The 288,358-nt window shown below is 44.3% G+C and overlaps 4 protein-coding genes and 1 long non-coding RNA gene across 20 annotated transcripts in view; all 5 read right to left on the bottom strand.

The window, feature by feature from the left end:
• RAPGEF6 (Rap guanine nucleotide exchange factor 6) overlaps positions 1–92,670 on the bottom strand; it is a 133,463-nt gene extending 40,793 nt beyond the window's left edge. For 5 of the 10 annotated variants that reach the window (XM_074839041.1, XM_074839044.1, XM_074839043.1 and 2 more), the window contains exons 1-13: positions 92,225–92,669; positions 91,790–91,919; positions 64,757–64,827; positions 64,081–64,137; positions 62,703–62,786; positions 48,721–48,790; positions 43,053–43,196; positions 10,346–10,477; positions 3,324–3,507; positions 2,354–2,490; positions 1,237–1,395; positions 555–707; positions 1–50 (exon numbers count right to left, since the gene is read on the bottom strand). The exon at positions 1–50 is cut by the window's left edge and continues 115 nt beyond it. In XM_074839041.1, the coding sequence (XP_074695142.1) occupies positions 1–50; positions 555–707; positions 1,237–1,395; positions 2,354–2,490; positions 3,324–3,507; positions 10,346–10,477; positions 43,053–43,196; positions 48,721–48,790; positions 62,703–62,786; positions 64,081–64,137; positions 64,757–64,827; positions 91,790–91,858 (1,310 nt within the window). In that variant the 5' untranslated portion in view covers positions 91,859–91,919; positions 92,225–92,669. Of the gene's footprint in view, positions 51–554; positions 708–1,236; positions 1,396–2,353; positions 2,491–3,323; positions 3,508–10,345; positions 10,478–27,114; positions 27,177–43,052; positions 43,197–48,720; positions 48,791–62,702; positions 62,787–64,080; positions 64,138–64,756; positions 64,828–71,930; positions 72,061–73,394; positions 73,560–91,789; positions 91,920–92,224 lie in introns of those variants that run through there. The other 5 variants (XM_074839049.1, XM_074839047.1, XM_074839046.1 and 2 more) reach the window with 5 other exon arrangements.
• Positions 92,671–95,087: 2,417 nt separating this feature from the next.
• On the bottom strand, positions 95,088–99,414 carry LOC141929239 (uncharacterized). Its single transcript, XR_012624980.1, has 2 exons — positions 98,480–99,414; positions 95,088–96,838 (listed from the first exon to the last, which is right to left on the bottom strand). It is a non-coding gene; the product is annotated as an uncharacterized LOC141929239 (long non-coding RNA).
• Positions 99,415–106,740: 7,326 nt separating this feature from the next.
• On the bottom strand, positions 106,741–176,434 carry FNIP1 (folliculin interacting protein 1). Of its 3 annotated transcripts, none has more exons than XM_074839052.1 (18): positions 176,238–176,434; positions 145,944–146,070; positions 136,989–137,132; positions 132,633–132,733; positions 132,304–132,378; positions 131,671–131,762; positions 129,053–129,136; positions 127,987–128,058; positions 127,118–127,253; positions 126,367–126,568; positions 125,481–125,566; positions 119,055–119,201; positions 116,746–116,915; positions 113,978–115,403; positions 113,445–113,613; positions 111,390–111,587; positions 110,883–110,998; positions 106,741–109,927 (listed from the first exon to the last, which is right to left on the bottom strand). In XM_074839052.1, the coding sequence occupies exons 1-18, from the start codon at positions 176,324–176,326 to the stop codon at positions 109,849–109,851; spliced, it is 3,513 nt and encodes a 1,170-aa protein (XP_074695153.1). In that variant the 5' UTR covers positions 176,327–176,434; the 3' UTR covers positions 106,741–109,848. The 3 variants fall into 3 exon arrangements, with proteins under 3 accessions (XP_074695153.1, XP_074695154.1, XP_074695155.1); XM_074839053.1 differs by lacking the exon at positions 176,238–176,434 and adding an exon at positions 153,085–153,928; XM_074839054.1 differs by lacking the exon at positions 129,053–129,136.
• Positions 176,435–177,148: 714 nt separating this feature from the next.
• On the bottom strand, positions 177,149–191,294 carry MEIKIN (meiotic kinetochore factor). Of its 2 annotated transcripts, XM_074839058.1 has the most exons (13): positions 191,003–191,294; positions 189,269–189,356; positions 188,967–189,042; positions 187,906–187,966; positions 187,093–187,236; positions 186,551–186,670; positions 186,269–186,308; positions 184,974–185,035; positions 184,102–184,196; positions 183,598–183,777; positions 183,170–183,241; positions 181,975–182,098; positions 177,149–180,631 (listed from the first exon to the last, which is right to left on the bottom strand). In XM_074839058.1, the coding sequence occupies exons 1-13, from the start codon at positions 191,184–191,186 to the stop codon at positions 180,585–180,587; spliced, it is 1,293 nt and encodes a 430-aa protein (XP_074695159.1). In that variant the 5' UTR covers positions 191,187–191,294; the 3' UTR covers positions 177,149–180,584. The 2 variants fall into 2 exon arrangements, with proteins under 2 accessions (XP_074695159.1, XP_074695160.1); XM_074839059.1 differs by lacking the exon at positions 183,598–183,777.
• A 784-nt stretch (positions 191,295–192,078) lies between these two features.
• On the bottom strand, positions 192,079–252,711 carry ACSL6 (acyl-CoA synthetase long chain family member 6). Of its 4 annotated transcripts, none has more exons than XM_074838155.1 (21): positions 252,606–252,711; positions 225,419–225,639; positions 224,098–224,212; positions 221,537–221,601; positions 220,960–221,061; positions 220,716–220,815; positions 220,024–220,202; positions 219,460–219,492; positions 218,428–218,479; positions 213,390–213,463; positions 210,336–210,548; positions 207,756–207,890; positions 206,475–206,609; positions 204,177–204,272; positions 203,358–203,430; positions 201,910–201,998; positions 201,214–201,330; positions 200,821–200,964; positions 199,846–199,947; positions 199,156–199,227; positions 192,079–196,936 (listed from the first exon to the last, which is right to left on the bottom strand). In XM_074838155.1, exons 1-21 carry the CDS (start codon positions 252,652–252,654, stop codon positions 196,796–196,798), a joined length of 2,307 nt encoding a protein of 768 aa, XP_074694256.1. In that variant the 5' UTR covers positions 252,655–252,711; the 3' UTR covers positions 192,079–196,795. The 4 variants fall into 4 exon arrangements, with proteins under 4 accessions (XP_074694256.1, XP_074694255.1, XP_074694257.1 ...); XM_074838154.1 differs by lacking the exon at positions 252,606–252,711 and adding an exon at positions 241,114–241,236; XM_074838156.1 differs by lacking the exon at positions 252,606–252,711 and adding an exon at positions 241,114–241,236 and having other exon boundaries at positions 210,471–210,548.
• Between the last annotated feature and the right edge of the window lie 35,647 nt (positions 252,712–288,358).

The following is a 288,358-nucleotide window of genomic DNA, read 5'->3' as shown; positions in this document are numbered from 1 at the left end:
ACAATAGAATGTTCTTCTATTAAGTGCATGATGAGTCGCTCGGGTGTTGCCTTAAAAATTAAATGCAAAAAATAACTTATCTCTCAGCACTACCTCTGTCTAGAGAGTATCTTAACATAAAACCATGTGAACAGCATCATTCCTTTTTGGATTTCAGTTATGGCAAACTCAAGAGAAAACACACTAACGTGTTGAACTCAAATCTTCATGCGTCTCTCAGCCCAAACGTTTTGCATAGGTAATAGCTGGCTAAAACAAAGAGCAACTTCCCTTGATTTTATTTTTAATAAAACAGTTTAAGTTCCTCTTCTAGATTACAAAAAGCAGGTCAATACATAAAGATGCATAAGGGTGCTCCCGATACAAACTCAATATATGTGCTGAAGAGGGAGATGGAAGTAAATTTGTAAATAATAGAAGTTCCTCCCAATCAATTTTTTTTGAGCCAGGACAGACAAAACTGAGTATGTGTTCCAGACTCAAACTGAACTTCTATTTATTTACTAATAAATAAAGGTTTAATAGACTAATAGAAAGCATAGAAAGAAATTCACCTTGATAACTATGTGTCCTTTTCTGGTTCCACTGCGATCCAGCTCCCTGTGCTCCTTTACCATAACAATTTCTCCTTCTTCCTCCACTTTATGAGTGTTTTTTTCCACGTGGTTCAGAATCCTCCAGTAGTCTTGCTGGGCTATGCATACAAACTGCCCCCAAACAAGATGGGATTGTTAATAAATACCCAAAACATGAAAGTATCCCCATCTCTGGGCTGCTTCAACACAGTCACAAGAGCACAGTGTTTGATACCAACCCCACTCTGTTCTGTCCAATTACATGAGAGAGCAAGTTAGAAATAGGAGACAAAGAGAACTGGTCACCTTCTCACATCTCCCAAAGGTTGTTTGAATGGGTTAAACATATAGAGGACAAAGCCTGTAAAAAGTGGAAATGGGTACTTTCTATTTATCTGGTTTTACTGGCATGTCAGTCACATACCCAGCACGACTGGGGTGGACTAAGGTTACATTTCAGCACAAAGCAGAAGTTCCTGTCGCTCACACCACAGCAGTGTGAAATAGATCTCAGCTACTACAGCATCAGTAGAGCCCCTGACCCACAAAATACCAAGCTCCTTTTTTCTGCTCCTGGAATAAAGATCATGCCTTAAGATGAAAGTAGTCTGTTCGCTTTTATTAGATGCTTAGAGGTAGTTGTATAGAATTGTAATCTTACCTGACAATCATCTACTTTGGTTCTGACCACTCCATTCATGTACTGTTTGTCCAGAGAGGGAGTAATCCCAAAACTATTTCCCATACAGAGACTCTCACTCTTCCCATCAGGATAGCTGATTTCCACTGTGCCGTTTAAAATAACGTACCAAGAATCGAGCTAGAAGAAGTAAAATCAAATTTTAAAAGTGAAGATAATTCAACAACTTCTATAAGCTGTTCCAATGCTCTTATCTCAGAAAAGCTTATTCTTGCAGTCTCTGGTTTGTTGTCACCACAGTTTTGAAACATTTAATTCACTAAAAACGTGCACTGTAAGGCAAGCAATAAAGATGACTGAAAATAAGAATGCTTTTCAGCATTTTTCATTCATTTCAGAACTAATTCAGTAGGGAGGAATGCTGATGAATAGATTGCCTTTTTAATCAGCGGGCTAATTGCTACAATATATTTATACCATTTAGTGAGAATGAACACCCTTCCCCTGGGTACCCATTTGGTCACCACCAGAGTCGAGAGGCTACCTGGACCTCTTGGAGGAATGACCTGCTATGGCCATTCCAGACATCTCGATCCAAGGACAGACAGATTTCAAGACAGCTATTCAGAGCACCTATGATGGGAGCCTGCCCACTGATTAATTTAAACATCTGTCTCCTCCCACTGAATATTTATGGAAACTGCTCCTAATTTAGACATTTGTAATACCTACATTGTTGGGCAAGGATACCCCTCCGTGTCAGTATTTAAAAAGCCTACAGTATAACAGTTTTACCAATGGAAATGATGAATTCTTCTATGCCACAAATAATCTTTGAAATAAACTCCTCGAGATGTTAGCCCTTACCTGGTAACAACATCCTGAATGCTGGTTTATGTCTATACTTGGCTAAGTTGAAGTCTCAAACAAGGCAGTAATGCACAGACTGAATCTCCCAAAGGGATGGGCTAAGGTTTGGGGATTTTGGATATGGGTCACGGTGAGAGAAGAATTCTCTAACTTTCAGGTGTGGAAGAGGTGTGGAGATGGGAAACAGGTTTTCCAGTCCTTCACCCCCAGACACCCTTGCTAACCCAGCGCCTACAGAACTCCAATTGTGTTGTAAGCAGTAACTTACTTCTTGGCCGTCTTCAAGTATGATGGCTCCTGCTTGCTCTACTACTTCAAATATCATCACTGAGCAAAGTTCTCTTCTCACAGACATTGTCATGTTTGCAAAGGCAGGGAGTTGATGCATAAATTCCAATAATTGCTCTGTTAGACAAAGGAAACATCGGTATGAAGACTGCAAGGCCCAGGGGTTCCTTAGACACCTTACCTTCCACAGATATATTACATCTCAGTTAAATTCATGGAAAAATTGCTCAGTGGTGTTACAATCCCCATTAGAGCCTGTGGCTAAATGAGACCCTTATGCATTTTGTCATCACCAACCAGAGCTCGGCTCTACAGGCCTGATCGTGTTCTGACTGACTTACAGCAGCAGTCTGGCTAGAGCGTAAAAGCACTTCAGCTTCAAACATTTAGAAAAATTAAAAATACCCTTACAGTACAGTAATTACAAGCTTGATAGGAACATGAAACGATTTTCCAAGTGTTTAGAGAAGTCATCTGAAGTACAGCATAATGCAAATTTTACTATTAAACTAATGCCAATTTCCAGTTAAATACTGCAGTAAATTATTTTCATCTTAAATGTTTTCCGGTTTACAATTCCGTAAACCTATACTGCAGTAATGGCATATTGCCTTTGACATTTAATAACTAATTCAACAGTTTCAGGCAGTCAAAATTGCCTTGCTACCTATCCCTCCCTTGCAACACATACAATGACTTAAGCATCTCAAAGACTGGGTTTTTTTAACTACTTAAGTTTCTCAGAACAAATACTCTCCCAGATAGTAAGAGAAGAAATCATCCAATTAACAGTATCACTAGAGCAAAGTGATCTCTGGAAGGCATCATTCATAATTATGAGGATATACATTTCATATTAACTCATTAAACAGTTTTCAGATATGCTTCTCTCACAGATGTTATATAATATAGTTTTACATAAAGTTGTTGTTTGTTTTTTTTTTCCTCACCAATATCATCATCAGTTTTATCTGCAGGCTCTTTCTCAAGGCACTCTCGTACAACATCTCGGCCTAAAAGTGGATCTGAAGTTCTGTCAATATCTTCATCCTCCTCTTCTTCTTCATCTTCAGAGTCTACAGGTGCTTCTGGAAGACCTGTTAAATCAACGTCTCCCATCTCACTTTCTGTAGCCTACAAAGAAAACATCCATCAGACAAAGAGTTCCATGTCTTCAGTTTAATGATATATGGCCTTACCTTAGCTAGCTCGTACAACAAAAGAAATTCTGTGACCAACAATTCCAACTAGAAACTGTAATAGCTCTCTTTTTGAGCACTGAAAAAAACCACGTTACACTGAAATCTAGTTCTAGGATGGTACAATATATACCAGTGGCATAAAGCAACACCATTGCTACAGGAATTATGATCACAAGTTCTGAAAACAAAATTAACATACTGGGACAGTTGTTCTCTGTCTTTACTCATATCCCTCCCCACCCTCGAACTACGGGCAAGATAAATCCATCAATATTAATGGTGTGACACAGGAAAAAACAAAGCAGATCGAGTGGTTAAAATGAAAGAGATTTGATCTCATTTTTAGTTTTGGTGTTTTAACATGGATTTTAATCCTGGCACAGAGCAAGTGTGTCAGCTGGAGTACATAAATTGGGGACGGGGGGGGGGTAAGGATGACTATTCTTTCCTCTATTGACTGGTTCTCATTTTATAGCATTTACTCCTTCTTGCAAATTCATGTAAACAAAATGTTTTTTCACAATTTGAGAGTCTGTATTATTAACGAAACAATAACATAACTCAGTAACACGACTGGTTACCCCAATGCCTGTAGACACATTTCTACTGTCATCAATAGATGGCAATGTAGACATCACACTGAGCAGACACCCGAAGCAACGGTGAAAGAGAATGCAATACTGGCAACAAAAAGCAGAATCACATAGGAATCATTTGCAATTATTCCTTATGTAAAGTTTAAATGATGTAATTGCATGAAAATAACTTTCCAAACAGATGGAAGGCAAAGGAAAAAAAAGTAGTTTCAAATTTTCAATTTCCACAGAGTAGTTGCTCAATCACTTTTTTTTTTTTTTAGTTTCAAGCCAGCATGCAAATCACTTTTGTTTAAATTCTAAGATTTGAACAACAAGATGTGTCACTGAGAAGTACAAGGCAATTATATAGAGACTTGCAGAAAATAAGTTTATTTTTTTAAATGAACACATTTACAATATTCACTTTCACTTTAAAAGAAATCCTTGAGATTTTACAAAAACACTGAAGAAACTAACGCACGCAATACTCTCCATGATCGCAAAACCTCCAAAATAAACGATGGGGTCCCATCCAAACTGACTCTGAAAACTTCTAGGGATGGGACAGCCACAACCTCTCTAGGCAACCTGTTCCAGTGTCTCAGCACCCTCACTGTAAAAAATTTCTTTAAATCCAAGCTAAATCTACCCTTTACCAGTTTAAAACTGTTGCCCCTTCTCCTGTCACTACAGGTCCTGGTAAAAAGTCTTTCTTAGAAGCCCCCTTTGAGCGCTGAAAGGCTGCAATAAGGTCCCCCCAGAGCCTTATGCCCTTTTCTCCAGTCACTGGGGACATCACCTCACTGCCATGACTTTTCAAATAAGATGAAGAGTGCCTTAGCAACCACGTCAGCCAACTCCCTGAGGACCTTGGGATGCTTCTTGTTGGGTCTCATGGACTTGGGGATGTTCAGGTTCCTCAGGTGGTCTCAAACCTGATCTTCTCGTACCATGGGAAGGACTTTGTTCCCCCAGTCCCGGCCTTGAGGCTCAGGGACTAGAGAGATGTGGGAAGAGTGACTACCAGTGAAAACTGAGGCAAGAAAAAAAATTGTTGAGTACCTCAGCCTTCATGTCACTAGTTCTCCTGTCTTATTTATGGGGGGAGTACCTTTTCCTTAATGTCCTTTTTCTGACCAATGTACCTGTAGAAGCCCTTCTTATTATTCTTCACATCCCTTGCCAAATCCAGCTCCATCTGTGCCTTACGTTTCCTGATCCCAACCCTACACGTCCAGGCAGTGTCCCTGTGTTCCTCCCAGCACACAGCTCCCTGGTTTCACTGCATGCATTTCCTTCCTGCGCCTTAGTTCGACCAGGAGGTCCTTACTCAGCCATGCTGCTCTCCTGTCTTCCTTGCCTCATAAAAAACAACACTCATTTGAAGTGATTTAATCACAGCAGACTGCACTGCCTCCATCTTCCTACACGCTCCATGTTGATCAGTTAATGCAAGCCCCAGCGCTTTGACAGCTGAGCAGCATTTCCTTCTTTCACTAGACACAAAAATACCGGGTTTTAGATATAACCTTGGACACCTGAGCTTGTCCTCATCTTAATAACCAGCAAATCTAATATACCAGGCTTAAATGATTTAACACAAATATTTCTTTCAGAGTAGGATAGCAATACATACAGGGTTAAATCTGTTTTATATTACATCACTTTACTGGCTTATGTAGCTCACATTAACAGTTTGGAATTAAGCCCAAGTGCAAATTGTGCTTGGAGAGTCTCAGCAGCACATGATCAGTACAGCATTTTATTCAAGGACTTTTCTAGCATTTCTTCATCTAAATAGCCACAATTTATATCAACTTTTCCATACAGATTAAGACAGACTACAGTACTAATTTCCACTTTGATAACCTCAAACTAACATAAAGAAACTGAGGCTACACATTCTACAGAAAAGTGATTCTTTAAAATTTTCATTGTATATCCTATATAGAACAATAAACAAATCTTTTCTTGATAAAGAAGTTATAATTTGATCAAGCTATGAAATAAGAGATGGTCCTCAAACTGCGTTTCAAAGATTACATGCAGATGGTTGACAAAACGTTGGCAGGTCAGACAGTGCTGGAAGGAACAGGAAGGATTTTGCTCACAAAGCTGTCTGCAGAAGTAGCTGTTCTTCCTAAGCAAGATGCCCCAGCTGTTCCCATTATCAAATATCAAAATCATTCCTAACAGAAACATTTATGAACTACTAATTTACAAAATGAAATCCTACATAAATGTGGATTTTTCAGGATTGGGTCTATAGGGCAAGAATATCTATTGAGAAGGCAGCAGGAACAGACTCAAATGGTGTGTGTCACGTAGATCATCTGGAAAGTTAACACCAGATAACTGTCAAAACATTTGTTTGCTATTTTAAAATCATATTATTGTTACTCAATACATATAACACTGCAAATTTGGCCAATTAACACGTTTCAGCTGTTTGCCAAATGTTGATACTGGAGATGTCCTGTGCACTGGCCTATGCTTTGGAATCCAAAGACCTAAGAACTGGCCCTTGCAAAGTTTTGGTGATAATGCTATGTATTCCACTACAGTGTGTGTCAGAAACATATACTGACGGAAAAAAAAAAAAAAAGGATTAAATATGCCTCATGTAAAAGATTTCCTGTGCCATAACAACTCCGCATGTAACGTATTTTAGTGCTCATGACTCCTGATGCCACCTGCTATTAAGAGCAAGTTTTTTTTTTCCCCCTTCCTCATATCAATCCTGTCAGGGCAAAAACATCCAAGCCTTTTTTCAGAATTGATAGAAAAACCCTCAGTAAGGCCCACTCCCTGATGCATATTTTCTAGATAATCCATTTTAATATCAAAACCTTAACCACAATTGGACTTATTGCTGGGCAATAACGTTGCTGCCCACAAATAGTACATACTGCCAAAGTGATAAATGAAAAGAGATAGCGAGAGAGAAACTTTAAGCACACCACTGACAGAACTAAACAGATAAGAAAAAGAGGCACAAATTGGTTGGTTGTTAAGTGAACAGCACTGCAGGCTACTGATACTGGCAACTAATTCCTTAGAGAAGTGAGACCTTACCCACCTACGTCTAGAGATATAATCTGGATTACCCATGTTACCCCAGCTGGCTGCCTTAAAGCCTGTCCGGTGAAAGGGCAAAGAAAAATATTTTCACTCTGTAATACCTGTTGAATTATTTTTCCCTGAGGATACTTCTTACAGGTCAAAGCAGCTGTATAATCCCTCATTTCAACTTCTGTACTCATAACCGCACAGCTTCCCCTACTTCTGTCTGAACACCCTAGTTCTGACAGCCCACTGTCAGAAATGAGTTGAATGAAAAAATTTTAAAAATATTTAAAAAAATAAATCCACTTCAAGCAAATTAAAGTTGTTTTAAAAATTGGAGGGAATAACTAATATTTTTTTCCCCCTATATTTAAAAAAAAAAAAAAAAAAAAGGTCTACAGTCCAACAGAAAAACAACTGCTCTGCAATACATACATTCAGACATTTTACCACAAAAATATCAAAAGCTCCAACAGGGAGCAGTAATGGTACAGGAGAAGGGAGAAAAAGATCTTCCTAAATTTATTTTCATAAGTTTCTGCAACTGAGGGTTTTAATACAATGTGTTCATAGCAGTGCTTACAGGCAGGAGTCCTCTTCTGCTGATCTCACCTCAAGCTTTATGTTCATCATTTCCTGTTTAACATCCCGGGCTGAGAGGCAGCTGAACAAGTGAAACCTCATTTCAACACTATCGATGAATACAGCGTACGCAGATGAATGGAAACCCTTTCCAAATCTTAATAAAAAATTGTTTCATTCTTTGGTTCTACTGTTCTAATCGTATTTCCCTATTCTGGAATTACGTTTGCATTACCTACTGTAAAAATTAAAGCTAAGCTACCATTAATTCAAAAGGTCATTTCAAGGCTACATTAACCAAAATTATTCAAAAATGCTCTCCTCTGCTGACATTAACGATACTGCTAGTGAGTCTGGCATGTAACAGATAGGAAGCTGACTGCAAAAGCAACATTTCCCAAATACTTTATGAAAAGCTGTATTTTATGTACCAAAAATGCTTTCAGCTACTGAGCCAATACATTATAATCAAAATGTAGGTTTACTGCATATCAAAGAGATTCTCTGCCTTCGTAATACCATGATAAATATTAGGGGAAACACGTTTCCTTTTCTTCCGATTTCAAAATCTGTCTATATTGATATGTCACTGCAATATGTTAAATACTGTGCTGTGACGTTATTACACAGTACCTACCCATGCACTTAGAACTGCGTGCAAACAATGAGAGACTTCTCCAAAACTGTTACAGCTACTGCAATAAAGCCCATAAAGCACCCAGCATCTTTTGACTATTTGCACATTATGCATACAAGGACAAGATAGGAAAAATTCACTAAAAAAATTAAGGAGAAAAAAAAAAGTGGGTTGTTCTGGGGTTTTTTTTTCCCCTCATCACATGCCTGTTGCACGTCTTCTCTTCACCCACAGTTTATCAGCTGCTTGACTCTCCAACACTGTCTTTCAGGATTAATGACACTGTAGCTACGATCACACACTGCTGTAATATTATCTTGGAAGATCTCACATGAGATTACCAAGCAGTGACCTGCCTCGGACATCACCCCAGCTGGCTGGAAATTCTCAGCAAAGTTACAGATGTCCGTGTTCCCTGCAGGATGCAAAACCAGACGGGCTAATGTCACTGAAAAGGAGATTCCTACCTGAAAGGTCCTTGCTCCTCAAAATTAATAGAAAACCTGCAGTCATTTTCACATTAATGAATTAATAATTCCTATGGGTACAAAAATACATTTCACCACTGTTCATTTGCTACAGTGCATATAAATATGCTACTCCATTATTTCTTTTCTCTATGTAATTCTCATTTGTTTAGCAATTATGCTTTTCTGGCATTTCCTGAAAAGTAGACATAACACATTTCAAACACAATTAACCACACGTGATAAGAGTATTCACTCATTACTAGAATGATATTTTTGTAATCAATAATATATTTTAAGTGTTTTTCACTTAGAGCAACCTCTCCAAACCACTCAGGTGATGGTCAGGAAAACTGTACATCAGCATCCTAATATATGAAGTGTTAGGGTACAATACACAGTCTAGTTCTGGGGACTCTGACTAATTAAATCAACTCTGTTGACCCAGAAAATTAAAAACAAAAACAAATAAAATTCAGGATACAGAACAGCACCTCCCAGCACTGCCTCTCAGAGAATTCACAGAGCATTTTGCAAAGACTCTCTCAGGGATGCCAGCTACTCCTGACCTAGTTGGCAGCAAGCAAATCTAAAGAAGTAGTAAATTAATAGATTAAATAGGACAAAAATGCATAGAGACACTTAATGTTCTAAAAGGATTTTTGCTTTTAATGCCTTAAAGTTACCTAGCAATACTTTGCTGTAAATAGATATATCACTAATCTGTTTCCAGTATAGAAACGGTACTCGGACAGTACCCAAGGAAAGGGAACAGGTGTCTAAAACCAAGTACACCTACATCATGCTCAACAGTTGATATTTACACAGTTTTGTAGTGAGATTTCAACTTGAAAGTGGAAAAGTTGTGGAATTATTGATCAAAACAAACCCAAGATGAACACCCTCATCAACCAAAACAAAAAAACCCATGAAACGAGCTCTGCAATTTGACACAAGACAGGTAACTTAAGTGTATTATCTGTAAGTGAAAGTATCTCTGGATTTCAGACAACTTCTATTCTCAGCAAGCAACACTAGAATTTCCACAGCCAATTAGTGCAGGGAGTGCGTTTATTACCACGCTTTGGTTTGCAGAACAGAACATCTGTTATTAACAATAAATACAAGTAATCAAGGAAGGTATTTGAAACACAGAATGATTTCATGAAATTTGTTCCATTTCAGAAAGAAGGAAACTGATCCCATAAATCACCAAATGTGACTTTTAAAAGTCACAGCACGCTACATAAAGATGCGAAAAGCAACAAAGAGCTTTACAGGAAGTTTGTTTCACTTCTGTGAGGCTGCGGAGGTGGCAACGAGCAACACAGGGATACGCAGAAGCATCAAGAGGGCAACTCTTGGACAAGGGCCACTGTTTTATTTTGATAGAATGCTTAACATCAAGGAAGGAAAAAGAAGAAACAAATGCAATTTTACCTGATAAATATCGGATAGGCTGCTGCTCCCAGAATCACTGGCAATGCTACATCCCGACTGGCTTGAGGGGACATGAGTCACCTGAGGATGAGGATTGTCGGTAAGATGCATCTTGGTAAGATCAGCTGGAAGCTGTAAATAAAACAGATTTGGGGAAAGGCAGGAAAAAAAGGAGAACAAGATGCATGAGTGATTTGAAGACAAAGTTATTCATAAAAATCTTGTTACACATTTAAATATCCACCTGTAACTTGATGTACATTTTGAGAAAGAGCTGACTTAGACTAAGCTTGCCCAATCACATTCAGATTTTATACGACTGATAGAAAATGATGCAGCTTTCCATAAAACAAAGGTCTACCCTCTTTACAGCCAACTGATATGCACCAACAGGATTAAGAGAACATAAGGTGACAAATAGATGATGCCAGCCAAATAGCCCAGTGTAAAACATCAGCTTATGTTGCAATCCAGTATGAAGCAGGATTCTGGTTTATAAATTCAATTCATGCCTTGGTTCAAGAATAACCTTTAGAAAATATCAATATGGAACAAAAAGTAATAATCTAAGCAAAAGTTTGGGTCCATAAAATGCTTTGAATTTTAAGAAAAGGAGTACACAGAAAGAATATTATGCATTCCTGTAATGTGTATGTACAATAGTACTTCTATAAATCTAGCTGTGAATGAAGACATGCATATAGATATGTAATTTTTAGTGCATCATCGAAGCCCACAAACATGTTCTTTCTATGGAAAAAAAAGTAAAAGACCGTAGTAGGCTTCTGAAGAGTCAAAGCCACATGGAATACTATAAAATAACCAGTCCTTTAATTCAGCTGCTCACTTATTTTCTGCCACATATATTTCTAGTGTTTTTTAAATTTACACTCAAGTATGGAAAGAACATTGTTCTACAGAATACAGAAAGACTACAAAACTATTTTTCACTATCCTAATATTTACATTATTCTAGTTTTGTTTATATTTCACTTACAGAAAGAAAGTATAATATATCTAACCTGTAAATGAGCATCTATGTTCACGTGTATTTGGAAAAGGAGAAAGTTTGAAAAGCAGAAGATTGCTAAACTCTCACAAACTCCCATAAAAAACCCTTCCAAGCAGTAGGTATAAAATAGAGAACTTGATCCAAACACAAAGGAAACACAACACTTTGAAGCCTATGTTTAGCCACCAGAAAAAGTTATAGAGGCTGAAAAATCTATTTTCAGGATTTGAGAACAGCAAAAAGGTCAAACCACTCAACTGACAAAATTCAATCCAGTGGCCAAAAGGTACACTGGCTAGCTGTCAGCACACGCGGTAAGAGCTGACGCACACCGAGATGTGACCTCTTCAACAGCAACAATGAAGTAGAAAAGTGAAACAGGAAAGTTGAGATTTAATTCTGGTCTGGAGCACTAGCTGGTTATTCTTAAAATCCAGATGAATGTTTGCACAGTACACAGTTTTGTGCCGTGTACAGAAAAGCACTATCCATCCACCAACGGACACGAGGCAGAAATTGTTACGTTATCTTCCTTAAAGCCTGCAGGGATTGGGACATTAGTTAAGCCACCGATATTTCAACGATGCCGGCCACGGTGCTGAGGGTGGCTGTTTCCCCGGCTCTCCCCCCATGCTGCCTCCGTCCCAGCGCTGGGGGCAGCCCACGCTGCAGGGCGACACGGCTCCTCTGCTCCCCGGGGGTTCACGCGGCTGCCAGCTCCTCGGCCAAGGCGCCGCAGTGCTGTTGTCCACGCGAGAAGATACAGAGGCACGGCCGAGCAAGGTCAGCGCAGCGCTTGCCCGGGAGGACGCCGTCCGGCAACAAGCCAGTGCTTGCTAGCAAATGACCAGGCAGAGCTGCTGGCAGTCGCTGATACACTGGAGGTCAGCGTAACTGAAAAATTCAGCAGTTTTAATAAATTACAGAACAAATCAACCCATACAGATTCATTACCCCCAGCTTAACAAGACCCCTCAGCCTGTCCCCACCTTTACAACCTCCCTATTCCAACAACCGGCTCCGAGTCCATCTTCAATCAGATTTCCTTCCGTCCATGAGCAAGTCCCACGTTGACTGTGATAATACAGACACAAGGAAATCTAATTTAAGCTCCCTGCTATGCAGATTCATGATGATTTTCAAACTTTCAAAAGAGCTCCAGGAAAAGAATGAGCAGGACCAAGAGCAGAACTGATTCTACAGGATTTCCCAGGAGAACAAGGGCGGATGGCTGCTCTCTACCAAAAGCTGGTGCTATCGAAGCCCATTTTGGCTCAAGACAGTGACACACATGCAGATACACACTGTCACATACAGTTTTTCTCCCCTAATTCAGTTTAAATTTTGAGATTCTTGCGATGGAGGCTGTTCTATATACATAGGTTGAGAAGCATTGCTGGAACAAGACACAGCTCTCAAAACAAAAACAGCTGTGTATGTACTTTGTATGCTATTTTCACAAACACACATCGAAGACCAACTCAGAACACCAGCAGCCTTCCCTGAGGAGTATTTCTTATCAACTCATTAATCACTTACAACTGATCTTCATTCCCCCTGCCAGCACTCCCATTCATTTCCATCACCTATAAAGCACATGGGCCTGTACGATGCTCCTGCTGGACTCTGCAATATGTTCTTGTAAAAGACATTTAATGCCGGTTAGATGCAAGGAAACACTGCAATATCTCTTTAAGTTTGAGAGAGAGATAAGGTTTATTTGAGACAAGTGACCTTTAAAGTGCTGCTTGCCACTCTACTCGATCTCCCAAAATAAATCACAGCTTCTGTCGTTTGTACGTCGTTTTTATTACCCAAACTGATTGTTCTTCCTTTCAGAGCTCACTAAGCAGCAATACGTGGATAGGATGTTTCTGTAACATGACAGCGGACACAGGAAGGACTTGCTGGATGTGGTTGTGAAGTTGCTGAAAGTGCTATAATGTTGTCTTAACTATTGATGAATAATGTTCACTTATTATTTGACTATGATTTTTTTGCAGGAGAAACTTTTGTTACAATTGCATCAATATCTTGAAAAACTATGTGTTAGGGAAAAGGTCAAAATAGCAACATTCACCTCCATCCATGTTAGAGGCTTTCAGACGCAGACAGATATACCTGCATTATCTTCTGGCTAGTTGTGTGCCCCAGCAGCCACAGATAAGAAAACCCCGAACATCCGTGAAATTCTGATAAAGACTCGATACAGAAATAGACTACTTACTTACCACTTTAAACCATAACAATGACATTTTTTCACAAGAAGGGATAAAATCTGGAATTGGAATATGAGTGCGTCCGCCATGCTGGCACAGCCAGTCCCTACATCGGTGCCAGCACATCCTTGTGACTGACCTTTCCCAACAAAGGGATATTTAGCACCAACCCCCCCACTGAAATGCCATACTGCAGTTCAGAGCTGTATGTGAAGGGAATTTAAGAAAACAGAAGTTATGGGCTGCACATCCACCTACAGCTCTGCCCTCCCACTGTGCCAGGAAAATACAGTTGGTGATTACACCAAAAAAAACCTGAATCAACAAGGGAATTTTTTAAAGAGATACTGCAAAGTGCAATAGGAAAAAAGGAAAGAAAAAACACTAAATCCTTCGGAAGCTCTGCCTTGCCACACAAACCCAGAATTGACAGCAGCCTGGGCTGCTTTTTGTTAAACCTACGTGAGATTTGTGAAGGTGGTAGACAGGGTCCACCCCATCCCGCTCACCGGGACGCAGCCAAGGCCGGCTCACGAAGCGGCAGCGCTGGGGAGAGGGCAGAGGATGTGAGAACAGAAAAGCCAGATCTGAGTAATAATTACTAAAAATGACAGGCACAAAATACTAAACTCTACCCACAACCACGCTGCAAACACCCGCGAGGTGAAGACTCCGTGAGGCCCACCAGGAGCTTGGCTTTTGCTATTGATTTCATGTGTGCAGCCATTCAGTGCACTCTGCTAAACCAGAGAAACTCCAAAAACTCAAAAAACACAACTAAACCAGAGAAACTCAAAAACCTCTACAAGGCCCAAACTTGTCATCTCTCCTACTGCACAATACAGTGCAGAAACTCCCACACTAAAAAAAAAACCACAAACACAAAGAGCAGTAAGTGCTTTTTGTCCTATCCAGACAGAAAGAATGCTCAAGTCTTGCACGTGTTGTAGAAGACAAACTGCATGGAGAGATTGATTTATAGGTTTGAACAGAGAGGCAGAGCCAGAGCGGCAGAGTTGGGAGCAGAACTGCTGCTCTGAACGGCTGGATGAAGCCGAGGGACATAAAAACGCAGCAATGGGACACTGTAAAAGCAACAAAGCGTGGAAGAGAAGAATCTCTGCTCATATTTGTCCTTGGGCATCCTTGGAAAAAAGGATGGTCCTTGGGAAGGGTGCGGAGAAAGCAGGGGATGTCAGGGGTATTGGATGAAACCCAGGGAGTTTGTGTGGGGGAGACAGAGAATGAAAATGAGGAGGGAGGAACCAGAAGAGGACACAGACCCTACAGCATCCACCACTGCCCCAAGGTGTCCGGGGGAAACTGCCCAACCGTGTCCCCTACTCAACCAGGGGACATGTACAGGGCCACACGGACCCTTGGTCTGAACCAGTACAGACATGCTTTGGTTAGCTAAAATTGTCAGATAAAAATGGCTAAAGAGGAAGGAACCAACAAAGACTTGGTGAGAACCAAGTAAAACAGCAAAAAAAGCTATAAATTTCAGTTATGAGCAATTTATACTGTAATAGCCAGTAAATTTGTCAAATAAAGACCAGTATTCCAAAATTAGGGATTTACTAATTTACCATTCAAAACATGCAATGCATTTCATAAATTGCTTTATTTATTGTAAACGGTCTGAATGAGAAAAGACTTAAGGAACAGCATGCAGTGAACTGGCAGCAGTAACGCAGGGTTATACCTGAAGGCGGCAGGTTTAGTGGGCTGAACCACTCCCCAGAGCCCAGCTCTGTCTTTCTGCTTTTCAACAAGTTATACTTGCAAAGGGTATTTGATTTATTATTTTTTTTTAAACAGGCAATCAGGACACCTTTGTTTAATATAGAATTACCAACTTTCTAAAACTAGTTTGATACCGAAGGCAGAGCAATGACATGGTGATTTCTCCCGGAGATTACTGAGGTTTCCAACAGTTCCCTGCCATAACCATGTGAAGTTTAACAAAGACAAGTGCAAGGTCCTGCTCTGGGGAAGGAATAACCGAAGAGCCCAGCACAGGCTGAGATCTGTGTGACTGAGGAGCAGCCTTGCCGAAAGGGACCTGGGGTACCGGTGGACAATAAACCGAATATGAGGCAGCGTGCCACTGCAGCGATGAAGGCAAATGAGGTCTTGGGCTGCATCTGCAGCGGCATTGCTGGCAGAGATGGAGACTTGATCATCCCACTCAGAGCTTGGCAGGCCACATCTGGAGGGTCCAATTCTGGTCCCTACAACTCAAAAAGGAGGTGGACAGACTGAAGAAGGTCTAAAGGAGGGCCATGAAGATGAGGGCTGGAGAACCTGCCCCATGAGGCAAGAGTGAAGGAGTCCGGTCTCTTCTGCCTGGAGAAGGGAAGTCTCAGGGGAACCTCATCACAGTATCCCAGCACTTAAAGGGTGGCTACAAAGAGGATAGGGGCTCTTTCTTCACAAGGAGCCAACAAGATGACAACAAGGGGCAATGGGTACAAGTTTCACCAGAAGAGGTTTTATCTGGATTTTTTTTTTTTTTTTTTTTTTTTCTGTGAGAACAATCAATCACTGGAACAACCTCCCCAGGGACACGGTAGAGTCCCTGTCACTGGAAGTTTTCAAGATGTGATTGGACAGGGTGCTAGACACTCTCACCTAGGCTCCCTTTCCAAAAAGGGTCACACTGGGGCCAACACTGACAACTGACACTGCAGCACAGTTATGAAAATCTCATGGGTTATTCTGCTTCTTCTGCATCTGATGAGCATCAGAAGTGAATCAACCAGCCAACATCCAGCTCTTTTCCTCTTGGATAACAGGAAGGTTATATTCTTCAGTTTTATTATTTCACTACACTTTCATCACCAAAACCACTCCAAATTTACAATGGGCAGAACTCTTCCTCCATAGCCACAAAATACTTCGGAACAATTATGACTACACTGAACTTCTACACATAATTTTCAAGCTATCCGGTGCAGCAGACTGAACTGCATCTCACTCGATCTCATCTGAAATTATCTAATTTTCAAGACATCCAGTTTGAGGTGTCTGATAACCAAAGACGCAGGCAATACAACAAAAATTGCCATGCTACTGGGACATGTGTGTCTGAACGGAGATTGCCCGACTAACACTAATTTTCCTAATGAATACTTAATTTAGCTTTGCAGTAGTATTTCTATCTATGGCAACACATGCTATACAAGAAGTGATATGCCAGCTTTCTCCAAGTCTTATATCTGTAATTTTGAAATTAATTGGAATATAAATTTCGATACATGCTACATCTCACAAGCTAACAGACCATTTCTACAGGCCCAAGGAGAGTGCGTCTCCAGTGACATTTAGCTCCTACGTAAACACCATTTACTCTCAGCAGTGAAGTCACACAGAATTCTTGGGAATTAAATTAAAAGCTAATTTTGGTATACCAGATTTTTAAGATTGCATATGCCCTGTACAACAGAGCAAATTACATGATCTTTGACAAGATGACCACAAATCAACTCTTTTGAGAAGCACGCTAAAAATGATTGTTAGCCTGAGGACAACTTCCCTTTATGTGCTCCCCGGGAAGGTTTTGCTAAAAATTAAGGCTACAGAAAAGTCACTGCAGAGTTTATATAGAGAGAAAGGCAACCACAGAAGTCGTAAGTGAAGTTACATTGCAGGAAGGCTACACTGATACTTTTTGTCTTTCTATTCCCCACTCTTTCCAGTGAAAGGGATCAGAAGAACCTCTCTGGGCACAGGGACTATGCTCTTCATGCTGTATTTCCTATGGGAACTACTTTTGGATTTGCTGGTATCTTTCCCCTATTGAAAAGTCACATCTGTGCCTTTCTGCTACAAGTTTTGAAAACAAATACCAGTGTTTCCTGGTATAGTTTGGATATCTGAAAAACACATGCTGCAAAGGCACAGAAAACATGAATTTGCAAAATACTCTTGACAGATGGACACAAGACCTATGAATTATCTTTTTCTATGTGGAAAAGAAGCTTTACCATCATGTTTCAGTCTGTGGTAAATGGCATGTTTATTAAACACACTCAGAAACATCCTGCAGTGAGGGCACTGGCCAAAGGACTCATCATCAGAAACCAAATTACTAAAGGAAGCACAGTCCGCATAATTCTCCGGGTGTAGAGTCCATTACAAACTCAAATTAATGGAAAAAAAATGGGCAATAAGGAAGCAAAAGTTTTGCCTCATTCTTTATTTGATACTCCTTGATAGCAAAGTTTTTCATCAGCTTTCCTAGGTCCCTGTATGGATGTTTACAACCGATCAATCTAGTCTGGACACTGCAGAAGCATCAGCCTCCGAGGGAACAGTCTGTCCTTTCACAGGCTGTGTAAGCAAATCTTCTGTCCTTGGTTTTACAGATTGTCAGTAACCTTATACCTTATTTGCTTTTCTGAAGTCCTCTGAAATGTTGCCAGCAAGAGTAATATTCAGAAACAACACAGGGTTTATTTCCCCGAAACACCCGAGGACAAGCACGGCGCAGCCCCGCGGCGTCGGCGCGCACGTACGTCTGCTGCGTCACCGTAAAAACCACCCTGCACTGCTACACCGGCCCGACCGCCTCACCCCTACAACCAGCCCTCAAACTCCAAGCCTAACTATCCCAATTTTCAGGCACATATTTATTATTTTGTTTATTCCTTGAGGTTTTCCATTAAGAGGTTTTCACTGTTTTAAGCTGGAACCCATTAACACACCCTTGGAGGATTAACTGTGATTACACTTGGTAACCTCTGAGCTGTAGGAAATGCTCCCGCTCAGCCTCCATCGCACCCAAGTGGTTTAAGGGTAGCAATTTTCCTTTCTCAGATGATACAGACAGTCTAGACTGTTACAAACAGCCAGTTGTTTTGTTTTGGTTTTTTTTTTTTTTTAAAAAAAAGCATGTTTGCCTTCAGTTTTAAAAGTTAACTTAAACAAAATCGCGGAACTAAAGACCACTTGATTAAAGAGCTGAACAGGACCACAGTCCTCTCAACCCTCTGCCAGCTCCCACCTCTCCTTTTCGGTCACTACATCCTTCCATCCCCTTCATATGCTATTTTCTCTTTGATGCCCTTGATTCAACACCTTTCATACAGTTAATATTTGAATTAGTTCTGCCCAAATTTCTTCCTTATAATTCCCATTTGTGCCTCCAGTTTTCAGATCCCCCCATTTTTTGACAGCCAGGCTGGGAACTTTCCTCTTTACTTGGCAATCCCATGTACACCTCCAATACCTTCATGATCTCCTATAAACCAACCTCCGACCACAGCAGAGGGAAGCTTTGTCCAAGGAGCTGGAGGACAAGATGGGTCTCCTACATGGCTCACTGAAGAGCACCTTCACTCCAGGCAAAATTACAGAATCATCCAGGTTGGAAAAGACCTTGAAGATCATCTAGTCCAACCATGAACCTCACACTGACCGTTCCCAACTCCACCAGATCCCTCAGCGCTGAGTCAACCCGACTCTTCAACCCCTCCAGGGATGGGGACTCCCCCCCTGCCCTGGGCAGCCCATTCCAACGCCCAACAACCCCTTCTGCAAAGAAATCCTTCCTAAGAGCCAGTCTAAACCTTCCCTGGAGCAGCTTGAGGCCATTCCCTCTTGTCCTATCACTTGTTCCTTGGTTCAGGAGACTCATCCCCCCTCTCTGCACCCTCCTTTCAGGGAGTTATAGAGGGCCATGAGGTCTCCCCTCAGCCTCCTCTTCTCCAGACTAAACCCCCCCAGTTCCCTCAGCCGCTCCCCATCAGACCTGTGCTCCAGACCCTGCACCAGCTCCGTTGCCCTTCTCTGGACACGCTCGAGTCATTCAATGGCCTTTTTGGAGTGAGGGGCCCAAAACTGAACCCACTCATCGAGGTGCGGCCTCACCAGTGAAACACTGGCAAGTGCTCCAGCACATTATCCCACTGGTGTCCCTGGCTTCATGAAGCACACCCAACCTGCGCCAGACAGCGCCGGCCCTGCTTCCAGCACCTTTCCTTCCTCTGGCATTACAGTTGGCACAATCCATAGCTGATTATTTTAAATACTTCATGGTCAAAGACATGTTAAAAATGCTCTAGGTAGAAAAAAAATTCCCCTAAGCTGATATTTCTGTGATCAGTATCAACTGTCAGGCAGCAGCTGACAAACCCTGCTCAGCTCAGCATCACTATTTTGGATTTCTGTTCTGCGCCGGTACTTCGGTGGTTTCCCTGCCAGACCCCTTGCTAGCTTGACAGTCCGTGCTCTTTCACTGTGCCTCCAACATGAGCAAACTCTGCATTCTAACATCTTATTTGCCAGTTGTTTTGATGGCTTCCCTATGTGCCTGCGATTCCATCATCAGTTTGTTCGTTTTCACAAGATAAATAATTTCTTTAAAATAGTTCTATTTTTTCTTTCTGCAACCTACTGAAACAAGAGCAGCGATGCTTACTCCCACTGACATGCAGTCAGTCTCTCACCAAGCAAATCTTTCTGTATCCCACTTTTTGCTCTCATCCATCCCATCCATTCCATCTAAGGAAAAAATTAAAAAAATAAAAAAGAAAAAACCCTCTTTTTTCTTGGCATTAGTAAGTAAATTATTTTAATCATCTCACATATCCTGCCAGTAAAATAATGAGAAACCACCAAAACCAACTGGAGTTCTCTGAATTATTTTGCAGAATTTTCATTAGCCTTTTTCCCAAGGATTTCTATAAATTAACTCTGGTTTATGTTCGCCTTCTGCATACAAGCTACAATTCTGCTCCAGTCTAAAAATGTTTAAAATACACTTAGAGCTGTGTTAATGTGAGAGGAGAAAGTTGCTCCTCTGAGATACAGAAAGAGTCCACTTAGGTATCCACAGAGAGGGTAAGATGAGCCCGGCCAAATTACCTATGCTGACATCAGTCCTCAACTAACTTAATGCAAACAAAAACACTTCCCTGCTTAAAGACCACAGATGTTCCACCAGTGGCACAAAAGATTTCTTCAGAATTTTAAAGAGCAGCAATGATCTCTTTTTTTGTTATTTTTAAAGCCAACTGATGAATCAAATATTTTCCCATCAGGCTCAGATAAAAATCCTGTAACCTTCAATAACATGATGCAAAGAAAACGGTGCCAATCCAACTATACAAACTTCAGATCATTTTCCTTTTTAAAACATACAAAAGATGGGCCTGCTGACAATATTTATTTCAAAACTTGTTTCAATTCATTAGCTACAGTACATACTTACTCCAGTTATTATTAGTACTACAGACACGAATCCCAAAGAAACAAGGACCAAGTTGATGCTATTCACGACATCCTTGCAGTGCCCTGAAAACTATCCTTGTAGTACTCCTAAAATAACCCCAAGCTTACCCTAAGAAAACAAAAACCCAAACCAAAACACAAACAAAAAACACACAACAACAAAAAAAAACATCTAAAAGAATTTAAAATCCCTAGAGGCTGTTCCATGCCTCCGGCAGCCAAGAGCTTCTTGGTCTTCATGGCTCCTACAGCGCATAGAAAATAAAATCCTCTGGAGTATTATGTTTCCTTAGTTACAATAAGGTGACACGAGGACAGAATTTCAAACTAAATTCTGATGTTGCCTTAAACCACACATGTAATGCAATTTTAATTTGGTTTTCATATGTCTAAATTATAGATTACTGCTATGCCTTAACTCACGATAACGCTAAGCGTCTGACACGCAAATATCTCTACTTTAGAGAAGTGGGAACTTCAGCTGTGAAAAAATGCAGTGGTATTGCTGAGAGCTCCATAATACTGGGAATATCCGACATGTAAACATAAGCTGCATTTTTTTAACAACCATCAATTAATACAGATCAACTTTTCTCTTGTCTATTCACAGCATAGCATTTTTAAAATGTCAAGAATTGTGTTATTATGAAAATGTAACGGGAATGTTCAAAAAGACTCATTTTCAGTGCCAGAGTTCAAATTTTACTGTTTGTTCTCCCCACTGAAAACTAATACAAGACTAAAAGGAGCCTTGTCTAAATAATTACAGTAGAAAACAAACTGTGACAGCAGCTAGCGATGCTGTGAGTTCTGTAAGGAGCTGAAGTTTCACAAGTCATTAAAACTCCAGCAGCCACGCAGGCGACAGCAGCCCGACGTTTGGGAGCTCTCATCCTGAGACAATACTGCAGGGCACATGGAATTCCAAATCTACATCGAGTTTCATCTCAGCTGAATAATTTATAAACTCTTATATACACCAATTGATAAAAGAGAGCGGTGATGATGGTCCCTCTTCACACATCCTGGGGCTGCTACAACCCCACTTCACCGTAATGACACGCCAGTGACAATCAGCTCCGGGGACGCGCGCAGCGCAGCGCCAGCACGCCGATGCTGCCAGCAGTGCTCGGCTACGTCTCACCTCTCAGCCAAGAGCTGCGTAATGAAGCCCTCAGATCCTGTGTGTGCAGAAAAAACAAAAGGAGCGCCAATCTTCCATCTACATTTGCTTTCTGTATTCATAAAGAAATGCATTTGTGGAAGTGAGAGGAGCAAAACAGGGTGGTCCCCGAACTGGGCTGTAGCTGTAATCAGAATTGTAACAAAGCAGGTTTAAAACAAAGTCCAGCAGGAAATAAGTGAACAGATAGGTGTTTATTTGTGCATTACGAGCCAATTTCCGATAAAAACAATACTTCAGGAAAAGGCTTTTTCTGCTGAAAAGTAGTACGATGCGTACTTGCATTTAACCTCAACACACTATGTACTGGAGTATAAGAAAATCCAAGGTTTCTAGAGTAAATGGCCACACAGCTCATATTAAACCATTTTCATCTTAATAAACTACCAAGCAAAAAGTGCATTTAAAAAGTTTTACAGAAAGTATCCTGCAAGTTCTTATAGAAAACAGAGTTAAACTTTTAACTAAGTGTAAGGAAAATCATCATTCCTCAGTCGAAGCACTCGCTCTAAGCGCTCAGGGATCAGAGTAGAGGGTAACCAAGAGGCTGTGCTCCCACAATTAAGGCGGAGAAACACAGCAATTGGTCTGTGCAGGGGATGGAGGCGAAAAACATCAGAAAATATGGAATAGGAGACACCATAAATACTCTGAAGAGCTGGCTGAAACTCCAGAAACTCAAGAGGGCTAAACCAGGCAAACTGAAGTTTGTAGGAGGGAAGAGAACCATCAGAAGTAGAAGAGAGGAGCTCGCAGGGCAATGACCCGCTGCCTGCGCCCGCACACGAACTCGCACGCTCGGGTGAGGAGCACCCAGAAGTCCCACTCCGAGACACAGCGGGGTGCTCCGCAACGCGGAAAGCTGGGCTGGAAGCTACAGGCATGGACAGAAAGTTTGGAGAGAGAGGCAAGGCCAAGGGGAAGAGAAGACGTCAAAATTGACTGAAAAAAGAAAGCAAAGTATCAGTTACTCTATTTGCACTGAAAACATTTCAAATTCATACTACCAGGGCTACTTTCCATATAAGTGCATTAGCAAAGACAAGGATGACATCGAATCAAATCAAGGACACACTATCCAAGCTCTGTTTTTCTTCTAAGGAGCTGAAAATAACCTTTAATTGCATGAAGGTTTCAACTCAAGATCCTGGAGATCAAACTGATGTCCTCTGGAATCAGAAGATGATGTTACACTGATTTTAGCTACGATAACTAAAACTTGCATCACATCTCAGTGAGACAACAGCAGAAATAGGAATGGGTCTGAAAAATGACTCCACATCTTCTGCTCTAACCCAAACACAAACTTTTACAGAGCAAATGCACCTGGTTGTTATGCCTAGCATTATTAGATTTTATCTAAACAGCAGAAAGAAGAACACAGAAGCCTAGGGAAAATAAATGACTGTCTACCATTGTAAGACAAGTTTAACATGCACCTGGGATCTTGAGTGAAACCGTTTTCCTTCAGGAAAAAACATTTTAGAAGCTTAGATGTTAATTCAAAAACCTTTATTTTCTATAAAAAGCACATTATCTCAAAAAGCATCCCTTTTTAAATATCCTCTATAGATACATTATCCAATCGCTCTGTATTTTCCCCATCAGACCCTCCTGCTACACAAATAGGGTAACTGTGTATGCATTCTAGGCTTGGAAAATTGTTAGGATGTGCATAAAATTTCTATTACAGGAGAACCATATACATCTAAACCGTTAAGTTTAGAGCTCTCTTTCACAGTGACTTCATAATGCATCTATGTTTAAGAGTCTAATACCACAAAGTGCATTACAGACAATTTAACAGACACTGAGAAAGTTATGATCAGAATTACAAAGACGATCAGAATCTTGCTGAGATACATTTTAATTATTTCATTTTTTTGCTTTAAAATACTGCATCGGTATCAGAGGATTTTAGTTTAATGTAAGCTGAATGCCTCTCATCCTCGCAAATACAACCAGTCTGTAGAAGCAGATCTCCACAAGACCAATGCAAAGTCCTCTACCTTCCTTCATCTTCCTCCAGAGTCACAGTGGCTTGACAGCTGGGACTGCTTTGATCACTGTTCCTCACTGCTTATCATATTCACCATGTTTGCTTAAGGATGCCTGCATCTATTTATCTCATCTTCTACATTTTACCATTCCAGAAAGCATATGGTCCCCAGGAGAGAGACCCTTTCTTATGACGTGCGATTCTGTCCCTCTACTGGTACCTCCAGACACAACTGCCAGAGGAACAACCACCATCTTCCCACAAAGGACATGCTGATCTCTCCTGGACACATCTCTAAGTATCAGCAGAGTGTTGAGAAATACCGTTGACCTCTACAAGAGCCTGCATGGAAGGGCTGGAAGGCTTTTCCACAGCTCATCTTCAGGCGCCCAGCAGAAATCCCCAACACTCGGCGTTCTCTCTCTCAATTTATCCTCCTTTCAGCAGCTCTTCATGCAGGAAAATAGATTGCATTGATTACTTTACAGAAGTCTACACCGTCCCTTTTGCTTTCGGAAGACCAAAGCAAGGGAGTCTCTGGGAGATGAGGGGTGCGTGCGATGCAAACCGGTGCGGACACCCCTCGTGCTCAGGGAGTATCTTCTGGGCAGCAACGGAGCTCCTAAAGCTGCCTTCTCCTGCAGGTCACTCCCCAGCCACACAAATTAACCTCCTTCGGTTAAGGTTAACCTCCACAAATGTTCTCCTTTACATACCTTCATGAAAGCTTACCTTTCTGATTAGTCATATGAAATATGACTTCATTTTGCTCTAATTAAATAGATGTATCATTACACTGTCACATTCAGAACAGCTATAATTACAACTGAGTCAACAGCCCATTTTCAGGCTATTGTCCTATACCAGTTTAAAAGCAACTAATTAAAAAGATTCTGGAACAGATACCTACATAAATCTAAGAAATTTTGAATTTAAACACTGAGAAAGCAAATGGAAAATCAGATGTTCACTGCTCTATGGCAAGAAATGGTTCTAGTTTCAAAATAGTATCACAAAAGACATTTTCAAGTTAAAAGTTATAAGCTTGCATATTTAAAATTCTGACATCAAGTTGTTTTGCTATAATATGTATTCTTATAAAACACCTGTTAAACAGATTTGTGGTACAAAGCTCAGATAAAAAATGAAATGAACTCAGATGTAATTCAGATAATCAGTGCGTGTGATCAGTTTAGAAGTTTGTGGGGGTTTGCAGGAGCTTTGGGGAGCTTTGTGGGGTTTTGCAGACAGGGGCTATAGGTGCTTTTTCTTTTGCAGTTTTAAAGATAAACAACTTTTAGCTATGGATTGGAATGCAAAACCAGTTAATAGGTTTGTGTCAGCCACTTAATTAAAAAAAAAAAAAAGAAAAAAAACCAAAACTCTCCTTCCCCAACATTTTACACAATTTCATTTATGAATAGTAAATGAGTGAATAAATGACTTGACTGGTATGGGTATCATCCACAGAGCTGACACAGGGGCCAAAAACTTTTACAATTTTTTTATATTATTATTTGACCCCTGCCAAACCTTTACTGAGCACAGGAAGGTTTTTCCTGTGGTTTCTCACTTCAGCCCAAACTCTACGGAAAGAGCAATCTCAGCTGAAGTACCAACGTGACTAAGCATTCCTATTTTTTAAGCAATATTACACCTTCAGACCTTCTTAGTAAGGGTGGTGCAGGTAAGCTGACCTTAGGTAAACTAATCCTCTCCTATTTAACATCGATAAGTAGGCAGTGAAGAAAGCGAGAGAGTCAACACATATACTGGAGACCCGGGTGACAATACAAACAGGCCAACATTTGCCAGCAGGAACGCGCGGGCGAGGAGCCGCAATTACCTGGTTGAGCCCACGGAGCCCTTCAAGGCAACGAGCACCTGCAGCTCCGCTTCACCTGGCGACAGGGTGGACTCAGCACACGTCAAACTGCCAAAATTCAGCCACACGTACTCCCACGCATTTACACGTTCTTTTTGGCAACTGCAGGCAGAAACCCTGTAGCCCAGCACTTTTACCCCCATACACTGTGAGCTTCCATTTACCCTTTCTCAGACATAAAAAACAAACAGTGAAAACCACCCTGCACAGGGACCCTGCTCACCCAACTCTGTTTCTCCCTTGTGCCTCCCCACACCGTCATGTCACTTAGACTCTAAACTTTTTGGGACCAAAGTCAAGAGCAAATTTCCTGCTCCAAAGTCAACGCTGTACCTCATGATGTCAGGAGCAGAAGGGTTTTGCCCATCGCCTGCAAATCCTGCTGGCTTTCACATGCAAGAAAGTTGCACACTCTTTATTCTAGCCTGTATGAGCTGCATTATAAATACAAAATTATAATAAATAATAATGAATATATGCCTGGCCTCAGGTTTATAAGGCAGTTCCCATGTCTTAGGTGACTGCTTCTTGGCAGTAGCATTAATAAAATACCAGCAACTCAGCTCATTTTCTGACTGAGCATACCAAATAGTAAGAGCCTGATAAATAGTGGGGTTTTTTTAATTTCTTTAAAGGCTTTTATCTCAATAGGTGGGTTTGCTCGAATGTTCTAGATTTGATTACCTCCTTTAAAAGAAACACCCTTCCCTCCCAGTTTCACAAAAATACGGCATCTTCAGACACACAAAATAATTTGTGTCCTTTAAAGCTAATTGTAATTATATAGTTCAGCTAAATAATTAACCAATTCCACAGTGCTGCACAAAGGAAACAAGCACTACAGCTTCATACAGCTTGAAAATTAGAGCATCAGTGGGTTTGTATACCAATATTTTCAAGTGGGCAGTATATGCAAGCAGTCATAAAAATGTTACACTTCATTAATACTTGCTTCACATTAACAGGCTAAAAAGCAAGCTTTACAGGTTTCATAAGCAAATGGCATTTTTTATACTTCCTGTTCATTTATAAGCTATTCATATATAAAACAAATTCCACAATTTCAAGCTCCCCCCACCCCGTTTAGAAATGATTCCACAAGAACAGTCCATGCACAGCCAGGATTCCAGCATCTCACCCGAGCAGCACTCGGGCTTTGGGAAGCAAATGTTCAAATAGCACCACGGTTGTCAATACATGTCAGAGAAATGCAGCACAGACAAAATCTTACTTACTTTGGAGGCCCAGGGCTGCAGGCAGTTGGCATAACATCGAACAAGAAAAGCCATTTCTTAGGCTGGGGAAAAAAAGTTTCCTTTCTCAAATAAAAGCCACAGAAGAAAAATATGGAGTAAAATCCCTTCTGGATTCTCTTTAAAAATCATAAACCAAAGCAGCAAATGTACATGTATGCAACTTCTCAGGCTTGAATTTCACACTGAATTCAATTACAGCTTCCACTGTATCTGAGTAGTTTTCAGTATTGCAGTGAGTTAGCAGCAGCAATTCCTATAAAAATGTCCCAGTTTTAACAAGCACATAAATTCAAATCAAAATGTTTCCTAGCTTTTCAAATACAAATATCCATACGTTCCCCCAGGCAAGAGGCATGTACCCACAAAGTGCTGCTAAAATTGCATTAATTCTGAAATGGATTAGAACTGCAGGTTAAAGCAACAATACATAAAAAGGTGAGATATGAATTCTTCAAATTCCTTTTTTTCTCTTCACTAAAATGCATTTAGGAGCAGCTTATCTTCAGGTCCACTTTTCAGAAACTTCACATTCGTATTGTGATGAAATTTTGCAAAGGTTCTTCAGCATCTTAGGCGATCCGGGAATCCCACACCCTGGATATTAAAGTTTCTTCTTTATACTCTTGTCCATCATAACTGCAAAAATTGAATTAGTGTCCGGATTGTAGCTCCAGGATATATGCTCTAACAGGTTTGCACTGTGGAATACATTAAAAGCCTCTGCAATACAAACCCTTTTCTCTTTTGCCCCCCCCTCCTTCTCTTTTTAATGCAGTTTACAACTCTGCAGTGTTGCTTAGTATTCTAATGCATCAGTCAGATACCACGGTTAATCCACGCCTAGCTTTTCCAATTAAAACATTTCTGTAATGCACAACAAAACAGTACGTCCATGGCTACAGCAAGACTGCTGGAGTCCTAATTCCTACTATCTTTGCTTGCTTCTCAGCAGCTCCCTCAGGAGAAGCTCCCATCGATTGGATGCTCCGCAGCAAGATGAAATATCTAATAAGGAGGAAAGAGAGTGGGAGGGGAACCGAGCTAAAAGGATGACATCACCTGTATAGAAAGCCTTTAGAAACTGCATTAGATCAATTGGCTACTGTATCTGCAGATGCAGCCAGCAGAGCATCTTTATTGACCTAATATAAACACACATATCGGTACAACAACTGCTCAGCAAAACACCCCTGCTCCACATTACATTTTATATCATTTTAGGACCTATTAATGCATATACTGTAACTCTGAAGATTCTTCTTTTTCTAAATCTTTTTTTTTTTTTTTTTTTAAATGAATCTCATGTCTCTACTAACACTTTCAACAGCATTTAGGGTGTTTATTTCTCATCTCTGCATCCAAATTTAGAAATAAGTAAAATATCTGCAGACATTCACAAGCATTCACACACAGATACACCCATAATCAGTTCACAATAATTTCTGCTTTCATGTATGTATGTCACACAAGAGCCTCAACATTTTTACCTCATCCTATATACTCATTAGGAGATTTCTGTCTAGAACGAGAAGTAAATTTCTTATTGAAAGGTGATGTTTAGAATCCTCATAATTTTAATGGTTTTGAAACCATGTTAAAAGTTTTGGTGCGTGCGCTTTTCTTCCCCTCAATCAAGACTAATTCTGTTTATAACCAAAATTGCCTTAATTCTGCAGTAGTCAATTTAGTTTTTGCAACTAAAAACTGAAATATTTGCAAGCAGCTTAGTATCTTGGATGGCAGCCCAGCCTGCTGGAGAGCTGCTCTGAGGAAGCACCTACGAGATCCCGCACCTTTGAGCCAGGGCTGCCGCGATGCTTTCAATTCCTAGAAGGCTAATGACTTGTGCTACCGTGCAAGAAAGGAGGAACGCACGGAAGAGAAAGGGAGGGGGACAGAGGGTGCTGGCTCTGTTAAAGCCATTATTCAGTACTCGGGATCATTTACTTCATCTGCAAGAAGGGGCACTCACCGTTTCCGTTTTCCTCTCTTTGGAAAGAATTTTCATCGCCATGTATCTCATTATTCCCAGTTTGCATCAGACTCAAGGGTAGTTCTCCAAAACCAAACTAGCCCTTGCTGGCCGTACCTCCCGTACAGAAGAGGAGCTTCCAAGAGCGGCCTGGTGGCAGTGAGGGCCAAAAAAATCCCTTTTTGTTTGTTTATTTGCTTATTCTTGAATACTGAATTGGGTAGTTTGAGGCAATCCACAGAAAGCTCTTTTCCATCGACCGTGCCAAGGGGCACATGGAAGAAGATTGGTACATTTTGGAAGCCAAGTTGCACCAAGAGGACACCCCACTCCATCGCAAACCACAGGCTCCTTCCAGCAGTCATCCAGAAGTTGAATTCTTCCCAGCATATAACCCAAGTTATGACGGGACTTGTGCCTTAACTATGGAAAAACCTTCTCCTAGCACCTTCCAAAACTGTCTTAAAAGTAAAAGAATTGGTATTGATGTCTGAATTTACTTACCCTCTATCAGACAACAAAAATAATAACAGATGCAAGCAGGCTTCATTTCACTGGGGTTAATTTGTAATTAAACATTAAGGAAAATCTGAACTTCATTCCTGCACTTGCAAAATTTGGAAACACAAAGTCTATTTGATTTTTAAAAGCTGACAGAATTTTAGATAATTACGTTAGGTTTTTAAAATGCATTCCCCCCGGCTATACAAATAGCTGTTTCTTTTACTGTTCCTCCAATACTGAACAATAGGCTAGATATGTCAGCTTCCCTTACATACGACTGTACTGCTTCTTTCCTGATAATTCACCAAATTGTATTCAGAAGCATCTTAAACATCGACTAGAATGCCACACTGATAAATCTTCAGCAGCAATGAACATCCAAACACTTTTACGCAGTGTTACCTGTATTACAGTTATCACCATCACAATTTCTACCAAGGAGAAAAGAAAACCCACCCAGCTAAAGGAAACCTCTCCCTGCCTGCACGCACACCGATAGCACACAAACTCCATCCCTCGGCTTAACCGGGCAGATATTCATCTCCCAACCGCATTTTAAACCCGCTGCATTGTGCATGAAATCCAATCCACTAAAGATTTTGGCGCGGATGCCATATTTTACAACTACTGTAAACACGAGCTCAATAATGGGAACAAAATTCTATTTCCTTCTAGTTTTGCCTTTAAGTGAAGATGACATCATCCCTCTGCCCGGCCTGCCAATGAGCGCAGCGGCGGGGGTCCCGGGGGGCTGCAGCCAGCGCTGCACAGCCCTGCCCGCCCGCGCAGCCCCGAGCGGGGGCGAAAACCTGACCTAGTTCCACACCCCAGCTTTTGGGGCATCCCCCCACACCTCATTTCTGTTTGGGGTTTGATTTCTTTCTTTCTTTTAACACATGGATCTCTGCAGCTTCAGCTCCCTGCAGCACAAGGCTGTAAGTTTTTATAAATTGTCTGTTTAATGATAAATCTCAAAACTAGAGCAACTCGGGGATGAAAAAAAAAAAAAGCCGATACAAAGGCTGCTCCATAGTGATCGCAGTCAAAATACTTGGGAAGAACTGCAGCATCAGGCAGAATCACAAACAGTAAATCGCCAGTCTCATTTTAAGCCAGATTCCAAGTTTTCAGAGAATCTTAAGGAAAAAACCTTTGGTCTACAATCTCTGAATTCAAGGTGGTCTTTGTTTCTTACTGCTGATTTCTTTCCACGCTTGAAATACCACTCCACACATTTCTATGCATCATTCCCTTTATCCTCCCATAATGCTATCTGGATCCTCCCGACTGTTAAACAAATCTGCATGTTCTAATTGTCTAACAAGACTAAGACACTGAAAAATGAGATGTTCTTAAAAGGAGAGGAAGACCTTTCGTAATTTAAACGCACGTTCAGTTAAGCAGGATTAGAGTCTTATCTAAGGACACCGCAAATTGAAGTTCTGCAAAAGCAGAGAGCACCCGCAGCTGACGGCAGAAGGTCCCTGTCAAGCAGCACTACTTTTTCCCCCGATCAATCCGAGAAAGAAAAGCCCATTGTGCCGCGCCGGCGGGGAGGACGAGCGCGGGTCTCAAAGCCATCATGGCACTGGCTGAAAAGGCAGAAGCTGCCGGCGTGCCAGCGAGCCGAGGGGCCTGGGGCTGAGGGCTGGGCTTGGGGACTTTCTGTCCCTTTGTCCTCAGAGCCAGGCGACCGCTGGCATGCTGTCCCCCTGCCACGCTGTCCCCCTGCAGCAGTGCTCAGCTACGAGCAGGTACCTTAATTTCTTCCCCCCGCATTTTGAGTAGAGCAGCTAAGGTAGCATCCAGACTCCGAGCCCACGGTGGGGGCTGGGGAAGGAGCCCAGCTGCTTGGAAAGCAATCTGTCACCGCACACACACGGGCAAAGACGTTTCAGGCTAAAATAATTCATTTTAATACAGTTTTGCGAGTGGCAATTGCCAAACACCGCAGCATGATGCAGAAATATTTTAGCATTAAGGGCACCTGCATCAAGAGGTTATTTCAATATATTTGAGTACTTTAAATCTTTTTTGGAAAGGCAGGCGAAGGGGAGCGTGGGGTGCGGGAGGCAGAGCCAGCTGCAGCGTGAGCTGGATGCAGCCCCTGCTACGCTGGCACAGCTTGCTGGAGTCAGTGTCACTGGCATGCTCCTCTGATTTCTCCCCGCCATTTAACTTAAGCATCATAAATGAATCACTGTACTTTCGTGGCAAGGTTAGCCCCCTCGTTAGGGCTTCTCAGGAATTCCTGTTTAAAGGAAAAAAAGAAAAAAAAAAAAAAAAGAAATACAACTCTCCACCCTGTTCCTGACCCTTTTAGGAAGCGGAGGCAGGGAAAGCAGCACCGCCAGCTCCCGTTCCCCTTCAGGGTGACATTATGTGGTGCGATCGCATCCTTCCGTACATCGCCCTCCACGGTAGCACTTACTAACAGGCTGTAGAAAAATCCTACCGAAAGATCTGTAGGACTCATAAGTAGTATGAAAACACGATCCATCCTAAGGGAAGGAGCGAGGGAGAGCGGGAGGGAGCGGGAGAGGGAGGGCAGAGACTGTCATCATCCCTGAAGTGATGTAAGCTTCTAAATATAGCACCAGCAATACAGAAGGAACAATAAAAAGGCACCATGGATTCAATTTCTCCAGCGCTTTCGCACTACCCCAACCATCTTTTTTTTTTTTCAGCTGTTGTGTTAAGCACGGAAAGGTCATCTCCTATTTGCAGCGATTCAGATTTATAGGGTTTATAATACTTTCTTAAATACGTTTATAAATTACAGCTCTCTCCTGCAGATCTGTCTGTTGGTGCACACGCTCGCTGCAGAGCCGGGCAGCAGCATGCTCAGCATCGCAAACAGGGACAACGCCAGCACGGGGGGAAGGGGGAAGCCCCCTCTGCTACGGACTCAAACAAAAAGTTCATTTCTACGGTTTGAACAGAAATGATTCATATCACGCTCCTCCCTTCCTGACATCTCATTTCAGCAAGGGGTGGGGAAGTTTGGGAAGGTATGCAACCCAAAAATCCCTGGTGCTGAGGATGAGTGGATACCAACCCCAGAAGGGTCACTCTGTGGGACTGAACTCACCCAGAGATGCTGAAAGGACAAAATCTTTAATATCTCACAGCAAAATTTCCCGAACACATTTAGAATTTTGCTCACTAAAACATTACCCCTGATCTTGTCAAAACTGAAAGCACAGCCCAAACCTAACACGGACCTGGCCGTAATTTCCTCAGCTGCTACCTATGTGGGAAGCCCGTCGGCATGTCCCCATTTGGAAATTGCAAAACCCACCAACGTATATATTCAATTTCATCCCCAAAAAGTTGATATGAAAGCCACTGCAAAATACCACTTTTTCTTTTCTCATTTATAAAAACTGTATCTCAAGTCAAAACAACCAGTTTAAGACTATGTAGAACATAAGGTACCAGCACACCTCTCACGAAGGCCTCTGATTAAATGTCCTTGAGAATAATACATTAACTCCAGAGACGAGGTCAAAAATCATTAAAATGCCACTTACAATATTTCTTCTATCATTTTTTCTTGAGGATTAACACCAAACTGGAAGCCTGAAAGCAGGAAGGAGGGAGGGATCTGACTCCTTCTACCAAATTTCAGAATTTCTCTCTAAGCAAGGGTGATTTTGAACAGTCAACTCTCATTTATTAGTAATGAGGGCATCCAGCTTGAAGGGTGTATGTGTCACGCGTACCATCTCAGGCATGACATCTCATATGAACATTTTTTCCCCAGAACAGACCTCTGTCAGGAGGCACCACGCAGCTTTTTTATGTGCAGAGTCTACACCGACAGACTGGCCTGGGCTCAGGCGTAACTCCACACGCTGGCATCTCAGCTGTCCCCAGGCTGGGACTAGCCAGGCACAGCATAGCCTGAGCTCGGTAACAGCCAGAACAGGGGCAGAGGGGGTGGGTAAGGCACGGGCAGAAGCGTTCCCGAGGGGTTTACTAGCAGGGTGACCACAGCACAACACCCAGATCCCCAGATCTGCCGTGCTGGGGAAGCGCCATGCAGACCCCAGAGCAGCTCTGCAGGGCTTCCCTCATCAGACAGAAGAAACTATTTTTTGGTTTTTTTTGTTTTTAAGAAATTTCCAAACTTTCGCATTTTCTGCTATGATCCAGCCCTTACTGCTTTTAAAAATGGAAAGCCAAGTATGCTCTTGGAATTTTTTCCCCAACATAATTTGGGGTCCCTCCCTCTGCTGAGAGCAAAACAGCAGCAGAAGCCCAGTTTTTCTCACCCAATCTGAGAAACTGATCTTAACAGATACAGCAACGGATGGGCCAGTTGCCATACCTACACTCCCTGTTGACAAACCACAACAGTTAACCAAACTTTAAAGGAAACAAAAATCAAAATCACAGAGACAGTACAAGCATTGTGGCTAGATTACCTCATACAAAAAACTTAATCACAGAAGAACAAAAAAACTTTACTACTCAGTGATAGAAAACAACCGTGACTTGCAAGAACAAAGTAAGCGTCAACAAGGAATTAAGCTACAACAATGGTCCCACTTAGCCAGAGACTTCGTTTAATCAACTATTTCAAGTATTTCATCTGTCAAATATATACCCCATTAAGAAAGTTTCCACATATCAAATGTAAAATTATAAATGCTGTTAAATGCCATTAGATAGCAATCAGTTCTATGCCAAAACCAAAGATATTCTTCTAGCTATTCTCTCATACAGACAGTGGTTTTCACGCCAAGTTTTTCAAGGAAAACAGGGCATCCAAATGCTTGCATTATGCACTGACATCTTCTGATGGTGATTTTAACAGAAAATTGCTCAGGATATTCTCAGGACCTAACTTAGTCCAGAAGGCTTCCGAAGAATATGACTGAGTTGATGCAAATTTCCATATTCTAAATTAGAAAACCATTTTAACTTGAATACAAAGTCGAAGACACCACAGTCCTCTAAAGAAGTCCTTCAGCGTTATGTAACATTCAGCCCCACGACTCAAACTCATAACTCTTCAGGCTAAAATACAAAATGACCCTTCACACAACTACTTCTCTCTACATCATGCTAAACCTAAACATAAGTGAAAAGGTTGAGTTGGCTACAAATGAGAATACAACCAGGCTGCTACACTTCAGTACAGCATATTGAAGAGAAACAGCCCAGATGGAAGACAGGAAATAAAAAACAGATCCACGCACGCTACCATCTCCCTGCATGCAGGCGACCAGCTTGCTGGCTACTACCCTGTCGGTTTTCTACATGAAGCCACTCAATATGTCATTTCAAAAGACTGAAACAATAATGTTAAAAGAAGGATCTGACAAAAGAACTGCAACTCATACACGAAAGGTTTTTAAGTCCCCAAAAGACTGAAATGCCTCTCAGGTGCAGAGCACTGCTTTTTGCCATGAACCACCTGAATGACATGATACAATTATTAGCAATGGGCACAACCCTTAGATTCTCAATCTAGTTTGCATAAGAGGCTGCTTATGAAGAATTAACGACTTTGGAACTGCCACCCAACCCCTTAGGGTCCATCAAAACAGAGATTAACTCTCTGAACACGCTACATAAAATATTTTCTCAGGCATTTTCCGAAGAATTAAGTTAATTTCTACCACGATGTAAATCTGTCTACGCGGTAGAAGGAGGAGGAAGAAACAGGTAACTGATTATTGCATGGAGAGCACATGAATAATGACCCAAATTTTTACTTCTTGTGCATGTTAAGTTGCAAAACATCTAGAATTTTTGAAAGGTTCTTCTGTCACAAGCTGCCATGGAGCAACAACAGGCACAACAGTACATCCCTCCCACAGCACTGCCAGCACCAGCTTAGGTCAAGGTCTGAGCAACTCTCCAGTTCAATCCCGGTTACAGAACGGGGAGGTTCCCCTGCAAAGGACAGACTGTGCTCAGGATCCATTTCCAAATGGTTCCAGGCTTCCTGGTGAAAGTGCTCAGTTGTAAAAACACTGATGTGTTTGGACTGCAAGTAGGAAATAAATGTAAAAACATCCAAAAGTTCTTCTTCAATTATCACACAAACAAGTGCAGTTCTGCTGTCCGCTGAGCAAGAGGAGGGTAACACACAAACCTGCTGCAGGGATGGTGTTGGGGTCACAGGGCCCATCATCACCCCAGCTTTCACCAACACCTGGGGAGGGAGCAGCTGTACAATTAAGTGCTCATCTCACTCAAGACAGAAAAAGGTTTAAAAAACGTCTTTGAGGCATGAGAAGAATAGAAGAGCAGAATATTATGGTGTAAGCACTGGTAGGGGGACAGAAAAAAAGACAAAATTTCTTTAAAGCAGTTGGAAAAATATGTATGTGTCCATGTGGCAAAAATCAGCTGCTTCTCCAGCTGTATAAAGGGTGAAAGATGGGTAAGTCAGCCCTACCAGCAACCTCACAGAGTAGCTCTCCCTAGCAGCAACTCGGTACCTCGTTCCAGGCCGGAAGGCAGCAGCCTGGCAGAGCAGGAGGATGTCTGTCCATCTGCAGGAGAACGATGCCGCGTCGCAGCGCGGTGCCATCGCCGCAGGCTCTGCCACAGGCAGCGAGAAGGGCCGTACGCTACTGCCAGCAGCCAGCTTTGAGTAAATACAGGTGGTCGCTTAAAATAAATCTTCCCTAGTATCAGTTCGGTGTAGTTTCATTTGTGCATCACTCCCAACCGCTGTTAAACTGCCGCACGCCACCCCCCGATTTGAGGTGATTTCCACAATTCACAGTTTTTATATATAATCTGCTTGTCAAGGTGGTAAAATCTTCAGGGAAACTCCTGAATATAAGTTTTGAACCACTACAACCACTTTCATTATGGATAAAATTGGGGTTTACATGTTGCATATGTTGTTATTTTTAAGAAAAAAAATTTTAATCTGAAAAACACAGATTTTAACCGCAGGGCAATATTTTCAGTAAGTATTTTCTTACTTTGTGTGCAGCCTATCCAATCATTACTCTCTGGAAACTGCAGACACTCATTAATTGGTTTGGGAAGCACCAGGGGTCTATGGAAATTCCTAGGAAGATTTTTAACGCACAGCGCACTTTGAGGATTGGTGTTTTGTTAATGACCATCATAATCAGCGACGGACTTTCAAGGAGTTCTTGACAGTCACACTGCTGACAAAACAAGCAGACAAAAATCCATATGCAAAATAAAATATGAGCGAACGTGCATTTGGCAATTTTCCCCTTGCTTACAACAGCAGAGGGAAGAGCCCGAGGGCGTCTCAGCAGACCAGGGTGAGCTGGCGATGCCGAGCACGGGCTCCCCATGCTGGACACCAGTGGCTTGTTCCCAGTTCCACCGGCAAAGTGGCATTTAGCCAGGGAAGCAGACACCTCTGACATCATTCATTAACAGAGCTGCTTAACTATTACATCATTCACAGCCTCTTCCCCCACTCCAAAGACCAGTCTGGCAGTAATTTTCATTTCCAGAGAGCCGGGGGCTCGAGGCACACGTGTTCCCCTCTCTCCTCCGCCCCTCAGCACCGGGTGCTGCGGCCGGCTCCCGTTAAGTGCAGGCCACAACAAACCTCAAGTCGTCTGCTCAGGAAGTGCACGCGCTGCAGACGCAGCTTCTTTTTGGTCACATAAGCAAGAAAAACACTTAAAATGGCAGGAGTTCAACAGAGCTGCAAACAAGCGACTGCGCACGTGGGTTTTTATAGAGGTCCTGTCCTGCCCGGGTCGCCTGGCTAACGGGGGTCCTGCACACGCCGTTGCTTGTCAGCGTACACGACCCGTGAGTTGGGGTCCGACCTGCACCATGCAAAAATTTAAGATGGAGATTAGAACAGAGAAAATCCTCGTGTTGTAAAAACCACTGTCAGGAAGAAGGAACCTGCATTATCTCTTTGCATCGCGTGACACCTCCAGAAAGCTATCAACAACATAAATTTCTGTACGCCCTAAGTACACATCAAGACTCATGGATTTCAGCAAGAACCAAATTTTCTTCTGATTCCTCAAGTTAATAAAGCTAAAATTCTGTCAAGCATTTTTTAAAAGTGTCAAAAAGAGGAAGCATGGACATAAACACATTAAAAAGCAACGAGCTGCAAAGAGAATCATCCTCCAGCTCAAGGAGGAGTGATTTGAGCCACTCACAGATCAGCCACAGCCTCATTAAAATTAACAGAGGCTCCAAAGACAGATGCCAGCCAATACTGCATTCAAGTTTAACAAAAGGCAGCTGGAGGCATTCTGTAAATCGGTCTTAGTTCTTTTAGATCAATAAAAGGTACCATTTCAGCAAATTTACCTGGTAGTTAAAAATAGATTATAAAAGATCCATAGCGTTTTATAGCATTTAAAAGGGAAAGGATTCGTGATGGTAAAGCACCTAATGGGTTTGATCCAGTATACTGAAATGTGACTTAACTTCCTAAATTGTGAGATACCCTACGCTAACTCCAGCCTCTGACAGGATTACATTAAGTAATGATCAAAGAACAAGAAACTTGCCACTCAAGCAGTCTTCAGTGACAGACTTCTCTGAAGATAAATGCTTCTACAAGGCTCCAGGAAAATTTTTACATGATGCAAGTATTAAGATACTGTCTGTAAAACTTAATATTAGAATAAATCTTTTAAACATCATCATCCTCTTACAAGAGTTTAAAAAAAAAAGTAAATTTGCATCTCTGAGAAAGGGGATTACTACTAAAAGTTTGGTACAGATTTCTTTATGCTGTTCTACAATGGACTAACAATTGAAAAATTGAAAATGTCACAACTCCATAGGAAGATGCATTACATCATATATGCACTATTTTTAGAAATACAAATATTCTTCATTTCAAAAAAATCAAAAAATTCATTTCAAAAAGGGAAAGAACCGTCAAAAATGTATGTAGGTAATAAATTGGAAAAATCTTATTCCAATGAAAAGAGAGATGATTTTACAGGTTTGAAGGTCATGTAGAAATTTGTATCAAATTGTTAAACCCCATTTGGTTTTGATCACTGTAAGAAATATAAGTGCGAAACTTACTATCTCAGGTTTTACTTTTTAATTGTGAAGATAAATACTTGAACCATTTACTTTCCAATTACTTGATCCAAGATCAAAAGAGCAATTTAACTTTTATAAAGCACCACAACTACCATTAAACCTTTATGTTAACGCTTTTAGGAGAAAATAAGTCATCTGTCATTAGCCTGGCTGTAGCTCTGTAAGCACCTGCTGTATGCTCACAAGTGTTTGGGACATCGTTGAACAAAGACGATTGTAACTACTTTTTTCTTTTGTAATGAAGAAATATGGTTGCATTACTTAGTGGGTTGAGAACTAGACCAAGAACTAGAAATGACTAAGTATCTCTGTGGTGATAACGCCCTGCTGTGTGACCCTAGTTCCTGTCTGGATCCGTATCGACATTACAGACAGTAATATGCACAGAGGGCACATCTTCAAAAAGATAAACAATTGTACTAACAGGTAAGATTTGAAGCAAGAGCATGCATAATTAAAAACAATGGCACATTTCTTTCTAATCTCCTAAATTTGAGCAAGAGCTTTCTCCAAATGACTCCAGCCTCACTTTCCCCCCCCCCGAGTCAGGATGTCATTGGGGGGGTGACGTACAAGATGCAGAGAGTTATTAAGCAACAAAAATGAAAAGGCAACGGAGGCAAGAAATGCCCAGGGATCGAGTGATCCCATGTAATTCTGGGGATGCACAGACCTGCCCCAGGTAGACAGCCGGCCACGCACGCTCAGGCTGCCACTGTGGCCTTTGCCCTCTGCACATGACAACCCACCACGACAGAGCCACCTCCTCCATCACTTCGTGGGCAGCAGTGCTACTTTGCATCCTGAAAAAAACCACACTTGAGAAGTGTTTTGCCAAATACACATTTATCTTCAGGATCCTGTTGGCTAGCTGTGCTGTAGAAGGGAAAACCCAGCACCAGCAGAACCTCAACATGGCTACCATGCACCCTGGCACAGCTACTGCTCACCTACCTCACGAGAGCAAGTCAAACATACTTCCTTGCATATGTATTGCAAGAACAAATTCACATCACTGTGCTCTTTGAAGATATAAACAGAAATATAAACCTGTTCAGTTTGAGTGAGAAGAACGAACACTGTCAGCATATGTTCACTGTATTTTTCTGGAAGGAAAAAAAAACCCCACAACACCAACAGCTTTAAATACTTATTCTGCAGGAGACCAGTGCTCTTGTGAAACAACAATGCTCTATGAACCACAAAAACGTAGTAAAGGAGTCTAAATGGTAACTGCTTCACCAAAGGAACCAACCAGATGATCCACTTTTAACGTTAGTTCATTCAAGGGAAAAAAAAACCCAAACCATTTTGAAGATACTCACAATCATTTGAATGTCAACTATCCTGAAGATAAACAGTTAAATTAAGTACTAGGGCTCTTTTACTTAAGTAAGAGTCATAATAGAAAGGAAGAGCTTCAAAGAGGGTAACAATCATTTAAAATATTAAAGTATCTGCATACAAATCTTTATTTCATGGCCAATCACAGGGATTTCTACAGAATGAGTTCCAGCAATAACTAGCAGGGAGCTCCATGTGAGAAGTAGATGCAAGCTCATGTCACAACCCAATGGGTAATGTTTTATAAAACCAAAGATTAACCTTAATCATAAATACTAATCAGAGTCTATTTAATGCACAGAGATTTACATTTTAAGGAGTTAATGGAGATTGCATAGGTAATTCCCCTTAAAAGCAAACAAAAGAAAACTTCTATTTAATCATGAAAGGAAAAATTCTGAGCTGGGATAAAGTAACACCGAATTTCAATACCTGCAGGATCTAAGTTTTCTTTAGAAAGCATAAAACTGCTGGTGTCAGAGAGATCAGGCATTTAAAAACTTCAACAGTGTCATGTTGAGTACTCTAACATCATACCGCCGGAGCCCGACCCAAGTCCCTGCAGACTGGCTGGAAAGCCCCGAGCCCTCCCTGAGCAAGCAGGGCTCACAAAAGGTCTGTCAGGCTACATTCAGCATCTGTCAAAGAGCATTTAGCAACAGGCTGGAGAGTGAAATACAACACTGCGGTTATTCATTAGCATTATGCCAGAGAGGAAATCTGCCGGCGAGTTTGTAAACAGTTTTCCCACTCTGGCAGAAAACGCTATTGCAAGTTCTTGTCAAATAAAAGTTTCATTCAAAACCCCTCCTCCCTATCCTGCCCGTTGGCACATGGGCTGACCTGAAGGGTGACATTATAAAGCCTGGTTTTCAAGCCCATTGGGAACCAACGGCCACGTATGAGCAGACTCGCGTAGGTAAGAGTTAAACCTAGGCACAGAACAGACCGTACCTCAGAAAAAGTCATTATTTTATCAGATTGTAATGGAATATGGAAAAATATAGGCACCCAATTTTTATTTACTTGTCAAACAGGCAGCTGGTTATCATGTTTTGATTTCTTAGTCATCTGTTGAGTTAGAAATTACTTTTCGCGACACCAAGTACTGTGAGTATGACACTTTCCAATTAGGAGCTTATAGTCTACCAAACAAGGATTGGTATTTCAATTCAGATTGCTGAAAACCCAACAGCTTGCAGATTTTCTATCAGAGAGGTAGTTGTTTACGCCTTGCTACTTAGCACTCACTCATCCAGGAAAACACCTAGGAGTCTTAACAGGACTTTTTTTATATATTCCTAATTAACTGACATAAAAACAGATTTAGGAATGTGTTGTTGATATATGAAGTTTATACTGTTTCTCATCAAATGCTGATCAAAATAGATATATTCATAAGTCTGAGGAAGCCACCAGGTTTGCAACAAGAAACTATACGTGCAGAGACACGGATAGGCTCCATGTCATTGGTAACAAAGAAATAAATCAACATGAAGAAAAAAAAATTCCTAACGAGGACATCATTTGTTGACTAATCACAATCCTGCAAGTGTACCACGCTGACTCTTTGCATCCGTAACTGACAACCTCCAAAATCGTCCCCGAAGCCGTATAACTTGGCCTTTCTTAGGCCAAAGATGCCGAGTCCCTTCTCACACGCCCCTCCAGACAAGCTGCACTGGAGCACCAGCATCGGATGCTCCTGGGATTCTCCTCCTCTTAGCACCGAAGCCTGAGAATTATTTTCTGTGTGCTTATTCACAGTCACAAACTGTGAATAGAGAGAGAGAGAGATTTTGTCACACACTGATTGGAATTTAATTCCTAATAAAGCCTTATGCACGACTGCCCGGAGTATGAGGATCCAACATCTCATTTCGTCAATAACTAATTTAATGACTTACTAATGATAAAATCCAACATGTGACAGTTCTTGAAATGAGATGGCAGAGGATGTTAAACTTCAAGCAGCATATTCTCTTCCTGTCACAGCAACAAGAGCTCTTCTGCTTGCAAGACAAATGCCACAGTAACCTCTACTCACAGACATGCTAATGCTGTGGAGAGTCTAAAATCACCACCTGTGATCCAACAGCTACCAACAAGCAGAAAAAAACAGCAGTTTATTCCAAAACAGAGGAAATCATTTTAAGTTTACATCTAACTGCACACATCAGGTATTTTGAAGTGTATCAACTAAGTGAGGCTTTGTACCTTTTGGGGAGATGAAAAGGAAGATGGGGAAAAAGGGGGTAAATTGAATTTGATTTTTTCTTTTCTGTGCATGAACACTACTCAAGGCTTGTATACTTCAATGTTAGTACTGTTATTTAACCTTTGATTTTCAAAGCAAATTAAAAGAATGCAGAACAATTATTTTCAATTAAATAATTTGTCTAGATCACATGTATATCCTGCCACCAAGCAGGAAGTTTGTATGAGAAACCTTCATAAAAGCACCGTGGCCTTAAAACCTCATGTGCCTTCACGCAGCACAATTATATAGTCTGTGATGTTATTTAAGACTAGCAAATGAGTGGCCGTTACTCTTTTTGATGCTTGAGTTACCACTATGCTATTTTTAAGCAAATAAACGTGACCAAGTACAATAGTCTTAATACAGTACTGAACTGCATTCTTGACTGACTCCATTCCAAACCACAGTTCAAATTTATTAAGAAAAAAAAAAACCCACCACACCAATTCTTACATCTTACCAAAAGAACTCCAGGAAAAACCAACAAAAACCCAATAATGACCATTTCTCTGTCCAGCCAACATGTTAAGATTTAGTTATAGTGCTCAACTGAAAATCCTTAAACCAAAAAACCTTTTTTCTAACTAGTGCCTGAATCTTCACTTCCACCTACGGTGTTCAAATCCAAAAGCACTCTACTGTTCCCCAACATGGGGGAAAAAAAAAAAAGCATTCTCAAGTGACAAACACGGACTATTTCATTTCATCAGCTTTTCTCAATAACACAAAACGCCAGCCAGCCGCACAGACGGCACGATGCCAAGGAGATCGGCCAAGGGAGAGCAGACTCACCGACAGGTAGCTGCTGGAATCCACGTTGTCCGTGATGGTCTGACGCTCGCCCCTCTGGTTGATCTTCCTAAACCTCCGTCGGGACTGCCTGAGCGGGACTTCTCTTTGCAAGATGCTTTCCTCATTGTCTTTGGAGTTCTCCACCTGAAACACATGTTCAGGCTCTTGGTTAAACATCCAGTTCTTCCATATCACCGAAAGCCGATGGAGCCGTATGAAGCTCATGAGGAAGGAACAAACATAAGTTCAGAGCAGTTAAACTTTTCTTGAGAAAACGACTGCAGACGTTTCAGAGAACCACTGCTGCGTGTCTCAGAACTACGTTATTACAATGAGCCGGAGGCCACAGTTTCCTTCCAGGAAACAGTTTTTAAAAAAAAAACGTAAAAAGGGCACACGTATCCTCTAAACAATGTCACTCACCAGCAGAAACCCTTTTGCACCCACACGTATCATACAACGCAAGTTACAGACACTGCTCATTTCAAGTGTATTTTCAACACAGAAGTTACCATTTCTTTGAGTATTTACAAGCTGGTAAAGGCACTGAATATATATATCTCCTATTTTTATTGGTGTAATTTTAAAAAGAGTAACTCATTTCTAGTACCAATCACAGCTAAACAACTTTAAATAGTCCAGCTTTTTATAAACAGCTACTTCACCTATGTCATACTGACTTCTAACTGCTACCAGCAGATTATGAAGAAATAACTGGAACTTGATTCATATCTTGATGTTCAGTGTTGTGACTAAACATTAAAAATTCGATAAATTTATCTTGCTAGTAAAAGCCAATACGAAGCCTTTTTGTGTTGTTAGTTACAATCCCTTTTTTCTATAAAAAGCATTCTCATCCTTTCCCATTTCCTTCTGATGTTTTGGAAAAATATCTCCTAGCAGGAAGCAGAACAGACATGCATGCAAATAGGCTACAGCCAGGCAAGAAGCTCCTCTACAATATGTTTACTGTATAGGAATTTCTACTGTCTTCAATTATTATTTTTTTTTCCCCGAAAAAATTTCATGTGAAAATCCTAAACATAAACTTTAGTACTGGAACGGGAGAAGAACCTCTGTGTGGTCTTATGTAGCCCTCATTTCACATACTCAGGTAAACTATCTCAAAATTAAAATTTAAAAGGTATAAAGGAATGAAAGCCAGAAAGACTTAACAGACAGGAACAAGAAAGTAACCAAAATATCTAAACCATCACAAAAGCAAGATCACATCTACTTTCCGCATTGCTTTTTCCACACAGCGAACTCTATCTGGGGTCAGAGGAAGGTGCAAGCAGCTGGGCTTGCCTTGTGGGTTATTTTTAATTCCATAGAGAAAAAAAACCCATACATTGACAACATAGGTTAAAGATACAACAGTTAAAAAAGAAGAGTGAGCCTCACACTACAGTGTTGTCAAAAAAGAAAGCAGAAAAGCAGAGTTCCCCTAGCAAGGGACAACCACACTTTTCACTAGAATTTTACTGTGTGTTTGCAGAGGCACAGGACAATGAATAAAGATTATCTAGTAGCAGCATTGCTGTAAGCACAAGGGTATAAGGATGTAAAAAAAAAAAAAAAAAAAAATGTATATATATACACACATGGCATGCAGGCAGAGAAAAAATAAAACAAAAAACCCTTTTAAACAGACCGTTTAGTATAATCAAAAAAAAGTAGTAAGACACTGGATATAGAAGCCCTTCTTCACCTAGCATAAAATATGGATTTCTAGTTAGCAATAATGTTGCTCCCAAATTATACAGAAGGCTTCCAGAAGAAAGAAAGTTTGGTTTTGTACAGGTACTCTATTAAATAACCCAAATCATGTGGATTACATTTTTAATTTTTGTACTTGTGCTACAGTACATGAACTACTTCAATAAACGTATTATTTCCTTTTTTCCCTGCATTCAATCTTACAGGATCATAGAAACTAAAACAAGTGCTGAGCTTCTCCAACATAACAGACTAACCTGGACGCCGAGGGCTTGCTGGAGTGGTCGGACAATGACTCCTTCAATACTGAGGACCCTTATTATTAAGAAGTCCCAAAATGAATAGGAATTTTTAAGACTGAAGTAAAACAAACACTCAGTGGAAGATGAAGTTATTTTTCTTCCACAATTCTAACTGAAAACTAAGACATGAGCACAAATGTATTATTTGTTAGCACAAAGGCAAAACAACCAACTGCTAGTGGAAACTCAGAAACTGAGACCACCTGCTTCCTTCAGTTAATGCCACTGCTGCTGACAGAAACAAAACAGAAATCAGAAAATGAGGAAAGACCTCTACACCACAGAGCTTCCAGTTTAGTACCACCAGCACCATCAGTATCCTGAGTCCAGCTGGCCAGCAGATTGTTTATGCTTATGATTTACAATAACATATCCAAACGGGTTTTGATCAGCAGGACAGGCGTGCCAGGGCTCCCTCACGCTGCTCATCACTCAGCCATGCTTCCACCTGGTTAAAACTAAAAACTTCTGTTGGCAGAGAGTATATTCAACCTCCTCACACCCTCCTCCAAGTGGGATGAACCCTCCTACGGAGGAATTCAGCATCTCTGCGGATGCTGCGAGCCAGGCCCCGGCGTGGGAGCGAAGGACCAGGCTGATCAACATGCCACCAGGCTGCCAGGTCAGATGGAGACCACTGCCCCGTAGACTACTTCATATTATTTCATTTTCAATAACAAGAAGTCTGGAATAGCATATTAACTGGCTAGTTTCCAGTCAGGGGTGTTGTTTTATTAACCTTGAATACTGGCAGCAGCAGCCTGCTTCCCTACAGCCAGCTTCACCCACAGCACTTGCCGACATGTAAAAATCGAGGAGGATCGTAGGACTGGCCTCAATTTCACTCTGCAGGCTGTGCCAGCAATGAAATATTTTCCACCTCCAAATATCACGCTGCTCTTCTGAAATCTTATGCTTAGATCTGAAGAAGAAAATGAAAGCACCAAGTAACAACAGAAAGGACACTTCAGTACACTGAGATATGCTGCAATTCTGGGCCATTTTCTTAAGTGATAAATGGACCTATTACTAATTCAATAGATTGCTCACCCTCCAAAAATATGAGCTACAATACCCATTCACGCACTATCTGTTATCCTCATTAACTTAAGTTGACCACATTTTATGGCCTTTAAAATGGGTCAGTTCCCAGAGGATTCCCACTACAAAACTGATTTACATTCTAAAAAGAAAGGAGAGGGGAAAAAAAAAAGTTAAATCAGTCAGCAGCAGAGAGAGATGGTGTTCTTTAACTACACGGAAGTAGCTAATTCTTCTGCTTGAAGATAAATACTTATTATGTATTAAACCTCATTAGTATGTTGCAAATTTAAAAAAAGAGATATAAAATAAAAGAACTAATAAGAACTAATCAGGGAAATGAAACTCAAGTACACTTGTGTCAGTGCAGATCATTAGGAAGGTGCATGCCACCACACTGATGCTTTTTTCTCACCCCGTTTGAAGTCCTACCTAGAAAACTGACAGTTAATAGTACTTTTAGCTACATTTGCCTGTAAAACATGAACAAAAAAACATAAGAAAAAACTTAGCACTTCTAATTCTCTGATTTTCCTACAGAAAAATACACTGAAGTTCCAGAAAAGGATTTCAAGTGCCTCTATGCTCTGAGTAGCATTTAACTACAATTACAGAAAATTCAAGAGGTTTAAAATACACAGAACAGTTGTCCAGGCTGTGCATTCGTCTCCAGGAACACCCAGCAGCTTTTGACGTTGCTGACACAGCCAACGTTGGCTTCTCCAAAGACTGACAGTGTGTTCCTCTGAAAAAACTCATCACAATTGTAGCTACTTGAGTTACACACGCACAAAACGCTCTAGTTTCTTCATAAAATATTTTAAGAAGGTCAGTTTGTCTCCGGTAGCACACAGTGCACAGAAGCTACTCTTATTTGCATCTTCCTGTATTTTTTTACAACAATGGTGGTATGACCAAAGAAGGATGTAGATATTTCCTAAGAATTTCATATTATCACACATTTTGCCCAGCGGCTATATCACACTCTCAGGTGTTGGTAGGAAGCAGCACGCCAGGTCTGGTGGTGTCTGCAGCACCTGTTATAGAACCTCAGAGTCATGGAGCTGCTTTGTTAGTGAAATTGGTCCAAACAGACCAAATTCTTCTTTCTGTTACATGAACCTGAAGGATTACAGAGATTCAACGGGTCTGTGTATGACCGGGTAAGTGAGTGTTCGTCATTCTGTGCTGCAAGGTGCCGGGAGCGTTGAGGTGAAGGCTTAGCTCACCCCTGGCAGCAGACACAGGCGCGCTCAGCACGCCAAAGCCTCGGCGGCAGCAGTTAACAGGCAAAAACACCAAGGAGCAGCAGCAAACCAGAGTGCCTGGGGCATTCATGTGAGTGGCTGCACCTAGCGTCACCCAAGCAGTCCTGTGGCATCCCTCGAGGCATAAATCTCCCCCTAAAAACTCCAGCTTTGAGAAGAGACTGGGTAATTGGGAATGCACAAATGAACTATTTCACTCCAGAGGACTGACAGGCTTCTCGCACGCTCACCTGCGTTTACTTCATGACATGGCAGACTGTAGCTTAAAAGATCTGCTGCAGCAAAGGGCAGATTACTGATGCTATCAAAGCCCACGAGCAGAATCAGACTGACGTCGCACAGAAAGAATGGCACAAAGGATAGCAAGTGTACTCGGTACAGGACATCGCTGACATCCCCGGCTGTTAGTGTACTCTGAGAAACAGATTTCTCATAGAAGCTGAATATTCACATACTCAACTAGTAAGAGACATCATCGAGCATTAGTTTTAATGTTACCATATCTAGATATAAGGAAACTAAATCAATAGCAGTTCGGAGATCTAAGCCTGCTTATCAGACACGTGGCTTCTCAGAACAACAAGCATTTTTGTTCCAGCTCCATTAGCAACATCTCATAAGATCAAAGTTGAAAGAGATCTTCCTGCGTCCCCAGCCACACTACCAGGGTACAATGTCGGTCTGCACTACAGAGAAGCTGTCCTAATATTCCAGCTGCTGACAGTATGTGTACATCAACCTGGGAAGGACTGAGTTACAATCTAAGCACATACGAACTTGGTAGTACTAGTAAATGTTCTGAAGAAGCAGTAGGAAATCTGGACATGCAAAAAGGTTGATGACAACTAAGCTGAAAACCGTATTCTTCAAGCTTGGTTAAGCACTCTTACGTTCCCTTCTCCTCTTACCTAAAAGCCTTCACACTGTATGGAGCTGCAAAGGCTAGGACTAAGAGGGCCTTGCCTATCGGACCCATCACGGCTGGCACGGCCAGTGAGAAGCAATGAAATGGGGGATGGGCTGTAAATAAAATATTCAAGATAGCAGTCTATCGTTGCCTGACTCAGGAATGCTCAACTCAGCCATAACTGGTAGGCTTTTGAAACTCAAGTAAGCATAATTTTAGAAAGAATGACCTAATCATCATCATCATTTACCCATCTAGATTAAATTTACATAGCTATTGCTGTTACGATAGCAGCCATAGGTATAATTGAAATCAAGGCAATTTTGCTGCAATTTTATAGAATACTTTACAATAAGCTTTCTGCTATAAGACAGAAAGAATTTGCTGAAACCAGCAATAGATTTAAATACATTTGAAAAAATCTGTCTTACCACAATCATTTCTGAAGGCTCCAATATGATACATTCGCATCCTCGTTTTCCTCCAGACTGCTTGCCAAAGCTAGAGTGGGATGGGAAAAAAAGCAAATGAAAAAGTATGAGATGAACAGCCTATTTTACCTTTTCAGCAATAATTGGAAATGGTGCATGTTACAGTATCCTTAAAAACAAAAAAGGACAAAGACAAATGGATGAAAACTATTATATGAAAAACTCTAACTACATAGTACCATTATCACCATCTTTTTTAATTTACTCAGCACCTCTCATCACAGCCTGCTAAATAAAGCCTAAATATAAAGAATGTTCTTTTGTAAAATCATTATTACTTGCAGCTACTCAAAGCCACTGACAATGCATTTCAGTGTTGACAAACATTAGTAAATTTTAATTAAGCATCAAACAGTCTTTGTAAAAACAAATATACACAAATTCCAGAAACTCCAAAGTACTTCTTTGCATGCAGCATTTTTAATGAGAGTGCCCTCAACTCTATGTCGCCCCTTTATCCTCCCAGCACACAGGAGGACAGAGAAGCTCTTCTCTAAAACTAAGCTTTAACTTGTGAGCTCTGTCTTTACGTTGCTTCTCGTACCCTCACAAGGAGCACAGTAGCATTGTGACAGGTTCTGTTTAAGAAATATGAAAAAACACAAACGCAACAAAATGTGATGGGCAGTCTAATACAGCGACTCAGGAAAGAGGCTAAAAGAAGTCTGATGTGCTTCAGCTGATTGACTCTACAGGGCAACTACCTTCAGGACACCTAAGAACAGAGGTGGCTTTAGGGGAATCAACCCTGGGGAAGTTGCCACGCAAGCGGATCTGAAGGTGCTGGAACTACCAGCAAAAAAGAGCTGAGGTAGCTACTCAGAAGTAGAGGGTGTGTTACAGACCAATAACCTCTTAAATCACTTAATTTGTGACTGTAGTAGCCCATGGAATTGAAAATACCTGGCTTCACATATTAAGTAAATTTGTCTTCACTACAGACCTGTTAGCTTGAGTTAGGTATGCTCGACCTAGCCCACTCAGCCAAGCTCAAGTGAAAGCTATCCCATGCAGACGTCAAATAACAAACCCTACTTGATTAACAACATCATGGCTGGATTAGCAGTTCAGTAGTTGTAGCTGCTGTGTTACAAACTCAGACTGCCAACAGCAATCAGGCTTTAACACGTACCAGCAGGTGAAATAACTGAAGAATCAGCTAACTCAAAGCAGGGATTAATGTGTGAATGAGAAGGAGGTTCAGACAAGTGTGGAGACAAATCCTAAAAAAGTGGGTCAGCTCCATCTGTTTTCACTAAGGTTACGTTTGGAAAGTACATCTGAAACTTCAGCCACACAAAACATTTGAGTCACACAGTCATCTCGGCAGCAAATATCCACTGAAACACAGTAGAAAGCGTTTAAAAGACTCATGATTATAAACTATATGTTAGGGAAGCATACAAAAACTTTTGTAGGATATGTGCATTTTCAGCAAAGTGATTTAAGCAACTAAACTGAAGTTATTCATGTGAAGTTTCAGATTATGGCAAGAAAATTATCAGTGTAATCCAGTTAGGATAAAGGATTACAATTACCAGGAGCGTCACAGTTTAAACTGTCAAGTTTTTATTTTGCTAATGGTCCACAAAAAAAAAAAAAATTTAAATTACATGATTGCCACAGAGTCATAATTGACAACTGAAATTTTCTCACCCCGTGCTATAGCAGGCCAGAGAAGCACAAGTTTCACACGGAAAACTGGCATTTTCACACATCTATAGTAAGCAACTCATAGCTCAAATTTTCATGCCTTCCTTCATGCTTTTTCCACACAGCATGTGATCCAGGCATGACACTCCTGTATATTTGCAATCCATCAAAAAGAATGGCCAAACTACTCCCACTGTTACAACAAAGTTAGTTTAGTTCACAAAATACAGAAATGTCATTTTTCACGTAAACTCAGCATAAACTCTAACTTCAAGGCAAACTGAAATTCGATGTTGTGATTTCTCCACAAAACAAAAAACAAAGTGAAACCAACTTTCCTAAGGTATCATTTGCAATTGGGAAAAAAAAAAAAAAAAGTTAAATGGTTCTAATTCAATTCCATAGAATAGAAAACTAAAGACAATATTTCCCCCACCGCCCCAAACAAAATTCTAAAGGAAATACATTCAACTGGAAGTTTCAGTTTCTGCAGCTTTTAAAACCAGAAATAAATCGTTATCGGTTTTATCACAAAATGGATTACTACTATTGCTATATCGCCAGTCGTTAGGAAAAAGCCAGTTTTCTGCTGAAGGTTGTTCAAGCACAGTATTTTTATTGTAGAGCAGCAATTTATCAAACTACTGGAGGTTGAGGGAGGGTTGTTTTCTTCTTGTTTGGTTTTACATAAACACATCCATGAAATGCAGCTACTGTCAAGCTTCCCCTCTGCTTATGTTGCAACATTTGCTAATTAAGTAACGGCAGTAACGAAAAGAACACCGCTCATAACAAAGGTCAAGCTCTTGGCACTATCATTTCTGGTCCATCAAGCACTTTACAACAACCAAACACTCAGAGAAGGATTAGGTTCCAAAGACAACCCCCCCTCCTTCTAATCCTAAAGAATAAACTACTCATATTTACAAGTCAATAGGTCAAGTTTAATTATTTCCTGGTGCGCATCATGGGATGTTTTATCGATTATACCACAACAGAGCTCCTTCAAAAAGAGAAGGCGTCATATGGTTCTTCCCCAGTCATAACCACCACGTTTTTAAAAATACCAACTTTTAACATTCTTCTGAATTAACATACCAAATGTGTTTTAGAAACATGGATTTTAATCGTAAGGACTTATTCCATATTTTTCTCCAATACAAATGTGTAGCTTCTCTATCAGTTCACAGGTTTGCTGACATCAGGGTATTTCACTAATCTGCCAATTTTAACCCAGACTTCAGAACGATGTTCATTCCTAGTTGTGTTGTACAATTACACAAGGAAATATTTAGAATAAACAGAAACTCAGCCCTGAAACCACTGACCACGGAAGACTCTTTCTTCAGTAGTAACATCCACTAACATTAATAACAGGCAACAAGAAAATATTATTAGCAAATACATAAGCAAAGATGCACACGTATTTGTCTAACTAATAGAAGGTGTCAACATACGACATCTGTCACAATTTATTTCTTTTTTAAACTAAAGACCATTAATCAACATTAAAGTTCAACTCTCTGCTTTATTATTGTCACAGAATTTGAGTCTTAACTAGTTCAGGAGAATACATTAGGAAAAGTTAAAAATAGCCAGAACCAGAGTACTGACAAGAGAAGGGGAGAGAGGCGGCACGGGGAGGAGCAAGCAGCAGTGTAGCAGTCCCAGAGCCATCTAAATCTGCTTTGAAGTGGTGGCTAAAGTCTTTGTTGGAATTTTAGGTAATCTGCAGTTACTTTTTTTTTTTTAAAAGAAATAATTTCAAGCATTAATGACAGTACAAGAACAGAATCATTAGGTTTTGGACTCACCCAGTCACGTCTAGTATTAAACCTGTCATCTTCTAGTTAGTAAATATTTACATTTAAAAAAATAACAGTGCAGTACTTACAAAGGTATGAAGACACTTCAGAGATTAATTGATTTCTGTATCAAAACATAAGAGGATGTTTGGAAATGGAAGAGGCTAAGTTGAACAAAGCTTTGCAAATGAAGGAGACAAAATCCTGTCTGGAAAGACAAGAGCAAGCTGTCGTGCAGAGCATTCTTCCGAAGGAGAAGGAACATTTCTGAGACAACAAATTACTTTGAGAAGCCTTTAGTCGGCCATTAAACACCCACCCAAACCTAACACATGGTGCTTCTCAAAGAAGAGAGCTCTGAAAAGTTGTACATCTAATTCTGGAAGAGACAGGGCAATCTTTTCTTTTGGGACTAATTCATCCTTTGCTGTGGTGCCAAGGACACGGGGGTGTTGCTCGCATCCTCAGTCTTACTGGTTACTCATCTCAGCCCCTGAGCTGAGCACCACACTCCCAAGAGACCAGGACCATGGAGGTCACCTCACGGGGCCGGGTTTGCTCCCCGGGGAGGTCCGATCCGAGAAGCCCCTTTCACTGGATCATCAGCACCAACTGACAAACCACCACAGCGGCTTCTCCAACCCCAAACACAGCCCTAAACGCTACGTCCTCCTGATGTCGTACGTGGTGAGATACTGAAAAGTGGAAAAACCACTTTAAGATACAGCGTGTTACATGCGCTTCAGTGCTTTCAAACAGAGAGGGGGAAAAGGAATCCAATTAAGAATTTAAACTAATAATACTGAAAGTGTGAGAAAACATGAAACTAATGTAAATTAAGCTCTACTTAGAACACAGTAAAAACTATGTCAAAGGACATATTACCAAAGGTATAACCATTAAAGTTTTCAACGATTCAACAATTAAAATTTTTCTTGATCTGCGTATTTAATCACACATATTTTAACAGGGTCTTAAATTTAACATCATTTTCTATAGCTGCCCACTGCTGGAAACCCAGGAAAGTCAGTACTATAAACTGCATTATGCTTTTTTTATTTATAATTTTATTGTATGCTCCTGTCACTTAATATTCATCTATTACATCTGCATCATTAATTTTCAGACACTCACTCACTGGCTTGAAACACTGTCATGGGAAAAAAATGTCTTCCACATACCAGAGGCAGCTTTGTTTATCCTTGATTTATGGATGCCTCATTTGCAAGAAACCTTGTTTTCCTCCTGATTCATTGCTATTCATAATTAAAAATGCTTAAGCAATTGCATCATGTGAGAAGGGAATGCAAGTTAAACTGGCATGGTATCGTACACCAACCACTAATGGGTGCTCAGGCCACGGGATCAGACTGGAGCTACTGAAACGCAGAAGCACAGAACTGCAAACAACACGGTTCTCAGTATCAGCCATTTCACTCGGTTCATCTGTCCCTTTCCCCGTGTGATTTGCTAATACAGAGAAAACCCTCCCTGAGCGCAGAGTCAAACCCCAAAATCTTACACGTGCAAGCACCTGAGTATACTCTTGAATTTATTCTTGTATTTACTGACACAGGGGATGGATCAAAATTGTTCACTGGAGAGAGCCTTTCATATTCGAGAATATTCCAGTTTTTAAACTCATGCCCACTCTCCAAAATACTGGAAGGCATTAAAACTTTAAGACACTGGAGCTGTATAACAAACCTTACTTTTACAAAGCAAACTTAGAAAAGCTTCCAAAATAACATATTTTGAACATAAGAAAGTGGTTCCTTAAATAGGATGTACACGCTTACAGCTTTCTAAACAGAAATGTTTAAAAATGCTTCATATGCAGCTGTTAAGCGACCTGAGCATTTGGTGCTGAAATACAACTGGAATTTCAAGACTGACAAATTTAAGGAATAGCAGTCACATTTAACTTCAGAATTTCTTGATATCTATATGCTGAAGTTATTTGTTACTGACGGTTTCTCATTATGCAATGCTCAAAATACAGTACATACTTTAAAGGTAAAAACAGCCTGTCCTGAAGAGCTTTCAGCCTACAAACAGATGGAGACTGAGCCTAAATGCCTTATTATTTGTTTGAACACTAATTAGCAGGCATCTTCAAATTTACAGTATTCTACTACATCCTGAAACAATATTTTCAGGTATTTCATGCATCAGGGGCTTCAGTGACAAGATGTCAGGCACTTTCTTGTTCTGTATTTTCCAGGAACTACAAAAATCATTAAATTATCCTGGCTGTCTAAGTTGGTATCAATAATGCACATCGTTATCTGTGATTGCCGATAAAACTATCTGCAGTAATACTCAGTACTGTGTTACATGTAGGACTGGGCTAGGACACTGATATACCACGTTATCAGGATACCAAACAGAAGGGTTGCAATTTTTTGCAGATATTTTCTTCTTATGAATATACTTGTCTCTCAAACTGCCTGTCTGCCTGTCAGGCTGCTTTTAAGAAACATAAAGATGAAGACAAATTGTACTTTTTGCCACTGCAAAGAGAACCCTGTGACCCTACACATCCAGCAACCTGGCTGGATTTCTCCAGCGCAAAAACATTCTGCATGCAAATGCACAACTTGGCCTGGAAGAGACAAGTTGCATAAGAAATGGACATGATGTTTGGTTGTTTTTTTTAACAGATGAAAATATTTTTTTCCACAAGCCAGGGTTTACCCTTCATTTGAAAAACATTTCAGTTTTCCTTTCCTCCAAGAGTGTCTCTTGTGCAGAACAGCTGTTCCAGCAAACACCCGGGACATCTACTGCAATGTAGCTGCTGTTCAGATCCAAGATAAAACCCATTCAGCTACCACTGAATGTGCTACACAAGTATATTATGAATGGCTTGGAACAGCCATTAGTATTATCAAACCCTAAATACTCTAAAAATGTCATTGGCTGGGAAGTAACAAAGAGGGGGAAGCCTGCACAGCCACACAATCAGCATTAACCAACCTCACTGATTGTGGATAGAGAAGGCAGCATCTGCCCTTCTTGCACTGCAGTCGTGGCATATGAGTGTAACAGACACTGAAATCCTCACGGGAGTAACTTGGTTTTCTGGGCATCTGCATGGAGGTCTTAATTTCTCTAGATTTTTCTCAGATCAACCATCATCTGAAAAACTGGGCTGCTGGGGAGTCCCTCGGCTCCCTTTCTGGAGCACACGGTGACAGCCAGCACGGTCCCACCAGGAGCCCTGGCAGCAGGTTGCAGCATTTCCCACTGCACTGCGACCTGCTGAGCACCCCCAAATGCACTCTACTTGAAAACAGAGTAAGGGAATAGGGAAAAACAAAAAAAAAAACAAACAAACAAAAAAAAAAAAAGAGTTACATGAGTGCAGAGCAAAAGTTTCGACAAATGCAGGTGGCAGGGATTTTTTGATACTGTATGTTGTGGAAGTCCTGAGCATTTCAAAGTAATTTAATTATAAAAGTATTAGAATACTTAACTCCACCAGAAAATGGTTTAAAGGAAACCTGAAACCACAAGATACATGGCTGAATGCAAAAATACCACTTTCAATTAATGCTCAGTCATCAAAAAACATTTTTGCATTAGCTCTCAGTAACAACAACATTTAGCAGGTTTATCTCTTAAGCTTGCTGAAAGTTTTAATTGGGAATGATTCTGGAGGCTGCACAACAGGCTGCTTGATTCACAGGCTGGAAGCTCAAGATGTCTACACTAATTACTTCATATTCTGAAATGATGATGCTTTGAGAAAGCCTGTATCTTACCTACAACTTTCTGTGAAGCTTTGCAGCTATTCCAGGCCATGTGATTAGATAGTCTTAAGTAAAATTATATTTTAGATATAAACAAACTGCATATTACCCTTTTCTTCCAATTTCACATCTCTTGGACTTTTTTAGTTTAGCCAATAAAAAGCTTTTTCTGTGGTGCCATCAGCATCCCTTGCAGTCTGTGAAACCTCTACAGGGCAGCTGTTGTAAGAAACGATGAACAGAACAAAAGAAAATTACTGGGCGGGGGGAACTATGGACAAGATTATTGGGTCATTTAGTTGCGACAGGTGTGAATACAGCATTTCTTCATTCTTTTGGCTTTCTTAGAGGATTGTTCCATGCCAAAATAGATGCACCACATGCTCTTAGTTTGCAACACCTTCCCATCAACAGCAGCACCACCAGTACAAGAACTGCACATAGGGAGACCAGGACACACGGCTCTCACTGGTGCATTGTCTCTTCTCATCCACATTCCCCTTTTCCTCAGAGTATTTTCATCACGGCACTAGCACTGCCAGAAGAGTTTCAATACGAACACCCATATCTGAATTAATTAGTTTTACAAAATACATTTATTGGTAGCATTCCCAAGTTGTTAGTTTACTTACTGGCTGTCAGGCAATGGTACAAGTTACAGCCACCGCTTGCAGAAATACCCAGGGAAAACAGCACCTCATCTAGAGCCACAAATGCACTGAGTAACCACTGCTTCTTACCCAGCAGTCAGTATAAAATCTATCCAGTCTTGATAAGCACAGGAATGTGAGCCTCAAGCTGTCTTCTTGAAAGCAGAAAAATAATCTACAAGTTAGTTGCAAAGACCTTTCAAGTATGAAGCAAACACACATTCACAGACTATCGTCCTAAGACCTCTGCTGTTTTTACAGTCACACAAAGAAGTAAGAAATTTAAAATCACAATTGTTTCAGCCAGTATCACAATTCAGAACCTTGTTGGCAACTGCAGGCTTGTCAAAAATTATGTTTACTCTATGCCAGCAGTGGACTGGCACACGTGTGTATCTAACCTTGGCAGCTGAAGGAGGAAAAACAATATTCCACACTGGCAGGGACTGGGATGGAGACGAGAAAGGAGGAGCAGAGGCTAAGGAGCACTGGGACAGAGCTTGGATACAGCAGGTACAATCTAAGCAGAAAGCAGTATTTAAGAGAGTTAAATCTGGAAAGGAAGGATCAGTGGAAGAAAAATGCCAATATCCCTTTTACTGGCAGAAGCTGGGAATTCAGGAGCTCTGAGCCACCCATTTACTTTTTCAGTGAAGGCACAAATTCACGAGAGTTTGCAGAAACAGCACTACAAGTTTTAGAAGTAAAACCGATCTGGTTTTAGAGGATACATTTGAGGTATAAATATATTTGAAAACAAAGTCATATACAGCAAAATTTAAAGATTTCTAAAATACAAGAAATTTAAGTTGTGCAAATTGCAAGTCTTTAATCCTGCTTTCTTATTTACCAACATTGACGGTCCTGTAAAAGCACAGAATTTTCTGTGCTTCTGGTACTTCACATAGAACAGCGAAACACTATTAACAGTTACAGAAAGTTTCAAAATATATTCAAATAGTTATTCACAAATACTAACTTAATACAAAATAGGCTAAAATAATTTCAACCCAAGCTGCTGTTCATAATGCAAAACAAGAGTTCCTCTTTCGTTATGACAATTTTCTTAATCCAAGCATTTGCACCTTCTCCTTTTACCCGGGAAGAGGCTTATTGAGTCACTGACGCGTCTACAACTCTCATGAAAAAATACCACAATACTGCCATGAGTCCATTTTGAATAAAGTAAGTGTTTTTAGCCAAGAAATGTACTACCTGAATAGGACAACCATTCTGATTTTCTCCACTTGTAAGATTTTGGAAGGGCTGTTCATGAATTTCTTGGAAGGGCTCAGAAAAGAGAAGTGTTTGCTTTCAATAAGACTACATCTTGAATGTTTCAAGACTTTGTATTTTTCCCTTCGAGGTTCAATTCTCACAGCTGTAGGAGGCTGTCATCCATATAATTGGCTTCAAAAGTTCCTCCAGGCCCTTGATATATTTCCTATGGCTAATCTTGCTGTGAGTAATCTCCTTCAAATATCCTGTTCACATGAATTATCTTGATTAACAAGCAAGGTTAACACAAAAACTCTTTAACTTGCTGACATGATTTTCCTTCCACAAAATCTGTCAATCCTGTTCTTTTGTTCTAGCCATCGCTTTCATGTTAGAAGCAAATTCTTTTCCTGCTATGCCAAATCTATTGACAAATCCATTCTCCAAGCGATAGGGTAATCAAGGTTATGCCATCTTTGTACCCGATATTACTGATTGATCTGCTTCTTACCTTAAAAATCTTACAGGGCTTTTTTCATCATGATCATCAGTGTCAGAATATTGAATGGATTTATTGTACCTCAATGCAAGTTTTACTCCTCCAATTTTTAAACCGATTTCTGAATCGCAGCTTGCATACAAATTTATCCAAGTTGACCAAAAAGCCCTTGTCAAGCACAGCGAGCCACAGCGTACCCCCTTACTCATTCAAATACTTATAGAAAGTTAATAAAGCACTTGCTGCCCACTTACGCTTCTGTGGGGCTATGCCTCTTCCAGGTTTGAATCTATAGAATATATTTTATGCCAAAAAGATCTGCAGAAGAAAATTAAGGTTTCCCTGATGCTCTGTTGATTCTGAAACTACTGAATGACAGACAGTGGGTGAAACGAAGCATGCAAAAGGAGGAGAGCTTAACCAACATCTTAACCAGGTTAAGTTTACAGTTGTCTACTAGTCTCCTCCTCTCTGTCAAGGTAATCATGGGGCAGATGACAGGAAAAGGACAAGTATTGTGAGGAGGTACCAGGAAACAGTCATTAAATCATTATCACCTTCCAGTCTTACTTATGGAGACTGAAAGTATCTCACCAACAATCAACTGGAACAGCAGTTTCTCATAATTATTAAATGAAAGTTGCTAAGCAGTTAGTTTATAATACAATCCTGAATTTTGAAGAATGATTGCCAAATAAAACAGATTAAAAACAACAACTTCATAAGAAAAGGGGGCCTTAAAACCCCCTATTGCCCAGGAAACCAGCTTCCTCTAACTGAAAAACACCAATATCCTGCTTCTCACATTTTATAAAGAACTGTTCCAGTATTCCTGGCAGAAGAACCCTAAAATGTACAGAAGTTCTTTAAATGTGAAGTGTTTGTCAAATGCTCCAGAGGACAACTATCAAATTGAAATTACCATGCCAACATTACAAAGAGATAACTGGGGGGGGTGGGGGGTGTTAGGAAATATATGCAGGCATTGAGTTTCAAACTAGAATCCATTTGCTATTATCTGTTTTACAAAATGCCTCTGTCTACCCAGTTCTTCCAGAATGACAATTATTCAAACCTGGCTCTTGACCTTTTCAAAGCACTGGGAGGTCTCCAGATTAAAACCTGTATTCTCATCCTTGGTAGTTATCACCTTCCTCACATTAAGGATTCTATTTCGGTCCTCATTCATTTTCCCCTTGGATGTCTCAAAGCCATCATCAGTCTCCCGCATCGCTTTTGTACAGATGACACCTGTCTCTAACCCCACTCACCCCTGCTCATGTGTTGACACACTTAGACCATATTCAACAAATCAAACAGATAAGCTTTATCTGATGCCAGTGCCTGAGCAGCACTAAGCCTACCAAAAACCTCACTGGCTGGAAGGATGTCTCCATTCCCTTCAGCAATCTCAGAACACTTCAAGCATGGTTTTCTTTTAATTCCCTGCATTTGCCCACCACTTTCCTGCTGTGGAAATAAAAAAATTTTTAAAAAATTAAAAAAAAAAAATCACAGATAATTCAGTATCCCAAACAACATACTCTTCCGTTAAGTTTATTTCACTAATATCATACAGGTATAGGATCATATGCTCATGAGGCATAGAGCATGGCATCAAGCTCTTCATTAGACAAAGATGAATTATTTGAATGGACAAATGTCCTTCATATCCTCTACTAAGCTCATACAATTTTTTTTTCTATTACGGTAAATAATATTGCCAAAGGTGGTCAGGCATTATTTTCTAAAAATCAAAGCACAGAGCAAAACCAAACTGCAGCAAGAGATTTTGCTAAAAAAAAAAAAAAAAAAAAACAAAAAAACCCCCAAACCAAAATACCACCCCCCCCCAAAAAACAAACAAAAAAAACCCCACAAAAAAAAAAAAAAAAAACCACAATCAATTTTGGTAATTATCTTTACTATGTTATCAACATTAAACAGAAAGTTTTCAAAAACAAAGAAACTGGGTTTCAAAGATGATTTACACCTAATGGTATACTGTGGGTCATTTCCGCTCTTACGAGTTTAAGCAAAAATAAAAAACCAGAAACAAACAACTTTTGTTTCCTATCAAAAAGAATAGCTCTGTAATACCCGAGGCGAGGAGAATGAAGGCAATATTGTGTTTCCTTACAGATGTGTATTTAAGCCTCCTTTCAGAATGACTCACATAATCAGGAACTTGGTTGGGGACAAGGAATAATGCATAACATTAAGTATTACTTTAAATGTAATTAAAATGGTGCTAATTACAATTATGAAAGAATACTACTGAATTATCCAAGGCACTGTTTCATATGAAAATAGCCTGTAAGGGATTGGTGACTGTGTAGCTCCCTCAACTAAAAATGTGTTCTATGAGGTATTCAGACCAGGGCAAGTAACAGGTTTATCCCACTGTACTTTAAAAAGGCAGAAAAGCATTAGATTTTAAATTCTAAACTGAGGTTGGACAATGCACAAATGTAATTCAAGTGAAATGGAAAGTGAGCTGTGCTCTTCCTTCTCCTGTTCTCCTGTCCACGCAGCAATTCTCCTTCCCCACCCGTGTGCGTGGCCCCAGATCCCAGGGAGGAAGCCAAGGGGAGAAGGAGTTTACAGGTGGCCCCAGAGTGAAAAGCATTGGTGGAAACAAAAAGGTTCAAAGATTTTCGGCATCCTTCTGCACTCTTTAACTCCTAATTAACAGTAATTTTAGTTTATCTAATTGTATGTGTCCTTCAAACCTTTAGCACATCAAAGCTCCTCTGACATTTGAATTTTTCCTTTTTCCGCCCCACTGCAATGAAGGCACAGACAGGGCACAACCCGCCTACTCAGCAGAGGAGTGACCTCACTACATAAGGAGCCACACCATGTATACTGTCACCTGCCAGCAGTTTCATCTAACAGAACTCTGGGACCCTTTCACCATCTAGCAGCTATTTTTCTTCATTATACATCATAAAAATAGATATAAATCTTGTGAACTAGCAATAACAGATCTAATTTTTCTTAAAAAAAAAAACAAACCATGGCAAAAGCACAAAAAATGTTAATGATGCTCTTAAGTGACTTATTCCTCAAGTTTAGCAAAACAATGATTTTAACTAGGTTTTATGCAATTATCAGCTTGGCATGTCCTCACTCATGGCACTGCTGAACTTCAGTCACTCAGGGAGCGTTAGGAGTTTAACATCCAGCCTACAGCTAACCAAGAACTGAGTTGAAAAATTCAGTCCTGTACGTTCTTACTTGTACATACCATGAAATTCAAGTATATGGAAATGTATCTGAGCTGGAGTTGACATTTTTAAGTCTCATGGTCAACTCATGCTGAGTGAAGCGCCGCTGATTAACCCGAGTTTCATAAACACCTCAGTACTGGTGCATTTGTGAGGAAAGGGAAGACACTACGTTGGTATCCTCACTTTATTAATCTCATCACGCTGTGTTAGGGCTAGAAGGACAGCAGCCCTGCTCCAGCCAGCAGCGATAGAGCAGGAGCAGGAGCAAGCCAGGGCCCCACTGCCCACCACAGAACCACCACACAAGGGAGAGCTTTTATTTCATTGGATAAGAGAGCGCAGCACTTTCGATAATCTCAAAAACTGTCCAAACTGGGTACCAAGGCAAGTCTAAATTATTATTTTTTAAAAAAAAAAAAAACACTCCTGCCTAGCCTAGAAGTGCAGCTTGAATACAAATAAGCAACATGCAGCTTCAAGATATAATGAAGTGAAATTTCTCAGTGATGTACAATGTCAAGCAGAGTATTACTCAGAGTACTTATTCCTTGAGCAAGGTCCAGCTCAAGTCAAATAGTATGCTTCAGTGAAAGCATGTCACAACGTTCCCTGTGCTTCAGCTACGAGATGCAGTCAGACTCCTGTCATATGCTCTCTGTAACCGATGCTGCTGGCGTCAATTTTCTTGCTTCGCATAAAAATCATATATGCCACTAAATACAGCCTCCAACCAAACACAGAAGTGATGTGATCTACAGTCATATTTTCCCGAGACAGAGAACTCCATACAAAAATATTACACAACAGGAATTATTCAAAGAGCCCCCAAGTTAAAAAGATAACTACAAATTCTCTTATAAACTTAAAAAGCCAAAACAGATTTAAAAATCACGAAGTGCCGTATTTCACACTGCAATTTCAATGTGCAGAAAAAGTGAAAGGGAATTTAAATCAAATTAGCAGAGCACTTCTGCCACTAACGAACTTTAGAAAAAAAAAGAATTTTTAAATTGTGAAAAATTTACAGTAACGTCAACATGTAAGAAAGCATTTACTAAAAAAAGAGATCTTGCCTTACCTTAAATAATAGTAACAACAACTTTACATACCTGCAAGGTGGTAAAAACATGGAATCCTTCATGAGCACAGATCCAGAAAGCAGTATATACCAGCATCTTGCAATAGTTTCTGAGCTGTAAGAAAAGAAATCATTGATATCTCATTTCTTCTTACAGCAACTCAGAAATATATTATCCAAAATGTTATTGTAGTAAAACAATGATCTACCACTCCACCAATCTGATGTGTGGACTGGAAGCCCAAGAGCTGTCACTGAATGCTACCAAGAATTAACTTTTTTTAAAGTGTCTACATCCACAATGTTTCTTATACCTTACAATTTGACATTTAAGTGAACTTAAAAGTTTATTTTATTGAAATGAAACTACTAATTTTCAGTAAAAACATTTCATTCCAGTGAAAGCATGCATAAAGCTACGAATACAAGAGAATTTTTATTCTGTGCCAAAGTTGATTAGCAATTCAACACAGACAGTAATAGTACACGGACTTGTCAATTGTTACAGATAAAACCTGAGACCCTTACAGCTGACTCCTGCCTCGCACTCCTCCATCCCTGCACCCACGTCGCACACGCCGGTGGTATCGTCTCCCACTGTGCCACTCGACCCCAGACAGACGGATAAGGGGATGGGCCAATGTTTCAGCCAACAGCCCAGGGGTCTGCGCAGAATTTACCGTGTGTTACTGCAGATTTTGCCTCTCCCTAGAGCGCTGCATTGACACTTTCCAGCTACAGCTTAACATCCCCTTCCTCTTCCAACACACAACCCCACACATTGACCTGCCACTGGAGCAGGTCTGTGTCACACACACCCACCACCACCTCGTTTAGACTCGGGTGTACTGGAAGGTGTGCCTCATACACAACGCTAGGATTAGCTGTGAGAGGATAAATACACCACGAGCACTGCTAAAACAAGGGGGGAAAGGGTATACTTACCTCCCAGCAGGAACCTAAAAAGAATTCTACACTAGAATACTAATTCTAGCAATTTAAAAGAAGAGATAGCGCTTGAGCTCCGTCGCTCCTCCAGCACGGGATGCGCAGGCCCCGCCAAGGCAGGCAGTGCCAGCACCGGGGGAAGAGTGCCACCTGCTGAGTTGTCACCGACCGCTGCGGTGCCACCACCGGCTTTTTCACCCATCCTGCGTGTGCACAGACACATCTCTGCTGTCCCTGGGAGCTGTGTTGATAATTCACGGGCACCTCTCAAATGTCAACACCATACTACTGTTACAACCACCTCCTGTCAGAGCTTTTAACCACTCCGTGCAAGCTTAACTCTTGCAAAGCCTTCTACTTACAATTGCCGAGCAAGCAAGTGATATATTACAACATGCAAAACACTGTTTGTTACTGTTTACACTTCCACTGAAGAACTCCAACAAGTGATATGCACTTACCAAAACAGAACTTGGTTGCCCTTGTACCTCTCATAGCGGGCACTTGATGACATTATTCTGAGGGAGAAGGAGAAGTTTAATTTCGATTTTAATCCCCAAAGATTGTAAGCCATTAATCATCACATTTCAATAGAATCATTTTAAGGCTCCAAGACCTCAAATTCAACCATTTTTTTGTTCTAAACAAAGGATGTGCTTAACCATAAAATTCAAATTATTACGGTGTTCTTCATCATCCAAATAGATAATATACAGCATGTTCTCTAAGTGTTTAAATCACTCCCACACACTGGAATTACCCATAGCAACAGAACTGAAGGAACTAAAATACTTCCAACGCACTTTTTGTGCTTTGTTGGCCTTCCATTTTATGTATTCTGAGATCAGCCGAATGTCTGAAGCATTAAAAAGCTTTTGTAATCTAGAGTTAACGTAGGGCACTGTCTACACAGACCTTTGTAGACAAGCGGGAGTAAGCCCTGTCTTCGTTCTTAGCAAAACTAGTTAGTTTAGACTCCATGCCACGTTGTCACAGTGACTTAACTCAGCAATGGACTTGGCCAATGCTCTGCCACCTCGGAGTGCGGGCAGACAAAAGCTTTGCTCATCTCCACAAAGATACAGTCATAGATACCAGTTGTGCTAAGCAACACCAATTAACTCCATAGTACTTTACCTTAGCTGATGTTCCCTGAAATGTGAGAGTATGTCCAGTCCATGAAGGAAGGAATAGATAGTATTTAAGTCCTAAGAGAAAAAAAAAAAAAAAGAGAAAAAAAAAAAGACATGAGCAACTTCATTCATGGCATCTAATCACTTCAGCATTACTTTCTCAGATTCTGCAATAAGTTATGCAGACATTAATTCTGAGACATTATTCCAGAGACAAAGCCCAAATTAGCAGACAGGTCAGGACACATGCAGACTTGAAGAACTCTGTCCACACTTAAGCTGTGGAAGTGAAAAGAGTGAAGTCCAATTGATACTGAAACACCTACCTGAAAAAGATTTATTAAAAATCTCTGAAAATATTATTGACATGAATGGATACAGCAGCAACATGTAGAGTAAGCCAAATAGGACAGTCCTAGTCATCCAAGGTCAAAAACTGTTGAAACCTTGTAATGCCTCTTTAAAGAAGGAATTTTGTAAAATTAGTTTGCTAATGGCAAGAACACTAGTGAAAACCTAAACCACACAGTCTAGCACTATATATGGTGCAGAGAACCACAGTACCTTTCCATAGTAAAAGTGAGATGAAGAGCTATTTCATGTCCACCTCAGATCTAGCTAGTAGCCCTGCTACAAACGCTACTCCATCCTACTGCCTCTCTAACTCAGTCCAGTCCTTGACTGGAGAGTTACACCAAAATACTCTTCGACAAAGATGAAGACAATGAAGTTTTAGATTTGTCTCCCACCTCCCACTACCAAGACTTGGCATCACATCAGTGCCATCCATTAGCAACCACAGAAACAAACAACTTTTTTGAAGCAACAATATTAAAACATGAAGATTATTTCACTTTAAAAATTAAGACTTTACATAGAAGCTGTAATTAGGAGATACAGCTGTTTAAACTTCTCACTACACAGAATCCTCTTCAGTCACAAAAATATCTGTGCTGATGGTGCAGACCACATGCTAGGGAAATGCTCACTGGGGCTATTCATCATTTAATTTACTATCTGAACAGGTGGGCTGTTAGTGTTAAATACATGCACAACAAAATCATTATATACCACACAGCAGTCTCTCCAGCTTGGCCTTGGAAAATATGTTCTGAATTTTCAAGTGCTGCATTTATACAGTGTTTACAAAAGATAAATCAAAATGAATGCTAGCCCCAGAATTTACAATGGATTTACTTTAGAAAAGTCCTTTGGCTTAACAGTCGATGTTTAGAAATATAACGGATATAGACTGTTATATCAAATGAAAGGTCATACGTAATTGCAGGCCATGTAAAACTAATAAAACTCTGATTTATTTTTTTTTTTAAATGTCATTACCAAAACCCACGAAAATTAAACAGAAGGCCTGAATGCTTAACACACATATTTATAAAGCACCCGTTTCACACAGTCCAATCTCATTTTAATTCTCCGACTGTGAATTGCCACAAACTTGATTTTCTTAGTGAAACGCCCAAGAGCACGAGCTAGGAATCTGACTCCAAACACCCCACGTGCTTGTGGTGATCAAGCTTGAACACCAAAGCCTGTACGAGATGGCTGCCTGGCAGCCGAGGGGTCACTGGAGGTGTCAGACCCGCTCAGGTACTGAGCGGGGAACTGCCTCACCTTCACCACCAGAAACCCTCAGGCACAGAATGCAGCCACAATATCCTCCAACCACATAGTGATTTACTCATTAATAGTATCTTAGGAGTTAAAGAATTTATGGAACAACTGAAATAAAACCCCCATGTTCCACGTCCTTCCCCCTCCCCATGGAGGTCCGCCTCTCCAGGCCAGAGCAGTGCTCAAAGGTGAAGGATGGACGAGCAGCGGGTGCTCTCAACCCCTGCTGAAGCTGGGCTACCAGGCAGCCGGGGGGAGCCAGTATTTGGTGCTACAAATAAAGCTAAATTTTTCAGTCTTCATAACTCACTGCATCTGTATAGACTTTCTGACATTTTCCAATATTTTTCTACATAATTGAGACTAAGATATAACAAAATGTCTTTTAAATACATTTTAGATTAGCAGTTCTATTGTCATGACTTACAGAAAATTGTAAGCAGAACAAAAGCTTATGTTCATGTTTAATCACAAAGTTTAAATTGTGCACATGAAAAATGACCACATCCTTACTTGAGAATCACTCTACAAGCGCACAGAGCGCAGCCCCTCAGCGGGTTAATTCAGCATGGGCTGTCTCCCGCACTCCACCTGCAGCCAGGTTGAACAAACAGGACTACTGTACTGACCCACCGTGCTTATTTAGGAGCTTGATGAATAAACAGTTGGTAAATTAAAGAGATAAACATTTGCTTAAAGGGATTCATGCCTGGAAAGCATCCCTGAGCTCAGACTTTTGGCTGTCGAGATGTACAGCGGCAGAGAAAACAGCTGAGCCAGAGGACAGCACGGGAAAGGGAAGGCAAAACTCCCTGTCCCCTCCTCACAGCAGAAGGTATTTAACTTACACTGGCCAATATTACTGCTTTAACATTGATAAATAAAATAAGAAACATCATATTGTTCACTACCCAGCCAGGTGACATTTCAATAAGCTAAACGCATTAGCTACTCACACATCAGTTTCCATGGGCATTTTTAGAACAGGATCTGTCACGCTCTCCCTAAAGATAACTGACTTTTAAAGCAACCACCTCTCCTAATTAAGCAGAGCAAGCGATTTTGTCAGGTGCCACTAAGCACAAGAGCTAACTCAGCGACTGCATCTCACGGGAAGGTCTGCGGGCTGCCTCTTTCCTCCGGTGCGCCGAATGTACCGATCCGAGGTGGTTTACGTGTCTTGTTGAAATAATACTTTTTTTGTTTAAACAGATTCTTTACAGCCAGCCAGGTGAAATTCCTGCTCTCCCTCACATGCCACTTCAAAGTCTAACAAGGCACGTTATGTGAGGCTAAGATAGCCCGGTTTTTCCTGATAACATGAAAATTTCATATCAGTCATACTTCGCAAATTTCTCTCCATTACTCCCATCTCATTTAAGAATAAGTGCTTATAATAGCACTGAAATTATGTTTGAGAGACTACACTTAGAATCTTGGTTTATATTTTTGCAAGCAAGGAACACAATTTAATGCCACTGCAGCTGGAGGCAGCGAGGGGCAGATGATGGGCAGGTGCTGGGGCCACCTGGACAGACCTCACCAGCCCGGCGGCACCGCGCACCCAAAAAATCCTCCATCGGAGATGAAAGCGTTCATTTCTCCAATTCAAGGTTTATAAAACTGAAAATAGGATTAGAAGCTGTTATTTTTAAAAAACGATTTACGTTGCCACACCAGTTATAAACAACAAACACATAACCACAGTACGAAGGGTGAAAGATAATTTTCAGATACCCACACTCTGAAAAGAAAGGGCCATAAAATGATGATGCCAAAGGGCAACAATCGGCATTACAACAGCAGAACACGAAGTATTTTCTGGAAAGTTATGGACCCTTTCCATACCCTTCCCTATAATCTCTTTACATACTTCTTTCTGCCCAAACCCAACACGCTTATTTATGAAAAATTATTTCTCCACATAATCTAAACTAGGGATTAAGGTCAGCATTATTTTATTTTGTAACCTTTATTTTCAGAGCTTTTCACCAGCTGAAATAATAGCTAAAACTAAAGCACATATCTACCTTCAAATGGTATGCCCACACGTATTCTTCAATCTTTGACAGAAAACGACCTTGCCTAGGTTATTTAAGGAGAAGTTAACTCATGTTTTCTATCCAACTAGCTAAAACTGTAGCTGCAGGGAGCCCAGGGAAGGAGAGGAACTGGGCAAAGAGTGGAAGGACGCAGGCAGAAGCTGTTAATCTTGCTAAGAAGGGAGATTTTCTAGACTACAGGGCGATGACACTGCGACCACCATGATCCTGCACCAAGCTGCCCGAGATGGCTTATTTGCTTTGCCTCCAGTTCTCACAGCACCGAGTTCACGAGCGGAGGTGTTCTCAGCTGCTACGTTTAAAAAGCAGAGAACATCTGTTTCTTCATATCCTTCAGATGAAAGAATACACTGTACAACACAGCATGTGTGTCAGCAGAAGTGCAGAAATCAAGGGATTGCTCTGCGGATGGCGCCGTTATCGCCAAACCCAGCCACAAGGAAAGCGTGGCCCAGCACCGATCCACCAGCAGCCCCCAGCGCCCTTCAGCAGCAGCTTTTATCACCCCCGACACACACATCCTTCCGACAGAAACCTTAACCAGCTGCTCAACCAAAGGCAGTGTGAAAACATGGAGATTTTGGTAACAATATAATGTTATATAAATCAGCTTTCTTTTATGGAAACATCCTCATTCCACTACACTATGAAGTGAGCCACTTGAATAACGAGACCAATTCTCGTTTTTCCCTGCCAGATGCTAACTCACAGAATTACCACAAGATGCCACAACTGCAGAATAAGGGAAAATAAAAGCAGCACCATTAGCATCAACTAAAAACTCATCACATGAAAGCAAACTGGAGAACTATTACCATCACCCACTTACCCCAAAGCACTTTTATTAGAAAGTAATTTACTACCTTTTTTTTTTTTTTTAACAAGGATGGGGAAACATTAATTTCTTAGTTGCTAAGATTAGACTTAAAAATAAAGGAATAAACGAAGTCAGCCAAAAAAAGTCATCACAAGAATATAATCAAACCTCAAAATTGCTCAGGAAGTGGTGATCATCCTTAGTTTTGTTATCAGCATCTTTTTTAAAATACAACCAAGATCTGGACGCTTCTGAACAAGTACCACAGCGCAGAAGCACCGAGTGCTGCTGGAAGCAATCCTCCCCCCTACGGCCACCTCTACTTCAGCAGCACGACAAGCAATGCAGCGGCCTCTGTACCCTTTTATTAATCCAGGAAACTTGTTGAAGCACAGATTACTAGTGTCCTAAGGCTAAAGTGATTTACACAGCCGCCTTTGAAGTTTGAGTTTTCTTTTAACAGTTTAATGTCCACCCTCAATAAGGAGTTTAGCCCTGCCTCTCCATCACCTGAGCCGATGAGCAAAATTTGTAAGTTTGTATCATTTCCTTCTGCTTCACCCTCTTCTCTCCCAATCTTTCACCTTTAATCCAAGAAGCAATTTCACAAAGCCTGGAATTAGGGATCCAATGGAACGACAGTGGTCTCAAGCGTGGAGTTCTAAATAGAGTTTTCCAACCAACCAACAACAACAAATCCAGCCAGTACAACCATCATTCACATGAACTACGTTCATACGCTGTAAATCCGCAATAAGGTCCAAGACAAATTCCCCTGCAGCGTTAAAAGTGGCCAAAAGTAGTGTGATGCTCTGGAATGAGGATGAAATGATTGCATCAAGAGCAACTTTGCTCTTGACAAACATAAAATGAAAACCTGATGCTTTTACTTGATGTGACCCCAGCCAGGTGTTCCCGTAACACATGATTATTTTAAAACACTAAGCAGGAAATCTGTTCTGTTTCTAAGGAAAATAAATTGTTCTGAAATGACTTCATAGTTGCAGATTCTGATAGATCTCACAAAGAGCCATCCACAGCAATTGCACTGAGGTATCGGGGAAGCAGAGGAAACCATAAATCCCCGCTGAGTCCCTTTAGCACTGCCTGGGACAGTATGTGCTTCACGTCACCTGAAAGGGCAGAGCCAGCGCAGTTCCCACGCAGCTGCATCCAGCCAGGGCCACCCCGCGCTGGCCGCGGCACAGCCGCTCGCCACAGTGGGGCCAGGGCTCCGTGATCCCATAGACTCCTTCCAGCTCCCAGCGAGCTTAGGCTCCGCCGATGCCCTAGATCCACACTGAACCTTCAATGAGGGGTCTTCAAAGAATTCAGATTAGCAGGTGTCAGTCAGTCAGCCCGGAGTTTTGCACAGGGAATGAGAAAAGAGCAGGAACTCGCACAGCAGTACCAGCACTTCAAAGCCGCACATGAGAAAACAGCTGTGTCAGCAAGTTCCAGGCAGATTGCTCTCACATGCAAACCTGTCCCAAAGAGCTACGCAAAACCTGTCTCTCAATTCCACCCCAAACACATTAAATTCCTGTTGCAAGACCATATGCTTGGCTCACTCGAGGCTCCCCACACCCAACCCACACGGGCTGCCAAGCCACCCAGGATTCCCTGGTTCACGTACAAGAACCTGCTTCTCACAGAAGCGCAAAGGTTGGCTGACGGGATTTTGCATCCGTGCTTTTTCCAAGGTAAGACAAGACAGTTGCCAGGATGCATATTTTATATGCTTCAGAGCAAACAAAAATGTTACTATCTTCTGAAGATCTGTTACAGATTCAGCTCTATTACAGATAATGTACTTTAAAAGAAACAGACACACATTTCTGCCTTTGAAACAACACTTAAACCACATGGTAACAGCTTCCCAAATTCCACTGACATTCAAAAAGACCATCAGGTACAAAATCTTCCAGGGAAAGAAGCTGCATGGTTGAAAGCTGCCACAACCTCCCTATTTGTTCGTCACAGAGACTGCTTCTTCCTCTTCACTGCTCCGACCAGAAAGTGCCAAGCGGGAAATGAGGCTGGAAACAAATTTCAACAGAATCGGGCACTCGCTTGGTATCAGGACAAGGATTTTAACACGCTCTTGGACAGCGGCTGAATTTCTCTGTGTTAAAATTTGTTATTTGATGTGCCTAGATTTCAGTAAAGCAAACAGAAGTAGTTCTTGGAGCACGGAGAGCAGGTTGTGGAAACTGTAACTAGGAGGCTTTCCTCCAGCCTGCTGCCATTACTTGCCTCACAGTGATTCAGCAGGCTCCTTATACAGATTGAATGCATCTTTTATTAGGAATCCTGTCAGGCTCAATAAAGACTTTGTCACCCTTAGGGGGGTGTAGCAGAAGAGAGGAAATGTTACTCAGCACGGTTTATGGTTTTCATTGCTTCCCTTCCTGTTACTTCATCGAAGGCTGGAATCCGCGCTGTTTCCTTTATTCTCTGTTTAAGGCCAATTGTAAAAATAGTACTCCCAAATTCTTTCCTGATAATGTAATACCAGCAATAAAAATACAGAAACATGCTTTAGTTCCCTGATCCACTTTTTACATATTCAGGTATCTGTACAGCAAATTCACCAACCTTAGTCATGCTGGTTCAAGAAGCCCGACCCACACCCCTGAAGCCAGATGATACACACTGTCAGCTACCTCTGAAATTTGAAGGAGGAGCCATCAACTCCATTTAAACGTGCATAGCAGAGCGTACGGTCCCTTGGCTAAAAGGAAGGTGATGAGATGAACCAGAAGGCAACTCCTCCATCTTCATTATTTACTCTCCCTGTTCAGTGGCATAAACATTTGACTTCAATAAAAGTGCAAGTGGTGCAAAAGGACATCAGCTCAGGACTCTTCTCTTAGAGTAACAATTCCCTTTAAAGTAGCCTCCTATTCAGCTGGAGGCCATTTTAAAAAGAAAAAAAAAAAGATTTAAATACAAGCACTGAGGCACTCCTAGGGAGGAGAAAGGATGGATTAGTCAGTCAGGTGAATTAAAATGTTCTCAAAAGACTTTAACAAAGTATTTTGCAGAGAATGACATATAGTTTAAGTAGCACTCATAAGGAATGAAGCGTCACCATGCCGTATAAGAAATACCACCAATTCAAAAAGCCTAATTAAAGTACCTCTCATAGAACACACTAGCAGCAAACTCCTGCATGATCTTAAATCACTGCCTGAGACTGCGCCCAATATTATTTGTATAAGATAAACTGGTTCAGCTACTTCAGAGCCATATTCTATTATTCAGAAAAAATAGCATATATTCCATAAAGAAGTTTCCATCTATGGTAATAGGTGATGGTTTTCTGGCCTTAACTGCCAGTCTACTATGGGCATCCTGAGCAATGCTGAGTTTTCCTAGGACCTTGCTAGAAGTCATAATTCCTTTATTATGATTTTGTAATCTCTTGAACAGCTTCAAATGACTGAGAACTTGACTGCTTCGATTTATACGTGTCCACAACCTCCTGGTGCACATGTCCATCAGACAGCTATGGACCATAGTATGACCATGATACCAGACTCCTGCCTAAACTCTAAACTTTACATCTACCCATACAGGTGACAGATACTGGTTTCTTCCAAATGAGGAAATGTCAGTCTAGTTATTATAGTATCTTTATACAGGAGAAAAGAGGTAAAAAGGGACTCCATTTCACTCTTTTGTAAATCCAGGAAGCAATTACAACTGACAGCATCATATATAACAATATAGCCACAAACAGGGAACTAAAATCTGGCTTTTGTTTTTGTAGACTGTCAGAAGTAACATCTGCACGCTTGGATTTTTATCTTTTTTTTTTTTCTCCTCTGCAAAAATAGCAAGTGTCTCAATAGGGCTAATACAGATTCCTTATATACTATTTCTTTATAACATGCACACAGGGCTACAGGCACAGACTTAAGAATTACCTTCCACTCCTAGGAATAAAAGTATCCTCAATAAAATTTGAAAGAGCCGGATCTTGTTTAAGAACAGAGGCCCTAGAACCACTATTACACTTCATTTACAGACTGAAGGTACCTCCATTCAGCAGAATACTTCTGAAAATTAAAAAAGAAAGCAAAGTATTTCTACATGAAAATAAAACAAAAAGTTTGTCTACTCACCAATAGCTCTCCACACCCAATACAGATAAACACCTTCTACCTAAGAACCCTGGACTATGTTGATATAAGACTTTGGTAGAAAGAAAAACATTTAAAGAAGTGAGGGAGGGGAAATTTTATATTATTTTTACTGCTGTTTCATCACTCTGAGTCAGCATTTCTGGAACCCTGACTTAGCAAAAAAAGAAAAAAACACACCCAAACTTCCTTTGGAAAAGCTGATTTTGCAGAGTGAAATACCAAGGGCCCTGAACTGGAGAGACGGGAACATCAAATGTCATTGCTTCAAAGCAAGCAGCTTATGGAGAGTTTTGAATATCTGAAGCACTGTTCAGCCCTTATCATGGTTCAGAACAAAAGTATAGCTCTGAAAAAGAATCTTCAAGTAAAACATTACCATAAAGTTCCCAGACACTCATTACTTAGTTTTAAAATATCTTTCAAACTTATATGCTGATATTAGAAAACCAAAAGCAAGCTGCCCTGAAACACTGAGCTCCTAGAGTTCAATAGGATGGGAATTTCAGAACATCCACAACTAATCTCAATGCTTACATCTATTAAAGAGCAGGATTTTATACCAAACATTTTTCAGTAAGAGATCAAAGACCATAAAAGCAGCCTCCTTACCCAGGCTCTGGAAAAGTCACCCAAAATCAACAACCAAAATGGGCAATTTGAGGCTTCCAGTTCAATCAACCCTTTGTTAATTCTGACACGTAGTCAGCTGCTTGACTAGCAATCTCCCTTCCAGAGGACAAGCATCCATCAAATAGCAAATTTCGGTTAAACCTGTTTTGTCGTAACTCCAAAAACATCAGTTTGCCTGATTCACAAAGAAACTCTTTGCTCTTTTAAGGAGAGCAGGCAAGAAAATACCAACATCTGAAATTTCCTTTTAAGAAAAAACAAAACCAAAAAAGTAATCACGGTAGGAAAGGTCAAAATACTGAAATGCTAAGAAAAAAGGCAGATTCTTATTTAATAAGAAATTTGGTGCAGAAACCTGGGGATGAGGGGAGAGGAGGTGGAAGATGAAATGCAAAGGTCAATTCTATGCTTATCTGTAATGACAACTTGGGAGTATGTCTGCATGCAACTTCATCGTGTTGTACATCTGAGTTTGTTACCTAAGTATGACTTTGCTCTTACCATATAGAACGCTCTTGTTCTGTTCCCTTTCCTCCCTCTTGGACTAGAGCTCCACGGGCTACTAATGGAGATTCAAAGTCCTTTTTTTACCGAAACATAATCCTGTTAACTCTAAACAAGCTGCTGTTCTAAAAGATTAGCTCCAGGATAGGTGCTGCAGGAAGGCACAGAGGCAATGAACACAAACTGGTCCCACAGACACGGCAAGGAAGAAAGAGCTACATATGACGACGAGATAGACAGATAAACAGGCAGGCAGACAGCTAATATCCACCATATCCACACAGACTGAGGCAGGAGGATGTGCTATGCTGAAAACCATTACTGCCCACTTCCCCCCGTAAAGGACTACGCAAGTGCTGTTTGACATTTAACGCACAAACACTCTGTTGTAAGGGTTTCCTCCCTCGTTCTCATCACGCTTTGCCCAACGTACCTTTGCAGCAAGCGAATGCTGCTATTAAGGTCTCATAACTACAGCTCCAGTTCAACAGGTATCTCAAGCAGAGAAAGACTAACAGACAGAATAATAACACTTGACTGCAGTTTGTTTCCACCATATTAATCATCAGATTTTTACACAAATGGATAAGAGTATTGTAATTCTTATAATGGCACGTTTATCATTTCACAGTATAGAATTTCATATTTCTTTGTGAATTCAAGCAAGCAAAGATCATGTCTGTCAGGAAATTAAGTCCTGCTTAATAAATAATAGCGAAGACAAAATGAGATCTCTTATCAATAGCGTAACTTAAGTCACCCACTCAGTATCTAGGTAATGGAGAGGAATACAGCTCTACAAACTGCCTCAAAACGTCTTGGTGCATCAGTAAAACATAACAGTCACCACACTGCTTCCAACTAAAATATTCTGTGCTTTCATTCAACATTGATGACGATGCACCAGCACATTAGAAAAAAACATGAGAATGAGCAGATTATAATTGGAGAATAAAATATCACACAAAAGTAAAGCTCTCCTACAACCTTTTTCAATAAAACCACTGGAGGAAAAAAGAAAAATCAAGCTCCAGCTGTTTTATTCCCATAATAATGCCATCACTACAAAGGAATTCCTGTAGAGGACAACAGTAGTACCTTTACAGGTAACTCCTCCTGCATCCTGGTATTAGGATACCCAAGCACTACCCAGCAAGTTACTGTAATTTACAGTATGCCATATCCCTTCAAGAAGTTGTAAGGTACCTCAATGCAGACTCCCACAATTAGATTCTACTGCTGCCACAACTACTCCAATATCCTCTTACATGCAGAGGAATGATAACATGTCTGTGTATATGTGTACCCATGTACTGGCAAATATATACATATATATATCCCCATCAAACTGAAAAGTATGATCAGTAGCTCTTTGCAGCTTCACTTATAGCAAAAAAAATAAGCCAGATTTACCCTACTCCTACATTTGAATGCAAACCACCACAGCAAAACTCTAAAAACTGACACTCTGCCACTGCTTTAAGATCTGTTTTGTATTTCTCAACAATACCTGTGCCATAAACCACAAAGAAGCTTACGGATCCAAACCGAGGAGTTATACTCTATGTGTACACATTCATATATCTCCATTAACAGGTTTCAAGTTTGAAATCAAATCAACAGAAATATCAGAGGTACAGATATCTGTGCACTTTCCTAGTAATTACAATTGATCATTAATGCATGATGTTGCAAAGGGAATAATTCTAAGAAAATGAGCAGCTTCAACACTAGGAAAAACAACATACAAGTGTACTGTCAGAGACTGAATCAACCACGACATAATATTGTTACTCAGGAATTTCTAGCTCCATCCAAATCCTGCAGCTTACCCACCAGGCACCCAGCTTCCCAAAGGACAACAGACTTCATGACTAACATCCACCACAGAATTACAGACAAGATGCAGAGCAACTGCCTTCTCCACCTCCATACTAAATCAAACAGCTACTAATGGATTACACGTGAGACATGGGCTACTTCGGTTGGGTTGTAGTATATGAGATGATATGGAAACCTCTTCTACTCCAACCAGTCATTCCATCCTTAGAGAGACCAAAAGCTTGAGGCTATAATTACCTTTGAATACAAACCCAACACAAGCCAATCTCAACCTTCTCATTCCTACGAAACCATGATCAAACACTAATTTGTAATACAACACACCAGAGATTCGTCCAACAGCTCCCTCTTCCAGTGTTATCAACCACAGCCTCTCTGGAGGTATAATAAACCCACTTCTCAACAAATCACTGTTTCATCTAAAAAAAAAGACTTCTGTTTTCAGAGAGCAAGACTACCATCATTCCCTGAAGATGAAAAAAATCCACCGTAATACTGAACTTACTCTGAGTATCAAAGTTCTGTTTATACGCAGCAATGAAATGCATTAATTTAAGACTCAGGCTTTTGACTCATTGGCTCCCATTAAAGGGGAAGATTCGTACAGGGTGATGAAAGGCAAAGTCTGGACCCAGCAGCAGAATGCTGCAATAAAAGATTACACCACCACGATCTCTGGACAGTCATGCTTGTGACCACAGCCATGGAGAACATACATTCGAGCTCGCAGCCCCCCCCCCCCGCCGAGAAACGGAAGGATCTGGTATTGCAGTTCAGACATTTTACACAATAATACTGAAAATTAAGACATCTCTGCTGTGTGTTTTCTTGAAAAGCTGTGTATTTGGACTGTATTAGCCTCTCATTCAAGCTGCTAGTCCACTGCAGTAAGTAAGTACTAGGTGCACTCTGTACAAGTGTCAGGAGTGGAAGACCTGCTATCTACAGCCTCTCACTGTATTACATAAGCATGCGCAACAGAGAGCTATATAATTATTTCAGATAAAAATACATTAAAAGAAAAAAAGTTGGACTAGAGCCTGGGGGGAAAAGAAAAAAAAAAAAAAAAAAATCAAAGCAACATTACCATTTGCGATACTAAACATGGAACTCCATGACCTCCGAATTCAACGTAGTCAGATTTGCTGGATTTGAGAGACCCAAACTAAGCGCAAGAGAAATTCACAGCTTTTCTTAAAAATAGGGTTGTGATCAACTCTGGTTATACAGCATCTGTGAACTATAGGTCTTCGACACACCATAATCCCCTTCTTTTAGCTAATGTGTACAGGGAGGAAAACAAAAACAAAGTTCCTCTCTTGAGCTGTGAACTCCACCCAAAAGAGCAACCCAACTGCAGGGGAGTCAGGCTGACATGGCAGGCTAGCACAGACACGCAAGCTGAGAGATCTTTCCTAAGGCTCCCACCAGATGGATTATGCCCCTTAATTTCTGTACTAAGACTGCCCATCAGTTAGGAAGAACTAGCACATTCTGAAGACTCCGCCAAGCATTTTGTAAGTCACATGAAATGGCATCTGTGGAAGGGTTTGCTGAAGGAAGCCTTACCATCCAATCCAAATGAAAGCAACAAATATATTTGACAGGAGGTCAGTAGTCGGACATAGGACTGCCAGTTTCCTTCCTACTTCCAATGGGAAACAGGAACAGAAACTCCTTCTGCAACAGTTGGAAAGACCACTTCTACTTAGCCAAACCAGCATAGCCTATGGAAGGCTGGACAACGTTAGACAGAACCCTGAGAACGCAGGGTCAAGTAAATGTCATGGTTTGAGCCCAGAGGGCAACTGAGCACCACGCAGCCACTCAGATCACCCCTTTCCCCTCAGGAATGGGAAGGAGAAAATAAAGCAAAAAGCTTAGGAACTGAGTTAAGGACAGGGAGGGATGATTCACCCATTACGGTCACAAGCAAAAGACAGACTTGTTAGGGGAAGCAAAAGAACATCAATTTAATTCAGACACTAACAACAACACTTAACAGACAGAGTGGGACAGTGAGAAGCATTACCACATCTTAAAAACACCTTCCCCCACCCCTCCCTTCCTCCCGGTCTCAGCTTTGCTCCCGATATCTCTACCTCCGGCCCCCCTCCCCCCAGCAGCACAGGGAATGGGGGGTGCGGCCAGTCCTGCTGCTCCTTCCTCATCGCAGTGGGGGGAAACACAGACTCCTTGCATTCTTCCCCTGCTCCACGTGGGTCCTCTCTCATGGGAGACAGTCCTCCATGAATTTTCTCTGACGTCCTTCCCACGGGCCACACCGTTTTCCTCGGGCATTGGTCCCTCCCAGCGCCGAACTACAACAGCAGGGGCTTCCCAGAGAGTCCCAGCCTTCTTCAGGCACAGTCACCTGCTCTGGTGTGGGGTCCTCCCCGGGCTGCAGGAGGGCATCTGCTCCACCAGTAACCTCCATGGGCGCAGGGGACAGCCTGCCCTCTCCCCATGGGCTGCAGGGGGGATCAGCACCAGCACCCCTCCTCCTGCTCCTTTCTTCCACTGACTTTGGTGTTCGCATAGGAGCCGTCCTCACAACTCCTCGCAGCTCCAACTCCTCCTCCCAAGTTCCCCTTCTTAAATACGTTATCCCAGAGGCACAGCCACCGTCACTAATTGGCTCGGCCTTGGCCAGAGGTGGGTCTGACTGGGAGTCAGGGGAGCTTTGAGAAGCTTCTCACAGGGGTCACCGCTGCAGCCTCCTCCCTTGCCCCCAAAAACCCTGCCACACACACACAAATCCAGCACAGTAAATAAGATTTAAGTAGAATATCCTCCCAAGATAACCCACAATATCTAGTGGGCAATGCCAAGCACAACCCTTTGTGATAAGAGCATAAAAAACCTCCCAGAATAAACATGCAACAGCAGAAGCGATCCCGCTAAATACAGAACACAGTTTACAAAGGCAGACCTCACTCTCCAGCTCTTTCAAATGCAAATTGTCAAGGTGAAAAACATGACAACAGCTCTGGAACTCTCTCTTTGGAGGAATTCATATTTGGCCAAAAGGCCGAACTGTATGTGCCCGCAACACAGCACACCGCCACAAGAATTCTTTCCCTCCAGACCAAAAGGACCAACATTTGAGGTTCACTATTAATCAGCCTTTGGAGGACAGGCTGCTTAAATGTCAATGCTTTAATCAGGCACAAAAAGATCACAAAGAGAGAATCCCTTAAGGCAGTTATTTTTGTTCTATTCGGCAAGAATTTGCTAGACACTCTTAACATGCTAAAAGATAACCAATAATTAGGAGAGCTAAGGAACCTAGAGAAACCAGATGCAGAATGCTAAATAATTTGTGCACGCTTCCCTGAACTAAGGGTATTTCCAAAATACTGCATTGAAATCATCAAAAGAGGAAGAAGGGTGTATCACAGTTTCATCAAACAAAGGAAAACCCTCTATATTTTAAGCCTGAGGTCATTGGAACAAGAGGACCTCCTAGTTTTAGAAATAGCTTGTCTGGCAATACCAGCATGAGCAAAACTGTTTTATGGCAATGGCAAGCCTCTTACAAGAAAGGACATCAGCTCCGGACATCCTTTATAGATCTGTTCTCCAATACACTTCTCAATGAAAACTAATATTTGCACATGCTTGAAGGAGTGGGTTGACATCCTGCAAACTGGAAGTTTATGCAGAACGCATGGTCCTCAGAAGCGTGCAGCTTCTTTGCCACTGACAAGACCACCACAAGCCCCTTTTTCATGCTATAAACACATAGCCAGTTCTCCTTACAAAGTGAGACAAGAATCACTTCTGTCAAAATGAACATTACAGAAAAACTCCTCTGTAAAGCTCATTCAAAATAAGTTTTGGTATACTACCTGAAGAGATTTTCTTTTAAAAAATTATTGATTTTTTTACGATGGCTTTTTTATTCAGTGCATATTTTGGGGCTTTAATACTGTTTCTATGAGGAATTTAACACCTACACGTCTTGACTGCTTGCCCTCCACCCTCTGCAGTTCTGGAGAACAAAAGCAGTAAAGAAATGTATTTTCCTTCCATTTGGCAACTTTTCTGAATGCCAAGTGTACTTGCAGTTCTCTCCCACCTCCTTCCACACCCGTTCTCGCCCTTCTTCACTATTCTAATACCTCCAAGGAGTTCCTATTGCAAGGTCAGTAACAAGGCACTGGGCTTGTCTTTTAGCTCAAATTAACAGTTTTGTAAAACACATCCTTACTACCTAAGAAGTCCGTGAAATGCACTGTTGAAATTCAGATGACACAATAGAAAACAGGTTTTTAGAAAAATGTTACATTACATATTTAAGTTTTAATTCATCGGTGCAAACTTTTAGTTACATTATCACTCCACAGATTAAGTGCACAACCCCACTGCACAGGGAAGGGTATATACTAAAGGAAATAAGGTTCAATAAAGAAATCCAGGACTCCATCATTATTTCTGGTCTCACTCTCAGAGCTGTCACAGCTGCCATTAAAATGAAAAACCAGTTTTTCAAGAACAATAACTGGAAGCAAGCATAGGTAAAGAAATCTTAGAGCAACAACACTTCACACACTCCCTGGAAGATCACTGGGAAACAGCCACCCAGATTCACTCTGACTTCATTTGCTGCTTTTTAAGGCTTGTATGAAGCAGCAGTCTTATTACCTCCTGAAAAGAACTAAACCAGGCTTGATGCTGGGAAGTTACAGGTACTGGATTACCTGGTTACCAGCTCGACCTTAGCAGACTAGAGTACAAACAAGGAGATGCTGCAGTCACTATCTGCTTGCTGACGACTCTTGCGGCACGCTCGCCGGCGTGCAGGATCCCCACAGTTGTTCTCTAGCATTAAGAGTCTTCTGTGACAGCAATACTCAGAAAATGGGAGTCATTTTTCAACCTCCTACAAGCTAAATTTACCACAATCTTAACATCATAGTTTAGAGAACTAGGCCTTGAAATACTTGATCAATACCGAATGACCTAGTCTGCAAAATCACATCCATTGAGCCCTAAATCCCACATTTACTGTGAAGATTATCACAAAGCAAGCTGCTGTGACCTCTGTTCTTTAGTTACAGTTACTTTGGTCAACAGCTTGAAAAAGATCCATAAGTACTATCGGCGTAAGCTTCTAGCATGCTCCGACAACCACGCAGTGAAAACAGCAAGTTGCTGTTCTACAATCGCCTCCCAGATACAAAAGCCTTGTTGACAACTATATCATCAGGCCAGAAAACCCTAGGAACCACTGACTGCATCTTCTAAAGCCAGCTTCTTGAAGCAAATAATAAATAAAAAGAACGGGAAGGATGCACATCCGTTTTGGGACAACCCGGTAGCCCCTGAAAGCTTGCTGCTGTGGAGAAAGGGGCTGCACACTCAGTCATCCCAAGGCAGAATGGGACAGCACTGCTACAGCCCAAGTCAAAGCAGAGGCCACCAGAAAGACCAGCCCAAGAGCACAAGTCCCCCACCGACCACCAGATCCGCTACTGAGGTGAGCCATGGCATGGGAGCTCTTCCTGGGGGCTGCTGGTGAGGTAGATCAAAAGCACGAGGCAGTGAGAGCTTTTCGCACACCGTCCCTCCTCTCGGGCAGCAGCACCAGCACCAAACTCCTGCTCCAAATACAACCGGCCCTTGCCACAGGTCAGGCTGCAGCACCGAACCTCCCGGATGCACTTTCTGCCCTGAGGTGAAGGGGAGAGGAGTGAAGGATGAGAGACTTGGAGAAGACTCTGTGCTCTGAGAATAATTTCACCAGAAAATGAGGAACTTGATTTATTCTGGAGATGTTTGATTAAATATTCTTACTTACACCCACAGCAGATTCTCAAATTCCTTTAACCAACAACCAGCCAACCAGCACTGAATCAACAGGCACAATGCTAATGAAATAAGAGCCAGAGTATCTCTCTGTATTGGGATTACAACAGAATAAAAAGCTTAAAAAACAAAACAAAAAAAAGCAATAAAAAGAGATCAAGCCACACCTGGTAACAGGTGTTTCAGACAAAGCTGCTCCTATACATACCAGACTCTGGACACATTAAAGTATGACACAAAATACTCCAGAGCATTTCTTTTAGGCCAAGGACAGCTCTTCCAGAAGGAAGGCGAGCGAAGACATCGCTGCCTGCCACCACTAACCTGGGGAAAGTCCTCCCCAGGTCTGGGAGCAGAGGTCCCACAAGCACCTTCTAATCTAACAAGCTCCGCAACAGAATCAGCAACACATGCAGACCACAATCGGCTTTCTTCCTCCCATACAAGATTCAGACATATAAGAATGTCTTAGAATATAATTTCCTTTAAAATCCATATTTTTATATATATATATATCTTCCAGAAAAGATACCTAAAAATCATACACAAGGTGTGCAGTAGACACCCACACACAGGCACATGTAGACACAGAACAGTCACAGAAAGTAAGCAACAGTGACACACAAATTACAAAGCCGAATGTTTTGTTACTGCTTTTGTTGTGGCCCTGCTTCCTTCAAATGAATCCCAACAAGCAGCAGCAAGTAAGATTAGGCAATAGCCTCTGACTTTTTTGTGTAACTACACACAAGAACAATACTGTATGTTCATAACATTTAATTAGGGTGTTCAGATTCAACAATTCCACCAAGTTTTGGACACAAGAAGTGCTCGAAGCCACAAGACCAGGCAGCATGCAACTGTGCTCATCTGTTTCTGTGATTCTGTTTCATTAACCGTTCCTCAAGTTCCCCGAGGCTCAGACTTGTAGCTCCATCTCAGCTAGACCTAACTGTGAGCTCTTTCTTCAAGTAAGCTGGACTAGCACTTACACAGGAGCACTCCAGGTTTCAAAAGGCCAAGCCAATGCTTGAAGATCTCCATTCACTTGTATCCCGTAACAGAACCACATTCCTACTCACCGCTTCGTTTTAATGAATCAGAATTGGAAATTACATCCAGTAGACAAACAAGGCTTTTCACCTTGTCATGTGTAACTTAGTGACTCACTAAGCATAAACCCTGAACTTTCTGCAAACAATGCCAATACACATGAGCCATTGTCCACAGAGTTATTAGCGCACTGTAATTTGATCTCCTCTTTAATACCTCCATGTTCTGTATAGCAGACTTTACACTACATGAAGGAATTTGCATTAGTCATGACCCAAGAGCAGCAGTTGGCAATCGAAAACAAAGCATCAAACTCAGCTGGTTCTGCCTGGCTACTGAGCTGAGCCAAACAGGTAGGAGGAAAGGACCAGGGCAGCTAATTTACAACAACCCTCCCAATTCTGTACAGAAAACCAGAAGCATCACTTGTCACAGAGCCAACATCTGTCCCCACCGGGGAAAGCACCAGCAACGCCGTCCCAGTGACCCTTCACAAACCCGCATTTAAAAGAGATGCTTTACAAACCAGGGTGACCGTAATCAGTTTGAGCACATCGCACCACGCCAGTCACGGGGATGCTTCCAGAATTAATGCCGACTACCTTACACCATAAAGACGTAAGCACCAGGTACTTATTTAACCAAAGAAGCAGCCTTGATTGGGCCTCAGCTGCCAGGGAGGTCAGAAGCCATGAAGTCACAGCTATTAGATGGAAGAACTATGTGTGAATGTATTTCCCAGGTTATTAGCACTGTATTAGGTGATGAACAACAAACGTTCAGTCTAATTTACTTTTCTGAGTTTTTATTACAAGTTTACTTGCTTTGGCATTTTACCCAACCTGAAAGGCAAAAAAGAAAATGGTTTTGGGGAGGGTTTTTTGTGGGTTTGGTTTTGACTTTTTTTTTTGTTGTTTTTACAGCTTTGGTTCATAATGCTCTGGCAAAAATAATTAATCAGGAGAATTCACACCCCTACTTCAGGGCACCTTAAGCATCACAATGTCTCCCTGTTTCCATCTGAAGTTTTTTTACTCCTTTTACTCCTGCCCGAATTTTCCTTTCCAGGACAGTCTTTGACATCCTTACCCACAATACAGGTTAATACAGACACAGACTCTAAAACCAAAAAACTCACCCGCCCAGCAACATTCATGCTATTTTCTCTACTTGTTTAATATTAAATTTTTTGAACAAGGAAGCTTTGTTAGACAGACTCTAAATTTAAGAAAAATCTATTTGTCAGTGACACTTCAGTAAAGCCAGTATATGTACTCGGAGCTGTACCAGTGCCCTGAAACCTGATTTATTTGGTTGGAAACATGAATCTATATTTGACTGAAGTCAACAGGCCTTAACTGTTAAGAAAGCTGGAAAAAATATTTATTTCTGCGAACCACTAGCAAAGTTTCCTTACAGGTATTCCAGACAGACAACAGCTGCAGAACAGCCAAACCAGAAGCCCTCTTCTGTGAACATGTTTCCTTGTCCAAGGCTCAACATAATAACGTTATTTGTTGTCTCCGAGACATAAATAATCAAATGATTAATATGAGCAACACATTCAGTCGTGCTGCTGAAAGCACAACAAAAAACAAGCTCCAAAAACTGGTCAAAAACAAGCAAAAAAAACCCTCCTAAAACAGACATTGAAGCTCTTATAGCTGAATATTTACATATATTAACATTTGGTTAAAAACTGGTAAACACTCCAATATTGTATTTTGGTTCACTTGAAACAACAGATGGATTTTATTTTTTAAGTGTAACTAATTTAGGGCTGATTTCAGCTCCAGAAAGTGTGTTGTACGTAAGGTTCCAACTAGCAATAATCTGAATTATTTGGGTACTGAAACATATGCCAGGTTGTTGAGTACTTCTGGCCAAGAAACAGGCAAATCGACTGTACGTCACAAGTGTGGAGCCGTGTCCACATGGCAGTGAGAACAACTGTAGTAAAATAGCCAAATCCCCCTGATTTCAAGCAAGACTTTGTGAATTCAAAGTCAGTCCTAAAATCAGCCACAGATTAATAAGCAAGAGGAGGTTAATTTTAATTATCCAGAAGAGAGAACTGACTCTGCCCAGTCTCAGGGAGGGGACACACTGGTTTCCCAGGGACGCTTACTAAGACTGACCGACTCCCAGCAAACATGCATCGATTGGTCTCTATTTTCATTTCTTTAATAAAAGATTGACACATCTATCAGAGAACATCATTCTTGATCACGTCAGAAACAATGTGCAAATACAAACTTTATGAAAATGAATTATCAAACAGCATTTTAGTGAGGTACTACAAGAGTCTGCATACTTGCCTTCTTTATTACAGGAAAACCACAGGTCTAATTGAGATGAAAACTCACAATACTACACTGTATTAAGAAACAGAAAATAAGAGACAACTACCCACCCAAAGCACTCTTCCAAGACAAAATAGAGGAAAATGTAAGCACTAAAAACTTCCTAACTCATCAAGCTGGCAGCTGAAGAGACACAGCTCTCCCAATCCTCCAGGATTGTCAACGCTATTTATCATGAGCTTAAATACATTAATTTAATGAGCAGCTTGGAAAAAATGTGGCTTTGTTTTACCTTCAACTGAAAGTTATGTGGCAGGGAAGCACAGGAGGAGGAGAGAAGGTGTATTACTGTCTCATTAAAAGTAATAAAGAATTTCAAGACCTGCTTCATTAACAAAGAAGCTATACTCTGCTTGTGAATAAGACTCAGTCTTAAGAACTGTCAGCCACCAAAATGATACCTAACGTGTCACTCCTCAGGTACTACTGTTCTGAACTTTAATTTTACTAGATATATAGCTATAAAAAGAAAAAAGCTTTACAACACGTTTTATTTAAAGAGACTAATCTAATTAAGAAAACCTCACAATTCTAGGTCTTTTCTAGTCTTCAAAAGATGCTGACAGAATGTGGTGTCAAGGAGGCAGCGCACAGGATCGGAGTGAATGCACTCTCAAGTCTTTTCTCTAAACCTGCAGTTCTTCAGTATTTTTGCTAACAAAACAACTGATTCTTCTGCATTTGATTTTTCAATCATACAGAACAAAACTAAAACTGTAACTGTCGCCTTCACAAGACTGCTTACAAAGTATTCATAATTATATTACAAGGTTTTATGTTCTTGTAACTGTAAATCGTAATTGTTGTCATATGAGGACAGAAAGGCAATCTGCATAAAGTACAGGACGACCCAGCCAGGAATTTATTAGCAGTAAATTGCAGGCAGGTCAGTACGTGTTTGCAGTCACTTTGGTTATCACCCAGCGATAACCAATACACTGCCAACTTCCAGGCACAGTCACATGCAAAGACTGAGCCAAGTCTCTGCAGCTTAAGGGATAAAAGTTACGTAGAGCTGGTCAGTTCATCTCTGATACACAGGCTGGAGATGGGGGGGCCACTGGCAAAGAGCTACAGAACAATCTCTAGTATTTTACACCAGGTAACTGCTGGTCGCCTTCACTTTGAGCTCTTCCAGAACTGTTACTCACATGACAAAGTCTCAGAAAGCGTCAGCTATAAAAGAATTATCACTAACAAAAAAATGGGAATGAAAACGTAAGACAGAGGTCAGGTAGTAGAAAATTATGGCAGGAGTCAGGTTTCCATCACTCCTCCTTCCCCGTTTTGGAGGCCCACATACTAACAGTAAGGAATTTTTATTAAATACAAATCAACATCTGCAACTTCATTTAATACAAATTTATTTTCGGCTTTAAGATAATTGCAAGCATCTAGATTTTTGTAGCGATTCTACAGTTGTGATTACGTTAAACGGCTATCCAAAACCAACACCGTTGTTACATTAACACTGCTAAAAGCTCAATGCAAACTACAGAAACAATGGATTTTAACAAAGGCTAATCCCCTGTTTCACCTACTGAGTTTACAGAAAATTATTAAAAGGATGAAAAAACCCACTTCAAAATACCAGTTATTTCTGGAAACAAGAAGCAGATGTTCTCCTCTGTTTGGCTCAGCTGTGCTACAGTACAAGAGTGCCTTTGTTATGCTGTCAGCAATAATTTATTTTATTTATTACAGCCATTTTATAATGCCCATCAATGTACTATTTGTGCATGATTTAGATCCATGCAGATCTGTTTCTCTATATATAAGCCATCAAGAAGCATCACATACACACTCCAAATAGCAGACCCTGTTACGACACAATTGTGCAAATTAGGTTTTTTTCTCTTTCCACAATATTAATAAAAAAGGAAGAGGAAGAGAAGGAGGAGTTAGTATTGCCAAATAAAGTTGAATTAACATTAACCAAGAATCACTGAAACAAGACAAAGTCAGGAAAATACAAGAGAGCTTAGAGTATAAAAATTAAACTCTTAATTCTTTGAAGTCCAATAAAGGCAAATCTTTCTGAACCATGGAAAGGAAATACTATCTAGAACAAAGTCATGAGGAATTAAAAGGAGACTATGTTGGGAAAAGATCCATGAAAAATGGGAAAAAGCATGCTCTCGGCAGAGGGGAAAGGAAAAGAGAAAAAAAAGGAGCATAATCATCTGCTATTTTGCCCTCTCAGCCACTGAGACCTTATCTGTGGTAGGCATTAAACCACTCCCCAAAAGACTAACATCACCACCTTTGTATGGATCTGATAAGGAATTCTGGGCCTCCAAAAATTAAACCTTTAATGAGAGAGCGTACACGGTGGCATAAACATTCATCCTTCCCTCCTACCGCTTTGAACAAGCAATTTCCTTCTAATAAAATTCCTAAATTACTAATTTAATACCCCCACCTGTGACACAAGAAACATGCAGGATGATGTGCAAGACAAAGCTAAAACACTGCATGGAAGGACAGAAATCCCGTATTCCCAACCTGCAAGAACTGGAGGATCTGCAAGGGTAACTACTTGCACATTTAACACCACACAGACATCAGCATAACCCTGGAAGACAAATGCAGATATTAAAATATTAAACAAGTATATGAAATCCTACCGTTTCAATATAGGTATGGGGATTTTTTTAAAGTGATAAAGCGTCCAATTACTGCAAAGGTTTCCTCTCTCTGACAAGACAGTGCGCACAGAAGAGATGATTTGTTAGGATGATCCGTTATTGAAACTAACATCGGAGAGAACCCTCACAAATTCTGCTCTTTCAGGCTGAACCAGAGAGACAGACAGACAGATTTATATACAGCGTCAGCACCCGGTCACAGTCAATCTGTGTAACCAACGAGTCATAAATTTTACTGAAGCGGGACTCGTATCCTGGAGCGGCAATCAGCCACATACATGGGTATCAGTCCATGAGCAAACATTTTGAAAGACTTTCCACGAGAAAGTCCAGCTTGCATCATGTATCTGTGCAATTTTATAATGCACCAAGGCAGAGGGAAGAAAGAAAATAAAATAAAAAAATTCAGATTTCCCAGAGTTAGGTAATACCAAAGAAAGTTTCTAAATGGAGTAACACAACAGCAATTACATAAAAATGTATACATCGTTAAATGTTAGCTACAATCTCTAGGAGTTCATCAAAATAATTCCCCCCGCCAAATAAATTAAAGATTATAACACATGAAATATCTGAGCAACAACAACCAAAAAAAATCAAGTGTGTACATGTCTAATATGCATAACTTATACACTTTAACAATTAGCAAACACTGGAATGTTACCACAACACTGAAAACTTGCCCTAACAGAGATTTTTTCCAAACAAAAATATTTGTAGCATCAAGAATAAAAATTTTTACTTGAGCAAGCCATCAAGATGATTCCCCAAAAATAAGTATTATTAAAATACTTTAATATTTCCCTGTTCAGTTCCTTAGATCTTACAAATTAAAACATTTTGTCAAGAAGTCCTAATAATCAAAATCCTATGGATAATCGTACCACTCATAAGTGACATTTGAGGGGTGGATTATCTATCTGTATTTTTCCAGAGACTGCTGTACAGATGACAGGTATGAAGCACCAGACCACGCTACTAATCAGCGCAGCCCCAACCCTGTAATTTGTAATACCCAGGTAAACTGCTCATATAAACTGCAGAATCAGAAATAGAGAGGGGGACAGAAGGAGACTGAAAGAGATTGAAACTCATGTGGTCAAGCAGCTTTGGCTCATCATAAAATACCACAGTTTAGGGAATTTTGGGGGTTTTCCTGTACAAAAATACAGTCAAAGTGCATGAGCAGCCCCATGCAGCTGACTTCATGTGGGAGGAGCTGATGATACCTTTCCAGAGAGTAGGAGGGGAGAAATGAAGCCACACTTTTTGTCTGTGCACAACTGGATACTTCAAGACAGGAGTCACCAGCTCGTACACCCTGTGCGGGGACACCCAAAAGCAGGGTCTGACCCCGACGGCTGCGCTACGCAGGGTTGGATTTCCCTGGCCCAAGTCTTGCAGACTACAGAAGAAAGCTGACACGTCAGGATGCTTAGCGCAATTTAAAAAAATAAAATAATTGCAGTTGTTTCCTCCAGTTCCCTTAACACCCTATATCCATCTGTCATCACATCGTGGAGAGTATGCTTGGCAAATGTGGCAGAACGCGGCCGCGCTGGGGAGGTTCAATTTTTCTGTTTTGTGTCTGAACAGGTAGTATAGCTGCAGAAACACCATGCCATTGAAACAGGGAGGTGCTTTGCTTGAAATCAGCTTAGTTTCTAAATGTATATAAACAAAAGTACCCCAAGAAAACAAAAGTGATTTGACTGTAATTATCCACTCAGCAACAGGCATCAAGAACAGAGGCCCCGATCCTGCCAAGTTTTAAGTACATATTTAACTTTAATCACGAGCAGTCTCACTGTGCAGTGTCTCTAAATGCCTGCCAGAAAAGGGCCAGATTAACAAGGGAATTAAGATTTTTTTTTTTTTTTTCCAAATCATTTTAGAGGTGCTATTAGTTAGATTAGATTTCCTTTTCCACAACTGAGATACCTTGGCAAATTCAAACTTGCACGCAACCCCGACGCCAGTCTCAGTGGGAATCTAGAGATCCATGTGAACCCACGAGCGTGGTCCAGTGTACTTGGACATCGTGATATCTGACAGTTTAACATTACAAGGTTAAGAGAAATATTTATTTTACGGCAGTTTTAGCCAAAATAAGGTGACAACCCTAAAGAATTCCATGACAACTGCTGGGGGGGGGAAATTAGGGATGCCTAAAAAAGAAAAAAGAAATAAATAACAAAAAGCCCTACACAGCCGTGAGACATCAGTATTGCAAGAAGCAGCAGTGGGCAGATGTTCCGGCCCAGGCCAGATTACCTGTTCCCCAAAGTCAAAGCCGTGACGAGCCAGCGCAGTATGCTCGCTCATGAATGACACTTCTGTGATGAACCCAGTTGCCCAACATTGCAAACCACACTGGCAAAGGAATTTTGCTAACTGAAGACTACAGCTGAAGAGAAAGGTAGGTCTGAAGCAAGAGGAGTACGTTAAAAATAAGAAAACAGAACAGAGAGACTGGCTCATCATTAATTTAGGGAGCAGAGACACAAGGAGGAATGTATCAGATATCCCATGGCAAGCAGACATTGGGACTGAACGTGTGTCCTGCCCTCACAAGGCTGCCTGGGTGGGGAGTTGGGGTCTCTGTCCAGCGAGGAGACACTCCGAAGCAGTGCTCCCCGAGAAACCTTTGGATAATTAACTTATAAGGAAGACCAGGCAGGACATTCTGCTCTCCATGAGGTATCAAGGGAGAACAGATGTTTCCCGGTCTCAAAGGGACAAACTCAAGAGCGTATCATTTCATACCACTAATTCTTGAGCACATTTTAAAAAAATAAAAAAAAAAAAAATCACAGCAAGGGAAACAAAAAAAGGCTAGGGTAAGTAAGCAAACAAACTCCAATCAACCTTTCAGTGAAATGCAAATGATATCAAACATATTCCATTACTAAATTAATGCTCCATGACATTACCATTCCCAAAAATACAGGGCTGATTACAGACTAGCTTGTGGGGAAGGGACAGAGAAGGCAGCTAATTGGAAAATGCGTTTTATTGTAGCTAACCAGCCTCACACATTTCTACACTCCCACTCACTGGAGAAACATCTCTTTATGAAGTCTGCGAAGCATAATTAGTTTGGTTTTGTTTAAATCTGCATCACTGTACAGGTAAGCAAAGCCTTTCAGCTCGCTAACTTTTCCCAGAAGTTTTGCATCACTGAAATATGCCATATTTTACTTTTCAGTGATCTGCCTCCTCCTCTTCTTCCTACAGCTTGCCTGGAGTAGTTCATAGAGCGCCTTATTTCTATAACCAGCCTGTTACTGGATGTTTAAAACGCTGCTGGTCTCGAGAGGTCCAACTTTGGAACGTAGAAATAAATAAATAACCAAACTCTGCGTAGAAGTTTGTGAGCACCAGCCTGGTCATGTGCAGCACACAAACACCGCAAACCCCGGCACCGAACAGAAAGCCTGTCAGAATATCGATTTACGCAAAGGAAAAAAATAAAGAATAAATTAAAAAAGACCCGCCGGGGAAGGAGCAGCAGTTCCCTTACCTCCGGAGTCCTTTCTGACGGTTTTCTCCGCAAAGCCTGTTTAATCTTGGGGTTCACAGGAGAGGTCATTCTATTACTCTGCTTCTCCCGGTCCGTAACTCCTCAGAAATAGCTGGCGGGGGGGCGAGGCCTCCAGGGGAGAGGGAACACGAAACAACACCGAGAAGCGATCAGCCGAGGCTCCCGCCCGGGCTCCGCCGCCCTCCCGCTCGCCGCTGCCCCGTGGCGAGGCGGGGACGCGCCCCGAAACTTTCCCGAGCGCCGGGGGGAGGCCGCACCGCCTCACACGCCGCCGAGGGGGAGATGAGGGGCGGGGGGGGGGTGCAGGCGGTGGGCCCGGGCGGGGCGCGGAGAGGAGAAGGCCGAGGCGGGAGAGAGGGGACCGGGGCAGGCCCCGGGCCGGGCGCGGTGCCCGCTGCCGGGCTGGCTGCTCACCAGGCGGGCGGCTCCTCCGCGGCGCTCCGGGCGCCTCCGGCTCAGCAACCGCGCTCGGGGCAGGTGGCGCCGGCTCCCGCCGCCGCGTTCCCCCGGCGGCCGGCGCCGCTCCCCATCGCGCGGGCCCAGGCGGCGGCGGCGGCCCCGCCGTGAGGAGAATTGCGCGCGGGCTGCGGGAAGTTACCGGCCGGAGCGGGACTCCCCTGCGCCCGCCCGGCCCCTCCGCCGAGCGGCTCCGCCCGCCGGCAGCCGCACAAAGCGACGCGGGCGGGTGAGGAGTTGGGCGACGCGGCGCCAGAAGGATCCTGCGCCTCGCCCCGCGCCCGGAGCCCGGTCCGCTCCTCCCCTCAAGCCGCCAGCAGCCGCCACCGCCGTCCCGGCCCCCGGCCCCGCTCACCCACCGCGCATCCCTCCCAGGCAGAAAAGTACGAGCGCGGGCTCTTTAACCCAGAGAATCAGCAAGAAGGGCGAGGGGCGGGGCTGGGGAGCGCGCGGCGGCCCCGCCCGCAGTGGGGAGGGGGGAGAGGGCGGGGTCAAAGAGCAGCGCGGCGGGAAGGCTCGCGAGGGTTGGGCGGGGCGCGGCGCATGCGCGTGGCGGGGCGCGGGGGCTGAGGCGGGCGGAGGGTCCCCGGGGCTGGCGGGTCCCCGGGGCCGGCCATTCCCCCGGGGCTGTGTCCCGTCCCCCCCTCTCCGGCGGAACGGAGCCCCTCAGGCGCCCGGGTAGAGCGGGCCCGCGGTCAGCGGCAGCCGTTTGAGCGCGACCCGGCCATGGCTCGGTGTTGCCGCGTCCTTCTCCCCCTCAGGGGGTGCCGCCCCCAGGGCACGCGCCAAGTTTCTCCTAAAAAACACCTTTTGTGCCGCGTTTGTACCCGAAATCACTCATTTTCCGCATTAATTACATTTCGACATCAAGTGGGACATACTTCTCCAACTGGAGTTTCCATGGAACTTCCATTAGTTTTCCACATTTCTGTCATGACACCGAATGTCGCGGTGTCGTTTCTTCACCGTTACTTTTGTACTTCATGTGCGTTCCCACCTTTTCCTCACAGTTCATAGACTATTTACCTTCTTCAGCTTCTAAAAGTCTTTGACTTCACACCCGAAGCCGGGGGGTTCAGGTTCCCCAGACACACAACTCCATCCCCGCTTTGCCCACGGAGGCCTGACAGGCATCCGGCAGGCGGGTGGGAAGCTCGACCTACCGAGTTTGGATCTCAGCCTTAAATAAAAAGCAGTTGTATGGCTCAGAAGCCTTGTGGGGTTTTCACAAAGTGGACCTGGGCTGGTTCCCAAATCTTCCCAGGACCTAGATCTCCAGTGGCACCGGCCCCTCGGGGACACCGGGAAGCAGCCGTGTATCAAACACGCCTCGGAAGATTTCCTTCCTTACCCCAAGTCCAATTTTGTAAATTTATGAGATCAAAGCCATGCAGGCACACAGCTTCTGTTTGTCTTTTTTTTTTTTTCTCTATTTCCTTCCTAATAAACAAGAGTCGTTTTGTTTCTTCCCTTTATCCAGCTATTCCTTCCCGTTCTCTTTATCACTTGCCCTTTATGGCACAATTGTCTTTGTTGTACTGAAGGACTTTACTGGCCATTCCGAGTTGTTTTATAATATTTCTAGTGTTTCCTTCAAAGAGAAATCTGAGGAAATTTGACATTTCCTCAACTGTCGACTTTTTTTGGTGCTGTGCCTAGTATTGCAGGCACAACAACAGTGGGGTGGACAGCCCGGATCTTAAAAGCAACTATTTTTAATATCACAAAGTCATTACACTGCAACCACTAGCGAGACAATATAAGATGCTCTCAAAAATGACAGTCAGGTAAGGACACAGTTTCAGTCCCGTAAAGTGTAGCGAGACTAAATTTTTTTGGTTTTTTTTTTAATTCATCTTGAACTTCCATGGTAAAATTAACATTTCCAAATATGTCTATTATTGTTCCTAAGGTCAGAAGTTTGTACTAGTTATTTGGCAGAACATGTTATCCTTTTTCAATTTCAGTACATAAAATATTATTTCCAGTAGTGTGGGAATCTTCTGAGATTCCCTGCCAGAAACCCAAATCAAACAGCTGGAGATAAAAAGTTCTCCTGAGTAACTGAGGAGAAGCAAGTAGAAAAGGACTGAAGCATGAATCCTGCTATTAAGAGATCCTTTTTGTCTTATTTTTTCCTTTTTTTTTTTAATCAGAGATGTAATAGCAAATCAAGTAACAGTGCTCGTGGCTCTGCAATAATTTAAATCCTAATCTCAGTTTTAAGAAGGTAATTTATTCTACCACCTATTCTAATTGTTCAGCATTCCTGTGATCAAAATAACACAGAAGTGGGCGCTCAACAAGGGAATAAAATTAGTAGCCTAAGAATTCCTTTTTCTTTTGCACACAAATTTTCTTCCTTACGTACATCAGCCAACAGACAGGCATCGAGCAGTAAGGGAGACAGAGGTACTCGATAGGAACCAAAGCTGCTATTCCAGTTTAATTGCTTGGCTCAACTGACCCCTGAAACGAGACTTTCCTTGCTCCAAAAATACCTGAATTTGGGTAGGTAATGGCTCTAATAGCTGCAATTATTTCAGGGGCTATTTTAGCTGTCAGGTTTATTTTCCCAAATATCTGGAGAACAATGGAAACGAGTGTTGTGATCCTAACTGCTTACTGGTGTTATAGCCTGTGTCTCCACATGGTAAAGCCTACATAGTTAAACACAATTAAGAAGCTTTCACAAGTGAGTAATTTCAGGGCTGGGATTAAAGGATGTGGCCAAGCAGGATGCCTATTGTCTGTGCAGAGGGGAAAATTTGCTTCCTTTTTGTCTGGATTGTATCACTCTGCCCAAATAAAGCATCGTTGCTTATCGCATTGGTTTTTATTTATTGAAAAATAACAATATCTGTAGTCTTGCATAGAAGAGTTGAAGGTGTCTTGCTATTTATAGAGATGAGTTGCAATCTCAGGAGATTAAATGTTTCTGCTTCAAACATCCGTGAATTTGAGAAGATCAGCTAAATGACGAAGTACAACTCCTCCTCCTGGTATGTTCCCTCCATTGTTCTGGTTCACCAACACTCCCAAAGATGTCTTTTAATCTCACGCCCTTCACCACCGTGTGCACATCCCAGATTCTTCAGGGCAAAACTCAACTTCCTCACCTCTCCCAGTGGGAAAGATACATAATTATACACTGAAATATTTTCTACTTGCATTATTATGTATTCTATATATTTCTTGTTCCCGTGAGTTTTATTACAGCCTGGCAATTTCCTTCCTCTTGTTCTCCAATAGGGCTGTTAGGCTATTGTTTTTGATTTCTTAGCTTTGGAAAACAACTCGCCTTCAGAGATTCATTCACATCATTGGCAACGACTACTAGCTAAGTATGTGGTTAACGCGCCGCAAGGAAGATGGACAAACTAATTCTCTGCCTGACTAGAAGAAAACAGAATGTTCTGGGATCCCCCAATGGGAAGACTCTCTTCAGACTGTTTCACCATATATGCTTATTGTGATGATTAACTTCCTGAGTAGAACATGTTTGTGATGGTTCAGTGAAAGTGTGTGAAATAAGGAGGCAAAGAGATAATTAGTAATTTTATGCAAGTGCACCTTCTGCAAGAAAGTTACATTTTTGCAAATGGCACAACACTGATTATGCACCCCAAAAAGTACATTGATCTCCTGTCTAAAACAGCATTTTGCAGCTCAAAATTTCAATTTCTGAAATTATGTCCCAGAAAATGTGAAGCACCCAATTATTTTTGCAAAATCAAAAGCAAGAATGAAATGGTCGTTTTGTATCATACCACTAATTTTGCTCCTTCTGAGGCAAAGGTCCCCACTGTGCGTATTCCTAGAGCCTCAGGGCAGAGGATAACGGTAAAATGTAGAAATAAAGCACGAGAATTGTGAGATCTTTCTGCTGTACCATAATACATTTTTTAAAATGAAAAGCCCATCTTTGTTCTCTTTACCTCAAGACTAGTATGGCTTTCCTTCCACGTATAGATTTTTTCTGAAGGGTGAAACTAGAAAGCCGTGTACACGTAAGCAATTACAGAGGTCATCGTGACAGACAAACCCTTATTTTTCAGCCTTAATCAACAAGACTGGAACAAATGGGAAGCCTAACAACTTTTAAATGCGGGGACACAACGCTTTCTCTACTTATGCTTTACCTTCAGTGGCAATTTTCCTTGCTTTTCATGTTCCCTGTCACACATCTTTGATGGTCTCTAATGTGCTGAGTGCTGGTGTGAATGTGCTGTGAATACAGTGAGCCTTAAGATTGAAAGGTCTTAAGATTATATTAACATGCAAAGAGAGGGGGATGACAAGCCCCAGCTGCTCCCTGGAGCAGACTGAACCATAGCTCGGGCTGGAGAGATTAACGATTTCCTACGTCTTAGCTCCCAGCTGAAGGGAACATCTCGCGACTGAGGGCGCTTTATGGGAAAGGCTTCATGGAGGCCAGGTGGAAATTCTGAAATAATGAGTATTTCATGCTTGAGGATGCACAGTGGGGTCAGGAGCATCGTGTCAGGTAATTCCCAGCCAAGCCATCCGCCGGATCGCTTCCGGACTCCTAGGTCCCAAGTTAGGAGCAATCTGCTAAAGCAAACAGTGAATTAAGTTATTTGCTCTTCATTTACTAAGGTTTCTATGAAAACAAAGATGTGCATTGGTACAGACTCTCTGAAAGTTGCCAGTGAGGACAGTGAAAGCTATTTATATTGAAACAGCACTGGCTGTCCCGTGACACTTACACGTATGCTCTCATCTACCTCATTTCCCTTCCACGTCCAAGTGTGGAAAGACACGTATCAAGAAGGGCATTCCTGTCCCTTGGCTGCCGAGTGACTCGAAAGGTGGAGCTGGAGCGAGGGATGGCTGGCTGCCCGTCCTGCGCCTGCCTCAGAGTCACCGAGCGCTGTCGGGTGTGAGGGGCTGGGATCAGGAGTGAAAGGGCTCCTGCCAAGTCACCAGAGCACCCAGTCTGCCCCAGGCGTGGTGTAGGGTACAACATTATCATAAGTGTCTGATAAAACAGAATGAGAACTGACAAAACCATTCAGAATTTTTATAAAATACCATCTAAAATAAAAACAGCTGGTTTGCTCAAAGCCCAAATAGATACACTCTCCGCAATGGAACAGCTCTGTCTGAAACAGGCTCTTGTATCAAATGGTTTGTCTGTCTTCTGCGTTTTATTTTTACTACGCACAACCTACAGATATTTGATTCCAGCCCCAGCACTTTGTTGGCAAAAGCTAAAAGAGCATATGGACCTGTCTAGATATCGGAGGTATCCAGCAACAGTATACAGATGTCCAAGCTCTAGCCTGAAAAATTAAAGATGGGGGTGGCGGGGGAGAACCTGCCCTGACAGGAGGCAATCTGGAGTCTAGTGACTACCCCATTTGCATTTTCTTTGTTGTTATAATCAGGTTAAAACTGTAGCTGAAAGATTTTCTTCATTTGTCATAGGAAACCTCATGCCAAAAAACATCAGAAAAGGGTGGGTGGGTAAAAGAATGGGCTGGGCACAGATAAAGATGAAGACTTAAAAAAAAAGAGAAAGAACACTCTTGCCATGGCAAACTCCCCACCACTAATCTGACATCAGTAACCAATTCAACTTAACTTATTCCAAACATTTAATGCCTCTTTCATTATTTTTTGGGGTCCGCTTAAAGTTGTACAACTATAAGTTGCAAGATGATTTCACAAACAGCGGGGATTTTGTGACTGTGACCTGTTATAACCCAGAGAGAACATGCAGTGGTATTTGTATTTTTCTACTGAGTAGCTGTTTTCAGAGGCAAAAAGCCAAACACTTGCATAACTCAGTATTACCGTTCTGTGTATCTAAGACATTTGTAAGCGGACAACACTTTGGCTGACAACGTTGAGCGAGTAAAAGAACAGGGCATGCCTACGGAGAGGAGCCAGTTTAAATACGATAAAGATTAGAGTAAATAGGATTTCAGTCCTCCCCTTTTTTTAAGTAAATGGAGTAATTCTCTGAGCATGTGGAAAAATAATAAACAACCTCTCTACTGCCAAATAACAGGCCGACAGTCTAGACTTTTTCTTAACTGTCTAGATTAAGAAATTGTGAATAAACGCCTGACATGCTATTTGTCTGCATTATGCAATCAAATATATGTTACTTATTTGTGAAATCCTATGAGAACTATTACAGCATTTGAATCAACACCGAGGCTGGAGAAGACTTGCAATTCTTACCATTTTCTTGCTGCTGGTGTCAGTGTCGTGGTACTTTGCAACTGTGGGCATTGCTGTCGTAGCCGAGATCAGGCCAACAATTCAGCCAGTGTCCCACCCGCTCTCCACTGCCTGCTTCTATTTTGTGTGTTTGTAGGAAGGTACATGTCTGTGTGTTTGTGTTTCTCTGTGTGGGCATAAACTATAATTTGATTATGAAGAAACGTTGCACAGTTTAGTAGACTCAGTTCAGGCCTGGGAGCCAGGAACGCTCGATGAACTCATTGCAAAGTTATGTAGGCCAAAATTCCCGGTATCATCCTCTGGTTTTAGTCACATTTCGATGCTGTTGGTTTGACTTTCATGAGTTAGCAGGCGCTCAGCTCCTCCACGCTGGTAAATTGGGTCCCCTCACACTGAAGCACTCGGTGGCAGAGGTGGTTGCGTTCATCATCTGTCTTCACACGATGACGTACAGCCTTATTATTCCTTATGATCTGTTCTCTGGCTTTTAATGGCCCTACAGAGCTAATGAGATGTTTAGTTCCCCCACCCAAGCACAACCATATGGATGAGATGGTATCAGGCGGCTCGCCGAAACCATTAAATCTCAGGCATGCAGAATATCCAGAAAGTTCCTGTTTTCAGTGTGTCGGTTTTAGGCTCCAAATGCAGAAGCGTACGGCATGCTCACATGATGTCAGCAGCACAACAGAACAAACTGTCTTCTACAGACAAAATCCTGCCTATTTTTAACTTTAAAAAGATCTGCAGATGACTCTCCTTCCACTCGGTGTGGTTTTCCTCCCTTCCTGCCCTCCTTCCAGCGGCCCCGGCCGTGGTAACCTCACGCAGTGTCACGGTCGCTGGGATGGCAGGGGGATGGATGCACGCAGTGTCCCCAGGCCTGTGGTGGCCCCTTCCCTCAGCCCAGAAGCTCTCCTGTGGCAAACAGCTGACCTGCTCCTGCCGAGAGACCCCCGGGCTCAGTTTTACCTTCATGCATCAAAAAGCCAAGACGTCCAGGGCCACCGTCCATCCCTCCTTGGTCACAGGGGAGGGACACAAGTGTGGAGCAGGGAGGAACGGCCTCGCTGGGCGCAGGGCAGGAGCTGGAGGCACCAGCCAGAGCCGGGCTCAGTTAAACTCCTCCTAGAAGACCTGCTCACTTCTCCTTTCCGCCCACAAAATGGGGAGGGCCCCTCACTGCAAACCCTGTCATCCCACCCCACAGGCCTGCGGTGTCTCGGAGTAGGGATTTCACCCCGGAGGGGGAGTGCGTATGGGGTGGGGGGGTAGATGTGAGGGGAGAGGGAAGTGTTACTCCATCCTGTGCTTTTCAAGTAGATGATTGTACTGGTTGGGGTTTTAAATGCTGAAAGTGCAACCATTTGCAGTCTTCCTTGAATGAAAGGAAGCATTGTGTATGAAACACAGGAAGAATTTCCTTTACTGTAACTTGCAAGGAGCAAAAGGAAATAAAAGCAGAACAGCAGCTAGATGAAGGTCAGATGATCATATGAATCATTTGGTGATGCAAGTTATCGAGTGCCGGCTCAGTGCACCGCCCAATAAAACCAGATGCCACCTCAGTACACAAATACCACTTACCTACAGTGACTTACCCCACATGGAAGTAATTTCTCTTGCTCAGAGCAGAACAGGCTGCTTTTTTTTTGGTTTCTTACTATGATGCCACAAATCTGAAAATCAGGAAAAGGTCTATCAGGTAGGACAACAGTGACAATAATGAGGCAGAAGCAATTTCCTTAGGTTTTTAGACATTTCATTCCACCTAGGCGAAAGTTGAGATGCAAGCGTTCCCAGTCTGAAGTACTGAAGAGGCGATGGAGGCTGCTGTCGGGGTATCGGCAGAGCTGTGTCTGGAAATATATTTGTAATTTCCATTAAAAACGGGAACACAGTGAAATTCATGCAGGGACCTGACTGGCCTGTAGGAAGTACACTGACTTCCAGAAACACCGTGATACCAAGAACAATCTCGTCAAGGAAATATTATTTTTAATAACTGTGTATGAAATGACTGCACAACTTGAACTGGCAAGCTTCGACTTTTCTGGAAAGCTGAACGGGGCTCCCTGTATTTTGATACGTCGCAGATAAGCTGCCCCCCAAGTGCCCCAGCTCCCCTCCACGCCGTGCCGTGCCAGCCTGCTGGAAGCCACGGATGGTACCAGCAGGTATCTCAACATCTGAATTTTTAAAACTGTTTGAGTGACTAATATTTTTCTCAGAGCTTTGGCTAGTGGGCAGATTCTTTCCACAGAAGTCTGCATTGCATTTAAACAGTGGGGTTTCATTGCTGTCTTCATCCAAGGCAAAATTGCCTTTGCAGTGGAAGTGTTTTCTTTAATATAAACAATTGCTGTAGTAGTTGCTGTTTTGTGAACTGCTAATTGGGTCTGTCTCCAGGAGGGTATTACAAACGTGCTGCACTTTTTAAAGAAGGTACCGAGAGACATGGGAACAGTTTGTGGGCTTGCCGTTAAGGAGACCTTGAGGTAACAGGAGTTTTTTTTCCAGTTGTGGTCTAAAAGAAGGGACGTGCACGCAAATGGCAAAGAATCTGCAACCGAGAACGGCTGTAAGAGAATTACAATAAGAAACGAAGAGAGCAGAGCTCAGCAGAAGCCCGTGAACAGGATGGGAACCACCAGCAGTTGCAAAGGTGTCTCTGGGGTCTGGCCAGGAGCCGACTGGGAGTGGAGACGGGTGTCAGCGACACGGCGAACGCGAAGGTGCGGTGGCTGTCGAGGAGGCGGTCACAGTTCTGTTGGCAAAAGTATTTTCCTCACTGAGATAGCCAGACTGCCACATGCTCCAGTAATGATGCTCAGCTGCCTCGTTAGCTGACAGTCTGAACAGGAAATAGCCGGCTCGCAAATTAATTAGAAATGCTTAATGAGCTCTCATGCTTTGACTGTAAGCGATGAAGGCGGAGGACAGACACTGCTGATGGAAGACATTTCCTCTAAAACTGCCTCTGTTGTACACACTCTGAAAAAGAGGGGATTCACCCCGTATTTCTGAGACCGACGACTTGCACTGGACAAGGCCCGGGCTCCTGCCGAGCGCTGCCTGAGCCGGTGACAAATCTTCTGCAGACCCGAGGGTGGCTGGACCCAGGAACCTGCCATCCCACAGGGCCAGCAGCTTCCCAGCGAGCACGCCTGGGAGAAACCAGCCCAGGATGTGACAATCAACTACAACATATTTGAAAAATTGTATTTAGGTTAAGGATTATTTTCCCCCTAAAAATGGGACTCTGAATTCATAGCTGTGAAGAGCTGCAATAGCCCGGAGCAGTGGGGCTTCTCACCAGCCCAGGACAGGGCCCTTGATTTTAATAATCAGTTCAAGCCTACGGTTCTTAAAAATCTGTATCTGTTTCCACGGGAAGGGCCTGCTTTTCGCTAACCTATAATTTAAGAAATGGTTTGCTGTATTTTGAAAAATAAATTTGCCTCCAGGCTGATGGCTTTCACAGCCTAACCAGCCTCAGAACAATGTCATGTGAAATGACAGAGATCAAGACCTTTATTTAAACTGTTGGAGCTGTACAAGAAAAACAAGCCTGGAGAATAAAGCACACGATCATTAATTATTGCAGCACAAGCAGCACAGCTGTAATTATCTTGTTCGCCGAGAATGTCTCCCGCAAATTTTATCAGTCATATTGTTAGTACATGGAAACAGGAGCCCTTATTCTTTCTGCTCTTTCGGTAGTGATCAAAATTAGACAAGATTTCTAGTTACAGCTGCTATTAATAAACCTACTCCTTGAAAATTTGGTGGTTAATTTCTTAGGATTCAGTGAGCTCAATAAGCTATTGAAAAATATAATTGCTCGTGGCTGTAATTTTGAAGTAATTACAGAAGAATCGCTGAATGTAGTCTTTTCAAATGCATCAAAGTTCTCCAAAGTGAAAAGCATCTCTGGCACGAAAATCAAGCGCACAAACCCATTTGTACCCTCTTCCCAAAAGTCACTGTTTATAAACACCTTCGTAGCGTAACGACCCTTCGCAATCCCCACGCCAGAGCCTGTAAACGAGGCTGTTTGCTCAGGAAAGGTCCCACCAGCGGCCCAATATCGGTGCCGGGAGCCGCCCCAGTGACGTGCCGTGATCCCCGCTGTAGGACTCGGGTTTTTCCTCCGTGCGCTCTCACCGCCGCTTTCTGTGCTGGCTCTGGGCCGTTTATAAACCACTTTTCTTTTGGTGACATCAGTGGAAACATTCTAGAAATTGGTTCTGTTAGCCAAGAGGACTACAATAATATGCCTTTAGGAAGTAAGATGCTGAGTTCTGAAGGAAATGCTCTCATCCACCTTTCTCAGCCTGACTACACGCACTTCCAGAAGAAACACCAGCCCCATTTTCTATGCCACTCAAGGAAAACATTTGTTTTCCATTAACAGGCTGGGACAAACTCCATGTTCAGCATTCCTGCCTGGCCCCAACGATGCCACGAGCAGCACATACGTGTGTCTCAGACTTCAGCCCATCCTACTCAAGAAGGAAATAACACCAAGAGCCGCCCTGCGTCGCGCTTATCGCAATTGTTCCAACGCAGCGCAGCCCCGACGGGACATCCCTGCAGCTCCCCGCACCTCCTTAGTGGTTTTCCTTAAGAAACAAGCTGAGTCTGTCCCACCAGTGGCACTAAAACTCACGCTAAGGAGTTAACGAAGAAGAAAAAGCAAGTTCCAGATAAAACAGTGGCTCTGGTTACGGTGGTTAGAAACTGAACAACAGGAGCAGCCAAAGGCACAGCGGTTGGAGAAAGTTCCTCTCTCAGCGGTTTAGAAAGCACAGGAGAGATGAAATCTTGAAATGAAAAAAATACCAGCACTGAACAATGTCTTTATGGGCTAAAACCTGGCGGCCCCAGGGACGGCCCCGACCTTCAGCACCCCCCGGGGGGTGTGAGCTGTGACCTGCGTCGCAGGAAGCGGCTCCCTCTTCTTCGCACAAAGTTCAGATTTTGGAATGGGAAAAAAGATGAGCCAGGGGAGGACGTTTCCCTCCTGCCACCCCCACCCTGAGAGAATAAAAGTTAAAGACTTCTCTTGGTCTGTAACTTCATCTCTGAGAAGTCATATCTACAGAGAAACTGTTACCAAAGGAGCGGGGCTGCAGGGCCCTAAGGACCACGACAGCCAACAGAAACCCCGAAGGTGTTTGGGGGGCGCGGGCAGGATCACCCCAGGACCCCCCGCCAGCAGCCAGGCCGGGGCTCCTCTCCCTGCGTGGGGCCGGGGCACAGGCAGAGCAGCTGTGTCACAAGAAACAGGCCTCTGCTTATTTGCTGCCCTGCTTTTGAAATCTGGGATCAACCTACGCCGCAAATATTTCCTCTAGGATGGCGCGAGAAGGACCTGCCGGCTGGGCCGGGAAGCCTCATCGATGCCGCGTATCCCAGCTCATGGATCCTTGCCCGCAGTGGTGGTTGAGCACCCAAACACCTGCCTAGGTTGTATTACAAGGGTTTTTTTGGGGAAAAAAGTGGCATCCTGGGGGTGCCGATGGGCCGGACCCGCGTGCACAAGCTGCCCTGCCCACGCCCCGGCCACGCTGGGTGTTGCTTAAACCCACAGGGGCTTTGAGCAACAGGTCCCGGGCGGAGGAAGCGGCGCCGCGCTGGCCTTGGCTGACGGGTGGTAACGTCAGGGCGGGGGGAAGGTGCCCGCGGGGCCGCGGTGTCCCCTCAGCTCGTCGGGGAGATACGATCTGTGGGCAGAGGCCGCGCAGGGTCCCCTCCTCGCCACAGAACACTCGTGATGTTCTTCAAATAGCCTCTTCTTCAGCAGTAACGGCTCAAACCAGCAGAGCAGCTACTTCCTGTCACTCACCTGTCTCCTACACCTTCTTCTTCCGCGCGGTAATTAGTGGGGCTCGGCATGACGAGCTCTCCATGCCCTGCTGGGCGCAGCTGAAGGCAGGAGCTCAGGCCGTGGCTCCCTGCCCTGGGAGCAGATGTCCTCAGCTCCAGCTGGGAACAAACCGCTGGAACAGGGAGAGGTTTAGAAATCAAATTCCGCCGCTGTACAAATATTTTTGGGAATGAAAATAAACAAAGACACGGGAGTAACATGCTCCCTCCTGCTACTCTGCTTCCGAGGAGGAGCCAGCACAGGAGAGCAGAGGGTCTGCGTGAGACCCGAGCAGGTGACGGCTCACACGATGCTGCTCATCTCCAGAGGCCACACGACGTGTCCGGCCTTGCAGGAGGGCAGAAGCAGCGGATGTCCCTGGGGGAGAGGAGAGCCACGGCCTCTCCAGCTCACGGCCCCTCATGCCGGCTCCTCGGCCACTTCCCGTGAGGATCCCGGCTCCGTGGGAAGCTCCACACTGGCACTTTCTGTTCCGGCCAGGGCAGGACCTCGTACCGCTGTATTTCAGAGCTGTGTGTCCTGCAGTGACTCTGACAGCTGAAACCTGGAGGGAATATATTTAAAATAATGTTTTTCTGTTAGGGACAGTATAAAAGTGCAGGCGGTGGGTCAGCAGTTAACCCCTGCTCTGCTGGCTGGGAACTGTGTGGTGCCTCTGGTGTTGCCGCATCCCAAGGCGGTTGGTGTTTCTCCTCCTTCCCTCCCTGCAAGGCAGCAGGACCCGCAGCACCAGTAATTGCCAGAGAAGGGAAATGAAGCTGGTGCAGGGTCTGGAGCACAGGTCTGATGGGGAGCGGCTGAGGGAACTGGAGGGGTTTGGTCTGGAGAAGAGGAGGCTGAGGGGAGACCTCATGGCCTTCTACAACTGCCTGAAAGGAGGGTGCAGAGAGGGGGGATGAGTCTCCTGAACCAAGGAACCAGCGCCAGGCCAAGAGGGAATGGCCTCAAGCTGCGCCAGGGCAGGGTCAGACTGGCTCTTAGGAAGGATTTCTTTGCAGAAGGGGTTGTTGGGCGTTGGAATGGGCTGCCCAGGGCAGGGGGGGAGTCCCCATCCCTGGAGGGGTTGAAGAGTCGGGTTGACCCAGCGCTGAGGGATCTGGTGGAGTTGGGAACGGTCAGTGTGAGGTTCATGGTTGGACTGGAGGATCTTCAAGGGCTTTTCCAACCTGGATGATTCTGGGATTCTCCATCGGTTGCTTTGGCATCGCCTCGCACGCAGGGAGCAGCCAGCCCTGGGGTATTGAGCTCCTCTGGCCGGGAACTGAGAACGCAGAGTCTGAGCGGTTGGTCCCTTCCCTGTTGCTGGGAAAGCTCCGGGCAGTGTTACGGGACCAGTTAAACCCCCGCGGGCCTGCTCTTACGGCTTCTGTTCCTCCTGGGGGTGGGACGAATCTGCGAACGAGGAGCTTTTTACAAGACAGGACTTGGCAGGTGCCAGGGGACTCCCAGGAAGCTCCGATCTGTCCCGGTGGATCCGTGGAGCCTCTGGCCCAGCAGCTGCTCCCTGCAGGACGGGCCTGTGGCCGCTCACCTCCGCTCACCCCCATGCCAGTCCTGCACCTCGCGGGCAGCTGGGGAAGGGACCCACCGGGAAAGGAAACCATGAGGAAGCTGATCAAAAATAGAGGATGCGGCTACTTCGGGCAAAAGTCTCCATTTTCTGCTGATTATTTACTCCCTCTTCAAGAACACAGGACCCGTATTGATCCAAATGCTCTAAAAGGTGTCGTCCGTACACTCTGCTACATCTGCTCAAGTTAATTCTTTTTCCTGGTAGATGATTATTACTTCACTTTTCTTGCCAGCGCCGTATCACAGTGAACTTGTACTTTATGAACATCATGAACTTGTATTTCATGAAACCCTACGACAACTCCTTGTAACTTTATTCCTGTGCAGCGGCCCAGAGAGACAGAAAAGGGGTTTGTAACTGGGCAGACGGGCACAAATACGGTAACTTGTAGGAGAGGAATTACAAACGTTCTACTAACTGGTGTGAGAAACTGCTCTGCCGGCGGATCTGGGAGCGGAGGTACGGACCAGCGCGAAGCCCAGGGCTTATGTTTTCCTCATGCGAAGTCAAGCGTCAGCACAGAGGGTCAGGACCACCCTCCCGTCCTGCTACAGCTTATTTTGGGCCGATGACACTCACAATGGACGGGACAGCAAGTTCAGACACAAATTCCTAATTGAACTGACTAATTCCTTAAGAGAGCCCAAAGGAAATGGCTGCAGCAGCTCTGAGTGCTGGGAGGCCCAGAGGGGATGTGGGAGAGGAGACGCACAGCTGGGGACGGTTCCAGCTCATACACTCACCAACGCTCACCCCACACCTATAAAAAACAGACACAAAAAGTACCAGAAGTAAATGGACATACTGTATTTATTGCACAAATTTCCCCTAAAATTGGGAATGGTTATTATAATACAAGTGCACATCTTGGGAAATATATACAAAAACAGAAGAGATAACAAGTATGTACATTTTACCCAGCATTTTACAAGTACCACCATCTAAATAATTTAGAGAAAGCAAAAAATTGTCATAAAACATCTATAACAACTAATAGGGAAAACATATGCGAGGTGTAAAATCCTTTCTTTTAAATATTTTTTGTTCTTAGCAGCCCAGTGTTTGCCAATTGCAACAAAAACAAATTTGCTAATTTGTGTGCCTAGTACACTTAGTTTTCAGCCAGAAAATTAAGACATGTTAATGGAGATTGGTAATAGTGGAAAAAAGAAATCAAACATTAGTTTTCTATTCACATAAAACAATCGCGATATACTTTCTAAAAGTCGCTGCTATAGTCCTGTAAAAGATCCCTTTTTGTATTATTTAACAAATAGACATACGTACCACATTGTTCACGTACCCGAAAAGGTAACTTACAGAAAAAACCTTCCCGTCGCCCGAGGGTTTTGGTTGTGTTTTGCCCACAATTGTGCTCAGGGGGTGGCAACAGCCCAGGAGGAAGCTGCGTCCGTGGCCGCCGGGCCTGGGCCGCGCTGAACCCGCCGTTACGCCGCCGCTGGTGGGTCGTGCTCGGCAGCAGAGAGCGGAGGAGGGAACCACCCGACAGCCACCTTCCCTCCTTCTCAGGTGAATGCTAATTTCAAGCTGCGCAAGGGCCTTTCTTGGGAGTCAAATTGAAAAATCTCGAGAGTCAAATTCAAAGCAATACCAACAATTTGCCCGATAACGTTCACTGGAGGAGAACAGGGTGTTTTTCCTGTCCCGGGGGGTGTCAGGGTGGCGGCACGTCTGCGGGGGATCCCACATCCCACACGAGGCACCGCCCCGGCGGGGGAGAATCCTCGGGGTTCCGCAGCCCCGGGACCGCAACACCGGCGGCACCGACACCGCCAGGTTACAACTGCAAACGCTCAGAACCCTCACTATGGGCGATATAACGTGTCAGAGCAAAGAGTTAAAAATTCATATTCCGAGCTCAATCCTCTATTTCGTTAAAACTGTCTTTACACAACTGGGCCCCTACGTTTTGTGCTCATTCCAAAATTGCGTGGTGAAGAAAGGACAATTGAAGAACAGGGGAGAAACGTTTCCTTAGGTCACATGAAACACAAGTTTCTTCCCTGCAGCAGTCAGCGTTAGATTTTATACACAAGAGTTTCCAATGACACTGCCTCTCTTAACGTTTGGTTTACTTAGTAACATCGACTCAGTCCTACATGGAAAGGGGTGTGGGTTTGCCATGTAGATCATCCCTGGAACAAGAGTCTTAAGTTACAGGTTTTAAATATTACTGAAAAAACACTCTGGGTGTGAAATCCCAGCCCCCGAGAAGGAAGGGAGGAGAGTTTTGTCACTGACAGCGGTGGGGCAGGGATCTCTCCTATTGTTTTCAAGTTTATCAAATGGTTAAAATAGATTGGTATTTAAAATAACTCTGCAAACAACAATAGCAGGCGTGCTGTGCTACTGAAAAGATGATTACAGAATGACATATTTATAGAACTGTTTATAGAGTTTAGCGACCAAGTGAACACGTATCTCCTACTTCTGTGGATAATCCATGGATTCCAATATACTGAACGTAATCGATGAAAACAGAACCTAAAAATCAGCAACAATAATTGGCTGCTAGGACAAATACGCAAAGAAAAGCCTATAATGAAGTGTCCAGTTAAACTGAGGTAGTAGAGCCTTTGAAAACAAAATCCACCTACCACTGTCTATTTACATTACTTACACCAGCTTGGGTCCATCAGCTATTCGTACAACTATTGTATATACAAGGACAAAACAGTAATGGCTGAGTAAAGGAGAAATGCCGAGAATAAAATAAACATTTCCTGCTGGTAATTACACAAGTGAGTAGAAAAGGGATTAGAGTCATCTGCATCAAGGGTATCTTTGTCAAAAAATAATTTTGATATTACTAGACTATGGCGTAATCAATGTTCATTTTTTTGTAGAATGGTTTTAAAAAATATATCAATTAGTTACCTGAGCAATTAAGGGTAATAATAGTCTATTCGTTTCTTCCCGAATGCTTTGGTACAATTATTTCTAGTTCATTATTTCAAGAGCTGACTGACTGCTGTAAAAACAATAAGATGTTGCAAGAACATTATAGACCTTAAAAAAGTTAGAGGTAATAGTCACGTCATTCTGGGGACCCCATGGGGAAATTTCAGCCAACGTTCTCTTTAGATTTTTTTTTTTTTTTAAATCATTTTGATTACGTTGTGGAAGAAAAGCATCACTTAGCAGAAAGCAACATTTAAACATAATAAACAATTAATACTGGTTACAATATCCGGCCAAGAAAGGGAATCTCCATTGCTAGCTTGTCTGTTGGCCTCTTCCTCCCTGTCCCCCCCTACGCCGCCCAGGAGAAAGATCATAAATAAATTTTGGAGCTGAGTGTCATTAATGAGCTTTTTACAAAACAAACCACCCCCCCCAACCCCTGCTCTTCCTCTGGGAAGGATCCAGAATTGGACTATGACATGAAAAAGTAGAAGTTGTTTACAAATCACTGCAGCTTGAGAATGACAGAACTTAACGAGATCCTCATCAGCAGAAGCCGGTCTGAAGACAGCTGCTGCGTTCTCTCGTTAAGTTTCTAATTGGCGAGAGCATCAGTATTCCTCAGAGCAGTTCTTCCCCACATTCCCCAGTATAAACTGCAGTTAGCCACTGTGGCAGAAACTGGTAAAAAAATGCAGATCTTCAACTTTTGCTAAAATCTTCGCTTTTCTGTGGTTGAAATCTCGGGCTTACTCACTTTGATTTTTTTCTTTTCTTTATCCTTTTCTATAAACGACCAAGTGGGAGAGGAAAAAAGCCTCCAACTGTTTGCATAACGCACAGTCACATATGGAGGGGCTGCAGCTCCACGAGCAGTTTGTTTCAGTTGCTTTAAGGAGAAAGGAGCCAGAACAAGTTGTCTTCCACTTCGTCTCCAGAGGGGGAAAAAAGTCAACGTCTACGGCCTCTGGCATTTTAAAGCAGTATCTGGGCAACATACGGAGAGTGAGTGCTCGCTACAGCTGCCAGCAAAGGGAGGTCGCTGGATTCAATCCTAAAAGGAAGCAGAAGAGTCACATTCAATCGAAGGCGAAGCGGAGCTGGGCTGGACACGTGTGTTAACAACCCCATTGCCCGCTCGAGCCCAAGCGGCTGCGAGCACCGGGACGTTCTTCGAGCCAAACTGAAGCCGATTGTGCTTCTCCCCAGCCGGTCGCGCGCTCCCACCACCAGCTGGTTCCAACAGCCCCTCCGGACGCGCCTGCTCGCGCCGCTGAGGGCAGCTCTGCGCTGCCAACGCTGCCTCAGCCCCTACCTGCCGCGTTGGGCTTTTTTTTTTTTTAATTATTATTTTTCACACTGGTGAGACAGCAGATGGAGGGAGGAAAAGCAGCAGATTCCTTCCTACCCTCGAAGTAAAGGAAGTTGGGGGACAAAGCGCAGGAGCAGAGGACCAGGAGAAACTCCTTCTGCAGCAGCGCTGGCACCGTGCTGCGGCTCAGCCCACGGCAGCTGCTCCCCCATCTCCGGCTCCACACGTGCTCCCTGTGCCTCCCTGCTCACCCCATACTCCTCTACAAAAAAAGATATTCAGAGCCTTCCTATAAACACCCCTTAAATAGCTACTCTGCCTGCGCCCCACACCCCCGGAGAGGTATTACGTGCCTCACGTGGCACAGAGGGTGTTTTCTGCCATGTAGGGGAAGTCAACCTGGGGGAATGAGGTGCCCCCCGTTGCTCAGTGAGGACTGACCAACTAAGGAAGGAGTCTGATAAGCTCTGGAGTGCTGAGCCCACCTTCCTGCCTGGAGGGAAGAGAGACAGGCTGGGGGATCCTCAGGATCAAGCAATGGCTAAGGAGAAGCCTGTGGCCATGGGTGATTTATGCCACACTACAGTTCCAGTCCCATTTAGGAATCCATTTTGCTGCGCTTAGAACAAGCCCAGGCGGAGGATTTGGCACCAGGACACCCAGGGCAGCACCGCTCGGAGGAAGTTTGTGATCGTACCCCAGCACCACGCCCAGCTCCTTGACGTGAACTCTCATCTGGCCCTTGAGATACTCCGACAGCATCTTGCTTTTGAAATAGAGCTCCTGCAGCCGATCCTCCAGGTGCATAACACACTAGAAAGCAAAGGGAGTTGTGTCAGGGAGAAGACAGCGTTCTATCCAAACCGCACCCAGCCCCAGAGCCAACCAGCCCAGACCCCACACACCTCCTGCCTTTTCCGTGGCTGTGTCTAGGTCAATAATTAGCAAGACATTCTCTGGCAAGACTCTTTCTTTTGAGCAGAAGCCTCTGATTGCATGTTAAATCAGAATTAATGAGACAGCTGGCTTGATTAGAGTAGCATTTCAGTGGACAGTGCAAACAGCTACGTCACTGGCTACTGAAATTGTGACTACAGATAAATAAACTAGGCAGAACCTTACACTTTTAACCTTACTCTCTAACCTCCGTAGTGAAAGGATGCTTTAAAAACCATCACCCTCTCAACTGTCATTCAGTACTTACAAAGTTTGGAGATAAATTATGCTTGTAAAGCTGAAGAGTGGAATGAAGCAGGTTGGAGACGAGACTCGAGACTAACACTTCTTTTCCCAGCTTGTTATCAATCATTCGTCTCTGGCTACTGGCCACTTGCACCGTCCATTTGTCCGTGTCTGCAATAATGCAGACGGCTTCTGCGATCGGTTCATCCAGAACAGGATGCTAGAAACAAACAAATGAATAGCAGAACCCTGAGAATGACAAATGACAACGGTCTTTTCACAAAATATCGTCATCCCGGAGAGCAGGGATAGCATCCCAGACACCGCTTCACCTAAAATACATGTGCTAAGGATTGCATTCCGTCTATTAAAAAAACACAGTAACATGTGCTAAGAATTGCATTCCATCCATTAAAAACAGCTTTATTGTAAACAAGGCACCATCTTAAAACTTAAGTCACTATTTTACATTTTCTTCCAGGCTTGAAAGTGTGTCACTGGCTGACAACTACAACTTTTGGCATTTGATAAGAGGGTTCTGACATATCTAAAATATATTTTAAACCCCTAAAACTGAAAGTAGCAAAAATCCAACTTGCTGTTCAACACGGCTGTGTTAATGCGGGCAGTTTTACTCCCAGTTCTCACTGGTTTCCTTTCTGGCAGTGCCAGCAGAGGGAGTCAGGAGCCAAGCCTGCACCCAGCTCCATTCCTTCCAACCGGCCTTTCACCTCTCTAAAGCCATGGAGATTTTATTTGGAGTATTTGGATCGCCACTGTCCTTCCCCAATACATTTTTTGGGCTGGACTGTGAGGAAGCATCTCCTTCCAAAGAGCCCCACCAGCACTTCAAGTAAAATACTAACTGTGTCCTAGCCCAGTGTGAAGATACACACATAAAACCTCACTTGGTGCTCTCATGTCCTCTCAATCTTTGACTTCTGCAATTGGAATGGGAGTCTCCTGATGGACACGCACCACAGTCAAGTTCTATTTCAGACACATCCATTTCACAGCAGCAGCTCCCTCAAGCTGTCGCCTCTGTTGCCTGAAGTTCAATTACACTTCAGAACAGCTTAAATACTCAACCAGCGCCTAGAGCGGCCGCGCAGGGCTGGGCACAGGGGCCAGTAAGGCGGGAGGGGCTGCAGGAGGGGCAGCTGCGCCGTCTGCGCAGGGTGTGATGCACGGTGTTAACTCGGGAGGTGTGAAGAAGGAAGGGGATGTTCCGGAGGGTCCCCAGGGAAGCAGACAGCCTGCTCAGGGGGCTGCGGGCAGGGTCTTTCCCCATTTCCTTGGGAATAAACCAGCAGGGAGCAGAATCAGGCTTTTCAGTGACAGCCCGCGTTCCGCTCCTCTCCCGGTGACTGTAAAAGGGTAGGAAGTACCACGCTTCCCAGTCACACCCCAGTTCATTCTGGGGAGAAGAGATGATTTCCAGCACACATGAGAAGTGGGAGTTCCCTTTAGGACAATTTATACTGGTTTCTCCTTGTCCGACAAAGCACTATCGGACGCTTTACAGTCCCAAACCCGAAGTAACGTCCCCCAAAACGCCGCGTGTGCCCGACGGCTCCACCGCAGCCAACACGTTCTGCCCCCCAGGCAGCGGCGCGTTGGTCGGACGCGCAGGGGAAGAGGAGGGAGCAAAGGGAGCTTCCACAGCACCTCCGCAGCCGGACTGTGTGCCCAGGGAAGAGAGGAGCAGCCACCGCAGCGCTCGGCCTCGCTCCACATCGTCCCATCCTGTGGGTGTGCAACCATGGGCAGGCTGCCGTGCCTACAGGAGACGACGGTTTCTCCGCAGCTTAATGCAGAGATCTGACTTCCCAAGGGCACGAGCCTCTCAGCTGGCTGCCGTGGGAGTCTTAAAGTTTTTGTGCTGCAGATTTGCAGTGAAATACCATTTTTCAGATACATTAATTGAGAGAGGAGAAAAAAATTGGTGACCTGGGACTGAAGAAACTCGAAGAGAGCTGCGACAGTAAATATTTCCACTTCCAGCAGGTTTGTACATTCAGAAACATTTGCCTTTCCCTACTGTGACAAATAAGTTTACCAAATATAGCTTAATTACCTGCACAGCATGAGACAAATCTGACACCAAACAGTGCCTCAGCTTCTCATCACTTCCTATTCCTTGCAAAACAAAGTCAGGGACATAAGATGAACAGTAGCCACCTAGTAAGGATCTTCCAAAATTGGCAATACTGGGCTGGACAGAGTTCACTTCAACTAATTTTGACCTGCAAGAAAGGCGTATCAAAGAGATGCACAGCAGTAAACAACAAATTCAGCTTACAGAGAGGCTGCATTTCACATTTATCGTATCTCCTCTAACTTCCGTTCAAGCACTTTTTAAAAAGAGAGATTTTACAGTCAGCTTTTGCAGTCAGCCCATCATGGAAGAAAAGGGTAAGAGCCAAGATCTCAATGCACAATTAATATTTTTTTCCAGACCACTGATCTCTCTATATTCTTTTACAACCAGCAAGCTCAGGAGACACTTTTCCAACCACTGATGCCAAGTTAGGCCACATTCCTCCAAACATGTGACATAAGAAAAGGCTCTATCTTTTTCAGGCTCTTTTCCTGCTGAACAGTACTTACCCAGGGAAGGGAATCTCATATTCTTCTGCCCAGTCCTCCTGCTCTCCTCCGTAATAGTTACCGCTTGGTCTAGTTAGATCATGACCTGTATCCTCACTTTCGCTGTCGCCCAGGGCACTGTCTGAACTCTCATTTCTTGGAATGTCCCAATCAATTCCCGGGGCGACTTTTTTCTCTACGTTTTCTCTGTCCCCATGGGGGACACGAATAGAGATTTTCTCTCTTTGGTCCTGCTCATTAAAGCAGTTTTTGTAGGTCTCTTGTCGAACAGAGTCCATGAATTTACAAAATTCGCTAGGCGGTTTGCTAGTCTTTGTACACAGCTTTTTAGAAAACTCTAAACTACTGTTGTGAGCAAGAAGGCCTGTAGCTGCTTGCCCTGGAATATCGTCAATAGTCCGGGTTTCAACTGAACTGTCATCAGTAAAATATTCATCAAACAGACTCATGCTCTCAGCGTTGTACGGATTTGGATTCCAGCTCTGATGCTCACTAGCAACTTGAGGAAAGGGTTCAGCTGTCCCACAGTCTCTATTTTGGTCCTCAACAGTTTGTTTAGCTTCACAGTTCTGATCAGCAGACACTCCTTCCTCCGTCGCTGGCGGGCTGTGATGCCTGGCAATTTGTTCCACTACTGCCTGACTTCTGAGTTCGATGTCTGAGTCGGGTGACATGGAATCTCCGATGAGGAAAGTCACCTTCGTCTGAGCTTCAGCAGCTCCGCAAGGAAACGCGTCGCAGAAGAGCTTATCCGGCGGCTTCTTCTCCACAGCGATTCCGGGTGACCTCGTCACGCTGACCGCCTGGCTGCCCGATTCCAGCGAGTCTTCGTTCCTCCACGCGTTTGCTGTTGGCTCCAAACCAGATTCTGTCACCACGTGTTTTTCTGGTGAAGCTGACCCTGCGCACACCATGGTCTCTAGTTTTGTGTCCAGGCAGGGTCTCGGTTGCTTACCATCAGCAGCATCTTCCTGGCAGTCGTCAGGAACAATAGTTCTGTTCTCATCCGAAGAAGACTCCAGCTCTACCTTAGGAGTGTTCTGTGTGTCTTCTCTCTCTTGCTGCGAAACGCCTTCTATGTTCTGTGCGAGGGAAATCGGACATTTGCAATATTTACAGCTACAGTTAGAAGTTCTCATTTCCTCAGACTCTGTCGGTAGCAGGTTGCCCCTGTTCTTGTGCATTGTGACAAGCACATACTCAGATTCTTCTACTTCTCCTTTCTCCAGCGTGGTGGTTATAACAGTTCCAGGCATGACAATGGCTTCGTCTTCCCCATTTTCTAGAAGATGCGTCTCTTGAAGTTCAGAGCATCTGATGAAGTAAGTGAGGAAATAAAGCAATCTCTGTACCAGGTCATGCCTTTTGCCAACCACAACTGTTTTTGCTAATCTCACAGGTGATCCAATAGCCCCATACAGGTCACCTAGAACAGGAAACAGACAATTATTTTGCATCTTTAAAAACAAATTACTCTTCTAACAGACAACTGTCGTGGCCAGTTTTCAAAGGCCAGGTCTACAACAGAAAAATACTAAAGCAGAAGAGCGAGGACAGCTAGGCTAGCATTTTGTTTTCAATACAGGGAATCCCAAAGATGCTGTTGGCATCGTATGTAAGGTGACACGCTGGTCTGGGAGACATCTGATCTCACAGATTAGGGAGTATTCGCAGCACCTAACTGCAGGGCCTCACTTTGGAGGGTCGTCTCCTGGGCTCCTTATATAGCCACGGGAGAGAGGAGGCATCTGCTCTGAATTGCCCTGTCTGGAAACTGGGCTGAGCTTTTACCCCCCAAGAGAAAGCTGTAAGGAGAAACAAACCCGTGCCAAGAATGAGGGCACGAAGCGACAGTGGCGGGTGCATAGCTGAAGCCAACCTTCCTCTCCTCCCTCCCCCTGAGCTCTACTATGGGTTGGATGGGTTGTTCTGACCATACTCCAGGTTCACCTAGGGAAGTGCCTGGACACGTGTTGTTCTGGAGGTATCGGGGCACCGCACGAATGCAGGGACAGGGGCACAAGGGATCCCAGAGGCCTTGAGAGGCAACCTAACCACCTAATCTTGAGTTCCATGAGCTCAAACAATTCTTCCTGCCAACTCCCCGCCACCCCTGCTTACACCAGAACAGGACAACCTCACTAAACTTTCCTTTCCCCTCCCTAACCGAATTCCATGAGAGTTTGTGTGCAGAGCAGGACAATCTGACCAGCGAGAAGGAAGCTCATCTCCTCTTCTCCACGTAGCAATCAGAAGACAGCATGACTAGCTACCCCATCGCCGAGGCTTTGAGACCTTCCCCACAGGGTCGCCTAGTCGTGATCTCCTGTACTGTGTCGCTCCTCTGCCTGTTGTGTTCAGTGTGCTCATCTCTTTTCAAAAGATGGCTTTCCTTGATTTGCTCTTTCAGGAACCAGGCTTACTGATAGCAGCATACCCAAAAATAAAAACTGATTTTCCTTATAGAGGGAGGACCATAGGAGGACTGGAATCCTCCATCACCACCAGGGCAGGGTCCTTAAGAGACCTGCCATAGATGACTAAAGAGGGCTTTCCTTTTTGGGTGCCATTTTATCGTTGATAATGCCTTAAGAAATGAGAGCACATATAAAAAAAATACAGTGACCACCTCTAAGCTTGAAATACACATTTCTGTCTGGTTTTGAATAAAAAAAAAAATTTAATCTGGGGGGGAAATAACAAGCATCCATAAAAACCACCGTGCACACACCCACTGATGTCAAGCTGCTGGATGGTTTGCCACATACCGAGCTGTGCCCACAGTGGGTTGTATGGATGAGTTTTGGCCAGCATGTCCACGCTCTGGGAAGAATGCTTTTCCAGGAATATTCTTATAGGCGGCTGGCCGTTCGGCATGACGGTAGGGACCCAGGCCAAGTGGTTAGTCAGGACTGCAGTCAGCAGAGCTGGTAAAAACCTGCAAGCAAAATATTCAACATCAGTTTTTTTCCAGGTACACACTCAGGATGTTAAACTGACAGCAGTTCTACAGTCTGTATGGATCAAGGATCGCAGAAACAACCTAACAAAGTCAGCAGAGATCACCCCTTCGGTCTCGGTTCTTTGGGGAGAGGAGTGAGGGCTGTACCCTCCCTGCCAGCCCTGCAAAGGCCTTTTTTAGAACACACATTAAAAGTAAAATGAAATATTTTAATCCTGTGGCATCTCAGTTCCTCTGTTTGGCAATAATTATGAGACTTCCTATTTTGCAAGCTTTATGTTGTAAAGCATCTCAAAACTTACTTTGTTTGCTGTAGGAAAACAGTGGGACTGTGTGGCCTCTGTACTCCAAGGAGATCCCAGACCCTTAAGATCTGTGACTACTGATGAGAAGGAAGGTTATTGCCACCAAACCTGTAAAATAGCTAGGTGCTGTGTTCTTTCATCTAACCGTTCTGCAATTGCAGCACATATGACTGCTCCTTTTCAAAAATATAAACCCCATAAAGCTCTGTAATACCAGCAGTAAAAGAACGGTAGCTCAGCCAGAAAGATTGTGTCCTTACACCTGCAAAACAGTTTTCACTAGCTAAGCAAGTAAGGCGAAAAAGGTCTCTGAAAAACGTTAACTATCTGATTTATTGTAACGACAGAGCAAGGTTTCCTTCCCAGTCCCTCTCCCGGCAGCAGCAGCGCGCAGAAGCGCAGCCCCACCAAGTCCACACGCCAACAGATGGTGCTGGTGGCCACCGCAGCAGCTCAGGAGCCTGGGGAGGAGGAAAACAAACAGCACCGAGCCTCAAAATAATGCTATTTGAATAGTTTACAAGCATCAGGAACACTGCAGTTTAAATTTAACCCTGTTTTCTCACTGGAAACAGCCAAAGGAAGAAAAGCGATCTGAAACTGGGTTGAAAAGGAGATGGGGCTTGATCTTCGTCGTGCTTCCATCAGTGTCAGTCTTAGAATCACAGAATGGTTTGGGTTGGAAGGGACCTTAACGATCATCCAGTTCTACCCCCTGACATGGGCAGGGACACCTTCCACTAGATCAGGTTGCCTAAAGCCCCGTCCAACCTGGCCTTGATATCTTACTATATTTAAAATAAAGCAAGCAAACGACCCCAAACAAATGACCACTGAAATGTAACCAAGATGTACAAGGCTCAGAATGGCAGGGATCGAAGGGGCTGACCCCAGAAAAAAGCCTCCGCTGCAGCAGGAACTGATTTTAAGAAAATATATTTGAACCCTCCTAACTCTCTACGGTTTCTCCCATCACACTGAGGCAGGAGAAGGTGGCCCACGCCGACTGCTAACTGCCACCCTCCCATCTGGGGGAGAGAAAAGATGACAAAGCTGGTGGCAAAGCTGGAAGATGGTGAGCAGCAGCCCCTTCCCCTGCGACTGCCCCTTCCCCAGCCTGCAGAGAGCAGCTTCCCCAGAGCTAACAGCTGGTCTTTCGGTGCCATTCTCACTCAAACTTCACAAGTTTGTGCTCGTTTTAGGACTTTGGTGGAGCCAAATGCTTTAAAAACTTCCCCTATTCATGCCCTGGGGAAAGAGGATGAAGTGTTGACAAAAGAGTAAATTTATCAGATTCTCCCGAGTTTATCAAGAACATTCTCTTTCTCAATTTTTAACAACCGCTCACGGCTTTGTCCTGAGGGCAGAAGGGTGAGCGCTAATGAAGCACACAATTTCTTTAGTGGCATTTTACAGAAGTCGGGTTTAAGAGCAATTTGCGGTCAGACAGTATTACAGACACGGCTCTTACTGAATGTCTAACCTTGCTCATCATATGATAACTGATTTTGAAAGGTAGATTAATGCATTTCATAAGGTATGTTCACCCCCTTCCAGACATACACGCCCATCACGCGCTTCCTACGGACATGTTTCAAATGTTTAGCCTCTACCAAGATTTAGAGGATTATGGGGCAGCAGGCATTTAATGAGGTATTTTCTTATTTATTTTTTGTTTTAGGAAGAAGGTATTTACAGATGGGCTTTTGATTCTTTGACTACAAGGATTTTAAAAACTGATTCAAAAATTGGTTTGAAATGAAAAGGCATAAACACATATGTAAGCGAAAAAATCTAAAATCCACCATACTGGTTTTTAGAAGCATTTTCCATCAAGAAAGTGAATTCCTTCATGAAGCGGTGGCAAAGTTGGTTCTTTTCTGGTGTCCCTGACATCATAGTAAGCCAGACAGGCTCCCCAATCCGTGGCATCGTGTAGAGATTGCAAATAGTCGTTCTAAAAAACAAAACCAAAAAATCCAGATGACTAAAGAAAAAGCAGAAAGGCAGAGATCCCAACCCAAAGAATTTACTGCAACATTCAGTTCCAGCTGTCATTTCTAGCAGAAATCAAATTTCTCTCACCAACCGTTACCCAAACCACGTTGTTCATTACACAGTACGAATTCACCCTTCCACCCCGCAGAGTGAAGCCTCACAGGTTCTTCATGCAAGTACCTAAACTGCTCCCAAACACGGTAACACTCACTGTCAGAAGTCAAGAGCTGCCCTGTTCCAAATGGAGAAGAAATGAAAGACTTTTCGTTGTTGTTATCTCCCTCTTTTCTCTCCATTTCATTCAAAACATGTAAATCCTCCATAGTTCTGCTTGATTTATGACTAGGGCAAGTTTATGTGTATCTGACTTATAAAAATACCTTAACTTCCTCCTTGCTTTAAAAAAACTGGTGTATCTCCAGGCCAAACCCACCGAAGTGTGGATTTGTAGAGCAGGAGACCAGCTTACTTCTTCAGCTTTAAATATAGCGCATGAGAGTCAAAGTCACCCCATGGTTTCAAGGATTATGCACCTACCCACATCCTTTTTGACTCTACAGAGGACAGCAAATGTATGATTAAAACTTTGGCTCTGCATTAAAACAGCAGATTCAAACCCCTCAGATTACTGTTACACTCCTCTAAAATCTAAACTAAATTACAGTTTTGTTTTAAGTACAGTGCCTATGTTATGACACTATGGGAACCTGTATTTTCATCACAGTAAAAATGTAAGCCAGAAAAAACCCAAAAACAATACAGGAAATGACTGATCAATTCAGGTTGCTCCCCACCTAATGCACTACTTTTTCTAGAAGAGGTATTTCTGTTTTACATGACAAAGATTTATTTATCCCAAGTACCACCCCTGATTTATAAAGATCTTCTCTGGATATGTTGGTCTAAAAATTCAGACACTTCCAGAAAAAAAGCAATGGCTGTGCACGTCAGGCAGGCAAACACACTCCAGCAGCAGCTGCCAAATCTTCCGTGGTTTAGTGTTTAAAGTGAAACTCCCTAGGAAGCGAGAGCCCAGCACGTCAGCAGCCGAGCTGCACGCCACGGCGCCGGTACGAGGGGCAGGCAGGGGAGGAAGGAGTTACTCCCTGGTTATTTGGCAGAGAAAGAAGCAGCTGTACGGTGACGAGCCCCCCAGAGCAGCTCCCCAAAGGGCCGCAAAGGTGACCGTGCACCGTGCCAAAGTCACTGGGACTGCTCAAGGAGAAAGGGAGTGAGGGGGGCAGCGGCATTTTCTACCTTATTGTTTCTATTGATTTTCCTTAAAGGCAAAATCCATCATGTGTGTTCACAACAGTCAAAATCAAGCCCGTCTTCCTCCGATGTCGGGTTTTCAGACACTCCACGAGCTCGATGGGAAAGCCAGAAAACAGTCAATGGGCTAGACAGGGGGAAAGTCAAGTTCCCTCTGTGCTCACCAGACCCCCAGCACCCACAGGACTGGCTGCGCTGGGTGGGGTTAGAGCAGCCTCGGAGCTGCTCTGGAGCTGCTCTGCGTTGCCCTGGGCTGCTGGCCCTCCCTCGGGCGGGACGCACGGCCTGGTTAGGGACCCAGGCACGGCAGCCCGGCCAGCTCAGCCACGAGCGGGGCACGCAGCCGGGGACACCGCGGGGGCAACCAGAGGGTCTCCGGCAGCGCCGCTGGGGCACCAGGATTTCATGCCTCGGCGGTAGCGAGCAGGGACTAGAGGTGGGATTATTAAGGGAAAGCTTTCTGTTCACAGCCCATTAACTGGAGTGGATGTTAAAGAGGCCCGAAGAAAGGGACAAACCCCAAGTCCAGGGACTTCAAAGCTCAAAACAAGTATTGGAACTTACACCCCCCAGACGCAGCTGACCTTAGAAACTGAAGATAAATTGCCAAACTTAATGTAAAATACAGCTTATTTCTCCTTCATATGCAAACCAACCCAAGCCAAGCCTCTTGCAGCTCAGCTGTTCTGAAAAAAGAAACTACTTCTATACTAAAACCAACATATTAAAATATTTGTTTTCGTTGAAAAGATAGACCGAGTCTTGTGATTCGTTATTTACTATTCTGGTAACCCTGGCTGCATCTGCAACTGATAGTGTTTCCTCAGAGAGAGATCAGATTGCCCTGGCCGGCGGCCAGCAGGCATGTGACTGCAGTGCAGGGAACCCTCCATGCCAGCGCAGGCAGCAATGGCACAGAAACCAAGGGCAAGGATTAACTGCTTTCCAGCTCTGCAAACACGGAGGGAAACGCTCTCCTTGCATTTATTAAAGAACAAAAATAAAAATTAAAAAAACCCAAACAACCAACAACAAACTCCAAAACACTACAGGGAAGTTAACTGGATTTAAAAAGTAACAACTATTAAAAATCAAATTGACTCCTCTCGGCCATCTGCAGCAAGCGGCCCCCTCCCCTCCGCTTGCCGCCCCCCACGCACACCAGCTCAGCGGCATGCGAGGGAAAGTTCAATTAATGAGAGCCTGTTCTTTTGAGGGTTCCAGTACATTTAAAATGGTTTATATTTGGAAATGCTTCTGGGAGGCTGAACTCCAGCCTGGAGCTTAGGGGCACCTCGGCACCATGCTGGGTGCAGCAGGGGCTGGGGGAGCCCGTCAGGAAACACCTTCGCATCTAACAACGCCTTGAAACCCAACAAAGCACAGCCCAGCCAAACGAAAATGAAGACCCGAGCAAAAACCCCTCCTGCAAACCCTCTGGGGGTTTGTCTGCTCTGCGGGCGCAGATGGCACCGGGGCGAGCAGCAAGCAGACACGACGGTGGTGGCGGTGCCGCGGCACGACCGCGGGTCAGGTGTTGTGCTGCTCCCCGCTCCCCCCCCTCACCCAAACACGGCCGCAAACCTCCCCGGCCCTTGTCCTGGATTTTCATACCAGTCTGAGACATCTTTCCCTGGCGCTGTACAAACCAGACGAGGGGGAGGAGAGCATCCCTCTGCAGCCCCCTTCTTCCCTACAGAAACACTTCCCACCCTCAGCGCTGCCGGAGCTGCTCCACTGTTCAAGAGTGGCAACGTAACGGCAAAGCTCAGCATCAATTTAGGGGTTGTTTCAAAAAATAAAAAATAAAAATTCAGCCGTTTGTAAAACTTACTTAACATGCATTTGCTCCCTATCCTCATTCCCTCCTTCCATAGATGATTCCTCGTTAAAAAGGGAAAAGAAAATGAAGGCAGTAATTGCTGCGAGGAGTGCAGGAGCCCATGCGATCCCTGTGCCCGTGCTGGCACAGGGGCCAGCCCGCACCGCTGAGCAGAATGCACCGCTCAGTTCACAGCAGCATAAGCTGCTTAAAAATTACTGGCATAAAATAGGATCAAATCTGGCTGCCAGAAAGCAGAGAGAGGTGTTTCCCTAGGCCTCGCGTTCAGTGTTTCCCTGCCAGTCTGTGTATTTGCCACACAGGTATTAGTCAGATGCATAATCTGTATTATCAATGTGCTGCACTGGCCTCAGGGACCGGGGGAGTCGAAATGTTTATGCAAGTACAGTAGCTTATTTCGTAAGTCATGTGTCTGCACAGCTGACATCCAAAGAGAGCTTTAAGCCTCTAAGTCAAGTGTTAATAGCTAAATCCATCAGTGCTTTAGAAAATTAAAAATTGCTGTAAAGTGAATAATGATGCAAGGGTATGCCTGGAGCTAGGCACCACACTGATGGCAAATAGCATCAATCTGCAGAAGCAGCCTAGGCCTTTCAGAGAAGGCAGCTTTGTTTTTCCCCAGGATGAGATGACAAGAGCAAAGGAAGGGGTCTGTTTTGCTGTCTTCTTTTCTCCCCCTCAGCCCCCAGTACCAGCAGGTCAACCAGCAGGTGACCCTGCAGCCAGCTCCTTACAACAACCCTGCTTGCAGGCTGAGCTACAGCCACAGCCCCCTCCCTCAGAGGGGGATTTCGGGTGGCAGGAGGTGACGGTAACAACCACCACACTCCTGCCTCCCTTCTCTGATCTGCGTGGCAGCTTGTGGCCGGTCCCCCATGGCCCAGTGACTGAAGGTTATTCTAATCATCAGCTACACTTGAGAACCTCTGAAAGTCTGGGGATTTTTTTATTAAAATAAAAAAAAAATTCTCCCAAAAAAAAAAAAAAGACTGCAATGAGTTAAACCAGCACAAGATTATGTTTTAGAAACACCAACCCACTGAAGTCAGCACCCTTCTTCCCTCCAGCAGAATTTGCTAAGAGGGCAGGAACCAACGCAAGTCTCAGGTTCACCAAAGGACTCAGGCTCCTGACTTCCCCGTGACTTCAGTGGGAAAGCAGACGCCTAAAGAGATAATAGTGGCCTAAATGGGTTTGCTGAACCTGTGCCAATCACATCCAACCTTCAGTATTTAAATATGCTTTTTTTTTCTTCCTTACCAGACGCCTATTGCATCGCTTTGAAAAGCAAGTGGCTCTTGCATGTTACAGAAATGCTTTTCTCGATGGCAGCACACAGTGACACCCCGAGATACCGCAGAGGCACGAGGACCTTGCCCGCCTGCAGGACCGGCCCGGGCTGGGGGCACCCACTTAAAAAGAAAAAAAAAAAGAAAAAAAACCAAAACCCCAGAATTGCCAAAGTCTGCTGCCCCAGGAAATTCATTTATATGAAATTAAACTGGATTTAATTTACCTCGTTACACTATTAAAGAGTAATATTTGTATCACCATGGAAACCTCTGCATAAAACTGGTAGTTAGACACATGCTTCCAGTGCTGGTTACGCAACGGCCGTGTCATGTGAGTGATCGCGTCTCACAGCAGCTCAGGAGAGTGCCAATCCTCCCATCTCCGGTGGGACATTATCTTCCTCCCCAGCCCCACAAGAGCAGCCTTCCTCGTCCCATCCCAGCTCAGCACCACCGAGCTTCCCTCCCAGGAGGAAAAAGCCAGCAAGGGGGGATTTGGCCTGCGTTTTCAGGGTTATTTTTCCTACGTTTGACTCAGGATACGCGCCCCTCCCCACCACTCTGGAACTGTTTAACTTGGAAGGACAAAGGAGAACAGGCAAAGTCCGCTGAATGTATCTTGAGGGGGAATGTTTTGGGGGAATTTTGGGGAAAACAGCTGGGGAGGTGGTGTTAACAGGGGGCGGGAATGCAGGGAAATGGCTGTGGGTGAGAAGGGAGCGGAGGAACCACCGTGGCTGCTCTGAGTTGCCGAACTCGTCTGGGGCCCCTGGGCAGGACCAGCGGCTCCCAGCAGTCACGAGCTCCCTCTGCTCCCTCTCTTGGCACAGCCTATCCCATCCACCTCTCACCGCAGGCCCACGTGCTCGCTCTTCCCTGCCTCCTGTCCCTACCAAACACATCCTCTGCCCTTCCTCACAACTGCCCGGAGGTGAGGTTCTAAAAAATAATAAAAAAATTAAAAATATACCATGCATTCATCCCGCAACACTACCTAATCCATGGCATTCAGGTAGTAAGTGGAGTTGTAGAAAAATGAGTGAGCCCTCAGGACCCTCCACTGTTTGTTCAGTAAAACACATCCTGATGTCAGGATTTTCTTTGCACAACATCAGAGCACTGTCTTCTATAATGTCTTTAAAAAGCAGCTCTACACTGGTTGTAAAAGGAAGCACCCTGCCACTCCCATCTGAGAGGAGATGAATCACTTGAAACAGATGGATTTCATCTTAATTCCCTCCCCATGACTTAAACTATGGAAAGAAAATACAGTTAAATGCCAGGGATGTGCTTATCTGCGTTACTTTGTATATTAACTGTTGAACAGAGACGCTCTGCAGGTACTGATAGCAAGAGATTACAGTACTGCATTTTACTGTGTGAAAGAGATAGTCCTCCTGCTTGGTTGCTGGTTATCTGAAACGCCTTTAGAGCAGAATTTAGAGCAGGGTAAAGGTCTTGCTTTGCTCACACATCAGGAAAATGCACACTAGAGGAGGATTTCCCTAACATGGCTTTGCAATTCTTTTCCCCCTCTCAACGGGCCATAAAAGATAATTTAAGAGGCTGCTGGGAGCTTCATTACCACCTAAAGCACAGATCATCCCTGTCCTGTTCACACCGAGCCCTGATGGAAATGCACACTTGGCAAAATCTACAAACACAAACAGAATATAACGTTCCTCTCACCAATACCTTTTACTGTACTTACTTTGCAGAAGACTTTAGACATTTTAAGCTACTTCTCCTGCACTAAGGAGAAGATCCTTCTCAAACAGACTTGAGGGCTTTTGAAGAGACAGACACAAAAGACAGGAGACAAACTGCTCACCTGAATTCATTAAGGGCATCAACAATTCTGTTATATGCCAAACTCCGCTGACTGGCATCAGCTGATCTACGACTCATTTTCATAGCCTTGAAAACAATCATTAAACAGATAAGTAACACATAGCTGCAGAAGCACAGAAAATGGAAAACAAAGTCATGTGTTTGACTTTATCTTTTATGCAACTAGTCATGCAAATAATTTTTTTTTAAGTGATAAAACGATGGTATAAGTGCCAACTTTCATATCTGAGGAAAGATAGGTGAGGCACATGCATCTGCAGCCTCTGCTGCTTCTGTGCTTTTCATCATTCAAGGCATAAAGGGGTCAAAGTTTTCACTGCAGTGGTGAAGTAACCACTAAGTATTTCCTAGAAGAGAGATTTGAAGCAAACCTAACCGCACAACTGAAACTCAGATCTTTGAAAATTTCCTACACATTGGAATCAGGGGATTAAAAAACAGAGAAAGAAAAAGAGCTCGATATTTATTTACAGCCTGGAATAGCCTCGGGATAGGTTCTGCCCCTGCGATCCACTAGACTCAGATACAGCTGGAGCAGGGAGGTGGAGGTGGCCTTAAAAGCACCTTTTCCCCTCAGCTGATCCAGGGCTTGCTGGGAGCTTGCACAGCCCAGTGACTGCTCCAGCTTTCAGCCATCCCTGTAACACAGCGTGCTCTGTCCTCACCCTCTGTTCTGCTTTTGCTAGCAATAAGAAACACCATCAGAGATGCTGTGGAGCAAAACTCTTCTCTGGTGCAATTCCAAACCCAACAGCAAGTGGATCCCACATTTGTGAACTAGTAACAAGAGTCAGGAATTAAATCTGACAGGGCTGGGGGGAACATACAGCAATACAAGTGCAAACATCAAAAGAGACTGTGTTTACCTGTTCTATTGCACTCTTCAGTTTGTTCATGTGACTCTCAAAAAGAGGGAAGTGTGAGAAAAAGAACTCATTAAATTTGTTGTTTTCATCTTCATCTCTCGAGAGTGAAAAAATAACTCCAATTGCTATCTTTTTCTTCCTAACAATTCCTGGGCTAGGACCAGAGCTGTCATCTGACAAGTTAAAGCTTTCATCCATGGACCTTGAAGCATGAAAAAAATAGAAAGTTAATGCAATCCACCACTTAAAGTTGTACCTTGGTTTCCTGTGTAACTCAATTCTTGAACATTTAACTTCAATAAACACCTTTCGTTTGCATGTGCTGTCAAATCATCACCTTTGATAACATCCACTTTGCAATTTTTTACAAGCAACCATTAATTGATCCTGCGATCACAAAAGCTGGAACCAGATTCAAAGTGTTTGTGGGATCAGAAAATGGTATTGTAGTTCTCTCCCACCTCTGCCAAGAATCTGTGTTTTGAGTAGGATTTTAGGGCTTCTTATCCTCAGAAGTACAGCCTACAGGTTTATATTTTGCTGAAGGGTTCCTAGTTAGTGCAAAACAATGAATGCCATGAAGAAAACAGATACTAAAAAAGATCAGGCGTTGAAGCGCAGCCTGACTTACACCTCTAAATACCCCACAGAAAGCAACAGCAAGAGCAGATGTACATATGCAAGAGCAGAATCAAGCTGACAATGGTGGAAAATTTATGGGCAGCAACCAGCATTTTCATTCCCAGCTCACCATCGAGGGAAGACCCCATTCTCCAAGCTGGTAGTCTGACTGCGACGCCAACGCCGCTGGTAACTGCTAGCACAGCTTTTGTTAAACGAAGAGCCCGGAGATGGAAACGGAGTGATGAGCAGACTGCTAAGAGATGCTGCAATAATAAGAGGAATAAATAAAAATCTCTCCAGAAGAAAGAGCATTTGGAAAAATAATACCAGCAACTAAACGAAGCCCCTCAAGATAAACTGGTGCTGCTTCTCAAGTGCCTTCTCTTTTGCTTATCTATGTTTCTTATCTAAAAATAACCAGTTTATAATAACATTAACAAGATATACAAGCACTACAAGGGTGGGACAGTCCTGCAGCTTTACATAATAGGCAACACACAGGCTGCACCTTGCTCATCAACCCTGAGTATCGGGAAATAAATTCTTTGTGGAAAGGAGTAACGTTGATCACATCCTTTACCAGCCTTTCCAAGCCTAACCTTAAGTGCCCAATAACCTGAAACTGGGGGGAAGAGAGGGTGTCATGGAGACGAGTCCATCTTTTAACATTACCGTCCTCCTCAATTTGGAAAGTATCATTTAGAAATGCTGCAAATTCACTTCAATACTGAGATTGGCTTGCTTATTTGCAGCGTGCTTTAATAAATGGCACTGCTGTTCAGATTACCTCTGTGGGGTTCCTAACGCAACACCCTTGACGCCTACAATGCATAGTACGTGTACATACAGGCATGCATTAATGCTCATAAAGAACAAAACAGAACAATCACATTTCAGCACAGGAGAAACTGTTTGATGATGTCTAGACATCTCAGTGACGAAGGTTACTGAATAATTTTGGGAGTCTACAGAGTTAACCCATGGAACCGACATTACCAGATCGTGCTATACCGCTGTCTCTGTCCTCGTTCTGCTCCCTCCCAGGCATATCCATAGGGTTGCTATGAACTGTAAAACAAGGAATACCAATTAGCAGGGGAATATACAGTTCCTTTCTTGTTTGCAGATCTCCATGTAATTAATGAAACAAAAACATGCTCATTAATTCAGATCAACAGCACTGCACAAGGCCATCACCAAGAAAGGCTGCTTAGCTGAACAAGCCAAAGCACTTCTCTGAAAAGCCTGTATGTATTTTTTCTGAAGTCCATATACCTATTTTAGGACAAACTACAACTAGCACACTTTGTTTCTTTACACAGATATTTTTCAGTGAAATTTTAATGTACCGAAAGGATGTTGGTACACAGGTAGTACTCAGCATACAGACAAAAAACCCACCAACACCAATATAAACACGACTTCATTCATATACCAGCTTTCTCAGGTATTATATATATAATTTTAAAAGGATTTTACAACACCGTCTTGAGGAAAATAAATACTTTAAAATTGTGAGCAGTGCATTGGTTGTTCACCTAAGCCGTAAGCTGTCCAGATTCACAGTCTGCATGTACACAAGATCAAAAGTGTCTGAGGCTCAATAGTCTTTAAATGTGATATATTTTACAAATATCTGTGTGAAATAAAAGCTACTCAGCCATGGAAATAAGACCCCGCCACTAAAAGCAAGAAATGTCAGTTTTAAATGAAGCTAGGTTAGCTTGAGTTTTCACAGCGTGGTTGAAACAAGTCCAGATCAAAATAGCTTGAACACTATTGTGAAATATTATTTCCAGAAATACGAAATCCACCATTAAATATATAAATTTCCAAAACAAAACAACACAGCCAACCAACCCCAATGAGGACTGTTAAAATGCCTGCTGTCCCCTGGGGATTTAAAGCATGTATGCAAAAAGGTAAGAGAGCAGACATCACTGTCCATATTGTATTTAAACCAAAATGAAAATCTTATTTCCAGGGCTAAACTACAAATCCAGGCAGTTTTGTCACACCAGCTAGACTAGCCACACAGCACAGCACACAGCACACTGCAAACCTGCAAAGAAAGAGGCGCTCCGGATCAGGCGGAGCGGACCTTGCTCTGAGAATGCCCGCCTAGGGCTGCAAAGCTGTGAAAGACCTACATGGCAAAACGTAAAATACACATGAAAGAATGAGGTTAGTAAAGCAGAACAGTCTGTAGGGAGGGGGCCAGGGCAGGGAGAAGATATAAGCCAACATAAATGCAGACTAATGTATGCAGGAGAACAGCTCTTGCGCTTAACAGGAATGTTGATTCAAGGATATGGCTTACAGTTGGACAATATAGTATGTATAGAGTTAAAATTATAGACCCAGCTTTACACTGTCTCCTGTGCAAGGATGGGGTTTCTCTCCAAGGGTTTCGGGGTTTTTTTAAGTTGAAAAATGATTAATTTATGCAGGCTCAAAGCCTAACTTGATCACAAACAGGAGATTCATCGTGGAGTACAGTGTTTGTTGTAACATCCACACTGGTGGGGTGGCTGAGGAACACTGTCGCTGAAGATGACAGGGAGGAAGGGGGAGAAGGCAGGCAGAAATTCGTCTTAGTAAAACCAACAGAAAATTACAGGCTGAAGTAGCTGTTCTGAGAACAGTCAGTGCATCAGTTTAGTGAAATGATCATACAGAAAATAAATGTTAGCAGTCTCAGTAGTCCATTTTAAAAGTAATGGTAGATATACCAGTGTATTTACTGCACACAGAGCCAGGAGAAATGCATGGGTATTTTTAATGAGTTAATTGCCAGTCCCTCTCCTAAATTTGAAGCTACTGCTCGCTCAAAAGTTTTCTGATTATACAAAACACGAAGGCTGCACCCCAACAAAGCTCCCTTCCATTCTCTCAGGTCTTCACTCACTAAAAGGAAGGACATGACCAGCGCTGCTTTTTTTTTTTTTTTTAAACCGGTGTATCTAAAAAAAGCAGCTTGCAAATAGTTCCCAACCAAAACACACGGACCCTTCTCCTATCACAGGCTGGCGAGAGCCAGTGAGTCAGGAGCAGTCTCTGCTACTGAACACAGCTGTTGGAAATGCTGCAGTTACAGATTAACTTCTTTACCTACTTCCCCCATGGTTCCCTCCACGCTGAAACGGGAACTGTCAACAAACACTGTCGAACCCACCGAAAACTTGTGCAGCAAAGTTACAAAGAAAGTTTCAGCATCCTCTTCCTGCTGCACGCCCCTGCGTCGCGGTGCCTACACCTCCTGGGCAGCCCTCGGGGCTCTGCTCGGTGGGGAAGAGCCTGGCACAGACCAACGTGTGGCACTGGCTACACCTAAATCGTATCGAGTCCACGCCTAACAGTTGCGTTGGCTGCATTTGAACTTGGAGTTTAGATCACACGGGTGATACAGCAAACTTTTGCCAGGCACAAACCACAACAAAACCCTAAAAGTAGATGAAGCGAGTTGCTGTCTCTTGGATCAGGTGCCTCATTCACTCATGCACTGTGAAAAATCACAATTGAAGTCTGAGAAGAATACTATTAAGAAAATGCATCTTTTAAACTTTCTGACTTAGTAAATTCAGGAAGCATTTAATAGATAATAGGTTCTTTGAGCTTTAATTGGTTTCCTTTACAAATGGACTATTGGGAATGATTTTAATGAGGTATACAGCTTCTGAGCCTGAAAAGCATTTAAGCCCATGCTTAGGTGTAGCCTTATCAAAGTCAGTGTGAAGGAGAGAAGAAAGCACACCCAACAAGAATCAGGACCATGTCAAAGCCAGAAACCCAGCTAGAGTAACAAAGTCATCAAATTCACTCCTTACTTCCAACCCTAGAAAAGTGTATTTTACATACAGCAATATTCTGGAAAGCAAACGTAAAAAGCAGCCCCCTATTCCACTTGCTACAACAGACATTTTCTTGGAAAGTCAACCCTCTAAACCAAGGGAAAGGGAGGACGTGTTGAAGAGCTCCTCAGGCTGCTACACTGGACAACCAAGCGCTGAAGGGCAGTATCTTTACTGTCAGGTCTTCTGTCCCCAAGGGGAAAAGCCACAACCTTCCCCTCTGTTATCTAATGTCCGTGGAGCCTTCACCCCCAGCACCTCCACACAGGCCGAGAACTAAAGATCTCAGATGGTTTTTCAAGACTGCTTCACTTCCAGGGTCAGACAGAGGGAGAGAGGAGAGAATAAAAAGAAATCCCGTCCAATCTAATCAAAAACTCCAGTGCAACTGTGCAAGGTTAACTTAGACTAGTACAAAACACACGGCCACATGCACTCGGGTGGCCAGAGTACGGAGCAGAATGAAAATTATTAACGAAAATAAAACTGGGGAACTGAGCCAGGCAGAATCAATCCTGCCTCATCTGAGATATGCTGCTTAGAAAGTTCTACAGACTGTTACTTTCCAACATTTTCTGTACTTGAACTTAAGTACATAGAAATATTTCTATTATCTATTTATTTTATATACACATATACAGCTGTATATATTGAACCACTGCTAATTCCTTGAACTGTCTTTTTCTCCTCCGAATCCCACCAACATTAATTTTCTGTTAAGTCTTTGGCTTTTTTTTTTAAATTTGATTCTATTTAGAAGACTTCCATATTCTAGAATCTACGATTACTCAATTAAAAATATCAGGAAATAAAATCTGTCTGTAATTACCTATATTCCCAAGAAGTCCATTCATAATTGTGCTGTGGTCAGGCTTTAATGTATTGCTGTCTTGATTAATGAACTCAAGACTGTCCTGCAACCTGTAACAAACATAAAACATACAACAAAGCCAGTGATTTGCCTTTCAGTAGAATATAGTGTTACTTCATGATAGCCCAAACGGAACGGGCAAGGTAAGAACGCAGGCTTGCACTAGGCAAAGCTTTCACAGCCTAAGCCACGTTCTCAGGTGGGTCGATTAATACATGGAAAAATAAACATTGAACCCTCTGAAGCCAGATTTTTTTTTTTAATGTCTTTTTCTTCATCTTGGACTGAATCCTCCAACTCCAGTGTTCTGTCCTCAGCCCTTCTCCTTTGGTGGCTGCAGGTACTTTGTACCTTACGATATCAAGCACCACCATATCAGCATTAAAGGAATGGTTCATTCATTCCTTTAAAGCAAACTGATGTGAAGACAACCACGAGGGGAAGGTGAGGAGGACACTACTGACAGGATGTAACACATCAGGGAACAAGAAGTTATTTTTTCAGAGCAAGAATCTGGAGGGTCCAAAAAAAGTTTTCTGTGTTCTTACATTCACCTGCTCATGTGCAATAGACAGTTTGTAATGGACTCACGTATTCAGACTTCCGTAGATGCTGCTTCCAGTGCGAGCTGTGAAAACCTTGCTGAGCATGAGCTGAGGAGGTGAGCTAGAGGATGAAAAGGAAGATGTCAGTCAGAAACACAGTGCCAAGACAGGCTTTGCTTTCCATTTCACAACCCTTCCAATTTTATAGACCTAAACACAACGTAACAGCCTTTTGTGTCAAAAGTGACAGCACAAAAACTTTAAAGTAAACCCAGAAATTCCTTTTACTCTGCACTTGTGACTTTTAATTCATTACATACTAGCACTAAGGAGTAAGTGTTCTGAAAAGACCAGCAGCAACAAAATTAATCTTACCGGATCTGGTGAATTTTCAATGTGGAGCCTTTGTAGCTCATGGCCACAGAGCCAAACATCATCTCTCCAAGCATGTTAGCATCTGAGGAGCACCGAGAACCCTGCAAAAAAACCCCACCAACATTTGTTTTTAAAGCATTTTAGAAGCACACTTCTATTAAGGCAACATACAACTAAGGAAAAGATTATTTATTTGAAAGATAAACATGCAAAATATCTTGGTGTAGCACTGTTGAAGAGGCTAAGTCGAACAGTTCAATAAAGATAATGCTAGCATAGGAAGTGATCTTCACATTGGCTGTGAGCTAAACCATCCAACAAACCCAACCTGTCTACAGGCATCAGAGGGAAGCAGATTCAAACTGCGCTGAGTCAGGGGACCAAAAAGTTTTATAGGTGTGGTAACACGCTTTACTGAAGAAGAACCATTAAGTCTAAACCTTGTGTCTGCTTGACAAGAAGAACCACAAGTTCACTGGAGATCTTACATAGACTGTGCACTGGAGCCAAGTCGGACCAGTGCTTTCGTGACTGATTCATAACTTATCCATGGATGGTATTTTATATTCGATGCGTCTTCCCCTGGTGCTCCTGTGATGGTACCAGCAAAGAGCTGCAGCATCATGATGCCAGGCTTAAGTTGTGCAATTCCTGCTTCTCGGCTGGGGAGAGCTTGCTGTAAGGCATACTGGCTAAATACAAAGGAGGCACGTCACCATGCCGCATCACAGGCTAGATCAAACAGTGCAAACAAAAACCTAAAATTAAAAAGTTACTCAGAGCAATCAACTGGAGATGACTGCTCAGCTGACAGTCATCTTATTTGTATACTTTCAGTGACTGAGATTACTGTCCCTTTATCCAGGGCTGTTTCATCTCTAGGCTAGCAGAACATTAGTGCTGGCACTCCATTTGTGCCTTGCCCTGTAAAATTTAAAGTATCATGATGGCTCACTCATGGAGCTCAGGCAGTTCGTCGGTGAGGTACTTTGGTAGTGTGCAAGACAGCAATACATTTCCTTTGAGGTACATGACAACTAGTAACACTTCCTTGGAATAATCCTTCCAAAAGCTCCCTAAAACCAGCCACAGAAATAACCTTGTGTTTGGAAAATGCTAACTGCCGTATCTCCATATCCCTTATCCAAGCTCTGAACAACCAGGATCCTCACCCAGATTCCCTCACAGGCTTGGAATCGATCTCAGTATTTTGCCCCACGTCAGACGGTGAGCTCAGAGCACAGCCGAGGCCAGGCTGCCCACACCACTGATTCCCACCACCAGGAAGGAGCGATATGGAAGTGACCACTCGATGTTTCTGCTCAGGCGAGCCCACAGAACAAGGGCAGGAACAAGGAAATGCTAATCAGCCAAAAGGCAACACACTTACAACACTTTTCAATTTTTAGCTCTTCTCAAGCACTCTCAATTAAGATGATGGTACTTTAACAGACATACTATTAACCTCTGAAATCTGCTATCACTGCAAGGAAGACAGGGGATGACTAAAAGTAGCAACCACAGTTATAAAAATGAGGATACAATTGCAAGGTTTGTTAGTGTTTCTATGACAGGGCAAAATCTGATCATTAGCTGGGTCTCAGAGACATTTCCATCTTTCCCTCCCAGGATATCATACTGCCTAGGTGCAGCGTAGGCAGTACCGGAAAAGCTCGACTTTCAGATCAGTCAGAATGACCCAGCAGCTCCAAGGAAATATAAGCATCCGGGAAATGATAGGTCTGCCAGCGTCATGAAATCTTGAAGTAAGAACACTGCAAATTACTACAGCCAAATGTTACATGATTGTTGTTTTTAAATCTGTTGCAGATCTCCAATTGAAGGACTCATTCTGAATACATGTCAAGCCCTTGATGGTTGGTTTTGGTTTCAACTTTCTGCTGTTGTGAAAATCCAATTCTAAAGAGCTGTAGAAAAATACCTTAAGTATTGATTTTCTTTGTCAAGCAACCGAATTAAAAAAAGCAAGTGAAAATCAGCTGCTTTCAAATTTAATTATAGGGGTTTCCCTTTCCTCTGAAAGACAAAGACAAGCAATGCTGAAGGCAAAGAGTGTGATAAGATGCACCCATGGCCTGTTTCAGTCTGGCATTTCATCTACACTTAATGACAATAATTTTACCATGCACAAGAGAAGATGCACATATTTAATGCACTTAATATGAAAACACTGCTACAGCTCAACTCTTTGGGACTTTAATGCTGCAAAATAAAGGTCACTTAAGACCAAAGGAGAGTGCAATCAACTGAGGAAAGGGGTTAAATATTAAAAACTCAAACAAAAAAATAGCCAAGGAGCATCTGGCAAAAAGGGCACAACCTCCGGCACTGACAGCTTGGACACAAACCAACTCCCTAGGTCATATTTACAAGCTCACATAAAAACTGATCATAAAATACCCACAAGTGTTTGTTAGCGCTCATTAGCATATTAGAGGTAGTAAAATTTGCATGATTTGGAAATTACATTTCTGAATATATTTACAGCATTTAATATTCCACTTACTGTACATATTGTCCTAAAAATAACTAAGTACATATGTAAACTAAAAACACAGTACAGAAATAAATGTCAAATGTTGTGATCAACAAATCAGAATACACTGACAAGCAGGTACAGAGGTAACACTGGTGTCAAAATTTGCAAGTAATTGTGGGCAAGCTTAGAACTGTATTCAGCTTCATCTTAATGGGGTCACATCACATTTGTGAGGGATCTGGATAGGACATAATTAAAAATATCAAAGCCTGGAACAAAATTTCACCTTGCAATTAAAGTTGTTCATATACAGTCAAAGTGTATTTAAACTAGGAAATATAAAGGACTATTTAAAAAGCCCTATAGCATTGTATTATTTGGATTTTGGTTTTATAGCTTTAAGAAAACCAAACAAAAGAACTCACAAATACTGCAAATACACTAAGTAACTTCTGAGGTTACCAGTCACAGCAGTGAGAAGATAGGAAATGCCAGGCTGACCAGGGTCTGGTCAAACTTACTCTGGCCCTTCTGCCTACATGATACCAAATTTTACTGTGCAGTAAAGAACTCTCGTATTTATGGCTCTCTGTTCACTTGCTGGGGAAGCCTGGAAGGAGTACGGGGAACGCAGTAGATAGTTTACAACGAATGCACTGTGGAAGGCCAACTTAAGCTGAGAGTTTCTCACACACCTTCTGAGCTGCTCACATAGCCACAGATCATTTCAGTTCAACTCAGTAAGATTCTGACTAAGTGATACGTGTGAGGAAATGGGGACTTAAAAGGCAAAACTTTCCACAGCTTTAAAATATACTGTCATGCCAACCACTAAAATTAATTTCCTTTAATAACGTTGGCCATTGTTTGCACAGAGCCTGCCCAGTAGGAGAGACAATTTCTGGATAGTGGGGGGCATCATTTTTCTTGGTCACACAATTCACGAAGGAGGCTATTTTGTGCTGGAAGGAAGCTGCTGACAGAAATGTCTCTTCCTTTCATAACCGCAACTAAATGCCCTTCCAGGAAGGGAGGAATGGAAAACAGATCTTCAGCCACCTTACTAAAGCTGTGGAAAAGAGTGTGATGAGAAAGAGAAAACAAGAATACACAGCTCGCCAAATATAGCGAGAGCTAACGTGACAGCGGGAAAGTCAGCACTGAAAGGTTCTTCATTTATATCTACGGTAGATTAAGACATCAGTAGTACTGTACTTCAGAACAGGTTGTGGAGATAGCAGCTTCCCTCAAACACACAATTACTTCATTACAAAGGGTGGAAGGGCTTAGTTCTATTTTAGGGTGGCTTAATATAAAACACTTGTGATCCATGGAAGGAGAGATGACAGAAATATATCCGTGTCAGATGACTCTAGCTACTCTCATGGCCAAAATCTCTTATGTAAAACGTAACTCAATTGCACCGAACCCCTTGTTATAAAGCTGTTACACAGACTATCCCTACAGGTAGCACATTTCTCAGTTACTTTCCTAGCATTTAGCAATAAAGTAAAATAAACTACCTCATCTATACCAAGATAAGATATTTGTGCCAAGTCTGATTGTACTGAATGAGTGTTATCACCCAGGTCATAAGACAGAACAAATGCCCTGGAGAAATTGCTGCCATTCAAGACACATCCTGAGAGAACCAGCTGGTTGGTTTTAGACTTGTTCAAACCCAAAGCTACAGAATTAAACATTACTGAGTCAGAACCAAAGTCTGATTTTGACTGAAAACTGCTCTCCACCACCAGTCTCTAATTTGAAGCATTTTACAACATTCAGTACCTCACCTGCTGTTAGTATTTGACATGGGTTATCAAAAAAAGAAAAAAAAAGGAAGAGTGACTCACCTGGTATTTTGGGCATTGTTCTTTAGGATCAGAGAACGAGGAGGACGAATTGATTGAACTATCCAGGGAAGAAGAGCTGTCTCCTCCAGGCTTCAGTTGGCAACATTTCCCAAAAACTCTCACCTGAGCATCACTGCAGAGTTTCTGAAATACAGGCAACATGTGTGACTCACTAAGACCCATGACCTGAAATCACTGTTTAGCAGCACTGCACTTGCCTGTTTAGGTAAGATATTTAACAGCTGAAAGGCTTATGCCCCAGGAAAAGTTACCAGAACATGTATTAGTGTCTCTTGCAGCCTGGCTGCGCAAAACAAAGCTGAGCTGGTTTACTTCCAACTCGCCAGTAGCCAACAGGTCACTCCAACTCCATTTTCCTAAGTGGCCATCCACCTCTGAAGCTTTCCAAATGACTTTTTTAGACCCAGGATTAGAAGAAAGGATGGTTCCAAAGCCTATAAAGGAAGGATGGCAACAATAGGCCTCAGCTGTCTTCATCCTGCTCCCTGTGCCCACTGGGGTGGAGGTGACACAGCAGTGTGATGGGCACAGCCCTCCAGAGCAACGATGCCGGCCAGATCACCACAAGGAGCAGTTCACCACGTACAGGAAAACACGCTGATTAGGAATAACCGAGCAAGAACAACAGGGAATTAAAGAGAGATTCATGCTACGAGGATAAGTGGAGAGAAAAGAGACTATTTTTATAGATCTCTCCCTAGCCGTGTCTAAGTCCCCTAGTCTTTTCAAAGAGTGGCACAGAGGTGACACGTTCCTCTTGTTTTCGGTATGAGGGAACTGTGAGGCTGAAAATGGACAAAACTGAAAAACACAGTGTTACAGAGAAGCCAAAAAAGTTTCATAAAATGATGGAGAAATGGTCCATGGGGTGATTTCTGATAGAGATTCAGAAAGCATAGCAAAAAAGGGAGTTAGGAGGGCTCAGGTGGAGCTGGAACCGACATACAGGATGGGTGGGATCTGTGTCCGCTCTACACACGCAGTATTACCAGTCACTGGCACAGGAGATGCTCCACTACTGTGTCATTCAGTATTTAAAACCAGTTGCGATTTCCCCAGCGCATCTCAGCGTCCCAAGCAGAATCAGCACCCCCGTTAGCTAATGCCATTTACACCAGCTTCAGGCAGCCCTCTTCACCACTCTCGACCTATTTTTCATATACTCATTACACTTCAACCCACCCACACAAGGTTGGCGTTATTTACATTTGCTGGTGGGCAGCACTAGGAGACAGAAACAGTCAACACTGCTCAAAATTACCTACTAACTCTGCCCTACGACTTTCTTAACATTTCCTATACAATCACCAAAACAGTAATAGGAAGCTGGAAGCAAACCCTGCTGGAAGCAAGGGACAGATGGAAATACAGGAGGGCTGTTATATGCCACAGCTTCATCTCTGGACTCACAGGTCCACATCACAAGCTCCCACTTCATTCAAAAACGTAAGTGCATCTCAATTTTCAATAGCTACGATAAAAGCAAAAGGCATAAAGTGTGAAATACCCAAGGCATAGGGTGGTAATTCAAGATTCTGCTCAATAATCAGCAGTAACTGTACAAAAAGGCGAGTGCCCTCACTGCTGTGGAGGGATTTTCATCAGGGACAAGACAGGAATCCCACGCCCCCGTCCTAGGCTGCGCAGGGTACATTTTTCTTTTTTTTTTTTTTTGCCTTTTTTTGGCTATCTCTCACCCACAATTAGGGGCAGGTGACTTTTATTTGGCCATAACTGTGGGTGAGCTTTAGCAAAACAGCAGAAAATGTCAGGGATTATCGAGCTCCATGCGGCAGTCTGCACTGCTGCTCCCATTAGAGAGCTGCTGCCGCAGAAAGCCTTAAGGAAAAATGTGCAGACAAATCAGTAATTCTGTGGCAGAGGGGAAGGAAGCATTCACTACCCGCCGAGTCCTGTGCTTTCCTTGCACATACAGCCTCCCATAGTAGTATCCTCTCATTACGACATCGCAGTGAGTACGTTGAATTCATGCAATATGTAGATGTGCTAATGGCCAGTATCTGCGGCTTGAGCACAGTACACAATGGCTGGAACATGTGAATGATCATCATATGACTTCAGTAGGAACTCGTGAACTAGAATTGCATTTTATCTCTGACACAAACAACAATGTCCTCGGCTAGGCAAGCATCATGTGATAAAACCACATAAAATCCACAGGGTTACAGAAGCTTTTGCAGGCAAACCACATTTCAGCTTGCATTTTCCATCAGATGTTGAAAGTTCCTTCTAAAAAGTTACAATTATAACTAAGCTTCCTTGAGACTGTAAAGCCAGTAAATGCATTTCTACAGGTGAAAAAAATTTCTGTGCATTAAAAAAAATAAGCTAAGTTTGCAAATTACTTCCTTTTAAATAATTTCTCCTCATTATCACTGCATTTTTCTGCACAGCAGCCTTCCCCAGATCCACTGGGGAGCCTGGTATCTTGAAGTCATAGCTGCCTAATTTAAATAGCAAACTGGGAAAACGGCTGTTTGGTCTTTGCAGTGGAGTTTAATGAACCAAGACTCCTGCAAGGACTCTGTAAAGGAGGTCAGGATCTTTCAGATACCACTTTTCAGAACCTTGTGAACAGTAAATCCCTCCTAAAATACAGATGACTGATGAATTTGGGCGTTTGCTCTTTTACAGACTTAGCGTGTGCTTAAGAATCAACCTGTTGGACAGTGAGATCAAGTACCTGCAATGGCCCTCTCTCTGTGGTTTCTGACTCCAAATGTCAATGAAATTTTAGATGCTACATATCTGAAGATATTATGCATCAAAGGAGCGGGGTTACTTGCATTCCAATATAATATTCCAAAGATATTCAAGCCAGGTTTCCAACAATAAAAAGGTAACCTAATTATTTAAGAACTGTACAAGGGAAAGTTTCAAAGTTGTGGATTTTCTTTCCAAACAGACATGGTTGCCACAAATCAGCTCCCCAGGCAGAGTGCTGCTGGAGTCCTCCGAAATGCTGGCTTTTGCTGGAGAGCAGAACATCTGCTGGAAGGATGCCGCGGGCAGCTGCCGCTCCTGGCTGCCACGCTGCTCTCCCTGCTGTGGTCACACTCTTTGTTCTTTCTCTGCCAACTCGCTGCAGATACCGCCCAGCTCCAAAGACTTCCTGGCAGTCACAGTTCTTACATTAGAGGTCATCTTTTGCTGAAAGTCTTGGAGACCTATCAGGTAATGCTGGAGATAACTTAGAGTAAAATGTCTTTATAGTACAACAGGGTACAAAGAGGTTTTCTACTACAGTTCTGCTTCTGGAATCTCTTTTCTCCATCTCTATCAGCAAAGACCTTTAACTCTTTGCCCACAAGGTCTATAAATTCCTCAGAAAGTGGAAAGAACATGCCCAGTGCTGTGCACAGGAAGAGGAATTTCTGCTGGGCAAGTTTTGGTTTGGGGATAATAAGAAAGTTGAAAGGAGCCTGGTGTGTTGAACTAAATCCAGACTGTGTGCATGTGTGCTAGGGTAGTGAGCGACAGAAGGAAAGAGAAATGTCATCATATGCTTTTCTCCTTTCTACCTCTCTAACAGCAGGTGCTCAAATACCACTGTTGTGGTAGTGATAGAGAAATCTGTATTTCCAAGCAAAGTTACCACTCTTCAAGAGCTCTGTACCTCATTTCCGGAACAGGTTTTTCAGCAAAGCTGAAAAATTATTCCAAAATAGCTAAATTAACTGTTTTGCTTTATTAATACGCATTGGTCTGAATGTGTCATTAAATGTATGCATCCACCTAGGGCATGAGAGTAACTTGAACAGGCATTCATTTCTTCACTTCAAGTGCTGCTGTTAAAATCCAGGTATCTTTGTTAAAGGCAGCTGTCAAGCACTACATTCTCCCTTTACTTCCAGAGTTGTCAAGTTCCTCAGCTACTCAGAGGTCAGTGAAAGTAAAGACAACCCTATGCTCCCCCACCCCACTAGTATCCTTCTGTTTCTGTTTAGAGAGAATAAGCAGAGCTAAGAAGGTGGGACTTGGCCTCTGTGCTTGCAGCTTTAGCTGTCTGCTCAGCCTGGAAACCTGTCCACTGAGAGCCCGACAGAGACCAGAGTCTCCATTTCACACAACTCACCTAAAAGCAAAAGGCTCACTATCCAATTACTAATCCCTCAAAGCAATTTGCTGTTCAACATTTATCCAGTGCTGAAGTATATTAGAACACGTGGTTAATCCCAGCTTGTTTAAAACAGCATGCCATTTTTCTACTTTGGGATAAATATGACATTTGGAGTGAAAGAAATTGCCACAGTAGGAGATCAAGTATCATATGACCTTTCAGTTAAATTATCCCAAAGATAAAGACAACTGGGTTACATGGCAAAAGGGAATTTTTTGCTCCCCAAATCCAAGCCCACTCTTGCACCTCTAGATCTCAAATTCTGCACCCCGGGCCACTCTTCCTGTTTCGTTTCTTAAAAAAACCCAAACAAACTCTGCTTCTGAAAACCCTCTTCTGCCTCCAGGTCCTGGGAACAAGCCACTGCCCTTCTCTAATTCCTTGTCTTTCCCTCCTCCCAGCCAAACCACCCAAACTCTAGATCCCTGCTCAGCACAGTGCACAGCTTGGCTCTTCCTTTCCCTCCTCCCTCCTCCTCCTCATGGTCCCTTGACACTCCTTCCTCCCTAGACTCCACACCTTCCTCTAGGCTGATCTTTAAACTTAGAAAATCTTTTAGCTTCTTACATGTCTATCAGCACCACTCTTCAGTCAAATCCCAAATGGTGACCACTGTAAGTCACCAGTGGACAACACAAAAAGGAAAACGAGCAGTTAAACGAGGCAGCTAACCCCGGTCCCTGAACGCATTCAGCCTGCTCTGAGGAAAGCCCTGAAGCACAGTTCCCCTTCCAGCTTCTTCTTTGGTTTATTCCCCACTTCTCCCTCGTGACACCATTTCTGTGGCGTCCCTATCCCAGCCAATTGTCAACCCTCGGAGGAAAACTCCTCGTACTTCAGCTGGCCTTTGCACGCTGACATTTACGGCGACGTAACTCACGTGCTGTGCAAGGCAGCAGCACAGTAAAATACAACACAGCCTTCACTAAGGTTAGTGTGAACGCAGTGTCAAGGTTGAGAAGCCAAGCACACAGGGGTCAGGAAAGGCAGAGCCAAGGCTGAAAGCTCAGCACCGGCCAGGCCACCTGGCCCCTGCACCTTAAAAAGGAAAAGGAGCTGCTTGTCGTGCTTGATTAGAAATTCAAATCCTGTCTCACAGCTCTTGGAGGAGTGTATCTGTGTTCACACATGACTCCTGGCTTGGAAACACTGTACAAGCCAAGGGGGTGGATGTGTGCGGGACCCCCACAGCCATGAGGCACCACACGGGGAGGCAAGTGGGGCTGGGGGACGCGTGAGCAGCAGGCGGGCGGGGAGGTGTTAGTGGGAAAGGAGCAGACAAGCGCAGAAATGAGTCTACTAGTAGAAATCAGTCATAGGTCCTAACACTATCACCTGCAAACCAAGTAATACAGTCTCATTAGAAACGAGACACTTATTAGTATGACGAACAAACTCTGAAGTAACTCTCTAGAGGAGACAGTGGATCAAACCCATGAGCTTGCCCGTAGAAGTATTTTGATAGCCAAAAATCCAAGGGATGTGTATGTCTGGGTGTGGACCGAGGCTGTTTAGTAAAGGCGTCAGTAATGGCTACTTCTCATATCGCACGCTGCCCTGGTAGACTCAGTTCTGACACATTTGCTCATGACCTGTGTCACAGGGCTGGAAAGGGCAGCCACTCTCTTCTGGGATACCCTGGCAGAACCCAGACAGGGGAATTACCCAATTTTCGGATGCTCGTTGAGGCAGTGGCCTTTTGGCTCTGCTTACAGAGCCCGGCTGATCAACAGCCCATCCCCTGGGAAGCCGGGGAAGAACCTCTCCTGCTTAGCACCAAAAAAGGTATAGGACTCACAAAGGGGATCTCTCTGCCTCCCCCCATGCCAAGTGCCCACAGCTGCCCACGGCAGATCTCTGCCTGGCCTTGCTGGAAACGCCTGGCACAGCCTTCGGCCAACATTCCCGGTGCGGCGGCCGCCAGCCCTCCGAGTCACCAGACCGCTTCTCAGCTTTGCTTGCCAACTTTAACTCTAGCAAGACCTGGGGAAAACATTACTTCTCCTGCGCAATGAAAATATCTTAGTGGCCATACTGCAAACTCTCAGCTGCCTTCTGTCTGCCTCTGTGCAATAGCCACCCAAAATTCTTGTTTATCTAATATTTAGTTTTATTAAAGACAGGAAGAGGCTGATTTAATATCCAATGAAAACACAAAATCCTTATTTGTGTCGTAGTCACATTTCCCTCACAGACAATATGAACATAGTAATGCTTTAATAATTAGAGCCCAGCTTGGTGTGAGCACAAACTCTGCAGTTTTCACTCATCAAAAAGTTGGAGCCTACTGTTTTATTTCTTGAAACATCTGTGTCTGGAAAATTTTGCTCTGATGCTCCTTAAATTTTACCACCATACCTTCCCTTACAGAATTCAAATGACTGAGCCATGTTCAACCTTGGTCCACCGCACACAACTCTTGACATATATAGAGATCAGATATATGAAATAGAGCAAAGTATATCTCACCTTGCTGCAGGCACACAACTTTTAAATTATAATTGCTTTCACGTCTCATGAGCAACAGAAAATGGGTACTGAAGAGCACAGTAACATAAAGCAAACTGAAACCCTCTTGGTTCTCTGCACTGGACTGATTAGACTTCAACCAGAACAGTCTGGCCACTGCTAGGCACTCCTGCAAATTTTCCCCAGTGTTATTTGTAAATCCAGAGGTATAAATCACGTTAGGAAATGGGGGGGGGGAGATGTAGAAAGCGTTGGCTTTTGTGGGGTGGTGAACAGATATCCTTTCAGAAGGGAGAGTGCCCAGCCCACACACATCTTGCTGCAAAAGGGCAAGAGTGCCTTGGAATGTGCTTAGAGCCAAGATCTGGCTTTGTATAGGCAGGGTGTGTCTTTGTTAATGAAAATCATGATAAAGAGCGAGAAAAATAAACAATGCAATTCCTTGAAAATGGCCAGTACGTACTGCTAACTGTACAAGCCTGTACTAAGCTTGCAGCAAGCTGAGCCGAGGACTCTTCTGCACGTTTTTACCTGCATAATGTTTCTGCTATTGCAAAGTTTTGTTTTACAAGGAAAGTTTTGCCTGACATAACATTATCTGAGTGCTGCAGAAGGCAGTTATCATGGCAAGCAAATGTTTCAATATATTCTCTTTCAAAGTCTCCTAATACCACAAAAAAGAAGAAATCCATCAAGTTACTAGAGATGAGTACTGGGCATTTCAAACACCCTGGGAACAGTCTTCCTCCACCAGTCTCACATACTCATTTCACAGAGATGGTGAACACAGCTATTTACCCCCCCCCCCCCTTCCCCCTTAGCAAAGAAAAAGAAAGGACAGATTAATATGGAACTGTATTAGCTTCATTATTAGCCTTTTATTCTGTCGCTGTTGAGCTGCTACAGCCAACGATCTTTCTGAAATAAACAGTGAAGTTTGCAAGTTCGCTGGGCAAGTACAGATCTATCTTAAAGAGGTTTAAGGCTTTCAAGAAATCAATTGGAATATGGCAAGAGGATTTATACTGTACAATGTCTTTTTTACTAATGAAGTAATACTTTATAATTAATGAAGTAACAGTAATAAGCATAGCCAGCAATTCGTACCAATAAACCACTTCTAAAGATCTCTTGTCTTTAAAAACCTGTTTTCCTGGCAAGAACGCCTAGAAGAACAGGAATTTTTAAGTTATAAAGCCATTCTAGCAAGTTAAAATTAAAAAGAAAGATGCGTTTTTTTCAACATTTGTGAAGCTTGCTTTGCTTCACAAATTCTGGGAAACTGGGATCTTGATTCATGGCTATAAAAGCACTAGAGGAAGCGATGGAGAAGCCTGGAAGTTAGTGCCTGATGAGACACAAAGTGACTCCCCGAGGTGAGGACACGTGCACATAGGAAGCACTCAGGACCAGGACGAGAAGCACCAGGCTGGCAGCATTCAGCAATAGGCCAGAAGAGTTTTCAAAGCTGGATGAAGAATCCTCTGGCTGTACTCCAATACCCAACATGAAAACCAGGGCTTGGGGGTAATAATGTTATTTTGTGTGCTCCTGCTTACAGAACTTAGTAGGTCCTATGGGTAAAAGCAACTGGGATCATAAATTTCAGTTCACACGGTGCTTTCTGCTTTCAGAGCTTAAAATGGTTTGCAACTGTTTTTAGAGATGGTGAAAAGAAAGTTCAAAGCAGTGAAATAAGTTGTCCAACCTCACACAACCACTTACAATAGCACTGCGGCTAGAAATTAATCTTCTGGCCAGAGCCCTCAGAAGGAAGTATCCTCATCTGACTGCATCCATTTACCGTTTCAATTAATAGATTACCATGCAGACCATGCCAAAAGGAAAAACAGAGGAAAAGTTTTCAAGTAACTTTGTGGGGAAAAAAAAAACTTGTCAGCAAAGCATAGAAACGATTGGCAAAAGCAAACCAAACAGGACACAAGAGGACACGGACTGGGAGGACCTTCCCATTAAGAACGCAGACCCCACCATGGCATAAAAGCACAGGCCATAAATACCAGTTCATGCCCTGCCTCAGCCCCCCAGCAGCGCCTGCTGCAGCCCCAGGAAGGAATCCTCCTCTCTGAAAGGGCAGAAAGTAGACAAGCTCAGGAATAAAGAGATCACTATGGTATTTAAAGCTTTTTAGAGTGAAAGCACTGAAGCCTGAATAATTTGCAACTTAACAGGCATTTAAATATAGTCCTGCATATAACCGACGTTTAAACGTTAATGTGAATAAACCAGAACATTTGTGATTTATCAACCTTGCCATTTTAAAAAATATAGACTAGAACCACGTAAATTAGTAAAATACTCACCGAGACCGAAACATCCTCTATTTTTCTTTTAGCACTGGAATCAAATAAGACATTCCGTCCTCTTCTTTCGCAGTCCTGATACACAATCAGTCGGATCTGACTTGGGTCAAACTCCGGCAAAGGCCAGCTTGAATGAAAAAATAGAAGAGCAGAAGGATCAATTACCACAACTCTTTATTACACGGTTCTTGCTACACTATCTGTATATACAACTTTGTTAAAACATAAAGTCGAGCAAATGCAATGCCATTTCATCAAAGCCTTTGATCCTGTAGCCAGAACTATGCCTTTTGTTTTTTTCTTTCCCCTGCACTTGCCAAATTACACTGGCATAAACAGCACCAATCCGCTACGGCCGTGTACAATGATGTGCGCAGCATTACTAGCTCTTGTGCTCTGTCTTATGATATTTAATCTTTTCTTCAAGTTCCAGCTTTCTGACATCAAAGTCATAGCAGAACTCAGCTTTTGTGTTTAAAGGGAAAAAAAAAAAAAATGTCTCCATCATTGCAAGCAGTAGCTTGAAAGCATTCACAATTCAAAAGCAAAAAGAAAAAAGGTATCTATTCACACTGGCCTCTCCCTTAAGTTATGAATTTCTGCATTTGCAGACATGGGTTTTCAGCCTCATGGCTTGATGCAAAGTACCTTTCCTCCCCTTCTTCAGGTTCCACAAGCACTGTAGTAACATACGTGTACAGACCTAACCGCAGCGTTATAGACTACAACACTCACACCAATCGATACGCTTTGATGCTGGGGAAGAGAGAACCATGTGTAGCTTGGTCCTGGCTATATACTCAGGTCCTCGCTACATTCAGACTTAGAAATAATCTCCACTTAAGCCACTGTGCTTCAAGGCCATGCTGGTGCGTGGGTCAGCAGAACACACATGGCAGTGCTCTTCTAACACAGCGATTCCCAAACTGGTTTTGCAGGCAATAACAAGGAAAGGAGCTTTCCTGGGCCTCTGCCTTCCCTGGTGCCACCGACTGCAGTGGGGCTGTGCAAAGGGAGAACTTGCAGGGCTTAGGCTTGAACACCATTGCATAATCTTGCCTTTACAGGTGCTTTGTAGCCATTATCTTAAATTTCCATCTTAAAAGGCCAGCCATCGCTTTAAAGCCCAGCAAGCATTGTTGCCCATGAGCTTGGGAATCCATTTTCACCAATACCTTCTCAGTTCTTGGAAGATAGGCAACAAGACGCCTGCTTTATCCACGAAGCCAACAGGAATCATCTTTCAGCTAGTTACGAGCCATTTCCTAGATCAAGTGAAATTCTATCTTCCTTATCCTTGGCTTTTAGGCAGGCAGCATTAGCATGAAACCTCAAGAAGTGAGAAACAAGGCCCTGGAACTTTCCAGCCATTAATGAAGGATACAGGCTCCCAGTTTACAAGGAGCTGTACATTTATTTCAGCAAAAAGACACCCGTAAGTGATAATATGGATTAAAGTAAATCTGGCATGCTAGACTCCAAGACTATGGTGAATTTTCCTCTCCTCTGTCCCTCTAATTCACCAACCAAAAGCTTTCCTTCTCTGTGCCCATGCTTTATGTGATTGTTAACGACGATTTAGAACCCAACAACTTCTATAACAGGGCAGGGCAGAGAGTCAATTCAATCCCTAAAGCCATGGTTACCTATCAGAAGTTTTTAAGACTATCCAATATAGATTCACAGGCTTTACAACTAGTGTAGTCCCAGTGAGGTGAAACTAAGCACCAAGACATACAGTTACTCTGTCTCTTGAGAGAGGAAATCCATTTCCTAATCTGCTCAGCCCCACCATTTAGCAACAGGAGAGAAAAACAGAAGCTGCAGAGAAGATAGTGCGCAACAAATGTCAAAAGCCACTTATTACAAGAAAAAAGGCTTGAGCAACTTGAAACTGAAATAACTTGATGTCTAGATTTGGGGGCAAAGTGCCGCATACCCTCTCTGGTGGGGCACCTAAAGCCAAGCACCGTCCAGAGGGACATGCCCACACAAAGAGCAGACTGCAAACGGAGAAAATTCCGTACCAAAAACCAAGCACACTGACAAACTCAGAGCAGAGCTTACATTTAGCGGGGGCTCTGCTAATGAGCCCCATCTTGCATTTCAGGAAGTGTAAAAAACCAAAATCCGTATTGTTTGATGCATCTTTGGAGTGTTCTCAACTGAGAGGCTCAAAGGCACTAGAGCTGCGAGTGGTTACTTCGAAGAGCCTGCCTTGAGGAGAGGTGAGGAGGCAAGGGAGACCACTGGATAAAGCGGCTTCCTGGAGGAACCATCTCCTTATATTTAAGCGAAATCAATGGAAGTCTGAAAACTAATTTTGTTTCCAGATAGGCCACGGTGGTTTCTACAAAGAAACAGTATGTGACAATAACAATGAACTGCTTGCCAAAAAGGTGCTATCGCTTGCTCCACCCTTGCAATGCAGTTGATTTTCCTTCACACTCAGACAAAAGCATGTCTTCCATTACCTAGTACTTTTGATATTTGACTTTGAAATTACTGGCAAAGAAGGGCAGTAGCTGTTCCAGATCTTAGGAAAGTCTACTTATAAAAAGCTCCAAGAGCAGATTACACACCGAGAGGAGAGAAAGCTAAATATAAAACTCTTGCTGTATTCGGAAACATATTTGATCAAGGTAACAAGAGCTTGTTTACTTCTCAGCTTCTTCACATGACATTTTAACTTTCTCTAGACAAGCATTAAGTAGATATTATCCATTATAATTTGTGATAATTCCAAATAAGTGTTATCTCTGTTACATAATAGAGTCCTTAAGCACATTTCAGCCTTGCAAAAACATTCCCTGGCAATAGCGGGCCACTTCCCAAACCAGAAGAAACTTTAAGAGAGCTGGGGGAAAGTTCATTTAGACAGACAGTAAACAGAGGCAGACTGGCACCCCCGACTACCCCCCCCACCTCCCAGCCAGGCACATTTTTCTGGAGGAAGCAGGAGACAGAGTAGCCTTGCTGTTGCTGTCAGCAGCTTTAAAGTACCGTTAAGCTTGATATCTGGATAGATTATCCCCAGAAACGTACAAATTCCTGTGTGCAATACGCTGGGCAGGTTCTCAAAACAAATGTAACAGGGCAATGCTCCAGCGCTGCTCTTCAGCCGGATGAAAACTGACCTAGATCTTCTGAATATAATTAGTTCTGTTTATAAATGGAAACTAACTTTGACATTTAACTGATGTTTTCTTGAGATTCGTATAGGAAAACCAGGAGATGTAGAATTAAATGTTCTAGCAATGTTAATGCAAGGTGAGTCTCCATCTCACACACTGTTCTAGAAATCTCTTAATGAGGACTTTTTCGTGTGTGACCCACCTACCACTCTTTGATCTTTCTTTGAAACTGATTATATTTAAAGAAACCAAACCCAGAACAAACAAACAAACAGAAAAAAACACCACCAAGAGAACCCCAACAATCTTTTCACCGCTGACAGTGTTTGTGACTTTACCACACAGTTAGTGCTGTGAGTTCACGCATCAAGCAAGAGAAAAAATAGTGATCAATTATTTCTGAGCCGGACACCAGTCCCGTGGAGATCTCCACCACCCAGACAGTAATTCCTCTAGAATGAGACGTTCAGAAACATCTATATGAATAGAACAGTGTAGAAATCATTGATGTATAAATACTGTGTGAGATATTTCAGAAATAAATCTCATAAAACCAGATCTCACACAATCACAGACCGGTTGAGGCTGGAAGGGACCGCTCGAGGTCATCTGGTCTGACCCCCCCGCACGGATACAAGTACAAAGCACAGAAGAAGGGAATTATTTGGGATGGAAAGGCAAACTTCCACATGAATAATGATGGAATTATTAAAAACTACTAATAGTGAAATCAAGGCCTGAAAAATGATATTTTAATGCATGTTCACACTTAAGCCGTACCACTGTTCAGCTCTTCTCTTTCGCCCGTTTTGTTTTCCTGCCTTTGTTACCTTCAACCACTAGGAATATTACTTGTAGGTTACATTTACAGATCCATTACACGCTTCCTGACACCTGTACTGCGAGTTGCACAGCAATCCAGAACTCCAAATGCTCTCCAAGGATGGATTTTCTCACGTATCTAATTCCTGGAGTTTATTACTGCCATAGACATTTCTCAGCAAGAGGCAACTGAATGGCTTTAAATCGGTATCATTACACTCTGTGCAAGTTTTAATAGATGAAACGACAGACAGAAATCCTTCATTACCACTCTACCAATTAAAATACAAGATTTTCCCCTGTAATTGAAATCAAGTACATTCCTTCCTCCTTGTTTCCACTACAACACTAACAGCACTTCTGCATTACAGTAAAGGTTTAGCTTAATACTATTTTCTCCTCTTGCCTGAGACTTTACTTTTAAAACTATTTTATATTAACACAGCTTAGATAGTATCCAATTACTTTTTAATAATTAACACAGGTATTTTAGAAGTCTTAAAAGCAACTGAAGCAGACTGATGAAGATGTTAAGCTGGTAGGAACTGTAAAAGAGTTTGCTAAAAAGTAAAGTTGCTCAAAACCAGAACATGACTAATCATTGAAAAGGTAAGTTGAAACTATCAGTCAAACTATTGTTTTCCTACATCATAGTTATAAAAACTGCCTGGTGATGAATCACTTTGAACTATTTTTAAAGGCATCTACGTAAATGATATTTATAGTTTATGCTAGCTTATCTGTTCTGCGTGTTTTTCGTGTTAGCACCTTTTCGAAAGGCTGACAGGAACAGCCAGGGCAGAGCAGACAGCAGGTCCACCTTGCCCCACGTCCTCCGCGCGGAGGGAAACGCTTTCCTTCACTCCTATTAGCTGAGCATCCGAACAGAGCCACAGGGATCCCCAGGGCTTATCTCCAACTCCTGCAGATGATACTCTTCATCTATTGCTGTTGTTACGGTGGTGCTCAGACCCAGCCAACTTCTCCACAAGCGTTGAACAGACTGTCCCTGTCTTGAAGAGTTTACGTTGTAAATGTGAGACCGTTCCACCGGGTGCACTGGGATATTTCAGCTCCACGTTCCGCGGAGATGTACATCCATGTGGAAGCACGCTCACCTGCACATATACAGCCCAGCAGTAGCTAGGATCCTGCGGTTGCTTTGTTACAGGGAAGGGTGATCAGAAGCAGGACAACGGTCCTTGCCTAGTCCCAGCATCATATCACACACGTCTCACCCTGACTGAGGTGCCTTTTCCAGCAAGGGATTCCTTTCTCCTCCCCAAATTCCTCTGCACATTTCAATTATCTGTTACCGCTTTTTTTTTTTCTTTTGGCTTTGAGAAGATACAACAAAAGTTGAGTATATAGGACACATGGGGAGGGTATTGTACGTATTTAAATTCCTTTGTACTGCAAGCCAATAATTCACTTCTTATTTGACCGTTATTGTACAAAGACAGCTGTGTAGACCTTTCTGAAAGCGCACAGCTAATTTGGAAGCAATGAAAACAGCAATGTACGGCATGTTAACGATGCTTCCAGCTTTGGAAGACCATCCATTAGCTTTTTTTTAAAGAGGCACGGGCAGGTTATTTGTTTTTTTAATAACAACACCTGAAACACAAACTAACTTGGTCAGGATTGACACGATAAGGATGATCCAGACTGCGTCGCCATTTGCAAAGCTGGTGTTTTCAGCAAGTGATTGCATTTAAATGCTAGTGACATAACGTGACCGTAAGGCTGCGAGGGGGAAGAAGATCCCTAAACTAGAGAAACCACGGGGCCTATACTTAGAAAAAATTTTGCAAGATAATTGTCTTTACAAGAGTTGAGGTCACTTCAGGGTTGTGTGACTGTTGTGGTGAATGCCTGCTGATTCTGCAGAGAAAACCGGCATTTGTGACTTGACCAGGGCCACGGAGGGAGCCCGTGACGACTGACTGCGAAGGAGTTTACCCAGCGCTCCGGGCGACGCTGCCCTCCATCACTCTGCCCTCAGCTGGGCTTTTGCAGAAGTCAAGGGTAGCTTGAAGAACTGATAGACAGTGGCTCCTCTCAGGGACAACCACTTAAGATGCAGGAGTGCTTGCAGTGGTTACATTTTTAAGGTTTACCACAAGGAAATAATGTTTCTTTTAAAAAAAAAAAAATTCAGGCCACCCCCTTTTCATTTCTTGAAGGAGGGCGACACGTCCACAGGCACTGCAGCGCTGTAGAGGTCAGCCCCGTGCTACATCTATAAATCTCTCCTGTTCATTTACCAGCTTAGCAATCCTCACCTTGAATAGCTGCACTACTTGAGCTCCAGGAAACTTCTGCTGCTTATACTAAGCACACATTGTACACTAGAACATATTCAGTCAGCCAGATATTTCACACTCGGTATAATAAACTTGGACCTAAACTTCAATTGGATTCCAAGGTCCCTGGCTCTGTCCAATTCTTTAACTGTATATGAAGCTGACTTCAGTTTGTTTTCATTTTTTTTCTCCCCTCTACTAAGTCACTTGGCTCTCATTAAGATACCTGATTTATACTCTAAAGTCCAATACATGAGCCAGATGTCTCTCTACAAGCAAAAAACCATAATATATACAGGTTAGGTGCAGTCTAGTCAACACATTAATCATAATCTGGAGTGTGATATTGAAAATAAGTAGGTTGGAAGGTTTAGTTAAAGACGTGTAGCATGTTGAGTAACTTTGCAATTTACACAGCTTCAGAATTTACAATTAGTAATTTCATAGAGTATTTCTGGGACTACTTCATGTACGTCATTTCAAAAAGTACCTGTTCAGCTTTTAGCTGATTTAAGCACATATATGCACGCAAACATACGCACATACACACACAAGCTCCGTGCTCTTTTGAAATGCCTGTGTTAATAAAAACCACACACAAACAAGACACAGCTCCTTTCAGCTAAACTCACCAGCACTGAACACAATGTTTACATTATTCAAGTAGACTGCACTTCCCTTTGCAAAATTACAACAGATAGAACCAATCCAGGGAAAAAAATACCTTTGTGCCATTTAGCATATAATTGTAAGAAGAATCATAAAAAAATGAAATCTCCAAGAGCTTCACACCTCTGGGAAAGAAATACTTTCATCACAGTGAAAATATTAAGCTTTCAAATAATTAAAATAATCTCAAGAACTGTGCAGTGACCGTACCTGGGAAGCATCTTTGTCCCCCGAGCAGTTCCACTTTTCAAAATCCCTATAAACTCCTGTTGTGCCCGGCTGCCAACTCAGGTTAATAATAGCAATGAGCCATATTCATCCAAAACCACAAGACTGTCAGGTGACATATCAAGAGGTCTGAATTTAACTCAAACAAAAGACTCTCCATGCTGCAATGCAAAAGGCTTAATCCTAGCAACAGGATCACAAAAGCCACCTTAAAGAAAGCAGTTCGCTGAGGCGCAATATAGGCGTTTGCACGAGGCTGCGTTTGCACTGCCCTGGAGTTTCATAACCCAAATCCTGCCCCTCCATTCTGTTGCACAGCCCGGGATTTCTGCTCGAGTAAATAATCGCCCGTCTTCCCCACTCCTTTGTCTCTTCCAGTGTATCGCTGCCGAGGAGATCAATCTAATTCATCGGAAAGCTAAGCGCTGCTTTGGCAGCCGCCGGAGCGTACATGTCAGTCCCATCTATCCTCCTCCTCTAGCGAACGCGAGCGGAGTTGAGTCTCATGACCCAAGTCCCCTGGCAACTGTGGCCGCCGTCCTGCACCTCCACGAGCTGCGACCGTCGGGAATTCAGCCTGCTCGGAGAAGGATCACAGAATCATAGTAGAAGGAAGAGGGAGGCGGGGTGGGGGGGGTGGGGGGTGCAAAAGCAACGCGGCCTCCTTCCAGACTGCACCCCCAGCCTTTACATTCCTGGAAGCGCCGGGATGCTTGTGCTGGAGCCCGGGAGAGCAGGGGCCGAGGGGTGGAAAAGCGAGCGCTGACAGCCATCATGTGACCCAGCTGTCAGCGCGTGCCACCTGGAGCCGCCATCCGCCGCCATCCGCCGCCCCCCGTGCACCATTCCACCCGCGAAATAAAGGCCTTTAAACGTTTAACTGTACGGGGGGCTCGTTGGCGTGCGTGTGGGAAGGGGGAAGAGGTGCCCACGGCTGCCAACGTCGGCTGGCCGCCTTGGCATCGCTGGTTCTCGGCTCTTCAGCGTGTCGGCAGGCTGAGCAAAACCCGCTCTGTTCCACCGATCACAGCGGCGCCCACTCCCCCTCCCCATCAGCTCCTATAAGAACAAAGAAAGCACTGTATGCCCTGTAAGGGCTCATTAATATTACAAGTGAAGCATCAGGAACATGCAAGACTATTGGACAGCAATATATAGTGGGTTGGGTTGGTTTTTTTTTGGGGGGGGGGGGGCAGGGGAGATGCGAAATAATGCCCACAAAGAAATCCTGACCAACCTGATAGCTGTAAACAAGGTTTCATGATTGCTCTTGCAGTGACCCAGGCTGGGCTAGGAAGGCTGCCCGGTACATCACAAAAGCAAAGAGCTTGCTATTTAAAGAACTTTTTTCTCTAAGTTGTGGGGGAGGAGCGAGAGAGATGGACAGGGAAGTGAGGAAGGAACCGGGCATCCAAAAAAGCAATGTACGTTAAAAGCCATCAAGTACTGTCACAGGCATATGTAGGGCTAATCATTCATACTATTAATTTTGTATTATCTTTGGGCAAAGATCAAGAAAGATATATAGGCAGGAGACTGTAGCATCACAGCTCCTACTTCAGGTTTTTCAGTGTCTGAAAACCTACAGGTTTTGCCAATATTTCAAATACGAAGGCAGCAAAAATCCATTATATCACCAGGATTTCCTGCTCCACTGTATCCCACAACACAAAGATCAGGGCTGTCGATGATTCCCGTATCATAGAATCGTTTGGGTTGGAAGGAACCCTTAAAGGTCTTCTCTATCACAAAGTGTGTGAGCTGATGCACTCGTTCATGGGCTCTGGAGCCCAAGACCCAACAATCCCAACAGCCTGGATGATGTTTTGCCCTCCAGGACATGTTCCACCAGAGAACACCAAGTTCCCTCTTCTGCTACACGTCTCCTGGACTAAATTCAGGGAGAAATCCTGAATCTATTGACACAACAGCAGTTTTGCTGCTCACATACAGGAAGGTAATATTTTTATGCCTGGTGCTGGGCAAGTGTTTTGACATAGAAGCAGACAAACTAAGAGGCAGACACTTACTTGGTTCCAAATCCAAAACCATTACCTTTTGTGATCATAAATATAGGAAATTTCTCATTTAGAAATGAAGAGTTGAGGTCCTGACCCCACACAGACGTACATCACAGACTTGGCTTTTCATATGTGACTAGTGCCAGGGAATTCAATGGAATTACTCACAGGAGCAAAATTGGGCACGTGCTGTTTACAGGACCTGTGCCTTAAAACCAAAGCTTGCCTCTAAAGCTTAAAATGCCAAGCCTTGGGACTTGTAAGCAATAACATTTGACCTCTCCTACCTTCTCGATCTAGTGAAAGGAATGTGCTGTGCACAGTAACTTTCTTTACCTGTGTGGCAAACGCATCGCTCTCTAAAGGTTACTGATGTCAAAAGTGACCTTTTTTTCTTAGACACGCAATGGTGAGAAGTTCAGTGCAATGTATTATGTAAACATTTATTTACAGGAGTAACATCTAAGGTTTCCATTTTACCTCAGGGTAACCTGATGCGTATTAAAGACAAGTGCTTTGAAAGCAAACCCAGCCTCCGTCCAACAACTGCCCAGGAAAAATATTAGAAGGAATTTCTCTTCAAATAGAGAGAGACTCAAAGTGTACAGAGCGTAATAGTGCTTTAGCCAGATCAGTGAATATTTATTGCTTGAGAAAGGACTTCAGATACTCAATGTTGGTTCAAACACACTGTCACCATTCCCACATCCAAGAAAATACTCAGGCCTCTTTAAGATTAAACACGCACCCTCCTCTTCTCTAGCTGTATATGCAGGCACAGTGAACATCCTATTTACTGATCTGGAACAGAGGAGGTAAGTTTTCAAAAACAGTTAGTAAAGAAGCTGTAATTACAATATTGGTTGTATTCCAGATAAAGTAACTTGTTTTCAGCTATGCTGTGAAAGCTTTATGGGGTTTGCCACAGGCCTATGGCATCTATCATTGAAAGGTGTCTCCAAAAAAGTGTCTCCAGAAACGCAGCTTATTTTTTTTGTTGGTTTGTTGGGTTTTTTCCCCCAATTACAAAAGAAGTCCCTCATTTACCACCTCAGCAGTATTTGGTTTTGGCAGGGAATATGATACTCTCCATCTCTGTGAAAGGGTTCAGGCTTCTTTTTGTGTGTGTGTGTAAATGTGAACTTGGAAAACAAAGCTGATAATACTGTAGCTTCAGAAAAACACTTAACAGATTCAAAAAATAAAGTGATCAAAATCTCCTGCCTTAGCCCATCACCTTCCAGAGCGATCCTGAGAAGGCACTTCAGTATCCATGGACATCCCCCCACTGCAGGTGGGCAAGATGTGGGTGCCAGTGTCCAGACACAGTGAACAGCCGAGAGGATGCAGCACCTCAGAGCCCCAGGGATCCTGTGCAGACCCCCATGCTGGACTGGGGCTGTGCCTCCTTCTTAAACATACATAAACCAAAAAAAATCCTCAAAACAAAACAGCACTGAAAAAAGTTACTTCCTTCATTTTATCCAAAGGCATGTCTGAAAACAGTTAAAACTACTGCCAAGGCTCATATGCACCTTTTAGGTATAAATCATCTGATTTTAAACCAAGGAGACAACAGTTTGCTCCAACCACAAGCTAAAAAAGTAATGAAATGATTCATTTTTGTTCTCCACTGCCTTAACAAGTTTTTTTAGTCTTTCTCCTGAAAGAAGGCTTCCCTCACACATGTTGTAAAGGCACACAACAAAGAGCCAGTAAGCAAGCCAAGAAATGTTTACTGCTTAGTAATGCACGAAGGTAGGAGCTGGAAGCCACACTAGACAAAAAGAGAGAAAACCAATTAGGGTTTTATTTGAGATCTGACTAGAAATACTTGGATACCATTCCTCTGCAAAATACTTGCCTTAGTAGGATTACCACTGAGCTAGACTTTTTAAAAAAATGTGCTTTCTGTGCATTATGTGTATCGCTGCAAAAAAATTTCCACTGCATTCCTCACTGCTGGAGAGGAAGAGTGGACAGTATTAAAGCCTAAACCCTCCGTGTACAACTGGAGCACATACCCGTACCTGCACGCACCATAGATATGTGCACACAAACAGGAGCCCAGCCAAAGGTCAGCAAGAGCCAAAACAATGAGGAAGATCACTGCAAACAGTCTGCAGGTTTTCCAAAAGCTAGACCCCATTTTCTTTAAAGGAAACCAGATTTTTAAATATCGAAAAAAGTGGTTTACGTATGCAATATCATAAAATAAATAAATCAACAGAAAACCAAAGTTTACAAACTCTCCATACACAGGATTCTCACGAGCAGCAAGAGGTCTCATGACTGGAATAAACTGTCTCTACCAGCGGTGTAAAGGAGCATCAGCATAAATAGGGATCTGCTGGGCAGCATTCCTGGAGGATACGACATAGAACATTATTTTTCTTTTAGGAATGTGGATGCTGAGACCTCAGCAGATCAACCGTCACTTCACTGCTGTAATTTTTCAAGTTGTGATAAAAGATGCTTAAAATAAAAATAACTATCAAAGTAAAAATCTGATGCATGGTTAAGCTACTGGAACATTGGTGTTTGTTTTGTATCACATTTCCAATTGCAATCTGCTATAAATAAGACACCGAACAAGCCTCCATAATACCAACTGGTACTGCAAGACAACAGGGCATTTTCCCCCTGCCAAACAGTTATTTTATTGTGAGCTCTCGGGTGCGCAGAGCAGAATAATCTTCTGCTGTAGCTATTAAAAATAACGTGTAAATAGTTCAGTATCGTGTGTGTTTAATGAAAAGTTGGGGAGAAAAAAGCTCCAATACAAATCACTTTTGATGCACACAAGTAGTAGTTGGAAATAAAGAATTTTCTAAAACCACACAGAATTATCTAGCAGAGGAGGAAGTCTTTTTTCCCTCCTTTATGCTGTGTAATTCTGGAGATGTCTAGATAGCTTCTTCAATCCTTAAATCCATATACAAATCAAACTTCTGTCTTCCATCCCCTCTTCAAAGTGTGAATGGCAACAGGCGCTCAGTGACATGCAGCATCTATCTTTGCCTGATACATGAGAGCTTCCAGTAGACAATAAAGTCAACTTGGCCCGTGAAAACCAGCATCTATGTTACATCTGAGCTACCACTGTTGAGAATTACTAAGATCATAAAAAAGTGACTGTTTCGCAGTGCTAGACAGAACAAAAAGAAGCTCACAAGCTTAGATTTGTCAACTGCAAAGTTTATTGTTTAGGTAACTTAATGGTGAATTGCTGCTTTTTATTTTGGAGATCGCGGATATTAACAGATGATACAATGAAGAGAAAAGAAGATATATTAGAGTTAAGGTTGACTGCAAGAACCCTGTGGCCATGAAAATGAAGACATCTTAGAGGGATCACTATAGCTCCACTATTGCTATCAACTCTAATATTTATAATAATAATAAACCCTTGAATGACTCCTGATGTAACTAAAGTACTTTGGCTGAGGAATCCTAACATTTTCATTTTTTTAACAGACAAACATTGAATTCCCTGTATTTATCTTCAGCTTAAAGAGTCTTTAAGGCGTTTATTCTCATGCTCTTTCCAGCAGCCGTAAGGACTACGGCAATTTTCTTCTTTTTACACAAGTGAAAACTGAGATTCTCAATACATTACTTCAGGAGACACAAAGGAAAAAAAAGCTGCAAGGTGCATCAACAAACTGCTAGTGTACTCTAGCTACGCCTGACATGCCATGTGATTCCTGCACCAACACTGAGTAAACACATCTAAATAAGCATTTTTCTTATCAGATAGATATATCAAGATATATATGTTTTTAAAGGCTAAAGGACTAGAATGTAAACAGCTGCATTTTTTTATGTCATGCTTTTTGGCCTGCGAGCTGTGCCGGGGCAGGTGAGTGGGGCTGGGCGATGTTGTGCCCCGAATCCTGGGGGGCAGCGGGGACCCGGTAGGGTGGGGTGGTGCAGCTGCGCACACCCTGCTTTCTCCTTCGCTGAGCAGAGCCCCGAAACCCAGCGCCCTTGCTGCGGGCAGGCCGGGCTGACTGCTGGTGGGTATCTTCAGCCTGGAAATACCCCGGAGCACCCGAACCACCGCCACGTCCCACACCAGGGCGTGACGGCAATAAAGCCGCCTGCTCTAGGCCCCGGCTGCGCAGCCCAGCGTGTCCCACTCGCTACCTGGGAGCCCACCGCCGTGTCAGGATGGAGGTAGCCATCTGCTTACGCTGATTAAAACATCCTGTAATACTTGTTTCGGGAGTTTTATAAGGAGAAAAAATATTGCCTTGGTGGTGAAAGTCATACGGCGCGAGCAGGCGGTGTGGGGATTTGAGCATTCCTTGGCTGTAGGCCACATCCGTGTAATTGATTAAGGTGGCTGCACTTGTGACTGGGTGATAATTGAGAGCCCAATAAATCTCCACACAAGTATTTGCCACACAGAGATGGAAAGCAGTTGTTATGGACCCTTCATAACATGCTGCGAGCGAAAGAATTACAACTAATATTAAAAATAACAAGAATCCCCCCAGACCACTCTGAAGAGCTTCCTTGCCCAACATTCACATTTTCAGTTAAATTACCAGGAGTGTCAAATGCACAAGGACTACAATTTCAAGCTTTCAGCTAAGTCATCCCTAGCACAAACTCAAATCATTCCAATTTCTCAAGATTTTGTCCAGTACTTCCAAGTTTTCTCTTCCCCCTATCCCAGGTCTCATTTATCTGCACAGACAGCATTGCTTAGCCACGGTTTACGTGATCTTTTTTCCCCTGGAAAAAAAGAACAAAACAAAACAAAACAAAGCAAAGCTGCAGCTGTTCAGGATTCCTTGGAGAAGGAGGAAGACAGATGTAAGCAGTTATTCTCCAAAGATTCACCATGATCAGTGCCTGAGCAGCATTTTACTCTGTCCCTCATGTGACTGTTTAATTAGGTGTTGATTCACTCAGTCATGAGACACAAGGAAACAGGGCTGCAAGCCCTAACGTCAAAGGAAAAGTAATGCCTGTTCTGCCAGTTTCTGTATTAGCAAAGCACAAAGGGGACATCCAGTTCTGAGAAGCAAAACTCATGTTTCCTTGCCCACAGCCAAACCATCAAATCACTTCAACCTTTCTGTACAAAAAAGAAACATATGAATTATTTGGGAGCATGATGCTGGTGAACTCCCTGATTATTCTCCACTGTAAGAGCTGAGACCAGCTTGAGCACTGGCAGCAGGAGCTCCCCGGCCAAGCTCTGAAGCCCTGTGAGCAGGGTGTGCCCTTCCATCTGCTAATCCAGGTCCAAGCTGCTTCAGGATACCAGGCTTTCTTCTGGGGTTGGTTTGTTTTTGGGAAAGACAAAAAAAAAAAAAAAAAAAAAGGAATACAAGCTATGTGGCTATGGCTTTATTCCTGGTAGTTAACTGAATTTCTTAGCCTTCTTATTACCAAAAAGCTTTTCTGTTATGGGGTCCAGTTGCCATAGCAACAGGCTTTTAAAAATATCAAAGAAATTTTCAGCACATGGTAAACCAATTTCACAAACTGTGTATATTTGTAATAGGAAAAGCTGGCGGACAATTATTTATATGTACTCAGTTCAACCAAGGTTTGACGTAGGGATAATCCCAAAATGCTGCTTTCAGTCTAAAGCCTGGTGGTGTAGAGGCACTACAGTGAACTTTAGCTTGCTATGTTACCAGGTCATTTATCAAGACAGTCACATAAAATTAACAGATGATGATCATTTTTCCAACAGAGGTGACATTTAAGCTCAGTGTGTCACTAAAGTGCATTAGATGCCACAAGCTTTTTTCCTGAAGACTACTACCTTAAACCTTTGATTTGTAGCATTTTTAACATTGTGTGTTTGTAGTCTTACCCTCCTCACTTGTGCAGATTTTACTCAAAAAAAAAAAAAAATTAGACTCTGGATCAGCAACTTATTTAAAACACATGCCTAATGCTAAGCACATGAGCAGTTTCATTGGGAGCAATGAAACTACTTACATACTTAAAGTAAGGCACATGGCTTAAGCAGAGTGCTGACTCAGTCTTATTCCCCCCTCAGATTTCACCAAAAACCCGTCTCAGTTACACAGGGACAACTGCAAACTAAAGACAGAGGATGATTGTATAAACAAGTATAACAAATTAATATCTATGGAATGAAATCCCGGTCTGGCCTACCCGTACATGATGCTCATTTATACCGATATCCCACGAGTGCTAATGATAGATACTCCCCACGAATCAACAACTGCCTGGCACCACTGTTTGTCACTTGTGTCCTAAGCATCCTCCGACACCTTCAAAAGTCCAATTGCTTGGCCCAATTCTGCAACCTTTCTGCACACAGAGCAGCGACTCGCTTCGGTGACAGCTCTGCTCCTGGGAGCCTTTAACCAATCCCCTTCGTTAACCCTCAAAGCTACGACCCAGGAAGTTCACTGCATTTCAAGACTACTGCCAGGCTCTGAACCAGAAACAAGTAGGAACACTTTAACATTAACAAATACCTAGGTGGACTGGATCTATCCTACAACTGCTTTCCAGGAGGGAAGACTTTTCTAACTCAGCTCCAACTCGTGGACTGAACATCCCTCCCTTACTGGCTTTACAAGTTGAACGGGCCCCTACTTAATTTGTGGAAGGGATGAGATCTTGATTTGAGTGTGTACTGCAAGAGCCCCAAGACTACTGTGTGGAGCCTAGACTGCTCAATTCTCCAAGGCAAGAGTCATGCTGCTCAAATGTTTTCCAAATTAAGCATGCAAAGGTGACCTGAAACTATTTCAGGTAGATCTATATAGAGCAGACACTGAAGACATTGCTTGACTCCACTTTTATGTAACTCATAAGGACATGAGGACAAATAAAAATCAGATGCTTGAACAAGCCATGTGGCCATACAACTTCATTTAATATCTGCAAAAAAATACAGATTGCCAGAATAATGGAACAGCCTAGCACCTAACGAACAAATGCACTGAACCCATGAGGTCCTGACTACTTCGGCTCCCCAAAGCAGAAGCGCACTTAAGCATGCTTTAGCTGTCATCCATCTAGTGGTTCCTCTGATTTTAAAGGAGCTGCTCAATCTTTAAACCAAGCCTAATAAAGTGCTCCACTGGGTTTGCGACAGAGTGCTTTGCTCACTGCCATACTGAATGAACTCTGTACTCTCAGATTTTCCGCTGTCCCCTTCGGTTTCCTAAGCCTCACTACATGCTCACAGTCTTGGGTTTCTAAGAATGTAGGAATGGACAATACAGTGTAGGACTGGCCATTGCCCTCTGATGATTAAACAAAATCAGCTTTTCAACACAACTATCCATCCAGAGGGATTTTGCACTGCAGAACAGCTGAACTGGTCAAGTCTTACTGAAAACTCCCCAAGACAGATACACGCAAGCTCTGAGCATCAGCCGAAAACAGCCCCTGTGTGTCCAGATAGCTTTTCTTACTGTTAAAATCTTGGTCTGTGGTAAAGAAATCGCAGGTTCAGCTTGGCGTGCCCTCCCTGGGTATCAGCCCTGAAACTCACTCTGAACACACACCTTCTTTGTCACAGGATTGAGCTGGAACACACAGTCCAAACCAGCTCTGCCTCACTGCTCACAGAATCAACAGAAACACTTGATAAAACCTACATTGTTCCACTGGGAGAGGTTGTAGTTAATCAAGATACATATATATTTAGTGCATGTTCAATAAACCCCTTTTTGCCAGTGGTAATGGATTTGATGAGAATGTAGTTCCAGACGCTCTCAGCCAACACAGTTTGCCAACGGGGCAACTCCTGCCTGTCTCCTGGAAGGATTCTCCTGGGGTTGCAGCAGAACAAGCCATTTCTGACTAGCTGCGATCAGCTCAGCATCAGCTCTTGCATCTTCTGCAGTTCACATACCACAGTCTAACATGAACAGAAAAACCGTTCATTGTTTCCTCTCATTCCTACGGAGTGGCAGACTCAGCTTCCCTTTCTCATTCAAAAGCATTTTCTTGCCTCATCTTTTTTCTCCCTATTCAGTCCATCCACACGAGTATCTGTAGGATGTGGGAACCCGGAGAAGCCCAGTGCTGCAGGTATCCTGCTGTGAACCCGTAACAGCACCACATGAAGCTATTTATTCTGCTGCATCAACAGGAAAGAAAGGCTCACGTGCTGGACAGCAATAGCTGTCAGTGCCACCAGGACATTTTGGACTGGGTTGTTTTGTTGAATTTTTTTTTTTTTTTTTTTTGAAAGGAGCTGTTGGCAAAGTAAGCGCTTACTTGGCTCTTTGTTTCCCTTTCCCCTTGTCCTGCAAGTGCATGTCATTTGAAGTGACACAGCGGTAACCCCAAACAGGATGCACCCCACTGCTTGTGGCAGGAGGAGGAGGGGATGGCACAGCACCCAGGGGGAACCTTCAGAAAGGAGAGGCAGCACTGCAGGTCTCAGACAGAACAAAACTAAGAAGAGAACAGAAAAATGGAAGGGAAAGCGAGCTGGGCTTTTCTTCCTCTGGGTGTGTGTGCCCATGGGTGTAAATACTAGTTTCCACAGTAGAACACCAAACAGTGACAGTGGTGATGAGGGACAGGGACATCGGAGACAGTGATGATGAGGGAGAACATTACAATACTCAGGGAATACCAAGCAGAAAGAATCCTGCAAATACAGGTATTAAATCACCATCCAACCGCTTCCAACTACACTTGCACATGTATCTTAATATCCATCTGAACACCGAGCGACTCCAAAATGCTACTTTATACTCGTTACACTCGCTTCCCATCCAGCATTTCCAGTCTTTTAATTTTTGTACTTAGCAGCTGTCATTGTTCATGCTATCCCTTCCAAAAAACAGCCCAGTGCACCCCTCTCCCCCCTACAGAAGGTGGATCTAGGCTGCCCACCAGCCCCAGCCCCTCTCTCCAGGAGCAGATACACAAGCCAGGGCCTCCAGCTGCTCTCAGGCTGCACTGATAAATGCAGGGAGCAACCTCTTCTTCTGAACAAGAAAAAGTGAAAGAAAATAAAGATGATGGTTTTCAGAAGTCTCTCCACCTCTTCTGTTGTCAATAGCTTGTATTTATACAGCACCTATGGCCCCCCTAAATCCTAACACAAAAATCTTAAGAAGTACAGTTCTGATCTGAGAAGCAAACGCATCTGCCCAGCATTATATTAAAACAATTTAGGCTGTCTACACAGTGTACGTATACACTGCATTTATCTCTCTTGCTGCGAGGGGAAACACGAAAGACCTTAGCACAAAGACAACAGTCAAGCACTCTGCTCAGCAGGGTAGGTAGGCTGTTGCTTTACAGTCCTCCGATTACTGTAAGTTTATACAGGCGCTACACGCAGAGCCATGACAGCAAATGAAGGCACCTGGGCATATTTTGAAATATATGTGTGTATACACACACATACATATACATAGGAGACAGGTCTGAGAGTAGGGCCCTTCTTGCTCTTAGGATCTCTTTTCTTCCAGCATAAATACCCTTTAGCAAAGCTCAAGGCTGCGGCACTGAAAGCCTTCAAACCCCACCGAGTCACACTGAGGATGCTCAGGGCTTTACAGGACTGGGCCATTTTGTATGTGTCCTCATTTCTAAATTTCTCTTATTTTTTTAAATTTTATACAGAAACAATCTCTTGTCAAACTCCCTGTTCCCGGTGTATTTTTTTTTTCTCCTCTGTTTTCTCTATCCATACAGATGAATGAATTTTACTTTATCTTGCATGATTTTTAGTCCATACCCACACTGGAGAAAAAAGTCATCTCCTGAGTGTAATTTAGCTGATTTGTCCTGCTAGCTACTAACAGAAAAGACTAGTCTTTAAATGAATATATACCAAATCCTGGTGGGGAAAAATAAAAACAAAACCCAAACAAACAACAAACCTAACACCTGGTGTCTTACCTTCTGACCCCAATGTGAAAAAGTCTTACACAACACACAAACATAAGCTATCCAGCAGTTCTGTGAGCATTCTTCACTTGAACATCTGACGATGCATTTTAAAACAGATACATTTTCAAAGTAATTCATTTGAAGATAACTGCATATAAGATACTATTAAACACTGAAATTTAAAGCAAGTAAATTGCATCAGTCTTATACCAAAGTGATATTTTTGCTTCTCTGAAAAAGAAAGTTTGATAAAAATTTCTGTTTATATAAAGATATAATTCTGTTACAGTCTCATAAGAATTTATTTGAAGTTACTTTTCAGGTTTTTTTTAATTCTATACTTTTTAATTATGTCTGTTTTGGAAAAAAAGAGGTCACAAGTTCATGATTAGCATCTCTTGTATGACTAGAAAATGCACATAGAAGAAATCACCAGGCTCATTTTCACAGCTTCTCAGCCCTCCATGCTGTCAGTAGAACAATTTCCTTTTCTACTAAGAAAGTAATTTCCAGTAACTCACAGCAGCTGAAATATGTTTAAGTACTGAAAAAAAACAACCACCTTTTTCTGTCTGACTATTTAAGTTATATGTCAGAGTTTGGGCTGCCTTTAAATAGAAACACAGCACTGTAAGCCAAGTCACTGTCCTAACATTTGAGGCATTTCTTTAACTCTGTCTTAGGGGGTAATACTGTTATTTTTCCTGTAGGAACAAGAAAATTCTGGCAGACTTCTTCCTTAACAGATTCTCAGATGTTCAGATAATGTCATTCAACTAGAACAAGCTTCTGAGGAGAGCACACTCACCCTGTGTTTTGCAGCCTCTGTTCCCTGCACACACAACCACACAACTTATCATCTGCACATATTTTTCATTAACACTTGAACTAACATTGTTTTGCCACCAATTTCTGGTGTCAGGTTTCACAAAAAGGAGTAAACAAACCATTCAGCCAACTCTCCAAATGGCAAGAACATTTTCTAGGTAGGTCTTGGGCAGCAGGGAGGGCAAAAAAAAACCTGACAAGAATCTCATTCCTGCTTGATAGTTCATTTCTTCGCTAACTGCTCACATGTGCTTCCTTCTGACTTACCGTCCTTTTTCATAATTAGCCCCAAACATGGCAAACTAAGTGCTGAGTCCACAGTCTTTGGAGGCCTGTTTTTTCCTTGGGACAAAGCTGTGCAAAGAATGCATGAGGCAGGAGAACTGTGGGTATGTAGTAGATGGTGTGTATTTTAGTACTAGCTAGAAAGCAGAATAATTCAGCAAACACAGATTTTGATATTCTGGTATTCACAGTAATCCAGGACTGGCTTTTCTTGCGGTCACACTGTGGCTGGTCCCTGAGCAAACTATGAAGCCACATGTCTACTGTCTCCTTCCAACATGCCCAGACGCTGGCTTCCCCATGTCTCGCCCTACGTGCCCACCGGAAAGAGCAACACGAGGAGGTGTAGCCAACTTCACAGGTGCTAATGAGCAGGAGGCACCCAACAGCACGTGCAGGATTTTCACTAAAGTTACAGAAACTCAGCTCACTCCAACTTCTGTTCTCGCATTCTCCACCACACACACCTGAAGCCTCTCAAAAGGTTTAGAAATTACTAAGCAGGGAGCACGAGACCGGGCGCAGCGCCGCGTGAGCCACCATTTCCATAGGTACTGAGGCTAAAATAAAAAACAAAGACAGCATGTAGCAAAGTAACTGCTCTTACGCACGATGCTCAAACAAACGATAAACCTCCTCTCTCTTCAAGTGGAAAACGACACAGGAACTGGGGTGAAGATCCTGCTCTGGCTTAAACAGGCACAACGCCAGGATCTAAAGTCAGGGCTGAACCAAGCTCAAAGTTTCTTCATTTATCAACTAAAACAGATGGCAGAGAACTGCAATTTGGCTCCTGTTTCTTTCCAGTTATATATGACACAAACTGAAAGGGTAGAGGGTTTGTGGTACTAGCAGAAGTTTTATGTTTTGTTGACATTTTGACTGGAGCAAGGGAAGGACATTTGAAGACGCTGCTAATGAGGCACACGCAGATCTGGAGGAGTATCAAATACCACGAACACACAGGGCCCCAACAGTACCTATAGTAAAGGAAATATAATTGTTTCTGTGACGTATTTTACTCATTTTAAGCCAAAATCCCTGCTGACAATGTTGTGGAAACATCCTGGAGAAACAGAGCAGGACCAGTGGCGTGGGACAGATCATTTCCACACTTCAAGACTGCTGCTCTCAGCACAGGCCACCTCCCAGCCCCGCACTCACGCTACAACCCATCATGGAGTACTGCTGGGTTGTTGGCTTCTTCAGGCTGAAGCGGACACAGGGTGTCTACAGCCGAGCTCGTTGTTACCAAGCGATGCTGGCATCACTGCAAAGAGTCCCTCACCTGTACAAAAATGGGGGTTTCTTTCAAGACCATAGTTTCAATGACAGGTAATAGATAAAAGCTGGAGGATACCCAGACTATCACCCCCAAAGCATCAGGCAAGACTGTTTAAAATAAAGAGCTTTTCCATGCAGTCAAACTGCTTAAGTCCAAAAGTTTCATCACTTGATAAGGGCTATAAAATTACTTTTTCAGAAAAGACAGAAAACCTTGTACAAACACACTGTACTTGTGGATGCATGCTACATGCACGCACTGTTAATATTCTGTATGTAGCTGGTGTAGTATTTTGTGCTGCAATTCACATGTTTGAACAAGTTTCTCCGCAATGTATTGTATTCTGAATAATAGTATCTACAGAAGCTATCAGTTTCAGAAAAGAAAAAGGTCGTACTTCTTACGCAAATGTGCAGAATTACCTCAATTAAAAGCTTCAGTTGAGCACTAAGCAACAGCAGAACGCATTGTTGAAATATAAATAAATAAATCCTTTTTGATACAAAGACTACATAATAACCAGTCGCACTTCTACGGAGCAGAACACATTTCAGCCTGTATTTTCAGAAATAAGTGATTAATCCTGCAGAAGGGAGAGCCCCTTCTGAATGTAATGGTCATGGTCACATTCCTTCGGCACAGCAGAACTGCATGTGCATTTTGTGCCAATGAGTTTTTTCAAAGGAGTATTTCCCATATATGAATTCTGTTACTACTCAGTGTAAGGTGGAGTAGCTGTGCATTAGCAAGTCATTTACAGATGAATAAAATTACTTCCTGTTTTTAATGGGCATAACTTTTTTTTTCCCCTCCAACAGATATTTTATAGATTAAGATTCTCTATCTATACCACAAACGCAAAATTTTTCAAGTCCTCAGAGACAACTTGTCTCCTGGCCGATTCTGGAAGGCCAGCACAACGCTGTGGATTTGCTGGTGCAACTGAGCTCTGCATTTTTCCTAACGTTACTCACGAACATGTGATCTTGCAGACATTCTGCTCCAGATGTAGCAATAGGAGGGAACACAGCCTCTGAGCATGAAACCACCGTGTGCGTTACTTTCCACTCGTAAAAGGCGCTTCTAAAGTGGTCACCTCCAGCATTCAGCCAAAATTACAACACAAGTTTCAGGCTCCAAGTCACACTGGACCAGTTCATTCCAGAACAGAAGCCTGAATTCATCCAAGCTGTCACCATGAGCATACGCTAACTCAGAAGCGTACACACAGCAAAGGATAAAGCCCTTTGAAAACACAAGAAGGACAAAGCATCAGTCAACCAGAGGAGCTGATCATCCCAAGAGAGCAAGGTTTACAACATGAGATGTGTAAACACACCTTCAGTCACCCGAAAACAAATGGTGGAATTGTTTCAGAAAAGGAGAGGACCTCACAGTGGACAAACAGGTACAGACACCCCACGCTCTTGGCACATCTTCATACCCCCATGACCTCACCTGGAGAAGGAGGGGAAAAACCAGTACCCTTAAGTTTGAAGAAACACCTTCTTACAACACTTGCCAGCGTAACCCGAGTGTAAAGAAGCATTTTTACTCTAGCATACCTACACATGTTTTCAGACACACAGAAACCATGGCAAGGAGTCAACATACTCTTTCTCCCATCTGTGAAGATGATGGGCCAGCTCCCCTTGTCTCCACAGAACAAGCATGGGAGCAGGGGCTGCTCATCCCTGCTGGGTCAAACCCATGGGAACACCCACGCCTTCCTCAAGGACAACTGCCACACTCGCCTGTGTGGCACCTACAATCAGAAATCCAAGAACTCCTCGAAGTAAAATCAAAAGATTCACCTGACCAGCTGGCAAGATCCAAACTAGTATCATGGCCCGAAGGCATAACCAGCAGAGATCCCAGTGGTAAAAGGCACCACGTGATTCAATCACTACAGCCTCTCCTCAAAAAGATTTCTAACTTAAGAGGAAGGAGCTGAAATGCTGGAAGGGGAACCAAGAAAGTGACTGTTCCAAGGGCAGCTTAGCAAGGCAAGAGACTGCAGGCCATCCTCAGCCAACGCGGGCCATCCCGGGGGGAGGAAGCGATGTTGTAGGCTGGGAGGAAGCCAAGCGCGTGCTGACGGCACCGACCTCGTGATGTCCACTCAGGGCAGCGTGACCTCCTGAAGCCAAGTTCTCAAGTCACCGCAAGATCCCAACCACCACGGGAGATGCCAGGATGAAAGGCACTAAGGGAGACCCTTAACCTGTGCGTCAGGCCATTTTGTGCCTTCACTTTCTTCTAAAAAAGTAGAGAAGAAACAAGCAGAGGGCTCTTCCACTCCACTGTTCCTGTTCCCTGTCCCACAGGCGACAGACAGAACCTGAAGCGAAGCGAGGGCTAGGCAGGGTGTGTTCCCACCGGGGCAGAGGAAAATTTTTCAAGGCAAAAAGTTGGGTAGGCACAAGCACCCCAACAGTTTTCGTATGATTTGGTCATTCTCCACATTCACACACACCTAGCACGACACGGGTACTGAACCAAGTTAATTCCTTTGGATCTGACGATCATTCAGCAAAAATTGTCAAAACTTTCTCCACGCTCCAAAGATGCTTACTGGAACCTATTAATTTGTATGTCTCTGCTTCCAAGACGGAAGTTGACTTAAAGCACTGGAAGGTACATAAAAGCTCAGATGACAGGAAATGCAAAACAGAATTTGGCAAAAAGAAGTACTTCAGAAAACAGCAATGTATTTCAAAATACGGGCCAAAGTCATCATAGCGATAGAGAAAACTGCGCATAAATCAAAGTGAAGTATTTATTAAAACTTGCTACACTCAAGGTAATGAATACAACCAAAAAGCCAAAAACTCTTCCAGCGATATTACAGAACAGATGGATTTTTTTAATAAAACCCAAAACTTAAGGGACATTAAAGGGCAGAAATGAGCTTAATAAAAACACAAGAACATTTCAGATGTTTAAGAATTTGAAGAGTCTTAAAAAATTATGGGACAAAAGCTTTTTAAATTCATCAGATAACTGGAAGTAATGAAAAGCTGGAGCTATTACAAAATGAAGCCCAGCTAAAGCTCTTTTTGAAGATAGACTTTGAGGTGGTGAGATTCCAGGAATTTTACAGCTATCGGTGAAAGACTTGCAGAATGCTAGAAGTGAACAAATACCAAACACACTCTTTCATTAATAGCATGTTTTGGTCAGACTGGCTTGACGCACTGACAGCAGTGCTGAGGAACGTTTTAAAGCTCCCTGAGCGGCGCTGTTCGGATCACGAATTCACTAAGCTGTACTGCTCCCAAGGACTGGCACGGCTTGGGAAGAGATTTGCTTCCCTGTGCTCAAGGATCTGTACACAAAGTTACCTCCTGTTGACAGAAAAGCCTTTGACTGGGTGGAGTGGGATACCTTGTTTGTTGTGGAAGGTTAATTCAGTAAGAATTTGGCAGTGGTTTTGTCAGTTCAATTTTTTAAGCTCTCTCAAACCTCAGACCTGATGATACTGCAGTGTCCAGACATCGCTGGCTCTGAACTCCTTCGACACCTCATGAAGCCAGACCTCGAAAATGGAAAGCAGTGTGACAATCTGTGGTGGTTACCCCAGCTCCGAGCACAGGAGGAACAAAGTCCCTGTAACAATACCATAGCATTTACATCACCAGGGCTAGCCACCTTCAGAAAGAATGCCAAAACTTACCAAGAAGTAAAACTTCGACTGGAAAAATCAGTGTAAAGACAACTTTCATGTTCCTCCTTCACCTTACTCCAGCCTCCACTTTAAAATGTCCCCAAACACATCATTAGATGTCTCCAAGTCTCTCCGCAGTTTATTTCAAGAAATTAGCTCCTGGTTCAAGAAGCAGTTATGCCTTTGTAAGAAAGCATACAGTATTTTTACTGTGCAAGAACAATAGCTCTGCAGAGGAACTGGCTCATGAAGCATCTTTGTATCATGCTACTCATTTCCAACTCTAGGTTTATTGAAATTCCCTTGATGAATGCCGCTGCCAAAAATTATGTGAAAGGAAACAAATCTCAGGATACCATTTAAAGTCACTGCCACGGAGAATAGAAAGTCTGGGCTGATGGGAGATACTTGCCTAGACAGATTTCAGGAAATACTACTTTGCAGCCAGCCTTAGGCCTTTCATATCTCAGGAACCTGGCAAACTATTCTCTCAATAAAAGAGCAGCACGTATTACAGAAAGACCTCAAGAAAGCACATTTCCAGGATGACCAAAAATGACCTTCTCCAAAAATAAAAACAACAGCATTTAAAGTTATTTATTCCTGTACCTTCCCACTTGGAAAACCATGCTCCTCCTCAGAAATACCCAGATAACCAAAGCAAACCCCTAAAGGAAGAATGTGCCCAAAGATACTCCCCACGGTTGGTAAGACTCGAAACTGGAAGGGGTTCTTTCAAGCTTGAACAATTACCACACAGCTGTACCTCTACAACAGGTGCTTTAACAAGAGCAAAAACAGAGTTTGCAAACACGGGTGGAATGCCCCTCGGGGTGAGATGGTTCTTTAGAGCTATCTAGATTTTAAAAGAGAGAGACTGAAACTTTTATTGAGCTGTAGTGTAAAAAGAACTCCTAATTAATAATCCTTGTATCCCCCTGCTAGGTAGGAAGAATCTTTAGCAATCCAAGGGAACAAGTATTTGAACTTTATACATAAAAAGGCAAAAAACACTGAGTTTCTCTCCTACATAGAACCCCAAAATGTACCAGTCCCATAATCCAGTATTACAGGACCATCCGTCTCCCTCTGCAACAGGTTATTAGCGCTCCAAGCCTAATTACTATCTCAACAGAGGCACTCTCCTGCAAAAACTCTGCTGCAGTCCTTACAGCTGTATTTACTGTTGGAAATACCACATATCTCAACAACAAAGATATAAAGCCTGAGACCTCTCAGTAGTTTACTGAGCTTTGGGCTCGTTCTATTGAGCCCGTTTTGAAGAACAGAAAACTGTTGGAGTTATCAGTGGTTTAGCAGCTCCCACTTCTCCAGAGGACTGAAGCAGACCCCTAGAAAGCCAGAAAAGAAATAGTAGCTTAAAATTGGTATCTGTGGCAGTCAGTAATGTAAATGTGCAGTGGAAGACTTTGTGTGCCCTTATAATATTTAGCAGAAATGTGTGGCAGCTTCTGCTTAGTTTAAGGAAGTTTTTGTAAGATTGTTTCCATTTTACTGAGGAAATTGATCAGAAAATTCTGGAACGGGGTTCATTTAAACGCTATTTTAAAGTGTATATACATTTTAGACACAGCACACAACTCATGTGAACAGCTTTATGTATTTTTACAACAGGAATACTTTGATTCTAAAATTCTAGAAAATAGCATACCTGAAATCTCATATTCCTAATAACTGTAACAGCCCAAGCCTGGGCTGAGCTCTCCTGTCACCAGCAGCCGCCAGTGCCAGATGCTACAATATGGCCAAGAGCTCCTATTTATAGTAAAAGTTATCCTCAGGGAAAATCCACTCACGTGAGTATTATTTGCAGCAGACAGCCGGTACTCTACACCTTGGAACTTAAGGCTTTGTCTCTTCTCTAGAATACTTGCAGGTGTCTCTATGTTTTTTGTAAACAGATTTTACCACTAAAATTTTCAATATTATTACTCACCATGTGAATGTCGAGCTGTACCGAGAGATTTCAGTCTAAGGGCCAAGCCTGTTAATTGCCCTTGGTTAAACTGAAGCCTTAAAATACCAATATGCAGGGGATCTATTGTGATTTCCTAAGGCTTCTTCTGTAAAATAAACCACTTTTATATATTAAAAAATAATAAATAAATGGCAAACTGGTACATCAGCAAATACTTTACAGTTGCTAACTTACTGGTCACCTCACTAGAACTGTTAACCTCTCCAGCACCTAGTTCTGAAGGATTTTACACAGTCTGGCTAGACCCAGACTCATAAAATTTCACACACCCACGGCACAGAAAGAGATTCTGGGCAGAAAAAAAAAAAAAAAAACCAAAACACCAATAAGCCAACCAACAACTAAACAAATCATGTTTCCCCTGGAAAGTATTATTATATTTTTGAAACAGTGTAAACTCAGATTAAGTAGAATTGATATACTGGTAAATTTTCACAACAAGCCTGATGGAAGGGCAAAATATATTCATAGTCAAAAAAAGAATGAGCATCAAAATCATCCTTAAATGTTCTGCTATACTGATGTCACTGCCAAAGTCGTTGGACTTTTCTCTCTAAGTACATATTATTCACAAAATATATCAAAAGAATTATGTATTTTTTTATGGCTGTTCTACAGAGTCTCCTCAGTAAGAGGACAAAGCTTTCAAAGTGAAGACAGTCACAAATAACAGCACTCAGAATATTTGGAAAACATTCCATTATTTAGACTGTAACCAGATAATAATATATCAATCCATAAACATAACCTCCCCCCAATTAAATTGATGAGGCTGTTGCCTTCAGGTTTACTGGAACCAGGAACAGTCTAAAAATCCAGAGTGCTTGTTTCCAGTCTCTAAAGGCCCAGCTGTAATAAATAACGGTCTTTATTTTGTGTATTACCCAAAAGTTTCACCAGTAACTGATAAGACCATACACAGTGAGGATTATCTGAAGACTTATCCCCATTTGGAAAATGAAAGCAGCCGTTAGGCAACATGCCTAGAGGGCATCTGTATTAGTCTTCAGAAAATAATACTTGGCTCTCTGAAGTCTCCCACCACCCCCAGTCTTAGAAGAACCATCAGCCTCTTCCTGGGATTGTAGACCTGTGGGTCTGCCAGAAAAAATAACTGCAAATTCGCTAGTTACCAGTTGACAGTTCACATCACAAAGTGAAACAGCACTACAGAGGAAGGAAGAGCAGACAGTGACCTATCTTTTTTAAATTTCACGTCCAGTTTGGCACAGAATGATGCAGGTGAAGAGGGAAGAAGAGACCTTGCAGAGTACCCACTCTCACTCCTTTCAGCACAGGCGTGATCCCCACGTTTCTGCCCCAGGGTCTGCGCTGCAGGTGTTGAATTAACCACCAGTCTCTATACAAATCCATCGCTAACAAAGGTCTTAACAAGGGGGAAAAGGCAAAGCAATTACAGAGTCCTTCTACCCCTTCCCCACCAAGGGGTCTGATCCCGCTATTAAGCTGATTTAGAAAATAAGATGACACGGACATCATTAAAACGTTTTGTGGCTTTAACAAGATCATTTTAAAAAAAGGAAACACCTTCACAGTAAACAGCAGAGAGCAGCTGTGATCAGTGGCTTTAAACGGTGTGTGCTAGCAGTTAAAGCACAGGGTTTCAGGTAGTGTCCAGGAGTGTGTCCTGACTCTATAAGGACACAAAAAGACCCATCAATATTCTGGGAAAACAGTGACAATTATGCAGATGCACTGTTAACCACCTAAATTGTACCACTACAGTTAAAAGGAATATCCCACCACATAAAATTAAGCCCATCAGTCAGAGATCTCCCTTTACAGAGCAACCCAAGGGCTGATCATTTGTAGGTAATAAATTTCAAGGCAGCGGGTGGGAGGAGAGCTTTACCACACTGTTAGAAGTGTTTCAAGAAGTGCATAACTCTCCCTAATGAAGCGTATTGTATTTGCATCCCAGTCACAAACGCTGCACTTCAAAATGATTTTGCAGGTTACCTCTTCACGACGCCAGCCAGGACTGGGACTGCATCGCTTTCGAGCGTAATCATTATCCGCTCGTGGAACAACACTTATTTTACAGCCACAAAAACTACCTGTTTCCAAGCTAACTAACCCCTGAGGAGGCCCAGAGTCATTTCTAGGCCCCGGCGCAGGAGCCCGAGCGAAGCCTCTCCCCACACCAAGTCCCCGCGCAGGACCGCAAACCGGAGCCGCCACCCAAACCCCACGGAGGGGTTTTGCGAGCCCACGGCCGACTCGAGTGGGCAGGGAAAGGTCTCCCGGAGAAGGGTTCCCTTTCCTGCCTCCCCGTGTTGTGCTTGGCACCTCTCGGCGGATCCAGTTTTGTTGCGGTTAGAGCATGACAAATTTCACGAGAAACCCTACACCTCTCTTGGCAGCGGCCAAAACTTCACGTTTTTTCTTCCAACCCTCCCCCCCCCCCCCGCCTTTTCCTCTTTCCTCCACGTTTCTGAGGTTGCTCCCTGGGGATCGCCTGCCCGCCTCAAGCCGAATGGCGCCTTCCCCCCCGCCTCCCCGGCACGCAGCATCCCCGGAGGGAGCCGCGGGGGGCCCCCACACCGGCCCCGGGGCGGGGAAGGGGGTGGGGGGGGTGGGGGGGGTGGGGGGGGTGGGGGGGGAACCGCCGCTAATCGCGACCGGGCGAAACCCCCTTCCTGGGGACCCCGGGACTGGGGGGGGTGGGTGAGAGCCGCTCCGCAGCGGGCTGCCCGGGGCCGCGCTGAGGGGAGGGAAGCCCGGGCGGGGGAGGCCCGGCCCGGCCCTGAGGGGAGAGGCGGCCCCCGGGAGGCGAAGGCAGGCGGGAGGCGGCAGCGCGGCCGCCCCGACGTGGCGGCCCCGGGGAAGGCGGCGGGGAGGAGGGGGGGGGTAGGGGAGAGATTCCCGCCCAGCGCCCGCCTGAGGGGGCCCGGGCCGGGGCTCCTGAGCGTCCCCGGGGCTCCCGCGGCGGGATCGAGGGGCCGGTGCCCGGGGCCAGCGGCGCGGTTGAGGCTGAGGGGAGCGGGGGGAGAAGCCGCGCCAAGCGGCCCCGCTGCAGCGCGGGCGGCGGCTGAGGGGGCTGCGGCCGAGGGGGGGCAGCGGGCCGCCGGCCGCCCTCCGCCGGGGGCCGGGCAGGCGGCGGGGAACTCGTCGGCGAAGTTGGGTGTCAGGAGAGGAGGGCGGCCCCGTCCCGGTTACCTGAAGACACAGTCGTCGCGGGCGTCCCTGGCCGGGGAGATGAGCCCGTGCTTCTTGTTGAAGAGCTTCTGGAAGAGGGTCGGCGGCATCTTGGGGCGCCGCCGCTGGCCCCCCGCCGCCGAGGCGCTGGGCTCCGCGCAGCGCCGTCCCCTCGCCGCGGCTAGTTCCGCCCGCCCGACTCCATTCGGTGTCACAGTCATATGACAGAAATTAGTCACTCGGCGCTGCCAGGAGGGGAGGGCGGGCGGGAGCGCCGGGGCCGCTCACTGGCTGCGGCCCCGCGGGGGGAGCGGCCGCCGCCGGAGCCCCGCGGCCGGGGAAGCGCCGAGCGGCGGCCGGTCCCCTCCGGCCCCGCTGCTGCGAGAGAAGAGGCCGGTGTCCCCCGGCCCCGGCGGGCGTTGCTGGGGGGGAGGCGGCGGGTCCCCGCCCTGCCCCGACCGCCGCGGGTCTCTGTGGGGAGCGGCCAGGGCCGAGGTGTTTCCCCTCGGGGCGGTTTGTTTTCCTTCTAAAGCCAGAAAGCCAAAAAAAGGTCAAGAGCGCGGCTTCTTGCTGCTGTACCCAGGCGCTTTAGGGACTCGGCTCTGCTGCACCCCTGCACCACGGGTGACTTTTTACCCCTAAACCTAGAAAATCCAGCCCCCTTTCTTCCCCCCCCCCCCCCCCCCCCCGCACACGAAGCGATTCTCCCACAGCACTAACAGAAATAGCACAGCTCGGATGCACTCCAAAACCCACACGGAAGGTGAACGGCGTGTATTTGCATGCAGAGGAAGCCACCATGACAAATAAAACATCCATCTACAAAATAGTATTTAGGACATAATACCCAGCAGGTGAATCCAGAACAAATATATAAGGGGAAAAAAAAAAAAAAAAAAAGGTGTGATAGATCTTATAAAAGCAAAAGGATCTGGGGATTTCTGCAAAACTCTTTATTAGTAAGTGTTTGAATGATATGGAAACGCTGGTTACAGTTAACAGTCTCCTTCCATGTCTCACTGTTCGGGTACAACACTACTAGAAAGTTTAATTAAGGACTGACAAAACTGACTCATCAGCTTTCCCTAGAAAATGGAATTAAACAGCATATGATGTAAGATTAAATTAAGCAGATTATTTTTAAAAGGCATAGTTTAGTGCATGTGTAACATATCTATACGATTCCTCACAATCAGCCATCTGTAGGAACTTTTTCATCTACTAGAAGTTGGAAGATAACTCTAACAGAAAACAAAAATTAATGTTTAGATGCATTTTTTCCCCTTGTTCTGTATGGAAGATACGCCTGCCTGCCACAGATTTACAGGTGACCAATCTTTACATCCTTTCACCATGTGAAAGCCTAGCTTCAAGATGGCCACATAAATACAGTCTCAAATACAAAAAGTCCTCAGGCAACACTACGAAATAATAGAATTTCAGCCAGGATATACAACTCGGCTTTCAGCAGCTTCACTGTTTACAGCAGTGATGATTTAGCTAATCTCAGGTGCGTTACAATTCAAGCTGTTCCTTTAAAATTCAAGAGTCCCTTTAAAAGTAAATATTAACCTGCTCCAAAAGTCCTAAACTAATAGCAAGTGATTTCGATAAGCTTGACTGACATACCTTAATTGAGGGAGTGGAGGAAGGACAGTAAGAAAAAGAGGGATAAATAACAGTTTAATTGTCCATTTTCCTGAAAAAGCCTCCCTGTAGGTAAATCTTTGTACCTACACAAAGAACATAAATTTCAACTAGTGTGTCCCTTCAGTACGCGCTGCCTTGGGCCCCAAACCTTGACATTATGAACCAAACCAGAACCATTTGCATGTAGGGTCGTTCCCCTCCAACAGCGAGTACACGTACCCCTTCTAGTGCAAGAAGCAAACATCTTTCACTGTCTCCGTGCGCTTTCAGTCCCAGTCTCCTAGAAGTACACCTCAGATAACAGAATAACTGAACAGCCTTGATGAAAAACCTCTTCTAGATTTATGTCTCATACATTTGCTACCCATGCGCAGTTCCTAGTGCTCAAGTGTTATCAGAGCTCCTGCGTGGACTGACTCAGTGCAAGCGATTCCATTCAAGCCATTAAGACTTCATCATGTCTGGGATGTGACAGAGCAGCCCTGTTGACACTGAGCAGATTTCTCTCCTGAATCATTGCACAAATAAGCTCTTCTGAACTGCCCATTCACTAGCTGTGACCCATAACCTTTACCCACTGATATGGAAGAGCCAGTTTCCACTCTGAATGAAACTTTATGCAGTCATTCTTCAGTTTAAAACCAAAACAGGGGGAAATGCCTTCCCTTTGACAAAAGCAGAACAAGAGTAGATATTGTTGCAGCCTCAAAATGAATAAAATTTCCTTCCCTGAGGCAGAGAGCTAGCCTAGTAATTAATTACACTTTCTCTAAGAGTCAGGCAAAAGATGAAAATAAGAAGTAGCACTTTCGTAACTGAAGGGAAGGACAAGAGAGATTGTGGTTCATATTCCTGTCCTCCTATATAGCCTCTTCACATCAAGAAAAACAAAATCAAAACTCGGCAATATTCAGGCTGCTACAGCCAACTCCACAGTTACATGCTGTATTTTCTTCCCCAGTTAGTCTGTTGCTATTAGTCTGTTTCTTGTACAGAAACTACAAAATGCTATGGAACAGAATAAGTGGTTTTTTCCTAGGACTCCCTTACGAGAAACACTTCGTTTATTCTGGACCATCCTTTACTTGAACAATCATCATAATCACAACTGACTACATATATAACTTGCAATTTTGCTTAAAGCTACATAAAGGAGTTCACCTCTATCTCCTAGGGGCTCTAGATTCTTGCATAATTACTAGTGGCTTAGTCTTTGCAAGAACAAGGATATTGATAATTAGAACCATACCTGAGAGGATTCCAAGCAGTTATTGGCAGAACTCATTCTACTCGTGCTTAAAGGAAAAATAATGGCATAATTTCTAACCTTGAGCCATACAGTATGTTTATACAATACTTGTTCATAGACTAATCTAGCAGCATTTATTTGCACTTCCTTCTACCCCCGAGCAATGGGAAAAGACTCAGGGTCTGAACTTCCACAGGTAATTTTCAAATGCAGTCAAACTAATTAAAGTTGTAGATTTTATACATCTCCTTGACACCCTCTTTTTGGAAATACAGAACTATTTTCCAGAGCATGAATATTCTGGGTAAAAGTACTGAGAAACAAACTCAGACTTCAAGAGGTTTAGAAAGCCATACTATCATTTTAAAACATTGAAAAAAACTTCCTTTATGTCTACAAAAGAGTCTGAGTAAGGGGTGTTGTAGTGAGAACACTGTAGGGATCCAAATTATTTCAGCCTGCAGTGAATTCAAGTGGAGAAAAACTGTGCTCGTCAGTGTTTTCTGCGGCATTCAGCACACTGCTGAAGAAGACATTTATAGATTAACAATCCACAAGTGGAACTGGAAGTACTGGGAATCTAACCTATGTGCCATGTAGTTTGAGCAGTATCCTGAAAATCCAGAATGCCAGTATCCAGCTCTTGAGACAGTTGAGCTCTAAAAGTCTCTTTTCCACCCCTGTATTCATGTAAGGCACCTACTTCCTCTGCAGAAGTGTGAAGGCACTAGAAGATACAATGAGATAGGTGATACTACAAATACCCGAGATGAAACGGGACGGACTCCGAGGTGCCAGAGGCTGGGCAGTGGATGTGCCAGGATGGGGATGGTGCTGATCATAAAAAGCTCGCCTGCAGTGATGGGGAAGGCAACCCACGTTCATGTTTAGAAATCAATTTACAGCAGAGCACACAGAGTCCTGTACCTCCAAAGTTCTGCAGACCTAAGCATTCAGGGAGTTTAATGGTAGCGTACTACTGACTTCCCAGTCGCGGAGCGTACAGGAATGCCTTACAGACCCGTTTCCAGGACATGCAGTTACCTTTGTAAACAGTGTTAACACTTCTTCACTCAAGTAGAGGTCACATCTTTAGATGCGAATGCTACTAGAGAAATCTAGAAATCTTGGCAGAGCAAGAGCCCAAAATAATCCCATTAATGCAATCTGGTCTGCTGTTCTTGAGTCACACTTTTTTAAACTCTAAACGAATTGAAGAATCATCTTTACAGAGTCCTTACAGAACAATGCCTAGAATAAGATCTAGTTGCCTGTACAAAATAACTTAACATTAAGTACTTGAATAAAGTATTTACAAGCTCACTGCAAAGCATTATACTAAATTTCAAACAACGTATATGTCAAAAAAATACAGCCATTAATTACTGGTTAGTAGTTTTGTTTCACCTCCCTGCCACAGCAGCGAGACAGTTACTTCTTCTGTTGACTCCTGCTGAAACCCAGAAATCTCATCTGTGTTTACAGTAGATCCAATTTTTGGTACTTGTAATAGTATCTGTGGAAAAAAGTGGTAAGTTAAATACTACCAGTAAAGTGGCACATTCTCAAGTGTAAGAGAAAGCTCACGGATCTGCCAGGCTGTTGAGATGTTCAATAGATACCTACGCTGTCACTTGTTTGGAGGAATCTGAATCTTGCAGGTCAAGTGCCAGTGAGAACGGTTTTGAGGGTATGTACATTCCTAATGAAAAAGCATCACCTGAAAGACTCCTTGAGCAGATATGAAAACACCCCCATAAAAAACCCCACCACCGCCTTCAGACAGTCTAATTCCCAATTCCCAGGCTCCTCTAGAAAAGCAGGAACAAACCCAAACTTTTGTTCTGACACCACCACTTGCTGATTTCTGAGATCCACTTGCCTACCAAGAACAACCTACGTTCTGTATCGCCACAATTCTCCCGGGCACATGACTTAACATCCTTGTTCTTTGATCTGCACAGAAGCACCAGATCATTGTCATGAATTAATATATGCACACGCTTAAACCACTTCCCTGCATTCTAGATGCTGTATGTAACTCAGTCTGTAATAAAGTAGGAGAGTATTTGGACTTAAGAGCCTGAAATTCCATTGAAAATTTGTGTATAGTCAGTATTATTGAAAGCTATTATGCTCATGTAGTGTCTCTGTATTAAATTAAAACAGTGTAAGTGACAAATTTAACTGGCAGAAAACTTGCAGACTGCAAACAACTACTTTAAATTTAGGAAGACATATGCCATCCAGTGGCACACTGAGAAACTGCAAGAGATCGGAAAGGGAGGGGATTTTACTTCGGTGGTAGTGATGAGATCATTTTGTACACAGTTCCCATTTTTGTTTAACAAAAATCTAGGAAGTGAAGAAAGCTTCCCCTATGGTAAGGGTCTCAGGAGAAAAGAACGGAAACCTTTAGATAGAAACTGATAATCTTTATAGAGAAAAACATACCCTATTTCTTGAACTACTGTCAGGGGAAAAACAACTGGAGGCTAAAGAGCTGAGTTTAGCTGAGCAAGGTATAAACCCCACCAATGGCTGAAAGCTGAAATCAGCCATATTCACCCTAGAAATAAGGCACAGGATAATAATTTACTAAACAAGCTGGTATCTCTTCTAGGGAGTCTCCATACCAGCAGTGAAGCTCCAAGTTGTAACTTGAAGAGGTGCAGATATTCCCAGGGTTACCCAGTAGCACCTTCTGGCCTTAATGATCTAGTAGCACCTTTTACTCTTTAGCTTTGTGATTTTTCCAAATATTCAGACTTAAAAAAAGAAAAAAAAAAAAACCCAACCTTTAAACACCCAACTACCCAGTTACCATCTGCGCAGTGAACCAATTCTATATTCTCCTACCTTCAGGCACTCCTTTGGGAGGCCGGAACGCTTTTGTGTTCACTGGAATTTGGTGAAGCCTGGAAGGCCTCTGGCGTGGTGAAGTTCTGACAATGGAGCAGATTTTTTCTATGTCACACAGGGGCTGAAAAGATTAACGACATTTCATTCACACAACCACTTCCATTGAAGAAATACTCTCTTCTAGGGAAATTAGAGATGACATGCAGATTTCAAGGGATGTCATTAGAAAACATTTGAGACTACTTGTGTACCTTTAATATGCTATCGGAAAGGGTGATAGAAAGCTTCAAAGCTTAAACATTCTCTTCAGCTGTTTGTAATACCATAAGGCTTAAATACATAGTACGTTATATACTAGCACGCCAAAACTGAGCACTATACAACTAGAACCTTAATATTATTTTCTTCTGGACTTTGAGGAATAGTTTCTTTTTCTGAGATGCAGGAACAATTTCTTCTGATTTTACATACGGAGCTGTGGTATTCAGGAACAGGTCTTCCCCAGGTGAGGCTTTGCACACTGGTGACAAGCTAAGCTACAGCTCCGTCAAAATACAAAACCAGTTAAATCATTCAAATGGGCAAACACTTGTTCTAGGTGTTCTATCGCTTCAAAAATATGATTTAGGACTTCGGTGATTCCTGTCTTCAGCCTCCAACAAGACCCCAATGTTCTCTACTTCTTAATCTAGTATCGAGAAACTCAAGTATGCTTGCAACAACACTAGGAAAGCCCAGTTATGTTTTCCTGCCAAATAATCTGGTGAAAAAAACCCAGTCTTTCTATTGTTAAGTTTCCCTTTTTCTAAAAGATTTTACAGTTTTCTGATTTGGTTGGGAGCTATGGCATGAAAGCGAGGTCACTTCCATTCCTGCAGAGAGAAGCAGTACTATCTACCTTGACTGACGAAGAATTCAAACTGGCATTTCAATATCAAGTTTGTTTGTATCGAAGGGATAATGCAATAAAGGCTCCTAGATGCTGGTTTTACATTAGAAAATGTTGTAAAAATACAAAACAGATACTTAGCTTTGTTGTTGTAGTTTTTCACCTGTCCAGCTAATAGAATTTAACCTGTAGTTTGTTGTGCAGTTCATATTGTAGCCTAAGTATAACCAGAATTGGACTGTGCCATGAAGAACCATTTGTTTGGTTTTCATCATTAAAAAAATTATCAGGATAGACACTCACATCCAGCTCTGCAGGCCGAGCATAACCAGGATTCTTTAGGGCTTTATTTTCCTCCATGGTGGAACTCATTTGCTAAACAAAACCAGAGAAGAATTCAGTATCAGTTTCAAATTCTTTGCTGTTTATTACTAGCCCTACAGTGTTCCCCTAGTACATAACACTATTTATAACAACTCCATTTAGAATTGCTAACAGTTCTTTGGGTTTAAGTACTGAATTCCTACCATTCACTGTTTTTTGGTCTTACGCTCTCCAAAATTAAGTTTACTGCAGTGCAGAACACAAACATTTCAGGTCCCCTTCACAACTAGGGGATAAAGCACTTCCTACCACTTCCCGTATTTAATTGTAACTTTTCTCATGATTCAAAAACTTGCACTTCGATTTTACGCCTTCGCTAATCCGCGGGGCACGAGGGGAGTGCTTACCACCACACTATCAGTCCGTTTGGATGGCAGTACTTCTGCTGTCAGCACCCCCAGTTCGGCTGAAGCCCTTCCTGGGGCACCAAGCTGACTGGAAGACGACGTACCACCTTCTAATGTAGTTGAATTATTTTCTTTTTTCTTACGCTTCAGCCTTTTGGGTTTAGCAGTTTGCTTGTCAGACTAAAGGATGAGACAATTACATGTTGTGTTATAAAGTGAATCTCTCTAGTGTGGTAAGCACCAACAAAGAGTCCCACTGTCATACTCAAGCTCGACACAACTGCTTGGGTACCACTGACACAGTCTGAAAAATGTTGAGCTTAGGGGGCACCCATGGCTGTTACTGCTACCCCGAGGGAGAGACAAGCTACATTTCACTCTGCCACTGTCTGCAGGCACCCTTTCAAGGGAACTGCTACGCTTCTAGGTGGAATCCTCCACCTACACAAGGAAAGAGCAAGTCATCTGTGTTACAACCTGCCTGATTTATTAAGGATCTTTCACCTTTCTTTCCGGTCCTAACGGTGAAGAACAGCGCATACCACTTTTTCGGTCTGGAGTTCTCTCTCTTGCAGCTGTAATTTTACAGACTTTTTTTCCTGTGATAAATTTCCAACAAATTAATTAACTTTGAGACAAAGAGCACAGCTACTCTCCAACCCACGTCTTACAGGATGGTGTTCAAAGAGGGAACATTCCAAAGCCACCCATGTGAACACGCTTCCTCCCTTCAGTACAATCTCCCTCTCCCCACCTACAGGGCTGCTTTACTCCTCTCCCTTCCCTTGAGGAAACAAGGTTGCTTATTAATCCTATGTTCACCCGGCTATTTACTGCTAGACACACACACTATGGGAGCAGAGGAACTGCATAATCACAGCAGGCTTTGCCAGTGTCAGCTCCTGCTGCTATTACAGTCCAAATTAAGGAGGGAAAAATGATGTGGTACCTGGGCCTCAGCCAGAATTGCATCAGTCACAGTTCAGAACTGTAGTTACATGAGAGACTCCTCATAGTGTTTGTGAAGCTGATATGAAAGAAGTTCAAGTAAGGAGCATGACACTAGCAGTTCTGTTCCTGCATAAGTTAAATAAGAAATGCTAATTTTCACTGAGCACCACAGGTGATTAGATGGAAAAATGCAGGGTTTGGTGTTTTTTTGTTCTTCTTCTAACATGTTAATTAGAACCAAGTCTTATTTACAGGGAAGATTTTCAATTCACACTTTTCCTTCTAGACACAACTGAGCTTCGCCTGTGCCAGGGGGACAGATGACCCAGTGGAAGCCTGGTTCTGGTATTTTTGCCATCATTTAAGTCTAGGTAGAATATTCTGTTGTCTCACAGCTAGTACGGCTGCTTCAGGTCACGTGTTACCTGCCAGAGTAGTTGAAACACTTAATGCTGAAGAACTGTAATCGCAACTTGATGGTCTCTTTCTAGGAGAGGAGGGAAAAAAGAAGTGAGCAACTATTCTGAATTAATATTAATGTTCAAAAAACAATGTATGAGGAAATCATAGGAAAATACAGACTGAGTGAAAAGGGATAAGGCTTATTTTTTAAAATATTGTTACTCAGTTACTTCATCACACTTTACAGTTATTTGATAGTTTATCATCAAGTTACACAGCTTATTCTGAAGATGCTTGCAATTTAAGACCCACCATTCACTCAAGTACTCATCACTGAAGTAGTAGGGCAGAACGTATTGAAGGAGGATGCAGGGGAAACTTAGGTTCACAAGAAAATTCACATTGAATTGTGTAGAGATCTGTAACACTGTACAAATGAGTTATGAATGGAAATGTCTGCATGTAAGCCTGGAAACAGCAGCACAAGGGTAAAAAGGAATGATACTGTTCCTAGAAAAACACTCAGGTTACTCAGATATTTATGTCAGGACCTGAAGGTGGCACTGTGACAAGGCCAAGTATAGAAGACCCTTCATTGTGCTAAACCCATACCACAGATGACTTGTCAACAGAAAACCTGGCATCCTAACAACAGGAGGGTGGCAACAGGGTCCCAGCCTATCACACACCCCACTCCGCTTCCTGCTAGACACCTTTTCCAGACAAGAAAAACCTGGCAATGGGCAGCAACCTGGCCCAAGGATTACAAAGGCTCAAGTCAGCAAGATTCTGAAGCAAAGGAGTGCCCCATGTAAGCTGATGATTCCTAAAGAACATAAAAGAACTGCCCAAAACCTGATTTTGTCCTGGGCAAGCACAGAATGCCAGAGACTTAACGAGGACTTGACAACAGGTACCCTTCACACTCTGTACTGCACAGGCAGCCCTGCCCAGAGCACCCAGGCACACAGGTCTTGCTGCCTGTGACAATGAAATCTGACAGAGTAAGTGCAATTGGGTAAAAGCCACTTATTTAGGGATTTTGTAAAGAAATGTCACCTTCCCCTACCATAAAATCCTCCTCTGAGTTTGCTTCCATTGATTTCCCTACAGCTGCAAGACCAAACCAAAAGTCTGTAAGGCAAACTCATACCTGACTTAACACACCAATTTCAAAGTGAGGACACAGGTAGCTAAAACTCAACAGAAGCGTTTGCAGGATCATCGGCTTATTCGTACTGGACTTTCTTTTAAACATCATTCAAAAGAGGAAAACCTGAACATTAAAGCGCATCAAAGAGTCTGCTTTGCAGATTACCTTCGAATGTGTTGGTCTCGCAAACCCTCCGGTCCGGGTTCTAAAAAACATAAAAGCTAAGTTTTAAAAAAAAAAAAGCTAAGCAGACCAGACAATGTTTTAGTGCACACTAAATTATAAAGCAAAATATCAGAAGCAAACACAAACCACTAACAGGGAGCTGTTCCTCATTATGCAGACAAGCCGTAAATGAAACGATCATCACATATTTTATACAAGTTCCTTGCACTAGAGTGAAATTTGTTTATGTATATATTCTGAAGTATTGTAGAAAAGAATTACCTAATATTGCTGAAAGATTTGAGATCTGTGGTATCTTATCTATGGTCACTGCTTTGCTGGAGTCCAGGAGAGTAGAGTTCTTGTACTTGACAGAGTCCTCAGAGTAAAAATTACTTCTTCCTGGACATAAAAGTGCAAGCTGCTTACACTGAAATTCATTGAGTGATTAAATTGGTGACCAAACACAATCACATTTGCAAGACAGGAACTTTAACACAAACTGAAAGCACTGTCTTGGCTCAAACAGCCACAGAAAAGTTTGGGAGGAGTGAGACTCAAAGCAGATTTGCTGGTCATCCCCAAAAAACAGCTTATGTCAACAGTGAACGCTTGAAGTTTACAGCATGATTCAAAGTACACCAGGGCTTGATTCACACTGGACTGGAGGACCAGATACACAGATCCCCTGCTAAGCACAGGCTGACTCCCAGCAAAGTTCTGACCTGGTGAGTCACACCAAGAGAGGCCACCAGGCTTTCTATTGTTGATGGTTCCCCCACATTTTCTACACCAAATAAAGCCAAAAAAAATAGAAGTCTCACCTGGACCTTCATCTCTGAATGTTTCAGGGGATGGGCAGCTGTTCAGGCTGTCACTAGTACCTGTGTTGTAATCTGCAGTTGAACCTACATCTAAACACTCTAGTAGAAAGGTTGAAACACCCGTGGGAAGAGTCATTCCTGCACCTAGAGAAAGAGACAAAAAAGGTGGCTACCAAAAAAAAAAAGTATCATCTTGTACAAACCATCAGAATTTCCTTATCTAAGTTTCATTCCCGTGATGAGCTAAATATTGTCAAGTCAGTATCTTATACCGATCATAATACAGTTAAAGAAAAAAACTAAAGGGCATCCTGAAGCCCAGTTTACACTACCGTAAGCTAACAGACGACACCTTCCTTGCCCAAGGCTCACTAGAAATACCTGAAGAATTTAGCCTCTGACAAGGTAATTCTTAGGCAGGTTTGTTTTCAGAAGGACAAACTACTTAAGCACAAGCTTTTAAAAATGAAGGTTTGAGTAAACTGAAGAATTCAACTCAACAACTTCTGTCAATGCCAAAACCAAGATCATGTGGTTTCCAACAGGCTGGGCTCAAGACTGTCTCAGGTCTTGTAGGTCTCCTACCCCGTTTGTGCTGCCTACGAGCTGAACCACATGCTGGAATAAGGCAGAAGTCCAGCCAGTGGCCTCAAAACCTTTATTTTCTGATATCACGCAGTCAGAACCAGTACAAGAACAGCACACCAGTACTTTTATAGAAATATAATTAAAATTATATAATGATTTTTACATTTAGTTTTATACAGATGTAAAAATATATTTACTAATATAATGTATTGCCATTATACTCACTTGAAGTCACTTCAACATTTTTCAAACTTTCTTTACTTTCAAAGTTGATTATCAGGGATTCCTAAAATTAAATGACCAATGCAAACAACCTGAGAAAACTGGATGTAAATAAAGAAGCAATTAAATGTATTCCTACATTAACAGAAGCTCAGAAACTTACTGTCTGGTACTTCACAGTTTAAACTTGCTATTCACAGTGTAATTTGTACCAGGGTTTTTCAGGCACATTAACAAATCTGCAATCTGATTTACAGTTCTAAAATTCATAATGAATACCCAATTGTTTGATCCTACGTCTTTGCTGGATGAGGCTTCCAGTGAAGGCATACTGACATCAACTGAAGTTATGCATAAGATAGCAGGGGAGTAATGAATTTCCCTGTCTTTTGATTTATTTTTTTTTTAGAGGCTTAATTCATGCAGCTCACTTTCAGAAGCCTAGACCAGCTCTATAAACAACAATTTTGTGTACATAGTATATTCTATGAAACTAAGTATTTGCAGGAAACGAAAATAATTGGTGAACTCTAAGAGCTGGCATTTTAAAAGAAAACATACTTTTACACCAATATCACTTGAGCCCTTTGCTGTAGCTGATATCAGTTCAAACACACCTGGTGAACAATTCCCCTGCCACTGCAGTATTCACTGTCTTACAACACTTATGCTCAGTCACCTCAAAATACTTTGTTCCAGTTTAACTGACATGAGGAAGAACACAACAGTGACTTGCCAAAGGTCTCTGTGTGAACTAAAAGTGAGCAATTCTCTGGAATCACACTCTAATGAGATATCTTCCATCCAACACAACTGCTAAGGCCTTTCCTCATTAAGGATAATTAGTATTGATGTTTTCCCATGCTACCAATAGATCCAACAGCTTTTATTCTGCCCAAAGACACGGGAAAATGTCACCAAACTACAGGACCAAGTTCAGCCTGAAAAATGTGTGTGCACACAACTCACAGGAAGTTCTACTTGATTAGAAAAAGAATTTAACATGTCACATTTCTTTGATTTATTCTCCACAGATTACCAGTAGATAAAGACTGCATTCTCACCTTCAGCAGTACAGTGCTTTCTTCTATCTTTGCTTTTTTTTCCAAGTCTGTTGTTTCTTGGGCATTCACTTGATCACTGCCGTGAAGAACAGAGCTAAGCTCAATACACAGAGCTACACTGTTTGAGAGGAAGGCAACAAAAACTACAAAATGTCTTTAAGAGGTGCCAACAAATACTCCAGCAAACATCAGTTTACTGAGAATTCAGACTGCATATCTCCAAGAGACATCTCATGCAGACAAAACGATATAAAGGATTAGCGAGTGTTAGTAACGGGGTATTTGAATGAGTTCTAACAGACCTTTGGTAGCATGAATGGCTCACTTTGGTGACTTCAGCATTTTCTTTAATATTTGGTAGCGTTTTCACTGAGACCTTTCTCTTGAGGCCTAGAGAAGAGTAAGTATTTAGTTCAGTAATTTAAATATTAGAATTTAGATGATTATTTCCAACAGGGCACCTTTAGCTGTCACCCCTCTTCCATGCCCATAACAATTTTTGACCCTATTATCACAAACAGTGTAAACTCTGGATTTGCTTTATTATTTTTGCCCAAACTCTTTTCAGCAGTCTATCAACAAGACAAAAAAAAAAAAAATAGAAGACTTCAAGAAATACTTCAGGTGTTTCAGAAACCTGTTGATTAAAAGGAAAAAAACCCCACACCTTGAAATGGCTTTACTCTGCCTAGGCTCAAAGCAGTTTGAGTCTAAATCAGTTTTAAATGGAGTTTATTAAGAGTATCATAAGAATTTCTACATAAACTGGTCCTCACTGTATATAATTCCAAAGGCCGTGATGACACATTTCCTTAGGAACCTGCAAATTTCAGAGATATATTTTCTTACCCTAAAACCAATTTTGTAAGTTGTTCAGCTTTTGTTTTACTTTCAGTAGCCAGGAGCCAGAAACAGCTAAACTTTGCACAGTTACACTTCTATGACAGCACATTAATAGTTCATCCATCCTCACACTACGAAATGGGTCTGAAGAACTGTGTCCCCCCAGCAGAGCCCTTCAGCTGAAACGCCCTGAGAGCTCAGGACAGGACAAAGTATGAGCAGGACTCGTCCCAGGATTCATCCCTTTCCCTCCTTCTTTTGAGCATGTTTAAGTATGAGAAGCAAACAGACCTCAAGGCTGCTAGTTGCACCCAGCTGAGTACTAAACCTCTGTGAGAGCATAAGCCAGCAGAGCAGGATCAAGCCAGAAACTAACATTCATTGTATCCCATAACCATAATTTAAAGTCTTACCTTTACATTATCAAGACCAGCATGGGACCAAGACTTCCCACACCAGTCTTCCCCATTTACTTGGGCAAGTTACACTATTAACATCAGCCTTTACTTGAATTCCATTCCTTCCCCTCAGACAGTGTTTTCTTCTTTAAGATCTCTAATTCTTGAGATCTGCTAAATTGCATCCAGCAAGGCTGCTCCTTTTGAGGAACTTTACGCAACTTTTTAAAGTATCCTCTCAAAGGTGGGCAACAGTTTTGTCACACCGCTTCCAAAGGAAACTACTGGAGGGGGAAGGTACCTTACAAAAGGGAAAACTTCTTTTTATTACAAACTAACAGCTAAACCAGAGGAAAGGGTCCTGTTTCCAGACCAGTTGCCAGCTTTCACCACGCCGTAAGGGACATGGGTAACAACAAACCGCTTCCCAACCTCGCTCAGGTCCAGCTCGGCTGGAACAAAGGCTGAGGAACCCAAGGCTGCAGGGCTGGGGGGGACACGCCGAGGCCACACGCCATTTAACAGACGCTGCCAACATCCCTCCCCAGAGGGTGCCTTAACCCGCCCGGCATCCTTCCCCGCTCCTCAAATTGCCAAGAAAACACAAGTTTTGGCCAAAGCACAGCGCAGGGCCTGCTCCCCCCACCCGACGCCCGCCTGCCCGTTCCCCCGGGCCTGGCCCAGCCGCCTCCCCGCTGGTGCGACTCGGCCTCCCGGCCGCGCCCGGCCCCGCCGCTCCCCCCAGCACGGCGGGGCGAGGAAAGGACCGGCGGCGGCGGGAGGAAAGGCGCTTACGGCCGGGCTCCGGCTCGCGGGGGGCCGCGTTCCCAAAGAGGCGCCGCCGACACATCTGGGAGGCGCCGGCCCAGCCGCCGGCGCTGCCCGGGGGAGCGGCCGTCCCCGGGAGCGGCGACGAGCGGCGCTTCTTCCGCGGTGCCTTTCCGCCCCGGGAAGCGCTCTGCCAGCGGGACTGCTCCATCTCGGGCCGCGTTCCCTCAGCAGCCCCCTGAGGGAAGGGGACGAGCGGGGGCCGACCTGGAGCTGCCCTCAGGGACCCACAACCGCCCCCGGCCACCAGCCGCTTCCCCGCGCCTCCAGCCCGCATGCGCGGAGACACCCCCGCGGCCGCCAGGCGGCGCTACCGCCCCGCCGCAGCCCTGAGGCGGGAACCGGGGCTGGGGGGACCCGCGGCGGGGCTGGGCCCGGCGCCTCCCCGTGAGGGAAAAGGCTCGTCCCCGCGGCGCCGGGAAGGTGGCGACCCCCGCCCCGCCGAGGAGGGGCAGCGCAGCTGTAGAGGCGGAGGAAGGGGCCAGAGCCGCCGGGCGCGGTGGCAGCAGCAGTGTGGGCTGAGGGGCTGCGGGCTGAGGGAGTGTCAGCTCATGGGGTGAACGGGGTCGAGAGAAGCGGGGGGTGAGGGGGGAGCCCCAGGCTGACCCCGGCGCCCTCAGGCGGGCTGGGGGGTAAAGAGACCTGGAAGATGATGAGGGGCGGCTGTTCCCCCTGAACCACGCACCAGCCACCGGTTTCTGATGCAAAATTAAAGTGCGCTAATTGTCAATGAATAATCCTGCCCGGGCCCGCTCCTGTTGCCTCGCTGCTGGCATTTGCAAGGGGTGCACTGGGTGCTGGTGCTGCCTTCCACTGGCTTTAGCTAATAAATACACTAGTAGATTTAGTTTTATATTACATCTCACTATCAAAATTGTGTAAGTTATATTCTATTGATCAGCCCCCGTGTTTCAGCTTAAACTGATGGAGCGGAGCAATCTCATTGCTTTGTTAACACGAAAAGTTTGAGACAATTCTTCGGCATTACTGGATTTCCAAGTGAAGAGAGAGATGCAAGTGCACACAAAAACTGGAATAGAGACTGGATGCTTTTAAACTTTATTGTTTTAGACACATAGTCTGAAAAAATACTATGCATTCCCAATTGTCAATTCATATTAAACAAGCATATACATTTGGTTATATTATTATTGATTTAAAATAAAAAAATGAAACCATTACAGAAAGACTGCTGCATCTTCAGAGAACTTTGCAACAATTTTTTCATAGAAGATTGCTAAAATCAATCTCAGGTTCCAATATTCCTTTGGTTGTTATTTTAAGTCTTTTTTTTTTTTTTCTTTTTTTACAACATATTTAGTATAGGCACGCATTCTGAGCGACTTCATACCGATTGTGAGGACAGAGTGCTGGAGCAACAACAGATTTTATAAAAGAGCTTTTATTGTACGTCAGTCCACGAGAAAATCTTATGAGCAGTTTTGAGAAATGTGACAATTTAATTCTTTACAAAAGTTTCCATAGATGACTTTTTGATATACATGCTAATATACCAAAACTGAAAAATCTTTAATTACAGTTAAGATTTTTTTTTACAGAAATGTATATGTTATATTTTAACTCCTTCACTTTCAGTTGAAAATAGAATAGACAACACTTTCGAAAATGCCTCATGTGTTCGCTGCTTGTACTTTGCTAAAATACACAACAAAAAGCTGAAATGAAGTGAAGGGCTTAAAGGGGCTCTAGATGCCTCAGAAAACATTTTATTTTGGAACAATTCCAGGGATCTAAAACTTTTTCCCTTCCAGGCTACAAGCATCCAGATTTCTCCTCCAAAAAGCACAGCCTCAGCTTCATCATTTAACAGGCGTAAAGGCGGTGTAGAAACCACTGAATGTGCAAAGTACTGAAGAATGTTAATTCCAAGAAGAAACAAAGATCTAATTCTGATATTTATTTTTTTTTCCCACAGACAAAACCAAAATGAGCTAAAGATACAAAAAGTACGCAGATAGAATTGCCTCTAAATAAAATGCTTTTCCAAATTTTCTGTAAGGCATCAAGAGGTCTTTAAGTAATCTGTTACCATGCAAAAATAGTATATTCTTTCCCAGTTTACATTCATCTTGTAGAAGTTTATTTACAAATAGATCACCAGTTTGTGCTTTTAACACATGGAAAATAAAAAAAAACCAAACCCTATAGTTAATTTGTTTCATTCCAGAAGATTAAGTCCGATTATTTTGTTATATGCAAGAATTTCATATTCATGGCAAAAATGACACTGGACTTTACTGATGCTGATATATACTTACTAACAGTGAGGACAGATTGCAAAATAGCACTTTATCAAAAAACAACTCACCATCTCTCTATCACCTGATGTGCATCAAGCGCTGTAACCTGCAAATGTGCCTTTTGGGACAGAATAACGCTGAGTATTTCCTGCCAACACGGGGTTCAGGCTGTCGGGTGTGGCTTCTGCTCACACTCGCGTGTGTCTTTGACCATTTCTGTGGCAGAGCGGTACTTCCTCTGTGCAATATATTGAGCCAAGAACATACAAAATATGTAACTAAGCAATATTGTCTTCCTGGAAAAATGTATTTTATTCTGGTTTTTATGTATGAGCACCAGAGGCATTCTTCCAGTGCCACAGGCGTCGCATGGTCACGGGGGCCCGACCGCCCAGCGCTGATCCCACCCACCGTGGCAGGCCGGAGCTGGGCTCACTGAGGTGGACTTGCTGTATTTTTTCATTAATTGATCACGGAATGAACCCCAGATGACAGGGATTAGTGAAAACCAGTCATCCTGAAGCCATCAAAAGTAGGGCTCTTCACAGAAAAGGGTAACTTGCTGTTACCTGCCATTTATACAACAGCACTTGAGTCTCAACTCTTTCAGTAAGATGAATATCAGAAATTAATTTTGTAATTAGTTATCTTCAGAGGAAAGAAAACCCAACAACTGGTTATTGGACAGCCCCGGGGATTTTTCCTTGGTGGTCACAAGAAGTATTTCAGTTTAGGAAAGCTCAATGCAAAATAAATATTCCTGGAATTTGAAGAGAAGCATGTTTGTGCCCAGCTCACGCGTTACACGTGTTCTTTTCAAGTTTTAATCTCTTACAATGTTGTTATGATTATGGCAAGAGAGAGTGACCTGCAGAGGAAAATCTGATTACACAAGAAAGTACTAAAGACAGCTTTTAGTTTATTTATACAGCTTTTCACAAGTTCTGAAAGTATTCGCACTTTTGGTGTGACAACACAATTTCTCCCAAATTTTGCATCACCCTAGTGTGGCCAAGTCTGTATTTTTTCTTTCTTATTCGTTTGGTGTTCATATCTTTGGCTCTAGTGCATCTGACATTTTGCATCAAATACCCAAAGAAGAATACAGAGACATTATTCAGCATTATATACTTAAACATAACAGCCATTGAAGCCGTAAATAAACTCCTGTTGGGATATTCTATACTTATACAAAGAGTTTAGTTATCTAGAAAAGTCTGGTAAGCTGAAATCATCTCAGGAGAAAAGTAAATTAAATTCATGTGGTAGAAAAAGATCAGTGGAAAATAGATTTTCTGTACTTATTTAGATGACTAGGGCTTTTTTAATTTTAAAAGTATGTTGCATTAAAACAGGAAATTGTACTAATTCTTCATAGCTTTGAAGCATGCGTATGTAATGACTGTCTTTTGGCTGATACAAAAAGGAGATGAACTAGACTCCGCAGAGATGAAAATCCTTTATGACTTGACCTAAAGAGCCAGATTTTATACAGTAATTCCTATCCCCTGTAGACGTGGCAGACGCAAATTCCCCAGCCGTTGCTGTGTACACTGGTGAAAAATGAATGTACAATGCCATCAGGTCACAGTAGCAGTATTTCTTACTTGCTTTGGACTGATATGAGTCATTGCACTGGAATCAAATGAGGAATAATGAGGCGCAAAAAGGGATTCAGACAAATACTCGCACATTTGATAAATCAAATCAGCCTGTTCTGTGATTATTTCAGCTGATGCAGTTTCCTTTGTATCATTTTGTTCTGAAATTACTGCAATAAATCAGTCTCCGTGTAACACTAACTCATTCATTCAATTTATTTCATTTTGAAGCATGCAGTGGAATTTCACAGGGAAAATAAGAGGTGTTTAGATTAAGTTTTAAACTTTTAGCTTCAAAAGTCTACAGTGGATTCCAGTTTAAGAGAGAAAATAAGTGGCTTTCACTGTCCTAGTAAAGAAGATCTAGCAGGCACAGCTCCATGCTAGTATGCACCAGTGCGACAAACAGCAGCTATTAAAATACACATAGATATTTTAGGACCCTGTTTAGCAGAAGGAAGCCACCGACAGTCCAAATATTCAAGCCATTTATCATTACAGTTTTCTCATTTTGTACCGTGCTTTATATCAGGAGAGAGCTCCAGAGTCTGTTCCTGTTCCACATGGGACTGATCCCCTGTCTAACAGCTACAGCTGGTTGTGAAATCCCAGGTTTCGTCCGGACAACTTGCAGTTTATTCCAGAGAGGCCACTGGCAGTGACGACAGCGGGAACTGAGGCTTCCAGACGTTTGAACGTGGAGATGTTTCCTCAGCGGGCCTTTCTGCAATGCTTTACCGTGCCACGACACCTTACCACAGCGCTGGCTAACAGAGCCTTCCACCCATCCCCACGGGCCTTTTGGAGCAACACTTCTTCCTCTTCCAGAGCCAGCCGAAGGCTGCCCTCCGCTGCTGCATCTCAGGCCGGCCTTTCTCCCAGATCAATTCGTTTTGCAAAGCCCCATTCAGAATCGCAGCTTAGACCTTGTGCTCCATTTCTTTAGCCCTGCTTTTGAGCGGGAGTTAGTCCAACCGGACTACGCAGTATTAGCAGCATGTAAAGTAATAAATTAGGGACCGGGAGCGTGTGGGTTAACGTGAACTCCCACAGAAAGCCGCCCCAGAGCCAGCGATGCTTTTGCAACCTTCTCAGTTTGAGTAGTTCAGATGTCCACGAGTGTGCTGTGCTGAAGGAGGCCCTAATGCAAAACCAGCATGCCATGTATAAATCGAGTTCGGATGAAAAGGAAAGAGAGGGAACTCTATCCTATCACCTCCTAACCTGTTCTTGTCATTTCAAGGTAGTATTAATCCCTTAGATGTAACACAACAACAGGTCTATTAAGTACAAATGGCAGGAGATCCATTCCCGTTTCTATTCTGGTTGATAGTTAGGCCATTAATGATTAAATCAAATCAATGTAATTTATGTCCTGGAAAATATAAAAACTATCACTTAATATATAAACCAATATCCAGCTTGAAGTTCCAGATCAGGGAAAATAAACTTTCACCATCAATCACTGTTTGAGGTAGACCACATTATTGAATTATCCAAAATTTTAGTTTCTAATGTATTAGGTTATACACAATCAAATATCAACAGACATACCTGAATTTTCCCCTATTTTAATTCCAAGTGTTTGTAGTTATTAATAAGGTACGTTTCCATAATTTACTAGGTCATAGATTGAAGTTTCTACATATTTTGTGGCAATTTAGCATAATTCTTAGTAGTACTCTACTGTGTACATAGAGTAAAAAATAAATCGTATCACACCTGATGAAAAAAAGAAGGAAAATTATGGTTAGTGGTGAAATCCTAGAACAATGAAAGGCTCAAATGTAAGATTCTGATGCTTATCCGTTTCAGCTGGCTCACTCTGGCTCTGTACTTTTAAGTATTATTCTAATATTGCTACGAAGTCCATTATTCAGAAAATTCTTCCCATGATTTCAGATGGAGATGCTTGAATATAGCTCTTCTATTTGTTTTTTGAAGTAATCTCTTAGTTCTGGTCTCTTAGCCTTTAATGTTGGTGTCAACAAACCGTTTTGTACTGAGAACATATCAGAGTGAATGTAAATGGCTTTGACCTAAAATAAAAAAGGGATATATTTATAGCAAAAATTACAGGCATCACACTCAATAAGCGTAACTTCTTACGCCAGCCTTGCTGCAGTTACCTCTGACCGTGCCTGGAGCCCAGGGGACCCTTCTGCCAGGTCCTCTCCTGCCCAAGTTTTCCGAGGTGACACGAAATCCCTCAAGAACCCTCAACCCCTCCCTGCCCTCCTGCTTGTTCTCCCATGTCCGCGCTGACCCGCCAGCCAGCCAGCGCAGAAGGGAGCTCTCTGAGAGAATGAGCACATCAACCTCTTTTCATATGAAACCAAGGCCAAAACACAGCGAGACAGCGCGTGAGGGACAGTGTCACCATATGTGATATTGTAACCGCGGAGTTTCGCACGGTTGAAAGACCGTGGAAGAGAGGGGAAGGGAGGGAGGGCAGGGAGTTGTGCTAAGAAACATCCTCTTAGCCAAACTGAAAGAGAAAGTAAGCAGCACTAATTCGGTCTTGCAAAATTATCATGAAGCTCTGCAGGCACAGAGAGTGTACACGATGATCATCTTTAAAGAAGAATGGATGGTGTTTTACTAGCTAATTAAAATGATACAACATCATTCAGCCTAGGCAAACAGGATTTTACAAGGCTGCCCTTGTTAGCGGCGGTGTCGCCGAGCACAGCGGGGAGCCTGGCAGCACAGATGGGAGCGAGCTTTGCCTTCCAGTGCGTTTGTGGGAGGGCTGGTGTGGGAGAAAGCAGAAAACTGCTGCGTGACTGGTCATAGTCCACCGATTTAAGACAAAATTCCCCAGCCATCTGCTGCTTTCGTGATTCCCCAAACCAGACTGGTTTGCATTTTGTTAGACTGAGAGTTGCAGGAATATAGGCTGAGTATCCATTTTTAAATTCCCATTAGCTATGTGATTTATTTTTCCCCTGCAAGCATTGTGGTCCAGTTCCTCCCCCAGTGACGTCCTTCACAGAAATCAGTGTTTGTGCTGTTAATCTTCCCCCGCTGGCTGCACTGCCTTCCAGAGCCTGCACCCTGGGAGCTGTGGCTTACAGAAGCCAAAGTCATTGTTGCCAAGCTCAGGCCTCTGGCGCTGCAGACGAGGACGGGGCTGATAAAGAGTGGCTCTTCCATATACAGGGGATCCCATCCCACAGGAACATTAGCCGCAATATCTGGCTTGAGGTTTGGTTTTAAGATTACATATTGCAAAAGAGATGGGATTTTGAAATGTGAAAAATTTGTTCTTAATTTTTAGAAAGATGGCAAGGCTTTCCTCACTGAGGTTTATTAATTACAAACTGCGGGTGGAATAGATTACTTGAGGATATTTCACACTGTGAAGACTACGGCAAACCAGGAGCAAACCAGACTTATTACCACAGACAATTATGTGCATTACAAGCTGTCCTTTATATTGAATTTCATTTTTAAATTAATTTCTTTTTACTATCATTTAATTTGCATATGTAACTGTGAAATGAAGAATAACAAGTTTATGTTTAATGGTGCTTCTGCTGCACTCAGATATGGTGAATGACTCATTAGAATTACACCCAGAAACAGTCTAAACAAAAGCAAAAAGGCCCTTGCTAATTATATGTAATGATAATAGAATTGTATGATTCTATGATTAAGATGTTCATTATTTTAACAGAAATAAGCATTTGGCATTTTACAGTGTGGCGGATTTTCTTTTTTACTGTGTTTTTAATGCTATGTAATCCATGGTTGATTTCAGATCTGTCCTTCTGAAGTGTTTGTAGGTCTGTTGCAGAAGTATTTACACAAGCACCACAAAAGAATTAGTGCACAGGCTGAAAATAAACAAACCAGCAGCATTTCCTAGGTGAGTTATAAGAATGGTAATTAGTGACCCAGTTTCCTAACAGTGCTTTCAGTGGCAGAAGAATCAGAGTCCTACAGACACTTATCTCGACCTCTGGTTGTCAGACTGGAGATTATCCACATCCCTGGATTAGATTTTTACCCCTGCACCCAAAACTTTCACTAGATTTGATTCAAACATCAAGCATGAGTGGAAGGCAGGATCACAGCATATGTATTTTTCAAAGGAACAAATACAACAGCAAAAAAGCTCTTTCTGAAAACATTGTGTGCAGCTGCAACAAGGATATGTAGTAACGTAACAATTGTTGACAAATCCCCATTCAGTAAAAATGGACAAATTGCCTGTCTGACCACACTGAATAATGTATTAATTGTTTTATTTTACCTGCTCAAAGGAATGAAGTCCACTCTCCTTACCTAGCCGTACCATGTCTTCCATTATCGCTTGCTGCAGTTCCTGGGTTAAAACACATAAATTCCTCATGAAATGTCAGAGTCAACCTTACATGCAATTAATTGTTCATTAAGAAAACATGTTTCTGAGTAAACTTCAAGCACCTTATTGCTAGTTAATACATAATTAGCAAATATCCTGTTAAAGGAATGTACAAACGTTAAACATACGTGCGGTGATGTTAACTCTCTCCTCAGTGTGAAATGTAAGGTTATATTTTCAAACATCTATGGCATAGCTGCTTAAATTTGCCATCTGCCAACCATTTGCCAGACTTAGATGCAGAATCATTTCCCACAGACACCAGTGGGATGATTCAGGGCCGTCAGTGTTCACTGATGTGATCCAAGTTGGTTACTCAGTATTACAGATGTGTAAATAAGGCTGGGATCCTCAATTAAGACATCTAAACACACACAACCTCTCCTACGGCTGTACTGTTGTTCTCTGCAAGACAGAGGTCTTTTACCATCAGTCATCACTGTATCCAGGTCAACCCTGCTTCATTTCCAGTGAGGAAATAATTCTTGTCAGTGAGATCATTAATAATAGACACCTACTCTAACTAGGTTATGCTACAGTGAAAAAATGTCTGTACTGCAGACAGATAGGAGGACAAACCTTATTTTTACAGAGTTCTGCATACGTTCCATCAAACCCTCTTTTCTTTGCCCAGCCTGGCATAACTTCGGAATCGGGCACCACAATTCCCACCAGAAAGGCCTGTGGGTGAAGGAGAAGGAGAACTGCAGGCAAAAGCTGAGCAAGATTTAAGGCCCTACATTGAAATAAATACATAAACCAGTTGGATTTGCTACGTGCTTATTTTTGTTTAATTATGCCAATAATTTTCTAACATGTCATAGTGAAATATATTTTGGTGTCTGTGCCTTTTCCTCAGCTAAAATGGTTCTCTGTCACTGTTCCTGCATTTGCCGATAATTTTAACACCTTCCATCGGGTTTGTGTTCTGCTTGGACATTAATTAATTGCTTGTATTTTGCATAAGCCAGAGCAGAACGCAGCCCATATCATTTACACACACACCGTTCGTGGGCTTTTGAGTCTCAGGCAAACCCCAACACCAGCGGAAGCCTCGTGTTTGTGGCCAGCGAATGCAGAGACATGAGTTGCAATGGTTCCAGAAGCTGTGCATGTTTGTATAAAGATGCAAATTAACCATCTTCACCGCGTGTGCAACTGCAAACAGTGAACAGGGCTGTAATTGGGGAGAGGGCCAAGGCAAAAACGGGACAAGATTGGTCAAAATGGGTAGGCAGTGCTCATGGAGCCGCGGTGGCTTTGCCTTCATCTGGCTTACCACAGGCAGCGTGGCCAAGGAGAGCGTTAGAGACCCAAGGGGTGACATCAAAGCCAACGTAAAGGCTTGAGCTTTGGCCATGACATCCTCCAAGCTGCCTCGGTCACACCAGCAGCTCAGCTCCCGCATGGCTGGCAGCCAGCTCCAGAGCAGAAGGGACCCATCAGGGCAAAACTGTGCCAGGACCCACTCACACATCCCCCCCATTCATGCCCAACTCTCTGTCTTCTGTTTACAAAGAACAAAGTAAGATTTTCTGAAATCTTCATTTTTACCTGCAGGCTGTCTCCATGGACATAGATCTGGGCAACAGGGTCACTGCGGATATAGATATTCTCTATCTTCTCCGGTGCAATATATTCCCCCTGAGCAAGTTTAAATATATGCTTTTTCCGATCAATAATTTTAAGAGTTCCGTTCTGTTAGGAGAAAGAAATGAGAGTTCCCAGAGAAGTTATTTAACCATAGAGACTCAGTAAGCAGTCTGCTTTTAACAGAGCTCTTTAAATTGCCAGAAAATGCTTCAAGGCCATATCAAGCTTATTCTGCAAAATATAAACTTAATCTTTCGTAAAAACGGATCTGTTTGGAAATTTAAGTTAGGTACTTGAAAATTTACACGAGATAATACAACTGACATAAGAACTAAGCATCTGATCAGGACGCACAGGTAACCATTTCCCGATGTCTCCAGTGTGAAGCCAGCCCTCCTGGTCCAGCGCCTCGGCTGTCTTCTCTTCATCTTTCAGATAACCTTTGAAAACATTTGGTCCTTTCACACATATCTGCAAAACAGTCAGCATTGCTGATAAATTATTTTATTATTCTGCTGTAAATACTAACAAGCTAAATAGTAATTAACTATTCTTCACTAAAAAAAGTGAAATATTTTAAAGGCTGACTTAATGACCATGCTCCGTGAAACTGAAATATAACGTGTTATAAAATTACCTATGGATTTTTTTCAAACTAATGGAAATACGAAGTAGGGATTGCAAAACTGATTTGCTTGAAGTTGGTTTGCATTCAGCTTGAAGTTAAAAAAACCAAAGTTACTTCAATAACTTTAATTTATGTGCAATATAGAAATATCACAGCAATTCAGCTCTTCTTAGCTGAACTAATTAATTCAGTCTTAGCTGTTCAAATAATCAGGCATGGCATTGGCTGGAAGTACTGCCACAGCCCCGTTTTAATTAATGCTTTGCTGCTCAATTGCTGAATTGACTTTTCCTTTCCTGATTGTAATATGTAATACATCTTCAACCATGCACCTTACAAAGCTAAAATGCTTCTAATAACTACATAACTACTTAATAGAGTGTTAACTAGTGAGAATTTGATATAAAAATGTGATTTGCTACCTCTCCTTCTCCTTTGGAAGCAAAATAATTCAGCTCTTCCACATCCTTCAATCTGATTAAGTTACAGGGCAAAGGGGCTCCTACATGACCTGGAAATCAAAGTTATCAAGTCACTTGTCATCTCTCCTATAAACAATAATTAGCATTTTATTACTAGTTGCTTGCATATTTGTAGGTACACTGCATGTTCTCGCAGGAGCTGTGTCTGTGTGCAGAAATAATTTCCTCATTTAAGGTTTTGCACTATTAAGACTAAATACCCAAACCTCCTATCTGGCTGTATATAAACCCTATTTTCAAACATGCCAAAATACAGACCATGTCTCCCTTACCTCTAAGAGACCACCCCTTTTCTAAGCTTAACTCATTATAAAAGCACACAAAGTTCTGGACTCTCATCGTTTTAATCACCTGGGAATACCAACTGCAGCGACGTTACACATTTCCCCCCACCCCTACAGCTTCTCCAAAGGTGAAGTGAGGGCAACGTCTGCCGTAGCTGACCACTGCGGTGTGAAAAACTTCCTATTTCCCCCAGAAACGGCCGCCAGGAAAGACAGGCTGGGAAGAGGAGTCACAGCTCAGTGTCACAGCGCTCGGTGTGCTGTAGCTCTCACGGGCTGAGGTCTCATTTTGCCAGGTAGAAGCGCACCGAGGATGAGGATGCGGTGCTGGTGTGTGGGCAGGGCATGGGACTGGCAGGCAGTGAGCCCCAGGACACACCAGTACCTGCAAGGGGCTGCTCTGGGTTTGAAAAAAACCAAACAGTTGGCCACTCGTGCTGGGAGAAAAAGCATGTGCTCTCCTCCAGCCATGGAAAATCTGGGCTGGAAAGAAGGAAATGCTTAACTAGCCAGACCCATTCATATCCAGTGTCCAGGTTTCCTACTAGTATTCATTTGAATGAGTATGATACCCATATCAAAACATTTTCATAAATACTGATTAATTATATTAAGAATAAATTAAGTCACAGTACTTGTATGCATTAGCTGAATCTTTCTTAGTGCTAATTTTTACCTAATTTTCTCAAGATACAAAAGTTTTGGAAGCCTGAAATATATAAAGTTTTGAGTAGTGGTGGATCTGTATTCGGCACCTGGGTTTGCTCACTAAGTACACGAATGTATTAATCTTTTCTTTCTTCCAGCATTTCATTCTAACAAACATTGTTTTAAATTCACCTCACAGCGCCCGGAGTGCAGAGATGAGAGTATCACAGATAACAGCTGAAGGGACAATTCCAAATCTCCCCAGGGAAATGTGCCCAACATCTGATCCCTGGATATTTATTCTGGACTAATGATACTTTCAAGAACATTACATTTGCAGAAAATTATTCATACGGTGGAGAATGTTGCGTAACACCCTGTGATGTTACAGTTCAGGATTTTCTAAAGAAATATGCGTTTCTTTTCTTTCTGAAAATGGTGGAAGAAAATTGTTACCTGATGTCCAGTCACCCGGGGTCGTAAAGGTGCATCCAGCTGTGCATTCTGTTTGGCCATAACCTTCATAAACCTGACAAAGAAACGGGGATCTTTAAAACAGCATAGATGATTTCACTATTACAGAATAAAATTCTCAGAATTGCCTTCTGTTGCCCAGCCCTGTGAGCTAATCCTGCCAGCTGCAGCGCACACAGGGACGCTTTCCCTGACTCTTTCTGTATATAAAATTTAATTTACACAACTATGAATTACCAGGCTCTGTAGAGCTGACAATTGTGAGAAGACAAGTTCAGCCATTAGCTTTTGAGTCAGGAAGTATGTTACTCCATGAGAGCGATATATTAGTGGGGAAAAAAGGTAGTTTGGGGGGACATTTTGAAAACACACCTCTTAATTCTTTTTCTGCCTACTTTTAGGCTCTTGAATGAGGCATTTTAGTTGCCCACAACTTCCTGGTCAAAGAGAAATAACGCAGTGGAGGTCTTAGGTGGGTTAAACTGCCATCTGAAGATCATCTTTCTCCATTTATATATAGAATAAACCTCATGTAACAAAGTTCCGAGCACGTGCACAAGCCCATTTAATTGCACATACTCAGTTAAGTGCTGAGAGGTGGGTGGGATGAGCCTATGCTTCTTTTTTTGGCAGCTGCCTGCAGCGGAAGCAGCTCTTGCCTGCTGCTCACTTCCCAGGGACCCTGGTCACGTCCACTCCAGCCCCACGGCTGCGGGAGCAGAGCGGTTCTGAGGTTCTAACCCATCTCCTTTCCTAAACGCAGCGGCAAATAAACGCCTCCGAGCAGCCACGTGAGCCCACCTGGCATCCGAGGGCCGCGCGGAGGAAGCCCAGGACAGTTGGAGACGCAGGGGCAGCGCCCGTTACTATCATGCGAACGCACCCACCGAGACTTGCCTGTTTGGTAGCAGGAGAGAAGAGAAGAAAGCAGCACAAGTTACTACAGATGGCAAAACCAGCAGCGCCCGTGAGCACGGCACAAAATGCTCTCCCTAGAATGGATGCAGCCGTGCTATGGGCAGCCGTGCTACGGGCTCTGAATCTTTCCTTACGGATAAAAAGCCAGTTTAAAAAATATCTGTAACTATAAAATATATTAAAAAATATATAAAACTATAACTATAAAATAATAAGCAAAAACTGTCCCCCTCGCAGGTCGAAATTATAATAAACATATAAAAATTATAGAAATTCATATATTATATACATGATAGAAATTTATTTTTAAATATATTGAAATAGAAATTATAATAAGCATATAAAATTATAGCATTCTTATATATTATATATTAAAATTATAGAAATTTTTTATATTGTAGACATTTATATAAAATATATAATATATAGAAATAGAAATTATAATAAGCGTATAAAAATTATACAATTTTTATATATTATATATTAAGTTTATGTAAATTTTTATATATTATAGACATTTACATAAAATATATAATATATAGAAATAGAAATTATAATAAGCATATAAAATATAGACATTTATATATTATGTATTATAGAAATTTATTTTAAAATATATAGAAATAGAAATTATAATAAGCATATAAAAATTATAGAAGTTTATCTATATTATAGAAATTTATATAAAAATATATAGAAGTAGAAATTATAATAAGCATATAAACATAATTTCTACCTGTGAGGGGGACAGTTTTTGCTTATTTGCACCCCTCCAGTTTTCTTTGCTTATTTGCACCTCGTTGTTTCTAATGAATTGGCTCCCAAGCCATCTAAAATCATGCTGTCCCTTTTTGAAGGCAGATGACCTTCAAATAATTCTGGAGGGTATTACATCAATTCCTGCATCGCTTTTACTTCTTTCTCCCCCACTTCATTTCCTCTTTCTTATTCTAAAAGTAAAACCCAGCACAAAAGAAAACAAGTCCTGATTGAGCCTGCCAGTCTCGCCAGATCCCGAATCAATATGCAGCCTGGCTTGCCTCATGTCTGCGCTCCCGGCAGCATCGTGTGAACTCTGCTATCTTTGCACACTGAGGACAACTAATCCACAGATGAAAAGTACAGTCAGTTTCTTTAGTTAAAAATAAAGTGGCATGTCTCCAGATAAGTTATCCAATTAAAAAAAATGAAGTAATCAGAGCCTCCTGGAGTAGTAGAGAGCCCAAAAAACCTGGTTTAAAGCCAGTTTAATCTTTTTTTATTGAGGAGATGTGTGGCATACAGCAGGGCATTCTGATTTCTTTCCCCTCTTGTTAAACCATGATTTACACGTGCATTTTTCTCTACACCCTTATTCTTGTTTTCCTAGGGGAAAAAAAGCAGTTTTGAATATGCCCAACTGAAACCTGACCCTAAATCCAATCATATCTGTAGAGAATTTGCAGAAAACTTTGGAGCAACATCTCTTTGATCAGTGACTCCTCTTTTCCCTACCATCTTCCTGAATTCCATCCCCACTGGCAGGAGAGGGGAGTAGGTCTGATGCAAATCCCCTGCCCATTGCTGGGCGTGAGCGGGAAAAAAACATTTACCTGTGGGGCACGGGCAGCACCCATGGTGGGCACCCAGTCCCTGCAAGGCAGAGCACCCAAATAACAAAGGAGGTGACAGCAGCCCTTGTGCCAGAGGCTACGGCCCTGCTCTGGGCAACTTCACCTGGCAGAGGGCAAGTGCCTCCATACTGTATCACATCCCTCCTCGGTGCCAGTGCGGGGGCACAGCTGGTATCCCCAAGCTGCAAAAAATAGGCAATATTCTGCAAATAGGTGATTTCTCAGTGCTGCTGAAGGAGGGATGTGGCAAAAGCCGTCTTTGCCTTGTGTTTCTCCTTCCCCTCTGGAAAACTATCCCTAACAGAATTGAAATTTGGGCGTCTTATGCATAGTGTTTAAAAATAAATACATAAATAAAAGTGGTAAAAGTTAATGCGGAAGTTAGTGGAACAAACTGTGCTCTATTTCCTTCTTCTATTCAATTTTTCTGTCTGCTATGGGCTAGTGAGTAGCAATTGCCCACAGTTCATCACGAGGCAAGCAGATCACACTGACTTTGAGCAAAACCAGTCATTGCTAGAAGAAACGACGGCTCTTTGACTTTAGACTCACTTCTTAAATTGCTTACCTGTATTTTATTAAAGAAAAGTTTATCCCACAAACTGTCATTTCTAATAATCCCGTTTCGAACTTCAGCCTTTTTCCGTCTTGCAGCAAACTCCAGAATCCAGCGTTTGAGGGAGGTGTCTGCCTGGCTGAAGATCTGCGGGAGCGCGGGGTGACAGGCAGCACGGCACCCGAGAGAGAGGAAACATCAAAAGCTGTTCTTACAATTACAGCCATACAGTTCAGCCGGTGCCAGGTAGGGCATAGTTACATGAGCAGTACAGTTAAATAAGACTACACTAGGGCTTTGTTAGAGGGGTTTAAAAAAAAAAAAAAAAAAAAAAAAGGAGGGGTTTGTTTCGCTCCATTCATTATTGTACATGCTGTTCCTTTGGGGAAAAAAAAGAGGGGATGATGGTGTAGGCTTTGACTAGATTCACATGACTGCTATTTCTATATGATTTCCGTGATAGGATTCAGTGAAATCATGCAATCTGAGCAACTAGGAATGAGCAGCTTGAATACTAGAGCAGGTATCAGCGCTGGCTGATGAGGTGATGGGGGCTGCGTTTACCTAAGCTTAATCGGACACCAGCACGATCTACATCTGCACAAAGAAGAAACCCCCAGTGCCCATCCCTCTAATGAGGCACCATAACCCCTGATCCAACAGTCCTGACCTTGGGGAAAAATTGAATCAGTAGCTTGTGCTTAAGCTCTTCTTTAGAGGATAAGTCTTCTGAGGAATAAATATTCCCAGCTGGTCAAACAGATTTAACATGATGACCAGACATGCCTGTCTTAAATACCTTTCAAGACCACCTCTTAGTTTTGAAGATTTCTAGATCCAAAAGCCAACCTCACATTTACACTGCCTAAATCCTCACGGTCTTTTTGCAATTCCTGATTTTCAGCTGTCATTGTCACCAAAAAGAGAGATTCAAGTTCCAAAACTAGTTGGAGGGCACAATAAGTTCTAGTGCATCCAGGTTTGACTGGCGTTTCCGTGATGAAAAAACCCCTTGTCTCTGGAAATGTCACTAGTAACCTCAGTGAGAACAGGGTAAGAGGTTAATACAGAGGGATTTCATATTAACATGCAACGGCCGTGTTTGCAGTCCATGTAAACCAATGTAATACAGACGTAGAGATTGGAACAGTTACACGGGGTAAGAATGTGTTTGCAGGAGGGCAGAAACAGTATAATCTGCTCAGGAAATCTCCAGGACTAAGGGAATTCTTTCACATAAGTCCTAGAGGGACATAAACTTTATTATTACAAAAAGAGCAAAATTAAACTCACCTTATCATACATTCTGTTTAACAGCCGCGGCACGACGGGGAAGATGGTTGGGCGCAACGCTTTCATGTCGTCAGATAAGAGACGAATATCTCCTTGAAAGAACCCGATTCGCCCTCCATGGCAGTATACTACAGACTGATGGAAGAAAAAGGAACACATGTAACCTCTTTGCTTTTAATTCCCACGGCAGAGCACCCCTCCCAAGCGCAGAAGTGCCTTTCCTGAAATTCTACTAAAGTAGGCAAAAACAGGGCTTTAAAAACGTAGGTAAACGTAACCATAAATTTTGCATTAAATAGAAATCTAGAGATAGTTCTGGGCACTTATCAGAACGGGCAATTCAGCGTTCACCAAATTGGCCACCGTTTCTGGAAGAACAAGGAACCAAAGCTTTTAGAAGGGATTTCCCTTCATCCCCTGCATACGGGGATGGAGAAGTCCGAGTTACGGTCACATTTTGGATCTGAACTTCTCCTCTGAAGCCCAGACCTACCACAGCGGCTCAAAGCACGAGGACCTACTGTCAATAAAGAAATGCATATTAAGAAATGTAAAACATACTGAGCAGCAGCCGATTTTTAGATGTTAATACTTTAGTTTTGTTTAAATACAACAACATAGACTACGTTAGCAATACAGTGCCTGATCCTGTATCCCAGAAAGAGAAGCCCACTTCATAAAAGGTGCTTTATTATACGGAAACTACAGATCCTGAAGTTTTGTACTTGGAGAGGAAACAGGCCACTTCAACCAGATCAGAATGGAGCTGGATGTGGCGGATGGGGCAGGGCAGGCGCCCGCGATGAGCCAACTGGCAGCCAAGGCAGCGGCTCTGGTAGTCAGTAACCCCACGGAGGATTAGTCGCTAACTTGGTAAAACTGGTATTTGATCACAGCATTTGCAGACCAGCAGCACTGCCCTGCTCCTAGAGCACAAGCAGAAGGCGTCCTCAGCAAAGCGTCCGCGGCGCCGGGAGCTGAGCCCAGCCTGCCTGAGCCCAGCCTGCCTGAGCCCGGACCAGCACGCTCACTTTCCTCTGCGAGGGCTAGACTGGGAACATCAGCTCCCCCAAATGACTAAAACAGTTTAAAATTCCTGAAGAGATACTTAAGTCTTTTTGTGCTACTCCTGAAAATCTGTAATACTAACCCAAGAGCTCTCACTGATCTGTCAACCAGTTAGAGACTGTCTCTCCATCAACTGAAACCACAGGAATTTTATACATGTGATGTGGGTTTAACAAACATCACACTGCCAAATCTGCGTTTTACACTGCACATGCACATGAATTAAAAAAAAGGGAAACGTAATCAAAATGTAATCTGTGCGCTCACTGGGAATTATTAATAACTACTAGAAATTTTTAGCTTTAAAGAATGTGTCTGTATAACTTTAACTGTAAGTTCCAGGAACTGATAATGTTGGCAAAATCTAGGGAAGTTGACACACTGCTTGCTGTTCAGAATGCTTTTGAAAATTACTTTTTAGCCCTTTTGAAAAAAATCTTTATATTAATGAGCTTTTTTTTAGCAGGGAGGATAAACCTGAACATCCTTTGGAGGCCTGCCCCTTTCAATACGGCAACATCCTGTGAAATGAGATTATTTCAAATGCTTCTAACTTTTTTTTCCCCCATCAGATGACTTTTTAATAATTATATTCTTGCCTGGGGGCAAAGCAGTTTGCCTGAATAGTGGTGGCATACTGGCCAACTTGCCTTACAAGGGAAGAAAGGCTGTGCTGTAATTCTCCAAATCTTTCATGAACTTTCCCTTCCAATTTGCAAGTTTTTTAGCAGGGCAGAATATATTATTTCTGGCACAGATGTTACTAGGAAGAAGGAGGCTTATATTCAGATGCTTGTCTGACTCACAAAGTATGCTTTCAGCCCAAAACAGTCCTCCCTGAGAAAGTACAGAGCTGCAACTGAATCCAGCTCCAATCTTCACATATTGGATCAGTTTTCAGTTCGCAGCTTCTCAGGCCAGGAGGCCCGATGTGACCGTCTCCCCTCACTTCCCTAACACCCCGGCTGCAGCTCGAAGGAGCACCTGCCTTTTCAGAAAGAGATGTGAAAAGTCAGTTCTGCGGGCTGGCACGAGTTAGCACTTCTATTTGCCATTATTTCCAGGGCTTCCAGTTAATGCCCCCCATAGGCTGCCCTGCCAGGAGGATCACGTGTGTCACACCATGATCTCAGCTTCCTCTTTTTCCGTGTCTGCAAGTTTTTTTGCAGACCCGCTTAATTTATGCAATAAATTCTTTTTCCTCCCGTGATACCTGATCCTAGAGTGCTTTGAAAAGCTGCCCCCGAAATGGTGCAGGTAGCAGTTTCTGCTCGTTGCCGAAGGGCTGTTTTCCAATCTCAGAGCTTGGGGAACTCTCCTGGAATCGCTCTGGACTCACGGCCATGTCACCGAGACCCGAGGCCGGGCCCTGGTGTTATGCACGTGGCACTTCTGGAGTACAAGCTTTTTTAGTGCTACAAGATATCGCTGGTTATTTAGTATTTTATTCATTTTATTTATATTTTTTTTTGGCGTGGAAAAAGATGATTTCCACTGACACTAGGACCTTACCTGTACCATTCTCTCAAACATGTGTGCTAAAGGCAAATAGGAAATGTGTACATCCTCACAAGTAGGAGACCACTGACTCTGGAAGAAAACACAAGGAGCCCCACGAGGCCTCGTCAGTTCAGGCAGGTTTCTTACCTGTATAACTCTTTCAAACATGTGAGCCAGAGGCAGGAAGGAGATGAGCACATCGTCCTGTCTCGGAAAGATCACTTTCTGCAGGTGAAGGGCATGGGAGACAGAAAGGAAAGAAACACTGACAGGAAGACAACAAGAAAGTCATAAAACAATAAAAAGAAAAATGGCACCAGAGGAGCAAAAGGGTAAAGATTGTCAAGAGAGGAAGGGAGCAGCGTACGAAGTGAAGCGTTAAGCCACAGCGTCAATGAAGCTCAGTTAGCAGGAGGAGTAAAGAGCACGGAGATGTACACAGAGGGCACTGGAGAGGTCTCTCCACGGCAGAAGGCATATCATAACAACACAGCTCACGCTGGAAACAGGGGCTCACCCGGACAGAGAACCCAGTTTTTATTCTCTGCTTTCTACATCGAGGTGCTGAGACCACGGTTTGCACTCTCAGCTTGTGCAGACCTGCAGGAGCCTCCTGGAAATCAGCGGGGCTCTACATCATCTTTCCATACTGCACAGAGCCCATCAGAGATTCACAGTGAGAGTCAAAACTATAGACTTTTTCTTTTCCTTAGGTTAATCAATGATTTGAGTCAGAATATGTTGGAAAAATTAATGATTTTTTTCAGCTGCAAAAATTAATGATTTCTGTTAGTGTTTCTCGTAATTTTAAGTGATTAAAATGTGATTTTAAGGGCATTATCACTGCCCCACAGACAGGTGCAGTGGGGAAAAAGAAGGCTGGACAAATTGTGCAAAAAATACAAGTGACCAAAGTCTTCAGTTTGCCAAGGTTTTAACTCTGTCTTGCAGGCTGGAATAAACAAAGGCCCTGAGAGCCTTACCCGATCCATGCCCCAAAAGAAAAGTAGCCTTTCTACCTGCATTTCCAAGGGTAAGGCTTGTCATAATATTATGGATTAGAAAAACTGAAAGCATGATTACCCAATAACTTGCACCAAGGCCAGTGGTTAGTGGAAAATGGGTATAAAATCTATTAGCTCACAGTATTAGCAGTTTATACCCACTTTGCATCTCCACTGCTGTGACAGAATCGATAGTCCGTGACCTGGGACACGGCGGTGGATGGAGGCACACGAGTTTCTTCCTCGGGGAATATTTTATTGCAGTTAAATCTGGGCAAGTCAGATTTGGATATGCCCTCCCAACCATTACCTAGTGAAGTCAAACAGGATTGACCGCGTGGGTGTTTTCAGCATCCCGTTTCATATTATTTTATGTATCGGTCTGAATGAAGCCACAAGGGCCTGCTGATCTATTTATACATTATTTCAAATTGGCCTCGTTTTCTGCAAGCACAGTAATGTAAAACCATTAGCATCACTATCTATGCTGCTTTTTTTTCTTACACTGCTTTAAGTGCTCAGACAATAAATGATCTGCTTTTAAATCAGACCAAAATGATGACATTGAATAGTATTTCACAGTTGGCACAGCTGTCCAGTTAAACGTAAAAATGAAAACGGTTTCTTGGCATTTGAGAACAACCTTACAATAAAGCGCTAGGTTCACTTCAAAAAATATTCCATTTACAAAAATCACTGAACTAAGCAAAACTGGCACAAGAGCATGTAAACAGGAAATCTACAGTATTTCTCAGCTTTAGGTATTTTTATTTTATTTATTTATACTACTTTCAAGTATTTTGTACTTTGCTTGGTTTCATTACTGTGGTTAGACTTTGCCCTGATCATGTGGATCAGCTACGGGCATTTACACTCTCAGCAGCGGCGCTCTGGTGACTGAAACTATTGAACTTACAACCACTTACACCAGATTTACATCTCAGTCTGATACCTTCAAGATTAATCAGAGTCCCATTGCCGTCAGCAAACACTAAATTCATTTCTGTGGGCCAAGCCTGGAAGATGCCAAGCTCCCTCGGCTCTTTCTAAATTAGTTCTCTTCCAAAATAAATACTCCTGCCCTTTGAAGATGTACCTACACGTCAGCTTCCATTTGCGCATCCCGCTGCCCCTGAGCCCAGTGAAAGCCCGAGGGCTCGCTGCAGCGAGCTGCGGTTTTGGCATTTCGTGCTGCAAATTACTGGAGTCACAACCCTGCAAATACTTGAGCATGTGAGTTCAGTGGGATTTCTCACACCACGTGTCCAAGTTTCTTTGCAACAGTGGTTTGGAAATCTCAGAAAGTTCAGGGATTAAGATAATAAGACTGCAGTATTTTCAGCACTAACGGGAAGACCAGCAAGGGGTGTAAGGTATCACACTGTCCCTCCTGTGTGTACGTCGCTACTTTATAGAATTGCCTGTTTACTACAAAAAATAGATTCTTGATATTTGTTAGGTACAAGCTGTATAAAATCCTTATTATGTTGTGCTAAAGCAATTCTGCTTCCTATATTGTTTCTAAACACAAGTTCACACACTGCATGAAACATATTATACAGGTACTTGGCCAGTGCTATGCTTTTTTAAAAATATGTATAACAGAAACCAAGATATACTTTAATATCAATGAAATTAACCATTCTTGTAAAAACCACATACACTTTTATATATACACACACACCTTATATGCAGAGAGCTTTAAAATAAATGAGGCCATTGTGTGGGCACAATGGGACACAAAGAGCACAAGTGGACCCTGTACTCTTTGTCAAGCACCACCTGCAACTGTGCAGGGCTTGTTTGCTCTCCTAATCTTCAAAAGGAGTTAATTAATTGATTTACAGGAGCCAACTTTGCTCCTCAGAAGCACTTTGTGCCCTACAGAGCCAGGGAGCCAGTGCTGGAAAGGGGATTTAATGCCCCATCTCCAAGGGTTTGGCCCTCCGAGTGAGAGAAATTTCACCTCTTATCTGCAAGAGCACATTTCCAGCCCGTGCAGGGACACAGCTTAACCCACACACTCTGCACATGGCAACATTTTCTAGACCAGGGTATTCACCTCCGTCACTTTCAAAAAGCCCGAAAAATCAGCAACCACGTTCCCATGAGTCAGCATAGCACCTTTGGGATTTCCTGAAAAAAAACAAAGAGTGATTTTAAAAGATGAGCCAGTAAGTAATATCCAAAAGCTTAACAGAAACCAAAACAGGAAGTGGTTAAAATATTGAGTTCTCTTTTTTAATTTTAAAACTTCTTTTTGCAGTCATTTCTGTGCAGTAACGTGCACCAAAAGCACTTACAGCAATACTCAAAATGCAATAACGTGATACTGTAAACATGAATATTTCTATTGGAGACTCTGAAATAGTTTCCACCAGAAATAGCCCAACTACAATTTATAAGAGCACTTGGATGGAGTTGCTCGATGAGCACAGCCACCAGACCTGCCTGGCTGTTCCCAGCCTCTCCAGGTAGGATTTATTTAATACAGATTTTGGCTAAGAATGATCCTGAATACCAACAAACCCCATTTAAAAGGCTGTTAAGCTCTTACTTAGCCAATGCACCGGATAACCTGAACAATGCAGAAAACAGGTAATACACGGTAAAAATTAGGCTATAAGAAGACTCTACGAGAGTGCAATTAAGAGAAGTCATCGATATTGTCATCAGTAGAGCAAAGGTGTCCTGGAGGCAGGGACAGGGAGCTGGCAAAGCCTCAACATACTGCCCCAGCGCCGGGCACGGCGCCTGCAGCATCTCACCCACTGCCTGCGCGGGCAGCTCCACGCTGTCGATATTTGCTTTTTCACCCTCTTTTCTCTTCTGAGCTGAGAATCCCCCTTCGCACCGTAATACAATCTCTAGATTTCAGATCTGCTCGTGTGCCAAAATATGGTGTTTGTTAAACAGCGAACGCGCGGGTCAAAACCTCTGAGCACACAAACTGGAGCCGAGGGTCCCGTTCAAAACCCCCTGCCTGCAGCACGGGCCCTCTGCATGTCCTCCTGTCCCAGCACTGTCCCTTTTCATCATCCTCAAAGGGTTTATTTCTGAAAAGAATGTGTTGCTCAGCTCAGATAAAGATTACAGAGCCAGCCTCTCTCTCCAGCATGTTTTTAAGCAGATTGTTTTAATTCGATCACACCACTGCAGCGTCGCTCCCGCTATGCCGTGCGGAAACAGATCCGAGGAGCTTTACCTGCAGGTACCCAGCCAGGCAGAGGGATGCCCCTGGAGCTTTGCAGTGCTGTTACAGTTAACAATGGATGCAACAGCCTCGCAAAAATTTTAAATCAGGCCAGAATTTCATTCTGGCTTCCTCAGATTAGGAAGGGGCAAAGGTGTTTTGTAAATCAGTTACAGCACAGGAGAATAAGCTTAATCCTCTCAGTTTCAGAACAGTTTGCAGGCTGCGTTGCTGGCAGCCCTTCGGCGTGTGACACAGCCCGGCTCGGGCCCCGCTGCAGGAGCCGCAGAGCTGAGCCCCGTGCCCTGCCAGCTTCACTGACATCGCTTCTACTCAGCCTCTCAAATAATTAAATAAAGGCCCAAACAAAAGGACTCATTATCGCACGCATTTATTGCGGTAAAGCAGGACATTTTGAACACAATGTATTTTACTGAAAATCTGTATTTCGTGTTCCAAGTGCCTTTGAGTAAGTCAGTCCCAGATACTTGCAGATGAACACAGAGCACAGGCTATTCTGGTCTCTCTCACACTCATCTTCATCCGAAGCTCAGAGGTGAAGCTAGGGCTGACTTTGCCAAGCACAACCCCTCCTGCCCTGACACATTGTACAGACAGGCTTGCGGGCACCTGCTCGGGCAGGTTTCATTTCGAGGCACTTATTTTCACAGCTGGGAGCACACGTGGATCCAGACCTCAAGAAAACTCCACGAACCAAGGTCAGTTGTAAATACACACCAGAAATATGCCCCAGAAATTGCTCGTGTTATTTGAGTTGTGTCTAGCCAACTGTGAGTGCTCAGCCCCTGCAGTTCTACGAGCAGCCGTACTCCTGCAGCATTGCACAAGTTTCTCCATGTCGGCAGAGAGGACGTGCTCAGTACTGGTTTGGAAATTCAAAACTGCCCCCTCCGGCTTTACCAACAGCAGATCTGGCTCCTGCACCTTAACACAGCTCTTCAGATTTTTTTTTTTTTTTTTTTTTTGAGGATTTCACAGATGCTTTAAGACCTCAGACTCGTTTACTTACTCCACCTCAGATTTTAATGCAATTTCAGTTCCTCTGCTCAAATCACCACAACACACCTGGAAGCACTGTGAACGTCCTGGCTGTGGGTGTCAAAGCAGAACAGCAGTGTTGGAGCCTTCATCAGGAGAAATCCAGAACAAACCACGCTGCCATGAGGGAGTTGCAGCTTTTTGGGTTGGGGGATTCCTGTAAATTTTGACCTTCTTCAGTTGTTCTAAGAGTTAACTCAGTAGAACAGGCGCTCATTCCTACAAGCCCTTTCCCAGAATCACCACTTTGAGAGAAAAAGATTGGCAGTGATGCTGCTTTTCTTTTTTTAAAAAAAAATCAATGCCAGATCTGTCACACTGCTCTCGAGTTTGAATTTCCTCATAGACACACCTGGTGAAGGTCCTGCTGCAGAAACGGGTGCACTGCCACCCTGGTCAGTTTATTATTATTTCTCCTTCTCTCAGTCCCAGGCTGGTTTGACAGTTCCCACAAGGAACAGGAGAACCTTTTCCACATTGCTAAATAGGTCTTTCAAGTAGCAGCTCCAGCACTAACTCGGTGGTGTGGTCCATCAGCATTTTGGGATGTCAGTGCTCTCCTCCCCCCAGGAGCCTCCAGCAGTTGGGGATATGCACTGGCAGGCTGTGAAAAGCCACTGAGAAGCAATTTTTATCCATTTGGTTACAGGTGGATCCTTGAGGAAATGACAGTTTGCTTCTCTAGAGTAGCCAGCACAAAAAATTGTATCCTGATGGTTTGGGGATGTCTGTGTCCCTTTGGCCCATTTCTGCGTGCTGATGATTTCTTGGTACAACAATGAAAGTTGGTCTTGTCATCTGAGCTCAGCAGCCTCAGCCTCTCCCTCCTTCCTGGGGAAGCATTTGAACATCTGATCCTATCAAAGAAAAGCACCCATTAAAGTCTCTTCTGGGTTTTTTTTTTTTTTATAAACAGCTAAAACTGTTTCCAACTCTACAATTTCCAGGTTACAAACTCTACGGCTAAGATTTGTTTCACACCATACAAAAATATTTAGAGGCCTTCAAGAACTGAAAAACCCCTTGAGAAGATAGCCTTTGGAAGAAAATTCTAAATCTGGTTGTTAAAATATCCTGATGTGGGCTATATAAAAAGCCAAGCCTTTTACATCAAAACACAATGTGGAAAACAGACCAGAGTGTTGTTGCAACCCCTGTAAGAGCCAGAAAGTGATGTGCAAAGTCCTCTGGCAGCAGAGGATGGGCTGGTGGTTCACAAAGCATTGCTCTGCAAGAGGTTAGTTTGCAGATGATTTGCAGAATTTGAAATCTCTGGTTTGGATGGGAGAAAGCAAATGAGCTCCCTTGTTGTCCTATTTCTGTAACTTCAGGCATGTTCCTAAGAAAAGCACAAAGTCAGAAACAGGCCCATTTGCAAGTAAAAAAAGAAAATCAAAAAACCCTTTGCTATTCAGAATTTCTTATTTAGAAGTAAAAATATCAACAAAAATGTGACTTGAAAAATGATTGGTCTGCACTTTAAAATCCACACAAACAAATTGTGCCGCAGTGTATCTGTAGGCACGGCTCCTTTGGTTTCCTTCAGTTCCCATCTGGGCCCGGCCACTTTTCACTGGCACAGCCGGGGCTCACAGCGTACACGGCTGCCGTGTCCGTACCCTGCACTGGCTTCAATCTTTTCCTTTTAGGAATTCCCAGCACTGAGACAGAGCAGAGCCACAGGCTCCTTTCACAGCGTGCGCTGCCTTGGCTGCTCTGAAGTTCTCAAAACTAAGAACAATGCATGAAGGTAAAAAAAAAAACCAAAACAAAGCCATTTCATACATTTTGAGTTTGTACTTGGAGTAGATAAAGCAGCTGCCTACCTGCTCTGCAGTACAAGTCTTCTCCAGGAGGTGGAAGACGAAGATGTCCCCTCTGGCTCAGGCTAATCTGCAGGTTTTGTGCTCTGCAGGCTGAGCACACAAGCAACCCCCTCCTTGGAGGGCAGCCTGGTGTCAAGCGGCAGCGTCTGCTTGCCTGAACGAGTGGAGGCCAAATCGAGGGTGCTTTGGGGGAGGACCAAGCGTTAGGGAATCCTGAGAGCACAGGTGAACCTGGGAGAGCTGCTCCAGTGGTCCCTGGAGCACGGCCCTTCCCTGCAGGCAAGTATAAAAGCAGTTTCCCAAGCAATCGCGCCTCGTGCCTGTACAGCTTCTGGAAGGTGTTACGGGGGGTGAGTTCTCAAGAGGAGGAAATTCCTGCACGCTGTATGAAAAGCACGGTCTGGAGAGAGGAGAAAGCACTGCATCTGCTAAGAAGAGGCAGGAAAACGATGCTGCTCCTCTCCAAGAAAAAGGGGCCAGCGCCACGTGAGTACCGGCAGCGTGGGTTGCCCAGGCTCATCCCCAAGCCCACCCCAGCATGTGGTGGCCCAGCACCAGCCCGAGGATGTGGGCAACAGGTCAGCAAACTGTGGCACACAGCAGAGGGGCTGAGGATGCTGGTGGGGCCACTGGTGTGCTTAGGATACAGAGAGCAGAAAGCTGTGGACCCGCATTTATTTATTTTTTTTAAAAACATTTGCCGAAGATAAATACCAATCAATCAAGTGCTTCACAACTACACTGCAAAATGGGGAGCAGAAACAGGGCAGATTTCCAGGCAACTGGAAAATTGTACTGCCAAAGCCTATGTCAGGGAATTCAAGTGAAAAATTAATATATCATTATTTTTAATTTGCAATCTACCGAAACGTATATACATATATACCCTTAAATATTAAAAATGCATAGAAATATCATTGCCATATCAGTATAACAGCAAGTTTGTACATATTGAGGTGGTATTAATAATTAATTTGATAATCTATTCCAACATTTCAAGATTAAAATGCCTCTTCTTTTACCTGTAGTGCCACTAGTAAAACAGACAATTGATAGATCTTCTGGTCGAGGAGGCTAGAAATACACAAGGAGAGTAAGAAAATCACATCAATCAAATGCAGAAGGGTCAATGGTAGAGAGTTGTCACTGTATAAATTTAAAGATCAAACCAATTGTATTTCAGGTCTGCCATAAAAAGCTTTCATTCCCCTTGGCAGATATAAAAGACCATCATAAAACTCTTTTTATCAGGTTTCTTCAGTTGATGCAGACTCTGTTCCTCCCTAATGCTTTGCTCCAGCTGCATTAAGGGCACGCTTTAGTGTAAGAAGACTTCGATGGAATGTTTGTCTTTCAAAGACACCATCTATACCTGTAGGTGTGTGGGAAAATTTGAGATAATTTATTGAGTTCCAGATAAATTCTGGAAATGTGTAGTTATCCACAATGGGGCAACTTTCCAAAGCTGCCAATTTCTCCCCTTTCCAGTACTATCTCTGTACTCTCAGCACCACTGCATGTCTGTGCTATTTTGGGCCACAAATGAATAAGTAAGCAGCCCCCCAAAAATCAGAGGCTGCTTTTGAAAGTTTTGCATGAGTATGAACAGTCAGTGAAAAACCTCAATGCAATTTTCCAAAAACATCCCACAGAAATACTGCCAAGTCATGTTTCTGAGCTCTAGAAACCCCACCGGAAAGCCAAGGGTGCAAACACATTCCCCCAGTGCCACCTGGGTAAGGTAGTGGAATTAGTGTGGCTTAACAACAGCACTTAATTACTGTCCCGTGAACATGTTCAGCAAGGATGAACTGTCTCAGTGAAGTGTCCCAGGCAGAGGGTATGAAGCAAATACCACACGTGTCCAGTGGATGGTATTGACAGTTCCGGGCTCCTCCACTGCCTCCCCCGTGGCGAGGGTCACCGGGCACTGCCCCAAAAAACACACGGGCTTCCTTCTGCCCAGAGCAAACCCTCCCCTCTCTTGTCAGTGAAATAAGTGTAACACAGCCAGCTGCAATTCTAAGTGGGAAAAGCAGCATGCCAACACTCACCACAGGCACGTGTCGACTCTCACGGCCACAGTCCTGAAAGAGATTAAAGTAACAAAAATGATTTCCACTTTAATTCCTGTGGTGTAACCCACTTGCTAATAATCTGCAAACCACTATGGAAGAGTTTGAGCTAGAGCCAAAAAATTTGTGGCTAACACTTAGGTCATCTGTCCTATCCAAAGTTTCTTGCGTTAACTGCAATGCCGTCCTTGGATTTCAAGTAGTGCTTGAGTTGGTTGAGCTGGATCCAGGCTGTTTCATAAAAGTGTAAGGCTGTAGGCTTACACGTAGGAGGACAGTGTCTCGAATAGCAACCCCCCTTCCCAGGCTTAAATAGCAGCTGATATTATATTTGAGCAGGAAGATTTGAAATGTTGGCTCTCCTACCAACAAGGAATATCAGAGAGGCAACTGCACTGAGCATCAGTATTATCAGCCACAAGCTGCTATTTTGTGCTCTCCAGACACTGAATTTGCCCTCCAGCTCACAAGTCTCTGAATATTTTAACTGTCTTTTTACAGAAACTACAAAATAGAGTAAAAGGAGAGGGAGAGCAAACTTACCTCCACCTCCTGCATGGTCTGGATGCGAACTCCACAGTGCCTCCCTCTCTCCGTCAGCTCCTTCTCAAATGGGTCCATCAGGATGATGGAGCTCAGACCCGGCGTTTCTCTCCTCTCCACGTGGTCGAGGAGTATTCTGGCTTTTTCAGGTTTGTCACAAATGACTGTGGAAATGTCAGCTGGAAGAAAAGCAGCCAAACAAGCTGTTTACAGTACATCTTTTTTAATGCAAGACTGGCTACTGGCTCATAGCTAACATCGTATCAGTTCTGATATTCACTTCAGGCAAACATCAGAAATCCTAGAATATAACATACATTTCTCTTAGAAAACTACTGCAATTTTAGCTAACCTAAATGAATGCCGAAGCTGTAGCTGACATCTACAATTATTCTGGGATTCAGTTCAAAAATACTAAAATTGCTCACCATGTGGGCTAAAAAATCTAGGAGGCAAAATATGAAGCAGCACAGGAGTGGGTGGCCGTGGAGTAATTCCTGCAGCCAAAGCAGCCCCATCCACGGCTGTGCACGACCGGGCACGTGGGAAATGCAGCCTGGGGACACACAGCTCCCCAGAAACCTCCCTAAGTGACTTCAAGACACTCAATGAGTGAAATCACCCATCTTTTGGAAAGCAGAAAACAAACCATTCTCAGCAACAAAACTGGTTTCTGAGAATTTTGGCGTTACCTGTGTTGACGATATAACGAATGGCTCCAGGGCCTAAGGTGTCGTAGAGGGGAACCACCACCATGGAGTAAGTGTAGCAAGCCAGCTCGGAAATGATCCACTGCAGGAGAACGTTGAAGCATGAAGGTGAGAAGGGGGCCGTGGGAGCAGATTTAACACACTTGAGAACAAGCTTCAGGTATACAGCAAGCTCACAAGTCAGGAGCATTATTAATACGGCATCAATTTGAACTTAAATTCTCACCTCTGGACGGTTTTGAGCAAAGACACCAATGAACTGCTTCGTGGATGGCTTGCAGCCCTGCTGAAGAAGGCCTGAACCCAGAGCTTCTGCTCTTTCAGCCACCTGGAATTTGCAGAGGAAAAAAAATCCATAAAAAAAGAGGAATATAAGCAATACCAAACTAGGTGAAGACTTAACTTACACTCTCAAATATTATTTATGTATATAATTATGTATATATTATGTATTTACTTTCTAAAAGCCCCATTTTTTACATTATCACAAGCCATCCGTAGTTGACTAGCAGTTGACCTCTGGTTGGCAATGCCCCGCGGCTTTGAGCATGTCAGTGCCACTGTCAAGAGTGACATAATGGCACTGAGCCGACCCCCAAAAGCCAACACACCTACAGAATTCTATGATTCTATGATTCAATGATAATGCCAGGACGTGCCCGGCTGGGGAAACCACGAGCCCTCGCACGGCGCGTTAGCAACCTCCCGGTCTAGCGCGTGCGTGCTACCAACAGGTGCCTTAACGCCCCTTCTTCTGCCGGGCAGGGGCAGAGGGCTCTGCGGGGGTGTCGTTTCCAGCTCACCTCCTTGTAGGACAGCCACTGGTAGGGCTGCTTGGGCTTCCGGAACCCCAGGCAGGGGCCGTTTTCTGCAAGACACAAGCAGAGAGAATGGAGTTACGGGGGCAGCGCCAGGAGTTAATGTGCTGCCCCTGCACTGGGGGATGCAGCAAAGCCCCCAAAGAGTAAATCCGTTGTTACTGGGGTTGGCTCTCGCTCCTGGGGGGAGAGCTCACAGCCAGCTCGATCAAATCCAACACACGAGTGCAGCTGATGGGAGACCAGCTGCTGGTACCTCCCAAACAGTCGCTTCAATCCTCCTCCCTGAGCTGCAGAGGGGACAGCAGCAGTTTGCCCCAAAACAGCCTCATTAAAAGACATTTCTCCGAAGGTAGCGTGAGCATTAGTGTCTGATGATGGTTTTCATCCCAAACACCGTCTTCCACTACTTTCGCTACCTTTTGATTTAAACACTTCAAAGTGAAAACTGCTATTTTTAGCACAGCCTGCTCTGAAGGAGGGTAAAATACATAACACCACATGACAGGAGGAATATTTGAGAAGTTTAATTAATTTGCTAACTGTACTTACCTGCACAAGATCCATCCCTCCATACCTACAGAGTTAGTTATTTACCCCTGTCCTGTGGGGTGGAATATTTGCAATTCCACTGAGGCTTTTGGTGGTACCAAAAATAATAATCTGAGAATGAAATTGCTGTGTTCAACAAGGCAGGGTGTCGCAAGCAGCGGGCACAGAAATAGTTATGACAGAGCACAAAGTCATTGTGGCTTTTTGGAGTGGGAAATGATGTCTCACGAGGGTGTGAGAGCTCTTTGATGGTACCGTCGATCACGGGGTAAGGGCGATAAACTGATACTCCACACTCAGCTTTCCTAAGAGCTTTTGGCAGAGTCCCCTGCCCTGTTGTGGAATAAAAGGTAAGTAGATGAAAAGGCAGCAACAAGCAGAAATAAATATCAGCATTTGCAGGGGAGGAAGAGTTCTGTTGGGTTCCAAGTTCTATGCCTGGATCAGCCCCGGTTAATGTATTCATAAACGTTCTGGAAATGAATAATGTATGATGAGCTTTGCTGATGCTGCAAAATTCAGGATGTTAAGCTGTCTGCCAGTGGCAGCAAAAAGATCTCATGGTACCAAGAGACTGCACAGTAAAATTCAATGGTGTTAAGGACAAAATAATGCGTGTTCATAATAATAACCCTAATTATGACCCCCACGCTCCAAAAGCGACACCCGTGCCCTCGCTGGGTCTCCTCCTTCCTTGGCCTCCACTCCTTCAACTTCCCACTCCCTGGATCTTCCATTTCCCTGGCCTCTGCCCCTCACGCCCCCCACTCTATTTGGGCCTCCATCTCTGGGTCTCCCTTCGCTCTGTTTCCACTCTATTGGCCCCCAATCTTTGGGCCCCCCATTCTCTGAGATGTCCACCTGCTGGGCCTCCCACTCTGTGGTCCTCTCAATTGCTTTCCCCCTCCCACATCCTTCTGGCGCCCCCACTCTTTGGGCCGCTACATTCATTTGATCTTCCACACTCTTCTGGATTCCTACACTTTTGGGCCTCTTCACTTCTTTGGCCACCCATCTTCCCACCCCTTTTCATCCTCCCACAATATTTTGGCCTCATACACTCTGACCTTTCATATCTTTTTGGCCTCACACTCTCTGGGCCCCTACAGTACTCAGCCCTCCTACAAGCTTGGAGACTCTGCACTCCTTGGGCCTTTAAACTCTCAATGGGTCTCCCACACTTTTTCAGCCTCTACACCTCGCTGGCCTCCCACGCCTCTTCAGCACCTCCACCTCATTGGCCTCCAACACATTTTTCAGCCTCTACACTTCATTAGCCTCCCAAACCTTTTTCACCTTCCCACACCTTTATCAGCCACTACAACTCATCAGCTTCCACACCTTTATTGGCCTCAACACTCATTTGGCCTCCTACACCTTTTCGACCTCTATGCTTCTTGGGCTTCCACACCTTTTGGGCCTCAACACTGAGGCCTCCCAGTCTTTGGCCTCAGCACTCATGGGTTCTCCCACTCTTCTTGATCCTTCCACACCTTTTTGGTCTCTAAACTCTTTTGGCCTCCCACACATAATAGTCCTCTATAGTTTTTGGGCCTCCCACACTCTCTTAGGCTCTACACTCTCTGAACCTCTGCACTTTTTTGGCCTCTCATACTCTTTCAGCCTCCCTCTCTCCTTCAGGAATCATATCTCCTTCAGCTTCCCACACTTTCTTTGCTTCTACACTCTTTGTGCCTCCTGCACCCTTGGGGCCTCCTACACTTTTTCAGTCTCTCCACTATTCGTGCCTCCCCCATTCTTCCAGCCTCTTGCTCTCATAACTTCTACAATTTTGTGGCTTCCCACATTCTGGTGGTCTCCCACGCTCCTTTGGCCTTTGAGTCCAAATGGGCCTCATCATCATTTGAGCCTCACACATTTTTATGGGCTCCCACACTCTCTGAAGTTCCCTAAGCCTTTGAGCCTCTATATCGTCTTGTCCTCCACCTCTCCCCCCGCTCTGCTCCCAGGCCTCCTCGTCACCGTGGTCTCACCAGAGATGCTGAATCCCCTCCTGAAGACCTCGTACATGGTCCTGGCGTCATCGTAGTAGTGCGTCAGCAGCTGCTGGCTGTCCCCGATCACCGACCGGCGTGCCCCGGCCAGGCCCTGTGTGACATGACGTGACACGATGTGACACAGCCATCAGCACCGCCAGACGGGCGGGAGATGGGGAAACCCTGAACCATAAAGCGACATGCTCCCCAAATGCTGGAGAGACCTCTGCAACCACCACCGTGTTCCTGCCCCAACACCCAAAGGGTCGGGAGAGGTGGGATGTCCACCTCAACTCCCCAGTAACATGGAGAACCACCCGCCCAGAGAGGAGCACTTGACCTGGCTCGTTGACACAGGAGATGGGTTGATATTTCCTCAGGAAATATGAGGAGGAATTATAAGTCTGCAAGTAACGGAGTGGGGATGTGTTGGGGGGAGCGACTGCTCTGGGCTCCACAGGTCCCCAGGACGAAAACCTTCTCAAGGACATCTAGACCAACACGAAGGACAGACTAAAGCAGAGACCCCAGTGCGTGGGTTCCGTAGGGGTGTTTTAGGAGTGGGCAAGGGGACACAGGCAGAGTGAGAGTGAGCAAACCGGGACTGCACTGTGAGCCAGAAGAAAGTCTTGCTAAAGCCCTAACCACGGGGGAAAACTGCCTTGGAAAATGTAAATTCCTCCCACCTTTTAAAAAGTTGTTGGAATTAAAGACAGTAACGTTTCAGAGGGGACATCACAAAAGGCTTTAAAAATTCTCATCTCACTTTCAGACATTAATTTAAGTGGAAACAATTTTCAGAAATATTTCTGCTCTTTAAAATGGAGCAGCTTCATTAAACTTTAAAACCTTTTGTGAGCATGAAAATTAATAACTCCTCAGCCTGTAAGCATGGATTCAGATCTACTTTTTCTTCTTATTACGAAATTTGAAGCAGCAAACACAGTAATGGGCCCACTCAAGAAGTGCCAGCTGATTTGATCTTATCATCTGTTGCCTTTCAGTGGTTCCTCCCACACAATGGCCGCTCCTGTAATTTTTGGTCATGGATGGTTCAGCAAAGCTAAGAGTAAAATGTTACTGAAAATCTAAGAGAATAAATTAATGGGGTGTATTCTAGTTTTCCAGTTTACAGAAAAAGGTGAATTAAGGAGTGAAGTGATCCCTGTCACAGCACATTACATGACTGATTTCAGGATGAGGTTGGGGCGCCCTCAAAACAAACAAAAGCACCTCCTGGCATCCCCTGTGGTTGTTTCCAGGCATGCAAACCCCAGGTGAGACCCAGCCTCTCCCGCCGGGGTGCCCCTGGCCTCACCTCGACTTCCTCCGACTGCATCCGCAGGTCGCAGGGCGGTTTCACGGCCCGGGGCCGGCTGGCAAACCAGTAGGCAACAACGGCCGCGAAGGCACCAATGCCCACCAGTGCGGTGGCCGGCAGGTTGCGGAAAAACTGGCTGAGGTCATCGAACTCGGGGAGCCGCAGGCTCCGCAGGATTTCCTGAGCCTGCATCTTCTCCACGAGCGAAACGGCAAACTCTGCAAGAGCCAGAAGGACGCGGTGAGGTCACGCCGCGGGACGGGCACGGGCACCGCGGGTCTCTGCGGCGTGGGAAGGGGAGAACGTGCTTTCCCCTGGTCAGCCATTGCAAACGCAGCGCTCTGCTACCACCAACCACCTTAACTTAGGAAGAGCAGCATCTACGTAAGAGATATGAGAGAGAAGGAGACATCCCCAGAAGGGCGAGCAGGAGCAGACAGCTCACTCCTAAAGCACCACTGAGTACAAACGTACGTTAGGCGACGCGGCTGCAGTTATCTGTAGCAGACGGATGCTGTGACAAGCTCTGGGATCCAGCTATGACTGTACCCTCAGGGCTGCCAGGAGCTTGCTCGCCCTTCCCCGAGCACGCGGGGGGCTGTGTGGTGGCCACAGCCCTTGGCAGGGACAGGCAGCACGGCACCAGCTCCGGCCACAAGCTGTCAGCTCACGTGGAGTGGGGCAAAGGCAACGTGCCTCTGTGTGCAAAACGCTGTGCAGACACGCTCCAAAACACCACTTGCTGCCTTTATGCCAGCTTCGCGTTCTCAACTTCGAGTTCCTTATGATTTACATCAGGGTAGATTATAAGTGATTCAAGCCAAGGAAAGTTTCAGTTCATCGCTTAAATGTCTTCCTGGAACAAACAACAAGGGACTGCGGAGCGGGGATAAGGGTGTGCCGGGGTATCAGGCTGAGCGCATGCCACCGCAGGGCCCCCACCCTGCACCCCCGCCAGACACAACGCCTTAGGGTGCTCCACGGGGGAGATGGGTGGCCCTCAGAAGGGAGAAGTGCCAGGGCATTCCCCGACGGGCAGCCCCGCAGGGCGCAATCCTGGCACAAGAGGAGAAACGCTGGAGCCTCGGCTCCTCAGACGCAGTGGGGCTGCTGGGGACCCCCCCAGCCCCCACGCCTGCACTGCTCTGACAGCACCAGGTCTAGAAGCAGAAAACCTCTTTTCTCTTTTTCTGTAAAGAGGGCTGTGCATGGAGGAGACAAGTTTTATGACACAGGATGGTAACGCTCTGCCCTCTCCAACTCATTCCCTTTCCACCCACCAGCACGGCTTTGTGGGGAGCGCAGGGAGGGCCGCTCTCAGCGTACGTACGGTCTCTGGCTTGTGCTGGACTCACGGAGTAAGAGCTACTGGCTGGGAAAGCAGAGGGCAAGCAGCTGATCGGGCATCTGTCCAACCACAGCCACTACAGGTTGCCTTACTTCTCTCTTTTGCATATACAGAAACGGCCACTGGAAAGAGGAGCCGGCACCCGGCTCGCTGCTCCTGGGCCGCGAGGCGAGGGTGTCCTCAGGGGACTTGTGTCTGGGTGTTGAGGACACAAGAAGCATTTTAAATAACTCGTGTTTACAGTCACGGCCCAGTATCAACTCCCTGCCAGGGAGTCTCCGCTAACGGCCAGCCCTGCAAGGGACAAGCCAAGCAGATGCTGCAGAGGAGGGGATCCAAACAGTTAAGGTTTCCTCTTAAGCCCCGCAGCTCTACTTATGACTTTACCAGCAGTCAAGATCTTAAAGACAAAGCTTTTCTGTCGCAGGACCCCCTTTCCTCTTGTCCTCTGGCCTCGCTCCAGCTTGCAGAGCTACCCAGTGATTAACCAGGGGTGGGGGGGGCTTCGCTGCCGTGGGGGGGCCTGGACTTCCCACACAAAGGCACCACTGACGCTAACACTAACCAGCTTTTTTCCTCCTGGGAACAGTGTCTGGGTTATGCCGAAGGTCAGGACTACCCTCTCGCAGCCTTTTCCCGTGTTTGTGCCAAGCGAGCTCTGGAGACGGGCGCAGGCCAGGCTGCAAACAGCGGGGCACCCCTCGCACAAGGCTCCGGAGGAGGTTTTTAAGTTTGGACGAGCAAAAAACCACAGCGAACAATTAACCTCACCCCTTGTCAGGCTAGAACATGGTGGGGGGCAGCAGGGAGCGGTGGCAGTGACACAGAGCCCACGTTTGGGGCCATCTCCCTCCTGTGGCCTCTAGCCCAGCATCCCGCAGCCACCCCAAGAGCTCCCAACCACAACCAGCCCCTCCAAGAACCGTTGCAATGATCACAGCAAATGAAACAGCACCCAGACGATGTTGCTGGGCAATACCCACCCACGGGGTGATTTTCTCTTGAGCATCTTCCCAGAAATCTCCACATCCGATAAAATATTGACGACGTGGCTGCAATGATGTTTGGATGAGCTGAGATGGAGTGCTGATTTCTCCCCTCAATATTTCTCCCCATCAGGCCATGAAAAGCAACTTGACAAACACACTTTTACTAGCCAACTACAAAAAGTGGGAGAGCTCAGTGAGGGAACTATGCATGTACTGATAAAATAGCTATTTGTGCAAAAGCATTCCAACAAGTCCCACTTAAAACCGTCTGCTCCCAGAAACACAGCCTCTCCCACCAAAGGTAGCTGCCCAGTTTGCCACGGCTGCTGGTTTCTTGAGAGTGAATTCTTGAGAATAACTCCCTCGACATCAGCCTGTGAGCGGGGTTTTGTATCCGCCTGTGTAGCCAAGCAGAAAGCTGGGAAGATGCTCGTGGCAGCACTGCCGTGGGGGGATGCTTGGCCGCAGCCACGTGCTCCTGCCCTGCTCGGCTGCGGGTATCACCCGGGGAGCACCAGGGCCAGGCCCTTCTCTACATCTGTCTGGGTACGGGGCATCCGTGGAGTCCGTAGCATCGTCAAAAGGATTGTGAGAGTCAAGGTTGCAATTAAAAAAAAAAAAAAAGAAGTATTGTGAAGATCCTATACAATACGGGGATAAAAGTACTTCTGTTATAATATGGGTAACAAAGAAAGCGTGATCACACCTTTACTGATTCTACATCCCTCTGACATGTATCACGTTTGGCTTACATCAGTACCCAGATTTTGAAGAATTTGCTCTAGAGACACCGAAAGTGCGCTTTTCATCTGTCGGAAGACACAACGCTTTAATACAGAATTAAGAATCACTTATAATTGCTGGGAGGTATTTGGCTTGAGGAAAGCGACGGGCATGGTGCTCCGTGGGTGTGCAGGGAACATACTCCCCTGACCGGGGTGGTGGCAGGGACTCCGTGGACCGTCGAGTGCCATGAGCAGGGTGCTGTTGCCAGCATCTGCCTCTGCAGCGAGGTAAAAGGTCCTGCAGCAGCCAAAGTTACACAAGACCTACAGGGAAACCGCTTAAATTGCACTTCATTCCATCCGCTCCCAGGGGAAAAATCAGAACATTCATCTCAATCAAATGCTCACAGTACACTTGTGATTTCTGACCGCTCATGCCACGTTCTGCTACCTTCTGCTAAATCCCAACTTGGGCTGTTGTTTCCCACCAACCTGAAGTTTTTGTCACACAGCAGATCATATCCCTGGAACAGGTGCCCGAATCCTTCATTCATAACCACATCAGCTGCATTAAATAAATAAGTATGACTGGAAGGTAGAAATTCACTTTTCCCTGCTCAAGGGAAGCTGTTGTCCCAGGGAGGTCAGCACATTTTCATGGAGAACTTAGAGAGTCCTGTGACCATGGAGTCTGCAAGGATTTTTAGATCCTTTGTAATTAAACTAAAAATTAAAAAAAAGGTAAGTACTTCTTGTTAGTGACTCATTTTAAGTACACTGCAGGGCATCTCAGAGGATGCCACAGTGATGGAAATGTCAGCAATGGGAAATAATATCAGAAAATACATTTGAAAGCAGAAATCCACTTCGTTTTCTGCCCAGCTGCAGGAAGTGTGCTGGGATCCCTGGGAGAGTCAAGTAGAGGTGCCAGCGTGGTAAGGAGAAGGTTCACAAACTCACCTTGCTTATGGTCTCCTACTTTCACTTAGTTATCAAAGTTTGATGAAGATTAAACATATCCATTGAGAACACGATCCCATTCTCAAGAGTGAATTTACCCAGACAAGGGAAGTTCCCAGCGCCTCTGAATCCTCTTATTCCACCTGGAACCCCAGTCACTGACCCCCGTTTCTGATCACGTTTGATTTTTTCACTCCAAAGCTCATCTGGCTTTTGCAACAGTTAATCTTGATTTTTGCATCCCAAAGTGATTCATGATGAGCCCGTACTTGATCTGATCTGCTCGGGGCAGCAAACCTGCCTTGGGAAGGTGGCCAGGAAAGGGGCCCAGGTGTGTTTGGGAGGAGCAGCGCGGTTCAGACAGAAGAAATGCCCCAGCACCCTCCCAGCCCAGGGGAGACTGCTTCTCCCTCGCCTGCAGAAACAGGGCTCAGGGCTGCCTGGGTCAGAACCTGCTCTGACGAGTCGAGCTGAGCAGGTGAGCACCTCGCAGTCACACGCTCTGTGAATATATTTCTCATGTGATCAGGAAAATAAATAATAATAATTAAAAAAAAAAAAAAATCCAGCACGGTTGGGCTGGGTTTCCCCATCAGCAAGGCAGCGTCACACCCCCCAGGCGCACCGTGAGCAGCCGCCGCTGTCCCCTCAGTCTCTGGAGCAGCAGCGGGATGCTCTCCGCACCCCTTCTCCAGCGGTTTTACCCCATTTCTGTGCCCTGCGGCGAACCCACTGCCCTGCCACGGTCTGTGCTCCCCGTGAGCAAGCGGCCCTGGGTGCAAGCGAGCAAGCGCAGCGCTGCGCCCATGCACGTGGCACACGGAAACGGCTGACATTTCCATTTATTCCAAACGCTGGATTTCTAAAGTATTCCCGTGCCAGAGGAAAGAGAAACAAATACGGAAGGAGGAACAGAAGAAAGCGGTTTTGAGAAAGGGAGAAGTGCTGGTTACTTGTTCGGAGGGAACAGCCACGGGCTGCCCGAGTTGGCCAGCACGCCTGAACCCTCCCACGCCCGGGGTTTTGGGGTGAACAGGGCTTCTGCAGCCAGGCGGTGGGGAGCCAGCAGCGACACTGCCCTTTGAATCACCGACCAGCCTTTGTTAACAGGCAATCACCACAGGGACAATGCTAATTTATTTATTTTTTTTACTTACAAATGCCCCTATTGTGCGATTCGGTTTTGATCTTTCCCCGCTGGAAGTGATTCTGTAACTCCAGTGCAGTCAACGGAGTTTTAGTGACATAACCCAGTGTGGGAACAACCTCAAACTACTAGGGAGTGCATAATGCAATTAAAATTTTACCCGTCTTGTGCAGCCATGCAGTCACATCCTTCCTATCGTTACATCAGCGCTCGGGCACCGGCTCAGGAAGGAGAACTCCTTTTGAGAGGCCTTTATCTTCCTGCCCACCACGCAGGCACAGCAGGGGAGGGAAGAGGCGGGTGATTCTTTTTATGTTGGAAACTGGGCAAAGTGGCTAATTACTATCCCTATATTCAAGCGCAAAGAAAAGGCTATTTACAGTTGACTTTATAGCACTAAACCAACATCAAATAAGCAGCTTTTCAGTCTGTCTGAGAGAATTAACTATTTGCAGTGGGGAACTACAAACTGCAGCCTGCAGACCCTGGCTTCTCTCCGTGCGAGCTGCAGCAAGAATATCATCCCCGTCAGCCAACACTCACCGCGGATCCGTGTCCTTGGCTACGGCACCGGCTGCTCATTCATTTCACTGAGGAAACGGAATTTACAGGATCTAAAACATCTCAATCCGGAGAGGCAGATTTAGAGGGATTTCACTCAAGTGAAACAGTATAAGCTTTCTGAACTCTTAAAGCTGTGTTTTCGCACATTCATCTCCGCAAACCCCAGGCTCTGAGATTTGTAGTTGCTTTCCTGAAACGGGGTCAGTGACGAAAGATCTGCACAAGGAAGCAAAGTTTGGGCCATTCTCCCTTACCTTCCCCTGCAGAAGGAAAACACGCTCGCAGTACTCTGCACGCGAGGTTCAGATGACTTTGAGATGGATTCAAATCATCTTGTGACCATGTCACTATGTGAGAGTCTCCATTTACAGCATCAGGATTCACAGGGACACATAAAACTGGCAGGTATTAGTCAGACTGCATCACTGGAACCCATTCACTAATTTCAACAAAAGCTACAGCAATGATTAACGTGTTTCTGAAAACATGTGCCCAGAGACTGCTGTAACTGTGCAGGCAGAGGGCATTTGGGAATTGTGTGTGTTGCTTGCAGAGTACAATTATTTTCTTTTTTCCTTTTTCCAAGCTTCATGCAAGCACACAGCAGGACAGCAATCCTGGGAGGAGCCGCTGTCATTAAATGCAGCTCAGGTACCACGGACCTTCTCTAACTTGGCCAGGGCAGCAGTTCTTGGGAAACCACAGGCTATGAATTCCTAATCACTGCTGTAATTAAAACCAGAGACGATGCCAAGCCAGCCTCTGCCATGCACCTCCGCAAGTTTTGCTTGTATGGGCACAGAAGAGGAGCTGGATGAACCTTCAGTTCCCAGCCTGAGGCCCGTCTGGGTTGCGGCTGGGCTCAGCCGAGGACACTGGCCGTCCCGCAGCAGACTGGTCTCACGCTTTTGTGGACAGAGATACAAAAGATTTTATGAGAACAAGTGATCTAATGAGATCTCCAACCACAAAAATTGAAGTCCAACCTTTGTTGTCCTTCAGCCACAAATGCAATAACCAGTTTATTCAGAACAGACATATTTTTTCTCATTTGTGTTAATTAAAGAGAAGAAAATTTAGGAAGCTCGGGGCACCCTTCTATTTTCAGCTAGTTTGAGATTAGGTCAATTTTATTCTCTGTTTTAATAGATGTACACTATAGTGTTTACGGAAATGGTAACGCCACACTTCATAGCAGGCACAAAGCCAGCTGAACAGTGTTATCCACAGAGAGGAAATGCCATTATATAAGTATTGATCATTATAGATAGCTGCTGAAAACCTTATAGAAGAGTCGCACTGCCTTGAAACAGGAAGCCAGACAACCTGAGAGCCTTACAAACTGCTTGAGAAAGAGTAAAGGGGATGATAAACATACAGGGAAAATATGAGCACCAACAGTATCTGAAACTATGACAGAACCAGTGTGCAGAAATCCAGTAAACAACCCCGAAACGAAGCACAGGACAAATGATACTTGGCTCACATACTCCTATCCGCTTCCTGTCCTACATGTGTAATTGTGGTATAAAGATGTCACTACATCAGTGACCCGAAATACATCATTCCTCGGCCCACATCCCTCCGTGAGCAGCTCGGGCACCGGCCACCCTGCAGCCCTGACCCACTTCACACACACTTACGTCTGTCTACAGGGACCCTCTGTACTCCAAAAGGATTAATCAGCTGTAACTACCTGGGATTCAGCAATTATTGGGATTATCAGCCAAGCTGAAGTTAATACTATTTAAAACTTTCTTAAACTTTACCTGCTTTCACTCCTCTAAAGGGACATGTTTCACTACAGCCCTTTTCGCCATTTAATGCCTCTCACCTTCAGTCAGACCACACTGAAGCAAGCTCCCATGGCTCCTGCGTGATGTACCCCTGCTTTGATCTTTGGGACAGTGCATTTTCATCGAAACTGTGTTTTCTGTTAAAAAAAATGCCCACACCCACCAAAACCAGACCAAAATAAACTCTTGCAGATGCTTAATTTTACCCGCTGTGAGTGAAATAACTGACTCCCAAGTGCAACAGTATATAAACCACAATTACTGTGTTTTTCTTAGATTACACAATTCTTTGCAGGGTCAAATCATAATTTTATATTTAACTACGTCCTCACTGACTATGACTCCACTATAACTCTGAGTCATAACTGAGAAGAAAAAAAAAAAAAAAAAGAACCAGTTTAGAGATTAAATTGCCTTTTTTTGGATTATTATGCCAGGACTCAGCCTATTAGAAGTGAGGGGTGATGGGTGCAGAACATGGATTTGCTCTTGGACATCTATTTGCACAGAGAGCCAAGGAGGGAGGAGAGGCCCACAACACCTGCGAGGCTGCGGCATCTCTCCAGGGAGCAAAGACTGGAGAAATACCCAGGGAGCAAGAAACACAATAAAAGCAGGTTATAATTTTTATATTTTATTTTTACTAATGAAAAACGTCCTTCTCCCCTTTCTTTGAGAATCAGACCCATCCAATCTGTTAAACTGGCTTTTTGCCAACAAGACTATTAAAGAACGAGGTTTCAATGGTACATAAGCCTCTTTAGATCAAATTGCTTTTGTGTTGGTGGAGCTGTCTGGGGGCTCAGTGCCCCCCAAACTGGGTGTCTGGGGCGCAGGAAGCAGACATGGGGCTGTGGCAGGGCCATCGGGGACCATCCCCGTGCCACTGCCTCGCCACTCACCCCCCCAGTGCCGTCCTTCCCCACTCAGCGAGGCAGAGCTATCTGCCATGGAAAAAGGCTTTGCAGCCGGGTCAAGCCTCTTTGACCTGCGGGAGAGGAATAAGGCAAACAAACTTCACAGCGAGGAAGCCGGCGATGTTTTCACATGACCTCTGGTCACTGCGCGGGGCAGGGAGAGGACAGGGATGAATGAATGGGACTGGTTCAGCATGTGGTTGGGGCTGTGGTATAAGCTTGGCTCGGTGATGTAAGCTGGATTTTTTTTTTTTTTTTTTTTTTTTTTTTTTTTACGAGATGCAAGCAGGTTCACTCTGGGTGCAGAAAAATTGTCTCAGAGATAAGGCTGCCAAAGGATTGGGTACTATTATATAGATACATACAATCATATATCTGCAGATGTGGATGTATATGCTTGTGTGTGTGTGCATATATATAAAAAATATGTATACACATTAAAAAATTAAATCTATATATACATTAAATGAAATATCACAGAATCATCCAGGTTAGAAAAGACCTCGAAGATCCTCCAGTCCAACCATGAACCTCACCCTGACCGTTCCCAACTCCACCAGATCCCTCAGCGCTGGGTCAACCCGACTCTTCAACCCCTCCAGGGATGGGGACTCCCCCCCTACCCTGGGCAGCCCATTCCAACGCCCAACAACCCCTTCTGCAAAGAAATCCTTCCTAAGAGCCAGTCTGACTCTGCCCTGGTGCAGCTCGAGGGACTTGTTCCTTGGTTCGAGAGACTCATCCCCCCTCTCTGCACCCTCCTTTCAGGGAGTTGCAGAGGGCCATGAGGTCTCCCCTCAGCCTCCTCTTCTCCAGACTAAACCCCCCCAGTTCCCTCAGCTGCTCCTCATAAGACATGTGCTCCAGATATATAGATACATATATTTAAAAAATGAAATTTCCCCCTGCTCTGGGTGACTGATGATTAACACTTGTGCCGCTAGCATTACTGCAGAGACATCTCACGCTCCTGAAAAAAACTCCTTCTCACCAAGGATCCAGTGTGTGAACAGCACGGGCTCCTCAGCATGACCACGGCATCAGAGCCCTGCGCTGCCCCACCAGCCTCCTCCAGCCTCCTCGTCACCCCAAGGCCAAAGGCTGGATGCAGACAAAAGGTGGCAATCTCCAAGCAACCCCGAGGAGCAGCACTGGCCTCCAGCTCCCAGCACTGCCGAGAAATGCATTTGCAAGACACAAGATCTTTGCAAGCATCCACTAAAAAGGGGAAAATGCTAACAAGGAGCTCAATGTCCTCAAAGTCCAATTTTACAGAAAGAGCACAGTAATCGCACATAAATAGAGGTATTTAAAGTATCCAAAACATCTACAGCATACCAGTCCCCTGCCAAGAGAAATTATTCAATAAATAATTCAGTGGCTGTGAGGAGATCTTACTTTACACGTGTAATGTTTCAGAGAGCAAAAATCCACCCCCCGGCTGGCTGGAAACACCGTGTGCTCAGAGCCACGGCGTCAGCTCATCCTCATCCCCCTGCGTCGGGTCCACCTATTCAGCCGCTGACGCCAAACCCCCCCATGGAAAGCTCCATCCTCCAGTCCCACACCTCCTCGCCACACTCAGGCACAGCTCACAGATGTGAGCCAACCTAAAAATACCCTTCGCACCCCCGAGCGGATCGGCACAGCCGTACTCTGAAGCCACCATGACTCACGCGTACAGGAAAGCCGAGACTGGGATCCTGGTCCAAATCTGCCACTCATCTGGATAACGAAGCATTAGGAAGCCCATGCAAGTATTTTAAGTTTCCTACCAGAAAGGAAAAAAAACTCAACAGCGCAGAGTTCTGTTGTCTCTGAAGTCTATCAATTGCCTAAGGCACGGTGATGAAAAAGCTCCTCTAACTGCCGAAATGTCCTTAAAATGTTACCCAGCGCTAGCATGTGATGAACCAGAGTCACAAGGTTTCACTGACCAGGCTAAAAGCTGCAGCCTGTGTTTGCAGAGTTTGAAATTCAGATGGCAAAATCCATCTGGGATATTTTTGCACCCACTTGTCCTCCTCATCACATCCCTCCCGTGCCAGCGTGGCTGCTGTGTGTTTGCCCAAGCTAAAACATAACCCAGCCAGAAGAAAAAGCAAACCCACCGAGCTGTGTGGTTTCCTGGCTCTTTGGTCTTCTGCCTGCAGCTCTATCGGGCCCGCTCACACTGCTGGGCCAAAACCAGCGCAGGGGCTGCAGTTTCACCTGGGGAAACCACAGCCTGATCCTCCCCGACCTGCTTCCTCGGCTCACAGGCAGCGTGGCCCACGGGAGCAACCCATGGAGGTGACTAAAGCAGGAGAGAATTTACCCCTCAGCCTTATAGCAAAGTTTACAGGCGCCAGTGAATCCTGTGCAGGTTTTCTGGGGCTCAGGGTTCAGCACCGTGCCCTGCCGGCATCACGTCCTCAGAGCGGGGCTGGTATCTGTCCCTGCGCTGCACCACGGTGCTGCTCTTGCCAGGGCTGGGGTTCAGTTCTGGCAGCTGCTCACAGAGCGTCTGCAAAGCTCCCCCCTTCCCAGAGGTACCCACCATCGTTTGTAAATCTCAGTTCTTGTGAAGAAGGGGTCTGGTTGGTTTGGGGGTATTTTTTGTGATTTTTGTGTGTGACATTGATGGTTGATTGTCCCATATACTATATGGTTCTTGAATGCCGTGTGACAGGCAGCGAACAAACAGCTTAAATAATTGCATAAAAATAGTTATCTGGGGCAGAGTACAAAGAGAAGCGCTGAATGGAGAGGGAGAAGGCAGCTGCACCCACCACAGCCGGTTTTGCAGAGCGGAAAGACAACGGTGCTCTGCTTCACGGCTTGTTGCCAGGCAAAGTTTTGACATTTGCCTTCAAATATTGATTGGATTTAAACAAACCTTGGTACTGTGGGGCCTGTGGTCCAGCTAAGAACACCAGTAACCTGAAGAAGTTTGCAGCAGTGCCAGTGCTGGTCAGTGCAGAGGCGTGGGGCCCACCAGCTGGACGTGGTGGGGAAGGAAAGGGGAGTCCAACCACAGCCCCCAGCGGGCTGGGGAAGTTCAGCTCCAGACCTTGCTAATTCCCATTTTGCTGTTCTTTCTTTTTTCTCCCCTTTTCTTTCTTTTATGAAAAGCACACCTTTCATTGCTCGGAGGAGGTTGCTATTTAATAGCCCTCAACTGCACCAGCACCCCCAGCCCCAACCCCCAAACTACCCAGCACCCTTGGGGATCGCTTTTTGTACCCCTGCAGACTACACACTGCCCTTCAATGCACCCAGGCAGGATAGAACCCTCTCTGCAGCTCGCTGCCAGGCTCAATTTCAGTCTCCCCACCTAAACACTCCAGAGCCAGTCCCTCTGCAGCCATCTCGGTCTGCAAAGCCCCTAGCCCAGGGCTGGGTGGAGGAAAGGAGATTTGGGGTGAAATTTTCCACTCTTGCATGCCCAGGCAGGGAAGAAGCAGGTAGACAAGCAGGCATTGCCCTGGCTGTTGGGGGCTGGCTCTGCTCTGTCCCCACGGCAGGTCGCTGCCAGGCAGAGACAGGCACGCAGGCAGGTCCCACACCTGCCCTTGGCCATGTCAGTACATGTGAGACCGGTTGCAGTGACACGAGGTGGGGTTGAAGGGACACCAGAAGGCAGGATGGGGTGACCCAAACCCTCACCGCTGCTGGACACGACCATGGGGCTCCCCACCACCAGCCAGTGCCCCCCTCTGCCTTATGCCCAGCCTGGGGCACGTGGCTGTTGGCCAGAGCAGGCACTGAGCTGGCACAAAACTAACTGTCCCACAAAAGTATCAGAAAAAATGGTTAGCTGCCAACCAAATCCCCACCTGGGGTGATCATAGGGCATCATAAGCACTGGTGCCATGATGGAGCCAGAAACATGGTGCAGGGGGTCAGCAGCATGGCCCAGGGCAGCTTCATTTAACACCGGAACTGCAGCGTGTGGCCACGGGGACTGGACTGGCCACGGGGAGAGGCCACGGGGACTGGCCATGGCTGGTGGGAGCAGGGCAGCTCCCCGGCCCACGGCGCATCCACCTCCCGCCCTACCAGGAGCCCACCACAGCTGAGTCCACACAGGTTGTGATGCCCCACTACAGCCCAGGCCATGGCTGGATGGCGTAGAGTGTCCTGCCAGTGCGAGGAGCCATCCTGCCTGCCTCCTGCCTGCCTCCGGAGTCATTCCCAGCCCCACTCTGCCTTTCCACAAATAATTGCCCAGTGGCCCAGGGAATGGCGCAGGGGGACTGATCCATGCAAACCTTTTTGGGTTTGTTGCTGTTGTTTCTTTTGGCAGCAGCACCAGAATAAAGTGGTTTCTGAATAACAGTCCGAGCATCCTGCACGGCCATTGCTTTACATTCAGGCGAGGATGGCAGCCCTGGGAATGCATCGTCTAAAGCGGCGTAGAAACCTAAACAAGTTTATAGGAGAAGACTTTCCATAACACTGAAGAGACGCCACAATGGCACGCTCAGAGCTTGGCCTGCAGGGGACAGGAATGAACAGGAACATTTTGTACACCACTTCCCAGCCATGTGTCATTTCACTGACAACTCAGACCAGACTGAATCTCTTACTTGGTCAAATTTCAGTTTTGTGTTGCCTTCTGTAGTATCAACAGTTATGTAGAAAGTGTTTGCAGCAGGGCTAAGTGGGCCAAACTGCAGCTGGCATTGCCTCCAGCCATGAAGATCCTGGAAATCAAGCCCGGTGCTGTCTGCAGGATGCTGCCTGTGCAGCGTCACACCGCAGATTTTCATCTGCGCTGCAGAATACATAGACTGAGGCTGAGACCTGCTAGCTTGTACAGTCTAACAGCTAAGCTCTGTCTTTATTATAAGGAGCAATTCTCTTTAAGCCAATATTACAGCTTGAAGAGCTCCCAAACTTGCTGACCTGCCACCGAGGTAAAAGCAAAGCCATATGAATGATGAACAGACCAAAAGGCCCTCTGCCAGTTGTGTGTCAAACGTGTGCCCATGGGGACAGCGTTCGGACTGTCACGCTGGAATTGGAAACTAGAAAATGACATCAAAAATGGGAGCTTAAAAAAAGTAACAGTCGTGTCATGATCTAACTGTAATAAATACAGTTGTATCCCTCACTTACTATAAGCTGTCTATAATTAGACCAGGTTAATTACCAACCAAGTGCCCTGCAAGTTGTAGTGCTTTTGTGAAGGACCCTGTCTGTGGGAAGGACCGAGGGGACCCCAAAGGTGTAAGCAGACCCGGAGAGAGCAGGGTTTTATCCAGACCCTGGGCACATAGAACGTGACTGTCAGAACCAGGCCCAGGCTTCACCCCAAAGCAAACTAACAGCCCAAGGAGGCTTTGAAAGTTGCTCAAGGCTTATTTGGCAACCTCGCAGTGCAATGAGGGGCAAGAAAAATCTGGGTTAAAAGGCAGGTCATGTGCCAAAAAACCTGAAGGAAAGAAACTCCTTCCTCCCGCTACAGGTGGACGGACAGGCAGCGGGGACAGCTCACACCATGCCCTCTGCCTGCCCAGGCCCCACGCCAGCAGCCTACGGTCAGCACCGAAACACGGCGCCCACAAACAGCCAGAGCTCCCCAAAATAATCTCCGTGTATTTTCTGTGTGTGAGAGTATCACCGTGCTTTTAAAGGAACATAACTTTGAGTCTCTCTTGCACGTGAAGCCAGTAAAAACAAACTGACTGCTGCAGAAATGGTCACCATGTCTGGGACCGTTCTCACTGCGCTGGAAAACAGAAATAACCACGTTTGGTTGGTGCAGAAGATTTGCCAAGGAGGCCCGACAGCTGCACGCAGCCACCTCGGCAGCTGAACCCCGCGGCCGCGCTGTACACTTCCACGAACAAGCGGGGACCCTCCAGGAGCCTCACCAAAACCCCTGAAATCATCCTCTTCACACCCCCAAGCCACCCCATCCCCATCACAGAATCAGAATCACAGAATCATCATCCAGGTTGGAAAAGCCCTTGAAGATCCTCCAGTCCAACCATGAACCTCACACTGACCGTTCCCAACTCCACCAGATCCCTCAGCGCTGGGTCAACCCGACTCTTCAACCCCTCCAGGGATGGGGACTCCCCCCCTGCCCTGGGCAGCCCATTCCAACGCCCAACAACCCCTTCTGCAAAGAAATCCTTCCTAAGAGCCAGTCTGACCCTGCCCTGGTGCAGCTCGAGGCCATTCCCTCTTGTCCTGTCACTTGTTACTTCTGGGACGCCCAGGGACCAGCACACACTAACACAACACCACAAGGAAGATTCCCCCACTCGACGCCCTGAGCGAGCACCTCACACCGGGGTACACCCCACCCGTCTCTGCACCCCAGCAGTCTCTTCCCACACGGACGGAGCAGGCAGGTGGTTCCGTGCTCAAAGGAGGGGTGAATCCGCAGCGTTCGGTCAGGAACCGCATCCCGCGGCATGTTTAACACCTGTAACCAGCCACCGCTGCGGAGCTTTGGCAAAGGCACCAAATGTCAGTCACCAGCATTGGGAGATCCCACAAAAGCCCATCACAAAGAGCCCACCTTGAAGTCTGGGTGGTTAAAATTCGATATACAGAGCGCCCGGGCTGTCAGCAACAACGACACGAGTTTGCCGGTCTCTGCTGTCAGAAATCAGCCCCGACACGTGGGGTCGGGAGTTTGGGGGAACGAAGCCCAAAGCGGCAGAGCCCTCCCGGGGCTGCCCCAGAGACCATCCTCCACCTCTGCACCCAAGTGACCTTGACCCCAGCGCAGGCCGAGCCGCCGCCACCCGTGAGGGACCGGGGGGTCCCCACGCCGCAGCCCCCACGGTCCCTGAGCTGGGGCTCCCCAGCCCACGCGGGACCGGCCGCCTGCAGCGCTGGGGTCTCCAGCCAGAGCCAGCCTAGAGTTCCCCCCCCTCCGCCCCAAGGCTGTTAGAAACATCAGAAACAACAGGAAACTGCGAAAGCCACAAACTTTCTGACGCTGGGGTCTGATCCCCGGCCCGCCCGCCACGCCGCCGGGCTCTCCCCGCACTGCAACCCCCAGAAACGCAGCCGAGACCCCTTTTTCCCGCAGCAGCAGCGCCCGTGGGGTCCCTCTCTACACACAGGATCTTCCCCCCCCCCTTTTTTTTTTTTTTTTTTTTTTCCGGTTTTGTCTTGCTCAGCATCCCGGAGCCCAACTACGGCAGAGCCTGCGGCCACCCCGGGGCTGGGGCGATGCCCTCCGGGGTCTCACCCGGGCTCCTCACCGACGTTTCAAGAATAAAAATAACCTTGGACTTACCAGCCGCGGGGGCAGGCGCTCGCCCTCCTCTCCCCCAGCCCCCCCCAGTCAGCTCATGGCCGGGGCTGGGGCCGCCGGAGCCGGCGCTCATGGACTTGGGGAAGAACTGCTGACTCCGGGACGTCCCACCCCCTTCCCATCTGCAAACTGCTGAAAGAAGTTAAGCTTGGCTAATATCAGCTTAGGCTGGATTAGCGCAGCAGCAGCCGTGCCCCAGTGTAACCCTTGAGGCACTGGAGGCTCCAGTTCCCGGCGGTGGGAGCCTTGTTCCAGCTTCTCGCAGATGGGCAAAACTCACCCCTTCTGCTACTGAATATTGCATGATTTTGACACATCTATTTGTCACGCTGGAAGCTTTACGTTTCCTAACAGACTCGAGGCAAGGCTTTTGGATGCAAAACTGCAAAGCCTTCCTGCAAATGCGCGGTTTAAAATGAAAGACAGCATCGTTTATTTATTTCCCTTTGGGAAAAGTCATCACAAAGTGAAGTTTCTGACACTGAGAAAATCTGCGTTGCCAGTCCTAGTTTGCTAAATTAGAAACTTCATAGCTGGAGTAGAATAAATGTAAATCACCTGAATCAATAAAACAGCAAGAGAATAACTATTGCCAATATCATCCTTACATTGTTACATATATTAAAAGCAAAGAAAAAACCTGGCGTTGAGCCCAAACCGGTTTTTGCTAATTCACACTGATAAGAACTAAACAAAAACTTTGCAATTCATTTGTGGTGGCAAAATTAGCAGTATTTAAGATCTGAGAGGTCTGGCTAAAATGTTTCCCCTAACTAAAAGAACATTCCTTTCCCCTGGAAGGTAGCAGTCTGTGATTGCTTCCACCTCCCCACTCCTGAGCTAAAACAGCCCCTCTGGGCCCCCCCAGCAGCCCCTCTCCATATTGCCACCTTATTTACTGTTATTTTTTTGAAATTGTGGCAGTTAGCAAGGCACAGGAGGAGCCCATCCCTCCCAGAGATGGATCTCTGGCTTTGTTAACATTGAAATTACTGTTTTCCTCAGCTCTTTTTTTCCTGAAACTGTATATAAACTGGATCTCCACAGCCAGTTGGCAGAGAAGAGGGGAGCAGAGATGCTGTCTGAACACTTTCTTGCTATTAGTGTAGTTAATAGAGCTTCTGTCTGACCTGTCCTGAAATGTTCTTGCGACATTGTAGACTTGGAGTGTATAACGGAGAATTCTCAAAGAACACAACACTCATGAATGAGGGACAGACATTTAATGAGATTTCAGGGAAGCTTGTCAAACATCACTCATTTGGCTCACGTGTGGGTATTCTGCAATCAAGCTTAATTCATAAAATTGCCAGGGTAGGGCAGGCAGTACTGGCCTAAATGGTCTGCAGGTGTAAATCAGCATCACAGTGCTGGCTTAATGGGACCTCAATAATATTCACCAGCTCAGATTCTTATTCCTTTGTTCCTGAGGAGCCACAGCTTGACAGAAACTCTGTAGTCAGGAAAATTTTTCAGGTGCGTGAGCAGCCCGGAGCTGGCTGGGTGCTTGGGTGCCTGTAGCCCACAGGTACAACACAGCTGGGTTTCGTGGTGGAGTGCTCCAAAGGGGATGTGGGAATACTGATTTTAAATAAATATTGGATTAAAAACAAGTTACTGTGCTGCATTTATTTATCGGAGCTCTTTCAAGCTCCTGTTGGTAACAAATACTCCTGCCCACCTCCACGGAGCTCACAGTGGGCAACATACTCAGCATCGTGGGGGCTTCAGTTAAACAAGCATTTCAGGACAGCTCCAGACCCTTCCACCTCCCGGGTAAATACCCTGAGCAGTTATTCCCTTTCTCCTGTCTTGCTTTTGCTGCACACACATACAGCACAAGGACTCGCTGGCTGGACAGCCGTAGGAGAAATATGAGAGAGAACAAAGGGAGGAAACTGGATTTAGGCTTCCTATCTTCAGGGGAGATGGATGTAAGCCCACTCTTAAGTAATACACAGAATAAAAGCTTCCCCAATGCCTCAGCACTTTCTGCCAGGTGGTTTGCAGAGCAGAGTAGTCAGGAGAGTGTTTTATGGGAAGACAACCTCCTTTTTTGGACCCGCAGCCGAGGGGAAGCATGCAGTTCACCATAAACAGGGTTTTGCTCTGAGAGCCCTTGGCACTGGAACTCGGAGGACAGTTCAAGTATGTGTAAGATCCTCCTGCAGATGTATTAGCTGCGCTCTGCAGAGTGTGAGGCTGCGGGCTGAGCCCCGAGGCGCTGAGCACCCAGCACCCGGCCAAGGCAAGAGGAGCCACAAAGCCCTTTGTGCTCCAAACCAGGACTCAGGTGGCTTCTGCAGAAAGCTGCCCCAAACTGACCCTTACCTCAGTGTGTCAGGGATGTTTATACTCTACAAATACAAAGGAAATAAGACTTCACCTTGTGTGCTGCTTACTGCTCAGTCTAAAGCCCAGTGAGATCCAACTACCAGTAAAATCAATGGAAAGACTTCAAAGGACTTTTATGGGATTTGGCTGAGACCCCACCTGTCCAGGAAAAAAAAAATTGTATCAGTAAGTCACAGTGCTTTTAATGCTCACAGTCAAACACAAGGTGCATGAAGAGTTCTGTAAGAGAGAGTAACACTGAATTTCTCTGTGCTTTTATGCTTTATCAAAATTAATGCGAAACACAGATTAAGGATGAATATTAAACAGAGTGATGCTTATAGCCAGGGGGGTGTAGAGCCACCAGAGCAGCTAACCGAGGCTTTACCACCAGGAAACCACACTGGGCTCAGTGCCGGCCCGTGAGCTCCTGGGCTTCATCGCTGCACGGCCCAGAGTCCCACACAGCACTTCAAAATAATGAGGATACCTCAGGAAAAATTCCTGCTTCATCTTTCAGGAGGTTCCCATAAGCCAGGGCAATAGCTTCAGTTACTGAACAGAAATCTGCCAACAGCATCTCTACGTTCCTTACGGCCCATCCATGGAAAATCCTGCCGTGACTAGAAATAAAAAGCAGCCACTAACTAAAATAATGTAAGTCATGTAAAAGATGGGGGAACTTTACTCCCTTGTGTTTCTTTTTAGTAGTCTCTTTTTCCTTTCTATATCTTTTGGTCAGATATTATGCTTGTATTGATTATACCGCATATATTTTTGACCACTTAAAAAGAGCAGCAGGAAGGAAGCATACGGAGGATTAATTCAATAATTAGGAACACTAATATGAGGCTACCAGGCAAGTGTTTCTGCCTCCTCTCCCTCTAGCCCTCAATTTCCTTGCACCGCAGGGATGCCAATGGATGGCAAAGGAAAAAAAATAAACCCAGGATGACAATTTTTATTGCTTATGCATCTCTTCCCAGCTGTCATCCTCCAGTTCACAGGCTCCCAGAAGCACCGTCTCCATTTTGCAGCTGAGCGGGGCGGGTGCGGCACAGAGCGAGGTGCAGGGGCCGTATCCTGCCCCGGTCCAAGGGCCCGGCACCCACCAGCCCCAGACCCCAACCACAGCCCACACCCAGCTCCAGTACCCCCTGCCGCGAGGGCCTGGCACGGCGCTGGAAAATGGGGGAGAAAGGGGGGTTTGGCATCATCTCGTGGAAGGTTTTTGAGAAATCTGTGGTTGGGCTGCGACTTGAGTTATCCTTAAATATTCCAAGTGAAATACTTCACTAAAACTTTCTTTTCTTCTGACAGTAATAACCAGGGGTTACATTGTTTGAATGTTTTTATACACTTGGTTTATGTTTTGGGATCTTTGCTGTTGCTTTAGGGGTTTTATTTTGTTAACTAAAGCAGCAGTTAGGTTATTTGTATTTTTGTTTCTAGTCAGTACCACTTTCTGATGTCACACCCTGCAGCACCCTGTACGCTTCTGTGCCTGACACTGCTGTAACTTGCTTTTGCTCTCCTGTTTCCACAGATATTTTCAAGTCCCCGGGAAGACATTTCTGTCCATGCTGAATGTTGCAAACTCCTCAAGTCTGTCTATGGCTGCACATAAGTGCATTTTCAGTTCAGAGGTACATGGCACCCTTCTGCTGTCTCCTTGCCATCAGGCTTCTCCCCATCTCCAGCCCCTTCCCCTTCCCTGCAGCAAGTGCAGCCTTTAAACCCCCTTTTCTGGATATTTTAGGACGTGTCTCTAAGACACTAGAGCAAGGTTTCAAAGAGTTAAGGTGGGGGGAGGCCCTCAGACAGCCCATTCTTCAGTCTCAGTGACCCAGAGCTTTTGCCTTTTCAGATGTATTTAACCAAATAAAGCGAATAGAGGATATGCAAATGCTTTTTCCGAAAGGAAACACAGCCCTGAATTGTTGTTGGCAGGTCAGAGCATCACACCACCCTCAGCAGCCTCTCAGCTGCGGGGATTTGCCTGGCCGGGAGGAGGCTGCTCTCAGCTGGCACAAAAAAAAAAAAGCCCTTTTTCAGGCAAAAGAAAACCAGGGCTCGGGCATTCCGCGGGGTTAGAGGGAGGAGGTCACCGGGGATTGCTCCCCTGGCACCCCCAAAACCTTTCGCAGGCAGGCTGCTCACAAGCTGCCCTCAGCTGGGCTGCTCGAAGGAGTCGTCTGAACAATTTGCAAAAGAAAAATTAATTCTGAATTAGGTCAGCAGGAGTTATGGAGAGTGGTTCTACCTGAAACTGAACTGGATTGGACATACAAAGTAAAATACAATTAACATTTCAAGAGGGGTTCTAACATATTTGTCTTTTCTCTCCACCATTGGAAACAATCTTGAAACAAGCTCTAAATAATGTTCTTTCCACTTTTAATACCCAAATACCGTTCCCTGCAGAGATCTGCAGAAAAGACATTTAAATATCTGCATCATTCACATCGTTTGCAATTTCAGTGCAAGTTTGGCTTAGATCACTTCCAATTCATTTAAATCAACAGCAGAATGGTTTACTCTTTTTCTAGATACTTTTCCAAAGGGGGGGAAAAAAAAGTAAATTAAATCAGTTTAGCAATCTCAGTGCTGGTTCCTGTGCCGACCAGCTCATACTTGCCCTTGGACAAAAAAAAAAGGAATCCCAGTTTAGCAAACCGGCGGTCTGTGGCTCTCAGCTGGTGCCATCTAGCAGCAGCCAGGACACCCCGGCCAGCCCAGCAAAGTCTGCAACGCTCCTTGAACTGATTTTAGGGGTTTGGCAGCCCTGGGAAAGGAGCTGCTTGTTGCTCTGGAGCGCGGCTCTGACCCTCGCACGTCCTTCCCCGAGGAAGCTGCCCCTGAGCCTTCATCTCTCCCCAGGCACCATCACCAGCCCGGGGTCAGCGCAGCCCGGGGGCTGCTCTAGCTTGTGCACAGGGGCAACGCAGTGGCGATTTCTCGATGGCTGGTGGGAGAAGGAAAGGACATCTGAGTCCCTTTTGTTCTTGGCCATGAACAAACAGAATCAGAATCACAGAATCATCATCCAGGTTGGAAAAGCCCTTGAAGATCCTCCAGTCCAACCATGAACCTCACCCTGACAGTTCCCAACTCCACCAGATCCCTCAGCGCTGGATCAACCCGACTCTTCAACCCCTCCAGGGATGGGGACTCCCCCCCTGCCCTGGGCAGCCCATTCCAACGCCCAACAACCCCTTCTGCAAAGAAATCCTTCCTAAGAGCCAGTCTGACCCTGCCCTGGCGCAGCTTGAGGCCATTCCCTCTTGTCCTATTGCTTGTTCCTTGGTTCAGGAGACTCATCCCCCCTCTCTGCACCCTCCTTTCAGGGAGTTGTAGAGGGCCATGAGGTCTCCCCTCAGTCTCCTCTTCTCCAGACTAAACAATGCAGCAGCTTGGCTTGCCTGGCCCAGGAAGGAAGGGCTGTGCAGCTTTCCATCCACTGACGGATCAAGCAGCAGCCCAGAGGGAGCCGTGGTGCCCTCTGCACCCAGCTGTGCACTGCCTTCGCTCTCCACAGCAGCAGAAAAAACACCCTTTCCACAGCGAAAATCTGCCAGGCTGGGGAGGGGACCCAGCCCTGGGAGCAGGAGGGGGCAGAGAGCTGCCATGTGGGTGACTCCCTCCGAGAGGAGTGTCGGGAAGGAAACACGGCGGGAAACCAAATGGCTTGGCTGAGACATCATGCCGGCATCTAAACATGCAGGATCTAGAATAGTCATAAGCAAATCCAAGCTGAAACTTGGAAAATTTCAAAGCAAAAGTTCTAGAACAACTTTCCACGATAAAAGGGTGTTCCCAGCAGGGAGCAGGACGCTTCTGCGGAAGGGCCAGCCAAGGTGGCACCCTCCCTCCCCAGGTCCCTGCTGCTTCTAGACCTGAAGATGCACCTCAAAAAGGAAGGCTGTGCGGTGACCGCCATCCGGCTGAGGCAACTGCCCTTCATCTGTGGTCGAACACAACCCCAAGGGCTGGGTGTTGGTGTGGAGCATCCAGGTGCCCATGCCAGGGTGTGGGACCGGTGCTCCCCTCCTTCCTACCATCACCAAAGCCCTCAGCAGTGAGAGTGAAGGCTGGCTGGGAGCTTGGCCACTAGACATTGAGTTTATACAGGTAACCACCTTGGCCACAAGCAACAGCGGAGAAAAGGCCCTTCTCTGGGGCTGTTATTTTTCTGAATATTTTTCTGACCGCTCGTGCAGCGTTCCCGTCAGACAGGAACCGCTGGTCCCTGGGCCAAGTGACATGGTTGACTTCAGTGGGCAAAGCCACGTAAAAATCTCCAGGTAGTTCTGGAGCCCATTGACCTCACCGTGGCCAACCCATCCGACACTGATTTTGCAGTAGTGAGGTGGAAACTGTTGCTGTAGTTTACATGTGGTGTTTCTGAGATTGTATCTACACCACAGCAGCCACACTGTTGAGCAAATGGAAATGTGAGCTGCAGTCTTGCCACACCATAGCACACAAGTCTAAATATAAAGACTTTCCCTCCCTTAATTGGGGTTTTCCTAACGAGATGGTGATTTCCACTGAATGATACTTTTTTTTTTGACAAGTGACAGTTTCTTCCCGTGGCAAAAAAGAAGATGACTTGGACATGGTGGTTGGATTTATCTTCTTTCCACGTTTTTGGGAGTGGTATACCACACAGCACTGAAGGCAGACCAGCACCTTGTGTGGCTAACAGGGGAACTTCTGGGACGGCAAGTGAAATATTTGGGTTTTGTGGGAGAATCACTGCAGGGTTTTGCCAAAGCCTGCTGTGAACTCAGCCCGTGCCAAGCAGGGGCTGCATTTTTAGCCACACTTTTCCATAGCATCTGCTACACGTTGTACCTACACCACTGCTCGTAAAAGCCCCAGCAGTGAGTAGAGAGCGGCCAATGTGTGGCTGCAGCAGGGGGCGTGGGGACCAGCTCTGGGGCCCTGTGGGCTGAACTACCCTTGAGGCTTTGAAACTCTTTCCTGACTAAAAATCCCTGCTCATCTCGCTGTCTTACCCTTTCTCACCACCAGCCACCAAGTTTTCCATAGCGCAGTCTCCAGTGGAATGGGAAAATATTTCTAATTTTAGCTCTATACAGAGCATAAGGAAGAGGCAGAATCAGGCAAAGCCTCCCTCAGCCTCGCCCGCCTCCCCACCAGCCACGGGTCACCTTGAAGGCTCCGTGACAATGTTTACGGTGCAAGGAGGGTTTGACACAGTAAATGAATTGTCATCAGTAAGCACTGCTAGCACACGACAGCGATCAATCCAAGCCCAGCAAAACACTTACCGGTAGCACGCCGTACAGTATCAATGCTAAGTTTCTCGGAGTCTCCAAAAAAGGATTTGCAAAGGCTCTGAATCAGCACGTCTGGGAAAAAAAGCCCCTGGAGAGCCAGGTGTGGCTTACAGCAAACTACAGGGATGTGCAGGAAGGAGCACGAGGGCTCCTGCTGGGGTTCCGTAGATTTTACAGATATATTTCAAGCATATTTAGCCATATTTTAAAGCCACATGCTCTCCATTCCACAGCGTTTGACTGGTTTCCAGGGTAAGAAGGTATCTGGGTGCACGAGCGCTGTAAGCCCTCCTGTTCAGAGGGAGAGGAGGAGAGAGGCCAAAGCAGTTTGGACCTTCTCCAGAGGGGACAAGGCCGGAGAGCTGCAGGAAGGGACCCTGCGGGTGGCCCTCCTCAGAGCTGCCCGTGCCCCTGGGACCTGCAGCCCCACGGGGATGGAGCAAGGACAGATGGGCCCTCCCCCCCCCCGCCAAGGACCTGCAGGGCTTTGGCTTTGTGCAGTAGCACAGGAGACATAAATAGCAGTGATGGAAAAAACTCATTACGTGTATTGATCCATCACCAGAGAACACATGCAGAGCACTTAGAAGAACATCTATTAATACAATTTTTTTTTTTTCCTGGTCATTTCTGATCAGAGAGCGAGCGATTAAGTGGAATGTTTTGTTTGGGTCTGTATGAAGAAATAATCTGGCAAAGCCAAGAAAAAAGCCACAGGAAAAGAGCCGCCCTGGATGCCTGCGCATCCGCCAAGAGGTAAATGCCTGTGTCATGTTACCCACCATCGCTTCTTCAGCCTCGCCCAGACTTGCCTCCAGTCTGCTACAAGTTACTCAGGTGCTGGTTGCAACCATGCAGTGAAGAAGGAGGAAGATGCTGGTATTTCTCTCCAATTGCTCTCAGAAATGTCCTGACAAGGGAAGGTTTCAACCCTGTGGTGCTCTGCAGGGTTTGGTAACGTCAAAACAATGGCAATTATACTCCTACTGATGTAATGTTGTATTTCTTTGTTCCTGGCTTGCTCCCAAGTCAGCTTTCCTACTTCTGTGGGTATTCAGTTAATTCAGTTTACCATCTGTCTTCAAAGCTTTCCTCCTCTTTTCATTACTTGAATATATTTGTAATATCCATAGTAGCATGGAGACAAGAATCAAAAAAAATGTCTAGATTAGTCCAGAGCAGAAAAATTGCTATCTGCTGTCCTGCCCTGCAATCAAGCAGGGAAATCCAAATCATTTACTCTTTCCTTTTGATGGTATCTAGCAACTGTTCAAATGGAGCAGTAATAGAGGGATGGAGAATAAAAGCAACTAAATATACCTCACCAAATAGCACAGGCTTTGCCTCTTGTGCAGCAGCCAGCGCTCCACGGGCTGGGCCGAGCAGCCTTGGGCATCTGCCCCGTTTCACACACAAAGCACAGCAGGAAACGTTTCTCATCCAGAGACCCGAATTTGAGGGCATCGGCAAGGACTCGCATCACCGCGTGAGCGCCAGGTCCTGAAGTGGCACTGTAGGACTCCACTGCACCACCAGATGAACCTCCTGCTTCCCTTGCAAACATGCACAGGGCGATATTTGGAGATGTGCTGGTGCCAGCAGGGAGAACAGGGCACCACGGAGGCAGAATTCCCTACTTGGGCCTCCTCTTCCTCGCTGTAAGGCAGGACTGACGGGGCGGGCGGGCGGCTCAGGGTTGCAGCCACGTGAAACGAGGGGGGAGGAGGAGAGCAGAGGAGTCTCTGGGGTTTCTTACTTTTGCTCAAGCGGAGAGGAGCAAGGGGTAAACTGTACTGCTCCAAGCAAACCAGCCCGATGTGCAAATCCCCGGGGGGGGGGGGGGGGGGGGTGGTGGGGTGGTGGTGGTTGTTAGGGTTGTTTTGTTTTACGATGCCAGTCTGTGCATCTGTCAGACCATCCAAGTCTACATATCGGGAAATAATTAGCTTTGTCTTTCTCCAACTTCTACCATTATCTCACCGAGGTGAACATTATAGACCTGTTCTCAACTAGTCAAAACCCTTGTAATGATGCCAGAAATTAATTTAAAATAAACGAGAGTGCCGCGCTGGGGCGTAGTGGCCAAGGAGTCCCTTGGTCAGCAAATCAGCCCAGCCACCCTGACCCCTTTGCCACGTGGAGCGGTGTCTGATGGGATGGGGCCACCAGAAAACTGAGACCATGCAGGAAAGGAGCAACCACAGGGTCAGGCAGGGCCTCGCCTCTCCGGCGGGATCCGTCTCCCACTCATGACCTGTGTTCATGTGCATCTCGGCCGCTGCGGAGCGTGGCCCTGCAAAGGGCAGTAACAGCACCTCTGTCTCCCGAGGGCACCTGTTCTGTAGATGAAAACACTGGACTAAGGTCACATCCACGCTCAAATAAAACGAGCGTGGCGTTACGGGAGGCCCTGAGTCAGAGCCACACCTGAACGGACACCCCCGTCGGGATCACCAGCCGCAGAGGGGAGATGTGTTTGGACGCAGCAGAGCAAAAACCAAGAGGGGACGCCCAGGGATCAACAGCACAGGGTGGACATGGAGAATCACAGAATCATCATCCAGGTTGGAAAAGACCTTGAAGATCATCTAGGAGGCCCGACAGCAGGAGCTCACACAGGAGACCCGTTCCCGGTGGCCCCAGTTCTCCTCCTGTTGTCATAAACAAGCCTGGTACATCCAGTAACGTAGCTCCGAGCAGTCCCCAGGGCCTCAGGCCCAGAATACTGTAGCAAACACTTGCCTGCAGCCTCCCAGCCAAGTCTTGCTTTCTGATTCACCCCTGTGATTCCCTCTGGGCCATACTGGCACTGCCTGAGTTTTGCTACAGTTCAAAAGCAGCTGATTCAAGCTGCTGATATAAGCAGCTGTAAACCCACTGACTTTAATGGAGCCACCAGGATATTTTCAGAGACAAAATTCAGGCCAGTCATATTAGGTTCCAATTTTTTTTTTTTTTCCAGTGTGAAACATCGCTTTTAGTAATCAAAAATAGCACATAGGTATGAACATAAATAATCACATTTTCCATTTTTGGCGCTCCCCTCCCTGAATATTTCCCTTAACGATGCAAAGATGCTGTCTTTTAAAATAATTTTCCCCTTTGTACTTCTTCCCCTTGGAAGTCTGCCTGCCTGGAGGAAAGCTGTTTGATAGATAAAGGGGGAAGCAGCGCAGACACTGAACATTCCCTTTCCTCAGGAAAGACACTTCACACAGATTCAAAGGACTCGATTTGGAATCAGCTCAGCAGATCATCTCAAGCTGAATGTTTAAACCCCTTCCCAAGAACCTCCTATTGCAGACCTGCGATAATTCCCTGGTCCAGACACACTTTGAACCGTTACCGCCTGCCCACGGAACAATGGGACTCGCACACCCTCACCCCCATCCAAGCACGCTGCCCTATTTCACAGACCCGCTACGAATCAAGTGCCCTTCCAAATCTGCCCGAGATGGACCGACTGAATAAACCGGCAAGATGATTTGAGAGAAATTATGTAAGGCGTTTTCCGCCGAGCTTGCTGAGCGCCCTGCAGTAACACCCCATTGTGCCGGCTCCCCAGCCGCACGCCTGCAGCAGAATTAAATATTTCCATCTGTGCTCTGGGATGCGCGCTCCCCCCTGCCTTTTCTTCTCCAAACCTCCGAAATACCCTTTCTCCAGAGCTGGGGGGGGTGGAGGGGGGAGCCGGCGAGCGGCCCCAGGGCGGGGAGCAGCGCTCAGAGCCCGTTTCAAAGGGCGTTTTGCGGAAATTTGTGCGAGTCCCCCGCACGCCGCGGGAAGGGATACAAATCCCAACCGCAGAGGGGTTTTGGGGGGGGGAACACTCACCCAGCAGCAGCCAGCCGGAACCCGCGGAGCCCAGGAGCGGGGCGAGCATCCCTGCGGCCCGCTCCGCTCCGCCGCGCACTGCAGCGCGCTCCCTGCGCACCCAGGCGCGCTCCCTGCGCCCCGCCGGGCACCGCGCGCCCCCCCAGCGCAGGGCGGTATTTTTAGCAATCCTCCTCCTCCTCTCCCCATCCTGCCGAGCCCTCCGGCTCCGTCTTAAAAGGGGCGATCGCCAGGCAAGCGGAGGAGAGCATCCCTTCCCCTCTGCACGGCCGGGAGGCGCGGGGGAAAAGGGGGGAAACTTCGCTCCGGAATGGCTGGTGGTGTCACCTTTAGCCGGTGAAATTGTCACTGGTCGGTGACCTGCACACGAGGGGTCCTAAAAGCCTGAGCAGCAGAGATGCTGAAACAGCCACAGCTTCATTTTAGCATCTTAAAATACAGTTACGGTTACTTACAAAAAGGAGACAAACTCTGTGTGTGTACTAAATACATTGGGGGGGTGGGGGGGTGGCAGATTTGTGTTCTCAGCGATTCCACCTTTCCCTGAAAAAAATGGTTGTAGAAAATGAATCCCCAAGCTCCCCAGTACAAGGGCTCTGCAGAAAAAGGGCCGCACCAGCACTGAGCCCACATCTGCCATCCCCCCGGCAATTAGTGCCAAGGGGGTAAACTGAGCAGGAGTGGCAAGGGGAAGAAGACACACTGTCTTTTTTTTTTTTTCCCCCAGCCTTTTGAGTGACTAACATGGCAGATCTGCAAGGCAGGCAGAACTGCTTGCTCAGATCTGTGACATGCAGCTGTTTAACTCTTCGTGAGGATGGACCAAGATACACCAAAAAAATTCCCTGCCTGTGCCAGGAATTCGCACTAGTTTCAGCATGCTGACAGCTGTCCAGGACATGTATTTCCTTTGAAAATAAAGGCTTCTGGTTGTCTTAAAGGTGAGAATAAAGTTGATGTAAACAAAGAATTTCCAGTTCATGGCAAACACTATTTTTCACAATGTGGTTTCCTTTTGATTCACTATGAAAAAGGACTTTAAAAAATTTCCTGTATACAGAGGACCAGCAGCTGACTAAAACTGATGTCACTTGTGTTCGTGTCACCACTGCCCACTTCTGAAAGTTGTTAGAAAATTGCCACATCCAGTTTACTCAAGGGCTGTTGGGCTTCCAAGATCCATGGTCTCCAAGCAGAAAACCTCATCAAACATGCCAACGAGCGAGCTGGGAACCAAAGACAACTGTACCTGGTCACTCACACTACAGTTCTCACAGCAAATGCCTCTACAGCAATTGCGACTTCAGCTACACCCGGTGTCATAAAATCAAATAAGGCAGCTATAAAATAGGATGTGGCAAAAATCACATCTACTGCAATCTATTTTACTTGAATAAAATACTTGAGTAAAATACTTGAGTACTCACATAAAATAGATTATAGATTAAATACTGCACAATGTCTTTTACTCAGGAGCTTTTGTCTAGCCTATTCCTATAACTTTTTCTTGAAAAGGAAGAACAGTTTCTACCCCACTTTTTACCTTCCTCCATGCAGCAAATTTCATGTTGGAAGGCTGTTAAGCATGTCTTGTCTTCTGCAGGCTACGCAGGTCCTACAGTCCCTGTGTCTAAGCAAGCCCAGACTGCTCCCTGAACCACCAGTGTCCTTTGCTGAGCCCTGTCTCCAGGCTCTGAAAGCCTCTGTTAGCTAGAAATGACAATACTGAAGCTCATGGATAGGACGTGATGTGGGATCTCTTGGTCTTCCAGGAGATGGACCTTTTTAAATAATACTTCCTTAGGGAAGCTGAGGGACCAGTAGAGACTGGTTGAAATGCACCCGATCCCCAAACTCCACAAAATAGGTTTACAACAAACAGATTTGCACAATGTGTCCTAAAAGCACCTTTCCTCCACTTAACCTCGGAGGAGTGAAGGTCATGGATACAACAAATACCACCTAGATCTCCATGCCCTTGCTCTGGGGAGCCACAACACGTCTGCCTGTGCTCTGCAAAGAGCAGCTTTCCTGACCTCACCTCCTGCAGCTGCTCCTCCAATCTCTATGCAGATTAAAAAAAGATGAGGGATTTCCTGTGTTTCACCACAAACTTCCTGCCTCTCTGTGAGGTCTCATTTTTCTAATTCTTGACTTTGAAACCTTCAATAGCTTTCTGCTTCTCTGTACACTAGGGCCCAAGGCAAGCTCAGCCCAAGGGGTGATCAAAAGGCCCAGCTACTCCATTTCTGAAGTTCTTCACACCCCAGCAGCAGCCAGTTTAAGTGCTCTCACTTACTGTCCATCATCTGGGAGGACAGTAACGGAGGTTTTGTCTTCGGAAGTGTCACGGTGACAGACACCTGTCATGATGATGCTGAAATTTTCCATGGTAAGAAACCACTCAGAATCTTATGAGTCACAGAAGCGCCCCAAATCGCTATTACACCACAGAGCTGTCTCTCCTGCAGAGGACGTACCTTCAGCAAGCAAGGAATTTAAGCCACAGGCCAACAGTGATCTTCCTAACAGCCAGAGCAGAGCAAAACATCAGAAAAGACTGGCCAAGGAATCTGAGCTTATATCCCCCTCTACACTCTAAGTTTTTCAAGTCACCCCAAAACCTGTTACCACCTGAAGAACCCTCTACTCTGTGTTCTTCACAGCCTGGGCTGGGTTATAGACAATATGCGCTATACCACATCCCTGTGAATAAACAAGTCCAAAGTGCATCCTACTGGTTCTCACAATTAGGTGCAATAACATTAGTCTAGCAGAGAAGAAATACCAGTTTCTTATTTCTTGCTTGAATACTTTTATGTGTCTATTCAACGGGCCAATGTAATCTGTTTGCCCCAAGTAACACTAATATAAAAAACCTCAGAAAGCGTTCCATTCTGTTAAATCTTTTAAAAATATATGCAATATATTTCAAGCTGCAACTTGTCAGATTATTATTTCAGGTTTTTCAGTCTCTCCTCATTCCCAACCAGCTGGTAAACAGTTACTATGGCAGCACTTAATGCTGAGTGACTCAGCACTCCCCCACATTTCAGTAGCAGCTCTGCCCTTCTGGATTCTTGCGCTGATAACCTTGCCATCTTTATCGTTTCATTGCAGAATTATGATTTTAAGAAGATAGTTCTTCCCTTGTGTAATTCAGCATTTACTGAAGGAATCAATGCAAGAATCTGCTAAGTAAAGATCATACCTACTCAGGATGCTATTTCAGCTTTCCTTTTGTGTTGATCACAAAGATGTTTGAACTGTTCCCATCATCTCTCAGTGTCTCTTTGGAGCTTTATATTACCCACTGCCAAGTGAGCTACTCTAATATCGAACCACAACACGCCTAGCTCCAAAATGTCCCAGTCTGGTTGATTGTGAGCAGAACACCCCCTTCCCTTCATTATTGTTCAAAGCTCTTTGCTTTCTGTTCCGGGGCAGGAACTCTTTTACTACTCTTTTTTTTTTTTTTAAGTTTACTTTGCTTTGAAGGTTGTATTTACACCTTGAGTTTTCTCCTTGATCCTTTCTTTGGTCTTTAGAGGTGAACTGGTCAACCAGTTCTCACTATTACTAGCAGCACTGCTATTTGGGTGCAGAGAGAAGCCACATACCTTTTTATCTGTACCTTAAAGCAAAGGTGGAGAACAGGAATCCACCAGAGACATCCAATTTAGCATGTCTAAAAGCATGAGAAGATTTTGGTGAGTCATCAGTTCAGAAAGAATTAATTTTGATAACAATGAAACCTGCAAATCCTGTGGCTTTCCATCTCATAGTTGGATTTCCCCGGGGCTAGAAGGGTGTAAACTCTCCCACCGTGGCTTTCCCTGCAGTTGAGGCATTTGTTTTACCTTCTTCCAGAATGTCATAACACAGGTGAGTCTACATTGGCTGAACTCATCTGAGTTCATTTCTTTCACGTCTTAAAATTGTAGCTGACAGACTTACAAGAAACAATATGGCAGATATCTGCGGAAGGGGTTAAGGTACTTTCCCAAAACGCTCAATAAAAGGTAAGATTGGTTTTTTTTTTTTAGACCTGCAATGCAAAAATGAGCCTGAGGAAGAATCATTTTTTTCTGTAAAGCTCCTCAGGTGCCTTCCACTTTTCTCTCAGCTGGCCCTGAGCCCTCCCAGCCCTGATGCCACGCAGGACGGGCCGAGCCCTCGCCCCCGCCTTCAGCTCCCGCTCGGGGCCGGTTGCGCGGAGCAGAGGGACCGGCCGGTGGGTCCCGGCGCCTCCAGCACCACGGACAGCGCCCGCGCGGGCTCTAATTAACGCTGCCCCGCTCCGCCCAATTAACCCCCGAGCGCGGCGGGGGGCTCCCGCCGTGTCCCGTGTTACTGACCGCTATTAGCGACAGCAACATTGGTTAACATAGCGCCCTACAAGCTGCCTTCGCTCCTTCCCCGTCTTCCACTCCCGCGCCAGCCTCTTCTTTAGCCATTTTTTTCCCTTCCTATGGAAGAGAAGATAATTAGCGCGACGCTGTACTTCCCACGGGTCATCTCACACACTGAATGCGGGCTTCTGACCGAGGGCTGGAGGGCAGCACGTGTGTCCAGGGGGAGCAGAGGATGCGTTTACCAGAGGGACAGCACACAGATCAGCGCTCTTTGGTGGCCCAAATCAGGATGAAGTGAGAGCACTGACATTACAAAAAAACCTATTTTACATCTCCTAGCCAAGAGAACAGTACAAATTGCTGCTGAAAGCTGTACAAGCATGCTGCATGCTGCCAGCTCTCCCCACGTGCCTGACCTTGAAGATTTAGAGAAAGATATTTTGGCTAAATGAAAGGATGAGGTGAACCCTTTGAAGTCAAAGGTAAGTCTTCCCTCAAGTCAAGTCAAGAAAGAGTGACTTCCTCTGACCACTACGTAGGTGCCTAAAGCATTCTCAACTTCTGTGCTATTCATATTAGCTGGCAGAGCATTTTGATTTGCTAGCAGCTCTCACCTAAACTATGTGTCTGTCAGTACACATCTTGCACAACTTAAAGGGGCCATAGGAAAGCAGAGGAGGGACTCTTTACCAGGGAGTGTAGGGGTAGGACAAGGGGTAACAGTTTTAAATTGACAGAGGGTAGATTTAGATTAGATATAAGGAAGAAATTCTTCCCTGTGAGGGTGGGGAGGCCCTGGCACAGGTTGCCCAGAGAAGCTGTGGCTGCCCCCTCCCTGGAAGGGTTCAAGGCCAGGTTGGACAGGGCTTTGGGCAACCTGGGCTAGTGGAAGGTGTCCCTGCCCAGGGCAGGGGGGTGGGACTGGGTGATCTCTAAGGTCCCTTCCAATCCAAACCAGTCTATGACTCAATGACCTTACCAGCCAAGCTGCAGTCCTGTGGTACCCAAGCACAGCAAGCAGGACAGGCCTCAGGGTGAAAACTGGGTGTCAGCCAAGAGCCCAGACCATCAGGTAACGGTGGTGATGAGGCAGGTCCAAGATCAGGAAGTCAAGCCACAGGTTGGGCTCTAAATCAACAGGGCCCATGGCCAGGCATAAGAAGAGATGTAACTAAGCTGGAGACAAGCCCTCTCACAATACAGGTAAGGAATGAAAGCTCCTGGAACTGAGCTTAAATAGGCTCCTGGGCCCCTGGGAAGGGTGTGGGTAGGAGCCCAGGTGTGGCTGGTCAGGACCATCAAAGCCTGTTAGTGCCCTCAGGACTCCCACAGTTAAAAGTTTCCCACAGCAAGAGCTGTCTCTTAATGTTTGACTCTAAGTACTTAGCATAACAAAGGCCCCACATGATACTGTAATAACACTAATTAACTGTCTTTTATCTGTTAAACTTTCACAATAAAGACATTTCATTTGGTAAATGCATGTATATATACACACAAATTAAAATTATTTGACTCTGAAGCAGTTTACCAAGTGCAAATTTTTAATATGTCTCATTAATGTCATAAAATTTAACTTATACATGACTGTTAGCTGAGATGAATGACCTTAGTGCCAAAAATCTTCCTGGCTATAAGGAAAAGGCTGAAAACAAAACCTCTGCTTAACTATTCACAGGAAAAATCAATTGATTGCCTGTGCAAACTAGGAAAAACAGAATATTTAATTTTGAGGATACAAAAATACCAGCAGGCATTAGATGAGAAATGGTACAGTGACCCAGTTCATTCATTTGGTTTCGGTTGCCATCCATTCATCATCATGAACTCTCTGAACTACTTCTGGCCAGGTTACGCAAGGAGAGTGCGGGTGCTGTTGCTGCTGCTCTGCTGCTGCCCAGAGGCTCCAGCTGCAAAAACAAAGCAAAAACTCACAAGAGCTTTTTGAGAAAAAAACCAAATTCCAGTCTTGCTCTTCCTACATTACAGTGAGAAATGAGAAAACAAGTAGTTCTATTATGGTTGTTGTGGAATAAATCAAGATATCAGAGTTGGACAGAACCGTTTAATCTCTTAACTTCATGCTTAAGCTTGGTGCAGGCCACGCTGAAATCACCTAAAGCAAATGAGATATTCACCTTAACCCCTTCTGGCTTAGAGGACATTCTTGCAGCTTGAGTCCAAAATGTTCCTGTCAACAAACAGGAGCAAGTTCTGGTCACACTTATGCTGTGGTAAGTCAGGATTAATTCTGTTGAAGAAAATTACATTAGACCTCCATCAGACTGGGAGTAAAGCATCAACCCCTTTATATAAACACAAATATACATTGGAATGACCTTCGTGCTTTCATCAGACAAACGCTCTTCTCTTTGGATTTGGATAATGGAGTTACATAGATATTGCGATTCAGCCTGTGGCTAAGGAGCCACACCTCTAAAGGGAACAAATGACAAAGCCAGTACCTCAGCACATACGAAAGTGCCATCTTTTCACAGTATTTTGATGGGAATGCCTCAACTTTAAGTGGTGCTTTAAAAAATAATTTCCATATATTAAATAATTTTGACACTGAATTTGGGTGGAGAATTCACTGGAGCATGATGGCTTGATACTAACTGTAAAACTACCTGTGCTCCACTTTCCCTTCTTCCCCGGCCCATGGCTGAGTGTCAGGAGGCGGGTGAAGGGGAAGCTGAGGCAGCCCGGCAGTATTGCGGCGTTGTGTGGGCAGTGAGGTTGTGCAGACACTGGGAAGCAACAGACTGTTCACGCCGGCGATTCAGTTGTTTATCATACAATTTAAAAAGCAGCCGAGCTCCTTGCGAGCTGTAAATACTGCACAAAGAAACAAAGCACTCTGCTTCCTCAACCGAGGTGAGGAGAGAGACGCCCTCATGGCCGAATTTTGCCATTGATCAACGACATGACCTTGTCAACAGCAGCAGGCTGGCAGAGCAGGGCAATGAGCTTCCAGCTTTGTTTTCTCCTGCAGCAATCCCTTTTGCCCCTCTGGTTTTGAGGAAGCTGCCATCTGCTGTCAGAAGCTCATGCAGACAGACACACGGCGCTGGGGACGGAGCCAACGCCAGTAAAACCAACGGAAGTCAAAGAGCTGCAGAAATAGCCTGTTGAGAGCGCAGGCTGAAATGCCTTTTATATGACTCCTTATTGCTCTCTCTCACGCGTTTATTCATGATTTTATATACTTAGCTTGTAATGAAATGGAGCTTCTTTTAAACAAGCATTCGTGTGGCAGACAACAAGCTATTTAAGTCAGTCTATCGGGGCTTTTGGTGTCATTTGCCTTCTCGCCATGATCACCGGCCAGCTGCCTATTTGTGTTAGTTTAATTAGAAGATAGAATGGATAGGTCATGTGTTTTTTATAATAGCGAGGTTAAGGATTTTAAAAACTTCAAAAGGGAAGATAAAAGAGGTATGAATATCAGAGCTGACCCTGAAAGTGGCAGGTGCTTTAGAAGTACTGTAGGAGCATCAGCGTGGAGCCCGTTTGTGCCACCTGGAGGGAACAGATCACTGTTTACCCAGTTAACAGCAAAAGTGGCTGTGAAATAGTAAATCTTTTGTTAATGTTTTGAATCAAAGAATGTGTCTAGCAAGGGAGTAAAATACACTGTGTGGTCTAATAAAATGGACGTAATAGAAATGAATCCTAGTCTGAACGTGTGGATGCAGAACTGAACGTGGAAAAAGGGGACATAAATAAAATCAAAGCGATAAGGGGTTTGGATCACTTCAGTCAAAGGGAAAATGCCATTGCACTGAAACAATTCATTTAGAGGAATTACTCACAAAAGCATGTGTCATCATCAGGGTTTAAAGCCAGAATTAACAGTTCCAAAGACCTGAATTGCTTAATGTCCTCTGGAAAAGGCGGTGGATGTAATGTAAGAAAGCGTGGAGTGATGCCAAGTACTCTCTGAAGCTGAGTATGAGGAGTCCTAGCAGGATCTCACAGTGATGAGTGGCTGGGCAGGGAAACAGCACAGAAATTTCAGTGTTGGTAAGCACAGACAGGCACATGGGAAACACAACATCACTAAAAATAGCAAAGGGCTCTGCATGAGTCTTATTCAGCCCAGGATCACTGTGGACCCTCCCTAACAGCATCAGTTGGGAAAGGTTGTGGGAAAGGCTAATCAAATATTCTAAATTGTTTGGAAGTGATTGGAGTATAAAAAAGATAAAAGGCATTGTGTGTGGTGGCTGTATCTTAAATACTGTTTATGGGTCTGATTGCTCCAGCTCCAAAAGGGCACCGCAGAGTGCAAGGGGGTGCAGGGGAGACTGGGGTTGCAGAGGAGCTTTCTGAGCAGGAAACACTAGGAAGAGGAGTGGCGGAAAGGGAAACCCTGGGCTTTGCAATCAGGAGAAGCAAGAAGAAGGTGAATTGCAAGTGATGATTCATTACTTCTCAAAATAGAAAAAACCAGGAAGACATTCAATGAAATTGTCAGGCAGCAGCTTGGAAAAAAAGAAAGAAAAAAGAAGTACATTTTTCCTTAAAACTTAGTTAAACCACACGGTTAATTGCTGTGGAGTATAATGGAAAGAAAATCTATACGTAAGTTCAAAAAAATGTTACACAAATTCACAGATCATAACACTTTGTAGCATTAAATTCAACAATGGGGATATAACATTTGGCTCAGAGATTTCCTACATTGCCAAGGGTCAGCTGTCAGGAAGACACGGTAGGGAAAGACCTTTTATACAATCTCAAACCATTTCCTGAAATATCCACCTGCTGCTCGCAGGACACTGGGCAATGACAGACCAGCACATCAAGACTTACTTTCTTTGGTAACTTTAGTAAGTTCTAATGTAAAAGCCCAAAAAATGAGAGCCATCACATACTCATTAATTACATTTAGACATCTACATTGGCGTATATGCAAGAAGGCAATACATTCACTACATACAACAGCAAATGAACTGGCTTCATCAATGACATTAGGAATATTTCTGTTGAGCTAAACTTTTTATACCCAGCAGGAGAGATGGTGCCTCAGCTCAGGTCACTGCTGTGATGGCAACAGAAACAAGGGATGGTGCTGCCAAACAACGAGGTTACAACCAGCCAGGAAACCACAGCAGGCTGGAAGCTGGTAAGATGTGAGCCATGAGCCCATCGTTGAATAATTTTAAAATGAAACAGCTCTTTTGTAGAGGGCTCCAGAGTCCACGCTCGCATTTTCACAACCTGTCTTTCCACCTGCAAATCCATAACCACAAACACAGTGATGGTCCCAGAGAAAGGGAAGTTGCAGGCACTCAAACGTCGCTTATGCCAATTTTTGTACAGAGTCATTTTTCAGAAACTCTCTCAGGTCATACAACCCAAACTGGAGACTCCTTTAGAAGCGGTGGGCATCGTTTCTGCAAACAGTGGACTCAGAGAGCTGAAACATCAGCAGTTTGACATCTAAGGAGACACTGGAAGTGACTGTGGAGTTGTGAAAAACCTCAAAATTATGCTCATATATCCTCCTATTTCTTGGTTTTCAGCAGTTACCTAAATTATTTCACAAACAGTGCTTATTCACACGTGTTTTGGAGACAATTTTCTTAAAAGAGGAATTAGCAATACAGCTTCAGGCTGACTTGAGCGGAGTTCGAAATAATGGCTGTGGGACCGAAAGCAGGAAGTTGGTTAGTGAAATGAAAAATGGATAAAATTAGCAGGAAAAACCATGAATTATTTTGGTATACTTTCTACGAGAGAAAAGCAGAAAACGCAAACAGGTAAATTCTGGCTTTAGGTCTTTCCCTGCTGTGGTACTGAGAGTTTCAGGCAGTATTTCTGTTTTCATGTGTCTATATGACCACATGCCAATATTGTGATGTAGCTATTGACACGGATTTTTCAGACTTTCCTAGTGAAGAAACAGGCCCCAGCCGAGCAGCTGGTTTGATGGTTGAACGTTGCGGTGCTGGGGACCGATGATACAGGTGTAAAAATCAGAAGGTCTAAGATATCCATAGAAGGCTTTGACTTTCCATTTACACCAGTATTTTGAAAACACCTCTTGCACGCTAAAGCAGTTGCCTTTAAGCACACAAGAGGTCTTCCCTAAGCCAGGTCAAGCTGTTCCCTGGAGAGGAACGTTCCCCTCGCCCTTACAGCCAGGAGAGCAGGAGCAGCTGGAGCTGCCAGCCAGCAGCACTAAAGAAAAAAGATGTTGTGCTGCCTGTGACACTTCTGGTTAATGGTGTCTGCTGATTGCTTTAAAATACCACGCTTACTCCCAGAACCCACTTCTCTTTTCCCAAGGGTGAGATGTATTGAAATGCAATAGTTTATTAGACGATCAAATGAAGTCTAGAAACCTATTTCTCAGTACCCAGGTAGGGAAAACCAGACTGAAATCCTCACAGCAATCTGAAATCTCCCCCCTTTTTTTTCTCTGCTGAATAACCTGACTGATGTATATTTGATTTCTCCGCCCTGCGTTGTTGCCATCAGTCTGTTTGTGGCTGTGGGGATGCCCCTGGCCTGTTCGGCTCACACCGAGGGGCACGGGCTGCATCCCACCGTCTCCGTAGCTCTGTGGGGAAAGTAATCTAGGAGGCATAGAGAAAAACTTGTCCTGGTTGTTTGAAATGGGGGACAGGTAAACAGTCTCTTCTTTTGTTTGTTTAAAAATAGCATAGCAATTCTAAACACTGATGTTCCTCTCAGCTGATTTGGAAACATCAGAAACTTCCAAAGGATGTGATTAAACTTCCAGGCAGGGTCTCTTGGAGCTGCTGGGCAACCACCGAGTGCTTTGAGACACTTTGCTCTGCAAACTTCACTCTGGGCTCTTTAACCTCTGACTCTCGGCGTTTTTGTCATTAAGACATTGCTGATCATGGAAAACCTTCTGCCTGAGAAAGTCCTGCCCGCAGCCGTGCAGCAGCTGGAGCACGGCGAGTCACCGTCTTGCTCCAGATGGGAAGATGAAACGTGTCCTGAGGGGTAAGGTCAGGTTTTGCCGTCACACGGGACCTTCTGTTTTCAGTTCCACCCATGGTTTTGGCCAATTATGAAACAAAACAGGGATGAAACCATGGTGATTTCTCCAATATTACTCACCACTGCTTTTCAATTAGCCACCTGAAAAAGAAAAACATGATTTCTTTTTCCTAGCAGTGAGGAAAAGGAAGATGTTAAAACAAAAGGGACAATAATCATATACTGACCAGTGTGCAAAGCTGGAATTGATAGAGAAGTGCCTGTAACTTGATTAAACCCAGGCAAAAACAGGTTGGAAGAATTTTGTTCTTCTCTGAAAACTGCCTATAAACAAGTTATTTTGATTTTTCTAGGGATTTTCATGAAAAAGACGGATAAAGAGTAAGTATAGTTTGTGATGCAAAAAAAGGCCAAAATCAGGGAGGGATGGGGAGCTGGCATGAAGACAGCGCTGCCGGGGCTCATCGGGTGCTGGGTGTCCTGGGCTGCATCACCAGCTCCCACACAGCCCCGGGTATTTTTTCCATTGCGCTGAATCCCACTGGTTTTACCAAGCGGGGTGTGATGCTCTCTCATAGCACACTTTTGAAAGACGCACCTTTTCCCTTTTTCCAGGGAGCCTCCCGCACTGCCTCTCATTTTTTTTTGCCAACAGACTTATCAATGTTTAATCACCAGGTCAAAATTTTCCATGCTTATCTTGAAGATGTCAGTTCAGTAGTTTCTAAAAATAGGACTGATTTCTGATTTCTAAAAATAGGACTAAGTAAAAAAAGTTGCTTAGTAAAACTGAAAACATCAAATGACCTTTCGGTTGAGATTTCTGTGGCCTTATATAGTGCAGTTCACCGAGTTTCTGTGACTCCACAAGGCACCTTGCCTGGGATTTTTGTTTTCATTTTACTTGATAAAAACCCCTCAAAATTAGGTGGAAAAAAACTTCCTGAAAGGATTATTAAGGTTGCAAAGCAACCACTTAAAAGTTAGAAAATGCCACAACAAGGCAACAGCTGCAGTCCAAGAAAGGTCCACCCCAAGCAAAGTAGGGGCTGAACAAATTTTTTATGGGGAAAAATATACAAAATATAACTACAGAAAGTTTGAAAGCACAGTGTAAGGAGATCAATTTATGGCCACATAAGCAAATTTCATTTTAGGATTTTCTTCTTAGGAATCATAGAATCATTTATGTTGGAAAAGATCCTGAAGCTTCTGAGTGTTCAACTTTGGTCTTATTAGTAATAAGGTATAAAAAGTGATAAAATAATTCATTACACAAACAGAAAATGAGGTCACATTTGTGAAATCTGTTATCAGGTCACTTGTATCTCAGACTGCTACAAACCTGTAAAAAATGCCCAGGTAAGACCCTTGGCTACGAGGACCCCATCAGCCGCTGTGGCTTTATGCTGACAGTTCCTTTCTTGCAATTTGAAGGTTCATTTCATGGAAGATATTCGTCTACAAATCCACAAGTACTTGCAAAAACTAATTTCCATCCTCTCTGCAGTTATCATGCATAGGCGGCATCCTTCCTCCGAAACAGAAACCACCAGCTGCCCCTTGATGTTCCTCAGCATCAGTAGCTCACCACCATGGGAATGAAGAGTTTCCAGTCCCTTCCCAACGCCATCTGCGTCCCAGCACGCCTAACGCTGCCTTCCCAATCACAACGGAATTGGAAGAAAAAAGACTGGTTTTTACACTCATTGTTGACAGTGGTCTGACGGTCATCAGACTGTCATCAATAATTTGAATTTTGTTCTGCATTTATTATTATGTAGAATATACCAAACTACTCACCGTACTTAAATCATTCTTGTCTACCAGGTCTAGTTCATGGACCTTCCCTGATTTGTATCTGTGGACTGATCATGATTATGGGCTTATTTTCCCGTCGCCGCGGTGCTATTGATAATGTCTCTCATTCCCGTAATGCTGATGCAGCCACCTCAAGCTCATGTCATGAAAATATTTATAAACATAAGCCCTCACTGTATTTCCCTTCCTGTGTACAGCCACCACCAAACACACCAAATTTATTGTGAGTTTGAAAATAAGAAAAAATCAAGAAGAGTGCAGCTAGTGAGTGAGTGAGTTCTAGTCACTGCACAGATTATCACAAAATACCCTGAGGAACTTCTTGGCTACGTGGGAGCGAGTTGCACAAGAACAATGTTTGCCTGTCCTGGGCTCAGTTCGGGAGCAATGGGGTCCCAGCGGGGTGCGGGAGGACGGGCCTCAGGCTCTGTCGGGTGTTGGGAAGGCCCTGACTGACCCGTGCAACACACCCGACGTTATGGTTTATGTTTTTACAGTCTGAATAAACTTGCCTAAACTTGTCTAAATGTAGTTGATGGTCAGATGGCAAACACAGGTGAAGCAGCCAGGCTGCAGCCCAGCAGAAGACTCAATCTTTGCGTTTCCATGACAGGCTGACAAAACCCGTGATGTTACATCTGCTAAAACCTGGAAACCTTCACATGACTTAGAGCAACTTTTTCAGAGGTCCAATTCACAGCGACAGGAATTTGGATGCACACCAGAGTCAGTGGTTAAAGCACTCATCAAACCATTGTATTTTTGATGTCTTCATTAGAGCTTATAAAGGATTTACTAAGCGTACAGAAAATCACTTGCTATCTGTACTTGTGGTTTTTGACAAAGCGTTTGTAAAGCTTCTGTAGGAGACTGGAAATAAAATCCGTGTAAGATAAATTAACTTTCTGACACGAATATTTTTGTTACTCTTTTATTCCCTTGGGAGTTTGGTTAATTAAACATAATTAACAGGATTATTTAATCAAGATCACCCAATAGTAAGTTTTGATAGTTCCAGGAGAAAACATGATATGTTTGTAAACATATACACATTTCAAAATAAGTCATTGGAAGAAGAGTAAATAAATCGAGATGACTGAGCATGGAAGAAATTTACCCTTTTGCAAAAGCTCACACCAGAGAGCAGGAATCCCAAAAACCAATTAAACCTTCAGCTCAGCTTAATGGGAAGTTGAGTGTGAGAGCCAGTCCCTGTCTTGCAGTACAACACCTGTACTTTGCCATCTCATTTCCAGTCACCCCGTGGCTACAGAAGAAATCCAACCCTTCCCTACATGCTTGCACGCAGGGAGCAGCAATGACTGCTGTGGAGGTGGGCTCACCTGCAACGTGGTTACGTACTGAAACATCTGGATTTTTTCAGTATTTACTATACCAACAGCACAAGGTTAGTACAATACGCTACATGCAGAGAAATTAATTTCCTCTCATTAAGATGAGATTCTGTTTGGAGGCAGAACAGAGGGCATCCTTCCTTCCTTCCCCCGTGTCTTCTGGCACTGTTCTGCAGGACCAAAAGCGTCTCTCTGACTCTGCACACCTCCAGGCACCTCTGACTGAGCGTACAGAAAAACCATATGGGCTGACATCATTGCCACCGGTGACTGTGCATAGATCTTCCTCTACACCACTCTCCAATATAGGTCAATACTGGTAATTTGCCACAGATAAGCTGTTTCCTAGAAAGGGCTCTTGCAGGTTTCTTAGAAGAGACTTGTACATTATTTTGTAGGGAATCTGTCGTTTCATACGCTGCAGAAGTTGGCACAGCAGTTGGATGCTCATGGTTTTACAAACTGTTATTGCAGTTTGAATTTTAAGGCTCTGGGGAGATTTTCTTTAACTACAGATACTAAACATTGAATGGGCGAAACCCTGAGATGTATTTGTAGAGGATAACCTACATGCTGACCATGTAACCCTCCGCAACTGGGTTATCTTTTTGAGGCACTTCCTTTGCCACCAACACACAGCTGTTCTTACTCATCTATTGCAGAATTTTGGAGAAAAAATTCTGTAAACCAGGATGTATGTAGCAGATCTGGTCAACAAAACACACTAGTTGTCTTCATAAAAAAACCCATGAAAGAATATTTAAATAAGATAGCCATAGCTGAGTCTGCAGGACATGATGTAATTAATTTTGAAGCTCCTGAGGCTTTCTGCAGCGTGACTGTGGATGACTGCCAACAATTCTGGAAAACCCAGAGGACTGTGGGAATTTCTGGGAGTGGAGAAAGGTAAACACAGCCTGGGGCCAGAAGAAAGCTGAGGAGCTTATAGAGCAAGCAGCTCAGCTTGAGCTGCGGGAGGATCTGGGACCCAATTCTTTATCAGTCTCTTCCACAACAAAATAGGGTGATTAAATGACTTTTAAAATAGTCAGTACGGACTTGGGGTGACACAATCTGTTCTTCACAGTTTGTCTGTTCTTTGACAAGCTGACTGCCCTCGCAGGTGAGGGGGAAGGTGTTGCTGGGCTCCTGGCAGTGCCTGGCGTGACAGGCTGAAGGCTGAAAGGTTGAAATGTCTGAAGACATCTTCTTCAGACGCCAATGGCAGTTGCCTGCGCAAGAGGATGAAACCTCGTCACTGCCGATGGTTTCCTATCAAAGAGAGAGAACGTGCTGTGGCTTCCACAGGCAGGTTTCCTGGCCCTGGCTATAATATAAAATAAATTGTGAACTATCTGAATCATAAAACAGGGACAATCTTTACCAGATTTGAGTGAGATGTGCTGTTGGGAAGACAAGGCGTAAAGTGCAATGCTTACAGAGGCAAATGGCCAAAACACAGACAGAGAACAGCCAAGCAGCACCGAAGGAGCACAAACATCAGCTCTGTTTGCCTGGTGCGGATTTTTTTCTGTGGTTTTTTTTTTTTTCTTTTTCTTTTTTTTCCCTGCTTCACATTTTATAAATATGCAAACTCCCTTTGGGACATACCAGCAGGCTGCAGAGATGTAAGACATGACAGATACTTACTCTGTCCTGCACATCCCTGGAAACATAAGCAAGCGTCTCGCTCCTGTAATGCAAAAGCCTTTCCCCGATGAAGCACTTCCTCAGAGATGATGCTGTCACCAGACGGCAACACTGTTTTTCCATAACCCCCTCAGCACAGCTATTTGCTTAATCTAACAATCTAGACTGAATCCGATAAAGTAATCATAAAAGTCATAGTCCTGGCATTTATCTCAGATTATCATCCCAGAGTTTAACACTGGTTCATGTTTTTTCTGGCAAGTGTCTTGACTGCAGGACGGCGTGAGTAACTGCTTTATGCTGGCTTGTAAATCACTTGCTGTATTTGAAGTATTCTTACTAATACATTTTACACCTGTTGTTTTCCTCCTGGACCAACTCACCCCTCTCTGCACAGTCTCTCCCTCCTGCCTAAGCTTTCAGCCAGTCTTCAGCCCTCGCCTGCACACCAAGTCCCCTGCCTTGGCATGAAAGTATGTCCAGAATGCTAAAAAATTCATCCTGAAATATGCATAACCCTGACAGCTGCACTAAAAATGTTGGGAATTACCAGAGAAGTGTCATAGATTATGGCAGGAATGTGGAAGGAATTATTAAGCATGGCTGAAATATTAGTGAAATGATGAGGAAACTACAGCTCATTGCTGGAAACTACCCCTTAGATGAAGCATATAGATATGGGGGAACACTGAGGTGGCTGGAAGAAAGTCTACTGATGATGTGATTTGATAATACGTTAATTTAGGAGTATGCCTTCTCCTTTTTTCTCTAACTTTCCATTTTTTAAAGATTGTGCTAACTCACAGTGTCATCTACAAAGCGTTTGTCACGGTGCAATCTCTTTCATATCACAACAGGAGGAAAGCAGATTGTTATAGTAGGGCTGACATTTCAGGAGATGAATGTATTCAGTGAATTTAACAAAATGCATCCTAGAGATGGAAAAATGTAAAATTATGTGTGACTGGAACATATCTGGAGTTAAACCGAGAGGGAGCATCCAGGTTATAGAGCACCTGGACGTAGGCTAAGGGAGCACTGCCCTCCCCGAAGAGCTGCTGGACTACGGTCCAGCCAGGATTACACCACAGCCTGCTCAAGAGACAACCTGATTTTAAAACCTCTTTCAGTTTCCAGAGGGCAATAACAAACAGAGAGCAAAGCAGATCAGGTCAAACAATGTTTGGAAAAAACAGTTTCCTCTTTGGACTTTCACTTTGGTTAGAAGAAAAAAACGTATTGAAATTTTTGCCCGAGACTATATCATGTTTTCATAAGAAAACTAGGGGTAAATAACTAAAATTATTAAGTATACCACTGCTCAAAAGAGCAAGTGAGCAACAATTTACCATCAGCTTGCAAGGTTGTACCTAGCCCTGGCTGTAAGGATCTGCTCTGGGTCTAGCATTAGTCAGGATTTTCATTAGCAATTTTGGATTAAAGGGTGAAGTATACCCTAACAGAATTTCTGGATGACAGAGTGTGTACTCTTACTACTTGCTCTTCAAGTAGGCTGGGCACAAGTAAAGTACTGAGTGGAGGATTCCTTTGCCTTCCCAGGAAATGGCTATGACCACATCCAGCACCTGCAAGTGCATTCTCAATAGCCCAGGAGGTAATAAATATCCTGATAACTCCCTGATATGGAAACTGTATTTTCAGACTTTAAATAAAACATGGAAAACTACTGCTGGGTTTCCATCTTCACTTGTAGCCCAAGATCAAATCAGTGCAAGATGCCACAGCTGGCCTGGCCAGGGTGAACACCTCTTTGCCAGAACTCCAGCACCCGTGGCTGATCTTCCTCTAACGCCAGCCCAGGGGACAGCTGTTCTTATGAAATCTGATTTTTTACTATTCACAGTCCAGCAGGCTTCTGAATCACCCTTTACCAAATTTCTCCACTTGATATTCATAATTAGTGTGTCCTGTGCATTGGCAGCTCTACCCATATTAAATGAAATTCGATTGCAAACTTTCTCAGTTGTTATTCAAGTTTTGTTTGTCTCCTCAGACAGCTGGGAAACCTGCCCTGAGGCTACGGTGCCCTTCTAAGAGCCCCAACACTGTGGCACTTCTGGCCTGACTCACAGTCAAGTTGCAGTATATTTCCTGAATTTAGCCACAGAATTTCCTGTAGAAACTGTGTAGAATAGTTATGGTAGTTTTAAGATAAATCTTAAAAAACGTAAAAATTCTAGTGTTGAGCACTATAACCCTAGTTTTCGGGGGGATTCTGTACATTATCTTTACATGACCTCCAATTTTTTGAAAGTGATGGAGAATAAACCAAGGTTTAGTTCTCCAGCATCTACTCTTGTGTGTACATTTGTCAATGTATGTCTACGGATAGTCTATGAATACAGACTCTACTATCTTCACACACGGACACGGAGATCTGTCTACACTTTATCCACATGAAAGTTGTGTAGCTCATCTTGGAACTACGCAGAGCAACGGGGTCCAGGTATGGAGTCTATAAAATTGCTCTTGATGCAGAAAGTACGTAGCCTCTTACTAATTTGAATAGCCAGCAGATTCCATTCTTCAGGTAAATCTTCCCCGCCTCCCCTTTAGCAAGAGCATGTTTGTGGTGAGATATTAATCATTTCCTCCTGCAGTGTGTATATAAGAGGAACCCGAGGCAGAGCCAGACACAGTTCACCCAGCTGAAGCACAGGGCTGACTCCGCGATGCTGGTCCAGGTCGTGGCTCTGCTGAGTCTCGGGGTGCTCTGCAGCTCAGCACCGCTGCAGGCAACCAGACCCGACAGCGCCGGGAGTCGCTCGCCGCAGGAGGAGCGCTCCAGGGCTTTGGTAGGATTGATCATTCGAGAAATTCTCCATGACATGCAGAAACTAAATTTAAGTGAAGTAAGTTCCTTTACTTTGAATGGCTTTCACCTGGCTGCCTTCCTATCCCAAATTTTATTTTGAAGTTGCTAACTTTGTTTTCTCTCGAGCAGGTTCCCAGCGTTGTAACTGTGGATGCTACGGTAAGAAACCGCATACTTTCTTCTATTTAAAATTATTGCCTCAAATCCCCAAATTTCTTTTCCACTCCAGAACTTTGACAGCACTAAGACAGCTCTAGAAACCCAGGGAAATGCAAAGTTATTGCAAGAACCCACAGAAAGCTGCTGCCAATGCCAATACCCTTCAGAGGGGTCCCAGTAGGCAAAGGACTTACATGGGCACTGGCATCTTCTCGATAGCCTCAAAAATCCACTCTGAACCCTTCCTTTTAGAACAGTCCAAAATTACTATTTGGTCTATATTCCATACAAAGCCATTAATTTCACCATGTGTATTTTCCTGAAATCCAGTGAAAAAAATGAGCTTTTTATGGAGGAGATGAGCAGTACAAGCGAGAAGTAGGAGCCCATCTCCTGTTCAAAGTGAACAGGAGATAAACAGCATCAGCCCCTCTTACTTTCAGGGAGAAAAGTTGAAAATTCACAGCAGTAGCAATAATTACTCGCATTTCATTAAGACAATTCTGATCTAATTTCAAAAGAGACACAACAGCAAGAAATTAAACCCTAATGCAGGGTGAGCCTTCCTTTCCCTCGAGGAACAAATACCTCCGGTGTTGGACACCTCAAAATTTTATGTGTCCAGTTTACAGCGGCACCTGCAGCTTCCACCGCAGGCAGTGGGAGGTTTTTCTGTCCCTGGCATGTTTGTAAACGAAAATTATAGATTGTGCCATGGTTTCCTAAATTTGGTGTCCGGTAAATCGCTGAACACAAAATCAGGGGTCGTGGCTGAAAACGCAGCTCTTAATTCCTGTAGGTTATTGTTTTTCATGGCTATCTGAATTCCTGGGGTACGATGAGTTATTTGTGTGGTACCAACGTATCACACAACTGCTGAAATAACTATTCGCTGTTCTTGCAGGAGGAAAGATGCATGCAGAGCCACCTGAGAACCTTTGCTCGCACCTTGGCAGATCTCGACAACTCAAGCAAATTCATCGCCCTTAAACTGGGCAAAATTAACACCTACGAAACCATCCTCCCCAAAGTAAGTTTGACTTTGTGGTATTCGATAGCACAATATTCAGCAAAGGCTGTTCAATAATGGGACAAGGCAGCTGGGACAAGCACTGATTTGGCTGCAATGGGCACTAGAAATCTCTTCTGAAAATTAATATAATTAAGAAGGGTGTAAATAAGTCTGCTTTCTTCCTTGAAGCACTCTCCCTTAAGGGGAGTCATGTGCTGCCGCCTGTCCCCACGGTAACCTCAATTGTAAGGAAGATAATAATATGAAAAACAAGCCAATCTGAGCAGAAGCTGTGGCAGCAGCGTGTCTCAGGACACCCTCCGCGTGCCACCGAGCTGATCAGCCGCTGTCCACACATCATCACGCTGCCTCGGCGCTTCCAGACTCTCCCAGCTCTCCAAAACACACCGTGGGACGTCATAGCCCCCATTAGTACTCTTTAGAAAAGGATCAAATAACATAAACTTAAATATGACATTCACATTACATGGCTGAATTATGTTCTCGTTCTTTTGAAAGGATCTTGATAAGGAATGTAAGACTGCACAAGTAACGAGTGACGTGTTCCTGGAGACACTGGACCGTTTCTTGAGATTACTCTCTGAGAAAATTCAGAATGCCTAAACAGAACAACTGCACCAAACCCAAGAAGAAATGAAGAACCTGAACTCTACTCCAACCAAAATGTGATTCAGTTAACTTATTCTCAGGAATATGGCCATAGGATATTTATATAGAGATATATGTTGTGTATATATATATGTTTTTTAAATATATATATGTATAAAAAGTGATGTTATGACAACAGCCATGTTCTACATAATGACTGAAACATGCTGCTCCTTTAAAAGACAAGTATTTAATATTTAATATATTTTTATAGAGTTTTAATATTTTAACTTATGTCATAGTGATTCATAAAGAGTAATTTTATTTGTTTATTTATTTATTTATTTATTCTTTTTATTTAATTTGTTTTTGGATACTTTGAGATATTTATTGTGATGATGCTGTATTTAAGTATTTACTTCAGGAAACTGCGATTTCACGCTGTGTGAGGAGGAGCTCTGCGGACCCACTTTGGGCTCTGCAGTCACACTATTTCTCTAGCACACTACCCCAAACCACAGCCCCAGGGCTCAGCTCTGCATCGCCCCAGTGCTCTCAAAGCCGGGGCAAAGCCACCCTGTGAGAAGTGGCCGGGGACCATCGATGCCACCCAGCACCTTCGCCTCCCTCTTGGCCCCCAGGACCAGCCCCGGGGATGAAGATTTGCCCCGGTTGGGAGCTCCCATCCCTGCCTGCTCCCTGGGCGTTCGGATCCAGCAGATAACATCAACCACTACATGTTTTATTATTGACTAAGCAGAGCCCTGTCACCCAAATCCAGCCAAATTCTGGATAACACAAAAGCAAACAGGGCTCTGATGGTCTTGGTTGCTTTTCCTCAAAGTTTACTCAGCTGATACGAGGTGTTTCCCACACCTGTGAGCTGAGTTTTAGTGAGCTGAATCAGGCAATACTTGTTTTTCAAATTGTTTAAGTATCCATAGCTATGGGAGGTACACAGAAAGTGTGTATTCATATAAAACTATCAGTTTAGATTCCAAAAGTTAATATTTAATACAAGAACATTCAGGAGGAATGTTACTGCTCGGGCTGGTTTGTAAGGACGCATGCCATGTGTCACCTATACTGACATATCCATTACTAAATGTTTGTAACCTTCAATGGACATAAATGGACCTTTACAAAAATAAACAAATTTTCCTCCAGAATTAAGTGACCTTTATTTGTGAAGGGTGAGTGGTTTTAGAGCTGTTCAGGGGAGCTGAGTGCGATTTCCAAGTGGGATGGACACGCAGATGCTGCCGGGGATGGGGAAGATGCACCCTGCTCGGGGTGAGCACCCCACGCTGGCCCTCACCCACCCAGGCACCTTCCCACAGACTTGGAGCCCTCGTGCTCCAGCCTGGCCCTGAGCTCAGCTTTACCGAGTCACGGTGTGCTTAAGCTTTTAAGACAAGCTGCCCTCTCACCTGCTGGGGTGGCTGCACCAGGTCCCTGCCACGTCGGTAGCGTGGTGAAAGCAGAAGAGCTTTCACTTGCCACAGCTGAGAAGGGTCCCCTTGCCTCCCCCAGCACGGGATGCTCCTGGGGAACTGGAGCAGCATCCATGTTCTTCAAGAGGATGGGGATGGAGGGGACAGGGGGGCAGGAATGAGTGCTCAAAGACACACAGCAAGGGTGTAGAAAATGTGGGTTTTTTCCCCACTGACAGCACGGTGTCCCCCAGCCAGGTCTTGCTGCAGGGGGGTGGCTCCTACATGGTCCCATCCCGGGAAAAAACCTCATTTTTCAGAGACACGCACTTCCAAGGGTGTTTCCAAGCCACACTTTGCATCCAAACAGCATCTCTGCCAAGCAAATGGTGCATGTGGCAGAGCCCAACCAGGTCGGACAGATGGACTTCACCCCCTAGCGCAGAAGAAACGGCCCCAAAAAGTGCCCCGGCCACCCCCAGATACGACCAACTGCCCAGGCTCTGCGGGTTTGGACTAAATTCTCACAGGAATCAGGAAACCTCTAAATAAAAGCAAACCATGAATCTGTTTACTAAAATCAGAGGAATGAAGAGTGAACGTCCAGATGAACTCCCCCCGGTTCAACAATCAGGAAAATCTCTGGTCCTGAGCACAGTCTCGTTCAGTGCTGCAATAGTTCAAGTAAGAATAAGAACCACCCTGAAGAAACTCTTAATGCCATTGGATTTCAAAGTTTTTATTAGCAATGAGGTGTTTAATTTTTCACATACATTATTTTAAATTACATCTAAATATTTTACATTCAATTTTAAATTCACCCTTCAGATAAATGGGAAGTCATGGAAACGCAGGTATATGAAAAAGAGAAGAATGTCAGCGTTTTAAGCAGAAAACATTAATCAGGCTCAGCATTCTTGGCACAGCGGCCCAGGAAACTCTGACAAACAAAGAGGGAAAAGTGAAGCGTTAATAACTCAAAACTGTAGGCAAATGCAGTCAGAGCTGTTGCCCAGGGCAGCAGACTGCTGGGGAAAGCAAAAAAGCAGTGGGCCAGCGGCTCCGGTGCCTTGCAGGGTGCAGGTAGCGGGGTGCAGGCAGCGGGCGCCCAGCTCTGGATGGAGCCCCCCAGCCCTGGTGCCAGCAGTGCCCTGCAACGCCCTCTGGCATGGCACAGCCCTTCCTCCTCGCTGCCCTGCCCAGCCAAGGGGAAAAAGTCCATTTTGCTGGAGTTTCCAAGAGCCCTGCCGTCATCTCTGATCCCACGTGGGCTCTTAAATAATCAGAATGTCATTAATCCAACCAGAAAACTGCAGTGCCAATAGGGGTGAAGAGAACGCCTGGTTTCAGGCAGGCGGTACAGTCTTATCACCAGCATGACTGCGCCGGCGTGCCCAGCATCGTTGCCTGAGCATGATAACCACGACTGCCTCATCACTGCTTTTATAGCCCTGATAAGAATCTTGCATCATCATAACACAATAAAACACACATGCCTTAAAATCTTAGTTAAGCTGCGGCTTTGACTCTCGAGGGCTGCTGTAGACTTGTTTGTATAGGAAGTAGACTTATTAAAAAATGATTGTTGTGTTTCTTACATCACCAGCAGGTAAAGCAAGAGCCCCACGCAGCTCCGCGAGCCCCAGGTGGGGATGAGACATGCGAGATGGTGACACAGCGAGGGAAGGTCTGATCTACAGAGGCCCATTCTACTTTTAGAAGTTGTAGGTGTGAGTTATATTTAGCAGTCCCCATTTAATAAGCAAGAAATTATCCTCAGTGAAACTCATATCCCCACTGCGGTGGCAGGAGAGCAGGCTCCCCTTTGGGGTGCAAACCCTACACCTACACCTGCCTGTGCCCATGGGCTCTGTGATGAAGTCTCCAAGGGTGGGAGAAGCCCATTCACCCTGTGTAGGACCAGCGACAATCTTCTGGCTGCCCTCCAGATCCTTAATGATGGTGGTTGTCCCATGCCACCACCATGAGCAGGGCTGGGAGAAGGTTTGCCAAGAAGGCCAATGGCATCCTGGCTTGTATCAGCAATAGCGTGGCCAGCAGGGACAGGGAAGGGATCTGACTCCTGTGCTCGGCACTGGTGAGGCCGCCCCTTGATGACTGGGTTCAGTTTTGGGCCCCTCACTCCAAAAAGGCCATTGAATGACTCGAGCGTGTCCAGAGAAGGGCAACGGAGCTGGTGCAGGGTCTGGAGCACAGGTGTGATGGGGAGCGGCTGAGGGAACTGGGAGGGTTTAGTCTGGAGAAGAGGAGGCTGAGGGAAGACCTCATCGCCCTCTATAACTCCCTGAAAGGAGGGTGCAGAGAGGGGGGATGAGTCTCTTGACCCAAGGACCCAGCGCCAGGACAAGAGGGAATGTCCTCAAGCTGTGCCAGGGCAGGGTCAGACTGGCTCTTAGGAAATATTTCTTTGCAGAAGGGGTTGTTGGGCGTTGGAATGGGCTGCTCAGGGCAGGGGGGGAGTCCCCATCCCTGGAGGGGTTGAAGGGTCAGGTTGACCCAGCGCTGAGGGATCTGGTGGAGTTGGGAATGGTCAGTGTAAGGTTCATGGTTGGACTGGAGGATCTTCAAGGTCTTTTCCAACCTGGATGATTCTGTGATTCTGTGAGGCTTCAAGCTCTGGGAGCACATGGGACGCATGGCACACCCCACTCTTGCACAGACACCAGCACCTTGAGACCATGTTTTGCAGCTCGACCCAGGGGTGCCTCTCCTGGAGCCCCACTTTCCAGGCTGTGGATGGCTCTGGAAGAACTTGTCTTGTACGGGAGCCCTTGGTGGGGCACCACAGGGAGCCAGGTCACCCAGCATCGCCTGGCGCAGGGCTGTCCCAGCCTGCCAGCGAGCTCCCTGCCAGAGGCTCCCCCTCTTTTATGCCAGGGCAAAGCCAACAGAAAGCAGCTTGGACACAGAAACACTGCTCCCATGCTCCATCCTTCCCCTCCTGTTCCAGCACCGCTTGTTGCCATCATTTCTTAACCCTAAGGATGAGGGGGATGGAGATCAGCTGTGGCATCACTCTCCCCATCAGCTGTGTACAGGGGACGGTGATGCCATCGTGGCCAGACGAAGGCAGCCTCAGCTTCATCAAGTAGCAATCAGCCCTAAATCTGGGTGAATACTCTACAGGGGTAATTCCCCTGTTTTCTTTTTTGAAATATTTGATTACTCACTTTCAGTTGTTATTTTACTTCCCTTTTCATCTTCGATTCTCATTAGTCACTTGGCAGGATTCACAAACTGTTTCCAGTTTCTGCAGAACACGATCCCACTTTTATAGGGTTTGGATCATGGGGGTTTTTTTCCCAATTTGCACACGGTGTCTTTGCAACTGAAAAATTAAGTGTCCCTTTCTGGCCACCCCCTCTCTGGAGCCAAATTTCAGCTGCTCAGTGGGTGGGGTTTGAAAACACCCATTACAGGTTGTTTGGATTGATCATCTGTGTTTCCCTCCGACTCCTCGGTTTCAGACGGGTGACTGAGAAGGCAATGAATCACTGTTAAACACTGCCAGCCTTCTTTGGATGCTTACCAACAACTGCCAAAGCCTCCCCACACGTGTGACAGGCACCGGCTTAAAATGTGAGAGGAGCCAGGGCTGCTCCCAGGGTGCACGGGGAGCTTGAATGGGATTTACGCCGTAAACTCAAGCTCAGAGATGTCTTGTGATTACTCTTCACGCATGGGAGGGTATAAGAAATTGTAGACATCAGTTCTTTCAAAAAAATAGGGAAGACTATTCTATCTTCTCTGCTGTCAGGGCTGGAGGGTGGATGTGCATGTGTGGTAATACATGTTGGCCCATGTGCACCAACCTGCCGTCACTGGGGCTGGAGAGGCGCGGAGACTGCCTGTGAAATCTCCTGTGACAAAACAGGCATCTCGTTTCTTAGAATTTAACACCAAATTCCAGAACATATCTCTAATTTTGCCTGAAAGGTAAAGAATTCATTGTGGATCTCCAAGACAACATCTCTCCGAGTGAGCAGGGAGATTTTCCGTGCTTTCCCAAAGTTGGGTACCTACAAAAAAATTCTGTGAGTCCTAAAGCGTCCAGACCCTGTTAACCCCCATCAGATAGAGAGACCCTGGCAGAGCCTCAAAAGACAAAGGGATTGCAACCGAGGGCAGGGGGTCAGGAGGTTGAGATGTGCAGAATGAGCTGGCTTTGGGCTAATTTCTGATTTCATTAGTCTGTACAACTCTCCCCTGGTCCTGCAAAGGAAGGGCAATGTCTCTGTGACTCACAGGCTTTTTTTTTTTTTTTTTGAGTAGCTACAGAGGAAGTCATAAAAACCATGGGGAATATCTTTTGATTAATTAAAAAGTCTTTTTGTGCCCAGAGCCTATTTCAAAACGCGCAGCCTCTCCTCTTCAATGAGCCTGACTTGGACCCATGCTCCAAGGGCCACTTTCCAAAGATGACAGCCCACTGTCCAGACGGCTGGCCACAGCCCAGTGACCACAGCCAGAGCACGAAACGCAGAAGGAATGTCCTTGGGCTGAGGAGCGGAGCTGCACATCTGCTGCAGATGCCCTGACCGAGCAGAGTCACCAGCGACGACGATTTCAGTTTCTACTGCTTCTGAACAGCATTTAAAATTACCCTGCAGTGCACAGAGAAGCATGGTTTCCTTCCTTCTGCAGAGGCAGACCACAGAGATACAGCACTGTTTAACTCCTTCCAGCACCGAGACAAGAAGGTATCGATGCTGTTGCGTGAAGAACGTTGTAAAGCATTTCAGCTTCCCACATTCAAGATTAATTCAATCTGGAAGAGGCAGAGAGAAGGGCCAAGGAGCCCATCACATCTGAGAAGCCTGAGGGTTTGGTCTGCTCAGAGGTATATGAGTGCAACTGCCAGCTGGAAATGTGGCAGGGACAGATATTTGGGGAGAAATAAAAACATTTCAAGGTTGCACAAGAATGCATAGATGTGAACTTGACACAAGTCTGAAGAGGATATTCAGAGGAGTCAAAGGGGGCGTTGATCAATCTTTTCATAGAGGAATGAGAGCAAGAAGATAACTCTAAGATGGAGTGTCATAAATCAGTAAAACTACTCCCAAAACTGCCTGCTTTCTCCCTAATATAACAAGAAGCCTCACAAGAGATGCTCATGTCACCCTTCAGCTGGCTGAACTTCCATGCCAGTGGTTTATATGTGGTGATGGTCATACACTGCTCACATACGTGGTGGTGACCCAGAAGTTCTCCAGCAAATCCTTCACAGGGAGTGAATTTTGGTCGGAAGGAACAGTCTCTGCACCATCGCTATACTGAGACTTCTCACCAGGGTTTCTGCTCTACTTATACAGAGCACGGCTCATAAAAATGAAGCCCATCATCTCTCCAGGCTTAGAAAAGTTAAAATTTCTGTTAGTTTTCAGTTAATTTTATGTTATCTTTTCAGTTTCTCAGTTAATTTTCTGTTAAGCTTTCAGTTAATTCCTAATAGGCTAGGCCATTTTCTGCTCATTAATTTAATTCCATGTCTGACTGGGATATGGGTATTTCAGATGGCTCTGCCTAGGAGTGAAATCATATCAGCGATTTACATCTCATTAGTGCAAATCCTCCTCGGATTTTTTGGCGGAGGTGGAGTTGGACGGAGGTGCTGCGGCATGAGCCCTCGCTGGAAACTCCCTCCTGCCATCTCAGCATCCCGCAGAAACTATCCCGTAAATGCAGAACAGGCAAGAAAGGTCAACGCTGATCCTACCAAGAGAGGAGCAGAGTGGTCACAGCGGTTTCATTTCTGAGTGAATATTTACAAATGAGTCAGTATGTGAGAGACCAACTGATCAGTGTACGTACACGAACATACCGCAAGTTCCATCTTCCTTTCTGATTTTATCAGCTCTTTTTTTTTTTCCACCCTGGCTGCAATCTAAGAATGTATTTGCATGTCATTAGCGGCTATAAAAAGATTAAAGAGAACAAGGTGGAGTCCCAACTTCACAATTCTGTTTTTTCCAGCAGTAAAAGTCCACCCTGCCCACACCTTTCCCTTCCCGCTCTCTCTGCAGGGACTCTCATTTCTTCAGCTGGTTTTGAGACAGAAGCAAAATCCCTGATGCTCACTGATAAGTTTAGCTGCAGCCCTAATCCTGCTGCCTCTTCCAGGGGAAGAAATTCCTCCCTGCAAGTTGAACCCGGCTACAATATATGGTACCAGAAGGTACACTCATCCACGCGATACGTATGATCCATTGCTTTAAACCATACTGCATTCTGTTTTATCTCCAGCAGCCACAGCGCTGCCAGGGATGCAAAGTCCTGAGCCACCCATTCACTATAAAGGCAGCAGAGATGGGGTGAGCGTCTGTCTCCCAGGTGCAGTTCTGCTTCCCGGGGTGCTAGGTACCACTGGAAGGGTCCACACTATTCATGAACTCATTAAAATCAGAAGAAGGGGGTTTTCTTAAAAGAGATCAGCTGAGCACCATGGTGATGTGTATTCACCCCTGCTCGCCTGCCGTCTGAACTGCTGCGAATCCCTCAGTGGCACAAGGCAAAGATGGCATTTCAGTGGACACTGCCCCACCGAGGGAACACACAGCGGTTTAGCCTCAACTCTGGAGTAAAACTGATGTGCTGATGACAGGCGAACACTGGGAACATCAGGGTGACTCCAGCAAGGCAGGAAACTACCCCAGTTCCTGCACCAGCAGAGTCGGGGCACAGAGGCAAGGGAGCATGGTCTGGTGTGCACCCGGCTTCTGTTTCCAGGGTGGTTTCTCCAGCTCAGAAGTATCTCCAAGACCCGATTTGTAGCTAACACAATGGTGGCTTCTGATGTAATTAATATCACGCAGGGAAAAGGCTGGAGTTCCAGTATGTGCCCTGTGAAACGTCAGCTCAGGGACAAGTAAGAAAATGCTACGTGAGCGTAGGAAAAGCAGCATCTGGACCTTCATCAGCTCGGATGGCACACGTGCGTGTGGCTTTCCTGCCTTCACCTTAGGGGAGAAGGAGCACCCCAGACAAAACAGTCACTACAGCTATACACCACTTCATTTTTTTTTTAAGGGTAGGAAAACCTAATGCACATTAAAGAATGTCAATCAGAGTAAAACTCCTGCAGTACTGAAAGAGCAACATTTAAATTACACCAAAAACATGCAAACAAAAATTTCTGAATTTTTGGATAGTGAAGAAGCAACGTCCTGCAGGTGTAATCCTGGAACAGTTTTCATTCCTCTTGGTGTGAGCGCAGAGGAGCTGTGCACAGGCCCAGAGGCCAGGGGCAGCCCCGTTCTCCTCCCCAGCAGGTTCTGCAGGGTCAGGGGGCAGGAGAGGGCTCTGCACACCCAGGACCCACCATGGCCACCCCAGAGCCCACCCTGAGCTTGGGGAGCAGTTCTGCCAGACCCATCGCCAGTAGGATGCACCCCCATCCCCCAAACTTCCTGCAGATGAAGTATATGGAGATACCGGCCAAGTGGTTTCAACTTCCTCAGGAGAGCACAGAAACTGAGCAAACGTTCCTTCAACCAGAGCAAAGGAGCAGCTTTTCTGCCCCGGCCGAGGTGCTGAGCTGCCCCAGCAGCCCTTGTCTGGTCCCTCTCCCCATCACCGGGCTCACACGTGCACCGCAAGGTCTCAGGAGGGCTCTCAAATTCGTCATTTATATGGTACCATTGAGTTACTCATGGGGTTCCTTATGACAACAGAACAAGGCAGGAGCATTAATTAGTACAGATGAGAGTATTATTTAGTGCAGTTGTAATATTAAGTAGGGTAAATGTGAATGTAAAGGTCTGAGAGACATTTAGGTAGCCCTGGTTTACCCTGCACCAATCTTTAGACAATACCAGTTCATAAAATGTTTCAGCATCTAAAATCAGAATAGGCTCAAACATCTGAATTACGTAGTTCCTACTGAACTTATTGGGGAACCCTTATTTTAGAAACATGTAGTTTCCTCCATCAGATAAGAAACTAACAGCTTCCATTCTACAGGTGACTACTCGCCTTCAGTTTAGGCATATTTGTGGTAAGGTATTAATCATTTCCTTGCAACAAAGCACATATAAAAGCAAGACAGGAGCCAGCCGTAGCCAGTCCAAGGAGGGGAGTGCAGCGCCTTGGCCACGATGCTGCTCCTGGTCGGGGTTTTGCTGTCCTGCGGGGTGCTGTGCCTTGCATCCCCCGTGCCGCCCGCCACGGGAAGGGGCTGCATCATCAGCTCCCTCATCCTGGAAACCCTCGAAGACATTCGGAGACTAAACTCTAAGGTTGTGCCATTTAATTTGTGCCCCGTGTCTGACTTCTTGTGCTAGTGGAGAACCTGCTAACGTGATTTTTATCGATCTCTTTCAGGGCAGCAGCAAAATCGCACCTCTGGTAAGATCACGTTCTGGCTCGCGTTGCAATGTTGGGTGCTTGTGGTGTGGCTCGTGTGCTTTGTGAGACGGAAGGGGAAAGCAGCTATTGTCAAAGCCCATTCAGGACATCTGCAAGCTCTTACACTGTTAAGATAAGTCTTTGGTGGCCACCAAGTTATTCCTGGGCTTTGCAGGAGCGCTGAGCTTGGGTGTGCTGAGAGGTGATGTGCAGAGCTCAGCTCTCCCGAGATGAACCCTTCTCTGTCCATAGTTATTAATGCAAAGTTATCTCATCTCCCCCAAAAAAAAGTGCTCAGGGCAACTGCCTCCAGCACAGCTTGCTCCCAGCCAGCACTGGTTTGCTTTCTTTTCCCGGGTTAGATAGTCAGAACCGGCCTTTTTCTGAAGACAGGTGGAGGCAGATGTCTTCCTGCCCTCGGAAAGAGGAGGGACAGGCTGTCCCCCTGCCTCTTCCTGCATTGTTGGAGACCAATGCCAGCAACGGCATCAGCAAAGTGCTTCATGGGGGAAGCTCAGGAGAGGCAAAGAGCATTTAGTAGGGTTGGAGGTGCCTTCCAGTGCCCGAGTGCTGCTAAGGAGGCAATTAAAAAGAAAAAGGGGCCTGATCCTGCCCGGTTCCACCTCCGCCGTCTCGCTCTGCAGCTAAGGTAAGGTCAGCCTTCAGTAGGAGGAAAGCACTGGGTTGCAGAGTTGGTTCCCTACTCTAAGTTACTACAAAAAGTTGGTCTCAAATTATTGTGCAACATTTTCTCTTGTAGTAGGCATTTTAACTGCATTAATGTGATACAACCTGTGCCAGCAATACAGTGCAGAAAGGCCAGAAATGACTAAAGTCTTTTATTCCAGAACAATGTGATGGAGGCAGGAGGGAATGTAAACACCTATCTGACAGGATTTATTGAAGCCCTAAAAAGCAGCAAAATGACGCCGGAGACACAGATAGCCCAGAAGCTGCAGAAAATTCAGGCTGATGGGAAGTCATGCCGCGGGTGGATGGTACGTTTGGGTTGGATTTTCCGCTCACTGTTTTATGTTGTTTACGTGACCACAAAGGATATTGTGGTGTTTGTCCTGACTGCACTGAGAACAAGCACCTAAAGCTCACAGCTCCCTCCCCGTCAGGTGGGTGATGGGAGCAGTTACCAGCTGTCTCTTGGCCATGGCCCTGGTGCCTCCTCTGCTCTGCTTTCCTCACCGATTCCTGATGTCTGCTTGCTAAGAGAAAGTCCATCATTTGGTGGAGGAGCCCCCGGCTGCTGTCCCAGCCCAAGGCTCTCACTGCAGGATGGCTGCACGAGGTGAAACTTGTAACATGTTCCTTGTGCTTTCCTACCCCACTATCTTCCTCAGAGCCTTCGTGGTCTTAAAATTAATTATTAAGAAAAAAAGTACAGTCAGGGAACAGAACGTAACTTGTGTGTCCAGATCCTGTACTTATAACACTTCTCCTTTCTGTCTACCCTCAAGGAACAGGACTGGGAGCCAGAGGAAGAGGATGACTTTTTCAGGAATTTGGAATATTTATTACGGTTCCTGAATCACTATGCCCTTCCAGAGGAAACAGCGTAGTCTTCAAAGAAGTTTGAAGCACCCCTGGTCTAGCCTGCCAGGAGACCTGAGTTTTGCATATGCTCATTTGCGAATCCTTACTCCAATGAGCAACGCTATTGGGAGCTATTATTTATTCTTATATTATTAATTTTAATTTATTCTATTTATTTGCAGAAACTTCAAGTTATTTATTTTTACAATGAAGAAATTAAATAATTATTTACTTTAGGAAACTGCGATTTCACGCTGTGTGAGGAGGAGCTCTGCGGACCCACTTTGGGCTCTGCAGTCACACTATTTCTCTAGCACACTACCCCAGGCCACAGCCCCAGGGCTCAGCTCTGCATCGCCTGAGTGCTCTCAAAGCCGGGGCAAAGTCACCCTGTGAGAAGTGGCCGGGGACCATCGATGCCACCCAGCACCTTCGCCTCCCTCTCGGCCCTCGGGACCAGCCCCGGGGCTGGGATGCAGCCTGCGGCACAGCTGGACGGCTGATGGCTTTGGCTCCCTGGAGCTGCCACCAGACATGGCCAACGGTGGCTCTCAAAGACACCAAACCTTGGCAAACCTTTGGAAAGACGCCCTGCACACTTACAGCAGAGCTCACCCCCGCTTAGAGCATGTGAATGTAGAAGTGACTTTCACTGAGTCTTACGCGTGCCCCGTGGGGATAAACTGCCTGAATAAAACCTGATGACTAAGGGCCTGGGACATACCATATTCCTTTATTTTCAACCGAATGAAGCCTTCAGAAAATATGCTTTAATGCATTTTGTTCCTGCAGCTGAAGTTTCCAGATGCCTGCAGAGCAGTTTCACATCTCTTTAGGAGGTTTGGGGCATTTTCAGAGGAGAGTCTTGTCAAAGGATGCAAGTCTTACTTTTCAAATTATGCTTAAGGACTTACATTAACCAAAGAATATTCCTATGCTATGAAGGCAGTTACAGTAATTTTAAAATATAAAAAATGTGAAGGGCAAATTGTAGAAACATGACTGTTCTTCTTACAGCTGTGTGCTGCTGACATGTTGCTTATACATTTTTTTACAGTTAAATTTTGGGAAACTACTATGCAGAACTCTATGAAATGTAACCAAACTCTAACAGAATCTATGCCAAATAAATCTCTTGCACAAAGGTGTACCTCTTACAGCCTTTTATCTTGTGATGTTTTATGGTGATTTCAGGAATATTCTACCTAAAAGAAATTAGATTGAATGAATCAAGGTCTTCTACCAGTGACATTTTGACAGTTTCGGGAGGGTATTATATTCAGAAATACACAAGTTGATTATATAGTCTACAGATGATTGATACCCCTGTGTAGAGGATCACCATGAGGTCCAGATACCACCTAAGACCACTTGTGTTTTCAAAGTTGGGTAAAAGTAGCACTGAAACAGCAAGTCAGGATTTTGTTTCTTTCTTTGCTCTCACTTCACGGTGGACATCTCACTGCAGCATCTCCCCTTTCCCACTCGGCTGGATATTCTGATTTCAGGAAGATTCGCCCATACAGAAGAAAGAAAACAATCATTTAGCAAACAGCCATAAAAATCCTGTTTGGGGGTGGGATGGGGGAGCAGCGCTGCCCACAGCTGCACCTGTATCTCTGTGGACCATCAAGGTCATCGAGCACACACCTTCCCCTGCAAGGGGATTCTCCCACCAGAATTTACCTTCAGGAAGCAAACCTAGCCCAGCCCGTCCTCTTTATCTACTTTTGCAGGCGTCACTGAGCACCTGGAAAAAATTTCCCTAAATACCATGATTCACAGAGAATTTAGCAGAGAGCGGTGCTTGTGCAAGCTGTGGTGTGCCTATGGGATCCCCCAAACACCACACTGCCTGCAGGAAAGGGCAGGCTGAAGGGGCAGGGAAATCCATGCTGGAATCTGCAGGGATTACTTAAGGTAACTAACATGTTTGATGAATTAGCTAATATTTTTAATAACACCTGAAGAGAAGTTTCTTGAGGGCGGGGGAAGGCAGACACAGTAGTCATTGTATGAACAGGGAGGAAAAAACAAAATAACAGCAGGTTCAGCCATCATCACCCTGCCTCCCCCAGACAGTCAAGAATAAAGCATCAACCACTACCTACAAAAGTACAGAGTGCATAGAAAAGGAGGTTCAACATTTTTAGTGGCTTTAGGTCAAAGCAACTCCTCTGGCGAGAGGGCAGGAGGGTGACACCGGGTACATCTGTGCTTTGGGACGGTGTCTGCACTGCCTGTTAGAGACCCGAGGGGATGTTCTAGCCCTTCTCCCCAAGACTGGCACACAGCCTGCTGAAAAGCTGCTCTTAGAGGGTGGTTATTGACCCCCAGCTCAAAGGCTGAAAGCTCTTCGGAGAGCTGGATCACAGTCCAACATTCTACATCCAAACCTGCCCTTGTTTAGAATTAGGTGCAAAGAGAGGAGCAGTTAAACCTTCCACGGAGGGAAACGCTGCTGGGAAAGGGGCCATGACCCTGGGGGATGTGAGGGGAGAGCGTGGCAAAAGGCTCCAAAGCCAGTTTTACATTTCTTAGCGCAAATCTGAGATGGAGACAGAGCAGCTGGGAGATGCTGTGGATCATTGCTCGTGGTGGGGAAGGATGGTTGGAAACTGGTTCCGTTAGAGCGGGCTGAACCCACCGTCATCATCACCAGGTGCTTGGGGAACAGCAGATGCATGTAGCCCAGGCACTACCTTCCCTATCGCTTGCTAAAATGCAAATACAAATAAAATTGCTAGCACTATAATCCAGCTCATCTCACCCGGGCAACTCTCCAGGCTCTCAGGCTGGGGTAAATCACAGAGCAGGCAGCTCACCTTGCTCCAGTTACCGCACGCTCTCAGGATGCGCTGAGGTTTCGCAAGTGTTTCTTCTCCGAAAAGGAGAAAATAAAAGATCCGTCTGCCACTAGCAGTGGCCGTTCTCTAGGTGGCAGCTCTTGCCTGCTGCACGTCCCTCCAGTGCTGCCCGACCCACGGCAGGAGCCACAGGAGGAAAAGAAGGGCTACCACTTTGTTACTCACTCGGGTTTTTAATCAGCTTTTCTCAGTATGACTCCAAAGAGCTCGGAAGTGTCATAGAAAGGTGAGGGAAGACTCCAGACTAGCTGTTTTCTGAACAAACCTGAAAAAGGGCTTGTGTGCCTCGAGCTCACCTGCAGCGCCCCAGGTAGACCAACTGAGAAAGGCACCTCCTCTTTGTGCAAACTCCCAGCCTTTAATGTTCATTATTTTTCACTACTTTGGGGAATTCTGTGTGTTGCTTATCCCAGCTTCTCAGAACTCCCTCTCGGGAACTCCCTCTTCCACCCTCTTCCCTTCCCTCTTCCACCCTTGGAAACTCCTCAGCTGGTTACAAATGCAAACAGTCCTGTTTATAACATCACTCTTACAAACCACCTTTTTGTTACCAAAAGGCTGACGATCAAAAGGGCTTGAAGTACAACAGACTCTTGCCTCTCGTTACAGGAAAAGTTGAAGGCAAAGCGGCGCGGCCGTGAGCAGGAGTCGGTGCAGGGCCGCGAGGGCTCAGTCCCTGCATCCGGCGCCCGCCGTATCGCCGAGACGCATCCTGTGCACCGCGTGCCGAGCCGCCTGCCTCAACCTTCAGCCTATTGATAAC

The sequence above is a fragment of the Strix aluco genome, chromosome 13 (genome assembly GCF_031877795.1).
Source record: "Strix aluco isolate bStrAlu1 chromosome 13, bStrAlu1.hap1, whole genome shotgun sequence".
Lineage (NCBI taxonomy): Eukaryota > Metazoa > Chordata > Aves > Strigiformes > Strigidae > Strix > Strix aluco.
This window is presented reverse-complemented; position numbering and strand designations above follow the sequence as displayed.

What these genes read in the sequence shown, in the direction of transcription:
- MEIKIN (XM_074839058.1), bottom strand. Translation starts at nt 191,186, where the DNA reads ATGGAGCAGTCCCGCTGGCAGAGCGCTTCCCGGGGCGGAAAGGCACCG. An exon ending in TGTTTCAACTACTCTGGCAG is followed by an intron (nt 184,197 to 184,973) that starts GTAACACGTGAC and finishes AATTTATCACAG; the next exon opens with GAAAAAAAGTCTGTAAAATT. An exon ending in CTCGGCCTGCAGAGCTGGAT is followed by an intron (nt 182,099 to 183,169) that starts GTGAGTGTCTAT and finishes TAATCTTTTCAG; the next exon opens with CCCCTGTGTGACATAGAAAA.
- FNIP1 (XM_074839052.1), bottom strand. Translation starts at nt 176,326, where the DNA reads ATGCCGCCGACCCTCTTCCAGAAGCTCTTCAACAAGAAGCACGGGCTC. An exon ending in TGAAGAGTGCAATAGAACAG is followed by an intron (nt 125,567 to 126,366) that starts GTAAACACAGTC and finishes ATTGTTTTCAAG; the next exon opens with GCTATGAAAATGAGTCGTAG. An exon ending in GAAAATGCTTCTAAAAACCA is followed by an intron (nt 116,916 to 119,054) that starts GTATGGTGGATT and finishes TTTTGCTTGCAG; the next exon opens with GTTTTTACCAGCTCTGCTGA.
- ACSL6 (XM_074838154.1), bottom strand. Translation starts at nt 241,204, where the DNA reads ATGAGCGCCGGCTCCGGCGGCCCCAGCCCCGGCCATGAGCTGACTGGG. An exon ending in AGACCATGCAGGAGGTGGAG is followed by an intron (nt 219,493 to 220,023) that starts GTAAGTTTGCTC and finishes AATCTCTTTCAG; the next exon opens with GACTGTGGCCGTGAGAGTCG. An exon ending in CCCGGGTGACTGGACATCAG is followed by an intron (nt 201,999 to 203,357) that starts GTAACAATTTTC and finishes TTTGATTTCCAG; the next exon opens with GTCATGTAGGAGCCCCTTTG.